General features: G+C 39.7%; 5 protein-coding genes across 9 annotated transcripts; 3 read left to right on the plus strand and 2 right to left on the minus strand.

Moving 5' to 3' along the window:
* The first annotated feature begins 13,503 nt into the window (after positions 1–13,503).
* On the plus strand, positions 13,504–95,712 carry JAM3 (junctional adhesion molecule 3). The gene is made up of 9 exons (XM_047070694.1): positions 13,504–13,617; positions 84,315–84,380; positions 84,904–85,017; positions 89,064–89,216; positions 89,792–89,994; positions 90,986–91,085; positions 93,059–93,188; positions 93,286–93,340; positions 93,629–95,712. The coding sequence occupies exons 1-9, from the start codon at positions 13,542–13,544 to the stop codon at positions 93,662–93,664; spliced, it is 933 nt and encodes a 310-aa protein (XP_046926650.1). The 5' UTR covers positions 13,504–13,541; the 3' UTR covers positions 93,665–95,712.
* Positions 95,713–97,028: 1,316 nt separating this feature from the next.
* Positions 97,029–160,056, minus strand: NCAPD3 (non-SMC condensin II complex subunit D3). The gene is made up of 35 exons (XM_047070692.1): positions 159,942–160,056; positions 157,644–157,798; positions 155,999–156,161; positions 147,636–147,820; positions 146,826–146,990; positions 146,660–146,721; positions 146,377–146,464; positions 144,266–144,399; positions 142,786–142,858; positions 141,403–141,528; positions 141,019–141,271; positions 139,413–139,469; positions 139,067–139,156; positions 133,313–133,386; positions 132,377–132,511; positions 130,879–131,099; positions 123,122–123,313; positions 122,702–122,799; positions 122,492–122,607; positions 118,300–118,407; positions 116,402–116,516; positions 116,200–116,307; positions 114,836–115,074; positions 113,822–113,901; positions 107,636–107,773; positions 107,229–107,362; positions 106,780–106,979; positions 104,448–104,558; positions 102,433–102,570; positions 101,557–101,723; positions 101,200–101,339; positions 99,720–99,797; positions 97,956–98,030; positions 97,818–97,878; positions 97,029–97,727 (listed from the first exon to the last, which is right to left on the minus strand). The coding sequence occupies exons 1-35, from the start codon at positions 160,003–160,005 to the stop codon at positions 97,619–97,621; spliced, it is 4,452 nt and encodes a 1,483-aa protein (XP_046926648.1). The 5' UTR covers positions 160,006–160,056; the 3' UTR covers positions 97,029–97,618.
* A 716-nt stretch (positions 160,057–160,772) lies between these two features.
* VPS26B (VPS26 retromer complex component B) lies at positions 160,773–183,329 on the plus strand. Its single transcript, XM_047070211.1, has 6 exons — positions 160,773–161,389; positions 170,155–170,311; positions 175,625–175,789; positions 178,604–178,779; positions 180,412–180,554; positions 180,973–183,329. The coding sequence occupies exons 1-6, from the start codon at positions 161,167–161,169 to the stop codon at positions 181,117–181,119; spliced, it is 1,011 nt and encodes a 336-aa protein (XP_046926167.1). The 5' UTR covers positions 160,773–161,166; the 3' UTR covers positions 181,120–183,329.
* Positions 183,330–183,771: 442 nt separating this feature from the next.
* On the minus strand, positions 183,772–189,337 carry THYN1 (thymocyte nuclear protein 1). Of its 3 annotated transcripts, XM_047070212.1 has the most exons (8): positions 189,297–189,337; positions 188,918–189,053; positions 187,004–187,185; positions 186,180–186,248; positions 185,780–185,914; positions 184,702–184,797; positions 184,299–184,449; positions 183,772–183,977 (listed from the first exon to the last, which is right to left on the minus strand). In XM_047070212.1, the coding sequence occupies exons 2-8, from the start codon at positions 188,967–188,969 to the stop codon at positions 183,931–183,933; spliced, it is 732 nt and encodes a 243-aa protein (XP_046926168.1). In that variant the 5' UTR covers positions 188,970–189,053; positions 189,297–189,337; the 3' UTR covers positions 183,772–183,930. The 3 variants fall into 3 exon arrangements, with proteins under 3 accessions (XP_046926168.1, XP_046926169.1, XP_046926170.1); XM_047070213.1 differs by lacking the exon at positions 189,297–189,337 and having other exon boundaries at positions 185,780–185,872; positions 188,918–189,069; XM_047070214.1 differs by lacking the exons at positions 185,780–185,914; positions 189,297–189,337 and having other exon boundaries at positions 188,918–189,080.
* ACAD8 (acyl-CoA dehydrogenase family member 8) lies at positions 189,275–207,200 on the plus strand. 3 transcript variants are annotated; one of them, XM_047070209.1, is made up of 11 exons: positions 189,275–189,626; positions 191,367–191,467; positions 192,385–192,554; positions 193,221–193,330; positions 193,694–193,770; positions 194,373–194,510; positions 198,729–198,864; positions 198,959–199,056; positions 199,436–199,588; positions 200,223–200,325; positions 206,860–207,200. In XM_047070209.1, the coding sequence occupies exons 1-11, from the start codon at positions 189,518–189,520 to the stop codon at positions 206,910–206,912; spliced, it is 1,248 nt and encodes a 415-aa protein (XP_046926165.1). In that variant the 5' UTR covers positions 189,275–189,517; the 3' UTR covers positions 206,913–207,200. The 3 variants fall into 3 exon arrangements, 1 of the variants encoding a protein (XP_046926165.1); XR_006960505.1 differs by lacking the exon at positions 206,860–207,200 and having other exon boundaries at positions 199,436–200,044; positions 200,137–200,301; XR_006960506.1 differs by lacking the exon at positions 206,860–207,200 and having other exon boundaries at positions 199,436–200,044; positions 200,206–200,290.
* The last annotated feature ends 45,403 nt before the right edge of the window (positions 207,201–252,603 follow it).

Here is a 252,603-nt window from a genome sequence, read left to right on the forward strand (position 1 = left end):
CTCAACCATAAGACAAGGCCAAAAGAACTAATGGGATCTTAAACTTAAATTTTTTAAACCTGCAGTAACTACTGGACTTCCCTGGTCCAAGGCATTGCCTTTGGTCTTATTGACTATATGCAGTACCCACTCTGGGAAACATAAACTCACTCTGTATGAGATAGCCACTGATAGGCCAATATCTGTTGGTATACAACCTTCTGCTGATCACTTGTCTCATGCTAGTATGGCAAGCTACTGGGAGGCTCTAATGTTTTATGCTCAAGCCTGTCATCAACAGGTTAAAGAAGGCTTCCTAGATCCCAGTTCGAAGGATCCTGTTGGCTATAATGTAGGACCTGATGACTGGGTTTTCTGGAAACGTTATCAAGAAGACAGCCCTCAAGTCCCATTGGAAGGAAGCTTACCAAGTGCCCCTGGACACTGTCATTGCTGCAAAACTAGAAGGTATTAAGCTTTGGATACACATCTCATAGCTAAAGAAGGCCCCACCTGACAGCTGATTCTGTACAGACACGGAAGACCTCTGAATCAAACTGACCAAGAAGAGAAATAGTTGACATTGCAGTAGACTGTTTTCACCCAAGAAGATAAAACAAGACTTCATACTTTAAGCCCAAAACCCTTTATCCTTCTTTTTCTTTCCTTTACTCTGACAATGGCCTAGAAAGATAATGCCCTCATCTGTATCATTTCAGGCTAGGAGAAAATGTAATCATATCTCAAACTTCTCACAAAGCAAATAAGACATTGCATTGACCAAGGCCTCTGAATTTACATTTTCAAGTTGGAAGAGAGCAGCAGAAGTTTGTACATGAAGGCTTTCGTGATTCAGGATTCACTCCTTTTGGCAGGACTCTTCTTCCCTGGCTAGGAATAAATATAAATGAGGCTTTGATCAGGAACTTCTCCTTAATTCTTTTTTTTTTTAATGTTTATTTGCTTAGTTTGAGAGAGAGAACATGGGTAAGTGTGAGTTCATGCAAGTGGGGGAGGGGCATAGAGAAGAGAGAGAGAATCCCAGCCTCCATGCTATCAGTGCAGAGCCCAACTTGGAGTTTGATCCTACAAATCGTGAGGTCATGACCTGAGCTGAAACCAAAAATCAGATGCTTAACCAACTGAACCATGCAGGCACACTGAGGAACTTCTCCTTAATTCTTATTGCAGAATCTGCTGCTGAAGTAATAGCAGCCCAACAAAGTTCCCTAGACTCTCTGGTCAATGTTCTTCTGGATAATAGGATAGCCCCTGATTATCTTTTATCTGAGCAAGGAGGTACCTGTGCTATAGCCATCTGCTACACCTCGATCAACACTTTTGAGGAGGTTGGAAACCCCATTACATAAGATCACTGAGCAGCCATTTGGCCTGAAGGAGTGATTCCTTTAAACAAGATCTTTTTTTGACTCATTTGATTTTGATTGCTTTGCGTTTGGGGGACAATGGCTTCAAAGTACACTCCAAACATTGGGAATTATCCTGCCTATGATCTCCCTGGTGTGCTATATCATCTCAAAAGCTTTATTTATTTTTTTAATTTTTTAATGTTTATTTATTCTTGACAGAGAAAGAGAGACAGAGCATGAGTGGGGGAGGGGCAGAAAGAGAGGGAGACACAGAATCCGAAGCAGGCTGCAGGCTCTGAGCTGTCAGGACAGAGCCCCATGCGGGGCTCGAACTCACAGACTATGAGATCTTGACCTGAGCCAAAGTCAGACACTCAACCGACTGAGCCACCCAGGCGCCCCTCATCTCAAAAGCTTTAAATGCATGTTCACAGCTGATAGCTACCAAGCGGATGATCTCCCTGAGACTAGAATGTTGGAGGAGAAGGAGCATGACTGACTTAAGGATTGCGAACCCAGAGTTGTGATCTGAGAGTATCACAGGGATTAAGCAAAAAAACGTCATGACCTGTGAATATCACACAGAGGATCAGTGAAAAACCATAAGAACCACAGAGCAGTAGCTGAGAGTGGCACTAGTGCCTTAATTTGTGATCACACCTCTTAGGCTGACCAAAAGAGGGCAATTATTACAAAAGAGACAGGCCCAAAATAGAGCCATCGGCCCTCACAACAGCAAACCAAGACTTAATTACAGTTTCAATCTCTCCCAGGAATGTGACCTTTAAAGAGTCAATCTGAAATTTCCTGATCAGCACTAGTGAGGTCATCTGCTCAATGAAAACTCTCATCCCTCTTCACAAAAGAGATGCCCTGGCCTGGAGCAAACCTTTCTTTTCTTTTGCTAATAACCTCTTGCCCTACCATCCTGTATAAAAATTGTACAACTCCTTGGAGCATCTCTCTACTTGCTGGATGGGATGCTGCCTGATTCGTGAATGACTTAATAAAACCAATTAAATATTCAAATTTACTCAGCTGAATTTTTTTTTAAACAAGACAAAAATGTAAGTCAGAGAAAATAGAGAAAATGTAAGTCAGAGAAAGGAATATAAATAAGGAATGTTAACTTAGAAGTGGAAGAGTAGGAATAATAAATTATAGGAAAGAGAATCAAATCTGAGAAGTGATTGGGGAGAAAGAGGAGAGGGAGAGAACTTGAAGGCAAAAGAAATGAAGGAGGGCCAGAATGGCTCAGCAAGCGTCTGAGAGTCCTGCTGCGCTGTGCCCACTGTGCCCAGCAGAGTCCAGCCCAGCAGGACCTCAGGATGGCAGCTGGCTCATCTGTAATTTACAAGCACAAGCTCCCCTCAATCCTGATTAACAGGAATTAAGTGGCATATGACTAATCCTCCTTGCCACAGTTAATACTTTTCAGCCCCTGCATAGGGAACTAGGCAGCCTTTCTTATTCAGGAAGGAGGCTTCACCCAGCCTGGCATCTCAGGCACTGGCAGGGCTGGCTCTACTATCCATGTCTGCTGCAGGAGAGACTCCAACACGAGATTATCCAGCCAGCCAGGAGGAGAAGGAGAAAATGAAGTGGCTGGAAAACTTTCTCTACCTCCTTGAAGAGAATAGTAATCCTCTGCTTGTGTGCCATTTGCTTTTCCTTCTTCCAAAAGCCTTTTTTGTCTGCCATTTCATTTCAATAATCACAGAAAATCTGTAAGGGACAGAAGATATGTAATTGTCATGACAAAAAATTAGGAAAATAAATCCTAGAGAATTGAAAGGAATTAACCAAGGGCTACTCAGTAGCCAAGTTTGGGTGTCCTTCCTCCCAGTCCAGCCTAATTTGTGGAAGATGGTGGCTGATTTGCTCCAAGAGTAACAACAAACAAACAAACAAACAAACAAAACCAAAAAAAAAAAAACCAAACAAAAGGAAAAGGAGAAAGAGAGGAAAAAGAGAAGAGGGGAAATGGGAAAGTGGAGAGGAAGAAAAAAAAGGAACAGGAAAAAGATGAATTTCTGACAGTGGCCAGAACACAGTAAGGTATACTGTGAGCCCCAATTGAGTGCTTTGTGATTAAGGATTTGCTCAGCTTTATAATTGAGCTGGTTATGGAATCCTGGACTGACTTCTCATTTCCCTCCACACTTTGAAGCTATTATTCCATTTTGTTCCCGGCTCTGCTATCACTATTGCGGTTTCCTTGTAAATAGCCTACCTTTTCAACATAACTAGTGTTGAGATTTTTCTTTTAGTTTGGGGTTCTTTTTTTTTTTTAATTTTTTTTTAACGTTTATTTATTTTTGAGACAGAGAGAGACACAGCATGAACGGGGGAGGGTCAGAGAGATAGGGAGACACAGAATCGGAAGCAGGCTCCAGGCTCTGAGCCATCAGCCCAGAGCCCGATGCGGGGCTCGAACTCACGGACCGCCAGATCGTGACCTGAGCTGAAGTCGGACGCTTAACCGACTGAGCCACCCAGGCACCCCTAGTTTGGGGTTCTAATATTTCACTCTATTATGTCTAGGAATGACTCATGTGGCTAGGGGTGACTAAACAAAATGAGAGCTTTCTTTATCATGGGATGTTGTGTTTAGGATAGCTTCTTCAAACTAGGGATTTATGACATCAATTCTAAAACATTCTGAGCCATTGCTTCCTAAGTGACTGCCTTTTCCTTGTTCTCACTTTATTCCTACACAACTCTTATTCTGTTTTGCACGTCTCTTAACATCTTTTTCATATTTTAATGTCTTTATTTCTCTGTGCCTCATCCTTGGTAATTTTCTAAGATCTAACTTTCATTTCACTAATTTTTTTTTCAGTCAGCTATTAATTCATCCACTGAAGTTTTTTTTTTCCCAGATGTTTCATTTTTTAGAAATTCCATATGGCTCTTTTCCTTATCTGCTTATTCTTTTCCAGCATCTTTTATTTCTCTGTTTTCTAGTCCTTTTATCTCTCTAAACTTTTTAAGCCTACTTATTTTATTATCTCTTTTGGGTTGTTTCATTGTCTCAAGATTTGGAGGTGCTGATTCTCCGGCTTGTTATGTGTGTTGACTCTGCCTGTGGCAAGTGATTTCCTCCTGGGGTTTGTACACTTACTGTTAAAGTCTTCATTAGGGATTGTTTTATTCTGTGGGGGCCCTGTATGTTCTCAGGACATGCCAGGAAGAGCTGTGCATTTGCTTCTACCGGTTGGTCCAAAGGTTTCCTCCATGACTATGGTAACAAAAAAGAAAGGAAAAGGAAAAGGTTTTACATTAATTTTGGGGTTTGAGGACTTCCATCCCATGAGATAAAGTTAAGTCACATCACACACCAGAATATGACATAGGTCTGGAAGTTTGAGTTTCTCCTAGGAAACTGATTTCTTTCTTCCCCAGAGCCTTAGGGCAGAAACCAATGGATGGAGATTTTTTTCTAGCCATCTTTCCCTGACAGAACAGGATTTCAGTTCCAAAGCCCTGCTTCTAGTGGGTCGTAGGACATGCCCCCTCATGCACATGGGTGTTAACGGCTCCCCCAGTTCTAGGGCTCCCTCCTCCTGCTGTTCACACCACCAAGGCTCTGGTTTGCAATGCTACTCTTTTGGCTTTAAATTCCTCCCTGTTACTGTCACTTGAGGATTTATTTCTTTACTTCAAGCTCAATATGCATTTTAATTTTTCTGTTATACTCTATTCAGAATTTCCCTGCAAGGTTCAGTAAAGCAGTAGATATCCATACCAGCTCATTCTGTGAGTTACTAGACCCCTAAGGCATAATTATTTTTGTTCCTGTCTCTCCCACTGGACTGTGGGCTCCATGAAGAAAGAAACTGTGCCCTTATTATCTCTGGTTCCTAACTCGTACAAGAACATACACAATATAATGTGTGCTAGATGGAAAATTAAATGACAGAAGGTGATTCCCAAGGTTATACAGTTTTTCTAGATCTCCTCAATCTGGAAGAAGGTGACGATTTCCTCAATCATTCTGAGCACAAGGATATTCTTCCTTTCTTTCCTTTTCTTTTCTTTTCTTTCTTTCTTTCTTTCTTTCTTTCTTTCTTTCTTTCTTTCTTTCGTAATCTCTACACCCAATATGGGCCTTGAATTCATGACCCTGAGATTAGGAATCACATGCTCCACCAACTGAGCCAGCCAGGTGCCCCAGCACAAGGACATTCTTTTGTTCTGAAAATCTTTGTGGGAGATTCTGTAACATATGTCCTTGTGATACCTATGTAAGTGTGTTTTACTTAACATTCTAACATGTTTATTAAGCAACCACTATGCAGTTGGCCCTTAGGAGGACAAATGTAGAGATATACCACAAGCCCTGCACTGAGCTCATGGTCCTCCAATTGCAGAATATGATGTGGAAAGCATAATTATCACATGTGTTTTGCAGCATTGATAGTTGCATTTGCCATGATTTTATTCATGGAGAAGACTATGTTTATTTGGAAGAAAGTGTTTACTAGGCCTATTTGGGAGAGTAGCTAAGGCTCCAAAGAACTTGAGAATAGAAGAAGCTGCTCTGAGGCAGACAAGGATAGCATTTTTCTGGTTGAGCTAGAGGGAGAGTGAGGGAGAGGAGAGAAGACAGGGAGAGGGTGAAAGCCTCAGTGCTTCATGGTGTCATGAGAATGGTACAACACTCCTGAGCCTATACGCCATGTAGTTAAGAACAAAAAGCATTTCTACAGAATTGTAATGAAATTATGAGAAATCCATAATCATAGTGTAATATTTAACAAATCTTTCCCAGAAATTACTAGCTACATTTTTTTTAAAAAGGCAAAAATATTGTGGTGCCTGGGTGGTTCAGTTGGTTAAGCGTCTTACTTTGGCTCAGGTCATGATCTCACAGTCTGTGAGTTGGAGCCCCACGTCAGGCTCTGTGCTGACAGCTCAGGAGTTGGGAGCTTGCTTCGGATTCTGTGTGTCTCTCTCTCTGCACCAACCCCATTTGCACTCTGTCTCTCTCTCTCTTTCCCTCAAAAATAAATAACATTAAAAAACGTTTTTTTTAAGAGGCAAAAATATTGAAGTTTCAAGTAGCACAATAAAATTTAACTGAGTGGATATATAAAAGACCTTATACCTAACCATTAGAGAATACATTTTTTTTAAGTATGCAGGAAGCATTTAAAACAACTCACCCTCACTAAGCTGTAAAGTCACTCTCAGGGAATATGAAGCACTGATTTCACACAGACCTTGTTCTCTGGCCACCGTGCAATAAAACTAAAAGTCAGTAGGGGCACCTGGGGGCTCAGTTAGGTGTCTGACTCTTGATTTTGGCTCAGGTCATGATCTCTTGGCTCATGAGATCGAGCCTGTGTGCTGAAGATGGGGCCTGCTTGGGATTCTCTCTCTCTCCCTCTCTCTCTGCCCCTCCCCTGCTTCCTCTCTCTCTCTCTCTCTCTCTCTCTCAAAATAAATAAATAAATACTAAAAAAAAAACCTAAAAGTCAGTAATGGCCACATAGTCCCCAGTCCCCAGATATTGAGAAATTAATAAAGCAGACTTCTAAATGACAAATTGTCAAGTAGAAATCATATAGGACATTAGAAAATACTTGGAGCCAAGTGACAACAAAGGCAAATATATAGCATAATTTTTTGGGATGCAGATAATGCAGCATTTAGAAAGAAATTGTAGTCTCAAAGGTGTATATTAGAAAAGAAGGAGGGTGGAAAACTATTAAATTCTAGAAGTCTGAAAACAACTACAGAGAAAATATGGCATTAGAATACAATGTGATAAAGTGTAAAATATATGCAAGCATAGTGTATTATGGAAGGACAGAGGAGGGGCACCTAAATCATCTTGGAGGGAGTGGGATTGAGCCCCATGTTGGGCTTTGTGCTGAGAGCATGGAGCCTGCTTGGGATTCTCTCTCTCTCCCTCTCACTCTGCCCTTCCCCCCCCCAAAATAAATAAATAAACTTTTAAAAAAAGAATCATAGAATCCAGGTAATAGATTCTTTAAAAAAATCATCTTGGAAGGAACAATGTGGTCAAGAAATTCTTCCATGAGGATGTGATGTTTGAAGTGGTTCCTCAAAGACGCATGAAAGCTAGAAAACTGAGTGGGCTGAAGAGGAGACAATGTAGGCAAAAGGGACCATGTAGGTTACTCCAGTGGCTTGAAAGAGCATGACAAGCAGTAAGAAGTTCAAATAACTGAGAGTAGCTAGATTCAAGGCTATAGATGAGGGTGTAATATGAGATGTTGACATGATGTTATTCATGACCAAAGGACTTCTTTATTTCAGCCGTGACTTTTTTAGTTATAGAAGAGATTTTAACTGGATTCTGAAGGTAATATGGAGCCACTTAAGAATTTTAAACAGAACAACATGAGCTGATATTGGGTTTATAGGATGCAAGAGTCTTATAGGCATTCATTCCACGGATATTCATTGAGCACTTACCAATGTTCTAGTCCCTGTGCTACTCATAATTTTGAAGAGAAAAGTCTAGAGACAGAAGATACAGGCAGGTGCCTACAGATCATTTTAACAATCTGAATGAAAACTGATGCAGTTTGCTTTAGGCTGGTGGCAGTGAGGTGGCCATTGCTGTGGGGGTTGCGCAAGGAGTATCTTAGTGCTTAGCAGAGCTCCCCACCTCTTCTGGGAGTCTGTCCTCAGCAGCTGCTAATGCTAGGCTTGAACTACACTAGGCAGTGCAATTCTAGGGAACAAGGCCTGGCCAGAAGACAAAATACTGCCTGGAAAGACTGATAGGAATAAGGGGAGACCTCAGAGTATAAAGGTTGCAGACTGTAGACACTCTTAGGAGATGGTTCTCTGACCTTTGTAAGGCTACAGTGGCCTCCCAACTGCAGTAAATCTCTGCATTGCTATTGAGTATCTTGAGTACCTGATATCATCACAGAAGACCAAACACACCCACTCCTCCCAATCCCAAATTTTGTGGGAATACAATTCCATGAGATTAAATAGAAACTTCAGAGTCTTCTCTAGAGCCCTTATCATTTGCTTAAGAGACCTGGTATTGAATAATCTCTGGGGGGAAAAAGGCTTGTGGCATAATCCTCATCACATTAGAGTTCTGGAAAATAGAATGAAATACCCACTATTTCCAGTCCTGGAACAGGATATCCAGAATCTCTGCAATGGCAACCACAAAAAGATCCTTCCATCAGTATAAATTACCAGGATAAACGCTTGGACCCAAGGCCATCAGGAAGAACTTGCCTCTTCCTCAAACTATGCAGTAGAGAATTGACCCTCGAAGGGACTCTGAAAGAGGCACAAGATTCCCTGCAGTGAAAGAGGGAGAATAGCAGAGGCCCTGGTCTCTCTTTGGTGCTGCCAGGAAGTAAACACTCGATGGTACAATTTGTAGGAAAAGAAAATTACCTCTAATTGGAGGTTGGGATAAAAATATCTCCAATCTGTAAACAAAGTTGTTGGAGCATCCTGGAGGCACACAACTTGAACTGCAGAGCTGCAGATATGCTCTCTACCCACTGTTAGTTCCACACCTTCCCCTGAATCGGCTCCTCAGTCTGGCTCCAAGATAATCTCCACTGGTGCTCATGATCATTGGTGTCCTCAGTACTGAAGCACAGATGAGGGAAAGCTTCCCATCTTCTCCCCAGACCAGTGGAAATATTCATCAGGGCAAGCAGAGGAGAGAACTGGTCTGTTTTATCTCATCACAGGTGTCCTTCCTAAAGGTGGTCTGGGAAGTGTTGTTTGCTAGCTGTCCCTAACACCTTTTCTCTCATGTCTGGATAGGGCATCCAGCCAAGCCCTGCTTCTCTACTTCCTCAAAGAAAGAACTGAGACAGACACCTCAACAGGGGAACTTGGGATTCACAGTTCTTAGGGCCCTCAGCCCTGGAGCAGCAAACCCTAGTTAGGTTTCCACTGTGGCCATGAAATTGTCCATTAAGTGTTGTTTGTTGTGCTGTGTTTTCAGGTCCACTGGTGAGTAAAGAGACCTTGGCTGATGGTGATGGGACACTCTAATTCCTCCTGTAGCAGAGGTAAGTGACTCTTTCTTTCACCCATGGCATGTATGATATGTTTACTTAAACACACACTACACAAAAACACACACTAACACACTCTAGCACACGAACACCCAGGCTCTTTTCGGTGAAATATGAAAGGGCTGCTAAACAGCTTCTTATAAAGGTGTCTCTCTAGGAAGACACTTTAAGCCAAAACTTTGGCATTAATATGACCTTTCTCAGCTGTGCCACTACAAAAGAAAGGACCTTGCAAATAAATTGAACTGCAAAAGAACTTCCCTTCCTCATATAGCATGAGCAGCACATCTCGTTAGAAGGGGTGAAGGTTTTATCCCCTACTGTTTCCTTAGATTGCGGGGGGATCCTTCTATTTAGATGAAATTAAAGAAATACTTTGAAGAGAAAGAGCAGGACCTGATAGTTGGGAGAACATGTGAGAGACCAGAGTTGGAAATATTTCAAGGAAGAGGAAACTTGAATGGAGGTAAGATGGAGCAACAGGATCTTTGATAAACCCTGAAGAGGAATGCTTTTATAGAATAACTCTAGGGTCACAGACTTCCCTTAGTCAATGGATCTTACTTCCATCATGCTGTGAGGGTTGACTTCAGGTGATTGTTCAGGTGTCTAATGGCATAGTGAAGGGGCAGAAGCCATAGCCATGTTACTTTTTAAGAATACAATCACACTGAGAGAACAAATACACATTGATGTAAAAGTTCCTCTTTGCTTCTCATTCTCTTTGACCCAACTGCAGACTGAAGGTACTTTTCTTTATCAAGACTCTCCAGGAATATTGTAGACATTTTTCCCATTCTGAGCCAAAATAGTAGGAAACGGAAGGGGCACAGGCAACAGATATTTACTGAGCACCTAGTATGTTTTGGAACTTTATTTCACATGATCTTCACAACGACCACTTGAGGTAGGTATTGTTATCCCTATTTTACAGACAAGGAATCTAAGGCTAAGGGACATTAAGTAACTTTCCCAACTTTACAAAAGCCAAGAATTTGCATCATTGCCCATCAGACTTCAGAGCTTATGTCTCCCCTCTTGTAATTGCTGATTCCAGGACCGCTCCAGTTTGTTTAGAGGTGATTCTCACAGGAAAATCCTACTATTTGCTACTTGATTTACACTTTGCATTAGTATTGAAAAGTCTTGCACATGCTTTTGTTCAAGTTTAGCACAAGTGTATTTAGTTCCCTGAACTCTTTTAAGAAATGAATCTCTCCTTAGTAAATCACACATTAGAAACAAGCATATTCAGTTGGATAATGTGGTGATAGAAGCACAGACGCCACAGCTTCACTCACTGAATGCTTCCAGACCTCTGGTTCCCTTCTGAACAGGGCCAAAGCTCTCCTGGGAATAATTAGATCGTATGAAGAAGCAGATCACTTGACAGCCAAAGGCATTCTACCCTGTCCTGGTGCATCACCAGTTAGGCTCCATTCCAGGATTGTGTCTCAACCACCAGCCATGACATGCAGACTCCATCTGTGGAGGAAAATCAATGTTTTACAATGAAGCACCTGCATCCACTCTCATAGGAACCTCTGTTCCATATAGAATATTCATGGAGCCTTTCTCTGTGGTCTTGTTCTGAATTTCAAAAGATTCCCTAACAGAGAAAACCATTTAACAGACAGAACCATGTCACAATGCAAACACAGGAAATCAAGCAGGAGAAAAGAATCACTAGTTTCTGAAAACTATTTCGTCCACAGTCAGACACCTCATACTTCCCAGGTAATCAAAATGGTTCTTTTAGTTAGGCAAATATGCCTGATTATATTTCCAAGAACTAAAGGGAATGATAAGACAAGAGAAAACAAAAGGAAAAAAGTCAGTGGGCCTAAGAAGAATTTTTCTCTTTTTAATTCCTGTATGTTGTGTTTGATGAAGGGAGAAAGGCTGCCATGATAATATAATTTTCACATATTTTTATTTGTGACTTTGGAATATGGAGAACTGGAACAGAAAGAGGGTTTAAGAAAAGAAAGACAAAATCATAATAAGTGGTTGAGTTATTTTTAAAGTTTTTATTCTGTCTTTATGAAATTTTGAAAATGTAATTAATTCACACTTGCAAAGGTTTGAGCAATTATAAAAAGTTATAAAGAAGATCATAAAGTGATGACAGTTGAAGAATGTCCTTGGCAACAGCCTCAATTTATTTCATGTTTCTTGGCGTTCATAATTTGGTATATATGTGAATTATACACACACAGTTTCCTACTTTGTGAAAGTTAAAAATACTAAATGCTAAAAAAAATGTAGGGTGACTGTGTGAAAAATGAAGTCTTTAAGTTAAACATTTTAAAAAGTTATTCATTTGTTTTACTTTTGAGACAGAGAGAGAGAGAGAGGAGAGAGAGAGAATGCAAGCGGAGGAAAAGAGAAGGGACAGGGAGAGAGGGAGAGAGGGAGAGAGAGAATCCCAAGAAGACTGTGCACTCTCAGTGCAGATCTTGACATGGGGCTTGATGTGGCGGTTGATCCCATGATCTGTGAGATCATGACCTGAGCTGAAATCAAGAGTTGGACATTCAACTGACTAGCCACCAAGGCACCCCCCACTAAGTTAAACATTAAAAAATATTAGTTGTTGGAGGGGTGCCTGGGTGGCTCAGTCGGTTGGGTTTCTGACTTTGGCTCAGGTCATGATTTCATGGTTTGTGGGTTCAGGCCCCGTGTTGGGCTCTGTGCTGACAACTCAAAGCCTGGAGCCTCCTTTGGATTCTGTGTCTCCCTCTTTCTCTGACCCTTGCTTGCTTGCACCATGCCTCTCTGTCTTTCAAAAAATGAATAAATGTCAAAAAATTAAAAAAATATATAAAAAATATTTGTTGTTGTAAACTCTGGCATATTTTACTAATAACTATACTTAGAATTCTGTTTTCACTCTGTTGTTTCCTGAAGCATTAGGGATACTTTCTATATTAGATATAATAAAAGCTACTTCAAGATTTTTCCACAGTACTTTTTATTTTTTAGAGAGAGAGGCAGAGGGAGAGTGGCAGAGGGAGAGAGAGAATCTCAAGCAGGCTCCATGCTCAGCATGAAGCCCAACGTGGGGCTTGATCCCATTACTCTGGGATCATGACCTGAGCTGAAATCAAGAGTTGGGTGCTCAACCTACAGAGTCAGCCAGGCGCCCCAAGAATTTCCATGGTAGTAAGTGACACTCAAAATCTCCTGCATCCCTAGGCCCAACTTCCAGTACATTTTATCCTTCTCTTCATCTTATCTGCTTGTCTTCATAAGATTCTGCTCCATTTTTCTACCCTAGCCTTATCATTTTCCAATAGTGAGAAATCAGAGCAAAGAATTATCATCCTGCTTTTCTGCAGAATAAACTATGGGCATGCCATCATGCTTTTGATCTACCACAGAAACTATGTATTGTGTTGAAAGACATCACTTTAAAAAAATGTTTATTTTTGAGAGAGAGAGACAGGGAGAGAGAATGTGGGTGGAGGTGGGGGCAGAGAGAGAGAGAGAGGGACAGGGGATCCAAAGAGGGCTCCGCACTGACAGCAGAGATATGGATGTGGGGCTCGAACTCAGGACCTCTGAGACCATGACATGAGCCGAAGTCGGATTCTCAACCGACTGAGCCACCCAGGCTCTCCAGAAAGACATCACTTTTATATTCTGCATAATATATGTCTTGCTTATGTTTTAAATAGATTTCAGCGCTTTTTGCTTCTATCACATCTGGAATCAGGGACTCAAAAGAGGTGCAGGCTATAATGCTTTAAAGACAATTAGAATGCATCCTTATTTGTGGAATAAGGATTTGTGGAAATAATTTGAGGAAATACTTCATTTCCAAGTTTTAATTGAGTGCTCCTTCTCTGATCTGTAGTGTTCCATTCATTTTATAGCTATGGAAATTTACCCCGCCCCATTCTTGAACACGTTTCTTTATCTCCTCCCATCAAATTCGTTGAATGAGACCTCATGCGCTTGCGTCCTGAGCATCCCTGAATCCATAGCGACCAAATTTCAGCTTCCCTTGTTACTATGGTGACGGCTGTGCTGGTCCAGGTGGTCGCTATGGTAACTAGGGGCGGGTAGTCGGGGCCCCGGCAGGCAGGGCGCATGCGCGCGGGGAAGCCTAGCTGCGCCGCGCGTCCGCGGCCCCTCAGCTCCTCTAGACATGGCGCTGAGGCGGCGGCCAACGGTCCGGCTCTGCGCCCGGCTGTCTGACTTTTTCCTCCTGCTGCTTTTCAGGGGTGAGTGTGCATGTTTCTGCCTTTGGGAGAGGAGGATTTGGGGCGGATGGGAGCAGAGCGGGCCCGGAGCGACTGAAGTGGTTCCTGGCGGGAATAGCGGTCCCGGCTCCGGAGACGCTGGGGGCTCGGCCGGAGGAGCGGCGCGCGCCCGCGTCCCGGCGGAAGAGGGTCGATCGGGGGCCTCTGGGCGGGGTCCCAGCCGGGTCGTTGCGGGGGTGCGAGGGGCCGGTGCGAGGCCCGGGTAGCTCGCTCCGGGCGGTGGGCCGGTTCCGGGCGGTGGGCACCGCTCTCTGGAAAGAAGGTGTAAGCTTAGGCGTGGGCTCGGAACTTGCTAGAACACACTGCGGAGCGAGCGCGTTGCCTAGAAGTCGACAGTGAGGGGCCTTCCGAAGTACCAGCGAAGCGCAACTCTGAGGCCTGCCTTCTTGGTCACAGCCCTCTGGGGATGTGCTGTTCATTTCTCTCTTGTTGTAAACAAAGGAACTGAATTGGGCAAACCCAACTTTCCTTTGGTGGAAATAAAATGCCATAGCTCTCAATCAAGTATCCTTTTTGTTTCCAGCCTGGCCCAGGAGACCCTGCAGACCCTTACCCTGAAATAGCATCTTGGCCGTTTTCATCAGGTCACACTGACAAACTTCGGAGTTTTGTCTTTTCCACTGTCCAGAATTCTCTTAGATTTGTGTGTCTCAGGACAGTTGGATGGAGGGTCTAACGTAGCTTGTATTTAGTGAGCATGTACTATATACTAGGCACTTTGAAATCTCATTTAGAGCTTACAATAGCTTTGTGAGGTGGATTTTATTAACCCATTTTCGAATAAGAGAACTAAGACCTAAGTCAAGCCACCTTTCCAAGACTGCATCCTGAATGAGTAGTAAAGACTGAAACCCATGTCTACCTAAAGCACACTACACAACACTTCTGTGGAGGACATCCTCAGGTAACCAGATGAGGTCTTATAGTTCTTAGGTCATTTATTGTTTGGCTCAGTTGCTGTTGTCATCCCGTGATGTTTTCCAGAATATACAAATTAAAACACAAAGTGACTGTTTGGGAGTGGGGGTGGACAGACCAGAAAAACAAAGCACTCCTGTGTTTGATGTTCATTCTTGTGGAATGTTCATAATGGTGGTAGATAAAAGTGAGGGTCTGAGGCAGAAGCTGTGGAAACAGGGCTGTATGATGAAGGATAAGTTTCAGGATATGGGTAGGTGTTGTCATATACTTTGCCCGAAAGTGATTTCCAAAAACATGTGGTTGGGAGATATAAATGATCAAAGGCTAACCAGGGGACAAGGGTGTCAGGAATGTCCAGCTCCCAGCTTTGTTGGTCACACTGACACTGTCCTATTCACAGACTGGAACAACTCCCCATTGTTGAAAAGTTCTGTTCATATGAAAGTTTGCAGTTTTTATTGCAGACACATTTGGCAGTTGAATTTCAACTTGGTTGCTTGTTAATAAAACTAGAAGATGCTAAGGACTTTGTATACCATTAACTTTTTACTTTGTTTTTCTGGAGGTACAGGTTTTGTGGCTTTCTTGATATTAAGGGCTGGGATTTACCTGCAGAGCATAGGAGGAAGAATAAAATTTTGCAAAATAGGACTAATGACAAGGAATCAAGGTGGTAGGTTGTATTAATACACCTTAAGGGGCTATAGCTATCTTTTTCAGTAAGGAGCTCTTTTTCTCTTATTTTGTGTGTACTCTAAACACACTGTAATACCTTGAAAACTTTACTCTTCCGCAGGTCATGACAGCTGTGTCTTTTTTATTTTTATGATTATTCTTTTCAAATACTATTATTTTTCAGCGTTGTCATTTAAAAAAAATTGTTCCTGATATAATACATTGTTTTTGTTGTTGTTCCTAATACAGTACATTCTTTATTAACCTTTGCCAGGCTGTTTAAGAATTTAATATGTAATTCATTTCATATTACTAACAACTTTAAGAGATTGTTAAAATTATTTTGTTCATTTTGTGCATGAAGAAACAGACTGAGAGATGCAGTAACTTGCTCAAGGTGATAGCCTATGCGTTTTAAATTTGGGAGTTTTGAACTATTTCTGTTAATTTAATTTGTGGTTACTTGTATCATTTCATTTGACAGTCGATTTGTTATGCATCAGTTTAACAATTTATCAAATGTTCAAAGCTTTGTGGTTTGCATATAAAATATTCTTTTGTTGTATTGGTGACAGGTGCAATTCAACCTTACAAATGTTATGCCACATGGCTTTTTTGAATGATTATGTAGTAATATTTTTTGGCTTCCAAATCTTTTGATGTCCTAGAGAGAAGTGCTTCATTTAGAATTAAAACAGTAATAGTTTGTATTCTTGATATAAAACAAGCTTGTGTGCTTAAGTTTAGCAAAATCTAAAAATTAAAATTTCCTGAAAAAAAATTTGAAAAGTATTCTAAACCATTTTTTAAGAATGACTTATTTTATGTTACAATTCCTTTTAAATTTTCTGGCAGATATAATTGCTATCAGGTGTGTGTGTGTGTGTGTGTGTGTGTGTGTGTGTGTGTGTGTGATATGTGTGTGTGTGTGTGTGTGTGTGTGTGTTCAGAAAAACAAAGAACACCTGCCCTGCATTATGCAGTGCCTCAAATCAGCTGTTCATTCTCAAATGACTTGTTGATAGGCATTTATTCATGAGTTCAGGCTTCAGAGACTGAATGGATAGCTATTAGAGGTACTTAATCATAAGTAATTGCAGTATTATATCCAGACAAAATTATCATACACCAGCCCCTAAGGTCTGTGTAACTTGCACTTAAGGAAGCCTAGTAGGATAGGCTTAGAACAGTTCTGAAAGTAACCAGGTTTGTAATTAAGCACACTTTCTGAAATGGACACATAATGTAACTGAAGGAGCTATGGATTTAGTATATCAAGCTAGCAGCTGTTAGAGATGTGATATTAGCAGATTCCTTCTCCATAAATTCTTTGAATTTTTTCAAAGCACAAGTGGGGTAAAAGAAAAGAAAATATGTGTATGAATGAAGTGAGGATGTATGGAGTCTGTTGAATGATACTCTATTCATGAAGCTGGATTCTTTTTTTTTTTTTTTTTTTTTAAGATATGTTTAGAATCAGGCGGTGTGAGTATGATGCTGTTAGGGTTGAATACAGATTTCAGAGCTCTCTCTACCCTCTGAATGCTAACCATATATGCAAATAGTTTCACTGGAGTATAAAGAGATCCTGAAAGAAAGTTTTGGTAAGCACATTCTTTTACACCTAGTTTAGCAAGGACACTATCCACCATAGTACTCTATATGGAGATCTAAAGCTTTAATTTACTGCCTTTTTGCCACTTTTCATGACATACAGAAAGCTTCCTGAGAATTAGCCCTTGTTTCTGATTTAAAGGAATACTGTAGTATTTTGTGGTGGTGTGTTTTCTTTGTTTTTAGGTAGTATCTATTCTGTGTTATATATTTCCCATGAGTAGTTCATATGTTCAGTGGCAGTTTCAATGCTGATTGTGTAGAAACATCAAACTTTTTATAAGTTAAAACTATACAAACATTTTTAAAAATTTTTAAATGTTTATTCATTTTTTGAGAGAGAGAGAGAGAGGAGGGAGAGAGTATGCGCGCGCGAGAGCAAGCACATGCGCACAAGTGGGGGGGGGAGAGAGAGAGAGAGAGAGAGAGAAAGAGAGAAAGAAAGAAAGAAAGAAAGAAAGAAAGAAAGAAAGAAAGAAAGAAAAAGAGGGAGACACAGAATCCGAAGCAGGTTCCAGGCTCTGAGCTGTCAGCACAGAGCCTGAGGTGGGGCTTGAACTCAGGAACCACGAGATCGTGACCTGAGCTGAAGTTGAACGTTTGACTGAGCCACCCAGGCACCCCATATTTCTTTAAAAAAAAGTTTTTAAAATTTATTTATTATTTATTTTGAGAGAGAGAGAGAGAGAGAGCATGCATGAGGGGCAGAGAGACAGGGAGAGCTAGAATCCCAAGCCTGCTCCACGCTGTCAGCATGGACCCCGATGCAGGGCTTGATCTCGCAAACTGTAAGATCGTGACCTGAGCGGAAATCCAGAGTCTGACGCTTAACTGATTAAGCCACCCAGGCGCCCCTACAAACATTTTTTTTCCTCATGTTATTTTTCATTTTCACAGAATCCCAAAGCTTCTATAGTTCAGACTTCTTTCTGTGAATTATTGCCAAAGTCAAATTATGCTATATTCATACTCCTACTCTGCCTAACCTAACCTTGTCTCTCAGTGACCTTTCTTATTTCTGTATAAGCATGACTCTTAGTTTGTAGTTCAGTTTAGTATAGCATTTATTGAATATCTGTTCAATATATTGAACAGGCACTGTTGTGCATACTACGGGTGCACAAATGAATAAAGCATCCCCAGCTCTTGAAGAGCAAGGATAGTTGTATGCTGAATTACATTGGGTTTCAATTATTGGGTATAATACATTCTATCTTTTTAATGACACTAAAAACTCATTAGAAACCGAGGCTTAATTTCATTTCTTTTGTATCTTTCTAGAGATGACTATAGTAAATATTCTCTTTGTCACTTGTAAGTCAGTTAACTATCTTAAGTACTTCCTCTGTGTCTAGGCATTTTTTTATGTATCTTAGCTCCAGTGGCCCCAGGAACTTTTGAGAATTCTTAGTTTTTACTGCAGTAGTTTCTGTGAAAGAAAGCAAATGGTAAGTATTTCTTGGTTTAATTTAAAAATCTTACCATGTATGCAAGTTATACATGGTTAAGAAGAAAAAAAAACATGGAGAAATGTTTATGAATAATTTAAGTGACGCAAGCTGCAGGTAGGATTAGCATATACATATGATTACAGTTATGCAAAAACTAATCTTATGCTTAGGGGGAAAAAAAAACCCTGGAATCTAATGAACCAAAATGTTGATAGGTGCTGTTTTTGAGTGGTAGGTCTTATGGCTGATTGTTTTCTACTTTTCTCTTTTTCTGGCTGATTCTTTTGTATTTTTCCCAAGTTTTCTTTATTTTCCCCCCAAGTTTTCTTTAATGAGGATGTTTTTTAATAACGAAAAAAATTGTATTTTGTTTTGGCCTCTGATAGATAAAATAGTGGAATTTTAGATTTGACAGTAGTAAAGATTTTCTTTTCTTTTTTTAAGTTTTCCTTTTATTTTTTAATTTTTATTTATGTTTTTATTTAAGCTATGGGTCATTTCCTGCTTTTCCTTCATGGTCTGAGAAGCCAGGTTTCTTTCTCTGTAATGAAGCATAAGTAAGATCCCAGACAATTCTTAAGTTTATTTTAATGTGTATTTATTTTTGAGAGAGAGACAGAGACAGAGAGTGAGTTGGGTAGGGGCAGAGGGAGAGAGAGAGAGATGGAGTGTGAGTGGGTGAGGGACAGAGAGAGAGAGAGAGAGAGAGAGAGAGGGAGGGAGAAGGAGAGAGAGGGAGATAGAGAATCCAAAGCAGGCTCCAGGCTCTAAGCTGTCAGCACAGAGCTGGATGTGGGGCTCGAACTCATGAACCGTGAGATCATTAGCTGAGCCAAAGTCGGATGCTTAACCTACTGAGCCACCCAGGCACCCCTAAAGATTTTCTTTTAAAATGGAAAAACTTGGTGTGCCTGGGTGACTCAGGTCATGATCTCACGGTTTGTGAGTTCAAGCCCTCCATCGGGTTCCATGCTGACAGTGTGAAGCCTGCTTGGGATTCTCTCTCTCCCTCTCTTTTTGCCCCTTGCGCATGAGTTTACTCTCTTTCTCTCTCAAAATAAATAAATAAACTTAAAAAAAAATGGAAAAACTTTGAGTCTGGGTGGCTCAGTTAAACATCCAACTCTTGATCTCAGCTCACATCTTGATCTTGGGGTCATGAGTTCAAGCCCCGCATTGGGCTCCATGTTGGGCACGAAGCCTACTTTAAAAAAAATTAAAATGGAAAAACTTTGTTTAGTTCAATGTGATAGCATGTTGATTGTGAACCTTAATTAATGTCCGCCACAGTGAATGAAGTAGGGAGGGGCTAACCTGATTCAGTTGTTTGATCATTGTGACTCATTTGAGAGGTTTGTTACTGGGTTTTGGGTGGGGGAGCCAACTGTGGCATCCTCAGCAAATGGTTAACTGGAAACTGAAAGAGCTGATGAGAAAATCTGCCTCACTACCTTGTTTTCTTGTTTTTTTGTTTTTTTTGTTTTGTTTAAACAAGCAAAATAATCTGAGTAGTTGCTTTGGTCTGCCTGTTCAGAGTCAGCCAGCATTTATTGAACACCTCCTTTGTGCTAGCTGGGCAACTCCTGGAAAACTGTTTTCTTTGTCTTGGGTGAGAGGAACACCAGGTCAAATTGACTTCCTTGGAAAATAGACTCTGAAAGATGTTTCCTGAAGAGAGCTGTCAGCTGATGTATCCTTATCACTTCTTCCTGCCCACCATGGACTTCCTTGTCTGATGTTTTTCTGTAAGGAATATGTATAATGTCTTTAGAATGAAGCACAGCTGTCTGGAAGGTTACAAAGAATGCAGTGAATCCTAAGACAGCTGCCTTCCCCCCCACCCCGCTCCTGTTTTTCCTCTAAAGTATCTCTACCAGGGTATTAGAACTTAAACAGCCAATCCATATTTATTTGGCAGTCTCTGTTTTCACGGCTGTAAAGCTTTCCATGAGTAAAACAGGAAAATCTAAGATGAACACCTCTTTAGACCAGAAGAAACATACAGTTTAGATAGTTAACAGAATAGCATTTTTGGAAAATGTTTTAATGTGTTTAGAAGTGAGAGCACTTACTTGCTCTGGCCTGGTAGACAAGAATTTCAAGAAGGAGCTGGACTTTTAGGGATAATTTTGATTTACCTAGTGCAGATTTGGGGGGAATGGAGGTGTTGGGGGCCAGTAAAGTGAAGGAAATATTGAGCAAAGGCATGGAGTTGGAAATGCCTACATTGTATTTTAGGACCAATGAGTTATAATAAGAAATAATACCACCTACCATTTATTGAAAACTATGTGGCAGGCAATGTGCTGATAGCTTCACCTGGGCTATTTTAATTGATCTCAGAAGTCAGTTTTTATAGGTTTCATTTTGCAGATGATGAATCTGAGACTCAGAAAGGTTAATTACCTAATTTAAGGTTACAGTTAGTAAATTAAGGAGCCAGATTGTCCATGTAAAGAACATTGGGGAGTAACTAGATTGTAAAGTGCTTTCGATGCCAGACTAAGAAATTTGGATCTTGTTATGTAGGTTCTAGAAATTGATGTGGCAGTTTGAAGCAGGGAAGTGATATGATCATATGATTTTAGGAGCATTAATCTGATATTCAAGAAGATTGGAGAGGGAAGGTTGGTTAGGAAGTTCAAGCTCATTTCCTTCAGGGTAGGCCTCTTGATCTTCAATTCACTTTTATGCATATATAAAAATATATTTATTTTCTTGAAATATAGGTTTATGGATGTGTAATTTTTGGTTGATAGTTATTTTGTCTTAGAAACTGGAATATGTAACTTAGATGCTTTCTGGTTTCCATTATTACTGTGGTGAAGTCTGTGCTTCAGTTCATCATATCCTCAGTCTTTTCTAGGTTGCCTGTCTTTTCTCCAGCTACTTTAAAGATCTCTTCTTTGTCTTTGGCATTCTGAAATGTTACTATTTTCCTTGTTAATTTGCTATACTTTGTGTATCTATGACTTTATGTCTTTGCTGAAAATTCTAAGGTTTGTTTAAATACTGTCTACTTTCTGTTCCTTAATTCTTTCCTTCTGGAACTCTGATCAGATATATATTCATTCTATCTTTCAAGACTGTTAACCTTTCTGTCATAATTTCATATTCCCTCTGCTATTTTGGGTTATTTATTTAGCTTTGATTTACAGCTCTTTTTTTCAGCTGTGTCTAATCTGTTATTTAACCAATACATAGAGGTTTTTTTTTTTTTTTCACCAATTATATTGCTCATTTTTGAAATTTTTACTTGGTTCTTTTTATAATCTGGTCTCTTTTGCTTGCTCATATTTTTAAGTCCTTTTTAACTTTTTAAGTTTATTTTTATTTATTTTGAGAGAGAGAGAGATAGCAAGTGGGGGAAGGGCAGAGAGAGAGGAAGACAGAATCCCAAGCAGGCTCTGCGTTGTCAGTGCAGAGCCTTATGTGGGGCTCAAGCCCATGAACTGTGAGATTATGACCTGAGCTGAAGAATCAGAAGCTTAACTGACAGAGCCACTCAGGCACCCCTAAGTCCTTTCAAAAAAAACATTTCAAGTGTAGCTGTTTTATAATCTTTATCTGATACTTTAGGTATCTGAAGTTCCTGGAGATCAAAATCTAATGTGTGTTGTTTCTTATGACTGTTAAGGTGGTTTGTTTGTTTTTCTTTATTCATAAGCTGACACTTGGTTGATCGTTATTAGTGGAAATATGGGTCTGACCTTATGATGCTTCTTATGAGAGTAGCTTCCACCAGACAGTGGCCACCTGGGATGGCTTTACTCCTTTGAGGGTCCCTGGGATTATTTGAAGATGCTTAGCTTCTCTGCCTTCCTGCTGGCCCAAGGGCACAGTCTCCCCACTAAAGTGTTAAAAATGAGCATTTGCTCTCAGAGTCACACCCCCACCTATCTTTCTGGTTTCAGCCTGTGGCTGTTTTATTTTGCAGATCCCCCCATCTCCTGGGAGCCCAGAGGTATATTAGAAACTATGGTGTGCATTGGACCTTGTTATTGGAATGAAAAGGCCTTTTGAAGTATCTAATCCATACTGCTGGAAACAGGAGTCTCAGCTTTTACTTAACCTGCCCCCACCCCCCCTTTTTTAAAGATCATTTTAATTTCTTTTTTTTTTTCTTTTTTGAAGAGACAGAGAGCGTGAGTGGGGAGAAGGGGCAAAGGGAGAGAAAAAGAGAATCTTTAGCAGGCTTCATGCTGAGCATGGAGCCCAATGTGGGGCTTGATCCCACGACCCTGGGATCATAACCTGAGCCAAAATCAAGAGTTGGATGCTCAACCAACTGAGCCACACGGGTGCCCCTGGTCCCCCTTTTGATTAACATAAGAGTCACATACATTTCTTTAAATGTTCATCTTGTGAAGGCAATTTGTTTTCAGTTTTCAGATATAAAATAAAAAATATTGACTATGTGTTTTCAGAGCACATATATACTCAGAGAGGTTGTGGTATGCATGAAGGAAAGGATTGCATGATTCTTGCTAAGCATCACTGCTTTGAGGATGGGGCTATATTATTTTAAAGATATGCCCAGTTGTACAACTATAATCTCTGTGGATTGGATTCTCTGAGAAGCAACCATCTATCATTCAAGATACAGCAACTTAAAATTTGGAGAATTACAGCTGTTTTGCACTAGACAGGCACCTGAAATAGCAGCTTTTTACTCTGCTAGGAACAGGTATAGGTGAAGACATTCAGAGGTAAAATGTAAAAGTAACCTTGAGCTTTATAGCTGATATCTGAATCTGAGATTCAGATTCCTACAGAATGAAATGCTGGTTCTCTGAAAGGCTGATCAGTCCGTGTACTGGGAAGAAGAAAACCACCCACTGCATCTTGGGAAGGCTCCATTGTTTGTAGCCTTTCAGATACTTTTCTGGTTGAAGGAAGGATCACAGCATCGTGGGTGTTAGGCATTCTGGATTCATTTCCCAGCATTGCATGTGATTCATATTTGGACCTTGGGGAGATAATATTGGTTTTAATCCAAATCATTTGAAAGTAATTTAAACACCATTCCTCTCACACTACCAGCAAAACATCTACATTTCATTCCCCTTATTAGATGGCTCACTTTAACTATATGAGTTTCACATCAAAAGAAGTGATTTTATGAGAAGTTAAGAGAATTTTTAACTGGTTAGTTGAATTAGTTTATTTGTTAATTAAAAGTGCATTAGAAGTTTACAAAAATCTCTTTCTTTACTGAAAGTTTAGAAGTGTTTTAGAAACAGGTAAACTTGGTTTGAACTCTAAGAGGTTGGGAATATTCATCTTTCAGAGCCTCAGGGTTTTTTTGTTTTTTTGTTTTTTGTTTTTTTTTGTTTTTTGTTTTTTTAAATCTGCTACAGCCTTACTATGTCTAATGTTTTAAGAGTTTCTGTGTTTCTTGGGGCACCTGGGTGGCTCAGTCGGTTAAGCGTCTGACTTCAGCTCAGGTCATGGCCTCACAATTTGTGGGTTCGAGCCCTGCATCCAGCTCTGTGCTGACAGCTCAGAGCCTGGAGCCTGCTTCACATTCTCTCTCTCTGCCCCTCCCCCTTCACACTCTGTCTCTCAAAAATGAATAAACGTTAAAAAAATTTAAAAAAAAGTTTCTGTGTTTGTTTACCGTGAAGAAAAAATTGAGAACTATTTGGTTAGATTGGTGTTCTTAATTCAGTTTGATTTCTTAGTATCAGATATGAAGCTTCACTCTAACCATAAGTCCACTGGTAATAAAGAACCAGTTTAGAACCTTAGTTGTGAGGCTTTAGAGCACTGGTTCAGTAAGAACAAATATTTAAGTGTCTTTAATTTAATAGGCACTGTTTCAGACTGTCCAGATACATTGGTGAAGTTGCTTATGGTATGAATACTTCATAGGAAATAAAGCTACAGATCCTTTCCTCAAAACGGTATTCTTATGTACATATATTAAAAAATATATATACTATTTTTGGGGATTTATAGCCCCCAGAAGATTATTTATACACCTCAGGTTGAGAAACCTGCCCTAGGGCTCAGGATCCTTATGGGGGACACACATCCTTAGAATGAATGTTTTTTGAAATAGATGCTTACTGCATATAGAGTTCAGGAGCATTACAAAAATGTTATTTTATTCTTATGTTATTTCTTCTTTCCATTAATTCTGTTATAGCCCAACATTTCTGTTAGACTCTTTATATATTATGACTCTTAGTGTCAAACATCTGGTTATATTCTCTATACATTTCCAATTTAAATTTCTCTATAGGTAAGTCAGAGAGTGAAGAGTTTGATTTAAATGGAAAACAAAGCATACTTTAGACATGCTTAATTCCATAATTTTCAGTGTTTCATCATATCAGTACAGCTCTAGGAGGTATGCAGGGGTAAGCCATATGAAAGACAGAGTGAAATGCCAAGATGAAATTATTGCTGGAATTCCTCTTCCATCTATGTCTGGTGTCTGTTTATAGCAGGTTTCGCTGTCTCTCTGTTCCTCCCTGGCTCACTCTCTTTCTTTTACTTAGGCATTAGTGATGAGAGAAGAGTCCTGAAGATGTTTCATAACATTGGATGAGGGACTTCACTGAAGCCAGAATAAATATTTTCTCCTTCTATTACTCTGTGGCTAATATGCCACATGCTGTTTGCAAATTACAACAAACTATTCCTCAGAGTGAGTTCAGGGTCAGGTAATTTTCTTGAGAAGGAGTATGTTTTTGTGTTTTGTTCTTTCTTCAACTCCCAGGTTTTACTTTCTGTGCTTTTCTTGTCAAGTACGTTTTCTACGTGTAGAGTAAATAAAATCTGTTAAAACTTTGGTTGTTTCTATTATATGCGAGCAGCACCTTTTGGCTCATATATTTTAAAAGCTACTTTTAATGAAACCTCGAGGAAGAAAATGTAATTGGAATTTAGAGTCCCAGTTTTAAGCCTCATGACTTGCCTACAGCATGATGATAATGTGATATGTTTGGTTGTAAAGCCTTAGTTTCCAGTGGAAATCACTGCTTTGCCTTCAAGGGAGAGATTACTAGACTTGGGTTTCCTCATGACAGAGGTGAGGCAATTCTTTACCTGTCCACAGCCACCCTTTTCATTGAGGCATTGGATTCTAGAGAAATGTTTCTTTCTCTTTTTCTTTTGCAAGATTCTGGCCATGTAATAAAGGGAACATAGATCATAAGACTTTATTTACTTTTTATTGGGAATCATGATTTGGAGCATGTTCTTTATCTCTGTAAAATTGTTTCATTATTATCTTCTGAGTAACCCTTGTTTATTCCATTTCTATCTTATTATCATGGCCCGTCTACCCTGAAATATGGAGTATAGTCTTCTTCTTCATTCCTACTTATTCCCTAGTGTCCAGCTTAGTGTACTTCTCTGTAAAGTCTTTTTTAGATCTCTAACCTGGAGTGATCTTGTCCTCTTCTGAATTCCTATTTATTAGGAAGAGCATAAACTAGACCAAGATTTAGGTCTCAGCTCTGCTATATGACTTGCCAAAATTAATTTACTTGAAAAATTTACTGTAAAAAATAGTGATAATGTGTAACTTTGTAGGATTGTTTTTCAAACCAGTGACTATATGTAAAGCTGCCATCAAAGTATCTAAATAAATGGTAACAAAGGTAACACTAATTAATATAGCAAAATTAAAATTAATTACATAATTCTTATAAAATGCTCTGCAGAGGGTCTGGCAAAACAATACGCTTTTAGTGTTAGGTTTGTTTTTTGTTCTTGCTGTTGTTATTAGTCGGTAAGTGGTAGAGATTTACTTTATTACTGTTGTTGCTGTTATTGTTACTGTTTTACTACAGTTCATTTGATCCTTAATTATTCAGAAGCAAGTTTAAAGTGAAGTTTATCAAGCTTATGCTTTTGGACTCCTCACTTAAAAAGGGACCCCTTTTGGGGCACCTGGGTGACTCAGTCGTTTGGGGCTCTGACTTCAGCTCAGGCCGTGATCTCATGGTTTGGCTCTGTGTCCAGCTTTGTGCTGACAGCCTGAAGCCTGCTTTGGATTCTGTGTCTCTCTACCCCTCTCCTGCTCATTTTCTGTCTCTCTCAAAAATAAATAAACATTAACAAAATTTAAAAATTTTAAGGCCCCGGATTTCATACTAGCAGTATGTCCTCAAATTTGCATAAATTAGATGCCATAGCTATAATCAATTAAGATTTTTCTCTTCTTCCACTTTGCCTTCCCCTCTGTCATACTTCTCCTTATGTTGAGTAGTATTGTAATGGTCACAGGCATTTTCCCCAGCTAAGGGGAAGTGAGTTGGGAACACATTCAGTTCTGGTTTTAGTGGAATTGTTTATGTGGTCCATGGTCACTGGTATATAGAGCTGTTATTGCTAACCATCTCAGTGTAAGAATGGCTTCTGAGAATATTCAGCCATGTTGTTTGACTTACGAGGATTGTGATATGAAATTGTAGAGCCTACTGTGAGTGCCATTTTTAATCCCTCATAATGCCATTATAGTGAGTATGTGGTTGAAAAGTAGGTAATAAGTTTTCTCATGTCAAAGAGTATTTAAGATTTGTCACTGTTCAAGAAAACTCAAAATATTCTGAAGTCTTACAGCTTAAATGTGAAAGAAACTTTAGATAGAAGTTTTTGCAAATTTAACAACAATACTTAACACTTTGCATGATTTGCCAATAGTGCATATTTTATTTTCCTGTGATATTACCAATAATGAATAATGAATTATGAAGCAGAAAGAAACTTTCCTAAAGTATCAATATTACATTTTTTTATTAATCATGCTGAAAGAAAATCTTAATTATCATTGTTATTTTCATAGGCAGTATTACAAAATGATTGGCATATGATAAGGTGATTTAAAATCCCAAGATAAAGGAAAGATTGTAGAGTACCAAGGAATTAATGAAAATATTGTTTGTTATATGTCTAGATTTTGTGATATTTGTGTGGCCAGCTTTTAAAACTTATAATTTTTTTTGTGATTTTTGTTCTCTTTCTTAATAAGTATTCACTTACTACTTAATTTTGTATTCATAATTTTGTATTCATTTTCTTATTGAGGGACTCAAAATTATAGCATCAGGCTGCACAAAACCTAGTGTACACTAATTATACTCTAATTTGAATCATATCTTTGGATGTTAGATTGATCTAATTTAAATTATTAATGGCAGTATGTTTTTCCTATTTGTGTACCTTTGACTCTTCAAGTAGTTTGCAGTTTGAGGGTAGAAATCTTGTCTTAATGCCTAGCATAATTCTTGAAGTAGGTGTACAGATATAGGTATACAGATATTCATTGATGAGAGGACAGTGTGGCAAAAGGAGGTGTCTATTCTTTAGTTGTGGGTTTGAGAAAGGGGTAGGAGTTTCACTAGCTGTTTTAGATGGGGGCTGACAAGTATTTCGTTCAAACATATTACAGTCTTGACAGATGAGAAGCCATGGTCTAATTTTTATGTTTCTTAATCTTTATTTTAAAGTAATTTGGAGCCAGCAGACCTGGTTTCTACTTTTCCACTTTGATCTCTGATACTTCCAAGTTTTGAGGTTATAATTGTCTCCTAATATATTTCAGACTTATTCTCTTAATCTAGGAAGAGATTATAATACCCACTTTATAGGATTGTTACATGGATCAATTGAGACAGTAAGTGAAAGTGGTACTTTGCCAAATGCTACACACTTTCACAAGTGCTACAAATGTAAACTATTACCATTCTTTGCTTTATTCCTTTTGGGTGCTCAAGTTTTATTAGACTTCTGGTTCTCCAAAACTTTAGGTTACAATCCTAATTAGAGGAACTTTTTTTAAGTGGGATTACACCCACTGCAGAGCCCAACATGGGGCTTGAACTCAAAACCCTGAGATCAAGACCTGTGCTGAGATCAAGAGTCAGACAGTTAACTGACTGAGCCATGCAGGCACCCCAAGGAACTTTCTTCTATTAAAGCTTCCCTGATGGTTTATTTTGATGAGATTGCCAGTTAATTTTTTTTTTCTATGTAGGGAAGACATTTCATCTAAAGTACAGATAGTGTCCTTAATTAAAAACAAAACAAAACAAAAACCAAAAACCAAAAAAAACTAGTTTTAAGTTTCAAGAGTAAAGAAGAAAAAATTCTCTTTGACATTCTGGGATTTAAAAAATGGCTCAATGATATTGTAGAAAGGATTAGACCTTTCATGCTTTGGGAAATTTTCATGTCTGAACTAGCAAACTTTCAATAATAAAAAGTATCGGTGAGAATTTCAGCATATCTTTAGTAAAAGGGATGCCAATATAAATCAGTGAGTTTACATTAAAAATAAATGTCTTATTAGATAAATAGATATTAAGAATGGATGAGTTCAGGATAAGAAAATGCCTTATGAATCAGTAGATCTCCATGTTTCATAGGCTATTTCCACCTGAGAGTTTTACGTTGCCTTTTCCCAAACCCTTAGTGAAATGAAGTGACAGAATTTCATGTTCTCAGATAAGTGTGCCATATAATGTTAGCAGTCCTTCAGATGAAGTGCTTTTTTTTTTCTTTTTTTGCATATGGGAGTATGAAGGAAAACATTCTGTAACTAAACAAATAAAATACCTCTGTGTTTTTTAAATACCTCTGTTTTAAGGCCCAAAGAATATATAGTTTTAAAAAATGCTAAAAACATATGTTGTTATTAAACCAGAGCATTATAGGCATTAAATTCTGGGCTCCCAGCTCTCTCTCACAGATTATATTTTTATTTATTTCAAAGCATTAGTTGAAGTCTGGAGAGTCTGAATGTATTAACTACTGCTCAAAGTTAGAGGCACTCATTCACTGGAGGGCCAAAATTTGGAATCTGTCTTGTTACAAACCTAGGTAGGTAAGATACTTAAAAAAAAAAAAAAGTTCTCTTCTTTTGAAGGTCATTCATGTTGGACTTCTCTGGAAGAGGGAACTGTCTCATAGGCCAAATCTAATTTCTCAGTAACTGGAGTGGTTATCAGGAGATCTATACTTTGTCACTGATGTACATGATGATCTCAGCAACTCATTTAATCATCTTGTGTTAAGTTTTCTACCCACCAAGGTAATATTTACCCCTCTCAACTCACACAGATATATAGCTTATAAGATTTTAGAGCTGAAAGATCTCATAAGACATGGTTTCTCCTTCCTTCCTTTTTCCTTTTTCTTTCTTTTCTTTTCTCTTCTTTCTTTTCTTTTCTTCTTTCTTTCTTTCTTTCTTTCTTTCTTTCTTTCTTTCTTTCTTTCTTTCTTATTTATTTTGAGGGGGGGGGCAGAGAGAAAAGGAGAGAGAATCCCAGGCAGGCTTTGTATTGTCAGCACAGAGGCTGGTGCAGAGCTCCATCTCATGAACCTAAGCCAGAATCAAGAGTTGTGTACTTAATCGACTGAGCCACCCAGGCACCCCTAAGACATCATTTCTTAACCTTAGCATTGTTGACCTTTTGAGCTGGATAATCATTTGTTATGGTGAGTTGTCCTGTACATTGTAGGATGTTTAGCAGCATCCCTGACCTCTAAATGCCAGTAGTAGGACTGCTAGTTATGATAGCCAAAAATGACTCCAGACATTTCCAAATATTCTGTGGATAGCAGTATCTCTATTAGTTCAGAACCCCTGCTGTAAGAGATTATTCAAGATAAGATAGCTGAGGCCTAGAGAAATTCAGTCACCAGCTTTAGATCACATAAATATTAAGTGGTTTAGCTGGAAGTAGAATCCAACTTTATTAGTATAATCCCAACCCAATTCCCTGGTTTCCCCCCTTCCCTCTTTTTTTAATGTTTGTTTGTTTGTTTATTTATTTATTTATTTATTTATTTATTTATTTATTTTTACTTATTTTTGAGAGAGAGACAGAGGCAGAGAGAGAGAATCTCAAGCAGGCTCCACATGTTATTGCAGAGCCTGATGCCAGGCTCAAATTCATGAACTGTGAGATCATGACCTGAGCTGAAATCAAGAGTCAGATTCTCAGTTGACTGAGCTACCCAGGCACCCCTCCTGGGTTTCCCCCTTAAATTAATTTAGAGTTTCATTCCATGTCAAAAGCAGTGGCATACATTTAAAATTTTGACACCAAAAGAAATATTGACAAATCTACATTTACCAGTTTTGTATTACCCACTCACTTCCATCCCACCACTTCCAAAGCTCTTAACCATACATCCCAAAGAACCTTGCTTTCCTTAATTCTTAAACACTTGAAAAATGCTTCAGCACCACTTTAGCTCCTGCTGTCCCAACAGGGCACCCTCTGCACAGAGCCCTGACCTATGCCCACTTCAGCTCCATCTGTCCCATCAGGCCCCTAGGCTGTGCCCAGTCCAACTCTAGCCATCCTGCTGGGGTGGCTGGTACAGAGTGCTTCAGGACCACTGGTTCGTGCCCACTTCAGTTCCAGCTAGTCAGCTAAAGCTTTCAGACACTCACAGTCTGCACTGGGCATGTTCCCTCATAAGGCCACTCCTTCAAGACTGGGAGGCATAGCTGTTTTCCTTAATTCATAGAAACAAACACAGAAAATCAAACAAAATGAGGATATGGAAATATGCTTCAAACAAAAGAGTGAGACAAAACTTAAGAACTAAATGAAATGAAAATAATGTGTCTGATAATGACTTCAAAGTATTGGTCATAAAAGCGCTCACTGGACTTGAGAGAACAGTGGATGAACTCAGTGAGAACTTCAACAAAGAGAGAAGTATAAAAAAGAACCAATAAGAGTTTTAGAATACAATAACTGAAGTGAAAAATACACTAGAGGGAATCAACATCAGATTAGAGGATACAGAAGAATGGATTAGCAATCTGGAAGACAAGGCAATGGAAAGCACTCAAGCTGAACAGAAAAGAAAAAAACAGAAAAAAAAAGATAGGTTAAGGGACCTCTGGTATAGCATCAAGCACACTAACATTTACCTTCTAGGGTTCCCAGAAAGAGAAGAAGGAGGCAGAAAATTTATTTGAAGAAATAATAGCTGAAAACTTTCCTAACCTGAGAAAAGAAACAGACATCCAGGTCCAAGAAGCAAAGAGAGCCCCAAACAAGATGAATTCAAGGAGGTCTGTGCTAAGACACATAATAATTAAAATGTCAAGAATTAAAGAATCTTAAAAGCAACAAGTGAAAAACTACTATTTATTTATGTACGAGGGAAACCCGATAAGGCTTTCAGCTGATTTTTCAGTAGAAACTTTGCAGGCTAGCGGGAGTGGAATAGTATATTCAAAGTGCTGAAAGGGGAAAAAGTGAAATAAAAAACCCTGCAACCAAGAATAGTCTGCCTGGCAAGATTATAATTCAGAATTTAAAGAGGGATAAAATTTCCCCAGAGAAACAAGAGTTAAAGGATTTCATCACCGCTAAGCCGGCCTTACAGGTAATGTTAAAGGGACATCTTTTAGTGGAAAAGAAAAGGCAGTAAGTAGAAAGTGAGAAAATTATGAAAGGAAAAATTTCACTGGTAAAAGCAAACATATAAAAGATTCAGTCCTTTATAAAGCTAGTATGAAGGTTAAAAGACAAGAGTAATAAAATTAATTTTATCTAAAATATTAAAGGATTCTTGAAATGATGAAACTTATGACTTCATATACATAAAACATGGAAGAGAAGGAGAAAACTATAGTGTTTTTATGTTTTTGAATTTAAGTGACCATCAACTTAATACAGACCACTGTATACTTAGGGTGTTGTATGTGAACTTCATGGTAACCACAAATCAAAAACATGTAATAGATATAATGTATAACAAAACATATAACAAAAAAAAAATGAAGAGAAAGGAATCCAAGTATAACGCTGAAATAAGTCATCAATCACAAGGGAAGAGAAACAACCACAAAACAAAAAACAAGAGAGGAAAAGAAGAAAAGAAAAAAGAACTACAAAACAACCAGAAATAGTTAACAAAATGACAATAAATATGTATTATCAATATTTGCTTTAAATGTGAATGTTCTAAATGCGCCAATCAAAAGACAGGGTGACTGGATTTAAAAAAAGAAACCATCTCTATGCTGCCTGCAAGAGACTCACTTCAGACCTAAATACACTTATGGACTGAAAGTGAAGGGTTGGAAAATATATTTCATGTAAATGGAAGTGTAAAAACCTGGGGTAGCAATACCTTATCAGATAAAATAGACTTTAAAACAAAGATTGTAACAAGAGACAAAAAGTATCATTGCATAATGATAAAGGGATCAATCCAACAAGAGGATATAACAATTTTGAGTACCTGTGAATCCAGCATAGGAGTAACTAAATAGATAAAGCAAATATTAACAGACATAAAGGGAGAAATTGGTGGTAATACAATAGTAATAGAGTGGATTTTAAAACCCCACTTACATCAGTGGATAGATCATCCAGACAGAAAATAAGGAAACCATGGCCTTGAATGACACATTAGACCAGATGGACTTAGCAGATATATACAGAACATTCTATCGAGAAATAGCAGAATACATTCTTTTCAAATACACATGGAACATTCTTCAGGATAGATCACATTTTAGGCCACAAAATGAGTCTCAGTAAATTTAATAACATTGAAATCATATTGAGCATCTTTTCCAACCACAATGCTATGAAACTGGCAATCAGTTGCAAAAAAATGGGAAAAAAACCCACAAACATGGGGTTCGAACTCAAGAACCGTGAGATCATGACCTGAGCCGAAGTTGGACACTTAACTGACTGAGCCACCCAGGCACACCATAAAATCTTTGGGGTTTTAGAACAAAAGAAGTTTTAAGAGTGAAGTTTTTAGTGATACAAGCCTACCTCAAGAAACAAGAAAGATCTCAATCTAACCTTAACACCTAAAGGAACTAGAAAAAAGAAAAAGCCCAAAGTTAGAAGGAAGGAAATAACAGTAAAGATCCAAGTAGAAATAAATGAAAATGGGTACTACAAAACATTTGAAAATATCAACGAAACTAAGAGCTGGCTCTTTGGACAGATAAACAAAATTAGTAAACCTTTAGTCAGACTTATCAAGAAAAAAAGGACTCAAATAAAATTAGAAATGAAAGAGGAGAATTAATTAAAACCAACACCACAGAAATACCCAGGATAATAGGAGACCACTATGAAAAGTTATATGCCAACAAATTGGACAACCTTGAGGAAATGGATAAATTCCTAGAAACATACAGTCTTCCAATATTGAATCAGGAGGAAACAGAAAATCTGGAAACATCAATAATAGTAGTGAAATTCGATTGGTAATTTAAAAACTCCCAACAAACAAAAGTCCAGGACTAGAGTGCTTCACAGTTGAATTCTTCTAAACATTTAAATAAGAGTTAATACCTATCCTTTAAAAAATATTCCAAAAAATAGAAGACAGAAGAAAGCTTTCCAAATTCATTTTACGAGGCTAGCATTACTCTGACACCAAAACCAAAGACACTACAATAAAAGAAAATTACAGGTCAGATTCCCTGATGAACATAAACACAAAAGTTTTCAACAACATATTAGCAAATCAAATTCAACAATACATTAAAAGGATTATCATACTCAGTGGCGAAAAGCTGAAAACTTTCCCTCTTAGATCATGAACGAACAAGGATGTCCACTCTCATCATTTCTATTCAACATAGTGCTGAAAGTCCTAGCAGCAGCAATCAGACAAGAAAAAGAAATAAGAGGCATTCAAATTGGTAAGGAAGAAGTAAAACTTTCCCTATTTGCAGATGACATGACACTGTATATAAAAAGCCCTAAAGAAACAAAAACAAGACAAGGATGTCCACTCTTACTACTTTTATTCAACATAGTACTGGAAGTCTTAGTCACAGCCATCAGACAACAAAAAGAAATAAAAGGCATCCAAAGTGGTAAGGAAGAAGTAAAACTCACTATTTGCAGATGACATGATACCATATGTAGAAAACCTGAGAGATTCCACCAAAAACTTAGAACTGATAAATGAATTCAGTAAAGTCACAGGATACAAAAACAATGTGCATAAATCTGTTGCATTTCTATACACTAATAATGAAGTATCAGAAAGAAAAATTAAGAAAATAATCCCATTTATAATTGCACCAAAACCATAAGATAGCTAGGAATAAACCTAACCAAGGAGGTGGAAGACTTATATTCTGAAAACTATAAAACATTGATGAAAGAAATTGAAGAAAACACAAAGAAATGGAAAGACATTCCATGCTCCTGGATTAGAAGAGTAAGTATTGTTAAAATGTCTGTACTACCTGAAACAGTCTGCAGGTTGAGTACAATCCCTATCAAAATACCAACAGCATTTTTCATAGAACTAGAATAGACAGTCCTAAAATTTGTATGGAGCCACAAAAGACCCCAAGTAGCCAAAGCAGTCTTGAAAATCTCAAGGTATCACAATTCCACACATCAAATTATAATACAAAGCTGAAGAGATCAAGACAGTATGGTACTGGCACAACAATAAGACACACAGACCAATAGAACAGAATAGAAAACCCAGAAATAAACCTACAAGTATATGGTCAGTTAATCTTCGACAAAGGAAGAAAGAATATGCAACAGGAAAAAGACAGTGTTTTGAACAAATGGTGTTGGGAAAAACTGGACAGCTACATGCAGAAGAATTAAAGTGGACCTCTTTCTTACACCATACACAAAAATAAATTCAAAATGGATTAAAGACCTAAATGTGATAGTGGTATGTGAAGCCATAAAACTAAAGGAAGCACAGGCAGTTATTTCTCTGACATTGGCTGTAGCCAACATTTTTCTAGCTGTCTCCTGAGGCAAGGGAAATCAAAGCAAAAATAAACTGTTGGTACTATATCAAAATAAAAAGCTTTTGCATAGTGAAAGAAACAACAAAACTAAAAGCAAACCAAACAGAATGGGAGAAGATATTTGCAAATGACATAAATGATCAAGGATTAGTATCCAAAATATGTAATACAGCGTTTCTAAGCACCTACCACATTCTGTACTGGATAGTGGAGATTCAGTGAACAATTCCTGCTCTCTGGAACCCTGCATTCTAACAATATGTACATAACCAATATACAGCATTCTAATTCTACATACATTATTGATTATATTTGCAACAAAGGCTATCAAGAAAAGTATAGGGGGCTATGAAAGCATATAACAGAAAGTACTAATCCGAAGAATTAGGGAAAGCTTCCCTTAAGGAAGTGACATTTGGGATTGAATCTGATGAGAAGGTAAATTCAACCCTGCAAAATGGTGGCCAGATAATATATGCACTGGGAAACATGTACAGTATCTCTGAGGAGCTATGAGAAAATAAAAACCAGGAAAGCTAACTATAGTGAGCAAAGGGACAACTGACAGGAGAGAAAAACAGACAGGTAAAAAAAAGGGCTCAAGAATTTGAGCTAATACTAAGAGTAATAGAAGTCCCTCAAGAATTTTAAACAAGGTCATGAGAAAAGTAGAGAACAATGATAAAGTATGAACTCAATTATTTCTAAAAATTTACAGAAAAATGACAAATACATAAAAATGTTAAATTGTTGCAACATTGTCCTGGTAAGATTATGATTATTTTTCTTATGTATACTTTTTAAACTTACCAAATTTTACAGACTATAAATTCTCAACAGTGGAAAAAAAAAAAAAAGTCCAGGTCACCAAATATAACACAGTAGTGGCTCCATTCTTCCCTTGCTTCATGCAACCTTTCCATTGCTACACACATTTATTTGCGGGATACATCCTCCACCCCAGACCTAGTCTTTGCCCCTCAATTCTACTACCAAAGCTTAACTCTAAGGACCACTTCTAACTGCCCTTCAGTACTAGTCCAATCCACATTGTCTAGTGTTAGTTCATTTTCTAGGGGAAAATAACACTAAGAATACTGATACCCAGTGAGAAGAATGAAATTTGTGAGAATCTTATTAGGTAGCCAATGCTTTAGCTTAAGATAGTTTATAATGTACTTAGAGGAAAAAAACAGCAAGTAAATATAAGCATGGCAGATAATTACACTTAATGTTGAATGGCTCCGGTTTGTCTTACTCTCCAAACCCCTAAGTTTGGACTTCAGGAACTCTCATATTGTGAACTTACGCATGTTCAGAATATTACATAACAACCCAGTTGTATCTGAGTTCAAAAATTTCAATAGATTAAAAAAGCATCTTCAAAGCTCAGTGTCTGAGGTTTTCAACATTGCAGGAGTCTGGAATTTTCAAAAGATATACAGCTGTGTTGCACAGCTATCAGAGAAGAGATTCTGGTAATGAGACCACATGAAATCAGAGATGTCCTTCACACAGAGCTTGAGGTATTCCAGAATCCAGATGTTCAGATGATTTATCCTGATTTTAAAGGAAAGTGTTTATTTATAAGCTCTCCTACCTGACAGTGAGTTTCTTTTCTGACAACTAATTTTACTCAATTTGCTCTTCTTATCTGGTTTTCCTTTTTTTATGTCTTTCCCTTCATGTCCCCAAGCCAAGCCTGAATTTCTACATACTGAAAACCCAAGATATGATAAACTGAAACATTAGATATGGAATTAAACAACTAAACAAAATTTACCAAGTGCTACTATGTTTCCAAACATAATGCTTATTAAAACCCATAAAACTTGGAAGTACATAAAGAATGGAAGATATAAGAAGGTTCAGCATAAACCATAGGTAACACAGAGATTTAATTTAATACATGGGCACTAGAATTCAGAAATACATCTTCTAGAGACCCTTGATCAGAACAAAATTCACTACTTTTCAATACCCCGTACATCATATCCAACTTAAATTTACCAGTATGACTTACAATGCAGATTAAAATCTTCCAAGCCATCCATTCCAATTGCTCTTAAGTGTTGCTCAAGCATTTTTTATTGAAGTATGGTTAACATACAACATTGTATTCGTTTTGGGTGTACAATATAATGATTTTAAGATTATGTATATTACCAAATGCTCACCACCATGAGTGTAGTAACCATCTGTCACCATACAAAGTTGTTATAATATTATTGACTATATTCCCCATGCTGTAACTTTCATACCTGTGACTTATTTTGTAACTGGACATTTGTACCTCTTAATCAGCTTCACCTACTTCACCCATCCCCTGACCCCCTTCACTCTTGCAACCAGCAGTTTGTTCTCTGTATTTATTCTGAGAAAGTAAGTAGGGGAGAAGCAAAGAGAGAGGGGAATCCCAAGCAGGCTTTGCACCATCAGTGTAGAGACTGATGCGGGGCTCGACCCAATGACAGAGATCATAACCTGAGCCAAAACCAAGAGTCGGACTCTCAACTGACAGAACAACTCAGAAGCCCTTGTTCTTTGTATATATGAGTCTGTTTCTGTTTTTCCTTGTTTGTTCATTTGTTTTTTGGATTCTACACGTAAGTAAAATCATAGGGTGTTTGTCTTTTTCTGTCTTTATTCACTTAGCATAATACCTCCTGCATCTATCCAGGTTGTCCTAAATGGCAAGATTTCATTCCTTTTTAGTAATACATACATACCACATCTGCTCTATCCATTCATTGATGGATAGACATTTAGGTTACTTCTGTATCTTGGCTATTGTAACTAATGCTGCAATAAACACTGGAGTTCATATATCTTTTTGAATACATTTTTCAATCCTTCAGTGAAACATCCAGAAATGGAATTATTAGGTCGTGTGGTATTTCTATTTGTAATTTCTTGAGGAACATCCATACTGTTTTCCATAGTGGATGCAGCAATTTACATTCCCACAAACCGCACACACGGGTTCGCTTTTGTCCACATCCTTGCTAACATTTGTTATTTCTTGCCTTGATAGTAGCCATTCTGACCAGTGTGAGTTGATATATCATTCTGGATGATTTGCATTTCTCTAATGATTAGTGATGTTGAGCATCTTTTCAAGTGCTTTCTGGTCATATCTATGTCTTCTCTGGAAAAATACATATTCAAGTACTAGGCCCCTTTTTTAATCAGATTATTTTTTGATGTTGAGTTTAAGAGTTCTTTATATATTTTGGATACTGATCCTTTATCACATGTATCATTTGCAAATATCTACTCACATTGACTAGGTTGCTTTTTTGTTTTGTTGATTGTTTCCTTCACTGTGCAAAAGCATTTTATTTTTTTATTTATTTTTATTTTTTATTTAATTTATTTTTTTTAAATTTACATCCAAGTTAGTTAGCATGTAGTGCAACAATGATTTCAGGAGTAGATTCCTTAATGCCCCTTATCCATTTAGCCCATCCCCTCCCACAAAAGCATTTTATGTTGATGTAATCTCAACACTTTAATTTTGCTTTTGTCTCCCTCGCCTGAATAGACAGAAGCAGAAAAAACATTGCTAAAGCCAGTGTCCAAGAGTTTACTGCCTAATTTTTTTTTGTTTTTGTTTTTGGTTTCAGGTCTTACATGTAGGTCTTTAATCCATTTGAGTTTATTTTTGTGTATGGTGTAAGAAAGTGGTTCAGTTTCATTCTTTTACATCTTGCTGTCCAGTTTTCTCATTTATTGAAGAGACTCTTCCCCATTGTATATTTTTTACTTCTTTTTTGAGATTGACCATATAAGTATGGGTTTATTTCTGGGTTCTCTATTCTGTTCTATTGGTCTGTGTGTCTATTTTTGTGTCAGTGTCATAATGTTTATTGCGGCTTTGTAGTACAGTTTGAAATCATGGATTGTGATTGTGCTCTTCTTTCTCAAGATTGCTTTGGCTCTGCCAGGTCTTTTGTGGCTCCATACAAATTGTGGGATTATTTGGTCTTGCTCTGTGAAAAACACTATTGGCATTCTGATATGGATTGCAGTGAATTCTATAGACTGGGGTAGTATGGACATTTTAACAATATTAATTCTTCCAATCCATGAGCATGGACTGTCTTCCCATTTATTTGTGTCATCATCAATTTCTTTCATCAGTGGCTTGTAGTTTTCAGAGTACAGGTCTCTCACTTCCTTTGTTAAATGTATTCCTAAGTTAAGTATTTTATTTATTTATTTATTTTTTGCTGTGATTGTAATTTATTTCCTCTTTCTGCTACTTTGCTATTAGTGTAAAGAAATGCAATGGTTTTCTCTATATTAATTTTATATTCTGCAACTTTAGTGAATGTATTAGTTTTCAGATGTGCAATACAGTGATTCAGCAATTCCAAACATCACCCAGTGCTCATCACAAGTACAGTCCTTAATCCCCATCACCTATTTCACCCATCCTCCCACCCACCTCCCCTCTGGTAACCATTAGTTTGTTCTCAATAGTTAAGAGTCTGTTTCTTGATTTGTCTTTTTTTCCCCTTTGCTCATTTGTTTCTTCAATCCACATGAGTGAAATAATATGGTATCTTTCTGACTTATTTTCCTTAACAGTATACTCTCTAGCACCATCCATGTTGTTGCACATGGCAAGGTTTCATTCTACTTTACAGCTGAATAATATTCTAGTGTGAATGTGTATACCACATTTTCTTTATCCATTCATCTGTTGATGGACACTTAGGCTGCCTTCCATAATTGGCTATTATAAATAATGCTGCTCTCTGCCCCTCCCCCGTTCATGCTCTGTCTCTCTCTGTCCCAAAAATAAATAAACATTGAAAAAAAATTAAAAAAAAATAATTAAAATAAAAATAAATAATGCTGCAATAAACACAGAGGTGCATGTATCCCTTTGAATTAGTGTTCTTGTATTTTTTTCTACTGTAAACATTTAGTAGTACTGGATTGTAGGGCATTTCTATTTTTAACTTTCTGAAGAACTTCCATACTGTTTTCCATAGTGGCTACACCAGTATGCATTCCCACCAACAGTACACAAGGGTTCTTTTTCTCCACGATCTTATCAACACTGGTTTGTTGTTTTTTTTTTTTTGTTTTGTTTTTTGTTTTTTTTAATTTTAGCCAGTCTGAAAGATACGAGGTAAAACCTCACTGTAGTTTTGACTTGTATTTCCCTGATGATGAGTGATGTTGAGCATCTTTTCTTTTTTTTTTTTTTAATTTTTTTTTTCAACGTTTATTTATTTTTGGGACAGAGAGAGACAGAGCATGAACGGGGGAGGGGCAGAGAGAGAGGGAGACACAGAACCGGAAACAGGCTCCAGGCTCTGAGCCATCAGCCCAGAGCCCGACGCGGGGCTCGAACTCACGGACCGCGAGATCGTGACCTGGCTGAAGTCGGACGCTTAACCGACTGTGCCACCCAGGCGCCCCTTGAGCATCTTTTCATGTGTCTGTTGGTCATCTGTATGTCTTCTTTGGAGAAATCTCTGTTCACTTCCTCTGCCCATTTTTTAATTGAATTATTTGTTCTTTGGGTGTTGATGTTCAGTATATATTAATAAATGAATGAATGACAAAACATTATAGGCAGCCATCCTCTTCATTCATAATACCTTTGCTAAAATATATGCTTGGTAAGTGATACTGATATGGGAGATATTTCTTCCTGAGAGAGAAAGAATAGCCCCTATTTAGTGTATGGCCATGTAGTAACTTAATAGCAGTCACAACTCAGTATTTCTATGGTGTTTTAACCTAGACTTTTTTTTCCTATTTAATTATTTAATTCCCTTTGCCTGATTTTATATGACCACAAAACCTTTAAACATAGTCTTCTTGTACCAGTAGAGAAAATAGTGTTTTCTGTATTTGTATATGCAAAGAGATATTAAGAATATATTTTAAACAGATGTATTTTCCCACTTATATTTGGACTATTTTGTTATAAAACCTAATTTTAACAAGTAGGAAAACAGGTTGGCTTTTCTCTTTTTCTATTGAATTTTTCATCTGTCACATTTGTTCAGCAGAAGTCTAAAATTTAACACATAGCAAATGAATCATCTTCTCTTTGCTGGACTCAAATACAACCATTAATGTTGTCTGGCCTTTAGAAGCCCTTTATATAATGAGCTGCTATTGCTGGAGTAAGGTCTGAGTTGAATATAAATAGGAAGGACCTGTATACTCTGATTTTGGTCTGTTCAGTTCCATCCAGAAGTTCTGGGTCTGTGGATTGGTACAGTGGCTTCGTATGTGGAGATAAACTTTAAGTGCTTTTACACTTCTTGTTTTACTTCATACTGCATGGTAAGTATATAGCAGTATTTGGGAAATTCCTCTATTTTAAGATTCTTCTCAAATACAGGTACCAGTTATTTGGGTTGAGGTTTACTGGAGACTCTAATCACCTGTTCTTCCCCCTGAGGAAAGGCAGTGTCTTTGGAGTCTCAGTTCTGTTATCCAAAAGATGGTTCTACATTTACCTGCCTCTGGTCTTTCTTACTTCCAGGGAAGGCTGAGTCTGTTTGGACATTTCCACCTACCTTGTGCTTTGAACTGACTTCTTTGGTGTGTTGAGGTGCTCAGTTTATCAGTGGTAAACACAGTTGGATTCTTTTTTCCTTTGGTAGATGCTGGCCAGAAGTACTTTTTTCTTATCTTGTATCAGTCAATAAAAGACTCCTCAGTTTTTGGTTTCACATAATTCACCAAATTTAGTGTATTTAGTTAGTTTTATCAGTATATTGTTTGTTGAATGTTCACATTGTGCTTGACACTTTCCAGAACTCTGGGGATTACCCCAAAAGTACATGTGTGTATCTTGGGTATTGTGGGAGAAGGCTAGAATATAGCATTGCCCTTGAGGGGTTCTGTTGTGATGTATAATATAGAAAAGCTTTCTGCATGGTCCCCTTCACACCTCTATGCTTACTTTAGGCAGAGCTTCTTGGCATGAGGGGGAACAATTAAGGGAGGAATAGAGATAGTGACTGTGTCTTAATTCCTCCCTACCATCTCCTTTTCCCCCAAGAGTTTGAATGTTACTTAGAAACAGTTTCTAAGTGGGAATTTCCATAAATAAGTATTACAGAAGTTGGCAAATTGTGGAAACAGTTTTAGCATCTATGGTTGATGTTCTACCTTGCAGAACATTTTTGCACATAGGTTCGAGGCTTAGCTGGTCACTGCCTTCTACATTATGTATGCAGGAAGAGGTACATTAACAACACCTTCATTTTAGACTTAGTGAAATACTCCACAAGTATCTCTGGATCTTTTGATAAACCTCTTTGGAACATTTAATGACAACTTAATGTGTTTTACAGAGACATCTCTTCTTACATCTTATAAGTACTTAATCTGTGCTGGTTTTCAGAAGCAGGCTTGACTTCTGGTTGCACAGTCAGCTAGATTTTTTTTCTACTTGTGGAGAAGGAAGGTATTATCAGAAATGGAAAATCCAAATTTGCAAAGTATTAGAAACAATTTAAAACTGTATTTTACTTTGAATAACATTTGCTGTATATCTGACCTAATAATGTTTACCTCAGGGCAATGTTTTCTTGAATTATTTTTATATTTATAAGATGGTAATTTCCCCCCTCCCCAATTTATGGAAGGTAGTGTGAAGGGGTGATCTTTAGTTTTTAAAATTAAAAAATCTGTTCTTAATTTTCTTATTCTAGGCATATACTTTCTTGGCACTGTAATATTGATATTGACCTCTCAACAGAGTAGGTTTAGTGGAAACATACCGCAACATAATAAAAACCATATATGAATAACCCACAGTTAACATCACTGTAAACTGAAAAACTGAGAGCCTTTCCTTTAATATCAGGAATAAGACAAGGATGTCCACTCTCACCACTTCTATTCAGCATTGTAGTTGAAGACTTAGTCACAGCAATTAGACAAGAAAAAGAAATAAAAAGTATTCAGGGGGAGCTAAGATGGTGACAGAATAGGAGGACCCTAAACTCGTGTCTTCTCTCTAACGCAACTAGATAACTATCAAATCATTCTAAATACCCCAGAAATCAACCTGAAGACTGACAGAACAAACTCCACAACTAAAGGGATACAAGAAACCACATTGAAGAAGATTAAAAAGTGTGGAGATGTGGTTTAGGGGAGAAACATACTGTGGGTGCTGCAGAAAGGATGGAGCCATGTTTGTGGAGAAGGAGAGGGAGAGAGGAGCACACAGGGGAATGCACAAGGAGAACATTTCCCCAAAGCCATTGGCTGGGAAATGAGAGGGGCTGATTTTCATGAGTTCTGGCAACCAGAGGGGCATAAAGACTGGAGTTTGAAAAGTCAGTGGGTTTTGCTGGGATAGAGCCTGGAGGACACTGCACTGTTCCTGGAGAGAAGACAGGCAAACAAACCAGAGGTGGACAGTGTGGAAATAGTGATCTGAAAAACGCCTGGATCATACATAGGGGAGGTTATTCACTTTTCTCGGAGTACTTCCCTGAGAGGCAGTGTTCAGGGAGATGCCTCTCCTCTCTAGGGAGAGCCAGCTAGTGCCATTTCCCTCCCCAACCCCTCAGCATAAACACAAGAGTCACCTACAGTAAGCAGCACAGTGCTGAAACTGGCTGCCTAACCTGCTTACACCAAGTCCCACACCCTTGCACTCTTGCAGGACTGCCCCTCTCCGTCAAGTTGGCCCCAGTCCCAGTGTGGTGGGCCCTGTCCCCAGAGGACCAGCAGACACCCCAGCCCACACCAACCAGATAGTTCTGCAGGGCTTCAGTTCTTTTTTTGTTTTTATTTTTAATTAATTAATTAATTAATTATTAAATTTAATCCAAGTTAGTTAGCATATAATGCAACCGTGATTTCAGGAGTAGATTCCTTAATGCCCCTTACCCATTTAGCCCATCCCCCCCTCCCACAACCCCTCCAGCAACCCTCTGTTTGTTCTCTATATTTAAGAGTCTCTTATGTTTTGCCCCCCTCCCTGTTTTTATATTTTTTTTGCTTCCCTTCCCTTATGGTCATCTGTTTTGTATCTTAAATTTCTCATATGAGTGAAGTCAAATGATATGTCTTTCTCTAATTTAGCTTAGCATAATAGCCTCCAGTTCCATCCTCATAGTTACAAATGGCAATATTTCATTCTTTTTGATTGCTGAGTAATGCTCCATTATATATATATATATATATATATCACATCTTTTTTTTTAATTTAACTTTTTTTTTTTAATTTACATCCAAATTAGTTAGTATATAGTGAAGCAATGATTTCAGGAGTAGATTCCTTAATGCCCCTTACCCATTTAGCCCATCCCCCTCCCACAACCCCTCCAGCAACCCTCAGTTTGTTCTCCATATTTATGAGTCTCTTTTGTTTTGTCCCCCTCCCTGTTTTTATATTATTTTTGTTTAACTTCCCTTATGTTCATCTGTTTTGTCTCTTAAAGTCCTCATATGAGTGAAGTCATATGAGTTTTGTCTTTCTCTGACTGACTAATTTCACTTAGCATAATACCCTCCAGTTCCATCCACGTAGTTGCAAATGGCAAGATTTCATTCTTTTTGAATGCTGAGTAATACTCCATTGTATATATATACATTTTCTTTATCCATTCATCCATCGATGGACATTTGGGCTCTTTCCATACTTTGGCTATTGTTGATAGTGCTGCTATAAACATGGGGGTGCATGTGTCCCTTCGAAATAGCACACCTGTATCCCTTGGATAAATTCCTAGTAGTGCAATTGATGGGTCGTAGGGTAGTTCTATTTTTATTTTTTTGAGAAACCTCCATCCTGTTTTCCAGAGTGGCTGCACCAGCTTGCATTCCCACCAACAATGCAAAAGAGATCCTCTTTCTCCACATCCTTGCCAACATCTGTTGTTGCCAGAGTTGTTAATGTCAGCCATTCTGACAGGTGTAAGGTGGTATCTCATTGTGGTTTTGATTTGTATTTCCCTGATGATGAGTGATGTTGAGCATTTTTTCCTGTGTCGGTTGGCCATCTGGATGTCTTCTTTGGAGAAGTGTCTATTCATGTCTTTTGCCCATGTCTTCACTGGATTATTTGTTTTTGGGGTGTTGCTTTTGATAACTCAACAATTTTGGATACTAACCCTTTATCTGATATGTCGTTTGCAAATATCTTCTCCCGTTCTGTCGATTGCCTTTTAGTTTTGCTGATTATTTCCTTCGTTGTGCAGAAGCTTTTTATTTTGATGAGGTCCCAGTAGTTCATTTTTGCTTTTGTTTCCCTTGCCTCTGGAGACGTGTTGAGTAAGAAGTTGCCGCAGGCAAGATCAAAGAGGTTTTTGCCTGCTTTCTCCTTGAGGATTTTGATGGCTTCCTGTCTTACATTGAGGGCTTTCATCCATTTTGAGTTTCTTTTTGTGTATGGTGTAAGAAAGTGGTCCAGGTTCATTCTTGTGCATGTCGCTGTCCAGTTTTCCCAGCACCACTTGCTGAAGAGACTGTCTTGATTCCATTGGATATTCTTTCCTGCTTTGTCAAAGATTAGTTGGCCATATGTTTATGGATCTATTTCTGGGTTCTCTGTTCTGTTCCATTGATCTCAGTGTCTGTTTTTGTGCCAGTACCATACTGTCTTGATGATTACAGCTTTGTAGTATAGCTTGAAGTCTGGGATTGTGATGCCTCCTGCTTTGGTTTTCTTTTTCAAGATTGCTTTGGCTATTCAGGGTCTTTTCTGGTTCCATACAGATTTTCCAATTATTTGTTCTAGCTCTGTGAAGAATGCTCTTGTTACTTTGATACAGATTGTGTTGAATGTATAGATTGCTTTGGGTAGTATCGACATTTTAACAGTATTTGTTCTTCCTATCCAGGAGCATGGAATCTTTTTCCAGTTCTTTGTGTCTTCTTCAATTTCTTTCATAAGTTTTCAGTGTATAGATTTTTCACCTCTTGGTAGATTTATTCTTAGGTATTTTATGGTTTTTGGTGCAATTGTAAATGGGATCGATTCCTTGATTTCTTTCTGTCGCTTCATTGTTGATGTATAGGAATGCAACCAATTTCTGTGCATTGATTTTATATCCTGCAACTTTGCTGATTCATGAATCAGTTCTAGCAGTTTTTGGTAGAATCTTTTGGGTTTTACATATAAAGTGTCATGTCGTCTGTGAAGAGTGAAAGTTTGACCTCCTCCTGGCCGGTTTGAATACCTTTTATTTCTTTGTGTTGTTTGATTGCGGAGGCTAAGACTTCCAATACTATGTTGAATAACAGTGGTGAGAAATATCACATCTACTTTATCTATTCATCCATCGATGGACGTTTGGGCTCTTTCCATACTTTGGCCATTGTCGATAGCGCTGCTATAAACATTGGGGTGCACGTGCCCCTTCGAGACAGCACACCTGCATCCCTTGGTTAAATACCTAGTAGTGCAATTGCTGGGTCATAGGGTAGTTCTATTTTTAATTTTTGAGGAACCTCCATACTGTTTTCCAGAGTGGCTGCACCAGTTTGCATTCCCACCAGCAGTGCAAAAGAACCTTTCTTCTCCACATCCTCACCAACATCTGTCATTGCCTGGATTGTTAATGTTAGCCATTCTGACTGGTGTGAGGTGGTATCTCACTGTGGTTTTGATTTGTATTTCCTTGATGATGAGTGATGTTGAGCAGTTTTTTCATGTGTCTTATTTGGAGAAGTGTCTATTCATGTCTTTTGCCCATTTCTTCACTGGATTATTTGTTTTTTGGGTGTTGAGTTTGATAAGTTCTCTATATATTTTGGATACTAACCCTTTATCTGATATGTCATTTGCAAATATCTTCTCCCATTCTGTCGGTTGCCTTTTAGTTTTGCTGATTGTTTCCTTCGCTGTGCAGAAGCTTTTTATTTTGATGAGGTCATTTTTGCTTTTGTTTCTCTTGCCTCCAGAGATGTGTTGAGTAAGAAGTTGCTATGGCTGAGGTCAAAGAGGTTTTTGTGCAGTTTCAGTTCTTTTTTTTTTTTTAATTTTTTTTAACGTTTATTTATTTTTGAGACAGAGAGAGACAGAGCATGAATGGGGGAGGGGCAGAGAGAGAGGGAGACACAGAACCGGAAGCAGGCTCCAGGCTCCGAGCCATCAGCCCAGAGCCCGACGCGGGGCTCGAACTCACAGACCGCGAGATCGTGACCTGAGCTGAAGTCGGACGCTTAACCGACTGAGCCACCCAGGCGCCCCTGTGCAGTTTCAGTTCTAATGGAAGTAGCATCAGGTCTCATTTAACAGACCACAACATAGCTAGTTAAAACTCTCCACATTGTGGCCAAGGACCAAACACTGCCCACTGCAGGCAAGGAGAGATTTTCAGATGACTGGCCTGAAAGATAGAGTAGCCAAAACACAACAGCAGAGTACATGCAGCACACACCAGAGGCCCTCCCTGTAGAGTCAGGCCATGGACACTATATGACTTCTTCTTCATGAAACCATTACCAGGAGCAGAAAACATACCAGGCTTTTCTTTTCTTTTTGTTTTTTTTTATCAGTTTATTTATTAAGAGAGAGAGAGAGAGAGAGAGAGAGAGAGAGAGACAGCACGTTATGGGAAGGGCAGAGAGGGAGAGAGACAATTCCTATCAGGCTCTGTACTGTCAGCAGAACCCGATGTGGGGCTCAAACTCCAACCATGAGATCATGACCTGAACCAAAGTCAAGAGTTGGATGCTTAACCAATGGAGCCAACTGGGCACCCACATAACAGGCTTTTCTAACACACAGAAGAAGACAGAAACTTAGACAAAATGTCAAGATGGAGGAGTTAATCCCAAATGAAAGAACAAGATAAAGTCATGGCCAGAGATCTAAGCAAAACAAATGTAAGTAACATGGCCAATGGAGAATTTAAAGCAGTAATCATAAGGATACTTACTGGTCTTTTTAAAAAAAAATTTAATGTTTATTCATTTTTTGAGAGAGAGAGAGAGAGCGAGAGCATGAGTGGAGGAGGGGCAGAGAGAGAGAGAGCGAGACACAGAATCTGAAGCAAGCTCCAAGCTCTGAGTTGTCAACACAGAGCCCAATGTGGGGCTTGAACTCACGAACTGCGAGATCATCGAAGTTAGATGCTTAACCAACCGAACCACCTAGGTGCCCTGGGATACACACTGATCTTGAGAAAAGAATGGGAAACTTCAGGGAGATCCTTATTGCTGAGATAAAAGAGAGAAAAAAGGAAACAAAAATGAAAAATGCCATAACTGAGATTAGAACCAGGCTTGCTGCAATGAACACAAAGCCAGAAGAAGTAGAGGAAGGAATAAGTGACACAGAAGACAAAATAGTAGAAAATAATGAAACTGAACAAAAGAGAAAAAAGAATTATGGAACTGAGAATAGACTTAGGGAACTCAGTGGCTACATCAAATGTAGTAACATTCATATTATAGGAATCCCAGAAGAAGAAGTGAGGGAAAAGGGGGCAGAAAATTTATTTGAGGAAATAGTAGCTAAAAACTTACCTAATTTGGGGAAGGAAACAGACATCAAGATCTAGGAGGCACAGAGAACTCCTGTCAAAATCAATAAAAATAGGCCAACACTAAGACATATTGTGAGTGAATTAGCAAAATATAGTGATAAAGAAACAAAATCTTAAGAGACAAGACAAAAGAAGTCCTTAACTTACAAGGGAAGACCCATAAGGCTAGCTGCAGATTTCTCAGCAGAAACTTGGCAGTCCAGAAGGGAGTGGCATGCTATATTCCAAGTACTGAATGTGAAAAATCTGTAGTCCAGAAAGAATACTCTATCCAGCAAGGCTATCATTCAGAATAGAAGGAGAGATAAAGAGTTTCCCTGACAAAAGCTAAAGGAGTTCATGACCACTAAACCAGCCCTGGAAGAAATATTAAAGGAGATTCTTTCAGTGGAAAGTTAAGACCAGGGACACCTGGGTCACTCATTCAGTTAAGTTTCTGACTTTGGCTCAGGTCATGATCTCACAGTTTATGAGTTTGAACCCTGCATTAGACTCTCTGCTGTCAGTGCAGAGCCCTCTTTGGATCCTCTGTCCCCCTTTCCCTCTCTGCCCCTCCCCTGGTCATGTGTGCATGCTTTCTCTCCCTCCCCCCCCCTCAAAAATACATAAACGTTGAAGAAAGACAAAAAAAAAGTCACAAAGACAAGAAAGGAACTGACCAAATCTCCAGGAACAACAAAACAAATAATAAAATGGTACTGAATACATATCTATCAATAATTACTGTGAGTGCAAATGGAGTAAGTGCTCCAATCAAAAGATACAGGGTGTCAATGGATTAAAAAAAACAATATCCATCTATATGCTGATTACAAGAGACCCATTTTAGACCTAAAGACACCCTCAGATTGGAAGTGAGGGAATGGAGAAACATTTATCACAAATGGATGTCAAAAGAAAGCCAGAGTAGCAATACTTATATTGGACAAACTGTACTTTAAACCAAAGACTGTACCAAGAGATGAAGAGGGCACTATATCATAATAAAGGGGACAAATACACCAAGAAGATCCAGCAATTGTAAATATTTATTTATGTACCCAACATGCAAGCCCCCAAATATGTAAGACATGAAAAATAAACATAAAGGAACTTATTGATAGTAATACAGTAATAGTAGGGGACTTTAACACCCCACCTTATATCAGTGGATGGATCACCTAAGCAGAAAGTCAACAAGGAAACAGTGGCTTTGAATGACACACTGGACCAGATGGACTTAACAGATATATTCAGAATATTCCACCCTAAAGCAGCAGAATGCACATTCTTTTCAAGTGCACACGGGACATTGTCCAGAATAGATCACATACTAGATCACAAATCAGCCTTCAACAAGTACAAAGAGATTGAGATCATATCATGCATAGTTTCTGACCACAATGCTATGAAACTTGAAGTCAACCATAAAAAAAAAATTTTTTTTTGGAAAGATCACAAATACATGGAGGTTAAACAACATGCTACTAAAGAATGAATGGGTCAACCAGGAAATCAAAGAAGAAATTAAAAAATATGTGGAAACAAGTGAAAATGAAAATGCAATGGTCCAAAACCTTTGGGATGCAGCAAAAGTGGTCCTAAGAGGGACCACCTACCTTAAGAAGCAAGAGAAATCTCAACAACCTAACCTTACACCTAATGGATCTAAAAAAGAACAACAAACAAAGCCTAAAGCCAGCAGGAGAAGGGAAATAATAAAGATTAGAGAAGAAATAAATGATATAGAAACTAAAAAAAAAATCAGTGAAACCAGGAACTGGTTCTTAGAAAAAATTAATAAAATTGATAAATTCCTAGCCAGACTTGTCAAAAAGAAAAGAGAAAGGACCCACATAAAGTCACAAATGAGAAAGGACAAATAACAACCAACACCACTGAAGTAGAAACAATTATAAGAGAATATTATGAAAAACTATGCCAACAAATTGGACAACCTGGAAGAAATGGATAAATTCCTAGAAACATATAAACTACCAAGACTGAAACAGAAAAAAATGGTAAACTTGAATAGATCACTAACCAGCAAAAATTTCCCAACAAACAAAACTCCAGGGGGTCAGATGGCTTCAAAGGTGAATTCTACCAAACAATGAAAGAAGAGTTAACACCTATTGTCAAACTATTCCAAAAAAAATAGAAAACCAAGGAAAACTTCTAAATTCATTGAATGAAGCCAGTGTTACCCTGATATCAAAACCAGAAGACTCCACTAAAATAGAAGACTATAGGTCAGTATCCCTGATGAACATGGATACAAAAATTCTCAATAAAATACTAACAAAATCCAATAGTACATTAATCATTATGTACAGTAATGTACACTAGTACATTAATCATTAATTAGAATCATCCACCAGGATCCAGCGGGATTTATTCCTGGTCTGCAAGTATGGTTCAGGCAAGAGAAACAAAAGCAAAATTAAAGTATTGGGACTACACCAAAATAAAAACTTTTGCACAACGAAGGAAACCATCAACAAAACAAGACAACTGACTGAATAAAGAGGATATTTACAAGTGATATATCCAATAGTGGGTTAATATCCAAAAAATACAAAGAATTTCTACAACTGAACATCATTACAGATGGGCATAGGATCTGAATAGACACTTTAAAACAATTGTTTCAGTGTTTATTTTTTGAGAGAGAGAGAGAGCATGAGTAGGGGAGGGGCAGAGAGAGAGGGAGATACAGAGTCTGAAGCAGGCTCCAGGCTCTGAGCTGTCAGCACAGAGCCTGACACGGGGCTTGAACGCACAGACTGCAAGATCATGATAAAGCCGAAGTTGGATGCCTAACCAACTGAGCCACCCGGGGAACCCCTGAATAGTTACTTTTCGAAAGAAGACATACAGATGGCTAACAGACACAGAAGATGTTCAACATCACTCATCATCAGGGAAATGCAAATCACAACCACAGTGGTACATCACCTCATGCCAGTCAGAATGGCTAAAGTCAAAGACCAGAAATTACATGTTGGTGAAGATGTGGAAAAACAGGAACCCTAGTGGTGGGAATGTATATTGATGCAGCTACTGTGTCAAACAATATGGAGTTTCTGCAAAAAACTAAAACAGACTTACCATATGATCAGTAATTCCACTACTGGGTATTTACCCAGAGAAGATGAAAACACTAATTTAAAAAAGCATATGTACTATGTTCATTGCAGGATTATTTGTAATAGCCAAGATATGGAAGTAGCCCAAGTGTCCATGGATAGATGAAAGGATAAAGATGATGTAGTATATATCTATAATGGAATATTACTTAGTCACAAAAAGGGAATGAGGTCTTGCCATTTGCAACAGCATGGATGGACACAGGGATTATATGCTAAATGAAATAATTCAGAGAAAGACAAATATTATATGGTTTCACTCATGTGGAATTTAAGAAACAAATCAAATGAACAATCAAAGAGTATAAAATCATTTAAAAACAGAAAACGAACTGGGGTTGCCAAAGGGAAGTGGGCAGAGAGGTAAGTGAAATAGATAGATAAAGGAGATGAGCACTGAATAATGTGTAGAATTCTTGAACCATTATATTGTACACCAGCAACTAATACTGTAAAGTGTACTTCAACTAAGAAAAGCTATAAAAATTTTAAAAATAAAATATGAGCCCTGTATTTTATGTGAGGTGACAAAGCAAAGAGAATCTTGATGCACTCAAAAACAGAGCAGTGATACCTGGTGATGATCCGCACCTGGTGGACACTCAATAAAAGCATTAATGAGTGAGGCCCAGGCTCCTGTACAAAGGCTCAGCTCCTTGCTACTGCCCTCAGATGCACTAAGTAGGGCTTTTCAAAGGCAAAGTAGGAAGTTTTTAAAAGGGCCTGAGGCAGAAGACTTGTAAACCAGACTGAGAAAGTGGTCAGTTTAATCCTATCCTGCAAACTCTTTTACAGCCAATTAGGCAGGACATGTAAGACTGGAAGCCTGCTGTCCTCCCTACCCTTTCCTTCTGTCATTGTCCCTTTTCCCCAGGCCCATGGTGGCCTTTTTGAATGTTGCTCTTCTGGACTGTACCACAGGGCTCAGTCTAGGAATTGTCTGACATCTGTACTTCACACCTGTCCCACTTGAACTTCCCACATACTGTTCCCTCAACAGGTGATGAACTAACCAAATAAACTTTCTGACTGGATGTCTTCCGGTGTTGTATTTCCCACACTTGGTAAGCTCTACCTGGGAATTATATCTGGGAGACTGGAGCTAGACATGCCATAGCTTCCTTTAGAGCATCAGTGTTACTCCAAGATTTTGGAGAAAATGTAACATCATTTGGAAACACATAGATGCATTGTGATGGAAAATATAAAATTAACTTGATTTTAAGGTAAAACATAAAATTTAGAAATATAATACTCACAGTTGGTTAAGTCACGTCTCTAGACACTCCTCCTTCACCCCCTGTCCTACCCCTGTATAGAAACCCATTCATTCTCTTCTAGAATTAAGGGTGCCTTGGCGGGTGGGGGGGGGAAGAGAAGGTAGTTCATGCCATTATTTTTTTTTTTTCAACGGTTTTATTTATTTTTGGGACAGAGAGAGACAGAGCATGAACGGGGGAGGGGCAGAGAGAGAGGGAGACACAGAATCGGAAACAGGCTCCAGGCTCCGAGCTATTAGCCCAGAGCCTGACGCGGGGCTCGAACTCACGGACCGCGAGATCGTGACCTGGCTGAAGTCGGACGCTTAACCGACTGCGCCACCCAGGCGCCCCTTTCATGCCATTATTAATGGCTCCAGCCCTTGAGTTAGAAAATTTAGTGCTTGCTTAGTTGTGATGACTGTGTTGGTTTTTTTCTAATCATTTGCAGCGTGTACGCTGTATGGGACACACAGGAAACATCTCCCTCAACATTTCCCACTTCATTCCCAAAAAATCTGGATTAGATCCATCCCCTGTGTCTAGTCAGTATTTATTGAGTGCCTGCTATACATGTAGAGCATTGTGCTAAAACATGGTGAAGGCTCTGTTCTCCAGGAGAAATACTATAGTTGTGGAGAAGACTGAGTTGGCCATTTCTCTTACTGGCACCCACACCATGCATACATAGAACATCATGCATATGCAGAAACTTCAGCTGCATATGGGCTATTTTTTAAGAACATGGACACAGAAGTTCAAAGAGGAAAGCTAAGAGCAATTCCAAGTTAACTAAAATTGTTTGTTTTAAAAGAGGTCTGTTTATAAACTGCAGTAGTTTTTACAAAAAGTGCAGTAACTCAAACCAGATAAAACCCATTAGAAGGTTTGTGTGAGATATTTGGGATTTGCAAAATTAGCTTAAATATGTTGGGAGAAAACAGTCAACTTCTCTTACTTGGGCAAGATTTTGCTTTTCTTGTGTATCTAAAGTCAGAACCAGTCGTCCCTTAGGCTGAAATGTCTCTTCACAGTTAGGCCAGGTAGACAGATGTGCATTCTCTTTCTAGTTGGGTCAGCCATCTTTCCTACATGTTAGGGTTACCTCTAACAAGATAGCTGAGGTGGCAGAGAGAAATCCTTTGTTGCCTCATACCAAGGGCATTGTCAAAATACACTAAACTGAATTAGGCAAATAGCAACATTTTATCTTTCATTTTTCTCAGCCTGATTTTTATGGCATACTGATCTTCCTAACTGAATTCTGAGCCAGCTCTCTGAGCTTGACAAGGTGGGTTCCCCCCTGCTGATGTTTGTGAGGGGTAGCTCGGTAAGTACTGTGCTTTTCCCAGAATATCTTTCCCACTGATACTTCACCATTAGAGACATACCTTTGGGTTCAGTCAGAGTCTGTGCAAAGTCTCTGGTTATGTGAACCTGTGCTGCATGGGGTAGAAATGAGATGAGGTAAATGTAAGATGTGAGGTGAACGAGGCACCTTCTTGGGAAAGGCAAACCCCGGAACAAGTTTCAGAGGTTTATCCACATTGTTATTAGAATGTGTTTCCGTTTTCAAGATTTTTCTTTTTCTTACCCACTCCCTGCTACTTAAAAAGGAATTTGAGGATGTGTACATAATGAGGAGTCTGGGGGCGCCTGGGTGGCTCAGTCGGTTAAGCGTCCGACTTCAGCTCAGGTCACAATCTCGCGGTTCGCGAGTTTGAGCCCCGCGTCGGGCTCTGGGCTGACGGCTCAGAGCCTGGAGCCTGCTTCCGATTCTGTGTCTCCCTCTCTCTCTGCCCCTCCCCCGTTCATGCTGTGTCTCTCTCTGTCTCAAAAATAAATAAACGTTAAAAAAAAATAAATTCATAATGAGGAGTCTGTTTCCATCCTTTTCTCTGTCATTCTCTCTCTCTTGTGGTTGACGGTGGCAGAAGAGACCTGTCATTTGTCGTGCATTGTAACTGATTAGATAACTGTTCTCAAACGTATATTTCTGTTTAGAAGAATACTTTGAGGTGACTCCCCCCTTCCCCCTTGTCTCTGAATCTTCAATGAGTTGATCACTTTTTTCTAATCCAGGCAAGTTTCTGTGACTCTCAATTCTGTAGGGCCCTTTTGTCCTCTGAAGAGTGATTGCTTTCTGCATAACATCCAGTGTTCTTTGCTGCTTTCCACCCACATAGCCTTTCTAGCTGAGGAGGAGGTGTTATGTGGAAAAATTATGAGTGCTTTTCAAACCCATTTGAGTTGAAGGCCCAGATGGTAAGGAAAATCCCTTGGGGAGCTAAAAATTGAATAGGTGATAGAATTTAAAAAGTCATAATTAGACTCACGTTCTTTTAAGACCACTGTAGAGTTTCCAGTCTCACTTAGGCATGTGAGTTCCATTTCTCAACTGATTAGTGACCTCCTTGAGGGCATTCTTGGTTTGTATACCACTGCAACTCCAACACCTTAGAAAGTGGCTCTTTAATAGAGTCATAATAATCTCTAACATGGATTGAATGCCTTTTATGTGTTAGGTACTGTACTAAGTGCTTTACATATGCTGTTTTATTTAATTTGTACAAACTTAAGAGGAAGATATTGTAATTTATACCCATTTTATGGATAAGAAAATACAGAAGTTGAGTAAGACCCAAATTGCAAATACCTGGTAAGCAGTTAGAAGCAGAATTCAAACCCAGGCATTCTAGAGTATGAGCTTTAAACCACCATATTATATCCTTATTAAATACTTACTTAGTTTTAAAATAAATTTTTGTTGAGCAGAAGAATGAGTGAACCAAACCTAAAATTAATTTCCTGAAGTCACACAGTGATATTTTACCTCTTCTTAGAATAAACTACTCAGCATAAGTGGTCAGCCAGAATGTGTGGTGCTGTGCTTGGTGTTACTCAGTTCACAGAGATGTCACCCATGTTATAAACACTCAACATGGGATAAGAGTGTTAACACTGAATTTTATTCTCTTCTTATAGCCTTCTTCAAATAAAACAACCAGGAGCAGTTTAACAGTGATACTTGGCTTATAAACTTAACATATATTACTTAATGGTAATGACAAGTTAATGTGGCATAGATAAAGTGGTGCTGTCATATAAGTACAAATTAAATGTAGATTTTCATTCCAGTTCTGTGTTTATTAAGTAGTGCTGTGGGAACTACAGCATATTTTCAAGGGGGAGAGACACTTAACTATAAGCACAACCATTTGATTTGTGAAGACCACAGTATTTGTTAAAAGAGGGGTTACAAGGAAGTAACTTGGCTAAGGATGCTATCTCCTAGTGGAGGGAGCATTGGACTGTGAGTCAGGATATCTAGATTTTAGTTCTCTCTCCACTTTAAATTTCTGTTGGGTTTAGCTAAAGCATTTATGCTGTAATACTTTGCTTTAATATCAGAAAGTGTCCTAACTATACTAGAAAATGTGACTTTCTTTGTGCCTTTATAACGATACAGTGTTTGTTCTTTTGGTAGAATTTTCTTTCTTTTTCTTTTTTTAATTTAATTTTGATAGAATTTTCTATCCACCACAAGTATTGCCTTTTATCTTCTTAAAAACAAATCTGATCACATTACTCTCTTCTTCACCAATTTTTATTAAGTGCTTGCTCTCTGCTAGAAATTATTATAGGTCATTTATATGCAGTAACTCATTTAATTTTCTCAATTACCTTTTAAGGTGGTCACTAATACCCATATTTCATAAATGAAAAAACTGAGGCACAGTAGTACCCAAAGTAGCATAGTGAGTGATGGAGCTGATATCAAACCCAGACAGTTCAATGCCCAAACCACCACTGTCAATTAGTACTCTTTACTGCCTGTCAGTGAAATATTTCATTCTTGAAAATCATCAACAAAAACACTTAGGAGCCCTTGATTTATGCCAGTTACTATTCTAGACACTGGGGATTCAGAGGTAACCAACATCCAAGCACTGGGGTTCAAATAATCTGTCTCTAAGAGTGTACTTGATTAGAGTGCTTTCCTAATAACCTTTCTGGTGATTTAATAGGAGCATGAGGCCACCCCAGCCCCCACTCTAGTACACAGAAAGCAGCACATCATACTTTATCCAATACTGGTCTGGTGGCTTTACACCTCAAACACCATAGGATTTTCATTTTTCACCCTTCCCTTTTCTTACTGGAAGAAATCTGTGTTAGCATCCCCTTATGCAGGCAGGCAAGGCAGTACAGCAGTGTGGGAAAGAGCATGTTTCTGGAGCCACAACCTGGTTTATCTCTCCTGTACCTTATTTTTTTTTAAATGAAAGATTTATTGGAGAAAAATAGAACCGCCATGTACACAGGGAAAAGAGCAAAAAAATTTAACTGATACAGAACAACCGAAAGTCATAATTACCCAGTGTTGTTTGCAGTTACTTTTCAATTTCTTAAACAGTACCCCCTAACTTGTTTTTTAATAGTCTTGCTAATTTTTCAGTTGAAACAGCAAGTTTTCAAAAAACAAAGAGCCTCAAGGAAGGGACCAGCTTCTAAGAGAACAAAAATGACACCAAAAGTCTTCTCCTAACAGGGACCAATTCTACCTAAAAATTCCTTAAGAGTAACTATTGAGTCTTGTGAAATAGTCTGTATATCTCAGAGGCCACCAGGGATGAATTAGGACACTGACATAGATGGTCCAGTGTAGGGAGAGGACAAACAGAATAACAGTATTTCCTTGTCAGATGAGCCTATGCAAGGAAGCCAGAGAGAAGCTGAGAAAATCCAGGCAATGGCTGCTCAGAAAGAATTAAGAAGGTGTTCTAAAGGCCACATGTTGTTAACAATGTGCAAGCTGATGCAATTAGAGAGTAACAGGAAACTTTTTATAACAGCTGGTCACAGGTCTTGAGAACTCAAGAAAACAAATAATGGTAGACACAAGAGCCAAAAGTCCCCTTAGTTGACCATTAGGATCCAGGTACTCTTCCTAATGGCTCCAAATAGTCAAGGAAATAAAATGTTGCCAAAAGCATCAAAGCAGTTCTGATTTTAAAAAATCCAAATGAAATTTTCTGCCTTTCTCTAAGATCAACTCCCTTCAAACAAAAACAAACAAGGAAGCAACAAAAACAGAAACAAGATGAAAAAACCCACAAAACCAAAAAATCCACAAACCCACTGATGCTAAAGAGCAGCCTTTTACTGACATTACCAATTCCATTAACAATACTTTTGCTGTTTTCTATGAATGGACAATCCTAAAACATCCCCCGGAAAAGTAGATGTCCAGGGGGCTATGAGAACTCTTTAAGAAATTTTGGAAGGAATAAGATCAGCATAATACAGATTTTGAAATTCCCAGCCAGGGGGTATATGGGGAAAATAAAGGAGGACCTTTATGTCTAGGGCTTTAGGAAGTTAGAAGGATGATAGGAAAGGTTTATTTACCAACAAAATTCCCCTGTATCATCTTAGTAGCTGTGTGACCTCTCTGCAAGTCATTCTCTTCATCTGTAATGGGGAGGATCATTGGCTCTGTCCCCACAGGATCGTTGGGAAAATGAAAGCCCAGTGGTTTAAGGAACTTGTCACATGGCACGTAGGAAATTCTCCTAAAAATGTTCGCAGAGGGGTGTTTGTGTGCATGCGTTTGTAATGGCACATAGGCGTATCTATATGAGCATGTGCAATTTATGTAATGTACTTACACACATACATAGCATTCTTGTTTAGATTATGATTATAGTTTGACTTGAAACCTGCACTTCGATTTCTGATCCTGAGTTTACAGCTCATTTTAATTTGCTTTCCTATAATAAAAATGTTACCATATGAGATGGTAATTTTCACATACAAGTTATTTTTTCTATTTTTAGAGATCCACTGTCCTCCTTGATTCTAAAAATATAATTCATGTGGTTATGGAGGTTTCAGTAGGAGGGAGAGGCTAGACTTCAGATCTCTGGGTTGGTTGGATGCTGTGAGCATGTTGGGCTTCTGTAATAACTCTGAAATTTGGTGTGTGGGTATCCTATTAATTTATGGATCTACAGAAGCTAAAAATAAAATCCTCCATTTAGAGGAATTATGTAAAAGGAACGTGGATATCCCTGGTTTATTGTTTATCTGGAATGAGAGCACTTTTCTTTTTTCTAAGCTTCAGTTTCTTTTTTAATGTGTGATGTTTACCATTTCCCCTTTCCCATTCTCTTTCTTATACATTGTAGTATCTCATTTTAAAGTTCAAAACCAGGGCCAAAAGCTTAATTCTGGGATATTTGGGGAGGAAAATTACATGGTATAAGAAAACTTAAGAACTTCTTTCTTTTTAATACTATGATTTTGCTAACCCCCCACCTTTCCCCCTTAAGATCATACAAAGTGGGAAATGAAATTGCCTGGATTTTCATGGGTGTCTTTTTGTAGTTGAGTTAAATGATGGATGTGTGTTGGGGTGGAGTGCAGGCATGTTGCACAGGCATAGAAAAGGTAGAGTAGGGACGAAGAAGCTCTTCAAGGAACCATGTTAGTCTATATTCTTATACATTAAGCTTCTCACAGAAGGAAATGTTTGGGATGCCTCCATATCTATGCCAAGTATTAGGAGTGAGGAATTCTGGTTTAGAACTACAGCATCCTTATTCAGCAGGTCTCTGTGTCAGAGGGCCACACTTCAGACTTGTTTTTCAATTGTGGATGTTTTATAAAACACTTGAGGTGTAACTGACACACAGTAAACTGCACATATTTAGCGTACAGTTTGATAACTTTTGCATATTTGTAAACTCTTGAAACTACCAACCCACTCAAGATTTGAACATAACCATCAGTATCAGAAGTTTTTTAGTGTCCCCTTGTAATCCTCTTCTGCACCTCCATCTCTATCCCAACCCATCTGCACTTTCCCCAGGCAGCCATTTATCTCTCTTCTATCACGGCATGCTACTTTGGATTTCCTAGGATTTTATATAAATGGAGTCAGACCATATGTAATCTTTTTTTGTCTGGCTTTTCTCAGCATAATTATTTTGAGATTTATCCATCTTAAAGTATGTATCAATAATTCATTCCTTTTTATTGGTGAATAGTACTATTCCATTGTATGGAAATACCACCTTTGATTTCTCTATTCACTGTTCATGGGCCTTTGGGGCTGCTTCACTATTTAGTTGTTACAAATAAAATTGCTATAAACATTTGTGTGCAAGTATTTGTATGATCATGTAATTTCACCTTCTTTGGTAGGTGTGAACCAAATGACAGGTGTATTTTAAATTTTTAAGAAACTCCTAAATTGTTTTCCAAAGTGGTTGTACCATTTTACATTCTTACCTGCAGTAAATGAGAAATCCAGTTTTTGACATTCTTGTCAACACTTGTTACGGTCAGTCTTCTTAATTTTAGACATTCTAATAGGTTAGGTGTGTGGTGGTATCTTATTTTTAAATTGTATTTATTTATTTTAAAGTAAGCTCTGTGCCCAATGTGGTTCTCAAACTCAGACCCCAACATCAAGAAGTCATATGCTCTACCAACTGAGCTAGCCCCGGGTATCTTATTATTTTAATTTGCATTTCATCAATGGCTGATGATGTTGGGCATCTTTTCTTGTGTTTATTTTTCTTCAATAAGATCTTTTTCACAATTATGCAACTCTGCCATTTTAGAATGAAAGCACCCATAAACAATATTAATGAATGGGTGTGGCTGTGTTACAATAATATTTTATTTACCAAGACAACAGCAACAAAAAACACAGGGATAAAAATAAAGTCCATATACAGGTTGTATATGGACTTTGGATTGTAGTTTGCTGTCTCCTAACATAGATGGTCATGTCCTCTGCAAATAAAGATAGATTTATTTCTTCTTTTCCAGTCTGGCTGTATTGGAAAATTTCTTATTTTTAAAAAATGTTTATTCATTTTTGAGAGAGAGAGTGGTGGAGGCGTAGACAGAGAGGGGGACAGAGGATCAGAAGTGGGCTCTGTGCTGACAACAGTGAGCCCAATGTGGGGCTTGAACTCACGAACTGTGAGATCATAACCTGAGCTGAAGTTGGACGCTCAACCGACTAAGCCACCCAGGCACTCTGGAAAATTTCTGTTCATTCCTGATTGTACTGTCTAAAACTTCCAGTACAATACTGTCTAGAAATGGTCAGAACAGATATCCTTGACTTGTTCTGATGTTTAGGGGAAAAGCATTCAGTCTTTCATCACTAATTATAATTTTATCTGTGAGTTTGTCATGGATACTATTGATCATAATTAGGAAATTCCCTCTATTCTTAATTTTGGTTTAATTGAAGTAGCTTTTGGTTTATTAACTTTCTTCTATTTTTTGTTTCTGTTGTCCATCTCTGGTAGTTCCTTTCTATTCTTAGAATAGAATATTTTCATCAGGAATGGATTTTGGATTTTGTCAAAATGATATTTCTGCATTTATTGAGAATATCATAGTTTTAACTTGTTCTTATGATGAATTACATTGATTGGTTTTCAGATGTTAAGCCAGTCTTGCATTCCTGGGATAAACCTTGTTGGTCTTTTAAAAATACATTTTTTGGGTTCTCTGTCTTCTCTCTGCCCCTCCCCCCAAAGTAAATAAATAAACTTAAAAAATATAAATATTTTTGGATTTGCTTTCCTAAGATTTTATTTAGAATTTTTCATCTGTGTTCATGAGATATATTGGTCTGTAGTTCTCTTGTAATGCATTTGTGTGGTTTTGGTATTATGGTAATGTTGGCCTCATAGAATAAATAAGTTATGAAATATTTCCTTCTCTCTACTTTTCTGGAAGAGTTTGTTCAGAATTGGTATTTTTTCTTTAAATGTTTGATAGAATTGACCAGTGAACCTCTCTGGGCCTGGAGGATTTGTTTGTTTGTTTGTTTGTTTGTTTGTTTGTTTGTTTGTGGGGGATTAATATACATGAGGATATTCAGGTTGATATTCATTTGTTCTTGAGTGAGCTTTGGTAATTTGTGTCTTCCAAGAAATTTATTTTAAGTTGTCAAATTTAGAAGTATAAATTTGCTTGTAATATTGCCTCTTTTTAAAATATCTGTACAACTGTAGTGTTGTCCCCTCTCTCATGCCTGATACTGTGTCTTCTCTCAGTTTTTTTCTGCAGTCTAAGTAGACGTTTGTTAATTTTATTGATCTTTTCACAAAACCATCTTTAGGTTTTACTGGTTTTTCTGTTTTCTATCTCATGATTTCTGCTTTGATCTTTATTATTTTCTTTATTTTGCTTATCTTGGATACAATTTGTTAATTTCTTCGTACTTTCATAATATAGAAGCCAAGGTCATTGATTTGAGACCTTTCTTCTTTTCTAATGTAGGTGGTTAGTGGTGTAAATTTTACTCTAATTACTGCTTTAGTGGCCTGATACAAATTCTGACCTGTCATGTTTTCAGTTTTGTTCAGTTTAAAAATACTTTGAATTTCTCTTTTGATTTCTTCTTTGATCTATGGGTTTTTGAAAAGTGTTTAGTGTTTACTTTCCAAATATTAGGGATTTTCCAGATACCTTTCTGTTTTTGATTTCTAATTTAATGTCACTGTGGTTAGAGAATAACAGACTTTGTATACTTGAGTCTTCTAAATTTTTTTGTGATTTATTTTATGGCTCAGAATATGGTCTACTTTGCTAAATGTTTCATGTGCATTTGAGAAGAATGTAAATACACATGTCTTTGAGTGAAGTGTTCTATAAATATCAACTAAGTCAAGTTGATAGTGCTTTTTAAAGTCTATATTCTTACTGATTTCCTGTTTTCTTGTTCCATTAATTATTCAGAGAAGAGCATTGCAATTTAATAACTGGATTTGTACATCATATATTTTGCAGCTTTGTTATTAGGTACATCATTATATAGGATTGTTATGTCCTCTTGATGAATTGACCCCTTTATCATTATGCATGACCTTTTTTTATCCCTCGTAATATTATTTAAAATCTATTTTGTCTTATATTAATATAACCACCCCACATTTCTTTTGACTAGAAATATACTTTTATTTCTACCCTATTTGTGTCAATATTTAAAGATGTCTTGCTTTAAAAAAAATGGAATCTCACAGCCTCTGCTTTCTAATTGGGATATTTCAACCATTTAATTTAATGTAGTTATTTATATAGTTAGGTTTAAATATGTTCTCTTGCTGTTTGTTTTCTCTTTGTCTTGTTTCTTTGTCTTTTCCTCTTTTTTTTTTTTCTTTTCTTGTCTTCTTTCCAATTAAGTAGTTCTTATTCTGTTTGGATATCTTCTTTGCTGTTAGCTGTAACTTGTGACCTTGACATATTTAAAGAGTAGTAGTTGGTTATTTTGTAGAATGTCGATCAATTTGAGTTGGTCTGATGTTTTTTCATGATTAGATTTGGGTTATAGATTTTGTGGATTAGGGGAGGAGAATACCACAGTGGTGTAATAACCTTCTCATCATACGTATCAAAGGGTACATAATATCATCATGACATGTTACTGATGTTATCTAAATCTCTAGGTCTAGGTGGTATCCTCAAAGTTTCTTTACCATAAAGTTACTAGTTTTCCCATTTTGAACTCTGTTATTTATAAGAGCAGCCTGCACTCAAGGGGAGGGGTATTAGGGTTCACCTCTTGGATGGAGGAGTATCAAATGCTCTTCCACATGTAGTTGTATGATAAAACCACCACAATAACTAATGAATATTTTGGAGGATCAGATATTATGAAATAATTCAAATACTCTGTTTCTCCTTAAAATTTTTTCCCTAATTTTGGCAATCATCAGTGGATCTTGCCTGCAGCAATTATTACTGTGGTCTAAAGGTGATTTTTTTTTATTTACCTAATTCTTTCTACATTAATTAGTTGGAATTCTTTTACAAAGAAAATTTATTTTCATTTATTTGCTTATTCATTTATTTATGTCATCCTGGACTCATGGATATTTATTTTATCCTTTATTGTCTGGTGCTCTCACAATTTAATTTTTGCTCATATCTTCCAGCTTTAACCACTGAAGTTCTCTCAGTTTAGCTCCTGGTTCTTTGATATTATATTGTTTGAGCACTACCCGACTTTTTGGCACTACAAGGTGGTCCAGCGTATCTTGGATTTTTCCTGTCCTAGCCCTAGAATCAGCCATTGCTCCAAGGAACCCTAGGTCCCTTTTCTGGAGTATGGTATTTAGAAACCAAGATCTGGGCACTGAGTATGCTTTTTGTTACTGAAGTGTCAGTACTTTTTTTTTTTTTTTTTTTTTTTTGAGAGAGAGTAGCAGAGAGGGAGAGAGAATCCTCTGAGGGACAGAGAGAGAGAGAGAGAGAGAGAGAGAGAGAGAGAGAAGCAGGACTCATGTTCACCTGATATGAGGCTCAAGCTCACCCAAAGCAGGGCTTGTGCTCACCTGATGTGGGGCGAACCATTAGATCATGACCTGAACTGAAGTCAAATGCTTAACCAACTGAGCCACCCAGGCATCCCTGAAGTGTCAGTACTTTCTAAGTTCTCTCAGTAGACAGAGCTAAGAGATACATGTATTTATACTAACCCGTGAACACACGTATCCCTGTTTGTTTCTCTATTTGTATGTATATTAAAATAAACATTAGTTAATATTGGTATGTCTAATTCAGTAATACAGGGATAATTCCAGCTTTTCCCCCTTATATATTCATAACTTCTTTCTTTGATAGTGAGAAACTTGGCTCTCATAGTCTGTGGCATATTTATAGTTCTTATTTGTTCAACCCTGTTTATACACATAAAGTATTTTCAGAGTTGCTAACCTATACCACTGTGTGAAACAAATTTTTCAACTAGAATACAGTGTTTGTGTAGAATTTTTTTGTTGGTAGCCTTATGATAACAGTTAAGAACACTATTTTTGCAAAGTTATTTATGTTAGCTCCTTTCTTCCCTACCCTCACAGATGTGGTTATAGGTAATACTGTTAGTTTCATTTGTCAGTCTGCCTTCCATCCTGGATGATATATTTTTAAAAATTTTCATAAAGTTCACTCTTTGGGCTGTACAGTTGTGAAGTGTTTGATAATGCTTAGTCACGTATTCTCCATCACTGTACCATACCCTAAAAATTCCATCATGTAGCTCTTTTGCAGTCAATCTAAAAATAAAGTTATTTATTAAAATAAATTTTTTATTTCATGGATCCTTATAGTGTATTTTGTTATTAAAGTAAACCATAGAATGCTGAAATCAATTTTTCAGAGTCACTTTTGATATGAAAAAATAAGTAGACTAGCCAAGGCTGGAGTCATTAGCTTTTGTTAGGTTGAAATTAGCAGTAGGGAAATTAAGCTAAGACCATTATTTTGTTTTCTTTTTCTTTTAGAATGATAGAAAGTATTTGATGTGGCTTTCCAGAGAATATTTTCCCCTCAAAATAGGCATCTCTAATTTTTCTACCCATTGTAGAGCAGTTGAAGATGAGCGAATGGTAACCATTTTAAAAATCAAAGGTCACTTGTTAGTGATGACTGTCTAAAGCCTGCCACTATTAATATTTCAAAATTCTATTACACTGTAATGACATAGCATAGCTGTTACTCCATTTTCTTTATCTTTTTTTTACACGTTTGCACTCTTTTCCTGTGCTCATTGTATGTTCATTGATTCATTGAGTTTTATACATTTAGTCATGACTATGCATGTGTCACTAAACTCTAGACTATACTCTTTTTAAAATTTATTTTGAGAGAGAGAAGGAGGGAGAACGAGCAGGGGAGGGGCAGAGAGAGAGAGGGAAAGAGAGAATCCCAAGCAGATCCTGACACATTGTTCACACTCATGAACTGTGAGATCATGACTTGAGCTGAAATCATGAGTCAGATGCTTAACTGACTGAGCAACCCAGGCACCCCTAGATTTGACTCCTATATTGACTTTTTTACAACTGGTTTTAACATAAAATTAAAATAATTTTTAGTGTTAGTTTTATTTATTGAATATATTCTGGTCTTAAAATGTAAATGGATTGAATATTTTCTTCTTCATTGAGGTAAGAAAAAGCAAATTAAGTTGCTTTTTATATGATTTGTTTAGTCTGTGTATGAATCAGTGGTCATCAAGAGAAAAAGATCTTCTGGGGCACCTGGGTGGCTCAGTCAGTTAAGTGTCTGACTCTTGATTTCAGCTCAGGTCATGATCTCACAATTCATGAGTTCAAGCCCCGTATGGGGGTCCATGCTGACAGTGCTCAACCTACTTGGGATTCTCTCTCTATCCTTCTCTTTCTGCCCCTCCCCCACTCACACTCTCTCTCTCAAAACAAATAAATAAACTTAAAAAAAGAAAAACATCTTCTTACCCCTGTAAGAAGAAATACTTGGTAGTTGATTATCTTTTCTACCTCAGATGGGATTGCACTAAAACTAATATGAACATAGGAGGATTTAAATTTTTGTGAAGACCACCTCCTCCACTTCGCCCACTCCTCCAGTAGGTTAGTCCCCATTGGGATATTTCATACCATTTTAAGAAACATGTTAAACCTGAAGTGCATGTGTTATAGCTTGAATATGTTTCCTCTTGTTGATATGTTAGTAGAATAAAACAAAACAAAACAAAACAAAACAAATAACCAGCCCTTATCTTTTATACAGTGGATCTTGTAGGTGAAATTACCTTACATGTTCAAGCCTAGAGCCTTTGAGGTGGTTCACCTATTCAGATTCTATAGTAGGGTGATATGCTTGCACTGCCTTTTATCTTAACAGCAAAGGCTGTTTCCAACCTCTGAAGGATACAAAGATGGAGTGGACTCTAGAGAGGATGTGTTGGATAGGCTGACTGCAGTGTCTGCAGTTGGAATGCAGATGTAACTTTGCATTATTTCTCTATAGCATGTGAGAGAACACACTTTCCAGAATGCTCTGATACCAGAGCATCTGTAATCAATATGAAACTGTTACAGGACTGGGCTCACACAGAGAATAACATTATGCCAAGGTCTTATGCTCAGGGCAAGTGTTTGGGATAATTTATTTCCAGATGAGGTATTTTACAGAACAAGAATATGCCTGGACACATGTTCTGTATTTAGTTACATGAATTTGTCATGCCTCAGTACCTCTAAGATGGGTCTCACTGCAACAGAGAATTTTATGTGTTTATCTGTGCTTTAAAGCCAAGAATATTTTACAGTTGGTTGATGGGTTTGCAGTTAGAAAAAGTGACAGTGTGCTATATTCATGTAAAGATGGTGACTTCCTCTCTACCAACCATTTGTATAACTTCATTTCCTTATTTCAGTGCAAAGCAAAGCTCCTTGTGAGTGAAGGGCAATACTATACAGTTTTGTTTCCATTGCAGAGAATCTTTTTAAACCATTGTAAACACTGAGAAATCATTGCAGTGGAAGTGACATTATTCTAGGTAATTCCTTCCTGTGTTCTTGTCTTTCTCTTCTGCCTTCCCTCTGCCTATTCCCCCCATTTCACTCTTCTCTGCTGCTCCACTTCCTGCCTTCACCCACTTTTCCTCTTGCTTTCAAAACTTTCCCCAACCACTAGTTTAGGATATTTTATCCATGTTTTTACTTGGTTGTTTGCTGAAAGGGCATGTAAGACCTAGCCCTTCTCCTTTTCCCTGTTGGTCTTCTCCCAAAGCTTTCATTAACATGACAGTAATTTCTTCCCCACAATAATCCTGGACTTTCTACTAAAGCTGTATAAACCTATCTATTAGACATAGAAGAGGGATGGAGAAAGGTTCTTCCAGGTAGTTATTTCTGCAAACACTTCTATTTAAGGTGACCACTAGATGGATTTTCACTCTAGTGTTATCTGACATGGTTAGGCAGACTCATGGTCAAACCATCTTTGATGCTTTGGTTTAGATGTAAAATTAAATAGAAACACTAATAGTATACTCAAATCAGTAGCACCTCATCTCATGTCTTCCTGCTAGCTTAACATGGCATCTGACATGATATTGCTCTGACTCTGCATTTAGGGTTGCCACTGAAAGAGTTCTTCATGAAGCATATGTGCAGGAAATTACATAGATTTTTCTTTTAAATTTGAGATTCGCAACAAGAAGAAACATAGCCCAGTGTATTAGTCAAGGTTCTCCAGAGAAACAGAATCATTGGGTTTGGGTGTGTGTGTGTGTGTGTGTGTATGTATAGAATGGAGTCAAATTTATCTATTTTATGTATATATCTTTTATATATATATGAAGAGTTTTATTATAAGGAATTGGCTCATGTGATTAAAGAATCCGGCAAGTTCAAAATCAATAGGATAGGCCAGCAGGCTGGAGACTCAGGAGAGCTGAAGGTGCAGATGAAGTTCTGAGGCATTCTTCTGGAGAAATTCCCTTTTGCCTGGGGAAACGGGTCTTTATGATTTATTTATACCTTTCAACTGATTGGATGCGACCCACCTACATTATGAAGGGCAGTGTGCTTACTCAGATTTCACAAACTTAAATGTTAATCTCATCCCCAAACACCCTCCAAGTTGATATATAAAATGAACCATCACAACCAGTGTATTTGGAATTCTATATTTGGTTTAGTCTTTTTATTTAGGTCTTTTATTTTTTAAAGGTCTCTGTGTATAAACATTTATTTAAACCCAAGTAACAATGGGTAAGCTTTACCAGGGCCTCAGCTGACTATGTTCTTTTCATAACCCTTTTTTGCTTGATTTACTATGTATTCTTAGCTCTGTGTATAGGTGAGTGGGTCTGGAAAGTATCATTGGCTGACATGTACTTTCTCCTGCTCTTGCTATTCTTTAAAAAGTTGGTTAAGGAACTAAATAGACATTGTTGAAAAGGTTATTTTATTTGATATTTTCTTCTCTAAGATGGATTCTGCTAAGCAAGCTAACAGAAGTAGTCTTGAAGAATAAACATGTAAATATTCTTCACTGGAAAGCCTGCATCACCATTTTATATTTAGACTTGACCCCAGTAGGCCAATGAGGTCTCATAGTGATGCATGCTGACATGCACCCACACAACTATAGTCTCAGTCAGGGAAACGTTTCTTTCGAGCAGGGGAAAAACTGGACAGAATGCCAGAAGTCTAATTATAACTTTTTAGAGAGCCAGACATCCATAAACTAATTCTTGGCGAACACATCTGACTTAAAGTGAAAACATTTTCTAAAAGAAAATTATAAAAGAAAAATTGGTTTATAATAATGAGTATAAACCCAAATTAATTTGATTTACTTGTGTAGAGCTAAGACAGCCACTGATTTTTCTCTTTTAGTTCTCTCAGCAGTTATATGATAATAGCCATTATTAAATACAGAAAGAAGCTCCTTCATCTCCTGGTATCCCTGTCATGAGCCAGTAAGCCTGTTTTGCTGTTCAGATTGGTTTTGTTTCCATAAGAGGAAAAGACAAGTAGTTTGTAGTTTGAGATCTTGATCTTCCTGGCTGTGGGTTGGATCGTCACTTTTGGAGTTTAGTTTTTCCTGGACTCTTACTCTTCCTCAGAATGCTTATACCAGTGTGCCAAGGCTCTTCGAAGAATCAGTCAAAATAAAGTCAGCCTCTCCTGAATCAAAGAGTTTGTGGGCTGAGACTGACATTACCTCAAGATCCATTATGGTTTAAATGTATTTTTTATTATAATATTCTATGCTGTTATTCTTTTGCCTGAGGCTTTAGAAGCATTTTATAGCCAATAATTCTTTAGTAAAGCAAAGCAGTCATCATCCTCATGCCCAACAAAGGGCTGTGCTTCTGTGAACACAACTCTAGATTTCTGTTTGGGCCCATTCATAATGAATAACTAACTTAGTCGTAAGGTTCCCTAAATGGGACTGCACATAAGAGTCACCTGGGAGGCTTGGAAAAAAATACAGATCCAGGCTTTTCCCAACCCACTGAATAAGAATTTGGGGTGCATATGCTCTAGGGACTGAGGAGATGTGTTGGGAAATAGCATTTCAAACAAGATCCTGAGGGGATCATCATGCAACTTACCTGGCATCAGATCCCCAGACTCTGGCAGAATTTCCAAAAGGTCTCTCAAAACCAGAATAAGAAACTGCAGTTGTTCTGCACAGCTGCTAAAATTGTTTCAGATTAGGAAAGGGAAGGGCAGACAAAGAACACAGTGGTTCCAGAGAATAATCTGAGGAGCCTGCATGAACTGGGAAGGCCATTGTGAACCTCAGCGTCAGTGTTTCCTCTCCTGCCTTATCATTCCCATCTGCCTGCTCCCTTCTCTGCCCCTTCATTCAGTTCCACATCTTTCCTAGAAGGAAGAGATGGTTGTGTTGAAGATGCCAGTGCCATCTGCATATCATTCCAGAGGCTTTTTTTTCTTTTTTAAAGGCCACTTCCTTTGCAAACTCATCTAAGAAAGGGTTTCAGTAGAACAATGGGATATAAGTTTAGGCTTCAGGGTCTGAGTCATGTTTCCCTTTTAGTTCCAGATCCTCTTTACATGTATTTGTTGCAGTCTCTTTTAGTTCTGTCTAGATAGATTTTAATAATATGTTTCTTCTTATATAAGAAAGATTATGAAATAGAACAGGAAGTGGAGACTAGGAGTCAGAAGTCCTGGCTTCTGGTTTTTTCTTTGTACTTCTAGACATTGATCTCTAGGACTTGGTCTTCTAACTGGGAAATGAGCGTAGTCATCCTTACCCACCTTGATGGAATACTGGAGGCTTAATTAGTGTTCCCAGTGTGCTGTTGTACCACCCAAACAGTATTCAGAAGGATGTGCAGTTCATTGAATCCCCAGCAGCACTATGTACTTACGCTGTAGTTCCCTCCTACTTTGTTAATTATCAGAATGTTGGTGGATGGAAGTCCAGCATCTGCCTTGTTCTCTTTTCTCTGTATTAGGCATTCATCCTGCAGGTGGAACAGTCCTGTTCAGAAGAACCTTAACAGGTCCAGCTCTCCTTTTTAGCAGAATAGGGAACTGAACTATGAGAAGCAGCTTACCATCACATTTACTACAGGTCAGAACAGTGTTATTTGTGAGATTAATGGTCTAACTTGTCTGTCTGCTCTTCTTTCTCTGAGCACTGCTGATTGGCTTTTTATAGGTGAAAGTTTATATTCCATATGACATCTGTTTGCCAGCCCACCCTTGTCTTCTCAGGAAAAGCGTGTATTTTCTTTGTAGATCAGTGTCCAGAGGAGTGGGATACTTGTAATTCTTGAGCCCAGTTGCTTAACCAGATTATACTGGAACTTAGAAATTGACACCACAGTCCTCCGGCTCTGTTCTGTGTGTGCTGTGTTCAGGCTCCCTAACCAAATGAGGCAAAGGCTTATGTCAAATGTGGTGACTCATATGTAGATGAATGGCCACAGTGTGCTCCATCCCTGCTATCATCTCTCTTTTGTTTTTCTGCTGAGCCCGTGCTGCAGTGCCCAGCAGGTTCATTTATATGCATGTCTCTGGCATCTGTTTCTGAGAGCAGAGAGGGAACCTCCTGACTGGGAAGGGCCTATGCTCTTTATTTTAGGGCAGTCCCATGTTTCTGTTTTCTCAAGGCAGGATTCCCAGCTGGGTTACTTCTCTCCATGTAGTGCCTCGTTCCTCTGACTCTTACTTCAGGCAGTGTGGGCAGGGACACACAGATATGGGAGAAGGGGGCACTTAGCTGGGTTGGTCTAGGAACTGTGTAGGTGGAGATGGGTCAAGAAATCTGTGACAGAGCTAGGACAGCAGTCACAATTTCTTGGTCAGAACTTCTTATGTAGAATAGAAAGCTTTTGCCAGAAACCACTATTTATGCCATGGGGTGTGTGTTTGGAAGCAGATCTGTCCCATGTTGTGACCTTTCTATATCTTGGTTTTGTCTCTTCCTCCTCAAGTCTTGCTGATTATACCTAACTGTTGTGCCTTAAGGATATCAGTAACTTGCCGTGCCTCTGATAATGTTATATGGTTAGCATCAATATATTGGTGATAACCTGGCCCTCTTGCATTGTAGAATAGCATTGCCTTTGGACCATCTTAGAGCCATTTAGCATTTGGGAAATAAGTGTTTAGAAGAATTTTCCAATTTTTTTTTTATTATCTCTTGCCACATTTCTTGTCAAGCACATACTCATATGAAACCAACCAAATGTTAATTTCTTTCATGTATTCCCTGGTGAAAAAAAGGAAGTATAGACAATACAGTGTAATGGAAGGAGTATTCGACCTGGAGTCTGAGGACACAGCTTGAGTACCAGCTTCATCAGTTAGCTGTAGACTACAGGCAAGTCATAAATTCATTCATAAATTGGAAATGATACCACTTACATCAGTATTTTAGAGGGTGATCTAAGGAATAAGTTGGTGTCATTTTCACTTCCTTCCTCACCTCAGGAACTGTGACATCTCTGATGGCCTTGGTTTCAAGAATAAGAAATAATACCATTGTGTAATAAGTCATTTCAAAGCTTGATGCCTCTGGAAATGCAGAAATGCAGAATTAGCTTCATATTTTTCAAAAAAGTAAGCCCAGTGGAGAATGGAGTGACAACTGCTACTCCTAGAATAACATTAAAAGCATAGAGGAGATAAAAAGCAAGAGACAATGTGAGGCTGGGCCTGTACACCTGACCTTCCCATCATTACATGTGTCTTCTCAGAGCTCCTTATTCTCTCCTCTGTCCTTGTGTCTGGTTTGACGTGGGTGTTGTGCTGGGAGGTACTTCCAGGCAGAAAGCATTTATTGACTCTCACAGTGAACCAAGCAGTGGTATTTTTTCTTATTAAAATAAAATCAGAGCCTTTGGGAGTTGTTTATAGAAAAAAGAAAGGAAAAATGAGGTTTGCTTCTTAGATTTTAGCTTTGGCTTGACACTGGGCTGGTATATTTTCATAATTATTATGAGCTTGAGAACACACCAGCCTGAAGTCAAGTCTTCTCCTTAATGTAGTTGGAAATGTCATATTGTGTGGTTTTATAATTCCTTTTTCTCTGCTCATCTGCGGAGAGCCCTCCAGGAGTGGATGCAAGTGTCTGCATTCTCAGAACTCCCCATTACCCAGATGGGATTAAATATCATTGGATTAGAAGACTAAGAGCTTTTGCCAGCTATGAATTCAAGCATATTTGGATGCTCAAAAATTTAGAATTTCTGGATTTGGTATAAAAGAAATTCTCATTTTTATGTTTTCATTTATTTTTCTTGTCTTGCCACTATTTAATGTTCTCTTTTTTAGTTCCTCTTGCCCTCCCTTCTTCTTTGTTTCTTTCCTTTTTCTTTTTTAGCCTACCTCTCCTTAACCTGCCTCAGACCTCATATTGAATTTTCTTGTGATTCTCATTTATATTATTCCACTCATGGTATTTGGGGTAAATATATTTCTGGTCTTAAGTGTGAAGCCATTTGATTTGAAACTTACTGTTCCTTCAGCTACTAGAAAGGCATTGATCTCTACATAGCAAATATAGCAATGATGTTAAAGATAATAATAATTAAATGTTTCTCCATCTTCAGTTATTGGTGAAAGAAGGATAAAAAGTTTCTAATATTTTACAGTTGGGAAAAGTGAAGAGTGCAGTCACATTTAAAGTCAGTAAGAGTATTAAAAGTAAGGCCCATAAAATTTTTTTTTTTAATTTTTTTTTTCAACGTTTATTTATTTTTGTGACAGAGAGAGACAGAGCATGAACGGGGGAGGGTCAGAGAGAGAGGGAGACACAGAATCGGAAACAGGCTCCAGGCTCTGAGCCATCAGCCCAGAGCCTGACGCGGGGCTCGAACTCACGGACCGCGAGATCGTGACCTGGCTGAAGTCAGACACTTAACTGACTGCGCCACCCAGGCGCCCCCTTTTTTTTTTTTTTTAATTTTTTTTTCAACGTTTAGGCCCATAAAATTTTTAAAAATAGGGCCCAGATTTCTTGATAATACTTTACAGCTTTGGCATATAGAAGAGGTTTGAAAATGGAATTACAAGCACAAGACTGGTTATACCTCTATACTGGATTGGGTCACCTGGTTCTTCTGGGTTGAGAAAACATTTGTCAGTTCTACTTGAAGCATTTTGTCAGTTCTGAGAAAAATAGAACATTTATCAGTTTTACTTGAAGTTAAGTCCTAGGAAATCATGGAATCCAAAAATGCCACTTTCCCAATTTATAGTGAAAGCTACATTGTTAGGAGAAATACTAAAAGGCAAGAAGTGAGTCAGACAGCTCTGGGTTTGAATCCTGGCTCTTCTGCCAGCTGTGCTGTATACTCTGTAGGTTTCTGACGTGTAGATTATCATATTGTATTGAAATTGTATCTCTCTCCAATTTTCAGTCAGTATATTTCCCAAAACTTCTTGCATCTCAGGTACGACTGTTGGGAATTGGAGGTGCAAAGATGAATAAGAATGGCTGAAATAACAAATAAAAAATGAAAAGAGCAGTAATGCTAGTTTGGTGTGACATCAGCAAGAGGTAGAATAGGAAACTCCAGGCTCCTATTCCCCCACAGAAACATTGAAAAAACCCACAAACAAGCAGTAGGTGAACCAACTTTGTAGGAGTTTTGGAAAAAGGTTGAAGGTTTATAGTAACCAAATAAATGCCCAGTTGAGGAAAAACAGTCTTCAAAATGATAGGAAAATTGTTTTTTTTAAGTTTTTATTTATTTATTTATTTTGAGAGAGAGAAACAATGTGTATGCACACAGGGGAGGGGCAGAGAGAGAATTCCAAGCAGGCTCTACACTCTCAGTGGAGAGCCTGATACGGGGCTTGATTTCATGAACCATGAGATCATGACCTGAGTCAAAATCAAGAGTCAGGTGCTTAACCATCTGAGCCACTCACGTGCCCCTAAAATGGCAGGAAAATTTTATGATATTTTTACTCACCCTTTCCCCAAAACAGTCTCTCTCCTTCCCTGTCCCTTCTTCCCAAACTGGAGCAGGGAAAACCATATTTGCAGGTTATTGGGTATATTCATTTTAACTTTTCTGGGGATATCTGAAGGACTGACATGAGGTGCTTATCTTTGTTTCACATAACTTGGAATGCATATGGGAAAAGCAAGTAGCCACTGCTTGTAAAAGCTACAAGGGGACTATAAACCCACAATTGCTGGAAGAGATTCTGGGTAGAGATACACAATCTCTAGGCTCAGAAGAGAAGTTGTGATGAGACTAGGAAATTAGGACATTCAGAGCAGCAGCATAACATCTCAGGGTGATCCCTACACTCAGAGTAGCCTAGCTAAGAAAGGGGTGAAGGAGTGCCCCTGCACAGTGTCTGCAAAGATGTGGGAGAGAAGAATGTTCTCCTTTTTGTGTGTGTATGTATGTGTGTTTGTTTCAGTTCTTGGCATTGAGGAAATCTTTATCAGAACAGGAAATGTCTGTCAGAACATTAGCTGAATAGGGGCGCCTGGGTGGTGCAGTCGGTTAAGCGTCCAACTTCAGCCAGGTCACGATCTCGCGGTCCGTGAGTTCGAGCCCCGTGTCAGGCTCTGGGCTGATGGCTCAGGGCCTGGAGCCTGCTTCCGATTCTGTGTCTCCCTCTCTCTCTGCCCCTCCCCCGTTCATGCTCTGTCTCTCTCTGTCCCAAAAATAAATAAAAAAACGTTGAAAAAAAAATTAAAAAAAAAAAAAAAAGAACATTAGCTGAAGAGAAGGTAAGGGAACCTCAGTGACCATGTTTAAAAAGGAATAGTGTTTAAGAAAAAAAAAACTGGAGCTCTCAAAACAGATACTATAGTTTTCAACAATAATTAAACACATGCATGCATACACACACAGACACACACACACAGACACACACACACACAGAGCAAACCCTGGGGAAGGATAATCTGATTTCCTGAGTAATAGTTTGGTAATAGTCAAATGCCTAATTTTCAGCAAAACCTGCAAAGCATATAATAAGCAGGAAAGTGTGGTTCATTCAAAGAAACACAATGAATGAAAAGAAGCTGTCCTAGAGGAAGCCCAGACATTGGATTTAGTAGAAAAAGTCATTAAATAACTTATCTATGTTCAGAAAGCTAAGGGAAAACATAGAAAGGAATTCAGGAAAACATTATATGATCAACAAAGTATTGACAGAGAGAGAAATTATAAAAGGAATAAAAAATTCTGGAGCTGAAAAGTACAGTAACTGAAATGACAAATTCACTAGAGAGGACAAATAGCATATTTGAATAGGTAAAAGAAAGAATTAGTGAACCAGAAGGTAGGACAATATAAATTATGAAATCTGGGGGGCGGAAAGTAAAATAATGAAAAAGAATGAACATAGCCTGTATTAGTTGGCTAGGTTGCCGTCACAGAATGCCACAGACTGAATGACTTAAATAACCAGGATCTATTTTTGTCACAGTTCTGGAGAGTAGAAGTCCAAGATCAAGGTATCAGCAGGTTTGGTTCCTTCTGAGGCTTCTCCTTGGTGTGCAGATGGCCACCATCTTGCTGTGTCCTCACGTGGTCTTTCCTCTGTGCACACACATCATTCTATGTATCCTGATTTTCTATTTATTTAAGACACTAGTCAGATTGGATTTGGACTCCTAGTAGCCTCAGTTTAACTTCTCATCTTTTTAAGGGCTCTGTCTCCACATCTAGTCATATTCCAAGGTACTGGGGGCTGCGGCTTCAAAATATGAATCTTGGGGTGTGTTGGGGGGTGGGGGACACACACTTCAGCCCATAACAGAGCTGAAGGGACTTGTGGGACACTGTCAAGCTAACCAACATGTGCTTTATGGGAGTTCCAGAAGAAGAGAGATAAAAAGGGGCAGAATGATTATTTGAAAAATTAGTGGCTGAAAACTTCCCCATTTTGATGAAAGGCATGAATCTACAAATCCATGAAGATCAATGAACTCCAAGTAGGATAAGCTCAAGGGGACTCATCTTGAGACACATTGTAATCAAACTGTCAAAAGCCAGAGACAAAAAGAGAATCTTAAAAGCAGCAAGAGAGAAGTGAATTATCACTAGGGAGACCATTAATAAAGTTAACAGCTGATGTCTCATTAGAAGTGTTGGAGGCCAGAAGACAGTGGGATGGTGTAATATTTAATGTGCTGATAGAAAAAAGAAAACATGCAAACTGAAATTTTTATATCTGGCAAAACTGACCTTCATAAATGAGGGAGAAATTAAGACATTTTCAGAAAAACAAAAGCTGTGGGAGGGAGTTCATTACCTGCTCTACATAAAAATGTTAAGGGAAATCCTTCAGATTGAAACAAAAGAACTCTAGACAGTAACTCAAAGCCATATGAAGATATAAATATCTCTGGTAGAGATAATTACACAAATATAAAAGCTAGTCTTTGGAGAGTGTTATACTAAGTGAAATCAGTCATACAGAGAAAGACAGATACCACATGTTTTCACTCTTATGTGGATCCTGAGAAACTTAACAGAATACCATGGGGGAGGGGAAGGAAAAAAAAAGAGAGAGGGAGCCAAACCATAAGAGACTCTTAAAAACTGAGAATAAACTGAGGGTTGATGGGGAGTGGGAGGGAGGGGAGGGTGGGTGATGGGCATTGAGGAGGGCACCTGTTGGGAGGAGCACTGGGTGTTGTATGGAAACCAATTTGACAATAAATTTCATATTAAAAAAAAGCTAGTATTACCATAATTTTGGTTTGTCAGTGCACTTTTTATTTTCTACAGAATTTAAAAGATAAATGCATAAAAGTAACTACAAATACATGTTATTTATAAGGCACACAGCATGTAAAGATGTGATTTGTGTCATTAATAATATAAAGGAAAGGACAGAATAGAGTTTTTGTGTATAATTGAAATTAGGTTGGTATCAACTCAAATTTGTTATAATTTTAGAATGTTATGATAAACCTTATGATAACTACAAAGAAGATATCTACAGAGTTTACACTAAAGAAAATGAGAAGGCAGTCAAAATGTGTCACTCCCCAGAAAACACTAAAGAAAACAGTAATGGAGAAAATGAGAGGCAAAAAATGATACATACAGAAAGCAAGTAGCAAAATAGAAATAAGTTCATTATTACTTTAAATGTAAGTGGATTCAGGGGCTCCTGGGTGGCTCAGTCGGCTGAGCCTCCGAATTCGGCTCAGGTCATGATCTCACAGTCTGTGAGTTCGAGCGCCAGATCGGGCTCTGTGCTGACAGCTCAGAGCCTGGAGCCTGCTTCGGATTCTGTGTCTCCCTCTCTCTCTGACCCTCCCTTGTTCATGCTGTCTCTCTCTGTCTCAAAAATAAATAAACATTAAAAAATTTTTTTAAATGTAAGTGGATTAAACTCTCTATCAAAGGCATAGATTGGCAGAAAGGCTAAATAAGTGATCTAGCTACATGCTGTGTATAAGATATTCACTTTAGATCTAAACACAAATGGGCTAAAAGGATGGGAAAAGATATTCTATGCAAATAGTAACCAAAAGATAAAATAGAATTTAAGTCAAAAACTGTTACAAGAGACAAATATAAAGAAATATAAAGAAAGTTTATATTGATAAAAAGAGTTGATCAAGAAGGTATAATAATTACAAATATGTGCATCAGACGTCTGAGCCTCATAATATATGAAACAAAAATTGACAGAATTGAGGGAGAAATATTTTTACAATAATAATTGGAAATTTCAGTGTCCACTTTCAGTAATGGATAGACAAGATAGAAGATCAATAAGGAAATTTAGGACTTGAACAACATTATGAACCAATGGGACCTAATGGACATATACAGAGCACTGCACTCAATAACAGCAGAATACACATTTGTCACAAGTACACGTGGAATATTCTCTAGGATTGACCATATGTTAAGCCAAAAAAGTATTAATTAAAAAAAAACATATGAAGTATCTTTTCTAATCACAATGGAATGAAACTAGAAAGAAGTAACTGAAAGAAACTAGGAAATTCACAAATACATGGAAATTAACACACCTTAACCAGTGGATCAAGGAAGTTACAAAGCAAACCTTGAGATAAATGAAAACATACCCAAATTTATGGGATTCAGAGAAAGAAGTACTAAAGGCTAGAATACTTCAGATTTCAAAAAATAAAGGTATAAAATCAATAACAATGTTATACCTTAAGGAACTGGGAAAAGGAGAATAAACTAAACCCCAAACTAGCAGAACATAGGAAATTATAAAGATTAGAGCAGAAATTAATAAAAAAGAAAATTAGAAAAACAATAGAAAATAAATGAAAATAATAGTATCTTCTTTGAAGAGCTAAACAGAATTGGCAAAGTTTAATTAGATTGACTAAGGAAAAAAGAAAGTTTGAATTACTAAAATCAGAAAGGAAAGTAGGGGGTGCAACAGTTTGTCAGTTTCTTAAAAAAACTGACCATGCAGCAACATACAGTGGAGCACTTGTACTCTTGGGTAGTTATTCCAGAGAAAAGGAAACGTGTTTATAGAAAAAGCTGTATACATATATTCACAGTAGTTTTATTTGCAATAGCCCCAAACTGGAAACCACCTAGGTATCTTAATAACAGATGAGTGGTTAAACAGTGGTATGTCCATACCATGGAATACTACTGAGCAATGGAAAGAAATGAACTATCATTGTACCCAAGTTGGATTCAAAAGGGCATTATGCTGAATGAAAAAAAGTCAATCTCAAAAGATCATCTATGATATATTTCCATTTATATATATTATATATCTCTAAATGACAGAATTATGGAGATAGAACCAGATTAGTGGTTGCTAGGGGTAACAGATGGTGTTGGGAGTAGATGTGATCGAAAAGGGTAGCATGAGGGAGATCTTTGTGATGATGGAATAGTGCTGTATCTTAATTGCAGTGGTGTTCTTCACATGTGATAAAGTGACCTAGAACCATACACATTTATTCTACACATGTCAGTTTTTGGTTTTGATATTGTGGGGAATTATGTAAGATATGACCAATGGGAAAACGTGGGTAAAAGTTATACTGAATTTTAATGACCACATACTGAAACCATAATATATTTGAGACTTACCTTACCTGCCTCTAGAGGAGAGTCTTAAATTTGGTTAAGAGGTTTTGAATAGAAACAGACAACTACACCTATCTTAGATCCTTTCTAAGTCCAAGATTCAATAATATGTTTCTAGGCAGGATGAAGAAGAGAGTGCCCACATTATAGCTCTGCGAGAAAATGGAATTCAACTAAATGATGCTTTGGAAAGCTCAAGTCAAGGAAATACAATATAGAATACAAAAAAATGCACTTTGATTTATTCAGCAAACACTTTTCAGTTACCTACTAAATATCATTCAGTCATGGAATTGAAGATGTAAAGATGAAGAAACATGATACTTGTTCTTTTAAAATTTTTTAATGTTTATTTTATTTTTAAGAGAGACAGAGTGTGAGCAGGGGAGGGGTAGAGAGAGGGAGACAAAATCTGAAGCAGGCTCCAGGCTCTGAGCTGTCAGCACAGAGCCCGACGCAGGGCTCTGACTCACAAACTATGAGATCATGACCTGAGCCGAAGTTGGATGCTTAACCGACTGAGCCAGCCAGGCGCCCCTGAAACTTGTTCTTTAAACTAGAGTGTGAGCTCCATGAGAACGTAGATTTTTATTTGCTTTATTCATGTAATCATCGGTAATGTTTAGGCCAGGATCTGGCACACAGTAGGTGCTAAGTAAAAATTGCTGAATCAATGGATTATCCTAAAAAGCTTAGAGTCTGATAGACAAGCCAAGATAGGTAAGAAAATAAATAGGGACAACATGTGATAGATGCTATCACAGACTTTCCCCCCTTTTTCTCCTTTCAGAAAACCCTTTGTTCAGTCTTAAGTAATGCAATCACTGTGTGGGTATTCTGCTAGCACTGGAGTTAGGTATGTGCAAAATTAAACTTCAGGGCTGGCTTCCAGACCCCATTTCTACTGGTTCTGTCAGAGTCTTACCCTCAGGCGGGGATAGTGTTCCAGCTGAGTCACTGTGATACCTTCAAGAGTTGGGTTTGTTCCAGCCCTCACAGCACTGTTCTTTTACACACGGTATTGCTATACAGTTAACCCCTGAAGAACAAGGGGCTAAGAGGTGCCCCGCCCCTGCAGTTGAAAATCCTAGAACTTTTGACTCCACCAAAACTTAACTATTAATAGCCTACTGTTGACAGAAGCCTTACCTATAACATACACAGTCATTTAACACAAATTTTGTTATGTTGATTGTATTATATGCTGTATTATTACAATAAAGTAAGCTGGAGAAAAGAAAATGTTAAAATCATAAGATAAAGTACACTTACAGTACTGTATGTATATTTAAAACATCTTCCATAAATGGGCTGGCAGGGGCTGGGACAGAGGGTGGCAGCAGTGAGCCTGGCCCTGGGGTGACACTTTTCCTTAGCTTGGTGGTCTCTGCTCAGCATTGGCAGTGGCTGGGCAGCCCACAGGCACTGGGAGTGTCCTGGAGGTGCCGTATAGCTGCCCCAGCTGCCTGGAGTATATGGCTGGCTATAGCTAGCAGCAGCTGTGGCCTCTGGGAGGCTGCCAGGATGCATCAGTGCTGGGCCAGGAGGGACCAGCCGCAGCTCCAATGCAGCCCAGAGCCCTCTGGGCATGTTCTTCCGCTCCAGCCCAGTTCCTCCTGCCTGCCAGCCCTGGGTGTTCCACTGGACCACCCTGTTGGCACATGGGGTGACCTGCAGCCCTATCTGGTACCAGGGGTCCGGGCTGCAGATGGCCTCTGTGGGCGTCCCTGCCTGGGTTCTCAGAGGGCAGCAGGCGCAACTTCTGTGCCAGTCGCTTCGATTCTTCTGTGGAGACTAGGGTGGGCAGTTGTCAATAAATGCTATGTGGCTTTTGCTGTCCACTCTTAAAAACCCACCTAAAAATGGATCTGTGCAGTTCAAACCCATGTTGTTCAAGGGTCATCTGTATTTTAAAGTAGGGATCTGGGTTAGTGAGGATGGGTAAATGAGGCGGTATAGAATACTTGTAAATTTAAGACTTGTTTAAGAATGGAAGGAGAATTTTGAGGGAGGACTCTCAGCGGGACCACCTCACACCCTGGGCCCAGCTGTCGTGAATCATCACTTGGGCTAGAACTTCACTTGCTTATAGCGGTCCTCTGTTGTTGAATCTTCTTGGGACATCCAGGACTGGCACAAGCAGCTGTCTGTGAAAACTTACCCAGGGTCGTTGGGCAGTAGAGGGTCAGACCAAGCCTTTATTAAGGAGTATAGAGCACTCACTTCTTTGCTGCAGAGTAGAGGGATTAAAGAGGTGATTATTTCCATTATCTGGGGCGTGTTCCTTTAGCTTCTTTTAGGTGGTAAGAAACAAATTGGCTTATTTCACTTTAGAGGCTTATTGTAAAGAATGTGTCTCAGTTGGCCTTCATGAAAATTTGACATTGTTGCAGACACTAGAGTAACTTCAGTGGTACCTCTTTGTCTTCCAGTTCATTTGTTACCAACCATTTTGATAGCTAATCTTTCACTCTACTTCCACTCAGTTTCTTGGGTGACTATGCACTCTCTAATTCATTCTTAATTTCTCTCAGCAGGAAAGGGTCAAGTTGGGTTGTCCAATTATTTATTATCCAGTTGGACAAAGCTCTCATGAGTTACCTCAAAGTCTCCTTAGATGGCCTCTCGGTTGGAAGCTGATTACTTGTCATAGTTCTTTGTAACCAGAGTCTTATTTTCTCATCATCTAAACTATGGTGATCATACTGAAAGAACTGTCTATGGTCATTTCCTTAGAAGGAACATGTATGTCCTTGGTAGATATTCAGAGCATCATTTATTACTCTTTATCAGTGGGTCACTGGGAGCTTTCAGACTAAAGGAGATGTAGAAATTGCTGCAGATACACAGGGTGTATTTCTGGTTTCCAAAAGGAATAGCCCATGGCTAACCAAAACAAAATCAAATTATCTTTACTTGTCCTGGTTCAACAACCTTTTATAGAAATCATTGTTTTAGATACTAATAGCAACTCAGGTGTACATATTATATTTCTGATTTTTATCCCTTTTAGTTTTTTTAATGGATTTTGCTATAACTAATGAAGTCTTACTAAATAAGAAAGGATCAAATGTATACTTGGAACTATGCATGAAACTGAACCATTAAATATGATTAAAAATGGGAAAAGAATAGATTGTTGTGACCTTCATCCCACCTAATGATTCAAGGTGTTAGAAAAAAAGCAGCTTAGAGTACACATCTTTGCACATTTTCTTTATCTGGGATAGTAAGTAAGCTAAGAACTAGAGACCTTAATGAGGATTTTTTTTTTTAAAGATTGTATTTTTAGGTAATCTTTACACTCAACATGGGGTTTTGAACTTACAACCCCAAGATCAAGAGTTGCATGTTCCACCGACTGAGCTGGCTAGGCACCCCATTAATGAGGGTTTTATATATGAAGGCCTTCTTTGGGGAATGCATATTTTTCTAGAGGCCAGGTAGCTGAAGAATGACATTTTGTGAGTGGTCAGTCTACTACTTGATCTTCTCCAAGAAAATTAGTAAGACATTTTGAGACCACAATAAACTAGTTTTTAAAAAAAATTTTTTTTTAACGTTTATTTATTTTTGAGACAGAGAGAGACAGAGCATGAATGGGGGAAGGACAGAGAGAGAGGAAGACACAGAATCGGAAGCAGGCTCCAGGCTCTGAGCCATCAGCCCAGAGCCTGACGTGGGGCTCGAACTCACGGACCGCGAGATCGTGACCTGAGCTGAAGTTGGACGCTTAACCGACTGAGCCACCCAGGCGCCCCACAATAAACTAGTTTTAATGTTTGTTGAAACACATGGAGAGTCAAAGCTAGTTTGAAAGGGATTACCACGCAGTTGGTATATCCTGATTTCATCAGTGGCTTCATTCAACTTAGCTTCATGAAAATTACTTTATTATTTTTCCCATTTTACTAAAAACTAGTGAAAACTTTTTAATGGATGGGAATCACTGGGTTGCATGGCTAATATTGCACGGTGGTCTCTTAGCTGGTTGTGCCATACCAGAGAGTGTCGTGCCATCCTGAAGGGGAGAGCACCTGGCCGTGAGTCTGTGCCATATCAAATCCACCAAGAGTGCTGTTGCCGGGTAGGAAGCCTTAGAGGGGAGGAGAGTTGCAGGAGGCAGGAGTGACAAGAAGACCCGGGTGGGTCTGGATGAAGGATGTTGACAGGATTTATAATGACTCTGAGCAAAAAGAAAATTCTTAAAGGAAGAGTCTTTAAAGCCCCAGGGCCATTTTGTTCTGGAACTAAGAAAGAAAATGAATTCTTAGGACTCTTCTCTCAGTTCATTCCAGTGAGGTCAGACTGAGAAAGAAAGCAACTTGCTCTATCTAAGAGATTTTGTTTTGGAATATAATATTTTTCTATCCTCTGTGGTAAGTGATTGTAGCCTGTTTAGAAGGGAAAAATCTGAGCTCAGTTGGAGAGTTCTCTGCTATTTTAGAGTTATGTCGTCTCTGATTTCACTTTATTTTTTTTCCTTCAGGTTGCTTGATTGGGGCTGTGAATCTCAAATCCAGCAACCGAACCCCAGTGGTACAAGAATTTGAAAGTAAGTACAAGGGAGAGACCACTAGGAGAATAGGCGCCATCTAACGGACACTTGGTAGTCTTACAGCCAACTGAGGACAAACACACACACTGTAGTGCCAGAGATGTTCAGGTGGGTGGCCCCTTGGCAGTGCATCAGGTGTACAGGTGGGTCAGTGCAACACTGCTTCAGCAGGCCAACAGGGAACTCTGCAGCTTTTACATGGGCTAAAATCCGATTTCTGCTCTGGCTTTATACGTATACAACAAAGAATTTTCATATATATAAGCAGAGTATTAAGGGGGAATGTGTATTCTATTTAGTAAAAGTCCTTGCTAATCATATGTATTATTTTTCTGGCTAAAATTTATCTTTTGTTAAGGTCACTTGGAGCCTGGAGATAGGTAGATTTGTAACCTGCATGAAAGACGTCTCTAAAATTTGCGATAACTTGCAGGTTCTGGGTACACAAGTGATTGTAAAATTGTTTCACATCCTCTGAGAGTTCTTTTCTTCTTCTTCTTCTTCTTCTTCTGCTCATTAGGTGTGGAACTCTCTTGTATCATTACGGATTCACAGACAAATGACCCCAGGATTGAATGGAAGAAAATTCAAGATGACCGAACTGCATATGTGTTTTTTGACAACAGAATCCAGGGTATGACCCTCTAATCCCTTCCTTTGTCCACAAGGTCCAGGCATGTACTTGTGGCCAGAGACTTTCCTCTGACTGGTCCTGCATCTGTAGCAAGGATTGGTTTCTTGTTTTGTTTGTTTCACTTATAGAAAACTCAAACGTAGAAAAGTAATGAGAACAGTGTATTGAACCTCCCCATCCCTGTCATCCAGCTTTAACAAGTATCACCTCTTTAGTGAGGATTTAAATCTGTCTGCCCATCCTGTTGGAGTATCAGAGTGAACATTTTGTTAGGCCATCCTCTTATCACAGTCCATGACATTTGTGATACAAGCTGCATGAGTTAATCAGAAAGATCACGTGGAGCAGCAGGGAGACAAGTATTTACTGAGCACCTACTATGTGCCATACTTCCCATGTTGAGAAAGTGTTTGCTAGAACAGAGGTCAGCATAGGGTGTTCTCGGGTTGCATGAAGTAGGGGCAGGGTGGGTGGTGGGGAAGGCTTCCCAGAAGTGACATCTAGACAAGGTGATGAAGCTGGGTAACCAGTGAGGGGCTGGTGAAGAAGGGTGGATAAAGATGTTGGGCAAGAAAGAGTGTTGTATATAAAGATGTGGAAGCAAAAAGCAGATTGGCTCAGGGAAACTGCAAGTTCTCCACCATAGCTGGGACTTAGGGAGGGGAGAGCGGAGGGATTCTCCACAGCTGGGAAGGCATGCCAGGGCCAGGCAAGAATGAGGGTCCATAAAGATTTTTAGGAGGAAAGTGTCATGATTTCATTTACACTTCAGGAAGACTGACTTGCCTGCCTTGTAGGAAGAGATTGGAGAGGGAAACTCAGAGCAGAAGTGCTAATTCTGAATTTTTTGCAGATTGCAGAAGGGAGTTGCTAATGGCCTGAGCTAAGGTCAAGGCAGTGTAGAGAGAGATGAGGAGGGGTTGCTAAGGGCTGGCTGTGGCAAGGGAGGGAGAAGGAGGAATTACAGATGAATACCATGGGACCTTCCCTTCACTCTGACAGGAGGGACATGGTAGACATGAGGGACAAATGCAGCAACTTCTAAAGGCTGGCTTCGGAGTTGTCAGAGAACCTGCTAGTTGAGGCTTCAGAGGAGAATGGAGATTTTGTGGAAACGGCCTAATCTCAGTCTTCCTGCTTTGGGTCTCCAATATCATCAGGAGTGATAGGCTTTTAAATACCATTTTTTCCCTCACCAGTGTCTCCCCCACCTCTTAATTTTGAAGAGATGGAAATATTTTTCCCAGAAAACAAGTCCATTTTCTCTGGCAACTTAGGCTGCTGCTGATAAACCCTGTACACACACTTGTGATCATCAGAAAAACCAAGTAGGAATTTTCTTAAAGCACTTCTGTGTCTGGGAATTAAACACTCTTAGCCAGAGGGAGGGGGAAGGTATTTACACACAAAATATGAAGGCTGGAGGAAAACTTGAATCTGCTTGGTCTCTCCTCTTGCCTCAGTTCAGGTCTGTGCTAAAAACATCCTGATAGATCTTTAAAAATTTTATTATTGAAGTATGGGTGAAATACAGTGTTATATTAGGTTCAAGTATACAGCCTAGTGATTAGACAAATCTGTACCTGACTCAGGCTCACTGCAAAAAGTGTAGTCACTGTACATGATTACAATATCACTGATGGTGTTCCCTATGTTGTACTTTTTATCTCTGTGACTTACTTATTTTATAACTGGAATTTTGTGCCTCCTAATTCCCTTCACCTCACTCTCCTCCCCTCCAGCAACCACCAATTTGTTCTCTGTATTTATTAATCTGTTTGTTTTTTTTCTATTGTTTTGTTTTTTAGATTCCACATGTAAGTGAAATCGTATGGTACTTGTCTTTCTCTGTCTGACCTCACTTCACTTAGCATAATACCCTGTAGGCCCATCCATGTTGTCACAAATGGCAAAATCTCATTCTTTTTTATGGTTGAATAATATTCTCAATAATACACACACACACACCCATATCTTTGACAGATTTTTATTTACTAATTTCTTAAATTGTTGAAATTCTACTGAGGGCTGCTGAATAACAAACCTTCCTATTAGAAAATACCTTTGGAATGTTCATCCTTTGCAATAAGCATTTTGCTGTTTTTATTATATTATGGTAAATCCTTCCTGTTCTTGCCACCATTCAGCAGGTTTAGTAATAATTAGTTTCTATGTTTGTGTCATTTTCCTCCTAACTCCTTCCCTTATTTGTCATTCTTTAGGTTCTTCATGCTTCTTTGAAAGAGTTACCATCTTTTTGTGCTTTAAATGTTTTAAAAATTAAGGTACAATTTGTATGGTATAAAACTCATACTTTTGAAGTGTATACTTCAGTAGTTGTTAGTATATTCAACAAAGGTATATATCTCTCACCACCATCAAATTCCAGAACATCTTCACCAGCCTCCAGAGAAACTACATGTTTATTAGCAGTTACTCCCCTCCCCTTAATCCCCTCCTCCTGGCAGCCAGTAATCTCCTTTGTCTCTGGATTTGCCTGTTGTGGACACTTCATAGAAATGGAGGCATACAGTGTGTGGTCCTTTGTGACTTCTTTGACTTAGCATATTGTTTTCAAGTTTCATCCACATTGTAGCATGTGTCACTACTGCATTCCTTTTTATATGGAAGAATATTCCATTGTAAGTAGGCTAATTTTTAAAATCCATTTATCAATTGATGTACATTTGGGTTGTTTCCAATTTTTGGCTATTATCAATAATGCTGCTGTGGGTATTCATGTAGACATAATGGTTTTTGTGTAAATATAAGTTTTCATTTGGGGAAGATAAATGACCAAAAGTATAATTGCTAGGTAATATGGTAGTTGCATGTATAGTTGTTGTTGTCGTTGTCGTTTTTAAGAACTTGCCAAACTCTATTCCAAAGTGGCTACACCATTTTACATCCCTTTAGCAGTCTATTTCCCCACGTCCTCACTAACACTTGTAATTGTTCATCTTTTCAGTTCTGCCCTATGTGGGCGTGAAGTGGTATCTCATTGTGGTTTTGATTTGCATTTCCCTGGTGACTAATGATTTCGAGCATCTTTTCATGTTCTTAGTGGACATTTGTATATTTTCTTTGGAGAAATGTCTACTCAAATCCTTCGTCCATTTTTAACTAGGTTGTCTAATTATTTTTGAGTTGCAAATTCTTTATATATTGTGGATACTAGGCCTTTGTCAGATTCATGATTTGTAAATACTTCCTCCAATTCAGTGGATTGTCTTTTCAAAATTTGCATGTGTCCTTTGAAGCACAGAAGTCCAATGAAGGCCAATGTAACTTTTTTTATCCTTATGGTTTTGGTACCATTTCTAAGAAATCATTGCTTAATCCCAGGTCATGATGATTTATGTCGATGTTTTTTTCCTAAGAGTCATACTGTTAACTCTTACAGAAAGGTCTTTGTAGTGTATGGTATGAGGTAGGGGTCCAATCTCATTCTCTGGCATGTGGATATCCAGTTATCCCACCACCATTTATGAATACTGGTTGTTTTTTAATGTTGTTTGTTTGATTTTTTTTCTCTTTAAATGGGGAATCCTGGCTGGGAATGATGAAGAGGAAATGAGGTCCCTGCTTTAACAACAAAGACACATGTAATGAGTCCTCTTACACACCAGGTACTATTTTGCTGCTCAGTGTCCTCAGTTCATCTCTGTTGTAGAGGAGCAGAAACAAAATCCAGTCTGAAATCTCCTAATTGAGGCATTAAATGCTGGCTCCAGAAGCCACCTTCTTTAAGTGGCAAAGATGTTCTTACTTTTTATTTTTATTTTTTAAAGTTTTTATCTTTTTATTTATATTGAGAGAGAGATCGAGAGCAAGTGGGGGAGGGGTGGAGAGAGAGGGAGAGAGAGAATCCAAGCAGGCTCCACACTGTCAGCACAGAGCCGGACATGGGGCTCGAACTCCCAACCATGAGATCCTGACCTGAGCCAAAATCAAGAGTCAGATGCTTAACTGACTGAGCCACCCAGGCTACCCCCAAAATGTTTTTAAACAGTTTTTTTTGGTGTTCTGTTTCCTCTTTTCTATAGGAGATTTGGCAGGTCGTGCAGAATTATTGGGTAAAACGTCTTTAAGGATCTGGAATGTGACCCGGACAGACTCAGCCCTTTATCGCTGTGAAGTGGTTGCTCGAAATGACCGCAAAGAAATTGATGAGATTGTCATTGAGTTAACTGTGCAAGGTAGTAACTCACATGAAGTTAAAACATGTTCTCCCTTTCAGGCCTCATGAGTCTGTCTATTAAAAAAAAAAGAAGGATTGGGGAAGGGGAAAAAAGAATAAAGATCAGCTTTCTTTCTTTCTTTCTTTCTTTCTTTTTCTTTCTCTTTCTTCTTCTTCTTTCTTTCTTTCTTTCTTTCTTTCTTTCTTTCTTTCTTTCTTTCTTTCTCTCTCTCTCTCTCTCTCTCTCTCTCCATCCATCCATCCATCCATCCCAGGGGGTATTGCAGGACTTGCAGAGCTTGGACTGAGTTGGGGTGGAAGGTGAGAAGGGAAGTGGAACTCCTGCCACTCCCCTCCACCAGCTGTAGGAGGTGCTCCTCAGGGAGATGGAGGCATTAGAAATGCATTGTGGGACTGTATGTGGGGGGTGAGCTGTGAGGCAGATGCAGTGGCAGATCAGAGCCTGCAGGCAGGATGTGGGGATGGCAGTGGTGCAGGAATCCCCTGGCTGGTTTTCCTGGTTTTGGAGATTTATTGTGGGCTTTGATAAGCCATGTTGCTGATTTTAAACCCCAACCTGTGTTTCTCCCACAGTGAAGCCGGTACCTCCTGTGTGCAGAGTACCAAAGGCTGTACCCGTGGGCAAGACAGCCACGCTGCAGTGCCAGGAGAGTGAGGGCTTCCCCCGGCCTCACTACAGCTGGTATCGAAATGACGTGCCGCTGCCCACAGATTCCAGAGCCAATCCCAGATTTCGAAACTCCTCTTTTCTCTTAAACTCTGAAACAGGCACTCTGGTAAGATCTCTTCTCAGAGGTGAGGATAGAAACGTCTTTATTGGGGAAGGGATTCCTATTGTGGAAAGAGCACTTATTGAGAGAGACAATGAACTTTATAACACAGGAGCTAAAAACCCATAATGTTGAGATTCTGTGGGAAAAATGAACCTCCCCTTCTTTCTATAAACAAGTTCTAAGGGGATAAAATAAAGGGAAACCTGGAGAATAAAGTGTGATTATGTGATTATGAAGGGATAGTAAACAAATGTAATGGGTGGATGATGTTAGGGTCCTGATATGAATAACCAATTATAAAAATCATGAGACAATCGGGGAAATTGGATTACTGGCTGGATATTTGATTAAGGAATTGTTAGTTGCTTTAGGTACCATAATGGTATTGTTACAATGTTAAGAAGCTCTTGTCTTTTAGAGATGCATACTGAAGTATTTATGGATAAAATGTGTCTAGAATTTTCTTCAAAATGACCTAGTGGTGGTGGTGGGAAGTGGGTGGGGGGAGAGACGAAGTAAGATTGGTCATGTGCAGAAGACAGAATTGCCCTCAGCAGCATCTCACCGAGCTTTTACCACAGCTGCATCTCCTGGTGGTGTATCTAACATAGCCACAAGCAGGTTATACTAGGATCCTCTGTATTTGTATTGCCCAAGTGTTTCCTGAGAAACAATCATTATCAGAGAGTCCCTTTCCCTGAATAAAAGTAAAGCTCACATTGCATTCTGAATGTTATTAGGCTTTGATGTCTCCAGAAACCTAATGGGATCTCATTGTTCAGGAGCTCTTGGGCAAGACTTGGGAAAAAATTATCGGGGAAGAACCTGGACACTGACCAGGAAACCAAAAGGAAACTAAGAGCAAATAGACATTTTACTATGTTCTGAACTTAGCAGCTTGGTGGGGGAGAAGCATGGCAGTATCTTCTCTTCTGTCCCCAGAGGTGCACCCTGTTGATTAGTCTCGTGGTTTACTTGTGATTTCCGGAAACAGGTTTTCAGTGCTGTTCACAAGGAAGACTCTGGGCAGTATTACTGCATTGCTTCTAATGATGCAGGCTCAGCCAGATGTGAGGAGCAGATGATGGAAGTCTGTGAGTTATTTTTTGAAAATACTTCATCTGGGGGCGCCTGGGTGGCGCAGTCGGTTAAGCGTCCGACTTCAGCCAGGTCACGATCTCGCGGTCCGGGAGTTCGAGCCCCGCATCAGGCTCTGGGCTGATGGCTCAGAGCCTGGAGCCTGTTTCCGATTCTGTGTCTCCCTCTCTCTCTGCCCCTCCCCCGTTCATGCTCTATCTCTCTCTGTCCCAAAAATAAATAAACATTGAAAAAAAAAATTAAAAAAAAATATTTCATCTGAAGACTGGCAAGTGGATAGAACATTTTTAATTTAATATTAGACCATCAGTTTAGACAACTATTGTGCCATAGGTCAGCTTTCTTCTGGAGATGACTGAATTCACCAAAACCCATTAGGGGACATTGAAAGGAAAGATGAGAGAGTTCTGAGTAACAGCTAAATGACTAAGAAGTGGGTACTTGCAATATGTTTATCTCCTCAAAATAGACCTTCAGGAGTCTTCTGGTGTTGGGAACGTAGCTAATCATGTCACTTTTCAAATAAACTCCATTTCTTTGGTTATTGATAGGATTATCAAAACATAACATTGTGTAAGGTCTCCAGCAATTTATCCAGTTATAACCATTTTGTTATAAGCTGAAACCCAGAGTTTTAGCCCCAGTAACTTTACCCTATTCTGTGATGATGCTGTCTCTAGGGTACTGGTTCTGAAAGGGTGGTGTTGGGGGCAGGATGGGGCACACCTCCTTCCTTCCTGGGTATAACTGACCCCAGAGCAGTGTTTTCCAGACTTGCCTGATCATGAGAATCATTTGAGTGCACTTGCACATACAGATTCCAAGGCCTCACCCCAGGCGTATGGACTCAGTCCCCAGGGGAGTGTCTGTGGAAATGTCTGTGTGTAAAACATTCCAGGTGATTCTTGTCATCTGTCAAATTTGGGAAACTGCTCCAGGGCAGGAGGAAGATTCCTGGGCTTTGCCCCAAACCTATTGAATCTCTAGTGATAGAGGTTGGGAATTGGATGTTTTAAAGTCAGAATTTCAATTTTTAAATGCACACTCACATTTGAAATCACTGCACTGAGATAAAGGAGAATTTTAACAACTTCCAAGTTGTTTTCCATTATGTTTTCCATTGCATTTTTATTTGCATGAAGGAAACACCCCCAGTGCCCCAGCTGACAGGGACTGAGTATCTTTGCCCCATATATAGAAATGGGAAGAGGAGGGGATCAAGGGGTTTCCTCTAAGAGGGCTTATAGATATGAGGCCAGGCAGCTGCTGGTGAAAGGTCACGTTCCTGCCTCATATTTTTACCTTTAAGTGCTGTGTGAAACTAGTTCTCTTCCCCCAAATAATCCACAGCAAAGGGAATCCCTGGAAATTAGGAACTTTTTCTTCTTTGAGATTCCTGGCACCTTATTCTGTCTTTATAGTGAAACCATTTCCTCCATTAATAATATTTTCAGGGATTTAACCAGAGGATTTTTTTTAATTTTTAAAAAATTTTTTACATTTATTTTTTAGAGACACAAGCAGGAGGGGCAGAGAGAGGGGGAGACACACAAAGCAGGCTCCAGGCTCTGAGCTGTCAGCACAGACCCCGATGCGGGGCTTGAACCCACAAACCATGAGATCATGACCTGAGCCAAAGTCGGACGCTTAACCGACTGAGCCACCCAGGCACCCCAAGGATTTTAAAGCCTTTTATACAACGCTAAGCCCCTTTTAATACAGGATTAAGTATAATAGCATTTCAACTGTGGAGGTCTCAGTAGTTTTACAAGTGAGATCAGGAGTATGGGGTCCTATTTGTTGATGGGCTAGAAAGAGTTTTAAGTGCTCTCACTCTGCTGGCTGGGGTAGGCATGAGGGGGCAGGGTGGCGATGTGGAAGGATAAAGGAGGGAGGCACAGTGGGGTCAGGGGCTTTTATAAGACCAGATAGTGTGTATTCTCTCTTCCCTCCATCCATCTTTCTCCAGATGACCTGAACATTGGTGGCATTATTGGGGGGATCCTGGTGGTGCTTGCTGTACTGGCCCTGATAACAGTAGGCATCTGCTGTGCATACAGACGGGGTTACTTCATCAATAATAAGCAGAATGGTGAAAGGTGAGCCTGTCTTCTGTCTTAAGTGACAAAACCAAAGTTTAAGTTGGCATCCTATGAAAAATCAGTAGTCACTGAAGTCCTCTCTCTCGTATTTCAGTTACAAGAGTCCGGGGAAGTCAGATGGAGTTAACTATGTCAGGACAGAGGAAGAGGTAAGGAAAGGAGTTTCAGAACCTAGAAAGGGGGGTCTTCAAGCAGGAAAATGACATTCCTTCTTGGAAACTCTCCCGATATAATATTTTATACACTCTGGCATCATAGTTCTCAGGCTCTAGTAGATGTTACTTTTGAAGAATGGTTTCATTTGATTTGTTTTGCCTTAAGTTTCTTCTTCAGGAAAACCGTGATTAGACCTGACTTCCTCTGTTCCTCTTCCTGTCCTCCTCGGGCCCCTTGGTTGGTAGAGGATAGCCGTGTCTAACCCTGTGCTGGCCTTGCAGGGCGACTTCAGACACAAGTCATCATTTGTGATCTGAGATCTGACGGTGTGGCTGAGGGAGCACACACAAATACCTCCACCAGAAACTCCTATCAAGAACAGCCCGGGGCCAAGTGCACTTGGACAGAGCTACACACTTGCGCAAAAGCTTTTTGTTTGGCCAAAGTTGACTGCTACTCCTTTCTTACTTTTTAACAAGCCACATAAATAAAAGAAGTTCCCTCCAGCTGGGCCCAGTCATCATAAGGAAAAAAATTCTATTTCACTGAGGCTGATTCCCAGTCTATTTCTGGCCTTGTTCCCACCTGAGTGTTAGGGTCACTGTGAGGCTCTTGCTCACAGAAGCTGGGCTGGGCACCATGGGCCTCTGAAGGCAGTGTATTTGCCACTCACTGACATCAGCTAGGGTGAGCCCCGTGAGAGGGGCCACGGGGCAGCCACATAGCACCAGTACTGCAGGACTTGAGAGCATGACCCACCGTGAAACCTTGCAGCTGGAGTTTGAACCAGTCAGTCCAGAAAAGTGGCATTTTATGCAATGACCTTGTTTCATAGTGGCCCACAGTCAGCACTGTACTCATTGTTCTTAAAGGTTCTATTGATCAGTATTTTAGTGTCCTTCATGGAAAATCTCTTTGGAATTTTATTAAAACAGCTCAGATCAGGAAGATATATTGTTTGTTGGAAGAAAGGATCTTCTCACCTGTAGGAACCCTGCTTGTCCTTTGGGGGGTGGGGTGGATGTGTGGGATGTTCAGTATTTAAAGAAAACCTTCATTTTAGGTAAAATCTGAAATGGTACTAAAATCATGTTCTGCTTTTCTATGGGTATTTTATAAAATTTTACATTCTAAATTTTTGCTAAAGATGTATTTTGGTTATTGAAAAGAAAATTTCTATTTAAACTGTAAATATGTTGTCAGTACAGTGTTAAATAACCTATTTTTTTAAAAATTTCAACTTAAGGTAGGAGTTCCAAACTACTAGTGTTAAATTGGAAGATATCAATGATTAAAGAGTATTTTGACCCAAGAAATCCTCTTAAGGAGGCTTATTGGAACATTCCTTTTTTCCACATAAGTATCAGCATTTTTCACAAGAGAACTTACGTTGGCTATACATCAGATCATTGTTACTTAGGAAACCTTAAAAAAAAATTCCAGTTGAATAATGTTAGTATCTGTTTGCATCTCTCCTAAAGACATAAGGAGCTCTAAGGTTAGCTTTGAATGGCCTCTTCACTCAAACTACCTGTGCCGAAAGACCACCCAGAACTGCTTAGACATACATGTGAAATGTCAGCCAATCCCTGGACTTGAGTCTTGTGCCCCACTCTAAATACTGGCTACTAACATGAAGGCTGGCCAGCATGCGCACTGCCATCTTTAATGCTCAGACAGTGGCTCTATGTTAGCTTTACTGTGTTGGACAGTTCTAAGGTGTACACTTCAGGAAGAGTAGGTGTCCTCCATGTGGCATCCCAACCTTTGGGTCCCCTGTGACAGAGCACTTTTTGGTTGTGGATGGCTCATGAAACAAAGCAGCGGCTGCTGTTTGGTTTTAAAATTCATTTTACTTATTTGTGTAGTTCCTAAGACTGTCCAGGGCCAAAGGCAGTTCTGAAATCAACTACAATAATGTTTTTTAAGAAAATGAATTCCACTATTCCCTTTGCCATGAAGAAAGCACAGACACCACAGGTTGCGTCTTGCTTCACAATAAACCATTATGTGGCGGCAGAGAGGCCAGCCTTTTGAAGCCGGTTGGGTAGTGCAGCCAGGGCAGAAAGCCTGATGGTGAGAAAAGTGAAATGCCTGAATCAAGGCCATTTTCTGATTTTGATTTTAAAGTCTTTTTCTACCCAAGACACTGCAGCTCACTGTGTGTGGGACATTAGAAACATCGTTATAAAGCCTTTGTTCTTCAAGAGCAGATGTTCTTTGCCTCAGATATGTTGCTGTGTTAAACTCACAATGTGAAGAGGTTTGAAGAAGGAGCTGCTCAGAGGAGCACCCCCCAGTTCCACTGTGTGCTTAAAGGAGGGTTGTAGTCATCTTGGTATTAAACTTCAGTGTCTTAATTTTTTCTACTTTGGGTTTTTTTGTTTTTTTTTTTAATTGAATACTTGAGACTTATGTCGACTTTTCTTTTGTAAGTTATGTGAATACTTTACCATGGGGTATTTGGCAGAAGCGGTGGGCAACTCTTCATAATTGCTTAATGGTACCCATCTTCTTTTGCATTTGGGTCTTGGATGCTTAGACTTAAGACTGTCCTTTCATCTTCACCCCTATTTGGTGGAAAGGGATAGTGTCCCCGTTCTCTGGGAAGCAACACTTTGCCATCTTGGTTGTCATAGTGATAGGGCAGCCTTATCACCTCCCTTCTTATGACCCTAAAACCTCCTATCCTAGTGCCATGTGAACTGGGTCTGACAGAAGCGAGTATGGAGTCTGGGAAGTAGTTGCCTAACGTAAAAATGTAGGCCAAAAAGGAACATTCATGTGTTTTTAAAATGTGAATGCGACTGAAAACTCGAAGCCTCTACAAGGCTGTTGTGGCCTTTGGTGTGGCTGTTGCTGTACATAGAGACTTGTACTAACACACCTAGAAGTTGGTATTTGTTAAACCTCATTTATAAAAGCTTTAAAAAAAAAACAAAAAAAACCCTGCCTCATTATTTCTCTTTCTTATATGCTCTTACCTTGGGTTTACCTCTTTTTCCTAGCATTTTGTTAGGCAAATACATTTAAGATGGTATAGTCCCAGGTTTAAAGAGAGACTGCCATCAAGTACCATCTACCTGATCTGGAGATAAGTCTTTACTCAAGAAGACTGCTCTGTGACTTCCTCTGCCAATGACAACGTCCATGTGTGTCACTGTTCATATATGGGAGAGCTGAGGGGTAGAGCACAATGACATTCTACCTTTCAGATCCAATTACCACATTTATTTAAAAAAATAGCAACACAGTAACCCTGCACTTTTGCTTCTGTAGTCCTGGGATTAAAAAGTGAACTGACTGAATTTCTTCCCAGTCACTCTTGGACAAAACATGAATGGACATGTTTTAAGGTTACCCAATGGCATCAGAAGAAGACACCAAAGCCATTCCCCCTCGTGGGAGCAGTCTTTGTGGAGCTTAAGACAAGCCAGCATTAGTGCACGCAGGTCAGGACCCAAGGGGGGACTTTCACGAGCAGGCCTACATTCACACACTAAGAAGGATGTGTGCTGTTAGGAGGCAGACAAAGGGACAGGAACTGAACATTACTGACAAAGGCTTTTTTTTTCCCCCTACAAGGAAAGTTGGGTTTTATTCTTTTTTTTTTTTTTTTTTTTTTAAACAGACATTTATTTCTCACAGTTCTCCAGGCTGGGAGGGTTTTATTATTATTAAACATTTCATGTAAATTAAAATGACTACCAGTAAAAACCCTGTGCTAAAAATAGAAATATTCTTTTGAACATAGAAGGCTGTATTTATGTTTAACCTTTATTATTCCATTTTAGAAAGCTGTACACTTTAAAAACTTCTAATTTATAAATAAGAATAAAAAAATAATTACAGTCAAACTTTCATCATTAGATACAGGAAACTATGTAGGGAATTCCAAACAGATAACAGAGGCCTGATTTATATAATAGAAAACTCATCTGTTAAGTTGTGTTCCTTAAGGACCAGAATACAGTTTACCAGAATGAACTTGATACTTTCAAATGGAGTAAAGTTAGAATATTTTAAATAGCTAAGACATTTCTCTAATATTTTACAACTTTTTTCATATTTCATATAATCATAAAGAGAAATGTAAAAGGTTGGTCAGCCCACACAGGTGAACAGTTACGGGCTGGAATCACAGGAACGTCTCTGGTATCGCACACTAAAAGCTGCCCTCTCCCTGGGGGTGAGGGAAGCGGACTCTGCACAGACAGGACACACCATGTCCTTAGAGCTCTTGCCTCCCAGACACTCCCAAACACACGGTTTCAGTTGGCTGTTTTCAGTGGGGTCTTTCGGAGTGACCTCCTGCTGGGGGCCGGGTTATCTTTATTTCTGGCTGGGGACTTCACGTTCCATTGCTGAGGCTGCGGGGCCCTAGGGAAAGGAAAGAGACAATTACTCTGGAACTAAAGATAAAACACTGACAAAAACATTTACCTCAAAAGGAACTCTTGGTAAACTTACGGTTTATCAGGAAGTGATAAACATAAAATGTCATTTCCTTGACACTGGGTTTCAATTTTCTCTGAAAGGGAGTCAGACACAAATTCAGATTTCCTACTCTCAAAAACAGCTAATATATCTGACAAGAAGGGAACTTGCCTTTGATTGAAGAAGGCGTCCGTGGTGTGACTATGTAGCTGACTCCTGCTCCAAATGTGACATCATTGATGGTCCCTGGATAAAGGGGAAAGCAGCACCATTAATGAAAAGCCAGTAGGAAATAGACATACATAAAGTCACTGGAGCAGAGCCCTGGAGCTTCTGCTACAGTCTTACTCTGTCATCTGCATCAGGCCCCAAGTGCTGTCAAATCTAAATCCAGGGGCCATATAAGGCCTCAATTAGACTTTTTGCAGGATGAGACTTCGTCTTCCTGATATTCATCCCATCTGTGGTCCCCTGGCTCTCTCCTTGGACCACTCCCTCCTCAGACAGCTTTGCTGACCCCTGTGTACCCACTGTTCACGGCCTCTGGCTCCTCACCCACCCCATGTCTCCTGTTACTGCCAACACACCAGTGCCCCCCCCCCCCAAAACTTCACCCAGCTCTGACCTCCCTCCAGAGTACTGCGTTTCCTACTCCCACACTACACTCCCTGAAGACGCTTAGCCAACTCGTTACCCCTGCTCCTCAGCACGGTCCTTCTGAATCTCTTTCCTATTGACGGTCTGTCCAAGCTGGGAATGCCAGGTGGGAAAGCTAGTAACGGGTCACGTCCACCTTCCTCCTATCTCCTCTTCCACTCCAACTTAGCACAGTGGTCTCCACCATGGCCTCCCCTTCCTCCAGTTCCCCCCTGGGAGGCAGGGAGCAGAGTGTGGGAACAGACTTGAATCAGACTTGATCGGAATTCTGGCTCTGGGTCTTACTAGCTGTGTGAAATTACTCTAAAAACCTCAAGTTTCTTTATCTCCAAAATGGGATACAGATGTACCTGCCTCAGGGTTGTCGGGATGAAATGAGATTATTTATGTTAAGTTCTTAACACAGTACTTGGCACAAGGTCAGTGCTGAAGAAAGGCTAACAATTATGTAATTTATTAGCAGTTATCCCCTATGTCACTAAAGTTTAAAGATCTGGTGAGGTGGCTGCTCTGCTTACGCATCCTGATGGCTCAGTGCTCTAGAGGAGGCCTCAAATCTAGCCTCTGTGTAAGCTGGACATAACAACCTCTGTGTGAGTCAGCCCCAAGCCACCCTTACCAGCCCACTTGCTATATTCCCACACTGTGGGCCACCGTGTCCAATTATCACTGTTCTCTTCCTGGCTCCGGTCTGCACATGCAGTCCCTGCTGCCTGGAACTCCTCCTGCTGACAATGCCAGTCACTTGAGACCTGGGTGGTGACACCTCTCCCAGGGACTTGCTCCCTCTTCTGTCCTGTACCATCACACTTGTCGGGGATACACAGCACAGGCTCAACAGCTGGCTGGCTGTTGGCTATCCTGTCAGAGGCTGCGTACCTCCCACAAAACCAATTGTGACGTGACTGCCACCCAGCAGGGCTGCCTGAGGCCGGCAGGAATATGCAAGAGGGGCACTGTCCAGGGAAGCTGTGCCTCAGCTTCCCTGTCTGTCAAATGAGGAACCTCACCAGGTGGTTGGGAGTTGCACTGAGTTCATATGTATAAAAGCATTTAGAAGAGCGCTTGACATTCAGCTAGTGCTCAGTCTATGGAGTTACTGCAATTATCACGAGACGCTGTCTGACAATGCACTACAATGTGGTTGACCATCAGGAGCACCCTTATCTAGTAAAAGATGTGTCTCACAACAGAAGGAGTCCTACTGCAGCTCCAGCAGACACACTGTGACCACAGGAGATACTCAGCAGGAGCTGGCTTATTCACGTGAGAACTTACTCTCAGGGGTGCTGATCGCTCGTTTCGTTACATGGTCGACAGCTCCGCTGGACTCCTGCTCCAGGCTGTAGGAAGTTGCTAGGATAAAACAGTATAGTTTTATCTGTCCCAAAACACCCGAACACAATATCAAAGGGCAAAACAACCAAATCAGGAAAAATATTAGCAAAATATCTGATGAAGTTATTATCCCAAATAAGGTGTTCTTCTAATGAGGTAATTCAGAAAGATACCAAAAATGATAAACCTGAGAAACAATGTCCATCTCCACTAGGAAATTAAAACCATAACCAGTTTTGGTCTACAAAGCTCGGCAAAGAAGAGGGAAAATTGGAAAACCAGTGTTTCTAAGAAGGAAAAGGGACACTGGTGTACCTTTGCTCCCACCAATGTACAATGTGGAGTCAATGACAGAGGGCAGTCTGGGGCTTTAAAAATGTTCATGGCCTCTGAGTGCTGGGAATTAAATCCTAAAGATTACATATATACAAGGATGTTCACTGTGACATTACTTACTTCAAAAAATTGAAAAACACCTATATTTCCAAGAATAGGGTAATAGTAAATAGGTTCCAGTACTTCCGCAAGATAGAAAACTACAAAGCCACTGGGAGAAAAGATAGAAAGAAAAGTTCATGGAAAAATGTTCACTGTTGTCAGTATGTGCAGAGAAGTGGATTACAAACCAGAAATGCACACTAAGATCACAACTTAATTTTTTTTTCTTAAGTTTATTGAGAGAGATGGAGACAGTGCAAGTGGGGGAAGGGCAGAGAGAGAGGGAGACACAGAATCTGAAGCAGGCTCCAGGCTCTGAGCTGTCAGCACAGAGCCCAACATGGGGCTCGAACTCATGAAACCATGAGATCATGACCTGAGCCAAAACCGAGAGTCAGATGCTTAACCGACTGAGCCACCCAGGTGCCCCTAAGATCACAACTTTATAAATAAGGCCAAAGGCATGTGTGTGTGAGGAATAAAAAGACTGAAGAATTAACACCTTACTGCTACAGGTGAGTTTTCACTTCACTCTCTTTTCCAAATCTCTTATAAATATGCACTGTTTTATTACCTAGAATCCCAAATCCCCAAAGTTGTTTGTTTTAAAGACAAGAAAACAGAGGGGTGCCTGGTTGGCTCAGTAGGTTAGGCATCCAACTTCGGCTCAGCTCATGATCTCGCGGTTCATGGGTTCAAGCCCCGTGTTAGTCTCTGTGCTGACAACTCAGAGCCTGGAACCTGCTTTAGTTCTCTGTGTCTCCCTCTCTCTCTGCCCCTCCCCTGCTCGCACTCTGTCTCTGTCTCAAAAATAAATAAACATTAAAAAAAATTTTTTTTGAAGACAAGAAAACAGAAATCATTTTGAAAGCAAAGAAAGGGAGACCTGTTCTGTCTTTTCATCTGTGTGTTCACTGTGTCTGCGATACAAAACCCCACACATCTACCAGCCCCTGGAGCCACCCTGGGACTCGGGACTTACCACGATGGCACATTTTGTCCAGGCTTTGAGAACTCAAAGGGAATGACAACCCTCCTGTACTCCGACTCCGGTGACTGCTGTTGGACTCCACAGCCTTCTTGACAGAATTCAGGATTGCGATGGTGCTCAGGGACATGCGCCTGCAGAGGAAAACAGGCCACAGGCATGCAGAGGAGGCTGAAAACACTGGAGTGACTGCCCTCTGCCTCTTGATTGTGCCCTCATCCACACCCATTTCAGATTTGAGTGCGAGGAGCCTGGAGGGTGTGGGTGAAAACGCCCCGTGGGGAAGATACAGATGCCACGGAGAAGGTGGTGAGAGGCAGGGGTCCCCGTTACTGACACCCGGCTCCATACCTGCCTTTGGGCATAAGTGTCTTCAACAGCCCTGTCTCTAGGGAAGAAGGCAGAGGCGGTGCCTGGCCAGCAATCGCCCTGGGTGTTGAGGGCTGGCTTGCAGCAGCGGGCACAGCAGCACCTTCTTGGCCAGCCAGAGCTGGCATTCCTTCGAAACTCGGAGCAACCTGTCAGGGAAGATAAAGAAAGACTATTTATCTACTGACACTTCTATTTATTTATTTTTAAATAGAACCTTTACATGCCCTGAGTAAGTCCGTAAGTAATTTATTTTAAAACCATGTCAGCCATGGGCACACAGAACGTTCTCTCCAGAAACAGTTGAGGCAGATGTGGTGTTAAAGAGAAAAAAGATTAAGTTAGTTTGTCCTAATCATTTTTTAATGCAGCAGATATGTCTGGATTTCTCAGAGAAGTGAGCACACTATGTCTGAAAATGAACAGCAGCTCACCTAGAAATAGCCCAAGTGACATTCTGTCCGAAACAGGGGCACACAGGAAGCAGGACCATAAGTAAATGGAGACACCTAGGGGGATCTGGTTAGCTGTGATCACTATAATCAGATTAAATAACTCGACTACCAGCTTGCTTTCTGGGTATTCACATACTTCCCCCAAGTATTACTATGACTTTCCAGACAAGTTCATGTGATCCGGCCATGAGGGAAGGGAAGCCTCCCTGATCGAGAGATCTGCATGGCACACGTGGCAAAGGAACACGCAGCAGTCCTGAAGGTCTCACTCACACCAGCCTCAGCTTGTGTGTGGGTTTCGAGAAGCACTGGGAAAGCTGATGGCAGAGGGAAGACTGTGAAGGTGGGCCACCCCGCACCTGCTCTCTGTGCACCTGCCGGCCCTGTAAGCCGCCCCACTCACATCTGCCAGTCTCGCCAGCTCCTGCTCCTGGGCTAGCTGTTCGTTGTACTTCTTCATGTCGTACTCGAGTTCCGATGCCAGCTGCTTGTCTAATGCAAAGAAGTCCTTGATTTCATCGCGGTAATCCTGCATCACCTCCTAAAACAGATCCCAGAGGCACACTTTAGTAAGTTTTCTTAAATAAATAAGCTCTCCAACCTGACCTGACAAATATTAACATGAACAGGAAGACATGTGTTGCTGAACTATTTCTAGTACATCAACCAACAAGTTAAGTAACATAATGGTGTTTTCCCAGGAAATGCCAACCATGCATGTATTTACCACACAAGCCAGTGAGCTCAACATGAGACATTAACTATTAGTTCTGATCTCTTACGGAGCTTCCTATCTGCCAATTAATAGGAAATTTCCCAGGTTCCTGATGAAGGACAAAGGACAAGGAATCACACAATCTTTGCCTAAAGCAGAACTTACAACAGAGGCACAGAACTGCCACCAATAAGCTACCGCCTTCCCATTCTTGAAGGCTGGGATGGGGATGGTGACATATCTAGGTGGTGGGCTTGGCTCTAAGTCAAGGATCTAGTTTAAAGGGTCTTGTAGTGTCAGGGCCCTTAGAAATTGAAGCCAGAGGTTATATGGGCAGGTAATACATGGCACGTCCTGGTGCAGACAGGGCCTCTGGAACACGTTACAGAAAGCAGTGCAGTGTAAAAGTTGCTTATCTATCTGTCCACACTAGCTTTCTGAGAGGACTGCAACTATCTTTGTGTCTTTTGAAAATAGGACAGAAAACCTTTTATCATATGAACGTAAGAACATTCTCAGGTCTGAAAAGGGGCTGCCAGGGACCAGACCTCCTTGCTAAGAGAAAGAAACCACTTCACCTAACAGTGCTAGAGGGAGAAGCTTTATCATAGCCCCAACTGCAAGGGAAGTCCCAACAAAGGGAAGGAACTCTATGAATGCTTCCAGCTGCCACCAAGAGAGGGTTGCCCAAATGAGACGAAAGAGTGGCCAGAGCTGCTTGCACAGAAGGCTGCCAATGCACATGTGCCACGCTGCTGGAGCTGGAGGAAGGCAGCTATGTGGCCGTTCTCTGGGCATGTGCTCAGACAGGAGAAAGACTCGTTGTTCGGAAGCCTTTCAGCAGTTTATTGAGGGTCTAAACTCCTTTCTTTCTGAGCTTTAAAACAGGGCAATAAAAGTATAAGAATAACTGGAAGTTGTCATTTTTTCCCATACAATTATCCTATCTCTCCTACCTTAACTTTCTTTAAAGAGATACTTGAAGAATTTACATTCAATGTAATTTGGTGGTAGCCCTTATTGGCAAAAAAAATTTTTAGCATTTTTTTGGGGGGAAGAAAATGGCATAGTGTAAACAGAGAAAGGAAAAAATGTTGCATTTATTTCTGATCGAAAAATTTTGCCAGAAAGGTGAGGGGCCTCATTTATATCTGCACGGCAAGTCCACTTATCTTGGGTGCTTAGACTGCAACCTTTGATGGCTTTGGATTCCACCAGTGATGGCAGCCCAGCCCCATCAGTGCTCCCCAAGACCCACTGCTATTTCCTGATGCAGAGGAAGTGTTAAAGGTAAACACCCCCAAATTAAACATGATGCCCAGTCACTTTATCCCTCACCAGAATGAACTAAGATGATACCTTTGTACCTTGACCCTAGCTGAGAAAGCTTTCAGAACTAAATCTCAAAACTGGCATCAAGGACACACATGCTCAGTACAGTGGGTCAGCCCTTCATAAACTCAATTGCATGAAAAAGGCAAGAACTGGCTTCTGTGGAACCTATGGTCAAACTCTCTCTCTTCTCCCCCACAGTCAAAGGCCTGTCTGGCTGGTCTAGTTCTAGAAAAATGTGAAGCTGGTTTTGTAGCAGTTTGAGCTCCTAAATTCACTGACCAACTGCACCATCATAACTGCTACAGATTCTGACTACTGAGCTGGAGAAGGGAGACACCCCAACCACAAAGCACAAGGTCATCTTTTACCCTGAGATAGGTCATGAGTTCCCGCAAAGCTGGGATCTTATTTCTCTCTAGCACAGTCTTCAGGGAGATGATAATTGGAATAATATTTTCTATGAAATTCTTCTTCTGAACCTGTAGTAACACAAACAACGGCATGTTTTAGGTGGATAAAGTTCTGAGACAAAGGCTTCTCCTTGACCTAGTTCTTTCTGTACAGCCAATCTAGGGTGCTACAGAAGCTTCTTATTTTTTTATTATGATACTGGAGATTGTAGAGGACCCAGCACCCTTGTCCTGGAGACTTTATAAGCATTACCTCAAAACACTCTGAAGCATTTGTGAAGGAGGATGAGGATGAATGCTATTCTTACTTTCTAAACAAGAAGCGGGAATTAGAAAAATGTTGAATAACTTGACAACAAGCTCCAAATGTCCATACAAATCCATCTCAGATGCATTCCATTCCTCCACTCAGGAGGAATGAAAATGAGCTCAAATCTGGCCACCCAAAAGAGACATTTTTTTTTCCTGATGTGAAATGACAAATAGTTGAGAACGGCAAACATGAGTCAATTTGGTATCTCTCTCTTTTTGTGTGTCTAAACTTTGCACACATTTAGAAAAGGGTTATGTATTTATATAGTACCCGATTTGACCAAGGCTTCAAATTCTTTACCATGAATGGTCACTAGCCACAAATATTTTGTAATAAATCTTTTAGAATTAAAAATAATCATTATAACAGCCCTCATATGTGGTAAGATTTATCATTTTGAATCTGACAAGTATTCTTTTTCCTCTCATTTATACTCACTAGTATAGGTTCCTTCCTTGTAAATCACTATTTCTAAAAACGTCTTATCAGAGTTCCTGAAATAGAAGGGCAATCGGTAGAGAAATAAACAAATAAATATGAGTCTGAGCAGATGGTTAAGTATAGGGATAGTCTTAAAAAGTGGTCTAAGTGAGTTCAACTCAATAAATGTTATCAAATGCCTTCTCTGTACCAGACACAAAGCTAACCCTTGGGGATGTAGAAACGAAGCCAAGAATTCTTGCCTTCAAGCTGCTTCTAGACAAGACTGTGTGCTCTGATGTGTGGCATGGTGTGACAGCTGGCAGGATGGTGAGGGATTTATAGACAAGGGATGCCTAGAGAGGCAGGGGCTTCTTTTGAAAAGATGTAGGAGTTTGGTGGCAGGAAAGGAGGACAGGGAGGGAGAGGCCCTGCAGGCAGACAGACGGGCAACACACAAAGACACAACGGCAGAAGCGACGCTTTCTACCCAAGGAACCAACAGTGACCTGAATGGGATGGTCAAGGAGGGGGGCGTAGAGACGGGAGGCGCAAGGGCGGAGGGACACCCAACAGCTCTGTGTGTCTTGAAAAAGAATCAGGATTTTACTCAGAAGATGATTGGAAGCCACCAAACGACTGACTAAAGGTAGCATTAGTGGGCTATAACTTAGATGTGATAAAATTTACCCATGTTAAGTGAACACTTTGATGAGTCTGACAACGGTACAGAGGTGACTAACCAACACTATCATCCACATAACCACCTGTAATCTATCACCCTGAAGGTTCCCTGCTGCCTTTGCAGCCAATCTCCCTCCAGTCTCTTTTAACCAGGAAGATAAAATGATCCAATTTGTCCTTAAGAAAGACTGCTGTGGCAGCAAAGTGGTATACAGCCTGGAACAGAAAGAAACTAGAGACATAAAGGGTGCCAGAAATGGCACCAGGTTAAGTGTGTGCAGAACTGGTTGGAATGGGGTAGAGAGATGGGTTTGTGAGATAAAATATATAGGATCTGCTGACACACTGAATGACATCAAAATCTATTTCTTTGAGGTCCAAAGTTTTCAGGGCGCAGGTGGGAAATAGAGCCTAGTAATTGAGGCCAGGTGTAAGAACTGGGGCCTTGTGACTATGGCAATTTAGCACTCCCTTAAATCAGTCTGATCCCAGTTTTCACACTCTGGCCAAAGGAAGCATACACCTGGCATGCCAGACTTCAGGTTCCCTAATGGACAACTTGGTAGATAACAGTCTCCTTCTCTACAGTAGAGACTGTGGGAAGAGAGACAAAGAGGAGGAAGAGAGGAGTAACTCTGTTTTGCCACAGTAAGCCTGAAATGTCTGTGGCACATTCAGGTAGGCAAGTGGGATGTGTTCAGGCCATGAGAGAAGTTGGAGCTAGAAACACACAGGCAGAAACATCATCACTGGGGTGCATCTTAAGGTCATGGGTGAGAATGAAATCTGGATCTGAGGTAGACCACCAGTAGTTAGGGGGCGGACAGAGAAGCATGGGCGTAAACAGGCCCATTTATGGAACAACAAACTCACTTGTGAGATGAGCCTCTTCTGAGCTTCCTGCATGACTGCATTGGCCAAGGCTGTGTCATCTTCTTCCATAAGCAGGTCCTTATCTGCTTTAGATCTCATGGCCAAAAGCTTGATCTCCTTTGAGCTGAGGACCTCAAATGTATCTGAGAGCAACTCACTGGCTTCCATGTCCAGTGGCAGGATGCCGTCAGCAAAGCATGCTGGAAAAGAGCACAAAAGATCAGCCCCTGAGAAAGAGTCCAGCCCCAGGGTGGGGGAAATGTATCCCACAGAGCTAGGAGGGCTCCTCTTGGCTTCAAGGTGGGTGTCTGCATTGGCACAGCTGATGTCAAAGAAAGCAAAAATGGGGTCCTCCCACAGTACGAGGGTCTCATTTGCTGCTGGTCTGCACTAGCCACACAGTATTTCATTTGGAAACATATACTTTATCCCAAACACACCAGGCCTACCCAAAATACTAAGGCAGATTTTAGAAGTGATATTGAATCGCTGTTCATCTGTGAAGTGCTCCAGAAGAAACTTGTAGATTTTCATTCGTTTCTGCTTGTTTGTCTTCCCCTTCAGTGAAAACAGCCGCTTCTCTCTATAGCAAAACGGGACAATTTTATCACACATCACGTGGGCAAGGGTACAAGGACATTACTTTCTACAGCATTCTGTAGCATCCTAAAAGCCGTCTACGCAAGGCTTACATAAGTGCACAGAGGAGATGACAGTGCTTCCCAGAGGCACCTCCTTTAGGATGCTACTTGCATGGGTGAACTGCCTGGAGTCACTGGCCAAGAGAAGGAAGGCCACCACAAGGAATGCCGGGGCCGTGTCCGTTCACCCAGCCCTTCCCAAGAGCTTCACTAACCTCTCTGACTGGGGGAATTTGTTATACTTCTCATGCTTCTCATAGTTATTGAAGTGGAAGATACACTCAATGAAATGCTGGAAGAACATGACAGGATTCCTCTTCAGTAACAGGTGAGCCAGGCAAAACTCCCCAAAACTGCAAAGAAGGAGGAAACAGAAGAAAGAGACCTGTTTGCGGTTTGCAGAGAGTCTCTAAAATTACATAAGAATGCTGAGATGTGAATAAGAGAAAGGGATATGTAATCTATCCCAATACCCAGCTTCATTCAGATCAAAAGCAAGATACAAATTTAGTTTCTTTTGTCTGTCCTTGCTCAACAGCCTCCTTTTTGAATCCAAGGTCAGCATAAAGGCTTTTTCTACAAGGATTCCTTTGAAAATTCTAACAAAGTGTTATTATTCAGCTACACTTCAAATGTGGGAGAACAACCAACTGTCCCCAAATTGCTCTTTTAAGCAAAACCCTGTGGTCCTCATGGCTGATGCAACAACAAACCACTACCAAAAAATGAATATTTGGCTTCCCCAAACCCACTTTGAGGTTTGTTGCCCACAATAATGAGCAAAAACCTGTTTTAGTAACTGGGACTTTTTCAAGAATTGGGATTAATTACAAGAGCCTCAGAGTTTGGGTCAGCACAGATAGCGAAGGGCTCTCACTGAGCTTTGGACTCATCAGCAAGCCCTGGGCACTCTCCTTTCTCCTGTGCCCCCAAATCTTGGAGAGGCATCCAACATGAGATACTGATGTCAGAAGCACTGCACCCACCTGAAGAGCAAAACACTAACAGTTTCCAAAGTCAAATGGACATGGACAAAGGCAGGCTATCTAACTACAGGCCTCGGACAGTTTGTTTAGTAGGGGAGAGAGTTTGCCCAGGGAACAGTATGGGTTGGTGCAAGGCTGGCTCTGATCCATTCAGATTGTGCAGACGATTGTCTTAATTTCATTTCAGAGATAAATGCAATTTCAACCTGCACAGGGGCACCACTCAGCTCTCAAGGGTGGGTGGTAGTGACAAGGATGACCCAAAACAATTATTGGCTTTGGAATGCATAGGACTTGCAGGAGATTCACCTTCCCCTAATGATCCTTCTGAGGCTAATATTAAAATCACTCTGTATTCAAAGCACACCATCAATTAAAACTTAAAGAAGGTAGTTCCAAAAATGATGTTGAAGTAAGCCTAGGTAAAAATTTCACTGTAAATAGCAGCACTTTATCTATTCATTCACCCAGGAAATAAGGGAGCAGCCTGACATTCTGAACCCAAAACAAGTACAACTCTGTATCATAAAGGGAATCTCCCAAGCAGAATTTCACTTAAGGCCAGCTAGAAGCACCTACTGATCTAGGAGCCATTTGTGACCACCATTAAGTAAACAAAAACTATTCCCCCCAAAACAACAAGATGTCACTTTCTGCAGTGTTTTACTACGGTTAACCTTCCACAGCACAGCAGTTCTTACAACTACCTGCATTTTCTCCTCATATTTGAAGTCATTCACATGACGATAAGATCAGACAGAATCCAGGAACTCTTCTGCAAGAAGAAGGGCTGCTCTGAGCTTCAACTTACGGGCTTCAACTTGATGTCAAACATTCCTCTACTCGGAGTTCAGGTCAAGAATACATACTGGGAGAGGGAACTAACTGGTGGGCAAGATACTGCAGTCTACTCCCTAGTGAATAACTGGCTTAACCAACTACACAGATAAATCTAATAGTAACATAAATTATGCAAAGGATTCACATGCTCAGGGCTGGAAGCAGAGTGAGAGGGCTCTGCATCATGAGAAGCCAGAAACCACAGTCAATGGGGTAACATCCAGCACTAATCCTGCTGCTGCATTTACTGGGGCTTAAAAGGGTACATTTCATCCCTGACTGGATCAAACTCACAGATCTTACTAGCTTGACAAACTGGGGAAGAGAGACAATTCTGCATTTTTTTGTTTGTTTGTTTGTCAGCTGTAAAGTTAAAAAAAATGAGCAGTCCAAGCAGTGCTTCCTGGAGCATTCCTTTAGAGTGGCAGAAGCACTCTTCAGGTACCTGGAACGGAAAGCTTCAACAGCCCCAAAGACACCGCACTAAGTTAAGATCTCAGCATCCTTTCCCACCACTTCTCATCCTTCAGGACAATTAAAAGAAACAGCATGTAATCACACCACCAATTCAGGGATACCCTGTAGACATTTTACACAGCATTAATTGTATTATATACAAGACCAGCTAAATCTGGGTCATAATAATCTTGCAGAAAACAATTATTACTCTCTTAGTAAGAATCCAAATCCAGATTTCAAACAGCCTTACTTCCACTTTCAGTATTAGTAGGAACATAAAAATCTGACTATTTTCAGATATTTTCCCATGCCAAATGCTATTCTGAAGCAGCTATCTGTTCAATAAAGGCCACTGTTCATGGACTCCTATTCCTGATCTGGGTTACAACATGGTCTATCTCAGACCGACTTATGCCAGAATTCTCTTTGAAACCTGAGGTAAGTAATTTCCCACATCTCTGTGCTCCTTGGCTACACCCCAAATCCAGGCCCCCTTGTTACCCAGTCCTCCTCATCTCTCTCACATCCCTATACTGTTCTGTTTCTTTTCTCCTCATCTCACTTCCCATGTCTCCTTTCCCTGGCCTTGAGTGCTTCCACAGTGTATACTGTACTTCCCAGGAGTCAGCTCTCTCCCCTCTCCACACTTCCCTTCTTCGCAAGTCAGGGCTGGCTTTCCTCTGGGGACACCATTTCCCACAGTCCTCTTAAGGGAAGGCCACTTGCTGCTTCTCCCAAACGCCAGAGTCGAGCAAGGAGGACCATATTCCCACACCCACTACCCCCGCCCCCCTGTCATAATCTTTTCATTCATTCATTTATGAAATGTTCATTGAGGGTCCACTTAGTCTCAGGCTCTCTTTTAGGTGCTAGGGATACCGCAGTCAACAAAACAAAATCTTGGCCCTCCCGGATGCTTATATTCTAGCAGGTAGAGAGATGTTATACATACAAATATGCTACCACAAGTGCTCTGAAGAAAAGGCTGTTTGAGGAAGGTGCAGGAAAGAGGGAATGTGGGTCCATGTAATAATACCTTTTCTACAGAGCCTTCTCTACAGAGGCTCTGGCTATCTATTTGCCCCTCAACTGCTTGGTAACCACTTCCTAGTTTTAGTTTTTTCCATTCCAGATCCCAGCATCACTGCTATGGTCTGAATATTGTGTCCTCCACCCCTGCCCCATTCCTATGTTGGAAACCTAGACCCTAAGGAAATGGTCTTAGGATGCTGGGCCTTTGGGGTTAGTGAATGAGATTAATGTCCTTATAAAAGAAGCCCCAGAAAGATCTCTCATCCCTTCTACCATGTGAAGATGCAAACAGAAACTAGCTATCTGGAGGAGGACCTTCACCAGACCCCAACCGTGCCGGCGCCCTGGTCTCAGACTTCCAGCCTCCAAAAGGTGAGAAAGAAATTTTTGTTGTTAAAAGCTACTAGGTCTGTGGTATTTTGTTGTAACTATCTGAATTGACCAAGACAATCTCTCAGAGCATCTTCAATGTCTACAGATGGGCTCATTTAACCCCTAACTTTCTGTTTTTCTGATTACATCGGCTCTAGTGACCCTTAGGTCTATGCTCTGGAAAGCTACTCTGCAGCCCCATCCAGAACCTGTCACTACACCTGGAACACCCACTTCTGAAGTCAGCTAATCTACCTCATGATCACATACACATATCCTTCCAGCTTTCTGACCTCATCCCCATTCCTCTTGTTCCACAGCTTCACTAAGCCCTCTAGGTACTCACTTCATCTCCTCCAAACCAAACAATCTCTGTCTTTACTTCCTTTTCTATCTCAATGGCCGTTATCTTAGTCATTCTCTTACCTTGAATCTCTCTGGCCGTCTTTTGCACTTCTGCAGCATTTGCCCAGTTAACCCCAAAACAACCAGCCTGTAACCTTTCAATCTGTGAATGCTGTACCACAAGGATACCACCTTGTAGGCAGAGGGAAAAGTACATCAATACAATTTTGCAGCCTCCAAATTGTGGGTGTGTATGACCAATTAAAAATGTCATGTGAATTTGCTCATGCCAGAATCTTCAGGAAATCCTCCTGGGCCAGAAATAAATACAACAGGCTCTGTCACTAGTCTCTTTGGAAGATCTGTATTACTAGATACATATGGAAAAACTAATGTGTTCGATGTAAGCAGACTGGCCTGACCTAAAACTAGGGAAAGAGACTAATTTAAATTACAGTTAACAAAGGTAGTCATCAGCTTATCAAAGCTGAAAATCAGGACCCACATTTGAACAACTGTTTAAACACACCCACAATACAGGGATAAAATAGACTTAAAAAAGAAGTATCAAAATACTGTAAGAGGCACTGATAATTTTACTATGGTGTAATTACCTATCCGGTTTTCTAATTTCTTTCTGATTCATACTCTGATCGCCTATACAACAGGTTCTGTGTATGTTACATACTGATCAATGCTCTTGTTAACATACATGCATAGGAGCTGAGAAAAGTAAGTAAACCCAAAAGTGCAAGTTAAACAACCAATCTTACCTCCCAGGCTCATCATGTGAAAACCTTCTCAACACTTCTAATTATGCCAGCTTCTGGGCTACACATTGTATAGAGAACGCCATGACAGCCAATCTTATGGTAGCAGAGTAAAGGTGAGAGGGCAATGCATCGCTATTTTGGTCCTTTCTCTCTCAATTATATACACAAAGAAAAAGTAATAGTCTTAGCTTTTTATTTCTGATTCTAGATAGCATTAATTGGAATGTTAACCTTCTACTAGTTTAGTATGTAAAATATTCCTTCTTGGAAAATTATACCCAAAGAAAACTGAACGGAAATTCTTCCATGGAACTCAGAGTAAATCATTGGTGACCATATTTAGAAGCAGAGGGACCCATTATTATAAGTTATTTATAGTTAATGAACTCTATAAAGACCTTTTCCCACTGTGGCAGCTTTTGCCATGGCATTCAACATTCTATTTTCCAATTGCAGACTTGCTTTAAAAAGAATTATTCATGCAACATAATCAAGGTTAACTAATTCTGTGGGATCATTTCTCATCCCCTTGAAAATAAATCCTTAAAAAAAATTATAGAATGATAGGAATTAACAAGTGACAAAGCAATTCCCTTCCCTTCCAATTCCTTGGGAATTGATAGGGAAGCCTTGTAATTTGTATAATCTCATTTTACATTGTGTGATTGTCTTAATTCCTAGAATTTCTTCTTTATAATTTCTACACTTAAAAGAAAGCCTTAACTCCATCAAAACTGACATTTTATTGGCCTAGAAATCAACACAGTTAAGTCAACAGTTAATGGCTAAAATTCCAAATAATTTACTATGACAAAGTCATATACTGCTGTTCATTACTCCTTTAGGGAAGAATCAACAATGTTAGCAAATGTAGTAATTTCTGAGATTATTTAATAGTCAATCTGGATGAGCGATTTATTTATTTTTTTATTTATGTGCAAAATAAAGCTTTGTTGGGGCACTAGGTGGCTCAGCTGCTTAAGTGTCCGACTTTTGATTTTGGCTCAGGTCATGATCTCGGGATCACAGATCATCCTCTGCGCTGACAACATGGAGCCTGCTTGGGATTGTCTCTCTCCCTTTCTCTCTGCTCCTCCTCCACTTGCATGTGCATGCCGTCTCTCTCTCTCTCTCTCTCAAAATAAATAAACATAAAAAAATAAAGCTTTGTTATATAGCTTAAAAATCTGCTAGTTTTTTTTTTTTTTTTTTTTTTTATTTTTTTATTTTTAAAAATTTTTTTTTTTCAACGTTTATTTATTTTTGGGACAGAGAGAGACAGAGCATGAACGGGGGAGGGGCAGAGAGAGAGGGAGACACAGAACCGGAAACAGGCTCCAGGCTCTGAGCCATCAGCCCAGAGCCCGACGCGGGGCTCGAACTCACGGACCGTGAGATCGTGACCTGGCTGAAGTCGGACGCTTAACCGACTGCGCCACCCAGGCGCCCCAAAATCTGCTAGTTTTCTGGCAACTGCCAAAAGCTCACTAAATCCTAAATAACTCAACTCTAAACCAATTTTAGAGAAAAGAGATCTAATATATACCAGAAATTTGGTAAATCGTTTAATTATCTGACATGTGAGGAAAGTTACCTGGCGATGTCCGGGTGTGAATCTATCAGAGTGCTAACAAATCGAAAGAACAGAGAGCCCTTCCATTTCACAAATTCTTCCTGTATGAAGAGAAACCGGAATGTTTAAGGATGAATTGTAACATACAAACTTTAAATGCATTCAGTTATAAAACCAACTGTTAACTTTCTTTTGTTTAACATCACACCTGTCAGCTACTCAGTCTGTCTGTGGCACATTAGCGCAATTTGTTAGCACTCACTTCCCAACAAATCTTGAAAGTACATACATTTGTTAATCACGAAGAGAAGTGGAGGGATATGTGGGTAGAAGAGCATCATATCTACTCTATTAGGAAAATGACTCAAAGCACATGGCTTTAAAAGGGAGAGTGCCAATGGTGCCTTTGTCAGGTACCTAACCAACCATGTAAAAAAATAAGCCTACAGAACATACTAGAATAGATATACAACTTGGTTAAATGCCTTCTTTTTAAAGATCAAATATTTCCTTCCTCACTATAGGCTAAACATAGGTTCTCAGTGGGAAGAAAAACATTGAATACTCTGTTCACTGAGAGTTCTGAGTTCACGAAGCTCTTTTGCCCACTAAAATGTCTCATTGGACTCTCAGAGCAACTCTGAAACAGCAGGGCAGATATGATCCTCACTTCACAAAAGAAGAAGTTACGTCTGAGAAGCACTGATGTGTTCAAAGTCAAGAATGACAGAACCGGAACTAGAACTACTGTCCACTGAGCGGGCTAATCCTTGCATGGAGTTTATTTGCAAACATGAAACTTCACTTTGGCTGATGGGATATCTGAACATACACCCAAAACAAGTATTAGGAAGTAACAATCTGTTTAAGAAGGCTGTACAGAACAGTAGAATGATATTTTAAACCAGAGAACAGGCTGATTATTTTTCGATTCTATTAGAGAGCAGCACATTTCCTATACTACTCAAATATTCCTTGAAACCAGAAGAAATAGTGGAAGGAAAAAAAAATGACGGGCCCAATTCTCATACATACCTGCAAGAGATTGGTAAGCAAGATGAGTGTCTGCTTTCGGATGAATGGATTTGAATCCTTCAGACACATGGAGATATTGGGAATGTACTTGTCCACCATGACGGTGTACCGGATACAAAGGTCGCACATCACGATGACAACATTGTTGCGAACGGCCACATCATCACACACCTCCAGCTCTCGCACAAGAGCTGGGATGCTCTTCTTTGCAAGATCCTCATGCTGTAAGCACAACTTACCTGTCACAGAAGATGAAGATGTCTTGACTTTAATAACTCTATGCCTAAATTTTCTCCAGATATATCTTGCTATGGATTTTACTTGATCAAAGTTAAAATATCATGTCAATAATCACAAACAAAACAAAATCAAAAACAAACCCATACTACTAAATATAAGGAGGTTCAAAATACCTAAAAATAATGTCCCCCCCCTCCACCCCCCGGCCCCTCCAGGGTTCCACGAGACATACACTAAGAGATGTTCCTTCACTGGAGTAAAACTATCCTCTTTTTAAAGTCAACATTTGAATTTGAGAGTTATCTACTTCCCTTCAAAATGACTAACAAAATCTAATAGCTAAAAAGTTTAGCAATGAATTTGAAATCTGAGCTAGGCAAACAGGAAAGAATAACCACCTCATTACTTCTCGTTCACAGTTAGGAGAAGGAAGGCTGTTGTTGAGTTTTGTTGGTTTGTATTTTTTTTGTGACCTGGGGAATGTTTTGCTCTCATTCACAATTCTTAGATTTTTGAAAAATAACTGCTATTTCAAAAAATTTCATAAATCCTATCCAGCATAAAATACATAGTTATACTTAAAAAAAAAATTAAAGTATAGCACAGAGGTCCATCTTTTCAAGATTAACAACAATTTGAGTCCATGGGGAAATGTTTAATAGCTCATCTACCAGTTCTGGTAAGTATCAGATAAACTATCTCCTTTTATGAACTGAACTGCAAATTTATTTTTTCATTCCCAGAAATCAATGTAGCGCCTGATTCTGATTAGTGTAGTGTCTTGATGAAGACTTTGTGGTGCTGCATTATGAGTATTAAAAAACAACCCACAGGACAGGTATAATTGTGATAAATTAACATAAAAAACAAAAGCTCCCTCCAGGGAGTGCCTTGAGTCTGATCATCTAGGGTAGCTGCCAACTGAGGGCTCTCATTATCAGCACTCTGGTATGCCTCTGAGCTGGGGGTTGCTATCAGAATTCCCTTCCAAATTCACAAGAGCTAGAATAAACACTAGCTCCGTGTATGTAACATATTTACTAAGGCTGGCTTATTTGAGACAAAAAGCTACCTATGGAACTAAACTGCACAAACAATACTTTCCCCACATTATTCTCACTTACCCAAGGTAATGATGGCATGTGCTCTGATCACGGAAGGCATGACAGAGCCTCTGACCTGGGAGAGTGGCTGAAATGCTGGGGCTTCATTGCAACCTGGAGGTGATGCTGCTACAAGGAAGGAAAAGAGGACTTATTTACAGTATCTCAGGGGCCAAGTCAGCCTTGAGATAGCACATGCAGAGGATAATTTCAAGTGCCTTACAATGATCCACATCAACAGAAGAAGCGAGGATGGACTGAATCAGAAGGAAGGCTCGCTTCTCCACTCTGGCTGGACAAAGCTGGGCTATATCTCCCAAGGTAAAAATGTACTTCACCTGAAAAAAGAATTGGTTTTGCAATATAATAAGGCAAAAGAAAAAATAACTCTAGCTAGATTAAAGACATGTCAATATTTTTTTGTTCCCCAAATTAAAACAACTTATTTTTTTCATAAAAATAGTCACTGTGAAAACTTAGTCATTACTTGGTAAAATTCACTCTATCTTTTATGTCAATATATATAGTTAATATGTTTAATGACTACATAAGTACATTAAAAACTATGATGTTATCATAGTTTACTCCATTACTAAAGAACATTTACATTGTTTCTAATCCTTTGCTACTGTTTGCATTCCCTCTGAGGAACACTTTTGCACCTTTAAGTACTGTTCCACTTCCTTAGAAGTAATCTAGGGTTTAAAGGGCATAAAGTTGTTTTACATTTTAAAACATATTTCCAAAGGGTGTTCCTGATTGGTTTACTATTTAGACTCCTATCAAAAACTTGTAAGTGCTAGCTTCCTCACAGCTGCTTCTACTGTGTGTTTATTAAGAACATACAACTTGATAGTTAATAACACTGGTTTTAATTTATCCCAGAGAAGCATGGGTGAGGCTAAACAGTAAAATGTGAAAGGCTTAGAGTGAGGAAGCCAGTAAGTGTATGTATATTTAAAAAATCCTGAACATGTATCTCTTAGTGGATGAAAGGAATACTTGCATTATATTTAAAGAAGAGTGAAGTAAACAATATTATATAGGGCAAAACTTCTCCATATATATTTTGACTGAAAGGTAGATTTTGGTGACATATTTAACAGTTGAAAAGAAAAATCTTAGAAGGAAAAACTCTCTGGTCATGACAAGCATTTTTCTTAGTTTGGGCAGTAGCTGCTCAAATTAGAGGTGCAAGACCCTCTAGAAAGCTTGGGATGGGGCCATCCTACACGTCACAGCCCCCTGCACTGAAATGTGTGGATTCCTACTGATAATAGTTTTATTACTGAAGTGTTCACAATAATGCCTCAGCACAACCAGTCTCTTGTCACAAATCTCAATATAGTCTTTGGTCTCAAGGTACAAATGTGAGGTGGCAAAGCAGGCAAGCACAGAGGAGAGGAACAGATGAGGAAAATAGCCAGTTCTGGTGAAATGATGGCTTATACTGAAGAGCATGAAGAAGCAGCTCGTTATTTGCTTTACTGAGTGTCAGATGTTGGAGTCAGAATGACTGCAACATGTTTTGTGGACGGTCAGTCACGTGAATCGGGAAATTGCACATTTACTGGCACACAGGACTCTCTGGCACCAACAAAATTTCTAAAGCAGGGTGCCATGTCACCCAATCTTGCTGCTCCAACGTTATTTGTGTTTTTATTTGTCAAATATTTCACTGTATTATAGGCATGGTTCAGAACGGCTCCACATGATTCCCTAGTTCTACAATCTGATATTCAAACAGCTTAGCAGACACATTAGAATTTAAAAACATATTGAACAAACAAACCAAAAGAACAAGGAGCACCCACACTTTATTCTTTTCTTGCCCTATTATTTCATAATATGCCCTGTGTTTTCCCTAATGGATCAGGCACCTCACAGGCTCTAACTGGATGAAGTATATCCCATCAAGTTTTCCCCCAGATAATAAGAACACGAGAGAAAAATGAATAGGTCGGTCACCAACACAGAAATTCTTCTTTTTAGAAGAGTTAAGCTCTAGGCTAGAAAATCCTTTTCTTGCTAATAGTATTAAAAATACACATTAGAAAGTCATCTTTAGAAAATTCCAGCTGATATAAAGGAAAACAATAGTTAAGAAAAGTAATTACTTACGAACAGGTCTTCATCCACATTCCCAGGGCCACTTTCCTTCAGAACTATGTTGGACAGAGACTGCACACAGGTGGAGAGGACATCCCCACACACCCGCTTCAGTAATTCCTGCAGCAAGTCAAAGGTAATCTCTGAACGATCCCACACATCTATTAGACTGTCCATGAAACAATTGTCTCAGAAGAAACTCTATGGTCTTCAAAGGCATAAACCATAAGAAGCCTTATGAGAAGCCTCAGCCATCATGCTTTTGGATCTTTGCTCTTTTAGCAATCTGCCTATAAGGACTAAGCAGAATTTACAAAGAACAGTACATATATACAGCATACACACACACATATAGATGCCATAAATATGTGTGTGTGTGTGTGTGTGTGTGTGTGTGTGTGTGTGTAGATATCATATCTTTCTACATGTGACCTTTAAGAGCAAAAGGCAAATATCTGGGAAGATCTAGCGCCCTAACTGATAAGAGTTCTGTAATAGCAGTGCTGCTCCTTTAATAGAGAAAAACATCACAATTCGTCCAGTATGTGTAGATGGTGAAGTAACTACTATAGTAAATAGTATATTTTCTAAAGACATGGAATAAAAAAAAAAACATTTGTTATCGTTTTGAAATGTATTCCTTAAAGACAAGTTTTCAGTGCTTTTTATTAGTTAAAATAACCTCAAGGGGTCACCACTGCTGGTACACAACACTTCTATGCTAAGCAAGGGAGCTCAATCACATTCTACAACTCTGACTACATTTCCAGTAGGAGGCCAGTCCAAAATACCCAGCTTGAACTAAGTGGCTCCAACCCAAGACTTCCATATTACCCTATGTTCACTTCTCTTTTAGGAATGATTATATTATTCCTAATAATTATATTACATATTATGTTGAAATCACCTGTTTCCATGTGTGTCTGCCCTATTATGCTGTGGGTGACTTAGGAAGACACTGTTTTATTTATTTTATTTTAGAGAAAGAACACGAGCAGGGGAGAGGGGTAGAGTGTAGAGAGAGAATCTCAAGCAGGTTCCACACTGTCAGTGAGGAGCTGGGGCCCAGCAGCACTACTGCAAAACAGTGTTCAATGTTTACCATTGCAGGAAACTTTCACTATGATCCAAATGTTTTTTAGTCTGACTTGGCCTAAAATGTTTCAAAATGATTGTCTTTATTACTTTTTAAAGAATTATTGCACTTAAGATTTTAATAGGTTGCACAGCCAGGGCAAGAGAGCTTCTGAAATCCATATGCTCTACCCTGGCAAGAAGACAAAGGTTAACTTATGTGAGGCCTCAAGCCTAGAACTGGGCTGGGTGGTTGGACTAGAAACTTTTGGAATAACAGAATCTGGAAGAGAACTGTAATGGTCATCTAATTCTGGGATTCTCTCCACACGGGATTCATATCAAGTTGTTCAGTTTTTCTGTGAACACCTCCAATGACCCAGGACATGTTTTGAGGCAAATCCCTCCTTTGTAGGCAGACCTCTGTATGGTTTTTCTTTGGTTGGCCAAAATTTGTCTCCTTGCAATTTCCAGTCATTGGTCCAAATCAGTTCTCTGTGATGCCAAATAAATTTAATTCTTCTTTCATTTTATGGTCCTTCCTGTATTTCAACTTAGCTAGGCAGCCTATCTCACATAGTTGTTCCCTTCTTGCTAAACACCCAGGACCTTTAGCTGTTCCTTATACAACCTGCTTTGTAATCACCTCATCAAATTGCTCTCCCATCAATATATTCAATTTTATCAACATTTCTCTATAGAGTTGCCACTGGAGTTAAATTAGAACATGCTGACTTAGGGGCACCTGGGTGGCTTAGTCAGTTAAGTATCTCACCCTTTTTTGGCTCAGGTTAAGATCTCACAGTTTATGAGACTGAGCCCCATGTCAGGCTCCTCACTCACAGTGTGGGGCTTGCTTGGGATTCTCTGTCTCCCTCTCTCTGCCCCTCCACCACTTGAGCGTGCATGCTCTCTCTTTGTCTCAAAATAAATACACTTTTTTTTTTTTAAAGAGCATATGACTTAGATTTTACCAGTATAAAGAGGACCATCACCCCTCTTACTGTAGACACTATTTCCATTAATACAGTCCAAGATCTCATAGATTTTGTTCAATAGCCACAAAACACTATTTTTTTAAGTTTATTTATTTACTTTGAGAGAGAGAGAGAAAGCATGGGAGGGGCAGAGAGAAGGAGAGATAGAATCTCATATAGGCTCCTTGCTGTCAGCGAGGAGAGTGACGTGGGGCTCGATCCCATGAACTGTGAGATCATGACCTGAGCTGAAATCAAGAGCCAGATGCTTAACTGATGGAGTCATCTAGGTGCCCCAGTCACAAAACACTATTAACTGGTACCAAGCTTATAGCAACAATGCCTCCAAACCTATGTCTTTTCATATACAGTGCTGTTGAGCTAGATCCTGATCATCTGTTCTTTGGGCAATTGTTTTTTGCAGTAAAATATAGAATGTTCATTTATAGAGAAAAGAAAAAGAGAAGTATGTTTAGGGGAAACAACCAGGTCACACAGATTTAAAATATCCTAAGGTTCTGTGGGCGCCTGGGTGGCTCAGTCAGTTGAGCATCCGATTTGGGCTCAGGTCATGATCTCGTGGTTCGTGGATTCAAGTCACGCATCAGGCTTTGGGTTGACATCTTAGAGCCTGGAGGCTGCTTTGGATTCTGGGTCTCCCTCTTTCTCTACCCCTCTTTCACTCGTGCTCTGTCTCTGTCTCTCAAAAATAAGTAAATGTTAAAAAGGTGTTTAAAAAAATAAAATATCTTAAGATTCTGGAAAATCTCAGGGCCTTAGTCCAGTGTCTACTACCAAGGGAAGTGGTATTGCCAAAGCTACAATTGTGGCCTTTTTTTCTAACATAGTAATAATCTCTCTCCAGTTCTCAATTTTAAATTTTTTAAATGTTTATTTATTTTTGAGAGAGAGAGAAAGACAGAGCACAAGTCAGGGAGGGGAAGAGAGAGGGGAAGACACAGAATCCAAAGCAGGCTCCAGGCTCTGAGCGGTCAGCAGAGCCCAAAGCGGGCCTTGAACTCACAAACCTTGAGGTCATGACCTGAGCCAAAGTCGGACACCTAACCAACTGAGCCACCCAGGCACCCCTCTAGTTCTCAATTTTTAAATGTTAAGATAACTCTGTCTTCCTCACAGACTCTAACAATGATGTAACTAACGACTATGGGCCATTAGTGAGTAAGCCAGTGGCTTCTGGCCCTGACTCCCCCCAAGTACTATAGATCACTCTTCCTCTAGCCAGTGCTGGTGAAGAAAAGACTGGGAAGACAATCAGAGGCCTTAGTTCTAGGCATGGCTCTGCCATTAATCAGATGTGTGCCACTGAGAAATGCGGGATGACTGTTTCATAATCTGCCATATAAATTTCTCCCCAGTTTTCCTATATCATTCTTTCTTTGTGACCACCTTTTTGCTTTGTTTTGACCTGTTTTCTGCTATTCAAATATGCTCCCTACTTAGGTAATGCTCCTTATTTAAAAATTTTTCTTGGATCAAGAGATAAACGGCTAGAAAAATCAAACAAAACAAGCATCCCTTTCATCAGATGAGCCAAAAGGTACATGCCAGGAAAACACCAGACACCATTTACATGGAAAGAGCTGGGCATTTTTAGGTAAGTACATTTTAACCTGTTTTAAGTCCTAAGCAAAAAAAAGTTATAATATACTTTCTTATTATATCTGTTCCTACAAATAGAAGATGTAACTTATCAAGGAAGGACTCTCTTTAAGGAACTTATATAAGAAAAGGAAGCAAAGGAATGTAGCTGGGTAGCTCAGATGAAGCAAAGGTATTTTTATTCTGGGAAACTTAAATATATTCCAGCGATTATTTAAATTAACCTTTGACTTCTAAAATCATCATTTATCACCCGAGCCCTAAAATTTTTCATTATGATTAGCTTTGTCTAGGAGTCTATTTCATGATAAAAATAGAATACTTCCTGAGGGAACCGTGTGTCATGAGTAGCCAAGATCTTCTCAGAGAATGTCAACTGCTTGTCACATAAATGTTTCCTTGTAGTATCAGCTGCTGGGGACTACCCATTTCTTATAGGTTCTCCACCGAGAACACTCCTTAAACTTCACAACAGAGTAACATGTCCAAGTACAGATAAACAACAAACATATCCAGGAGAATTCCTAGTGTACCTGTTCCTCCATTGGTGTCTCTGCAGATGCTCTACAGAGTCTTTGCAAAGTATCAACAGCTGAGCTGATCAACTCTAGAGACCACTGGAATCCATTCAGCTTACACTTGACCACATCTAAAAAGAAATTAAAACCCTCAAAATTTAACTGCTTAAAATATATTTAAAGTGAGAGGCAAAGCTTTTTCAAGATTCCCCAATACACACTCACCAGTCACCTTGTCCCGCATGCTCTTAGGAAGATGCTTTGCGATATGCCCAATAACACATAAAATATGTCCTAAGGTGTTTGGATTGGGATTCTGTTGACTAGGAAAAGGGCATAAGGAATATCAACATACAAAAAAACACTGCCACCAACAAAATACTCTCTGGATTGTTAACACTGGAGGAATGTAAGGAAGCATGGTTTAGGAGTCAAGTTGTAGGAGCATTAAGGCACTTAATTTACTTGGACAAAGGGTAAAACTGAAAGCTTAAAACTGATTCTTATTTTTCATGTTTGTTTTTATGCCAGAATTTAAAGACCTGCATATACAAACAGTTAGGAAACGCCCACTTCCTTAAGGCATGAGCTTTGTTTCCAAGAATCTTTAGTGTCTATCAACAACTATATTACAAGCATGCAAACCTGCTGATTTTCTCCCAGGACTCTATTATTTTGGTATAGTCCAGCTTGGGTGATGAGCAAGCAATCTTGGAAAGCAGCATCCAGGCTGGTGCAGAATGTTCTGTGCCAGTGTAGGATATCACATTGTTTATAAAACTGGATGAGAATTTCTCTTTCTTGGACCAGATATGAAAAGCCTTATTTAAATAGCGGCTGGAAAAAAGATGGGAAAGCAGAATTGTAACTGTAAATATACAAAACTGTTCAGAACAGCCCTCAGTGAAAGGTTATCAACTTCTGCTGCTCCAGGACTCCCCTGGCACATGGAAGTCAATGCAGAAGTTCCTGGCTAGTGACATATTTGATAACAAATCAGGTATCTTTAAAACTTTTATTACACAGAATAAGATACATTTATTTCTCCCCTTCTAAAGTATTTCTTTTTAAAGCAAAGAATAAAATTTCGTAATTCACTTGAGACCCTTCTTATCCTCATTCCCTCCCAAATTTCTATACAAACATTAAGGGATAGGTTACCAATAACAAATACATCCACAGTTTATAGGGTTTTAGTGACAAAAAAAAAATGTAGACACTGTTGTTTTTTGAATGGAAGGAATGGATAGAAATGGCACCCTAGCATTTAAATATGGTGATATTAAACAAGCTAAACTTTGCCATGACCCACCAATACCATTCAGAAATATATATTTCAAACACTTTAAAAGTAAAACAAAACAAAAAAAATACTTCTGGTATATTAAAGTGCTTGTGTTATGTCACTTGTTGTTTTAAGTAATTTATTTGACTTCCTCCACAGCACTGGATGAGAAAACATTACCCATGGCACAAATGCAGTGTTATATATCTAAGTAAAGTGAAAAATACACTTCTTCCCACAATTAATTTTCCTTAGACTGCTAGGGACACACATGTGATCACACATGCGCGCGCACACACGCTCACACACACCCCAAGACTTTCTCATTAAATGAAAAAAAGAAAAAAAGGAATTCTAAAAGCATCAGAAGGCAACTGTAACAAAATAAACACATCTATATACAATAAGCATGCCCATATAAATTGTTTTAATAAATTATCTATTGTTAAAAAATCTGTCTATAAACATCTAGAGTTTTACTGCAGGTAACTCATAACTCATATACGATTATGGTCCAAAAACAACACATGGAATCAGTAAATATTTTAAAATTTATTTAAAAGAATCACACAAAGGGGCGCCTGGGTGGCACAGTCGGTTGAGCGTCCGACTTCAGCCAGGTCACGATCTCGCGGTCCGGGAGTTCGAGCCCCGCGTCAGGCTCTGGGCTGATGGCTCAGAGCCTGGAGCCTGTTTCCCATTCTGTGTCTCCCTCTCTCTCTGCCCCTCCCCCGTTCATGCTCTGTCTCTCTCTGTCTTAAAAATAAATAAACGTTGGAAAAAAAAATTAAAAAAAAAAAAAGAATCACACAAAATATTAAGTAATGTTTACTATAAGACATGAATAGAATGGGGAAAAATTCTCTGAACTTCCAGTTGAAACCTCAAATTTGGCTCTTAGGACAACTCACACCCTTCCACATGAGTTCAACAGTTTCCAAAGCCTCCCTCATTTAGCTTACCCCTCAATTAGCCCCATTGTTGATCATAAGCCACTCCCTACCAAGTCAGAATGTTTTCAATAGAGAGCAACCTGTGTCTTTTGTACAGCACCACTGACCTCTATCCTAGTATCAAAATCAATCCACTATCTTTAGTCTCCATTTTCCATCACCTCTACTAGACATTATTGACCATTCTCTCTGCCCTTGTACTCTGGTCTACTTATTGGATCTCTGTTCTTTTCCCTTCACTAATTCCTTTTTTCAAATCACTCTTATGGCTGATTTTGAAAAGTTCTATTCTTAGTCCTCTTCTCTTATCTACAACTGAACGCTGGGTGATCTCATCCATTACCAAAAGCTCTCCACTCAGACATGTCAAAGCATTGCAAGCACACATTTAAATTGGGCTCCATCTCCTGCCTCTGCTTTCCATACCTCAGTCAACAGTAATCCCATTGACCAGTTATTTTGGATAGCCTCATGGAGCCTTCAGGCCTCTAAACCTTTGCATTGTTATTTTCTGTCTGGAAACTCTATTATGGCTGCCTGGTTAATTTCTATTTATTCCACTTCTGGGAATAATTCACCTCTTGCCACCATTAATAGCTAAAACAAGGAAAAAGATTAACAAACAAAAACAAAGACAAAAAACTACCAAACTGCTCTATGCCCTCCCTCTTTCCTCCTAAAAGTCTACCCAAACTGTGAATTTATTTTGTCTCTTTCCACTAGACTGTGAGCAACCTGAGTAGAGGAAGTACACTGATCTCTTTCAACCCTCAAATCATACCTTTACCACCTCTGTACTTCCCCTTGTTAAACATTTTTAAATACACCCCATTCTCTTCATGCCCACTGCCTTATCCTTGATGTAGGCCCTCATCACCTTTAACTTAAATCACTTCAGTGGTACCCTGTTTTCTTAGATTCTAGTCAGCTCCTGGTCACCCAACATAAGCACCTTTGCTACCCTTCCTGTGAAACTGAATAGAGGAAACCTCATTGGCAGTGGAGCTGGGAGGCCAGCATGGCAAGCTCTCATGCCTACCACTGGTCATCAACTACAAACCCAACAGGAAGGGATAGGACTCCCATACCCAAGAGGAACAAACAAGCTGCCCTTTACTACTCCAGCAAGAGGAAGGATTTCTTCTTGCCCAGCAACAGCCCAGCCAATGAGAGTCTGTCACAACTCTGCCATTGAGAAACCATCGCCACCTTGAACTCTCACTTTCTTTCAATGGACTTTTCTTCAAAGCAGCCCCTCCCAACTTTCTCTTTTTTTTTTTTTTTTAACGTTTTTTTTTTTTATTTATTTTTGGGACAGAGAGAGACAGAGCATGAACGGGGGAGGGGCAGAGAGAGAGGGAGACACAGAATCGGAAACAGGCTCCAGGCTCTGAGCCATCCGCCCAGAACCTGACGCGGGGCTCGAACTCACGGACCGCGAGATCGTGACCTGGCTGAAGTCGGACGCTTAACCGACTGCGCCACCCAGGCGCCCCAACTTTCTCTTTTTTAAGAAGAACAGTTCTTTCCTTTGATTTCCAGATTTTCTTGTGGTTTGTCACAGTGTGCTTGTTTCCAATTGCAATTCTGTGCTACTTCCATATAAACCCATTTTGCTGGTAAAATAACTGGGTGTTTTATTTTCAAGATTAACACTTATAAAACCCTGTATTACCCATCCACTTCATATTCACCAGCAGCCTCCCCCTGCCCACTCTGTTTTCTCTAAAGTCAAACTTCTCAGAATGCTATGTTACAACTCTGCAGTATCTGGGCTCTGCTTAACTTCTCCAGTTTCATTTTATATCCAGCCAGCCCCATTTCCCCAGCAGTGAAATCCTCTGGCTCCTGAACAGTGCACACTGTTTATGCTTCTATGGCTTTGCACCAGCTGTTTCTTTTACATGGACATACCCTTTTGCCCCCTTATGAAACTTCAAGATTCAAATTCAAAATTCATCTGTTCTGTGAAGTCTCTTTTCCTGAACATTCGCTGATGTTTCTAGTTACTTTCTGTTTATCAAAGAACAAGTCACAAATTTTGTTTATAGAACAAACAAAGTTTATAGAACTCTATTCTGCTAGCCCTCACATTTCTTAATACTCCTTTTTGAAAAATTCATTCCCAAGTTCAGTGGCTCTCATACTTTTTCATTTATGGGTGCTTTTTTTTTCTTTTTCTGGGCACTTTTGAACTCAAAACCTACAGACCACCTTGAAGAGCTTTGGTTTTGTGGTCCATCATATCTATCAATATTTGTTGTGCCAAAATTAAAACTGAGAAATTTAAAAATATTTATCTATTAATCTAAAAATAATAATAAGCCAATTACATGTTAACATAGAGGCACTGCTTTACAAAAAAAAGTTAACAATCTTTCTCAAAACAAAATAAACTTGGTGAAAAGAGTGTCATTGCTCTATACTTTCGTAAATCTATTTAAAGTCTGGCTTAAATAGAAGACAGGTGGATTACTGTAACTGCTTCTGCATTCAATTTGCTTCAATATCATCATACGGTTCTGGAAAACTGTACTGTACTTCTGTGAAAGAATAAAAGTGAAAAATGGCATATATCACCTTAATATTATGATTAAAACAGTCTGAGCTCATGAATCCATCCATTACACTTTGAGAATTTGTACCATAGCTCATTTTCTATAATGGCTATTCCAAAACTTCTTTACACTTAAGACCCTAATTGTATACTCTCCTTCCTAACTTTGGGCAAATATTTTTTTTTCTTTGTGTTAAAATAGATAATAGAGTTTTTACCATTTTAACCATTTTCAGGTGTACAGTTCAGTGGTGTTAAGCACATTCACACTGTTGTGCAATTATCCATCTCCAGAACTCTGTTATCACCTCATACTGAAACTCTGTACCCATTTAACAGTAACTCCCCATTGCCTTCTCCACAGCCCCTGATAAGCACCTTTCTACTTTTTGTCTTTAAGCATTTGACTATTCTATATATCTCAAATAAGTGGAATCATCATTAATTGTCCTTTTGTATCAGGCCCATTTCACTCAGCATGTTTTAAAGGTTCATCCATAGTGTAGCATGCATCAGCATTGTTACTTTTTTAGGCTGAAAAATATCCTGTTGTATGCATATACCACATTTTGTTTGTCCTTTCACTCATCCATGGACAGCTGGGGTATTTCCACCTTTCTGGCTACTGTGTACAATGCTCTGACACTACTGTACTGAGTAAATATTCTATTACTGTACTGAGAAGAGAAGGCGAGGAAGCTCTAGCGTTCATATGATTTCCTCCTTTGTACTTTTCTTCTTGTATTTTTTTTTTTCAATGTTTATTTTTGAGAGAGGGACAGAGTGCAAGCGGGGGAGGGACAGAGAGAGGGACACAGAATCTGAAGCAGGCTCCAGGCTCCTAGCTGTCAGCTCAGAGCCCGATGTGGGGCTCTGACTCACAAACTGTGGGATCATGACCTGAGCTGAGTTGGACACTCAACTGACTGAGCTACCCAGGTGCTCCCCTTCCTGTATTTTTTTGTTTCCTTTTATTTCTGAAGTTCTCTCCTTCTACCTTATAAAGTGAGTCCTTTCATATAATATTGTTCTTTTTCAGAAACTCCACTAAGTATTCCTTTCATTCATCCTCAGTATTTTCTATCTCCCCCTTTCCTTCTGACTTCAAATATATATAAGCACATTCCCTTATGTGAAAATAAAAAACAAGGCCTGTGAAGGAAACTATGGCACATCTTAATTGCAGTAAGCTAAAGACCTAAACATAAAAGGAAGAAAGAAAAAAAAAACAAACAAACTTCTAGATTATATGGGAGAATATATGACCCTGAGGTAGGAAAAGAACTTCTCTAAAAAATATATTAACCATAAGGAAAACCACTGACAAAATGAACTCATCAAAAGATACCATCAGGAGAGTAAAAAGGCAAATCATGAGGTAGAAAAGGACATTTGCAATACATATAACAATGGCTTGTCTACAGAATATATAGTAAACACTTTCAGATGAACAAGCAAAAGAGTGACAGTCTAAAAGGAAGGCCAGTGGGGCACCTGGGTGGCTCAGTCAGTTAAGCGTCTGACTTCAGCTCAGGTCATGATCTCACAGTCCGTGAGTTCGAGCCCCATGTCAGGCTCTGTGCTGCCAGCTCAGAGCCTGGAGCCTGCTTCGGATTCTGTGTCTCCCTCTCTCTCTGCCCCTCCCCTGCTCATGCTCTGTCTCAAAAATAAATAAAAACATTAAAAAAATAAAAATAAAAAAATAAAAGGAAGGCTAGAGACCTGAGTAGGTAATTCATAAATGTGAACATTATAAATCCCACACCTACTGGAATGCAATGTAAATTGGTATGACCCCTCTGGAAAACTTTCTCGCAGTATCCATTAGAGGTGCCTAAAAATGTACTTAACAACACTGTTCCTGGGTATATACCCAACAGAAATGCAGGTACCCGTGTATCAACAGATGTGTACAGGAATATCCATAGCAGCATTATATATAATATTTTAAAAATTGAAACAACTCAATTATCTATCAACAGAATGGATAATTATGTTTTATTCATAAAATCATACACACACACACACAAAACTGCAATGAAAGTGAATATGCTATAGCTACACACGATAACGTGAATGAGCCTTCTATTGCTTTGAGTATTAGGAGTCAGATACACAAAGAATATATACCACATAATTCCATTTATATAAAGTCATAGAACAGAGGAAACTAATCACAGCAGTGGTTACCTTTGACAAGGGAAGGACAGTGATGGGAAGGAGTGTGAGGGTATTACTTGGGCTTAGCAATGTTCTGTTTCTTGACCTGGGAGGTAGTTACATGGGTATATTTTCTTTTTTATACTTACTGACCTATGTACTGACCTACTATACTTTTCTATGCATGTTATATTCCAGTATAAAAGTTTTATAAAAATAAAAATAAATGAAATAAACCTCCCAACAGCATCTCATGAGCTATATATATAGTAGGCCTCTCCTGCTTTTTTGTGAAGAATGGCTACTACTTTTTATGCTGAATTTTAATATGTTGTGGTTGCTTACTGAGATGTCCCTAAGAAAATCAAAAAAGTAAGTGATTCTATTGCTAAATTCTCCTCTCTTCTAAGAATTTCAGCCAAGCATATAGCTGGTACTGAGAAAATATTTAATGAATGAATATGCTTTCAGTCATAGTGTTTTAATACAAAAAGGGACCTGAAGAGATCATGTAATCCAACTGGCTGCTCTTACAAATGGGAAAACCAACGTTCAGAGAGATTAGGTGATTTTTGCCAGGACCACAGAACAGTATTGTATGATCAAAAAAATCTATTATGTTTCTATTGTATGATAATTCCTCCATAACTACATGTAAATAAATAGGAAAGTGTTTCCTACATGATAAAAAAAAAGGAAAAAAATAGTCAAACTGATTGTAAGATTACTGCAATATAGATTAAAATACACCGTTATAGGTGCTAACTCCTCATTACAGTGTTCACTGTATAGTGTACACTCGGCAAATGTTATCTAATGGGAAAGAATACTGCAGTGGTATTAAGTCAACTAATCCAATAAAATGTCAGAAGTTTAATTTCTAAGAACTAAGAAGTCATCTTTCATAAAAACTAGTATTATGGAAAGTTAATATTAATACATCATATCCATCAGTGCTTTCTGCTATATATTAAGACATCAATTAAAACTAAAATCACTCAGAGAAAAGCAAAGGAGGAGATCAAAGGCTTCACAGAAAATTGTCATCATGAAAATGCTAGATTTGAATTGGGTCAAAAAAAAAAAAAAAAGACCAAAATTGAGTCTTCACATATATTAAGTAATTTGGAAAGCTGATTTTCCAAGATCAATACAGAAATATTTTTTAAAAAATGTTTACTTTTTTATTTTGAGAGAGGGTCAGAGAGCGTGCACATGTGCAAGAGGAGGAAGGGCAGACAGAGGGAGAGAATCCTAAGCAGGCTCTGCACTGTCAGCACAGAATCCTATGCAGGGCTCAATCCCATGACCATGAGATCATGACCTGAGCCAAAATTAAGAGTCATATACTAAACTCACTGAGCCACCCAGGTACCCCTAATACAGAAATTTTAATAACAACTTTTATGGCTTTCTATAAGGAAAACAAATCACACAATTAACATACCTCAGTTCCTGGTTTTCTGTACTAAGGAGAGTAAGAAGTGCCCAAGCCAGTACCTGGCTGTTGTCTCCAGTATGGAATTTATTATAATGCTTAATGTTCTGCAACAGGAGCTGGTCAAGGCATTCCAGAGCCTTTTCCTGCACAGTGCTCTCACAGTCCATCACAGCTGGAATGATCCCTGTTAGCCAGGCTTTCTGTATCTGGACACATCCAGGCTGGGCCTTAGGAATTAAACATCATGAAATCATAAAGAAGTCTGATGCTAGCAGAAATCTAAACATGTATCAGTGAGGCTGTGGTCAATGTTTTGAGACTTGTGTGTGGTCACACACACAAGTACAAATAAACAAGTGAAAAAAAAAATCAACACTTGAAATATATATTAAAACAAAGTTCAATCTCCAGTTACTGTATATCAGTGAATACTGAAATTTTAAACTTAGACAGTCATTACTGTATTATTACAGTAAATCAGCACTTTTTGGTAATTAAATTATTTTTTTTAATATTTATTTATTTTTGAGAGAGACAGAGTGAGTGAGCAAGAGCCAGGGAGGGGCAGAGAGGAAAGGAGACACAGAATCCGAAGCAGGCTCCAGGCTCCGAGCTGTTAGCACAGAGCCGGACGCAGGGCTCAAACTCATTAATGGTGAGACCATGACCCGAGCCAAAGTCAGACGCTGAACCAACTGAGCCACCCAGGTGCCCTGATAATTTAAGATCAAGAGCAAATAAAAAATATTTATCCCAAAGAGAAATTAAAATAGAAGCTGACAGAGGAAGTCAAAGTATGCATTGTTTAATGCTTTCTATCACAAAATAAAGAAATAAACAGGCTTTAAAAATTCTTCAAAAGCTCATTATTTGGCAGTCGTAAATTATATATTGGATTAGTGGATCTGTTATTTTGACAGTATCATCTAATAGGTCTTAATGTTCAAAAATTAATCTAGGCCTCTGGCCTAACCAAATCTATTTTACCACTCATATTTCTATGTGAGATTTAAGCTGAAGTCAAGAAAAGGCTAATCACTAGCATTCTCTAGCATGAGTCCATAATTATATTAACATGAGACATAATCATATGTAATTGAAACATACCTCTTCTCTTCCACTGTATAGTCCTTCAGTAGACCTGGTAGAATTTCCAATAGTCAATTTAATATTTTGCAAGAGGCAATTATTAGGCTGAAGTATTTATTTATTTATTTATTTATTTATTTAGTGTGTGTGTGAGAGAGAGAGAGAAAGAGAGAAAGAGAGAAAGTTACACATGTGTGAGAAGGAGGAGGGGTGAACAGGGGGCAGTGTAGAGGGAGAGGGAGAGAGAAACTTAAGCAAGCTCCACTGGGCATGGAGCCTAGACACAGGGCTCGAACTCATGATCCTGAGATCATGACCTGAGCCAAAATCAAGAATCGGGCCCTTAACCAACTGAGCCCCCCAGGTACCCTGTATGCTGAATTATTTTTAATGTTAAAAACACACTGTCTCTCACCATGAGAAGTTCAGTAAGAGACTGTAAGGCCTGCTTTCGGACAGACACTGCAGGGTCCCGACACTGGTCCTGCAGAAGCAATAGCTCTTCTTTCATACCCAAGATGTCACAGTGTTTCAAAATACTCACTAATACCTAGAAGAAGCATATGTAACATGAATTATGTATAGAAAAAAGACTTATGTATAGAAAAAAGACACACTGTAGACAAAAATAAGACTTAAGTCTGTGGTTCTTAACATTTCTGAGGTACAGATCCATCCCTCCACCCAGTAACATCCCACCTTTTCAGAATCTGATGAAAACTCAGGCCTCTCTCTCTCTCTGACATACAGTTATATAAACAAGTATTTACAAACCATTTTGGGGGTTACATGCACCCTATTAAAATTCATTCATGGTCCTCAGATTAAGAATCCCTATTCTAAAATGAGAAATTAAGAATATAAATATGTAATTCTTTAAAAAATTTTTGTATTAAAAAAATTTTTTTAATGTTTATTTTTGAGAGAGAGAGAGAGAAAGAGAGAGAGAGAGAGACAGAGCACAAGTGCGGGAGGGCCATAGAGAGAGAGGGAAACACAGAATCCGAAACAGGCTCCAGGCTCTGACCTGTCAGCACAGAGCCTGTCCCAGGGCCTGAACTCACAAACCGCAAGATCACGACCTGAACCAAAGTCGGATGCTTAACCAACTGAGCCATCCAGGTGCCCCAAAATATGCAATTCTTAAAGTCAACAACCCAGCAGGAATTTTAAAAACAGATAAACCTTTTAGTTCATCTCTGTAATTTATACATACAATGGGATCAAAATGAACAAATGTTAGGTGAAAAACAAGTTAAATAATGAGCATGGCAAAATTTTTATGAAATATTTCCAGATTTTTAGTGCTTGAAAAAAGAGCACATTCAAGAATACCTAGAAAAACTCACACCTGGAGTGCAGACTTCCGGACATTGGTCTTCTCATCCCTGATTCTCTTTTTCAGCATTCCCATGACACATCTCACTGTTGAGGAAATGCCAAAGAATCATTATACAGTCTGAGAAAAACTATATTTATAGCATCTAACATCTCACCACACAGTTCTGAGAAAATACTCTAAAAAACTGACTAATTAGCTTGTTTTAAATCCTGAGAAATCTGAGTATGAAATAATGTAGAAAAAAAAAGAAAAGTCAAATAATTAGGTATTCACAATAATGCAAAGGGCACAGTATTATAATTTTAAAAGGGCACAAATTCTGAAATATTAAAAATTCAGTTTTAAATCCTGGCTCTTACATCTAAAATTCTGAATGAATTATTTGGCTCTTCTATTTTATTTAGCTACAAAAAAGGAATATCCAAATCATAATTTTTTTTTAAGACTAAAGATAAATAGCAGCTTTAAAACTTTTTTTTTTTAATCTTTATTTATTTTTGAGAGAGAAACAGTGTGAGCAGAGAGGAACAGAGAGAAAGGGAGACACAGAATCCGAAGCAGTCTCCAGGCTCTGAGCTGTCAGCACAGAGACCAACACGGGGCTCAAACTCACGAACCGTGAGATCATGACATACATGAGCCCAAGTCGGATGCTCAACCAACAGAGCCACCCAGGTGCCCCTAAAACTTTTTGATCACAGGCCCCTTTACACTACTAAAAAATCACTGAAGACTTCTAAGGGCTTTTTTGGTAAAAATCTCCAGTAAAGAGATTTAACAGTTCATTTTAAAAAAGGAAGATATGCCACTATGCACAGTATATTTTTAAATAAAAAATAACTATATTTCCCCTCCAAAAAAAATTTAGTGAAAATATTAGCACTGTTTTACATCTTTGCAAACTCTTTAATGTCTGGCTAAATAAAAAACATCTAGATTCTCATCTCTACTTCAAAATCATAATGCTGAAGAGTACAAGTCTTGATATTATTATGAAAAAAAATATTAACTTCAAGGACCTGCTAAAGGATATTATGATATTATTATGAAAACAATATTAATTTGAAGGATTGGCTGAGAGAAGCTAAGGGATCCCAAACTACTTGGAGAGCCACTGATGTATAAGGAAGTATGTTACAAAACGAAATAATGGGAAATAGAAAACGTCAATGAAATCAAAAGTAGGTTCCTTGAAAAAGATAAACAAAATCAACAAACTTTTAGCTAGACTAATTAAGAAAAAAAATAGAAGATTCAAATTGCTAAAATCAGGAAAGAATGAGGAAACATTACTGCTGCCATTACAGAAATAAAAAGGATTTGCAAAGAAATACTATGAAAAATTTTATGTTATATTAAGTAATCTGGATGAAATGAACAAATTTCTACAAAGATAAAAACTATGGACATTGACTCAAGAAGAAATAGTCTGAATATACCCATAACAAGTAAAGAGATTGAATTGGAAATCGAAAACCTTCTCACACATGTACAGAAGTCCAGGACCAGATGGCTTTACTGGAGAATTCTACCAAATGTTAAAACAAATATGAGCACCAATTCTTCATAAACACTTAAAAAAAACGGTATAAAACACTTCCTACCTCATTCTATTAAGCCGGTATTACCCTGAGAGCAAAACCAGATAAATACATGTCAAGAAAAGTAAATGATAGACCAAAATCTCCTGCAAATACACACATGATATCTTCAACAAAATATCAACAAATCAAATCTAGCAAGATGCAAAAAGGATTATATACCATGCTTGGGGATTTATACCAGGAATGAAATCTTGGCTCAACATATGAAAATCAATGTAATAAAAAACCACAGCAATATAATAAAGGACAAAGACCGCATGATTTTCTCCACAGATGAGGAAAATGCATTTGTAAAACCCAACACCATTCCATAATAAAAACACTCAACAAACTCAGAAGAGAAGGAAACTCTGTCACACTGATAAAAGTCATTCTGAAAAAAACTCACAGCTAACATCACACTCAATGGTGGAAGACTGAAAGCTAAGTACAGAAGAAAGACGAGGATGTCTGCTCTCCCCAATTCTTTTCAACATTGTACAGAGGTCCTTGCCAGGGAAAGTAGGCAAGGAAAAGACAGAAAAGACATCCAGATGGAAAAGAAAGAAAAAAAACTCTGTTCACAGATGGCATGAGCTTATATACAGAAAATCCTAAGGAATCCACACACACACAATTAGAGCTAGTAACAGATTTAGCAAGGTTGCAAGACACAAGATCAAATCATCAAACATCAGTTGTAAAAACTAGCAATGAACAATAAGAAAATGAAACTAAGAAACCAAGGTAACTTATTATAACATCAAAAAGAATAAAATTTTAGGAACATGCTTAAAGAGCAAGAATTGTACAATGAAAACTGAAAAACATCAGTGAAACAAATTAAAGAAAATCTAAATGTAGAGAAAGGCATCCCATGTTCATGGACAAAAGGGCTTAATATTGTTAAGATGGCAATACTCCCCAAAGTGATCTACAGATCAATCCTTACCAAAATCCAAGCTGTTTTTTTTTTTCCCTTTCAGAAACTGACAGGTGATCCTAAAATTCATATGGAAATATAAGAAAAACAGAATAGCCAAGTCAATCTAGAAAAACAAGAACAAGAATGCAGAGCCTACACTTCCTGATTTCAAAATTAGTATAAAGTACCAGTAATCAACACAGTGCGGTACTGCCATAAAGAAAGACAATGGAATGTCAGTGGAAGAGAACTGAAAGTACATAAGCTCATGTGTCTATGGTCAACTGATTTTTTTTTTTTTTAAACGTTTTTTATTTATTTTTGGGACAGAGCGAGACAGAGCATGAACGGGGGAGGGGCAGAGAGAGAGGGAGACACACAGAATCGGAAACAGGCTCCAGGCTCTGGGCCATCAGCCCAGAGCCCGACGCGGGGCTCGAACCCACGGACCGTGAGATCGTGACCTGGCTGAAGTCGGACGCTTAACCGACTGCGCCACCCAGGCGCCCCTATGGTCAACTGATTTTTGACAAGGGTGCCAAGAACATTCAAAGGAGAAAAAAGTCTTTTAAACAAATGGTGCTACATCAAACTGGATATTCACATGCAAAAGATGGACCCCCACATCCCATTATATGCAAAATTTAACTAAAAATTGATCAAAGAGCAAAACATAACAGCTAAAATTACAAAACTCTGAAAAGAAAACATAAATGTAAATCTTTGTGATAAATTAGGCAGTGATTTCTTAGCTATGACACCAAAAGCACAAACCAGAAAAAAAAAAAAAAATTGGATAGCTAGATTTCATGAAGGCTAAAATGTTTCATGCCTCAAAGAACACTATCAAGAAAGTGAAAATTTAACCCTCAGAATGAGAAAAAAAAGATATTTGCAAATCATATATCTAATAAGGAATTTGGATCCAAAATATATAAAGAACCCTCTCAACTCAAAAATATAGACAAATAATCCATTTTAAAAAATGGGCAAAGAACTTCTCCAAACAAGACATATAAATGGTCAACAAACACATGAAAATTTGCTTAACATCACGAGTCATTAGGAAAATGTAAATCAAAACCACAGTGAGAGACATACTTCACATCCACTAGGATGGCTACAATAAATAGACATGACAAGTGCTGGTAAGGATGTGGAGAAATAAGATTTATTACACATGCTAGTGGGATTGAAACATGGTGTGACCACTCCGGAAAACAGTTTGGCAGTTCCTCAAAATGATAAAGGTAGAGTTAGCACATGACCCAGCAGCAGTTCCACTCCTAGGTACACACCCAAAAGGAATGAATATTTACATACAAAATTTGCACAGGAATGTTGATAGCACCATCATTCATAATTGCCAAAAGATGGAAACAACCCAAGTCCATCAACTGATAAACAAACCTTGAAAATGTTATGCTAAGAAGACATCCACAAAAAAAAAAAAACATATTGTATGCTTCCATTTATGGAATGTCAAAAACAGGCAAATTGATAGAGACAGAAAGCTAATTCGTGATTGGCAAAGGCTGGAGGAGGGGAGAATGGGGAGTAAATGCTAATGAGTACAGGGTTTCTTTTTGGCAAAGGAAATATTCTGAAAATTGATCAATTTTGTGAATACACTAAAAACCATTAAATCACAAACTTTATTTAAATGGTGTTTTATGGTATGTGAATTACATCTCAAAAACAAAACAAAAGACCCACCACAAAGAAAGCACTTAGCACTTAAGACTGGAGTCAACACATTCAACATTTTTCCAGAATAATTTTTTTTATATTTTAGAAACTTGGATAATATATAAATTGAATTACTGCTCATAATTTGAATAACACATGCTAATATCTAGCCATATAAATCCAATTCCATGCTAATCTTTCAGGCCAAAATAAATAATTATCCTCATGACACTTTACAGATTGACGTCAGTACTTATCTCACACCTTACTATTGTATATATATATAAAAATATGTAAAATCTGTATACATGTATATTTATTACTCCCATTGCTCCCCAACAGATAGAACTATGTTTTATTAAAGTCAGTATCTACAATGCCAGGCACAGATTAGAAGGGACCAAATAAATGTTAACAGAATAAATTAATCTAATTATATAATTAAACCTCTATACACATATTTTCTCACTTATCTATCTTGAAAAACCACTTCTCTTAACATTATTTTCATAGACTGACAACGCCCCTCTGTGAAAGGTGGAGAAAGTGTCAGATTCAGAAAGTGACAATTAGGGTGCTTTGCTGACTTCCATGTCTTAGTCAAGCAGCTATTTAGCAACAGAATTGATACAAGAACTCAGACTGCCTCTCCTTTCTAGTGTGTTCCCCACTATTTCATGCTATTTCATTTCACAGATGAATAAGGAGCCCAGAGAAGTAAAGTGACTTTCTCAAGACCACACAGCTAGACAGAAACAGAATCTAGGAGTAGGCTCCAGGTCTACCTACTATCTAGTCCATATTTTTTTTCCCCCCTGAATCACATTAACACTTAAACTATCCAGATTACTCGGGGTTCAGTAAGTCAATGAAGGAGATCAGGCATCCCTCGTATTCAGAATCCTGTGCTGGAGTCCATGGGAGAGAGGACCCCCACAACCATTCCATGTAGTAAATACGGTTCATACTATTAATGAAGAGAAATTATAATCTAAATTCTAAATTGTCATTTTCAGTGGGAGCTTGGATTTACAGTTCCCTATCATATATTAAAGGTGAACTCTGGGTTGCCTTAATCAGAGTCAAGATGACATAGTGAAAAAAGTACAAGAAATTAAAAACAGGAACAAGACTGGGTAGAATAATATTCTTCATCTTTTCCCTTTTTTTTTGTGATGACTTTTCTACAAACACAAATTTAATCTGTGCTGCGCTTTCTCTAGTAGCTGGTCCCTTTTTGGTCAGCAATCCCAAGAGTTCACAATTGTCTTTAATAAATAAAATATTTGCTAATATTCTCTTAAGTATTACAGAAATACTGAGGTTCAGTACGTCCTAAGTGGAACATAGCTTGTTCTTTACCTTAATATGAAACAGAATGCAAGGATATCAATTAAAGATATAATAAAATAAAAATTATTCCATTCTTAAGAAGAAAGAAAGATGTCCCAATTCTTCAGGATAAATTAGTCAGAAAAAAATTCTAAGTTTTTTAGACTCTACTTACAGTTGTTGAAATCCAACAGTTATTATTCATTCATCTGACAGTGATAAAATCTGACATACCCCCAGATCCATCAGTTTCACCACTGTTGTCTATACTGATCACTCCTGAGCCTCCAGAAGGGTTAAGTGTTTGCCTCTGATAGGGAAAAGCTTAAAAATAATAAATTTTAAAAAAGGCTCAGTCATTGAGGTAAGAAATTGTTATACCTCTTAATAATATAAGCCTGACATATTACACATTTAAATTACATATTACTGAAATGAATTTCGATTTCCTTGAAAAAGAAAAAAAGTTCAATATTAAAATAGGTAAATATGGAGACAGAAAAAAGCATGTCAAATACCCAGCAAGTCCTTTAAATAAAAAGACAATTATTCAATATTGGAAAATATATTGACCCATTACCTGCTGAATTTCTCAGTAAGGTACCAGGGTGGCTGTCTGCTCTTGAAACTGCAGGACCTAAAAATAAGCAGACACATAAGAGGGAAAAATGTCATAATATCATAATCCCCAAGTAAATATTCAAAGTAATCAAAATCAAGATAATTAGGCCTAAACACAAGACAGATTCCAAACTGCTGACAATTAATAATGTTCTCCTCTGTATGCATTTGAAATGGATACTAGGCACAATACAGCCATTACCCAACAATGCAAAGTAGTGTATAGGCAGCCAACAATCTCACCTCTAAAACATGAATATCTAAAATACTTTAAAAGACCTCTCAAATGTATCAGGCTTGTCTACAGGCATACATTGTTTTATCACACTTCCCTTTATTGTGCTTCACAGAAACTACACTTAAATTGACAGTCTGTGGTAACCATACATCATACAAGTCTATGGGTGCCATTTTTCCAACAGTATTTGCTTACTTTGTGTCTGTGCCATGTTTTGGTAATTCTCACAATATTTAAAACTTTTTCATATTTATGGTGATCTGTGATTAGTGATCTTCGACTTTACTATTATAATTGTTTTCAGGTACCATGAACCATACCCATACAACACAGCAAACTTAATACATGGTGTATGTGTTCTGACTGCAGATGTGAAAATATCAAGAGAAACAGAATCAGAAGTGGAGCTCGAAGATGTGACTGTGTTGCTGCCATCTCATGATAAAACTTGGAACAAATGAACAGCTCCTTCCTACAGACAAGCAAAGAAAGAGGTTTCTTGAGATGGGATCTACTCCTGGTGAAAGAGCTTTGACAACAAAGGATTTAGAATATCACATAAACTTAGTTGGTAAAGCAGCAGCAGGGTTTGAGAGGATGGACTCCAATTTTGGAAGAAGTTCTACTGTGGCTAAAATGCTATCAAACAGCACTACATGCTACAGACAAATCATTTGCGAAGAGTCAATTGATGAAGCAAACTTCACTGTCTTACTTTAAAAAATTGCCAAAGCCAACCACCCTTCAGCAACCACCAACACAGAGGCAAGACCCTCCACCAGCAAAGAGATTACAACTTGTTAAAAGCTCACATGATGGTTAGCATTTTTAGCAATAAAGGTTTTTTGCATTTTTTTAGATTTTATTTTTAAGTAATCTCTCTACCCAATGTGGGGCTCGAACTTACAATCCCAAGATCAAGAGTCACGTGCTCTAGCAACTGAGCCAGCCAGGTGCCCTAACAATAAAGTACTTTTAAATTATGATATGTACTTTTTTAAGGCATAATGCTAGTACCACTTAATAGACAACAGTGTAGTGTAAACATAGCTTTTGTATGCACTGGGAAACCAAAAAATTCATTTGACTTGCTTTATTGCAACGTACACTTCATTGTGGGTGGCCTGAAACCAAACTCAGAGTATCTCCAAGGTATGACTATGTTTAAAAAGTTATTCACATAAAATATACTGATACAGGTTTATGAGGTTAATAGTATATCATATTGTATCTATTACTTTTGCAACAACAAAGAATGATCCCCTTACAGTCCAGTTTCTCCACAAGCACAAGTCAGGCTCCCTGTCACAACTGTCACCACACTTACTGTTAATCAGAAATTCCAGGATGCTCTCTGATGCAGTGGTAACAGACACCTCCAGGCAGTGTGCAAAACTGGACAGTGCCTTGCTGCGGACGGTTGGTGCTTTGTCTACACAACGGTCAAATATAATTTCCTGCACCAAGAACTTATGCTTTATGATCTTCTGATGCTCCAAGGAGAGAGTGTTATCTACCGCTCTTTCAGGCAGTTCCAACAGAGCTAAGACAACATCCAGAGTAAAAACCCTGTGTGGGATCTGATAAAACAAAGTCATAAAAATCTCCATCAGACAGGAATAAATACCAAAGGATTCCTTGCATATTCAGATCTGGCTGTCAGGAGGTTGCTGAGTCAGGAACCAAGATTTTATGCAGACGTATCTCCTACCTTGGAACTTCGTGAATATCTGTAAAGCCAAGCAATGAATGTAGCATATTCCCTACTGGGAAGTTTGCTGAGCAGCTGGACCAGGGACTGGGCTGCATAGGTCCGGTACTCTGATTTGTCAATCACCTGAAACATAAACAGTGAGAGGCCATTCAGCCAATATCTACCTGTAGGACAACTGAGACACATGTTGTGACATAAGTGGAAAATTAGTGAATGTAACTATTTGGTGAATCTTTAAATGTTATAGGAATTACTAACAAATTTTAGGTTTTGGACACCTTTGAAAACTAACCTATAGGAAATTGATGAGCCCTCTCCTCAGGAATGCAAATTTAGCACATAATTTCAGAGAGTTTATGGACCTCCTACAATGTACTGGGTTCAAGGTAAGGATCCTCTGTCTAAACTGCTATAGAAATTTAAGGGATAATCATAAAAATTTGAACATTGGATATTTGATGATATTAAGAAATTATTATATATTTTCTTTGGTGTGTGGTGTATTTTATGGTTATGTTTTTAAAGAGTTCTTACCCTTTAGAGACACATAAGAAATATTTAAGTTATCAATGGTTATGATAGAATTTGCTTCAAAAAAAACCCCCTAGTGTTCATACATTTTGGGGAAGTTATACCTTATAGGTGTATTAATGCCATAAAATTGTTGAATATGGGTACACATCACTCTATTCTATTTATATGTGTGAAATTTCCCAAAATAAAAAGGGTTTTTCACCCAAAATAGAATACTCTGTCATGGGAACATGTAGTGAAAATATTAAATAAAACTACTCTCAGTAACGATAACAGACTCTTCCCCAAAACAAATACATACACAAACACATGGGGCACCTGGGTGGCTCAGTTGGTTAAGTGTCTGACTCTTGGTTTCAGCTCAGGTCATGATCTCACAGTTTGTGGGTTCAAGCCCCGCATTAGGCTCTGCACTGACACCACGGAGCCCGCTTGGGATTCTCTCTCTCTCTCTCTCTCTCTCTGCCCCTCCTTTGCTTGCTTCTGTGCTCTCTCAAAATAAATAAACTTAAAAAAACTTATTAAAAAAACAAACAAAAAAACCAAACACAGATATTTACCTTCACACATATATTTTTATCATTATTATTATTTTTGGAGAAATCTTTTTTTAAAATATTTATTTATTTATATTTGAGAGAGAGTGCATGCAGGGGAGTGACAGAGAAGGAGAGAGAATCTCAAGCAGGCTCCGTGCCATCAGCACAGGGCCTGACGCAAGACTCAAACTCACAAACTGTGAGATCATGACCTGAGCAAAAATCAATTGTTGGATACTTAACCAACTGAGCCACCCAGATGCCCTTTCATTATTATTATTACTAATACTATTAAAGCAAATGGTACCTTGGCACAGATGTGCTGGAGTAAGATACGAAGGACTGGGAATATATTCTCCTTTAGTTCATCCACAAGTGAGCTATTAAAAAATAAATAAATAAAAACCACATTGTTTACAATACACCTATGACTACATAAAATAGCAATTTTTCTTGACTCTGTTCTCAAATATCATGACCCTTATGTCTTAGAAAGCCTGAATACTGAAAATATTTACCCTGTATTGCAAACATTGCCTCAGTGAATAAAGAATACAGAGTGTCACAGCAGAAAACCATTCACCACGTCCCATGTATGGTTTTAGAGAGCTGGTGCCAAGCAGACAACTACAGTCAGAGAGGAGCAAATTTGTAATTTTTGAATGACTCTTTTGACTATTTATTGAATTTCACATTAATACTGAAATACAGTATATCCTTTCAGGGTAAATAATAGATTAAGACACAGCACCACCGTGTGGTAGTTCGGTGAAATGCTACTATTTCATTGGATTTGTAACAGTACCTGCCAAACTTTAACCCAAGATTACATAATGCCCAGATGTGACCCATCTTTATGCTAAGTTTATCTGTACCACTGGATGTATACTACTGAACTTGGAGACATTATAAACTGTTAATGGAAGAACTAAAAGTATCTTATGTACTTAATGTTTAAAAAATCTGTAGTCAAAATAAAATAAAAATACACCTAGCAAGAGATAGTTGCACAATGATCACGTGACAGTCTATACCTGGATTCCACCAACCACACCCCGTATCTCCAACAACACTGCATTCCTTGAATACCGGCAGGCATATACACACTCTCATATACTTACCACTTCATTCCACTCCCTCCACATTGCATGCCAAATATTCAATGAAGGAGGGAAAGAAAAGCCAATGACATAGCAAATATGTTTTCCCCAATAAAGCTGAGACACAGAAGTTTTTAGGTGAAGCTAAGTGATTCATGAGAGAAAACTGCTCTATCAATTATTACTAGAGAAGTAAAAATCAACTTAATTCTTCCCTTTAGGAAGTACTGCCTGTAGGGGGAAGGGGGATGGAAAAGTGAGAAGAAACAAGAAAAAGTGCAAAGGAACAAAAAGAAAGAGACACAGAGAAGACAGAAATAGAAAAGGGAAAAACAAGACAGACCTGTAAGAGAGGCAAACACCGAGGCAATGATAAAACATAAAAGAAATAACTGTCATTGCTCAGTGCCTGGCCTTACAGGCTGGTGGGAATCAAGCTGGAGGCTGGTGCTAGCCCATGAATTAGATTCTGTATCCCTCAACAAAGCCCCAGTGCAAAGGCTACCAACAGTGACCTAGACCACATGAACCACAGGAGCTCTGAGGGACTTTACTTTGATCCCAAAACCACAACAGGACAGAAATCTGTTAGTTTCCATAGGTGTCAGTAACCTCGGTAATACAGGGCCCAGAAGACTTAAGGGAGAGTGATAAAGAGAGTAAAATGCCAAGCTGTGTATGCTTCACCTGATGAACTGCACTGCCTGGTTTCTACTGTTGATCACTGGTGATGTAACAGTAAGGGGAGCACGATGGGCTCCTTCGCCTGCTTCTACCATTAATATCACATTTAGCATTTGATGGAAAACACAACCTATAACCTGGAAGAGAAGAAAATTCTATTTAAGGCATGATTGAGAATTCAAGGGCCTCAAAGATAGACATGCAGACCACAGTAAACCATTCCAAGAAGATAAGTCAGATTAACACAGCTTTTGGGTGACCACTGGAAATGTTTCTTGGACAATTACCAAGTATTCAATCAACACATGATGAAAACAGTATGAAAACACTGCTTATAGATAATGACAGGAATATCATTTAGTTTCTCTCCTCACCCTCTCAAACTGCAGCCCTGAAATTAGGGCAAATAGAGAATTAATTGTCACTTCTAAACGGCAAAAAAATGCTACTGATAATCTCTCACAGAATCTCTTACAGAAACAAGAATACTTTACACTTGAATTTTCCTGAAGTTTACACTGCACCTTCCAACATTTCTCATATAATTTACTCACCTAACCAATTCATTCATTCTGTAAATAAAACATGTACTGAAAACCAAATATGTGGCAGGCATTGTGTTAAGTTCATATGTATTACTAGATTTTACTATATTTGATCTTAAACCTCACAAAAACTGCAGGAGGTAAGCAAGGCATTCCTACTTCATATGTATTATTATTTCCACTTTACACCTAATAAAAGAGATTCCAAAGGTGAACTGCCCAAAGTCAAGTGATTAAAAGTCTGGCTGAACCCGACATTGTCTAACATCAAGTCAATACTTTCACAATTAAAAAAATCCTACATCTTTAAAGGCACTGTGGACCTAAAGGCATAAATTTCCCAATCCAACTAATCTTTCCAATGTTATCAAGAGCATGGAAATTGAAAGCATTCATGTGAGTTCTAACACAGCCATACTTTAAACACAGAAATGATAACGGTATAATAAAGTATAAAATATAGCACATTTTCTAAACAACAAACATTATGCTCTGCATCTGAAGGGCATTCTTTCATTTACTCCTCCTGACACACCTAAGAAGATTGAGGCTTTGGAAAGGCTGAGTACCTCATACAAGAATACACAGCTAGACAGGGTGGAGCCAGAATTGAAACACAGGTGTACAAAACCTGGCCCGAGGGGCGCCTGGGTGGCGCAGTCGGTTAAGCGTCCGACTTCAGCCAGGTCACGATCTCGCGGTCCGTGAGTTCGAGCCCCGCGTCAGGCTCTGGGCTGATGGCTCAGAGCCTGGAGCCTGTTTCCGATTCTGTGTCTCCCTCTCTCTCTGCCCCTCCCCCGTTCATGCTCTGTCTCTCTCTGTCCCAAAAATAAATAAACGTTGAAAAAAAAAAAAAATTTAAAAAAATAAAAAAACCTGGCCCGAGAGCCTCAAACCTTCTTATTAACCACCATGTAACTCGCCCTAGAAATTATGTGTAGCACAGCCACCAAAAGTCATATGACTTCAGTCTATCACATTTTTGGCATGATCTTGTTTTATTAATGATATACAAGTGTATTAACAGCATAATGCTAAAACATCCTTGACTCCAATGTTTAGATAGTGATACTGATAAGGCAGCTCAAGGGGCAAAATCCACATATGAATACTAACCAGGAATGATAACTAGTAATATTTCTGTAGAATTCTCAACTAAAATGATATAAACATTTTAGAAATACTGAAGTGCACATGAAACTTGCCAAGCATTGCCAAGGAAAACTTGAAAATTCCATGACTGTCTAGTCTTTTCAGAACCTGGTAACTATTTCTCTAAATATAACACCCTGTTCAGTGTTCTTCCTACCTAATCTACACTGGAACCATTTTTTATGTATGAAACCTAACAATAATTTGCCATGGCCTCCAAGTATTTGAATATCAGTTTGGTTATGAAGAATAGGCAGCAAATAGAAGTGGTGATGCTTTTTATGCTACACATGATACAGAGTCGTGAAAATGACCTAGTTAAAATGGCATCATATCAAATGCTGCCAATGGTTTTCCATTATGATTCAGATTCTTTCAATTCAACTAGGAACTAAATTAAGTCCTTGTCTCCTTTACCTTATCTCCCTCTCCATGAATTGGGGAGCATAGCAAATACAATCCATGATAGGCCAGTTCTGGTATGTACTTTGCTTGGTTAAGGCTTCTAAAGAAAAAGACAGAAGATTAGTTAACGGATATGATTTTATTTGGAATATTCACTAACCCTATAATCAACCACATCCAAATGAATAAACTCTATCCATGTGCCAATTAGGATAAAATAGCATTTATACTTCTGTGAGATCAAAATTTATTACATTACATTTAAATTTCAGCATTGGAAGAATGAGAGCCTCACCTGGCCTGTGTAACATGAAATTCATGAAGAACTGGTTCAAAATTAGTTAATGCAACAAAGACCTAGAAAATAGAAGAAGAGGCCTGATTATTCCTATTCATTAAGTATTAGCCATCATCTCTGCCCTTCTGAGGTTGCCCCAAGGATTTTTGGAATTCTCACTTACTTCTATACAATTCTGTATACACTGTGGCTTTTCTTTCAGGGAAAACTTGGACAGAAGCCGTAAAAAATTCTTCAATAGGTGAAAGATGGCATTTCGAATTTGACAAAGGTCTCGGGCAGAAAAGCAAATACTTTCCTCATCTTCCTGTTCTTCTAGTTCATCCACCTAGATTATAAAGCAATATATAGGTGACTGCATAGTAATGCCTAACACTTTGTCCAATGGTTTTCAATGTATTCAGATCAAGTCCGTTAAACTCCAGGTGGTTGCTGAGCTTCTGAGGTCATGGGACCCTGATCGGGTCCCTTAACTGCTCTGTCTCCACAGCCAGAACAGTAAATCATTGGACTAGATGACTGTACAGTAGTTTTGAGCTCTGCATTTTTGTGTCAATGGGAATTCTTATGTTTCTTGGAAGTTTTCTCTACCTAGTCAGCACACAAGAATTTGGAATTAATGTTATTCCATTATGCTCTTATGGACATGAGTCCTCAGGATACTTCAACCATCCTCTCTGATGACAACAGATGATGTGCAAATATACATGTTCGGATGTTGTCAAGCATACCTGGGAACAAGGCTGGGGAGAGATTATGGGGAGGCTGGAAAGATGAAAAGGTAGAAATATATATTCTCAGCAGTAAATGAAGCCTGAGAAGCAACTTAAAGTCACACTGGAAACCTGATGATGCTTTAGGATCATTTGGTTATAATCACAATGCCTGAAACCATATTTTAATATAAAGTTAACTCTTATATCACAATCATGTGTTGGTACAGATACATTTTATTATTCTACTTACTTCTTACCTCAATATCTTCTTTCCTGGGTGGCTTTCCTCTTTTCCTATTTCCTCTTGGATTAGCCTCAGTGTTCTTAGGCTGTTCTTTCTTTCTTTTCCGATTCAAGTTAGATTCCTGAGGCCAACTCTTCTTTAGAATCTGAATACATTTGTCAAACATCACCTGGTGGAATACTTGATTGGCTACACTGCCTATTCATAAAGAATAAAAGTGGGTTAGATTTGTCTTTTTTTTTTTTTTTTTTAAGTTTACGTATTTGAGAAAGACAGAGACAGTGCAAGTTGGGGAAGGGCAGAGAGAGAGAGGGAGAGAGAGACAATCCCAAGCAAGTTCCACGCTGCCAGTGCAGAGCCTGATGCGGGCCCCAAACTCTTGAAACCACGCGATCACGCATGAACTGAGCCAAAACCAAGAGCTGGATGCTTAACCGATTAAGTCACCCAGGTGTCCCAAAAATAAAAAGAATTTTTAAAAAAGGATGTCATTAATGCATTGAATATATGTAGACACTAGTCTGTTTTATAATTTACTACCATGAAATACATATAAATCTATCATAAAAGTTAAAGTTTATCAAAACTTACACACACAACACTTACAGGCTGTATGTGGTGGAATGCATGGTTGAGAGAAATATAAACATAAAAATGCAGTGTTAAGTTATAATGGCATACAGCTACTGTACTACTGTCATAATTTTATAGCCACCTCCCATTCATACTGCAATGAGCTTGAATACTGTGGGTACCCACTTAACACCATTTGATGCTAATCATCTCAGTATAAGCAGATTGTCTCTACAGTAAACTGTGTATTGCAGGAAAAAGTGATCTCTCGCAGTTTTTGAGTATTTTTCACTGTGTTTAGTCCAGTGCTGCAAACTGTGAACAACACCATGGAGCCCATACGAAGTGCCACTAGTGAAGTGCTCACAAGAAACAAAGAGAATTCATGACATTACAAGGAGCAGCCTGACTTCGGATTCTGTCTCTCTCCTGCACTGACAGCACAGAGCCTGCTTCGGATTCTCTGTCTCTCTCCCTCTCCGCACCCCCCCTGCTTGTGCTCTCTCTCTTTCTCAAAATAAACATTAAAAAAAAAAGAAAAGAAAAGAAAGTGCAGCTTTATGTGGGTGCAGGATTGTTATTAGAAAGCTATACCTATATGATTCAAGAAAAAGCAAAGTCATTATATGACAACTTAAAGCAAAAGGAAGGTGAAGGATCTAAAGTAAGAGAATTTAATGTCAGCAAAGGATGGTTTGATAACTTTAGAAAGAGATTTGGCTTAAAAAAGTGTCATGATAACAGGAGAAACAGCTTCCACCAACCAAAAGGCAAGCAGACAAGTTCCCAGACACCTTTAAGAAAATCACTGAGGAGAAAGGACATCTGCCTGAACAAGTTTTTAATGCAGACAAAGGTGCCTGATTCTGGAGAAAATCATCACAAAGGACATTTATTAGTTGAGGGAGAGAAGCAAACACCAGGATTTAAGGTAGGAAGGGATAGGTTAGCTCTACTGTTTTGTGCAAATGCAGTCAGGTTTATGATCAAGACTGCACTTTTCTATATAGCTGCTAACCCTAGAGCCTTGAAGGGAAAAGATAAACACTAGTTGACAGTCCTTTGGTTTTAAAACAAGAAGGCCTAGATAATGAGAACCCATTTTTTGGATTGGTTCCATTGATGCTTTGTCCCTGAAGTCAGGAAGTACCCTGCCAATAAATGACTGCCTTTTAAAGTTCTTTTGATATTGGACAAAGCCCTTGGCCACCCAGAACCCCATGAGTTCAAGACAAAAGGCAGAGATCTACTTGCCCCCAGACACATCTCTAATACAATCTCTAGATAGGGAGTCATAAAGACTTTTAAGGTTCATTACACACAGTACTCCATGGAAAGGACTGTCAACCCTATGGAAGACAATCCTGACAGAGGGCACACCATTGAAGTCTAGAAGGATTACACCACTGAAGATGCCACTGTTGTTATGGAAGAAGCCATGAAAGCCATTCAGCTCCAAACAATAAATTCCTGCTGGAGAAAACTGTGTCCACATTTTGTGTATGACTTCACAGGACTTATGACAGAGCCAATCAAGGAAATCATGAAAGAGATTGTGGATATGGCAAAAAAATGTGTGTGTGTGGGGGGGGAGGGGGGTTCAAGATATAGATCTTGGAGAAATTCAAGAGCTAACAGGCCCAACACCACAGGAATGAACAGAAGATGATGTGCCTCTGAACCAGTGCCAGAAAATGAGAAAGAAGACACTAACAGGGGTGCCTGGGTAGCTCCAGTCAGTTAGGTGTCTGACTCTTGATTTCATCTCAGGTCATGATCTCATGGTTCGTGGGATGAAGCCCTGCTTCGGGCTCTGCACCAATAGTGCAGAGCTTACTTGCGATTCTGTCTCTTACTCTCTCTCTCTCTGCCTCTACTCTGCTCATGTTGTCTCTATCAAAATAAATAAACATTAAAAAAAAAAAAAAAGAAGTGCCAGAAAACAAATCGATGTTAGACAATCTAGCAGAAGGTTCTGATCATTTAAGACTGCTTTTCACTCCTTTCTTTTATTACATGGACTCTTCTATGATATGGGCACTGAAACTACAACAAATGATGGATAAAGGATTGGTACCATACAGAAACATTTTTAGAGAAATGAAAAAGCAAAAATTCAGACCAATTACAATGTATTTCTGTGAAATGACCCTATGTGTACCTCTCTTTCCACCTCTGAGACAGCAAGACCAACCCCAGCTCGTTCTCCTCCTCCTCCTCCTCAGCCTACTCAACATGAAGACGACGATGAAGACCTTTCTGATGGTCCACTTCCACTTAATGAACAACAAATAATCATCATGATGTACAGTCAGTGATCTTATCTGCTGTGCATGTGTTATCTTCGTGTGAATATCTAATAAGTGTACAGCAAGAAATATACAAGGTGTTTCTGTGTTCTCATCATCATTACCTAAGTATTCACGGTGTAGGACACCATGTGCAAGATTTGAGTAGAAGTGGACAGCCTATTCTTACATAGGTATAAGGTGAGTGATATTTAACATAAAATTAACAATATGTTAATTTTCTTACTGTTTTAGAACTTTAGGGGCACCTGGGTGGCTCAGTTGGTTCAGCATCCAACTCTTATTTTGGCTCAGGTCATGATCTCATGGTTTGGGAGTTTCAGCCCCATGTCAAGCTCGACACTGACAGTGCAGGGCCTGCTTGGGATTCTCTCTCTCCCTCTCTCCCTGCCCCTCTCCTGCTCTCTCGCTCTCTCTTAAAATAAATAAACTTTAAAAAGAACTTTAGTTTCAGGGGAGCCTGGGTGACTCAGTTGGTTAAGCATCCAACTTTTGATCTCAGCTCGCGTCATGATCTCATGGTTCGTGAGTTTGAGTCCTACATTGGGCTAACACACTGTCGGTGCAGAGCCTGCTTGGGATTAGTTCTCTCTCTCTCCGTCCCTCCCCTTGGTCCCCCATGTGCTCTCTCACTCTCTCTCTCAAAATAAATAAACTTAAAAACAAAAAAAAAAGAACTTCAGTTTCAAAGAGTTACATTACTATATAGTATCTCTTTTTCTCTGGTAACTGAAGAAACTGTGTATCAGCCTATCATCACAGGTTTTTTTTTTTTTAATGTAACAATGTTTCCAATGCAGCATTATGAATACAGCTGTAATACTGTATGCCATAAAAACTTCATAATGATTCATTCATTAGTGTATAGCCCAGGACCCCATGAACTAATCTTATACTACACTACCATAAAGCAATCATTTTGCTGCTTCTTATCAATGCATGAATCGTTATACCTATAAATAAATATGAATTCCTTTTTCATGTTATCTTTTTATTTTTTTGTCTAATGTTAATAATATATATAACACCTAAAGTGTTTTGTATCCCATAAGACAACACTGATATAGGTACTCACAGCAAGACAATTCATCTTGTAAAGAAATAATGTAAACTTATGGTACCGATAAATACAGTATAGTACTGTAATGTGTTTTCTTTATGATTTTCTTAATAACATTTTCTTTTCTTTAGCTTACTGTATTGTAAGAAAACAGTATAAAATAAATACACAATAATATGTGTTAATTGACTGTTTATGTTATTGGTAAGGCTTCTGGTCAACAGTAAGCTATTAGTTAAGTTATGGGGAGTCAAGAGTTACACAGGGATTTTTGACTGCGGGAGAGGTCAGTACCCCTAAGCTCTGTAATAACATTTCAGGATAGTCCTCAAATATTTGGAAATGGGATACACTATTAAATAACTCAGAGGTGTAAGGAGAAATCACAAGAAAAATCAGAAAACTGCTTTGGCTTCAATGATAATGAAAACAAATCATCAGAATTTGCAGGGTGCAGATAAAGCAGTACATAGGGAAATTTGCCAGATAAGAGAAGTAAGCAAGAACAAAGATCTAAGCAACCACCTTAAGAAATCAGAATAAAAGCAAATTAAACCAAAGTAAGATGGAAGGCAATAAAAGACCAAAATCACTGAAATAAGAAATGGACAAAGAATAGAGTATAATCAATAACATCAAAAGTGGTTCTTTGAAATGATCAATACAATTAATAAACCTCTATCTACAGGGATGAAAACAACAACAAAAGGAATACAAATTATCAATCAGATATGAAAGAAGACATATCACTACAGATTCTGCAAACAAAAATATTTCCAAGCAAACTGCATGCCTACATGACTTCATTATTGAATTCTACCAAAAATTTAAGGCAGAAGAACAACCAGTTCTTCACATACTTCCAAAATATAAAAAAGGCAAGAACACTACCCAACTCATTCTATGAGACTGGTATCCTGAAACCCAGGGCCAGACAAAGGCATATCAAAAAAAGAATGTCCTTTATGAATACAGATGCAAAATCTTCAATAAAATATTAGCTAACAAAATCCGACAACACATAAAAAGGTTATACACTATCATCAAGGAAATGCAAAACTAGTTTAACATGAAAATCTATCAACATAATACATTCTATTATTGGAATAAAGAACCACAAGACCATCCCACAGATACAAAAAAGCAAATAACAAAATCTAATATCCTTTCATAATAAAACATTCAACAAACTAGGAACAACAATCTCATAAAGGTGATTCTTACAACAATCACAGCAAATATCATGTACTTAAGGACAAAATACTGAAAGTTTTCCTTCTGAGATCAGGAACAAGACAAGATGCCCACCTCCTGACTTCTGCTCAGTACTATACTGGAGGACCTAACCAGGGCAATTAGGGAAGAAAAAGAAATAAAAGGCACCCAAACTGGAAAAGAAGTAAAATTATGTCTACTTACAAGCAACATAATCTTATATATAGAAAATCTTATTAGTAACAATAAATGAGTTCAGCAAAGTTGCAGGGTATGAGATCAGTAATAAAAAATCAACTGTACTTTTCTGATTTAAAAAAGGCAGAAGACCTGAATAGACAGTTTTCCAAAAAAGACATACAAATGGCCAACAGGCACATGAAAAGAAGTTCAAAAATACTAATCATCAGGGAAATGCAAATTAAAACCACAATGAGATATAACCTCACACCTGCCAGAATGACTAAAATCAAAAAGACAAGAAATGACAAATGTTGGCGAGGATGTGGAGAGAAAGGAATCCTCATGCACTATTGGTGGTAATATTGGTACAGCCACCATGGAAAGGAAATAGCACAGAAGTTCCTCACAAAATTAAAAATTGACATACCCTACAATCCAGTAATTCCACTACTGGGTATCTATCCAAAGAAAAACACTAAATCAAAAATATAAATGCACCCCTATGTTCACTGCAGCATTATTTACAATAGTCAAGACATGGAAGCAATCTAAGATTCCATCAATAGATGAATGGATAAAGAAGATGTGAGATGGAAGTAATGGAATATTACTCAGCTATAAAAAAGAATGAAATCTTGCCTTTTGCAACAACACAGATGGACCTAGAGGGTATGTGCTAAATGAAATAAGTCAGACAACGGGGAGCCTGGGTGGCTCAGTGGGTTAAGCGTCTGACTTCGGCTTAGGTCATGAACTTGTGGTCTGTGAGTTCAAGACCCGGGTTGGGCTCTGTGCTGACAGCTTGGAGCCTGGAGCCTGCTTCAGATTCTGTGTCTCCCTCTCTCTCTGCCCTTCCCCTGCTCACACTGTCTCTGTCTCTCAAAAATCAATAAATGTTAAAAACAAAAAAATAAAAAGGAAATGTCAGACAAATATCATATGATTTCACATATAAGTGAAAACTAAACACAAAACAAACAAAAAAAGCTGAAACAACCCATAAACACAGAGAACAAACTGGTAGTTGGTAAAGGGGAGAGGGGTTGGGAGATGGGCAAAATGGGTGAGGGGAAGTGGAAGGTACAGGCTTCCAGTTACAGAATGAGTAAGTTATGGGGATAAAATGCACAGCACAGGGAATATACTCAATGGTACTGTGACAGCATTGAGTGGTGACAGATGATAGCCTCACTTGTGGTGAGCATAGCATAAGGTACAGACTTTTCATACAGACTTATCCAAACACTATATTGTACACCTAAAATTAACATAACATTGTATATTGACTATAATTAAATAATAAATAAGTAGATAAATTGTACTTCTACACACTACCAGTAAACAATCTGAAAATGAAATTGAGAAAACAATTTCATCTACAATAGCACGGAAAAGAATAAAATACTTAGGTATAAGTTTAATCAAGTAAGTGTACGTTGGAAAGTATAAAATGTCATTGAAACAAATTAGAGAAGACCTAAATGGAAAGACATCCTGTGTTCATGGATCAGAAGACATAATGTTGTTAAGATGGCAATACTCCCCAAATTGATCTATAAATTCAGTGCAGTAACTGTCAAAATTGTAGAAGCCTTTTTTTGGGCAGAAATTGACATGTAACTCCTACAATTCACATGGAAATAAAAGGGACCCAGAATAACCAAAACATCTTGAAAAAGAACACACTATGATTAAAAATTAAGTATCAACAGCATCCCAACCATAATCTGGAAACATTTAAAAACAGAAGGTAATTAGCAAAAACACTCTCTGGAAAGATGCAAGTAGCCAGTAATGAACAACACTCTTTGCTTTGGCATAAATCTCAACCTTAATCAGAAGGATCTGCATCTAGCAAGCGAAGAGAAGAGTAAAACTGGGTTCCTAAAATCACCACTCTTCTGTGAGACAACTCAGTTCCAACTGAGATATTGCTTAGCAACTAAAGTCTTTAGGAACTTATTTCAAAAGTCATGATTGGGAGCTTTAACAATAATATAAATTAATGTCCAAGGCTTTATATGTCTTTTTACCAATTCCCAATCACATGGAATAAATCCTTAACATTCATTACAAATGAACTTGTATAAACTATGACAAGCAGCATAAATGCTGACTAATCTTGTGATTTTCTTGTCTATATGAACTTTAGGTTCTCCAGCCACATCTCCCTCTGTTCCAGCCTCTCTTACCTTAGGTTTGGGGTGCGTAGAAGGGACTCCTTTATTGCGCACAGGAGGAACAGCCACCTGAGCGCTCTGACAATAAGGGAAGTAGAACAGTGCTCATAAATAGACTCCTTTCCTGTGCTTTCCTTCATCAAGCATTACTAGCTATTCTCATGTTTTCTTTATTAGAATGGTTTTAACCTATTTTTCCATATCTGCATAGGAGAGAGATATATATATAACACAATGACTCTCCAGCAGTCTTTCTCAGTCTGGACGGGGAGTCAGGAGATGAGTGGGTGGTATCAGGTTTTTATACTAGATGGTGGTGGGTGGGAATGGAGCTCTTATAGCTTGGAAACAAACCCCTTCAGCCTTATCCCTCTGATATTAATCGTATTAGGTTATAGACACAGCATATTACAATACAAACACACTTAAAGAAACGAGGCTTGGGCGCCTGGGTGGCTCAGTCGGTTGAGTGTCTGACTTCGGCTCAGGTCATGATCTCACAGCTCGTGAGCTCAAGCCCTACGTCAGACTCTTTGCTGACAGCTCAGAGCCTGGAGCCTGCTTCTGTTTCTGTGTCTCCCTCTCTCTCTGCCCCTAACCCACTTGCATTCTGTCTTTGTCTCTCTCAAAAATAAGTAAACACCAAAAAAAAAAAAATTTAAAGAAACACATTTCTTGAACACCTATAACAAGCCATGTATTTCACAGACTCATTGTATTTAATTTTTAGAACAACTCTATAAGATGGGTTGCCCCTGCCTCATTTTATAAGTGAGAAAAAGAAATACAAGAGTTCAAAACAATGTAGAAATTTAAAACAAAAATATATTTATCTTATGATCAAATATATACATACCTGGTACTTCCAGCAGCAGAAAATAAAGCCCAGCAGCATGAAGGCCATACTGTCGATATTGCACACTGACACTTTTCTTATGGACAGTTTGAACAAAGTGATAGAACAATGCCACCAGTGCCCTGTGAGAAATACTGTTTTCAATGAAGAAGGTCCATATGCTCTGTGGGGAGGGAGAAACATAAAAGCCAATAATTAGAGAAATTGGAAAATCTCCTATTATTTAATTTTTGCAAGTATTTAGTACCTTATTTAAAAAAAAAAAAAAAAAAAAAAACGACCAACCTGGCTCCTAATTCTAAATGTTTGCTATCTTCTAAGGGATTGAAAAAAAATTAAAATGTAGTATTCAAAATTATAAAAATAAATAAGTACATAAGAAATTTAAATAATTAGATATCAAAATAATTTGGGGATAGGTTTGAAGCATATATATTTCTGAAATTATCATAGCCAAAAACTATAGTAAGACCTTTAGGACACCCTATATTTGTGTTTACTCAAAGAAGTTACCTATCCAGCTATATTAAATGTACTCAAAATCATTTATCGCTCTAATTACTAAATGAAGAAATTAGAGCCGTTTACTTAAATGTAAATCTCTACGGGCAATGGGAACAGGAAAAGAAATACCTGAAAGTTTCTCCCTCAGCAGATTTCATAAGTAGCCAAAGTGAGAAAGGAAATATACCCTAGACTATAAACCACTATTTTATTAATTGTATCATGGTTCCATGTTTTGCCAATTAAACACATGATAAGGAAACGGGTTATTTCTATAAACCAAACAGCAGGGAACTAAATATGATTTATCCTGGAGTACCTTGAAAAAAACACAGGCCCACAGATGTTCAAGCAATCAGACCCTATACTTGCTGCTCCCCTGAAGACAGTGAAAATGGCAAGTAATGCCTTGGCTTAGCTACACTAGTTAGCATGTGCCACTTTTACGGAAGAGCCCATTTAAAATCCTGTCAGTACTCTGCATTCTTTCACCATGAAACTTCTGGAAGAAATCACCTCCTACCTTTATAGTAGTTACCTCCTCATTCCTAATGCCACTTCAGCTCCACCCCACTTCCCTGTAACTGTGACCTTACAGGTCACCAAGGATGATCCAATCACCTCTGAGGGGTGACTGTGCCTGCCCATGACCTCTGCAGCACGTGATACCTGGCCACTTCCTGGTCTTCATATCAACACTCTCCACACTACGACTGTGCACCTATAGGTCACCCTCAACCAGCTTTTTTAAACTTGTCCTGTCCTCTTCTCTTCCTCCCTGACCTCATGCATTGTTGCACTTCATCCATCACCTTGTCTCAGAATTGAGAGGACTCTATCTATTTTATTAAATCTTCACTTCTTTCCTAGTCTTCCAATTCACATTTCCAGTGACCCGTTACATCTCTCTAAGAATTTCCTAACAGAATCTCACATTCCAAAGCCTAAATCTGAATTTCCCCACTTGACTTAGCTATTAGCTACTAGGATTTTCTAACAGACGAACCACATTCTTTATGCTATCCTTACCATACTCCTTATGAACTGTATACTAAAAAGGCTAAGCTTCAGATTATAATGACTTTCATCTTCCACTTCTAACACCTAAAGATGGCTGGTTCGATTTTTTTTTTTTTTTTACCTCTGTAGATCCATGTTCTTCAGTAGCAAAGGGAAAAACACTTTCATATAGTTTTATAAATGCATTCAATCCAGACTCTATGATTTCTGCTTCTATGCTGGGATCCAAAGGTTCGGTCTCTGTAAAATCCAGTTCCCACACTGTGTCCACCCATTCTAGTGGGAAAATGCAATGAAATCAATAACTTTTCTATCACAAGTAAAACACCAATCATTTTAAACACCAGGCACGTTCAAAAAGAAAAAAGGAACTAGTCATAATTCACCTAGAATTATACAATAGAAGTGTAGCATAATTAAACGAAAGCAGAAAAGGTTAAAAAATATTTTTTAAATCAGAACTGACAGCTGCTAAAAGATTGATCATCTTCTGAAATTATCAAGAAGGAACACACATTTTAGATATGACAGCCTTATGGAATGACACATCAAAACACTAATGATATGGCTACCCCATAAGTTCATTCTGGAGAAAGAGAGGTTAATAAAAGAATGCCTCAGATGTCCCTGTGTGAAACTCTTACAATCAAGTTAATAAACCCAAATAAAGCACATAAGCACAAAGGGACATGTGAAACAACTGACAGTTTACCACAATTTAATTATTCATTCACTCTTTCCTAATCATTCTCCTAACAAATACGATCTTCTTCCTAAAAACGTTCTATCTTTTCCTGTCTCTTTCTTTCATATATTCTCCCATTTTTTATATGCATATTTTTAAACATATACCAGTATTTTTACTTTATTTCTGGATTACACCTACCCAAGTCTCAATGAAAAAAGAAAAGATCTGGTGTCAGGAAATGAAAAAATTCAGGGGAGCCTTGGTGGCTCAGTCAGTTGAGTGTCCAACTCAGGTCATGATCTCACAGTTCGTGAGTTTGAGTACATCAGGCTGCTCGCTGCTGTCAGCACAAAACCTGCTTTGGATCCTCTGTGCCCCTCTCTCTCCACCCCTCCCCTGCACTCTCTCTCAAAAAAAAATTTTTTTTCAATAAATGATAGCTACTATTATTATTTTTACGATGGATCAGTGTTAAAACAGTAACAGGTATGTAAAACACTACACAGCATAACAGAAAATATGGGAGAGGTGGGAAGGATGACAGAGGTGGGAAGAATGATTCTGCTTCAATTGGACCTAAATGTGGGAGTTTACCAGGGAAAGAAATGCAAAAAAAAAAAAAAAAAAAAAAAAAAAAAATGCATCCCAGACAGAGGGAACTAAGAGAAAGAAAGTATAACCTGTTTAAAAATGAACAAAATAGTTATAGCACTCAGTCTTCGCGTGAAGGGGGAGAGTCATTATTAGTATTCAGCAGTTACTATGTGCCAGGTATTAAATTAATCTTCACAAAACTGTGAGGTGGATATTATTTTAATCCCCATTTGACATGTAAGGAAACTAAGGCTTAGCAAGGTTAAGCGTCTTGCCCAGTGATACAGAGATGGTAAGCTATGGAACCAATCCCACCCACTATTTTGACTCAAAAGGTTAAGCTCTTAGAAAAGAACACTGCAGTGAATGGTGAAAGCTCTTACAGGGTATGCCAAAGATTTGGTATTTATTTAACAAATAGAAGGGTAACATTAAAGGTTTAAAGACCTGACAGGGTGACGTTGGTGTTTTCAAAAGAGACCCCAGTAGAGATGCGGGGAATGGGCTGGAAGAGTTAGCATGAGAAAGCTGCTTGGATAATTCAATTGCATAGGTTGCCCATAATAAGGGCTTGCTGCTGGACAGCAGCATCAGGAAAAGGAGCAAGGAAGACCCGAGAGACATCTCTGAGGGGAGGACAACCGGTGGTTGTAAGCATGAAAGATGAAGGAAGAATGTTATGACTCCCAGGTTTGTGGATTGGCTGCTACCATTAGCTGGCTTCAGGAATCCAGTTTCACGCATGTAACGTTTGAAGTGCCTGTGAGACATCCATTTAAACCAACGAACATGAACTTCAGGAAATAAGTCTGAACGAAGAAATAGATTTGCTATGTAAAACCACAAAAATGGATGAGGCTGTCGGTGAAGATTTGCAGAATAAGCAAGGCCGAGAAAACATGCAAAAGAACTAAAAGACCAGACAATATAAGCCCCCCCCCTTTTTTTCGTTCCTTTACTAGGTTGAGCCCCTATTCAAGAGCTGGCTCGCCAATGCCCTAGAGTGCACAGACCTGGAGATCCCAGAGTCTGCCAAGAGGAGGGCCCCACCCCCACCCCAAGCCCGGGCAGAGGAGCACCGCAGTGGCAAAGCACCACAGTTCGGCCTCTCCGAGACTCACGGCCTCGTTTTCTCACCAGGGCTGAGATCCAACGGGCACCAGGGCTGCAGGCCACTCCCAAGGCCCGGCAGAGCCACCATTATCTCCCAAGAACCGGCTAGCCACCGCGGTGGTCAACTTTCAAAGCTCGCTCCCGCGCGCGCTCCAAGACGTTCCTGCGGACCAATCACAACGTGGTGGAATTTCCCACCGACTAATCATAGCGCTCAGCCGTTTCCACTCTATTAACCAATGAACAAGGTCTTCTTACCGCATGCGCAAAGAATGGGGCGGATAAGGGACTGTAGATCGAACCAAGGTTCCACGGGGTGATTTTTTAGGTTTCCCTTTAAGTTGTGGGGGCGGGGGTCAATAATTAAATTGAAGCTTAATAGAGTTTTTCTCGCCTTATATTTTTTAATGGGACGACTCTTTAAAGAGAATTTAAGACAGGAACCTTCGTGTATTAAATGTCACCTTTGCCCCCCATCAAGCGACATTTCCCGTGAGTGTCAAAGGGCTACCTTTACCCTGTCAGACAGCGATCGAACGTTGTATATATTCGAATGTGGATGGTAGCCTAACGTTTATAGAACTAAAACAATAAAGGAAAACAAACAAAAAAGCACTCAGAAAGTGTATCTGCAGTTCTTTTAATTCTACGGGACGCCTGGCCCCAAATTCTGGCAAAACGCCGTAACTGCCATGTCAACTAAGGGAAAGGCCGGCCGCCCTTTCTACCACTGCACATGCGCTGTGAGCACACCTTCCGGCAGCCGGGTGGTGAAAGCTACAGAGGCGGAGGCGAGCGCATGCGCGCTGTGTCTTCAGCGCGTCCGGGCTGGAGACTGCGCCCCCCTCTGCACCTCCGCCCGAAGCTGCCGAAGCACCTCGGTGCGTTGCACCTCCAGAGGCCAGGGCTGGCTATCTGTGCTGCTCAGCGCCGCTCCCCACCCGGTGGGCGGCTGTGGCCACGCACGCCAGGGATCTGCACTGCCCCCCTCCAATTGCATTGACCGCCCTCGCCCCTCACTGCCGCCGGCGGCTCGGGCTCACTGGACACTGGCGAGCAGCGGTGCACTGGTACCCGGGCGCTGCAGCCGGCCCTCCCCCCTCCCCGTGGAGTCGGGAGTAGTGCAGTCGCCCGCCGTCTGGCAGCGGAGCTGGGTCCCGCGTCCAGCCCTCCGGCCTTTGCTTAGGGCCCCTGATCCGCAAAGAGGAGCGGTCTTACCGAGGCCGGCCCGGCCCAGCCCGGCGGTGAGATGAGCTTCTTCGGCTTCGGGCAGAGCGTGGAGGTGGAAATCTTGCTGAATGATGCGGAGAGTAGGAAGCGGGCCGAGCACAAGACAGAGGATGGGAAGAAGGAGAAATATTTCCTCTTCTACGACGGAGAGACGGTCTCCGGGAAGGTGAGCCTCGCACTCAAGAACCCCAACAAGCGGCTGGAGCACCAGGGCATCAAGATCGAGTTCATCGGGCAGATCGGTGAGTGGGCACCCGGGCCTTCCTCCCGGCCGCGTACGCCGGCCCAGAGCGCCGACTTGGAGGCGGGGGGAGCGGGGTGGTTCGGGGCCCAGCTCCGATGAGGCCTGTGGGAGTCTCTTGTCCACTGCAGTCTGAGGCCCGCCCGCCGGCGACAGCCCCTGCGTTGCCGGCTTCCCTGCCAAAAGTGACAGCGCACCGCGAGGGCGGTGGGGGTGGCTGAGGAAGACAGGGAGCCTCCCCGCCGAGAGCCTCATTGTTGTGGGTACCTTGCCCTGAGATACTCTAGTTCCTTCAAACTGCCGCTCAGCTTTGCTTCCTGCCTCCAGGATTTCCGAGTGAGACGCTCTCCTGCCATAGCCTGCAGGTGGGTTTGTTAGGGGGAGACCTTGATCCAGTACTGCTTTTACCATTGTCTGGACATCCACAGCTGTCAGATCCAAGTTAAGTTGGTCCTCTGTGCCTCACTAAGTTCACTGCCATCCACCCACTTTTCCTTTTAGATGTGGTGATGGAGAGGGCTCCCCACCCTTCTCCTGTCTCACCTTAGCTCTGATCCCCTCTGTTAGAGATAGAAAAAAGTTATCTCAAAGCTAAGGAAGGGTGTTTTGAGAAAACAGCTCTGCAGTCTTCAATCTTTCTGTCTACTTAGCTAGTGTTTCTAAGATTTATTAGAATGCTAGTTTTCAGTTGACGAATTTTCTTCTTACAAAGAAATGATCCTTCTAAGTCCAAAATTAAATGATCGGGGCGCCTGGGTGGCTCAGTCGGTTAAGTGACCAACATTGGCTCTGGTCATGATCTCACGGTTCACGAGTTTAAGCCCAGCATCAGACTCTGGTTGCTAACAGCTCAGAGCCTGGAGCCCGCTTCAATTCTGTCTCCCTCTCTCTCTGCCCCTTCCCCACTCGTTCTCTGTTTCTCTCTCTCCTTCAAAAAAAAAAAAAAAAAAAAGATCATAATTTCTCGATGCTCTAACAATCTTCAAACATGATTATTAATAATTAAAACTAGACTTTAAAAGGTGGTAACAATATAGAAGATTTTGAAGCTGCCAGTGAAGGTGGGGTTGTCTCTAATGCTAAGACTATTTGAAGTCTTGTGTTTTTAAAAACTCTCAGGTACTTCTGAAATGCATGGTCTGTGTCATTAGGTCAGGAGTAGATTCACAGTAAATACTCCTGTGGGCTGAAAAAAGCTTCTGTCAAAGGATTCATACCCTATAACACACTCTGCATGTATAACCCTGTTCTTAAGGACTTCCTGAGAAAGCTCGTCAAATACTTTCTCTCACATCCTGAGAGTTCAACAAAGAATCTGTTCTCTCTGTTTTACAGAGGCAGGAAACACTGGCACAAGTAGGAGGAATCCTGGGAAAAAGAGTCTATGTGGATAGTGCTCTGGCTGAAGTATTTGCCTCTGGTACTTAAGAAAATGAAATCAGGTCAAATACTGGCTCTTTACATAGGAAACTTTTTTGTTATTTTAAATCCAGAATATGAGTGGCCTTTTATGTAGCTGAAGGGGGCTTGAGAGTGAATTTTATACCCTCTGTTTTCCTGCCTCTAGCTTGGATAGTGTTTCAACAGTAGTACTGTTGACATTTTGGGCCTGATAATTCTTTGTTGTCACCTGACATTTAGCAGGATATTTACCCTGGCCTCAACCCACCAGATACCAGAAACACCCCTAAAAGGCACCCACAAAGATGTCTTGAGATATTGCCTTATATCCTGTGGAGAGTAAAAGCACATCTAGTAAAGGACCACTAGGTATATGGGGTGAATCCAAAACATTTTATGCTAAGCATATGGTATGAGATAGTTGAGAAGTCCTTGCCTACTGAGCATCTGTATTTTCAAGTAGTTTTAAAGCTACTGCATGGATTCTTTGGCTCTGTAATACAAGTGTAAACAGGCACACTCTGTGTCTTATACCATCACTACAGGTGATGATACCTCATCAATACGTGAAAGGTGATCAGAATGTCCCCCACCCAGCAGTGTGACATGAGCTGTTCTTGGGGAACGGGGACAAGGCCTCCCTCTAGTTCAAGTGAAAGGAAGTTGCAGAAGCTGCTTGCTGGGCCTGCCCTGCCTGGTGTCTTGTCTAACTCCTTGAATCCCAGGACAGCAGCCCTGCCAGGTTTTCTACCAACCTTTTATCTTTCCTTGATAACTCTTCCCAAGCCTCTGAGCACTGTGGGCAGTGTTAACCCTGTGACTTTGAGGAAGCTGTGTCCCTCTCTGGGCCTCAGCTTTTTCACCTGTAAGGTAGCAATAACAGTCAGCTTGTGAGAATAATGTTGAGCTGTCAAGGGATTCTTCTTCATGAAGAGTATGATCTATTTTTGTTGACAGTCTACTGACCTCAGGGCACCAGAGCGAGGCTAGTGAGTAACTTTGCTGAGGTTGTGGTCCCGTGGTTTTCTCCTTCATTGCATCTTTGACTATGAATGAACTGGGTGGAGCTTTGGTGGAGTTCCTTGGTCTGGCTCTATGAGTGACATACAGTATAGATTTTACTGTACTGGAGTAAGAAAGTTGATATCATTGTGCTCTGTTCACCTTCCTTGTTGATTTCCATTTTAGTTCAAAAGCATTCTTGTAAACCATAGTCTCTTGGGTTTGTTTCTTTCTTTTTTCCTTCTCTCCTTCCTTTCTTACAGGGAACAGTTCCACAGCTTGAAAATCAAGTGCTTTACATAATCTTTTTATCTTTATGATTAATTTCTTTTTCCTCCTGATGAATATATATTTGTCCCACCTGTGTATTCATTTGAAGGACAGACTGGTACATGATTAAGGGTCAAGCAGACAAGGTGACTTAAATTAGATAGGGCTCAGTTTATAATAGCACAGTCTTTGCTAGGGTCTTGTGAAGACCAGAGATAATATACGTGATGTGCAGGTCTTGGCACACATCATAGGTACGCAGTAAAAGGGAGTTAAGATGATCATTGTCATTTTCTCTTGACTCATCAAGAAGTTTCCAGGCACTAGACCTTTAACACATGTTACCTTGCAGTCACCCTGATTTCTGTGCAGACCATCCATAAGAAATGTTTGGACCAGGTTTGCCTCCCCTTTGGTCTGCTTGTTTGTCTCCCCACCATTGCCTTCCACTGTTTTCTGAAAGGTGTGTTAGTGCAAGTAAAAACCTATGAGAGGGACTCTACACAGAGTCTTTGCTGAGACAGCTATTTGGCCTTCTGTTGCATTGGACCTCTTTGGACCCCATTCCTCATAGTTGCCCAGACCCTACTTAGAAAAGCTGCTCAGTCTTGATTTTGGAGGTCCTACCTCCAAAAGGAAGAGGGTAACTTTTGTTTCTTGTCCCTTCTCTATAACTTGCTCTCGCAGTCTCATCCGCACTCTTATATTCTGATGATTCCCAACCTCTTTCTTTGTCCTGACCTGAACTCTACTGAGTTCCATGCCTGTGTTTCCAACTGCCTGCTAGGCACCTCCACCTGGATACCCCATAGGTCCCTCTGAAACACATCCAAAACAAAACCCCTTTCTCTCTGTGCTCCAGCCTCAGCCCTGCTTCTTGTCCTGTTTGCTCCACTGTGGCCTATGTCACCTGTGTCCATTCAGCCTCAAAAATCTGGAAGCCATCTTAGACTAACTCCTCCCACATGCCCAGCTGGCTCTCCAACAACTCTCTGATATGTCCCTATTCTGTGGTTCCTCTCCATGCCAATGCTACTGCCTTTTGTAACTCTTTTGACAGCCCCCTCCTAACTGGCCTTCCTGCCTTTCCCTCCCTCATCTTTCAGTTCATTCTTGTCTTTCAGTTCAGTAAGAATGAACTTTCTAAAAGGCAGTTCTGACATTGTCAGTCCCCTCCTTAAAATTCTGCTCATCAACTTTCTATTGGTTGAAGGGCAAAAGTGTACCCAGCTCCTTCCTGAGTGGCCCTGCCTTTCTGTCCAGCCTCATCTCTCCCTTACCTTTCATCCTCACCCTTGTAACTTCCTTAAAATATGTTTCTTTTAGAATCTTGGCATCTTCCCTTTGTGAAAATCTTTCTGCAAGGTATGACCTTCTTCCCAGGCTCATACTCATTCTGAAAGCCCCCAGCAAACATGATATCCAGATGACTTAAGCCTTTCTTCCACTGTTCTTCTACAGGCCTTCCTCACTGAAAACCAGTGCGGTAGCTAATCTCTAGTCTCAGTGGCTAGCACAAAGTAGGTGCTCAATAAATAATTGCTAATGGTACATGGTCAGATCTAGGAATCAAAGGCTGTGTTCCAGATTTTTTCTTCCAACTCCTCCTAGATAAACCAGAGTTACTTGAATGAAGGAAAGGGAGAGTGCAGATTTGCTTTGCTGCTTACTGTTAGGAGACAGGGTTTCCTGCTGGTGCTGGTGGCTGAGGCATTGGTGAGCTAGGTGTGGCCCTTACTCCAGGCCACTGAGAACTAAGATGACTTACCCACTGACAGTCACCCATGCACAGCATCTTCACTGAGGGAACTAGGTACAGAAACATTAAAGCGGGTGTCAGTTTGCTTGCTTTTGCATGTTTCTTTGATCAAATTTTCTTATTCCAAGTTGAGGCAGGTTTCTCCCTGAGTATAAGAAAATATGAGTTGTGATCCACTCAGTCCTACACCAACTGCTTGGATGTTGCACTTTGAATGGTGCCCCCTGAGAGTATAAGAAGGTCTTATTTATTCACCTGTGTTGTATATGTTTTCTGTTACTTTCAGTAAGTTTTTGAGACATATTGGGTTTCTTCCTGCACCTAGTATACTTTTTCCAATGGCTTGGTCTGTTGTAACAAAACCAACAAATGTGTGGTGAGGGCATCTCCCGTGTCACTGTGACAGCTAATGGCCTACATTTTTTTTTTTAATATTATGAAATATTTATTTATTTATTTATTTATTTATTTATTTTAATGTGAAATTTATTGTCAAATTGGTTTCCACACAACACCCAGTGCTCCTCCCAACAGGTGCCCTACATTTTTAGAAGAATGCAGTGTGGTATATAAGGAGCATAGAGGGAAGTTTTTTAATTGTTAAGAGAGACCGTTTTTCCACTGCACTCATTTGGGGGGACTCTAACGCAGGACATAAGGCAGAGCTGGACCACCTTGGAGACTAATGGGGTTAAATAAACCAAAGGTAATTAGAAGGTCAAAATTACAAGGGAGAACAGACATGATTACTCCTGTCTTCCAAAGCCAAATAAACAATATTTGGATTTTTAAAAAAGTTTTTAAAATTAATGCCACTAGATGGATCTGAACCCATCAGTACTAGTCAAGTGTATACTTCTAAAAACTCCAGAGGCTTTCTGTATTTTAATTCATTAACCCATGAAAAGCTAACTAAAAGGCAATTGAGATTAAATGGATTGATTCTAGCCTAGTAGTGAGTTGTTGCAGGGCTTAAAGAGCCCTGGAGAGCTGTATCTTGCTGGGGATGGGGAGCCCAGGGCTGTTACCGCTCCAGTGTCTGGGAGATCTGGGTGGATGTGGCCAGCGTGAATCTTGACTGGATTGCCAGTCCGCAAACAGTGGCTGGGAAAATCAGGATGAAGACAAGGCTCTTTGGAAGTCTTTTTGCCCTTGCTGACTTAACTTTCTTCTAAGACCTGCGTGAAGCTTGGACCAGATGTGGTTCCAGCCCTGTAGCAGGTCTCAGGTCGTCTCTAATGGTGACCCTGTGATGCAAAGCTGGCTCAATTTCCTTCCAAAGTGGCAAATTCACTCCTTATCCGTTGGTGGCAAGTTTCATCATGAAAACATCCCAACTACAAAAGTTACTTCCTCCTATTGGACTGAGAAAGACAATCAAGACAGGGAAGTTACCACAACAAAAAACATGGCCAGTTCCTACTTCTAGCTTGAAATGGCTTGTTGCTGAGGGCTTTGGAGTTTGGAGAGAACTAGAGATGAATTGTCACTGCATCTTTGAAATAGATACAGGCCATTTATAGTCTCTTGACAGCTTAAACCTCTTGCTAAAACAGCATTGGGATTTCTGTTCTAATTTATGTGAGAGAAAACCAGACTTTCTGGCAAATAGTGAAGTATGGCTGCTATTTCTGCCCCTTTGCACCACAATGTTTGCAAAAGCATTGCAAATGGCTTATAAATTATAAATTAAAAAGCCCAGTCCAGCCCCACTCAGACTACACACTGGCCACTGTTCCATGACAATTAATGTAGGAGCTAGTATTAACATGTGTCCAGGGAGAAAAGCACTAAGGAGAATGTTACACTATGCAGGGAAGGACCTCTCTTACCAAAGGTGGCCACAGCCAGGTGCCCTTGCTGGGTCAGGCAGAATGTTGCTAGGATCCCCAGATGCTGGCAGTCTGCATGTTCTCTGAACGCTCTCAGGTCCTTCTCTGTTCTGTTTCTCATGTTGCCTTTGGGCTCTGTGATCACAGTTGTATATTTTTCCATCCTTCTCTTTCCATCCTTTTCTTGACTCTGGGATTTCTCATTTAAAGATCATGGATACTAGGGCTCTGCCTTGCCCTAACCCTGAAACTATGGGCAGAGTCCAGTGCTTGGGAGCTAAGACACCAGGTCCCCCAGTTAAGGGGTCAGTTCCCACATAGGCTCCAGGACCATCAACAAGGACTTGTATAGCAGCAGATCCAGGAGAGTAAGTGAAGGTGCCCTTGTCACCGAGGCTCTTCCCACCTACTCACTGCACTTCCTTGCATTTATTGGCGGGGGGGGGGGGGGGGGGGAGCGCGGCACAGTTCTTGGATTTTAAAACTAGCAATGGATTGCTCACCTTTCCCTGTCCTTTCCCTTATTGTTTGTAAGTGTCATCTCCCATTTAGTGACTTTGTGGAGTATTACTCACCACCCAGAATGCTACTTGCTACTGATTCCATTTAGTGTTTGGAAGAGAGAATGGATTGTTTGTAACATAAAGTGGATCAAAGTGTAACTACATAGGAAATCAGCAGCAAGCTGTAATCACAGAATACAATGTAAATTAATGCAGAAGTGGCACTAGTTTGGGATTAACCATGCTGCTGCCACCTTCCTGAGTTGCATAAATCTTAACGACAGAGCCCACTTTGCTTTAGAATGCTTCCTTGTCTGGCGGGGGGGGGGGGGGGGAGAGGGGGAAAGGCTTCTCATGGAATAGGTTTGTCAGAACCAGCTCCTCAGGCAGCAAGGGGTTGATTTTGCACTCAGACTGAAAGCACTGCTTGAAACCATTTTCTCTTTCTGGGCATGGTTCTCCCCTGGGGCAGGGCTGGACACTGCATTTCTTGGGCCCAAAGTTTCAGTCCTGATCAGGGCTTACATCTTGTGCTGTCTGAGGCTGACCTGAGCAAATGCATCTCTGCCCCACTGCCCTGATGCTCTGGTTATCCCTGAGAGAGCTTACCTGCTGTGCTCTGGAGATATGGGAGCTGGTTTGGTAGGCGGTTGTCCCAGACACTCCTCTCCATGGACCTGTTTCTTTATCCCCAAGCAGCCAGTAGCAGAAGGAGTGAGTGTACTCCACCTGCTCCATGTTCCCAGTTGGTTTACCCTATCACAGTTTGCAGCCTCACATAGGACCGGAGCCCAGAAATGCTTGAGATGTGGTACCTTGACTGTAATGTGGCCATATATACTCATAGTCAGTATTAAGTGTCCCCTCTGCACAGCCAGGTACTGAGGAGGTGCCAGGAACCTGGGGATATAGGCCTTATCTCTAAAGACCATGCATATAGAGTATCCTCAAATAGCAAAGTACAAATAGGTACAAAATAATATAGAATAAATTGATAACATGAACTTATAATTAAGACTCGAATGCCAGAACTATTTCTAGAGGAGGAAGAATTTAGAGCAGTGCTGCTTCTCAAAGTGTGGTCCCTGGACCAGCAGTACTAGCATCCCCTGAGGGCTTGTTAGAAATGCATATTCTTGGGCCTCACCCCAGACACTACAAGTGAGGCTGAGCAATCTGGTTTTAACAAACTCTCCAAGTGATTTTGGCACTCCCTGAAGTAGAGGAACCCCTGATTTAGATGGAGGGAATAACATTAAAACTTCTGCGTCAAATTGGCCACATGGATTCCCTTGAGGGATAGTAGCAGCCAGCAGCTAATATGTTTTGAGTATTTACTATCTATTGGGTACTATTCTGAGTCCTTTACCTGCATTACTTCCTCTAATTCTTATAGAACCTTACGAAGTGGGTTATGTTATTACTCCCATTGTACCAGGTCATAAAAACAGATTCATTCTAGCAGGAGATCTCTAATCTCAGCTTTGCAGCCAACTCAGATTCTAAGCCAATCATTTAACCATGCTATGTCTCAGTTTCCTTCTCTGTTAAATGGGTGACAAGGCCTGTCCTAGATACTTCAGAAGATTATTATAAGGAAGATAGGATTAAATAACTATGAATATGCTTTCAAAAGTTAGAAACAGTTTTAGAAATGTTTTTAAAACAGTGTGGTGTTTTTGTTACCGGTTCCCCCGATATATCTCTTAAAGTACCAGCCTGATGTGCTAGAGCAGAGTTATATTGGGTTTTTACTGTGCCACAGAATTTCTCTATATAAAACCGAGTGTTTGGAAAGTGGGGAGGGAAGGAGACCAGTATATGGAGAATGCAGTGCAAGAGCGGGATTAGGGAAAGAAAAGGAGTCAAAAACAAGGCTGGGGGAAGTTTGTTTTGGAGAGAGGTCTCTCAGAAGCGGGGGTCCTGCAGCCTGGGATCCCCCTTGTTAAGCCCTGTGTAGCTTGGGGTCCGGTTGTAGAGGCTGACGCTCTCTCTCCAGAGCTCTACTATGACCGTGGGAACCACCATGAGTTTGTGTCCCTGGTGAAGGATTTGGCCCGGCCCGGAGAAATTAGCCAATCACAGGCCTTCGACTTTGAATTCACCCACGTGGAGAAGCCCTATGAGTCATACACAGGCCAGAATGTGAAGCTCCGGTAAGTTGTTAAGTTGTGTCTGCTGTTTCCCCACCTTGTCCCTGCTGTTTCCCCACCTCACCCCTGAAGCTGTCTACATTTGAGTCTTTTTATATAGGTATTGAGAAGGAAGAGAACTGAGAGCAGTGGCATGCTGGTAAATGTTTAACAATGGACTCTCTGGGAGGAGAAGCCCTAGTTTATAGCATTTGTCAGTTTCTGTCATGTAAATATTCCTACCGTGGCCAATTTCAAGCTCCCAACCTGAGGTGCCTGATTACAGAGTTGGGGAGAGATGTACGGTAATCACCTTTACATAGCATTACTGTCAGACACTAGATTTTAATTCTCCTAAGAGCAGACAAAATCGGTAAACTGTAGCAAGATTATTAAGAAGCAATGAGTTTTGAGTATGTATTAACTTTGTTTTTAATAGAATCCATTTAAGTTTAGGTAATTTAGGTTTTTTTAATTTATGTTTATTTTAGAGAGAGAGAGAGAGAGGGAGTGGGAGAGAGAGGGAGGGAGGGAGGGAGGGAGGGAGGGAAGGGCAAAGAGAGAGGGAGTCACAGAATCCGAAGCAGGCTCCAGGCTCTGAGCTGTCAGCACAGAGCCCAATATGGGGCTCAAACTCACAGACCACAAGATCATGACCTGAGCCGAGTCAGACGCCCAATCGACTGAGCCACCCAGGCACCCCAAGTTTAGATAATGTTTAAAAATTGCTATATTTAACAACCAGTTTATAAAATTCCTGAAAACTGAATAGTCAGCTTTCATACACTGGGATGAGCTGTATCCCAGCACACCATGGGCTGCACATCAGGACCTGCGAATCCTCGGTCCATCTCTGCCACACAGCAGCAGTGGGATCCTGAGCTCTTGCTTGAAAAGTAGGTAATAGATTTGGATTCTAGTTCTGGGTCTGTCCTCCACCTTTTGGGGTGACAGGAGAATAAAACATAACACAGATTTTCAAAAAATTTAATAAACACAATTTAAGTACATGGGACTGTTTTTATTCTTCTGGTTTCTGAGGATAGGGACTGATTCCAGGGGCCTCTTGGGTTAAAAAAAAAAAAAAATCCAGGGGGCGCCTGGGTGGCTCAGTTGGTTAAGTGTCTAACTTCACCTCAGGTCACGATCTCATGGTCCGTGGGTTTGAGCCCCACATTGGGGCTCTGTGCTGACAGCTCAGAGCTTGGAGCCTGTTTCACATTCTGTGTCTCCCTTTCTCTCTGCCCCTCTCCTGCTCACCCTCTGTCTCTCTCTCTCTCTCTCTCTCTCTCTCTCTCTCTCAAAAATAAACATTAAAAAAATTTTTTAAAAAATTAAAAAATCCAGAGCAGCTCTAGACTCTTGGATGTAACTTGAGATTATGTGAAGTTACTGGGATAAAGCCAACTTCCTCCATCACTCTGGACACCTGGCTCCAGGTTTGATGCCACCGCCACCTTAAGATCAGCTCATCTTTATCACCTCAAGGCCTGGTTTTCGGATGGTGCTACAGCAAGACCTTTCCTCTCCTTCTGTCTCCCTGGTCTCCCCTCTTCCGTCAGAAGAGTGATTGTAGGCTCTTCTTTTTCAATCTTTGCAGAGAGGTCTAAACACTGACGTTACCCAAACTAAAGACAGTGTTTCCTAATTGCATTCAGAAAAGGCTACAACAGTAGCCTGTCTAGTTGTCACCTAAACTTGCCTGTGGGACTTACTGTTATTTAATTTAGTATTTTCAGTGGATTGCTCTTAAATGTTTTTAAGTCAGAAATAAAGATGTTGAAAAGAGTGGTGATACTTCAGAATATGAAAAATAGGATTACCATATGATCCAGGAATTCCATTCATGGGTACACACCCAAAGTGAAAGCAAGGGCTCAAACATCAGTGTACACCCACACTCATAGCAGATTGTTCACAATAGCCAGGTGGACCAACGTAAGTTCCATTAGCAGATAAATGGATACACATACAGTGGAATATTATTCAGCTCTAAAAAAGGAAGAAAATCCTGTCATATGCTACAACATGGATGAACCTTGAAAACCTTATGCTAAGTGAAATCAGCCAGCATAAAAAGACAAATACTGTATGATTTCACAACAATGTGAATGTGCTTAATGCCACTGAAGTATGATTAAAATGTTAAATTTTGTTGTATATATTGTAGGGGAGGAAAAGGGTTTTTTTCCCTTTTTCGATCTTAGGTCGACTGGCTGAGGTTCTGCAAATCAGACTGACAGAAGACAGGCTAGCAAGAGAGAAGCAGACCAGTTGATTCACATGTGCATTGTGCATACACACAGCGATTGGTCATGCAACGGGGTGGTTAGAACTCGGAGCTTACATGAGCATCTTAACAGAATAATAATTTCACAGAGAAATGACGAAACAAAGGAAAGGGACTTTGAGCTTTTAGGGGCAACAAATTCTGGGAAGGTAAATATATGGGGGAAACAAATGGAAAGTAAGAGTTTGTTTAGTAAGATTTGTTATGTAGATTTCTCTAGTGCAGTCTCTGGGCTGATAACAGTTGTCTCTGATGATTAAGAATGTTCTGCTCTTCCTGCTAGAGAGTGGGGAGGGCAGAGAGTTTTTCTTGTGTCTGCTTCTTATTGCTGTATATAATCCTGTACCAGAGTGGCATATTTTGGAGTGGCATACTCTAAATCCCTTCTGTATTTTACCACACACATGCACACACAAAATGAATAAAAGAGAAAAAAGTGTTGCTGTCCAATTAGATGAAGACTTCAGGATTCATGTTGAGAAAGAGAGGAAGTCAAGAAGAGAAAATTAGTTAAGGGAAGTTTATAAATTTCAGTTCCAGATTAAGGGCTTTTATCTTATCAGGCAGAGGGAAAACATGAAAAGATCATTCTGGACTCCTCTTTCTTTATATTTGGTTGAGGGAGTGGTTCTTTTGGACAATTAGTTTAAAGTCAACCCACACTATTTGATGAATGGTGCAGAGACAAAATTGTTAGAAGGCTAGTATGAGGTTCTTCCTAAGCATCTTACCTTAGTAGACACAATGGGACCAGGCAGAAAATGAGGAATTTAATAGATATCAATAGAATTGACCAGTGAGTGGAGATGCAAACATATGGCTATCAGGAAGAAGAGATGACTTATATTTTAAATGATTCATCCAATTTTAAAGCCTGCAGCACTGGCAGAATGTGTGAAAGTTCACTAGACAGTTGGAAATTCAAGCCTGGCACTCAGGACAGAGAAATGCACTGTTGGGAGTCCTCTGCTCAGGGGTAAAAGCTGGTACATTTTTCAAGAAGGAGAGCTGAGGGAGAAGAGCCCAGGCAGGATCTATTGGGGCATTTGGTGGGGGGATAAGAGGTTGGGGTGGGGAGAGAAGCAGGGTAAAGCCCTCTTGTGGAACTATGGGAAGAGCATTTCAAGGAAGAGGAGGAAGTATTATACACTCCAGTGTAGAAACAAGCTAAAAGAAAAGACCGCTGGATTTAGAAACTAGGGGACCATGTGTCACCTTCAGGAGGACAGTTTCTGGTGGTGGAGACAGAAGCCAGGGGTGAGTAGTAGTGACTGGAAAGAAGCTGCAGTAGTTAGAACAGGACCCCTCAGTGACAGCTGTTCCAGAAGAACGGTCAAGAGTGTAAGACCTGGAATGTTGGGGAATTGATGAGTTTGGGACTTTGTATAAACTCAAAGAAGGAGGACTTTATTAGAGAGAGATTCAATTTGTTGAGAAAATTGGAAAACTTGAAGAGTCAAAATACCAGACAGTGGTTCTCCACCAAGGCTCCTGTATTAGAATCACCTGGGTGGTTTTAAAAAATGTTGATGCCTATGTCCCTCTGTGGAGCAGTTACATGTCAGCTCTGCCTGGCATCAGGATTTTGGAAGCTGCTCCACCCCCCCCCAGGGTGATTATAATGTGCACCCAGAGTGAAAGTCATTCTGCCTGATGGAGGAGGAGAAAGGTCTTGAGAGACCGAGGTGCCGTTGGAAGGAGGAAAGGATGGGCAAAGATACAGATGCACATTTAAGCCCTAAGTTAGACACAGCACAAAGCAGAGAAGGGAGAGAATTAGAAATCTTGACTTGGAAGGCCTTCCTCTTCTCAGTAGAGTAAAAGCTGTGAATCCCACAGAGAAGGGGAGAGGAGGCTTGAAAGCCTGAACAATTAGAAAAGGGTTAGGGACAAATAAGTCTTGGGGAATGTGGCAGAAGTTACTGAGATGAATAAAAGGGTTGCCAAGCATCAGTCAGGGCCACACAGAGGAGAGTAGCCTAAATGTGCAGTCGATCTGGTTAGCAGTTTTCTCCAGGAACAGTTGACAGGTGATGCAGATTATCTAAGTTTATTTTAGAAGAAGATATTAAAAGGGTGTTCATTCACTGGGTATTAGCACAAAGTAAGTCCAGGGGACATGGATGCTGGGGATCGGCTGCACTAGGGTGGCTGACTGGAGAGGTCAGGCTTGGCTTACTAAGCCCTTCAGGGGCCATGTCTCTGTTCTTCCCTACTTGTCTCTTACTGCAGCAACACCTCCCCAAGGATCCACAGTTCAGCCAGAGACTATCTTTGTTCAGGACCTCTCCCACCTCTGCTGCTTTACTTGTAAGGTCTGCTCTGCCTGAGTGCCCTTTTCTCTCTCTCTAGCACTTGATTCCTCTATCTGATTTAGCACTTGCTCTGTGTTCTAATTTTTCTGTTTGTTGACCCACCCTCCCCAGTGGACCGTGAGCTTCCCATGAGACTATATCTTATTCATCCTGTGCCAAACAATAAACGTTTGCTGAATGAAGAGCTGACTTACTTTCTCCATTCCCTATTTCTCCCGTTTAACTCGAGGGACTTGAAAAATGCTTATTGATTGAATATTGTTAAGTAGACAGGCATGCAAATAGAAGAGTGTAAGACAAATCCCTGTGCCTGAAGAGCCAGGAGTTAGTTGAAGAAGTAAAACCCGTACACAAATATACATGGTAGGCAGTGGTAAGGAGCATGAAAGGCATAGGATAACTTGCTATAGGCATATAAAACAGAAACCATTTTTATTTAGGGCAGTGTTCTCAGCTCAGAGGATGGGCTTGAAAAGGGATTTGAGGGAAGGTCTTTGAACTCCCTGGAGCTATAATTACAAAATTTCATGTTATAAGTGCATATGTTCATTTTTGTTTGTTTTGTTTGTTTGTTTTTCCGGGAGAACGGTCCACTGAGGTAAATTCTCAAAGGAATACAAAGCCCCAAAGGTGAACCACCGTAAGGGCTTTTCTCCAGTGGCCCTGTTTGGTGAGTAAATCAAGGCAGCATCTAGAAACCAGAAGTGTTCACAATACGTCTATCTCCTATAGGTATTTCCTTCGAGCCACCATCAGCCGCCGTCTCAATGATGTTGTCAAAGAGATGGACATTGTAGTTCATACACTCAGCACATATCCAGAGCTGAACTCTTCCATCAAGATGGAGGTTGGGATTGAGGACTGCCTGCACATTGAGTTTGAGTATAATAAGTCCAAGTAAGTATCTGGGGCCTCATGGTTGTGAACTATTGAGGGAGGTTAATAAGATAGTACTTAATGAGAACGCAAGCTGGTGGAGTCCTGGCCTTGGCTGGCTTGAAGTGACGTGTTCACTGACATGGTACCATGAATATATGTGCCAGGCTGGTGAAAGGTAGATAGAGTAGGAAATCAAACTTCATTCTACTTAAACTAAACTGTTTGCAGTTAAAAAGGTACATTTAAGTCAAATACCCCGCATTGTCTTTCAGAGTCAAGCTAGACAAACTTTGAAGTTGTTTTGGTACAGCTCTTGCCTTCTACTGATGACCACGAAGCATCTCAGAATACCATTCCTGTTATCATTTGTGTCTGATCTACAATATGTCTTTACAGATCAATGTGAAGAAACCAAACACTGGCCACAGTTTGTTGCTTCCTCCTGAGCTTAAATGAATTGTAGCAAAGAACACCTCTTTATAAATGTCTTTAAATTTTAGCTGGCAAGTTGGGAAGCCATGTCTATTTTAAACTGTGTTTGCTGTCTGAACGTGAAACTATTTAAGTGCTTGTAAATCACAAAACTTACTGACACTTCAAAAATGTACCACAGACATCTTTCTTTTCAGTATATACATTCCTGAAAACGTTTGAAAATCAAACATGCAAAGTAAAAGTGTATTCTATTCACAGAGAGCTAAAAAAAGAAATTAGAGTCTCTAACTAGGGTTCTCACTAGGGAGACCCTCACATCAGACCCACTGTTTTCAAGAGCAACAGGGTTGTCGGGGGGAGGCAGGGGGGTGTTGTTGAGCCAATTGGCTCTCCTGTGAAGGGAGAGGAACAGGGCTTTTTAAAAAACTAGCAACATACATAGTTCCTAGAACAGGGGTGAGGGAAAGGCATATTTTTTTCCCCTGCCCTGGAACCACTTGTGACCCAGAACGGGCCCTGCTTGGCTGGTCCCACCTATGGAATGGGGTGAGGCGAGCTGGGAGGGGGTGTTGATCTGCCCCAGGCAAGGACACATAAGGAAACAGCCTTCTTCCACTTTCTCCTCACAGTCTCAGGGCTCTTTGGGCCTTCTGGAAAGGAGCCACCAAAAGTGCATGCCCACCAGTGCTCTAGCCACCTGGTAAAAGGGGTAGTTGTCAGGCAGTGCTACCTTGTGGAGCTCAAAATAGCTGTCAGTCAGCAATATGTTCAGGACCAAGCATGGTATGTGAAAGGCACTTCAGGGAGTCTATTTCATAACATCAAGAACTGGGTGTTCAGACCTGTCCTGCCCTCTCAGCAGGCTGTGCTGTGCAAAAGCAGTCTAATGGAGAGCCTAATCCCATTCTGCCATTAAGGATTGCCCTTGGGGTAAGATTAGCAGGTAACACTTTTATGCTTCAGGTTTCTCACCTGAAAACTGGAGTCCTGGATCAGGATAATGGGTTTCAAACACATACAGAAAGGATGAAGTGAAAGAAGAGCCAGGAACCAGGGTTCTATGCCTTCCAAAGGAGTGATACTTTTATGTTTTTCACATTTTAGTGCTTCCATGTAGGATTTCATTGAGAATAAAGGAATTTCCAGGGGCACCTGGGTAGCTCAGTTGAGAGTCCAGCTTCAGTTCAGGTCAGGATCTCAAGATTCATGGGTTCGAGCCCCATGTTGGGCTCTGTGCTGACAGCTCAGAGCCTGGAGCTTGCTTCGGATTCTGTGTCTCCCTCTTTCTTTTCCCCTCCCCCTCTCGTGTTCTATCTCTCTCTCTCTCAAAAATAAACATTAAGAAAGATTTAGAAGAAAAATGTTTAGTTTTTCAAAATTTGAAAACCCCTAGAATCTATGATCTCTCAGCATTCCTTCTAAAATGCTGGGAATGGCCTACATGCTGCTTTTGTAAGTGTTCTTAGGTTATCTACTGAGAGTGTCTGCAGTCTTCCCAGTTAGACTGTAAGCAGAAAGGCAGAATGAAATAGAGGGGAGAAGACAAGCCTAGAAATTAGGCACCTGGGCTTACACCCTGTGTCTGTCCCCTACTCAAATCTGGTGCAGGTTTGAACCAGGGGTTCAAGATAGGGGTTCTATCTTCTTTGAACTTTCTTTTCTTCACCTGTAATATAAGGAGGTTGAATTCTAAAGTCCCTGCCAATACTTACGTCCATGATTCTGAGCTTCAGGTTTGAAGATTTTCCCCTCTGCCTGCATGTGCACACACAGACCACTGGTACTACAGAATGACTCAAAAGCTTGAAAGGTCAGAAAGCATCGTGCAGCATGGCCGAATTCACAACAGCTCACAGAGCACACACCATGTCAACAGGGCCCAGAGAGAAGGTGCCCATGGAGCAGTATGCATGCCCTGGCCTGTCACATCCACAGCAGACGAAGCTGCTTGCTGCAGGCCACCAAGGCCCACTTCCCAAAAGACGTCTTGTGGAGTTCAGAGACAGAGAGCAAGACCTGGTTCCTGTATTTGTGGGGCTGGACTCCCATACATCAGGACATCTGAGACAACACATACACAAATACACAAGGCATAAACAGAATTAAAGCACTGGAGAGATAGATCAGATGAGCATATAACATGCAGGAAAGATGTCCTGTGCTTACATACGGAAGAATGGAAGGGATAGGGACTACTGTGATTCAAGTAAAGAGCATAGTGGGAAATCATTCTGCAGTGGCAGTTGTGGTGAAAATATGAGTGAGTGTGCACCATGACTCCCCATCTTTAGCCAGCCTGCATGGCGGCGCCCCTGTCCTGAAACCCAGAAGGCCTGGAAATGTGCACAGGTCAGTTGCTGTACACACATCTTGTTTTCTGTGCTTTCTTTTCCCCAGATACCACTTGAAAGATGTCATTGTAGGGAAGATCTACTTCCTGTTGGTGAGAATCAAAATCAAGCACATGGAGATAGATATCATCAAGCGGGAAACGACGGGCACAGGCCCCAATGTGTACCATGAAAACGACACGATAGCCAAGTATGAGATCATGGATGGGGCGCCTGTGAGAGGTGAGCATCCTGGCCCCCAAGCCCACAGCCACCTCCCCTGTTCTCCCAGGCCCAGCATGGAATTATGGAGGGGCCTGGGGTGGTTATACTGCTAAAGTAAGATTGCCTATTCACCTATAATTTCTCATCTCTAATTGTTTATTGTGGATCCCAATAAAGAGGAAAAGAAGGGCTGGGTATATGGAACTCCAAGCTCCTTCTCTACCTTCACCCAGAAGAGCTCCACCTTGGCCTCGTTTACACATTGAGCTTGTACTGGAGATTTCATCTTAAGAGTTACACGTCTTAAAAACAACAACAACAACAACAACAAAAGCTTGAAAAGTACTGGTTTAGCAGATAGTTTGCACATTTTACCTACTGACATTCTTTGCTACTAGGGAGCAAGATATTAATGCAGAATAATCATTTTTGTTCCTTAGTTCTAGCTCTTATGAAATGACTCATTCTCTGAATTCATTCACCAAGTGCACATACTCCATCCAGCACTACCAGGTGCCACAGACCACACCAGGAACGGGACAGAAACAGTGCGCCTCCGCCCCACCCACCCCAGAGCTGACATTACATCTGGAGTGAATGGAGTTGCAAGCTTTGTTATTTGGGGAGTCTGTGATTATTTGGGAGTAGCAATCATTTATGTTCTTCTGGCCCTGCAGCCATTGATGATGAAGAATATATTTTTTTCATTTAGAAGTGCTTGGTGATGCCAAGGTTTTATTCAGTTTATTCCTACATGTCTTCCATGTGGAAGGAGGGGACAATGACAGCCGATTCTTGGGCATCATCATTCTAGGTCCTTGTGGGGGGATAGGACTGAACTCTCCTGACTCTCTGCCTGTTCCATTTTTTTCACCAGCTGTACAAGTAAACCCACTTGTCATTTCCCCTGAGAAATAAAACAAAACAGTAGATAATTAAAAGTGCATTTATATTTAGCTTAGGCTACATTATAAGTTTGGCCTTTCTCAGTAGAATTACTGTCCTAATTTCATTTCTCTTAAATTAGGAAAGGCACAGTGTTAGAGCTGGAAGGGACCTAAAATATCATGTAGTCTGATTCCACAATTTTCCACATGAGAAAATTAGGGTCCAGAGAAAGCAATGGACTTACACAGAAGTCATACAACTGGTTAATGGAGAACTGGGACCAGAATGAGGATTTTCTCTTTTTCAGATCACTATACCACCCTGTTTTTCCATCTTAGAGTGGGATGTGTTTTGCGGGGCATACACCATTTAGGTTGGAGGAAGGTGGCATTGAAATTGCTGACTGACATGATGAGTTAGCTGGGGCTTGGCAATTGGCCTGTTAAAACACAACAACTAGACACATTACATATAATCGAAAGATGCCTAGCAGTAGTATCCTGTGCTGTTCATACTCACTGGTCTCTATGTTGGAACAGTGAGAGAAGATGCAACAGGACCTGGAATCGAATTGCAGTCACGTTTTTGCTTCAGAAGATCACTGAGCCACAGAGTGCAACTTCCCAAAGGCTAGAAGTATTCCCTTGAGTGTGCCATGACACGCTCAGGTGGCGCCTCCCTTGCTGTGGGCAGAGAGTGACTTGGTGTAAGGTAGGGTGGGTCACTTTGCCCTTTGCTCTGACTTCTGCCTGGCCCTTCCAGGAGAGTCCATCCCGATCCGGCTCTTCCTGGCGGGCTACGAGCTCACCCCCACCATGCGGGACATCAACAAGAAGTTTTCCGTGCGCTATTACCTCAACCTGGTGCTGATAGACGAGGAGGAACGACGCTACTTCAAACAGCAGGTGAGGCCCAGGTACCTCCCTGAGACCCCTGGCTGCCCTAGAGCGAGCACAGGAAGGGCATCATCCCTGTGAAGATCAGGTTCCATTTCTGACGGATTAAGTGGAGTGGTATAGGGGAGAGAGTTTATTAGTCTCTGTGCCACTTGTTGGTTCACTGAGAGGGAATCCCATGACAAGAATGAGGGTCCCTACTTGACACCTCAAATTCGCTTTTGCAGGCCCAAGGCCAGTGACCACTCTGCCCTTCCTGCCCACACCAGAAGGAGCCCTGGGTGGTGTGGACAGTGGCTATCTTTGGTGAGAGAGGAACAGAGGAGGTTTTGCTAAGATTCCTGGGAGAAAGTTAGAGCCTCTGGGAACCCCACCCTCATGCCTCCCTCTCAAGATATCATGTCACCTCCTTCTCCCAATTCTGCAGGAAGTGGTGTTGTGGCGGAAGGGTGACATTGTACGGAAGAGCATGTCCCATCAGGCAGCCATTGCCTCACAGCGCTTCGAAGGCACAACCTCCCTGGGTGAGGTGCGGACCCCCAGCCAGCTGTCTGACAACAACAGCAGGCAGTAGGCCCCCAGGGCCAAGAAGCTGCTGGGCTTCCACCCAGCACCCCTGTCTACCAAACACCAGCGGCTGGGGGAGGGGAGGACGGTGTGATGTTCAACTGACCCGTTACTTGCAACCTGAAAACAAATCATGTTTTGACTTAAATTCTTTTTTTCTGAAGAACCTAAGGGGCTTGGGTTGGGAGGCAGTCTCCTTGAGATTCTGCGGCTGATGTGAGAACAGGGAGAGGTAGCATTCTGGTAGCTGGTCTCTCTGGGGAAAAGAGCCTTTTGTTGAGGCCTTCCATGGGGGGCTGCCTCACACCTTGCAGGGGAGCAAAGAGCAGGCATCCTTGGATCCTGGGTCTCTGAGCTTCCTGATACAGGATCTGAGCATGTCCCTGGGATTCTGAACTGCCAGCGGGGCCAGGGGGTAGTCCTATCTTATTCTCCCCTCTGCTGTGTCTGAGGTAGTGGCCAAAGAAGCTGGTCCTTCCCCATCCTAAATGGCAGCAGGGAGACTCAAGATCAGGAAGCTACCTCTTTGGGAGTCTTGGATGTGGTGCTTTGACGTTTCCACAAGCCACCTCCTTTCTGGCCTTTCTCTCACTGCTGGGACCCAAGCACCTCCCTTCTCCATCTTCTACGGACTCTTGTCAGTAACGTCCTGGAACAGAAGCTTGTGGAAGGGCCTTTGGCTGTTGTCCCCTCACCTGTGAGAAATTCTGGGCACAGAGACACCTGGGGTTAGTGTCATGCATGGATGGCAGCAGTGTTGGATATAAGAGGCCAAGCCAGAAGTGTGGTGACTATGTGTGGTTGCAGTCTGCCTGCACCCCATGACTGCACTCTCCAGCCCTGAGGGCTGGGTGGCTCTAGGATACTGCTGTGTGCCACAGCAAGCCCAAATAAGGGCATGTGTTTCCTTTAAGAGATCCCGGGAAGGCCTTGATCTCTTTGCTTCCCTAAGAATGGATCCTCATCACTCCTTGCTCTCCCTTCATTTAATTTGTGGGAAGTAGGGCTTCTAAGTTTTGTTCTTACTGTCACCCATGCCCCTTCATTCTCTGAGTTTCAGGAGGGAGAGGAGAGCCTCAGCAGAAGACTCTGCTACACAACTTCAGAATAATTCTGCTTGCCAAATTATGTCTTCACCTTCACCAGTTGGCTGACCAGACTTTAGGACCATTGATGTTTTTGTTTAAAAACATACAGAAACTCTTGCGGGTATTCTTGTTACATGAAAGGAAAGGGGACCTTCCCTCTGTTGCACTGTGCTCGGGCCTATTGGAGTAAAGGTGTTGACATCCTTTTCTGCCTCATCTGGAAATGACCTATTGGCCTTCCTTCCCTTCAGGCAGACCCCATTGGCCAATAAGTCCAATATCTGTGGGTCTGAGTTCTCTATAGTTTGGAAAGCAGGGGGTTTTGTTCCTTTGTCATCTTTTATTGTGGAAAATGGGGACTCCTCTTTTCCTCAGAAATCAGTGTAGTCGTGGGCCTCTGACTGGGCAGGGCTCATGGGTCAGGACTGAGACTGGGGGGAGAAGACACTGGGATGACACTAGAGGTTGACTGGGGACAGCAGAACCACAGAAGGTAAGGTGGCTCCCCCACATGCTGGACCCCAAGTTCAGGTGCGACGGACAATCTCATGGGAAGAGAATCACCCATCCAGCTGCCCCTGGATTATCAAGTTTGGAGTTTAAGGATATGGGGGAGGCAGATTGTGTGCTCCTTGTCTTTTCCAGATCATGAGATTAGGCTCTGGTGTGCCTCCCATAACAGCTGGTATTCTAACTAGAAAGTTCCTCTGCCTCCCAACTGATAACCCAAATTCATTTTCCAACTTTCCTAACATCTTAAACTTTTTTTTCTGGGAGAACTAGAAGATAGAATTTGCTTTTATTCTCTCAGGAGCTGTGCACAAGCCAGGTCTTCTGTTTTCTCTCACTCTGCCCCCATTCTCTACTTCTCTATGCGACTGTGGAAGTGAGAGGAGGGACCGCCCCCTCCTTTAAAGGTCCCCATACCTGGGAGTGCATAGGTACTAAACCAAGCAGTGCAACTTGTAATTAAGCAGCTGCAGTGTTTACATGTTTCTTAATGTGTCGTCTTTTCAATGGCTGTATTTTAAAAAAAAAAAAGAAGAAGAAAAAAGAACACTTGTTTCAATTGTCTCTCTGATTAAAGGAAGCCCCTGTGGCTTGGAGGCATTGTGCCCATGGTCCACCAGGTTCTGTGGTTTCTTCTGTCTTATACTGTCTTATACTCACACAAAAGGGGAGACAGACACCCACCCTGATCCAACATGACACCTGCCCTCTCTGTGGCTGTGGCCCCTGGCGAACACTGATGTTTTATTCACACCCATTTTAGATAAGCATATGCTGAGAAAGGAATCCCAGCTGTATTCTCACCTGGCAACCTGTGCTGATGTTGCTGGTGGTTTAAAGCCCTATGGGACCCAGATGACTTCAGGGGCACCTGAGGAAGGCTGGTGTAGAAAGACAAAAGTTCATTTCAGTAGGGGTAATAGACAGAACCCTGCACCCTGGAATTTGCTACAGTAAAGGAAGATGGTAGAGGGTAACCCTGCACCTTACTGATGGGCAGAAGATCTGCAGTGGAGTAGTCTACCACACCTAGTGCTACTTTAAAAGAAAAGCTTCCCAACTTTGATATTAATGTTTTATTGAAAAAGGTACATGAAAATCACCTACGTACACAACCCCAGGTCAACATAACAAGAAAGCCTTCTCACACCTCCTTCTGTCTTACAAAAGCTTGAATTCTTTGGAACAATGTCTTGCCTATTCCAGCAACAGGATCCCAGTTAACTTGGTTCCTTTTCCTCCAGGCTCAAAATAAAATCGAACTCCTCTACCAAAAAAAGGGGGAAAAGAAAGCAAAGAATTAGGAGGTGTGTCTCTTAAACAGGGAGGTTGTGTCAGACATTTCATATTGTTACTGAGGTAGGTTGTCATTCATTCAAAAACTATGGAATGTTTTACTATGTGCCAAGCACTGCTGGGCACATAGTAATGAGTAACTCCAGACCTATTTCCTCCTTCGTGGATATTATAGGTGAGTAGACAGGCTCAAAGAGGTTAAATACTGTGCCCAAGCTTAATCAGTAATAAATGTGAGTTCACGTAGTCATTCTAGTATGTGAGTAATATAAAAGAAAGGGCCCACTCTTACCTTGGGTCAGGGGCTGAATTGAGAGTCTCTGGCGACTGAAGAGAGCCATATTTTTTAAGGGGCCTCCAGTGGCTTTGTGAGCTTGGTGATGGGTTTTGAGCTCAGCCAGGGTGATGAAACGCTTCATCATCCGAACAAATTGTACATCCACCTATGTGACAGAAAGCGTATGGGACAGAAAGACACGTGCAGGTAGATTCTGTCCACTGTGTGCTTTAGCTTCTTATGGGAGGTTCTTATAGGTAGGGCTACCAGTGTTCTGTTCCTATTCCCAAACCAGGGTAACCTCATCTGAGTAAGAACTGGACTCTATACCTTGACCTAAAGACACCCCACACCTTCTTCCTCCCTCTCTTTGTCCATTCTTTTCCTTTCATGAAATAGGAAAAATAGTAATCTTTACCATGGACCATTTGGGGTTGTCTTCCTTGCTGGATGGGTCATAATGGGGATTGTTTTTCTCAAACTGTGTGTGGTCTGGGTAAGCCTCCTTCACAATCTGAAAACAAAACCAAGTCTCCAATCATTTGCCTGTACAGTCAGCTCCATGGCCATTTTTAAAAAAAATTTTTTTTTTTTCAACGTTTATTTATTTTTGGGACAGAGAGAGACAGAGCATGAACGGGGGAGGGCCACAGAGAGAGGGAGACACAGAATCGGAAACAGGCTCCAGGCTCCGAGCCATCAGCCCAGAGCCCGACGCGGGGCTCGAACTCATGGACCGCGAGATCGTGACCTGGCTGAAGTCGGACGCTTAACCGACTGCGCCACCCAGGCACCCCTAAAAAAAATTTTTTTAACGCTTATTTATTTTTGACAGAGAGCATGAATAGGGAGGGGCAGAGTGAGAGGGAGGCACAGAATCCGAAGCAGGCTCTAGGCTCTGACCTGTCAGCACAGAGCCCGATGTGGGGCTCAAACTCATGAACCAACCGTGAGATCATGACCTGAGCCAAAGTCGGATGTTTAACTGACTAAGCCACCCAAGCGCCCCTCCAGGGCCAATTTTTAATTCTAGTCTGACTTTCACTTCTGACCCTGCACATTCTAACCTCTTTGGCTGTGCTGTAGAGCCAATGAAGGCTCATATATCTGGAAATAATATACAGGCAAGCATAGGAATCAATCTTATTTTGATAAAATCTTAAAAGTAATGTTCTAAAGGTTATTATTGATGCCACTGTCTTTCCACCTGCAGTTCATAATTTTATCCTAGTAACTTCTGATCTGGAAGAGCTATCATCAGGCCTGTTTTTGAGTGAAAGACCAAGGCACAGAAATGAGAAGTCTGTACCAGCGGGACCTGAAATGAAGGCCTTGTTATAGTCCTTCTCATACTGAAGAGGCCTGAGTGGTGACATCAGGGATGGGGAGGAGGGTACTTCTTTTTTGTTAACTGATTTAAGCTTTGTTCCTTTATATCTACATGAGTAAGTTTCCCTGAAGGGAGAGGGATTAAGACCAATGCCTATACAACTGACCTTCACAAGTCCTGCGATGCCTGGCTCTTTGCAGTTGCTATGGTAGAAGAAAGCTTCTTGCTCCAGCTTCATGGCTCGAAGGAAGTTCCGGGCCTGTCCCAGGGGAGAATAAACAACTACCTTCCTCCTCACCCACTGGAAAACACTAGCTGTTAGTGGAAATCAAGTCTGCTTTCCTTAGATGAGGTTTTCTTTTCTGCAGCTTGCCTTTACCGAAACACCCAGACTTGTATCCAGACCATTTGCAAACTGCATGCAGAGTAATTAAGGTATTTTTGAATACATTTTCTATTTTATTATCAGGGCCGTTGGCCAAGAGATTTTGCTACTGAATAAGTTATGGAAGGAGGCAGGTGTTTACCCAACGCCTGGGTCTCAGGCCCTGCTTTTACCCTCTTACCTGGTAGTTGCGAACACCATCCCAGCATGCTGTCTGTTTGGGCTGTGCTTTAAGATCCTCGATGCTGAACTAGGCAACAGGAAATGAACCCATTCATTACACAATCTTGACGCCAACTGGAAATAATATGGAAGTAGATAGTTTCTTCTACTACCCTACACTGTGAGGGTGCTACTTGCTATAGTGGGAGTATGTAGTTTACTGGGAAGTAGTTCCGCAAAGCCACTTCTGTTGGGCACATGTAAGTAAGCCTTGTATTAACTTGTTATCCTTGTTAATTAAGAAGATCAGTTGAATGGATAATCCAGATGATAATGTGTTGGTTATTTGTATTTTACTCATTAAGGTACTATATATTTCTTCTATAATATTTTTCTCCAAGCTATCATTAAAATTGGTTTATATTAATTCACTGAATAAATACTAGCTGTTGGCAGAGAAATATGTAGGATTATGGCAGGTGGCAAGAGTAAGGCAACATAAGATTGAAATGTTGCCCAGGTCAGGGTGTGGCAAACTATAGGTTTTAGGCCTGATTTTGTAAATGGTTTTATTAAAACACACCCACACCATTTATTTACATGTCGTCCATAGCCACTTTCTTGCAACAGCAGCAGAACTGCAACAGCAATGAGAAGACCTGAAAACCTAAAATATTTATTATGTTGCTGGTAATAAACCTTGCTGGTTTTATTCCTTATTTCCTTATTATCTTTCCCTTAACTCTACCCTTCAGAGAAGCTGGTGGACTCTGTGGTGTCCCATATTTATTTCTTACCTAAAAAAACAGCTTGAAGGGATTAAAGACAGGTACCTGGTCTCACCTTCACATCTACACCTTTCTCTAATCGGCTTTCTGCCTCTGACTTCATCAGCCAGTAACAACTTAGATTCTTCCCACAGGTTTTAGAGGCTGAAGTCTTCTGAGGGCTGGAGTTAACCACTTGAGCTGATGCCCCCACTGGGTTCTTAGTCTTGGTACGTTTTCCTGCTGGTCCCTTATTGTCTGCAATAGAAACAAACAGCAGAAACTGGTCATGCTGGCTGAGAAGTAATGTTGCATTGTGGGGAAACCACATGCTTTGGAGTCAGACCTGGATTCAAATCCTGGATCTGTCGATTACTAGCAGTAGCAACTGAACTGCTGAACTTCAGTTTATCTATAAAAATGGGACAGGAATGCCCATCTTCACAGGGTATCTTCTGGATTATCCATTCAGTGGGATAAGAATACCTTAGATGGTTGTGGGTTAGGATTGACAGTCCTAGCAGAGTTCTGACTTGTGTTAAGTAATTTTCTTTCTTTACCTCACTCTCTTCTGTGCCCTTGCTGAGGCTATTTCTCTCCAATGAGGAAACCAAACACCTACTCCACAAACTTGTTTTAGAGATTAAGTACAATAGTGCTAACAATGGGTTTAGACAATGCCTGGCATTATAATAAATGCTCAATAAATATAAGCTATTATTATAATTATCATCTCATAGTTCTTTTTTGCTTGCTCACTGTGCTTTGTGGCCTGCTTCCTTTCAGCTCCTTGAAGGTGCCAGAAGAAGCTGGATAAAACAGCTCATTCTGTACTTTGTAGACTTGGCAAAGATGACTTTATCCTAAGAGAATTAGAGAAAATGTTCCTGGAACATATTAGGCACTCAATAGCTTAATATGAGTTGTTAAATCCATACTCTATGACGGACCCTAAGCTCTATTTGTTACCCTAACAGTAACTCAGTTAATCTGTATAATGAGATATTCTGTTCATCTGCTAAATGTGTCCCAGATTACACACTTAGTAAACAATATAATCAGGAACTGTCCCCTGGTCTATCTGGATCCACCCTTAATGACTGTACCACACTGCCTCTGAATTTAGTCCCACCTCTCCTACATCAGCCCTCATTAAGTATCATTTATGGGTGTCTAATACTCAGAACCTCCCTAGCCTAGTTGATCAGGTGGTCCCTTTGGAGGTAAGCACACTGCAAATACCATTATGTGTTGTTAAATAACACAATGTATTGTAGTCAATCTGGAACTTCTGCCATTCCCAAAAGTACTTTGCTTTGTTTCTGCACTTCATCTACTTAGAATGCCATTCATTCTTGTGAATATAAAAATGTCATTGCATTTTCTCTGCCTGAGGAAAGACTTCCCGTTCTTTAAGGCTAGATTCAAGTTCCACTTCCGTTTCTGGCAGTCCTTACTGCCCTCACACCCTTAGCCATCTAGTTTCCTAGACCTTTTCACTCATGTCTGTTTGCATTTTCCATGACAGCAGAACTAGGCTTTTTTTTTTTTTTTAATTTTAATGTTTTATTTATTTTTGAGAGAGAGCGGGACCGGGAGCTGGGGAGGGACAGAGAGAGAGGGGAACAGAAGATCTGAAGCAGGCTCTGCGCTGACAGCAGCAAGCCCTATGTGGGGCTCAAGCTCACAAACTGTGAGATCATGACCTGAGCCACTGTCTGACATTCAACGAACTGAGGCACCCAGCAGAACTGTATGTTATTGACCTTAGTACAAGCCACCCCTTATCTACTATTGCTTTAATGAACAAACAAGAAGCTCTGGGTATAAGCTTGGTGGGAAGAATAAAGAAGATGGAAGTCAATTAGGAATAACGTAACAGAAAATCCACAAAAGGATTCTCCCGACAGACAGGGAGTTGAAAGTGAGCAGTACGAAACAGGTCCTAGAGAAACTAGGGCCGCCTTTTTGCAGCCTAGGTGCAGCTCACCTGGCCCAGCAGGCTCGGCAGACCCAGCCAGCCTCTTCCGGGGTCTCGGCATGGTTCCCCTGCGAGGGCTGAAGTGCAGAGGATTCTGGAATCAACCAAGAGTACAAGAGGCAACTCTGAATCTGCCCCCAGAAACCTGTGCAAAGCAAGATGCAGACAATGAGAGGAAGCGGAGTTTCAGTCCCGAGGGTCTTTTGCGGACCTGGACTTGGGCCCGTCAATCCTTCCCCCAGTTATCTATTCCATCTTGCATAACCTGCCGCTAACGTCTCCTCGGTTCGTAATCTGATTCTTCTCCCATTTATTCACCATTCTCCCGCTACACTGACCCAAAGGCACAGCCTACACAACCCCAACCAACCACCCCAGGCTCCAGCACCTGGTCAACAGCGTCCCAGTGCGGAGCATCAAGACCCGGCTCTGTTGCGCCGAGACCCTGGCGTCTCTGGGAATTGTAGTCCTGCCTCTGGAGCAGGCCTCCCTGAATCTGGCCTGTGAGGGTCGCTGGATGCACTACAGCTCCCAGGGTGCACTGCGGGCCTGGCTCCTGCAGTAGCGAACGTAACCCGCTTGCAGATCCTGTGTGGACCAGGGGCTACTATGTTTCGCAGAGGCTGCTGGAGGCTGGGAAGGCCGCTCATCTGCCTGCGTGGTGGTCTGCAGGTCCCCGCCCAGAGCGGCCGCCGGAGCTTGATCTCCTGCATCGATCGTAAGTCTCTCCCCCGGTGTGCGGGGAGGGAATGCAGTGGTCTGAGCGCCCGTAGAGCGCATTGTCACCCCTGGCTTGTCGTGGGCCGTCACCGGGGTCATCACCCCAAGGCCCACCTGCCCTCTCCCAAGTCGGCTTTCCTCGCTGGCGGGTCACCCCATCCCGTCCACCTGGCTGGCTTCCCTTGGCCGCCCTCACTCTCTGCTGTTTCCATCTGTTGCGCCCCTGGCCCTCGTCTATTACTCTTCCACCCCATCCCCTCCGTGGTCGGGAAGCCAGGCGTCCGAATTTATGCTCCAGGCCTTCTGCTTAAGCCCTGTCTTTCCTCCTGCCTACTTCACAGGGGCCCTCTAAAGATATATTAAGATAGGAAAATACTTTGTAGTTACAGCTTAATCTTTGCTGCTGATGCTGTTTGTTAATTGTTCAAATCTCCTTAAACGTAGTTGATATTATCGACTTCTTGATACATTTAATACGTTTACTTGTGAAAACAGTAACTAAGGGTTTTACCATTATCCTCACAACTCTGAGGTAGATTCTGTTACGATCCCTGCTTCCTGATAAGGAGTGGATATAGAGAGAGGTGCAGAAACTCTTGACTTTGTTTCATTTTATTTTGTTTTAATCATAGGTCATTTAAGGGTCATAAAGGTAGTAAGAATGTAAAAAGCCTGGTGCTGGTTGTGTTAGATGAAGGAATGCTCCTTCCTTATGTGACACAAGATTTGCTCACATAAATTTTATGATGTAACACCTAAAACCTTTTACTATTGAAATTCCTGCAGGGAAAATAATTATTATTGCAAATGGGAAACTATGAGAATTGACAGACCTGAATGTTTTTAAGTACCAAATAATTTGGATGTGAAGAACAGAGAGTGATAGGGGCCTAGGCTGACTAGGGATAGATACCCAGCCACTTTGTGATTCTGTCAAGTACCTAACCACATTTTTTTCTTCTGAAAAAAACAAAAACAAAAACAAAACAAAACAAAAACCTTTCGAATAAATGACACTTCTTCATTGTAGAATAGGTGATGAATCCCTTAGATTACACCCAGATCTATAATATACACTAGTATAGAATACTGTTTTCTTCTCCATGTCCTAAAACTCCTTCATAAGTTGCTGCCCTGTTCTAGCATTTAGAATTTGGTAAACAAAATTACCCTTGCTGATACCAAGGCAGGTAAGGAATTGTTCTGGCAACAAATAGATTAAATATTAAATAGATTAATATTAAATAACAAATAAATATGTTGGAGTACTTCCATCAGCTAGTTGTGTAACTTCAACCAATGAGGTACTTTTTCACCTTTAAAAGAAAGTATCTCTTAATCAGTAAAATTAAAGGAAATTGTCCTTTAATGTATCATTCCACATATTAGAATATCAAATTAATGGGAGTGATTAACAAATATTTCTTTGTTTCATTGCATAAGTGAAAAGTGATTAAGACAATTATGATTTGTATTGTATTTTATGTATCATATATTACATATATACTCATTATGTATACTTTCCTCATTCTACAGATGAGGAAATTTACTCAGTATATAGTGCAGCCCCCTCATTTTACAATGGGATAACTGAAGTTGATTGGGGTTCCTGACTTACCTTATTATGTAAGAGAAATGCTGTATTAGGTCAACTGTCCCAGCTTTGTGGTTCTTGCTCTTGGCAATATCCTTCCCTGACCCCTGTCCTGGAACTGAGTGTATACAATCTTGCCCACAGCTTCCATGGGACTAAATGAAGAGCAGAAGGAATTTCAGAAAGTGGCCTTTGACTTTGCTGCCCAGGAGATGGCTCCACATATGGCAGAGTGGGACCAGAAGGTGGGAGTTCTCCTTATGGCTAGATGTTCCAAAAATGCCTCATGTGGTGACCAAGATCTCCTTGTAGTCCTAACTTTTCAGTGTTTATTCTCCATGCACAATTCTTACTGCAGATTAGAGTACTGGTAATGGCGTGATTCCTTTCCTAGAAACATCCTCATCATCTTGTAGAGACCTGTTGGTTGTTTTTTTTTTTAACTAATTAATTATTTAAAATGTTTATTTATTTTGAGAGAGTGTGTGCAAGTCGGGGAGGGGCACAGAGAGAGGGAGAGAGAGAATCCCAAGCAGGCTCTTTCCTGTCAGCTAATATGGAGCTCCATCTCCCCATCATGAGTTCATGACCTGAGCCTAACTCAAGAGTTGGTTGCTTGGGGCGCCTGGGTGGCGCAGTCGGTTAAGCGTCCGACTTCAGCCAGGTCACGATCTCGCGGTCCGGGAGTTCGAGCCCCGCGTCAGGCTCTGGGCTGATGGCTCAGAGCCTGGAGCCTGTTTCTGATTCTGTGTCTCCCTCTCTGTCTGCCCCTCCCCCGTTCATGCTCTGTCTCTCTGTCCCAAAAATAAATAAACGTTGAAAAAAAAAAAAAATTAAAAAAAAAAAAAAAGAGTTGGTTGCTTAACCAGCTGAGCCACCCAGGTGCCTAAGACCAGTTTGTTTTTTTGTTTTTTTGTTTTTTTAAATTATACAAAGATTTGGACACTCTTAAAACCAAGGCAATTCTGATAATAAAAAGAAACTTTAACACTAGAAAACCAGTACTTCCAGAATGCGTTTTAACTGTTATAGGTAACAAATAGCCTGTTATCTTAAGGGAATACTACAGTCTCCCAAATGCAAACATCTTAATCCCCCATTGTGCCATTTAAAGAAAAGTCCATCTGTGAATCACTTATTGATGACCCTGGTTTTTTTGTAGGAGCTGTTCCCAGTGGATGCTATGCGGAAGGCTGCTCAGCTAGGCTTTGGGGGGGTCTACGTACGAACAGATGTAGGTGGGTCTGGACTGTCACGGCTCGATACCTCTGTCATCTTTGAAGCCTTGGCTACAGGCTGTACAAGCACCACAGCCTATATAAGCATCCACAAGTGAGTGCCAAAGCTTGGTGAGCACAACAAAGTGCTCATACCAATTGACTGCGAAATTTCAGATAAAGAGAGAAAAGTTCATCTTTGAAGGTTGACTGCCGTTGAGGAACCTAACTGTAAAAGTTCACACTAGGCCTGCTATTGCCTCTTGGACTGGAATCTGTCATGTTGTATGTTGCTTGGAGAATGAGGTCTGTCAGCTTTCTCTCAAATCCTAGATTGAGCTGGAACCAAATAGACTTCTCTAGGACAGTGCTTAGGGCCCTGATCCCCTCTTCCTCAACCCAAAGACAAAGCCTCCAGGAATTTGCAAAAGTACCTATATAACTCTTTGATTTTTAGGGACCTTATTGAACCTAAATAGAAGTAGCATGAACATCCAAGTGAGAAATACCTTGACCCTGATTATCTGTGGGAACTGCGTGTTCCGGGAATATGTTTTAACCTAGGCCTTTCCTTTAAAGTTGAATTTCCTCAGTGGCAGCTTTTCTCTTCCCACTCTCTCTTCTGCTTCACTCTGCTTTGCTACCTGTGTTCTCCTTCCCCAGACCTTCCCCCTTCAGATGTCTTTTTCTCCATATTAACTCTGTCATTGTTGTTTCTTCTTCTTCTTCTTCTTTTTTTTTTTTTTTCCTTTTGGTCTTTTCTTCTTGGTGTACCTGTCAGCATGTGTGTCTGGATGATCGATACTTTTGGAAATGAGGAACAGAGGTACAAATATTGCCCACCGCTCTGTACCATGGAGAAATTTGCTTCCTACTGCCTCACTGAACCAGGTGGGTTTGCCACACTGCCAGCAAGATGAATCAGGAGATGCTGCCCAGGCAAAGCATATAACCCTTATTTACCATGAAGTTCATCCATTCCTGTGGCCTGATGTCACAAGACTCAGAGGCCTCTAGGCCAGAGTCTCTCCAGGCTGTCGACTAGAACTTCCTTGTAGGAAAATAATCTGATTGCTGTCCACCATTTTCACCAAATACAGAGAGTTCCTTTGGCTGTTTGAGTTTCAAAGTAGGAAACACTGAGCTGTTTGTTATAAGGAAAGATTTCCTTGGAAATGGAGCTGTGCTGGGTCTCCCTTAACTTCACTGACTTTGTCTCCTACCCTCTCTGCTTCCTTTTGATCCCTGCCTTAGGAAGTGGCAGTGATGCTGCATCCCTTTTAACCTCAGCGAAACAACAAGGAGATCATTACATCCTCAATGGCTCCAAGGTACCAGCATACCCATCTTACAGAATTGTTCCCATCTTCCTGCTGATATTACCTAGATCCTTGCTCTCTGCGAGTTAATATTTCCTGGGATTTTTACATGTTGGGTAGAGAACCTCTGACCTATTTCCCTTTATTTACCTTCACTTTCTATCTCTTTTTCAAGTTTATTTATTTATTTTGAGAGAGGGGGAGAGAGCGTAAGTGGGGGAGGGGCAGAAGGAGAGAGACTCCCAAGCACACTCCACACTCAGTGCAGAGCCCAACACAAGGCTCCATGTCAATGACCTTGAGATCATGGCCTGAACCGAAATCAAGAGTCAAACGCTTAACCAACTGAGCCACCCAGATGCCCCGCTTTCCCTTTCTTCTGATCTGAGTCCAGATAATTTTGCTCATTTTTGTTTATCCTTTTTATAGTCTCATCAGCTAGATCCCTGATTCCCCAGTCAGCACAGGTTCTTTTTACCCCTTCTTCATTTCTCTGTGCCATCATATACCTCTTAGCAACCTACTGTTGGGAGAATCCCTATGTTTTCCCAGTTGTTAGGCTGCAGGAATGCATGTGTTTTCTGATCCTTGTGCACCCCCTCTCCAACCACCAGGCCTTTATCAGTGGTGGAGGTGAATCAGATATCTATGTAGTCATGTGCCGAACAGGAGGACCAGGCCCCAAAGGCATCTCATGTATAGTTGTTGAGAAGGGAACACCTGGCCTCAGCTTTGGCAAGAAGGAAAAAAAGGTGAGTGGCTAATGGACATGAATCAATTCAAGTTCAAGCAATTCAAGAATCTGTTACCTGCCAGACCTACCTCTGTTCTATTTATTCTGTTTGAATAGGTTCACATACTTGCTAACTTGCATTGGAGGCAGTTGCTCCTATTACAGTTTCAACAGGAGCAGGTGAAATAAAATAGGGCATGTCTACAGAAATACTATGCCACTGGCAAAAATGGTGGAGTTTGTCAGTAAGTTCCATAAGCCACCTGTCATTTTAGTGTGAGGGATTTCTCTATTGTCTGCCTCACCTCCACTTTTGACTTGTGTTTTTTTTATTTCATTTTTTTTAATTTTACTTATTTTTGAGAGAGAGAGAGAGAGGAAGAGTGCGAGCCAGGGGAGGGGCAGAGAGAGAGGTAGAGAGAGAATCTCAAGCAGGCTCCATACTGTTAGCACAGAACCCAGTGCAGGGCTCGAACTCGTGAACCATGAAATCATGATCTGAGCCAAAATCAAGAGTTGGACGCTTAACTGAGCCACTCAGCTATAGCCCCTGACCTGTGTTTTTTATCCAACTTATTTTAGTGCACACTTTTATCCCAGGAAAAAATACTTACAGAAGATCTGTTGGTGACTAGAAGTCTCAGGAATGAAAAGCATATCAGCCACTTCTTTAAATAAAAATAAAATAAAACTCATTGGAGATGATTATGGGTATTTCAATAATTTAAGAAGAAGGGTGTTTCCACAGGTGGTTTGGAAAGACATTTCTAGGATTAAGAAATCCCCTAGTCAGGCCATGAACAGTAAAACTATGGTTACATAACTGTAGCTGGTGGTAAGATGAGACCATTCAGATTTGTTAAGGCAGGTGACCAGAATTGTCATCTGCCTCCAATATGTACTGTTACAGTTATGACTTTGGGGGAGAATTTAGGTAATGAAATGACCCCTAAATGTATTTCTTCGTTCATAGCTCCTAGGGTTTCCATATTTCCCTTCATGAGCCTTCCTGATATTTTATAAACTGCCAAAGAGTTAGAAGTTTTAGTGCCCCTTATCTTTATAGGATAATAGGTTTTTACTAGATTCCTGCCATGTACAAAGCCTGATGCTGGCTCCTGGGATGGGGAGGATACAAAAGTCACTCCTAGCCTTGTCTGAAATCATAAGACATATGCTGTCTTATGTGTATAATGTATGTGAAGATATACAGCTATAGGATATCTTAATTCTAGGAATGTCTGCTTTGGGCCATATGACATAGATCAACTTACATAGTCTGGCACATAATTTTACAGGATTGAGTTATGATGATTCAGGTTGTCTGTGCTTATAAAGGTAGTGATAATTGTTTCAACACACAAGGGTAGTATCTACCTCGGTATTCTGTTGACAGAATACCAAAGCTATCAAGGTTAGTGCCTAGAGAAAAGTTATAAATAAGTTCCAGAAACAAAAAGTATATCTTTTCCTCCTTTCATTTTCTATTTTCTCTCACTTTTTAAGTGTATACATTTTCTTTTTTTGTTGTCTTTTTTTAATTATTAGTTTTGCTTTGTATATGTTTCAACGTAAGGGAAATCTGGAAGGACATCTCTTTATGCATTTGACAGCTGGTGAGTGCCCACTGTGTGCCAAGCATTCTTCTAAACAGTAGGGATGGAGCAGTGAACAAAGACAAGCTCTGCCCCCATGGAATTAACTTTCCAGCAAGCAGAGACAAGTCACAGACAGGTGAATAAGCAAGGTGCCTTCTGGAAGTGTTCTCTGCTACAGAGGAGATAAAACAGGTTGATAGGATACTGATTGAGGAGAGTTTGGGAGCTTCTACAATAGACCTGAACTCTGAGAGGTCATGACTTTTGAGATGAGATCCCAAGTATATTAGAAGGAACAACCATAGGAAGAATTCTGGGCAGAGACAACAAATAGACAGATGGCCTATTTGGGAAATGGAAAAAATGTTCAGTATGGTCCTAGAGAAGTGAGCAAAGAAGAGAATGGTGTAGGTGTAGGATGAAATTGGACAGCAAGCAGGGCCTTGTAGACCGAGATGAAGAGTCACCCATTGATCCCCATGGTTGACCTGACTGTTCTGGTGACCCAAGCAGCCGGCCTTTCTCCCTGTTCCATGCCATCTTTCCTGCAAGTATGGCTGTGACTTGGTATATTTAGCACATTGTATAGCTGAGAGCTTTAAACTACTAGTTTTGCATTGACTTTATGGGAAGGTAATGAGGACTTTATCTTGGATTTAATTGTTAAAAGGTTTTGCATAGGAGAATGAGTTTTGTCATAGGAGGGCTGGAAGTGAGGACTCTCAGAAGAGGGAATGAAGATAATATGTAGAACAGAAGTCAAGAGTGACAGAAGGAATGGGCTCTAGTGGTAGTGGTCTAGCAGTTCAGGGCCTTCAGAAAGGGAAAGGGGGTATCTGTTCTCACTGGCTAAAGCTACCCAGGGGCCCAGATAGGATTAGGAAAGGAATTCTCTGCATAGGGGAGGAAGGTAGATGTTTTTATAGTAAGGGGTTAGAAGTGAAGAGGTAGCAGGTATTTGTTTTGGGCTCTTTAGAAATATTTTTAAAATAATAATTTTTGTTTCAGTCTTGCTTTCAGGTGTTTATTTGGGGAGATAGGTTCTCAGGTAACCCCTGTACAGGCCAATATTGGGAGGTTTGAGACTTGTAGAGATTATGGGAGCCTAAAAGAGAAGTTCAGTGTTGGCTCAAGTGACCTAGAAGGCCTCAGGAGGTTTCATTTAAGCCAGACTTTGATAGAGAGAGCAGAATAAGAAAAATATGGATTGAAAAAAACCTAGTGGCACAGTACACAGACCAGTTTGAGTTGAGACTACCAATAGGTGACCAATAGAAGAAAAGGCTGGTAAAGAAGGACGGGCCCAAATTGTACAAGACCCTAAATGAAAGGTTGAGGAATAAAGTTTATTTGCCAACAGAGGGAGCTATTGAGTGTTTTTATGTAAAGAAATGGTCATGTAAAGGCAGTAGTGTTTACAGAGCTATACGAGAAGTGGGAAATTTTACATAGTCTTGTGCTTTTCAAAATCTGCCTCATTGAGCCTTAGGGTTCTTTGAAACCTTGAAGTACCTCGAAGAAGAGATGAGGAGGATCAAGTAGTGAGGGCCTTTATCTATTTATATATGAGACTTCTGAATAAGATTTTATTTGAAGAAAGTGGCCCTGTGGGCTTTCCAGTCCAGTTCTCTTACATAAAGGAAAACCGAGGCCCCAAAGAAATCAAGTGATTTGTTCAGAGATAAATACAGCTAGTTTCATAACATGGACTACATCTTAGGTATTTAGAATTCTCTCTGGGCTCATGGCTGACATATTCAGGGATGTCCTGGTAAATCGGCTCTCCAAGAAAAACAAAAACCAAAACACTCATATGTAAGGCCACCAACCTGTTATCACTGAATGCCACGTTAGGAAAAGATGTGTGTAATTGGCTCATGTGAGCTGCTGACAGCACGTCATTAGATCTCTCTGCAGCCAAACACTCAACCAGGTATTGCCAGCACAGTGAGTGTTATTCCTCTCATCTAATGATAACAATCTTAGAAGTAACACTAAGCTTTTAAAAGGAGAAGTGTGACTGTATTCTTGATAATCCTTGTTATCCTTATAGAAGGACAAATCAAATAATCTTTATATTGTCTGTTTTTTTTTAATGTGTATTTATTTTTGCGAGAGAGAGAGAGAACACACAAGCAGGAGAGGGGCAGAGAGAGAGGGAACAGAGGATCCAAAGGGGCTCTGTGCTGACAGCAGAGAATCCAACATAGGGCTCAAACTCACGAAATGTGAGATCATGACCTGAGCCAAAGTTGGACACTTAACCAAGTGTGCCACCCAGGCGCTCCCCCCCCCAACTTTTTTTTTTAAATAAAAGAATATACTTGTAGAGGGACTAAAAATTAGGACAGTTCTGCCCCAATCCTCAAAGAAATTGTGAGAAATGTTTGTGGATAGGTTAGTCTGGTAAAGTAGACATTAGAAACCAGATAATATGTTAAAAAATGTTTCACTGAAAAAACAATCTATGACAATTGACAAGTGTTTAAGTCTGAACTTTTGTATTTTCTCTGATTTTAAGTTCTCAAGGTCTAAGTCCCAGGATAATGGAACCTGTACTTCACAGGGTTTCATCAACAGAGAACGGTGCCCTAAATGCTGCCCTATTGGGCAGCCATACAGTCCCTGATTTTTGCCAGGTGGGGTGGAACTCACAGCCAACCCGTGCCGTGATCTTTGAAGACTGTGCAGTCCCCATGGCCAACAGAATTGGGGATGAAGGGCAGGGCTTCATCATTGCCATGAAAGGACTGAATGGAGGGAGGATCAATGTTGGTGAGAACACAACAGGATGGGGCAGGGAGGTAGCGGGCTCCAGCAGGCAACACTGTGCTGACTCACTTGAAATGTTGGCACTCTTCCTTTCCAGCTTCCTGCTCTCTAGGAGCTGCTCATGCTTCGGTCATCCTCACCCGAGACTACCTCAACGTTCGGAAGCAGTTTGGAGAGCCTCTGGCCAGTAACCAGGTCATTTCCCAGATGCCCCTGCATTTGCTTTCAGCTCTGTGTGAGATCTGCTTTGTGGTCCACATCCTCTAGGAGGGTGAGGCTGTGATTTCTCGTTGGAATTTTGCCCCCATCTTAGAACTTATGTTCTAATTTTATCAGTAATCTTTTTCAGGAGGTAATATTGAAGTGCAGGGCAAGTGAAGTGGTCTTAGAACTCACAAGGTGATACATTTTCTCTGTAGAAAATACATTTCTCTGCAAAGTCTGAAGAAGACTTTGAAGCTTGGGGTCACTTAGAAAAGGTACCTCATCAGAGAAGGCTTATGGAGGTCCCCAGATCAGGTGCTGGTCTAAGCCTGTCTATCTTGTCTGGTTCTCTTCTCCCCTGTTGCTGCAGTACCTGCAATTCAAACTGGCTGATATGGCAACAAGGCTGGTGGCCTCGCGGCTGATAATCCGCAGTGCAGCAGTAGCTCTGCAGGAGGAGCGGGAAGATGCAGTGGCCCTGTGCTCCATGGCCAAGCTCTTCGCTACAGATGAATGCTTTGCTGTGCGTGATGGTGCCCTCTGGCTGTCTTGGGTGGACAGGGACCAGTTTTTGGGTCCAGGGATGTTGAGAGCCATTAGTTAACTCCTCAGATGCTGCAGAGATCGCCTTGGGGCTTACGGATATAAATGAACAAATGAGAGGTCTGCTTGGGAGCTGACTTTTTATCTGCCCTGTGCCATTGCACACTCCACTGTGGCACTGTCATTTGATTGTGTTCTAGATGAGACACTTCTTTTGGAAGAAGGTTCAGAGCCTTCCAGTGCCTCTTGTTCAAATTTAGCACTATGCTGTGTTTAAATGTCAAGGGCTAAGCCATTTCCACATGAGGCTGCATTGCCACTAGATGACACCATGACTTCACATAATCCCAGCCAAAGTGCTTGTGGGCAGCCTCTCCCCTGCAGATAACAAGCAAGAAAAGCAGAGCTTTCTGAGTTGCCTGCCTGGTGGGAACTGGTAAGTTCAGTAGTTGTTGTCCAATCACACAGAATACAGAGCCCCTTTTTGAGCTTGGCTGGTTATCTGTAGGTTGTTCTTCCTCATATTAGTTTACAGGAGGCTGGGGTGGAAGGAGAAGCCACTTATTCCATAGTCTTCCCAAAATCAGAGATGTGTAGTCCCTATCTCCCTGCAGATCTGCAACCAGGCTTTACAGATGCATGGAGGCTATGGCTACCTGAAGGACTATGCTGTTCAGCAGTTTGTGCGGGACTCCAGGGTCCATCAAATCCTAGAAGGTAAAAATTGCCAGAGGTTATTCTCCAGAATGGTTATAGGGTCACCACTTTCCCTGGCCTGTCTGTCCCTGTGCTGGCTGGTTCTCAGGGTACCATCAGATCCTGTCTGTCTTTTGCCTTCCTCCTTCCTCTTTTTCCTGACCCTACTCTGGAAGTGCTTTTTGATGCCATACAAGAGCACTATCCTGGGAGTCAGGAGGCTCTGCTTTGTCACCAGAAATAAGCTGTCAAATCACTCCATTTCTACTCTTTTTCTTTGCAAACTTTAGAGAACATTCAAACTCAGATAATACATGAGAAAGCATTTTGAAAACTGCAGTAGTAACTGTTCTTTGCTCTCATAAAGTACTTGGTCCTCAAGGATCCCCAAACTTCGGTACAGTAATTAACACAGCAAATGTGAGCTAATTTGATCACCAGGAACCTCTATAAATTCATATCTCTATAATATGACTAATGGATTTTTCAGTAAACTAAATCATATGGGTATCTTCTTGGCAATCACAGAGTGGATTGGGCTGGGAAATGTGTAAGCTGTTGGGAGTATGGCTCAGGGCATGGCCTTCTCCACACTCCACACCAGTGACTCCTGTCCCAGTTAGTGTAAACAGCCAGGGGTACTTACACTGTAGGAGAGCCAGATGGGGCAGAGGCTTGTCTAAGTGACTTTCAGTGGTGCGATGTGGGGCTGCTTCCATGGTGGCAGAGGAGAGGCTTGTGGGCATTGGTCTCTCTGCCATTTTCAAAGCATTCTTCTCAAACCTGAAGAAGTGTCAGAATCACCTAGAGGGCTTGTGAAAACAGATTGCTAGGCTCTGTGCCCAGAAGTTCTCACTCAGTAGGTCTTGGGTAGGCCTAAAAATTTGCATCTCTAACAAGTTTTCAAACGAGACTGTCACTGTGTGTCTGGGAACACCACTCTGAAACTGAACCCACTGCTCTGGTGTGATGACCAAATCACAGCTTGTAAAAGTTAGAGTTCGCTTTCTTCTGCAAACCCCATTCCTGAAGCACATCGATGAGGTCAGTCACTCTTGCTCAAATTCTTCTGATTACTCCTGTGGTTGTTTCCTTACCCAGCTTTTATGAGTGTGTGAGACTTCACCTTTATTCCAACTCTGCCTTTTAACCTTGTAAGAAGAAATGGGAAAGGCCAGATACATAGATTTCAGGCCATGCCATCATCCACTTCTAGAAAATTTGGGGCACTGGTCTTGATCACTTTGTTTCATTGTGGACTTCGTTACTGGATAAATCTGAAATTTTGGCTTGGTTTTATTCAAGATGTGTGATTACTCATTCTTCATGGGGGTTCATATTTCTCTTTGCATTAAAACCCACTGTAAAAATGAAGCAAAAAGTTGACCCCTCCTTTCAGGGAAAATGTTTTTGTTTGTTTGTTTTTTTAAATTCAGTGTTGGGGCGCCTGGGTGGCTCAGTCAGTTAAGCAACTGACTTTGGCTCAGGTCATGATCTCACGGTTCGTGGGTTCAAGCCCTGCGTCAGGCTCTGTGCTGACAGCTCAGGGCCTAGAGTCTGCTTCAGATTCTGTGTCGCCCTCTCTCTCTGTTCCTCCCCTGCTCATTCTCTGTCTCTCTGTGTCTCTCACAAATAAATAAACGTTAAAAAATTAAAAAATAAAATAAAAAATTCAGTGTTTTTGTTTGTTTGTTTGTTTGTTTTAAGATTTTATTTTTAAGTAATCTCTACACCCAACATGGGGCTCAAACTCACAACCCAGAGATCAAGAGTTGCATGTTCCACTGACTGAGCCAGCCAGGCATCCCTAAAATTTATTTTTCTGATTACCAATGAAATTGGTATATTTATTGAAAACTCATAAAATATAGGAAAAGTAAAAAAAAAAAAATGACTCATGTGTCAACATTCAGAATTCGTATTTTAGATTCTTTATATATGTAAGTCCAAAATATCTCCTTTGGTGCTTTTTCTGTGCTTTTGTAGGTGCATTTTCTTTATGTGAGGCATAGTGGCCATACAATATTATAATAGTTTCAGGTGGACAGCATAGTAATTTGACAACTGAAATAGTTTGAGAAGGAAAGGTATTAACTCTTCTTTAATGTTTGTAGCTGCCCAGTCCTCGACTTTTTGTTGGGAGGTTTTTGATTGCCAATTCAATTTTGTTACTAGTAATCAGTCTGTTCAGATTTTTTTTAGGCTCCATGCTCAGCACAGAGTCCAGAGCCAGGCTTGAACTGACATCCCTGAGACAAAGACCTGAGCTGAGATCAAGAGTCAGACACTTAACTGACTGAGCCACCCAGGTGCCCCCAGCCTGTTCACATTTTCTATTTCTTCCTGATTCAGTCTTGGAAAATTGTATGTTTCTAGGAATTTATCTGTTTCTTTCTTCAGGTTGTCCCGTTTGTTCACATATCATTTTTTGTGGTAGCGTCTTAAATCCTTTATGTTTCTGGGTGTTGGTTGTAACTTCTTATCTTTTATTTCTGATTGTACTTATTTGAGTCTTCTCTCTCTTTTTTCTTTTTTTTTTTTTTTCCTTAATAAAGTTAGCTAGGCGTTCATCAATTTTGTATATCTTTCCAAAGAACCAACTCTTGGTTTCACTGATCTTTTCTGTTGTTTTTTTAGTCTCTATTTCATTTATTTCTACTCTGATCTTTGTTATTCCTTTCCTTTTACTAACTTTGAGTTTGTTCATTCTTTTTTACAAATTCCCTTAGGTATACAGTTAGATTGTGTGTTTGAGATTTGTTTATTTTTAATGTTTATTTTTGAGACAGAGGGAGAGACAGAGAGAGAGCATGAGGAAGGGAAGGGCAGACACACACACACACACATGGAATTTGAAGCAGGCTCCAGGCTCCAAGCTGTCAGCACAGAAACCGACACAGGGCTCAAACTCACAAACCACGATATCATGACCTGAGTCCAAGCCAGACGCTTAATCAACTGAGCCACTCAGGCAACCCTGAGATTTGTTTCTTGAAGAGGGCCCATATCAGTATAAACTTGCCTGTTAGAACTGCTTTTGTTCTGCCCCAAAGATTTTGCAATGTTGGCTTTCCATTTTCATTTGTCTCATGCTATTTTATTTATTTCCTTTTTGATTTCTTCATTGACCCATTGGTCGTTTAATAGCATGTTGTTTAGCCTCCACATGTTTTATACCATCGTGGTTGAAAAAGATGCTTAATATGATTTCAGTCTTCTTAAATTTATTAAGACTTGTTTTGTGGCTTCACATGTGATCTGTCTCAGAGAATGTGCCCTTCCATGTACACGTGAACAGAATATTGTGTTCTCACATTTTTGGATGGCATGTTCTGTATATATCTGTGATATCCTCAAGTCCTATCTGTTCTAAGGCGTCATTCAAAGCCATTATTTGTTTATTGATTTTCTGTCTGGATGACCTATCCATTGATGTAAGTGGGGTGTTAAATTTTCTTACTATTGTATTACTGTTAATTTCTCTCTTTATGTCCATTAGTATTTGCCTTATATATTTAGGTGCTCTTGTGTAGGGTGTGTCAATATTTATAATTGTTATATCCTCTTGTTCGATTGATCCTGTTATCATTATGTAATTACCTTTTTCGTGTTTTGTTGTAGTCTTTATTTTAAAGCCTATTTTGTCTGATATAAGTATTGCTTCCCTAGCTTTTTAAAAAATTTTCATAAGGTGCCTCGTTAGCGCAGTAGGTAGCGCATCAGTCTCATAAAAAATTTTCATTAGTATAGAAGATCTTTTTCCATCCCTTCACTTTCAGTCTGTATGAGTCTTTAGGTCTGAAGTAAGTCTCCTATAGACAGTTTATAGATGGATCTTGTTTTTGAATCCATTCAGTCACCTTTTGTCTTTTGATTGGAGCATTTAGTCCATTTATATTTAAAGTAACAGTAATATTGATAGCTATGTACTTATTGCCATTTTGTTAATTGTTGTCTGGTTGTTTTTGTTCAGTTTCTTTTTTCTTTTCTTTCTGTCTTCCCTTGTGATTGATGACTTACCTTAATGTTATGCTTGGATTCCTTTCTCTTTATTTTTTGTGCATCTCTTACAGGTTTTTGGTATGTGGTTACCATGAGGTTCATGTATAACACCGTATGTATATAGCAGTCTATTTTAAGTGATGTTTGCTTATATTCAAACACATTATAAAAGCACTACATTTTTAGTACCCCCCCATTTTATGTATTTGATATCATATTTTACATCTTATTTTATGAGTCCCTTAACTAATTTTTAGATATAAGTGATTTTACTATTTTTTTCTTTTAACCTTCACACTGGCTTTATAAGTGATTGATTTACTACCTATATTACGTTTGCTTTCACCGGTGAAATTTTTCCTTTCATAATTTGCTTACTTCTAGTTGTTGCCTTTTTTTTTTTCAACTTAAAGAAGTTCCTTTAACACTTCTTATGAGGGCAGTTTAGTGATGATGAACTCCATTAACTTTTGTTTGTCTGGGAAATCCTTCATTTCTCCTTCAGTTCTAAATGAAAGCCTTGCCAGTAGACTATTCAAGGTTTTAGGTTTTTTCCCTTTCAGCACTTTGAATATATCATGCCATTCCCTTCTGGCAGCAAAGTTTCTACTGAAAAACCGCTCTTACCTTTCTGAGTACTTTCCCTTTTATATAACTATTTGCTTTTCTCTGGCTGCTTTTAAGATTTCTCTTTATATGTAATTTTTACTATTTTAATTATATTATATTATATTATATTATATTATATTATATTATATTATATTATATTATATATATTATATGTCATGGTTTATCTTGTTTGGGGCTTCCTTTTCTTCCTGAAACTAGATGTCTGTTTTCTTCCCCAGAGTACGGAAGTTTTCAGCTATTACTTCTTAAAATAAGTTTTCTGCATCTTTCTCTTTCTCCTTCTGGGACCCCAATAATGCAAATGTTAGTATGCTTGATGTTGTCACAGAGGTCCCTTAACCTATTTTTTTAACTCTTTTTCTTTTTGCTGCTCATCTTGGGCACTTTACACACTACCCTGTCTTCCAAATTGCTGATCCATTCTGAATCTTCTGATGTTAATTCCCTTTAGTGTATTTTTCATTTCAATTACTGTACTCTTCAACTACTTTTTGTTTTATATTTTATGTCTCTTTGCTGAAGTTCTCACTAAGTTCAAACAGTCTTCTCTCAAGGCCGTGAGCATCTTTATGATCATTATTTTGAAAGTTTATCAAGTAGATTGCTTATCTGTTTTATTTATCTGTTCTATTTATCAGTTCTTTGACTGAGGTTTTGCCTTGTTCTTTCATTTGGAGCATATTCTTGTCTTCTCATTTTTGTTTTTGTATATTAGATAGCCCAGCTGTGTCTCCTGGTCCTGAAAGTAATGTCCTGGATAGAAGGCATCTCCCTGGTCACTAGAACCAAGCATTCCAGGGCTGTCCCCTATATAGGATGTATGTGTCCTACTGTTGTATCTGTGCTGCTGGGTGGGGTTAGCCCCCACTGTGGCTGGCTACCAGGCCCAGCTCTGGGTCATCTGGGGGTGCTAGTGGGCAGCAGTCACTTTGGGCAGGAGCGGGTACTGATCTAAGGTGACCTGCTGGATATGGTGGGTGGTATCTGCTTGGAGGGACATCTATCTGCTGGGTTGAGTGTGTTAAGCAGGGAAGGTCTGCGGAGGAATGCCAGGGTGGGACAAAGAGTGCTGGCAAGGTAGGTGGAGAGTGTCAGATCTTGGTCCTACAAGCATCTAGCTAACTAACCTATAGGAGTACAAGAAAAATGCACTTGCCAACACTTTCATTCCCAAAGTTCCTACAGATCCCTGTCCCTCTGGCACACACTCAAACGTTAGTCATTAAGCCTCCCTCATGTATGGCCCAGGAGCTTTTCAAACAACTACCTCTGTCCTGAGCTCCGAGTGACTGATATTGTGTGTGGGCCCTTTCAGTTTCCTGTAGCTCCCTGGCTCTCCTGGAGTTAAGCCCCACTAATTTGCAAAGCCAGACAATATGGGGCCTCATCTTCCCAGTGAAGATCCCCAGGGCAGAAGGTGCCTGATGTGAGACTTGAACTTTTCACTCCTCAGGAAGGACCTCCACACCTGTGATATCTTCCTGCTTATGGGTCACTACACTGGGGTGTTTTGGCTCCTGACCATCTCTGCCCTTCCTACCCTCCTCAATGTGATGTTTTCTTTATATCTTTAGGTGTGGAATAGCTGTTCTGCTAGAGTTCAGGGTCTCAGAGTCAGTTGCACTATATGTAGTTTCAGCCTTAGTGTGTCCATGGGAGGAGGTAAGCTCAGCATCTTCCTACTCAGTCATCTTCCCTCTCCCAAGAGAGGTGTTTTTAAGGGTACGTTTATTTCTTACTTCCTGACATTTTTCTGTGCTTTGGAAAGCAGTCTGTGATAATCCCATCCCTCTCAGTGTTAAAGCAACAATTGTAGTTTACACCTACTCCTATCCTGAGTGAGGCTTGGAGCACACTAGTTAGAGGTTTACGGAGCTCTCAGACTTTGCTGCAACTAAATCCTTATTCTTTCTGTCCTTGCAGGTAGCAATGAAGTGATGAGGATGCTGATCTCTCGAAGCCTGCTTCAAGAGTAATACCCAGACTTGATGTTCAGGCATGACAGTTAATGTACAACTTGAATGAGCATTGAGTGGTTCATGTGGACTGTTGTGTTCCAGTTGTGTCATGGATTAGATTGGAGGCCTGAGCTCTTTCACCTGGGCCCTTCATCTGTGTGTTGAGAGCAGCATCAGCTAAAGGACTGGGACAGAGTCTTGAGCAGAACTGGAGGAGCTGCCCTAACTGGGAGTATCACAAGTAGACATACTACCTTGTTTTCCTAATGCAGAAAGGTGACCAGTAAAGATTCATCACCAAATCAACGTTCTCTCTTGGATCTACATTGTCTTGACTTGTGTGCATTTTGCTGGTTCCCCGAATCCTGCTCCCAGGGGTCTGGATATTTCCATTGAGGGTTTTTCCTGATTATAAAGCAAAGGTGTGGGAGAGGAGAAATGGAGAAAAATGTAGTTTTATCTTTTGCTGTCCTCTGTACCTCAGCTAAACATGCAGAAGGTTTCTGTGGGTTGCATTTTCTTTGTAGTACTGCTGTGAATGTGAATCATGATAAAATGAATATTCAGGCAACCTAACTCCTGAACTGTGATTTAGGGGATAACCATACTTGTAGACTTGTGAACATCAAAGGCTGAGATTATGTGGAACTCTGAATATTTTTTATATTCTTTTTTAGAAGTATATGATCTAGGAATGTTATTCAAGTTTCTATAACCCTTCCTGATAAATACTTTGAGCATATTTTTTTTTCTGCATTTTTCTTTCCTTTCTTGAAGTTGCTCCTCTTTATAAATATTTTAGTCATTATAAATATTTTAGTCACTACATTGATAAATAAAATCTATCCCCCTCAGTATCATCTCTAGTTCTGTTGAAGTTAATTTTTATTTTTTTTTAAATTTTTTAATGTTTTATTTATTTTTAAGAGAGAGAGAGACAGAGTATGAGGGGGGGGGAGGGTCAGAGAGAGAGGGAGACACAGAATCTAAAGCAGGTTCCAGGCTCTTACCTGTCAGCACAGAGCCCGACACAGGGCTTGAACTCAGGAACCACGAGATCATGACCTGAGCCAAAGTCAGATGCTTAACCAACTAAGCCACAGGTGCCCCAAAGTTAGTTTTTATTTTATCCTCTAAGCCTTTACAACAATTTTCAAAAATTTTTTGATACTTAATTAAACATTTAACTAGATTTTGGAATAATAAAAAATCTCTCCTTAACCAAAGTAGCTTATAAATAATAGGCTCCTTATATTACTAGTGGATTTGTAAATTAAGAATTGTTTATGGGTTACCTGAGTGGCTCAGTCGGTTGAGTGTCCAACTCTTGATTTTGCTCTGGTCATGATCTCACAGTTTGTGAGATCGAGCCCCATGTCGGGCTCTGAGCTGACAGTGTGGATCCTGCTTGGGATCCTCTCTCTCCCCTCTCATTCTGCCCCTTTCCCACTCATGCTCGCATTCTCTCTCTCTCAGAATAAATAAACATTTAAAAAAGAACTGTTTATAATTTATGAAAGTAGATTTAAAGTAATATTTAAATGGAGACTTTTTGGAGAACCCTGTTATAAATTATGATCATTACAAGTGCTCATCATAACAAGTGCCCTCCTTAATCCCTATCACCTATTTAACCCATCCCCCTACCCATATCCCTTCTGGTAACCATCAGTTTGTTCTCTATAGTTAAGAGTATGTTTCTTGGTTTGCTTCTCTCTTTTTTTCCCCTATGATCATTTGTTTTGTTTCTTAAATTCCACATATGCATGAAATCATATGGTATTTGTCTTTCTTGGACTGACTGACTTCACTTAGCATAATACTCTTTAGCTCCATTCATGTTGTTGCAAATGGCAAGAACTCATTCATTTTATGCCTGAGTAGTGCAATTGCTGGGTCATAGGGTAGTTCTATTTTTAACTTTTTGAGGAACCTTCATACTGTTTTTCACTGGCTGCACTGGTTTTGCATTCCCACCAACAATGTAATAGGGTTCCCCTTTCTCCACATCCACAGCAACACCTATTGTTTCTTGTGTTGGTGATTTTAGCCATTCTGACAGGTGTGAGGTAATATCTCATTGTAGTTTGAATTTGTATTTTCTTCATGATGAGTGATGTTAAGCATCTTTTCATGTGTCTGTGGCCCTCTGTAGGTCTTCTTTGGAAAATTGTCTTTTCGTGTCTTCTGCCCATTTTTTGATTGGATTATTTGTTTCTTGGGTGTTGAGTTTTGTAAGTTCTTTTTATAATTTGGATACTAACCCTTTATCTGATATGTCATTTGCAAATATCTTCTCTCATTCCATAAGTTACCTTTTAGTTTTGTTGATTGTTTCCTTTGCTATGCAGTAGCTTTTTTATCTTGATGAAATCCCAATAGTTTATCCCAAATAGTTTTGCTTTTGTTTCCCTTGCCATAGGAGGCATCTCTAGTAAGAAGTTGCTACGGCCAGTGTCAGAGAGGTTACTGCCTGTGTTCTCTTCTAGGATTTTGATAGTTTCCTGTCTCATATTTTGGTCTTTCATCCACTTTATTTTTATATACGGTGTAAGAAAGTGGTCCAGTTTCGTTCTTTTGCATGTTGTCCAGTTTTCCCAACACGCTTTGTTGAAGAGACCATCTTTTTTCCATTGGATATTCTTTCCTGCTTTGTCAAAGCTTAATTGACCATATCTTTGTGGATTAATTTCTGGGTTTTCTATTCTGTTTCATTGATCTAAATGTCTATTTGTGGCAGTACCATACTGTCTTGATCACTACAGCTTTGCAATATAACTTGAAGTGTGGAATTGTGATGCCTTCAGCTTTCCTTTTCTTTTTCAAGATTGCTTTGGCTGTTCGGGATCTTTTGTAGTTTCATACACATTTTAGGATTGCTTGTTCCAACTCTGTGAAAAATGCTGTTGGTATTTTGGTAGGGAATGCATTAAATGTGTAGATTACTTTGGGTAGTATAGACATTTTAACAATATTTGTTCTTCCAATCCATGAGCATGGAATTGTTTTCCATTTCTTTGTGTCATCTTCAATCTCATTCATCAGTGTTTTCATAGTTTTCAGTGTACAGATCTTTTACCTCTTTGGTTAGGTTTATACCTTAAGTATCTTTATAGTTTTTGGTGCAATTGTAAATGGGATTCCTTCATTTCTCTTTCTTCTGCTTCATTATATATTGGTGTATAGAAATACAACATATTTCTGTATTTTTGTTTTGTTTCCTATAATTTTACTGAATTTGTGTATCAGTTCTAGCAATTTTTTGTGAGTCTTTTGCGTTTTCAATATAGAGTATCATGTCATCTGCAAATAGTGAAAGTTTGATTTTTTTGCTTGCCAGTTTGGATGCCTTTTATTACTTTTTGTTGTCTGATTGCTGAGGCTAGGACTTCTAATACTATGTTAAATAACAGTGATGAGAGTGGATATCCCTGTTTTGTTCCTGGCTGTAGAGGAAAAGCTCTCAGTTTTTATCATCATTGAAGATGATTTTAGCTATGGGTCTTTCATATATGGCCATCATTATATTGAGGTGTGTTCCCTCCAACTGCACTTTGTTGAGGGTTTTTGTCATCATGAATGGATGTTGTACTTAGTCAAATGCTTTTTCTGCATCTGTTGAGAGGATCATATGGTTCTTATCCTTTCTTTTATTAATGTGGGGTTTCATGTTGATTTATTTGTGAATATTGAACCACCCTTGCAGCCCAGGAATAAATCCCACTTGATTCTGGTGAATGATTCTTTTAATGTACTATTGAATTTGGTTTGCTAGTATTTTATTGAGAAGTCCTAATTTCTAATACTAATTTCTCACCTAATTGGATGACTTTAGGTAAGTCTCTTAATATCCTTGGGACTTTTTTCCCCTAGTAATTAAATGTATTTCTGTTGGTCTAATATTTTTTTTAATTTAATTTTTTTTTTTTTAATTTACATCCAAATTAGTTAGCATATAGTGCAACAATGATTTCAGGAGTAGATTCCTTAATGCCCCTTACCCATTTAGCCCATCCCCCCTCCCACTACCCTTCCAATAACCCTCTGTTTGTTCTCCATATTTAAGAATCCCTTATGTTTTGTCCCCCTCCCTGTGTTTATATTATTTTTGTTTCCCTTCCCTTATGTTCATCTGTTTTGGCTCTTAAAGTCCTCATATGAGTGAAGTCATATGGTATTTGTCTTTCTCTGACTGACTAATTTTGCTTAGCATAATACCATCCAGTTCCATCCAAGGTCTAATGTATTTTTAATTGCCTCCTACATGCATGAACTTTTCAGGACAATGGAAGGATGCATGGATAAAACAGCTGCATCTCCTGAGTCTGACAGGTTGAAACACTACATTACATTGTAATGTATACAAGGATTGAGATGTATCCAAAGCAAAAAGTCTGTTTTGTCATTCACTCTCGACTGAATGTTGGCTTCACCCTAAACCTCATATGTTAAAGCCCTAATCCCCAATGTGATGGTAAGTCTACTAAACATCACCCACATCCAGTTTGTGATCAAGCCTTTTGTAGGTGGAGCCTTTGGGAGGTTATTAGGTCATGAGCACCCTTATAGGAAGAGACATGAGAGAAATTATCTCAGACTCCACCATTTGAAGGCATGACAAGAAGGTAGGCATCTGCAAAACAGGAAATGGGTCCTCACCAGACACTGAATCAGCAGCAAGTTGATCTTGGGGACTTCCCAGCCTCCAGGACTATGAGAAATAAATGTTTGTCTTTTATTTTATTTTATTTTATTTTATTTTATTTTATTTTATTTTATTATTTTATTTTATTTTTAATGTTTATTTATTTTTGAGAGAGAGACAGAGTGGGGAAGGGGCAGAGAGAGAGAGGGAGACACAAAATCTGAAACAGGCTCCAGGCTCTGAGCTGTCAACACAGAGTCTGACATGGGGTTCAAACTTGGGAACGGTGAGACCAATATCTGACATGAAGTTGGACGCCTGACTGAGCCACCCAGGCGCCCTGGTAAATGTTTGTTTTTAAACCATTCTATCTATGGTATTTGTTACAGCTGACCAAGATGACTAGGGCAGTCATTCATACAATTTGCAAATATTGAACCACCCTTGTGGCCCAGGAATAAATGCCACCTGATCCTGTTGAATGATTCTTGTTTTTTATCCATTTCCACACCTTATGTCTTTTTATTGGAGCATTTAGTACATTTACATTCGGATAGATATGTCTTTAGTGCCATTTTATTGCTTGTTTGGTCATTGTTTCTTGTCTTTGTCACTTGTGGTCTTTCCTTTCCATTCAAAGAGTCCCCTTTAATATTTGTTGCATGGCTGGTTTAGTGGTCATGAACTCCTTTAGTTTTTGTTTTTTTTTTTTTTTTTTTTTTGTCTGGGAAACTCTTTATCTCTCTTTCTATTCTGAATAATAGCCTTGCTGGATAGAGTATTCTTGGCTGCAGATTTTTCCCATTCAGCACTTTGAATATATCATGCCCCTCCCTTCTTGCCTGCCAAGTTTCTGCTGAGAAATTTGTAGCTAGCCTTATAGGTTTTCCCTTGTAAGCTAGGGATTACTTTTCTTTTGCTGCTTTTAAGACTTTTTTCTTCATTACTATCTTTTGTATATTTAATTACAATATGTCTTGGTGTTGGCCTGCTTTTGTTGATTTTGATGGGCGTTCTCTGTTACTGGATCTGGATGTCTTTTTTTTCCCCCAGATTTGGGAAGTTTTCAGCTATTGTTTCTTCAAATAAATTTTCTTCCCCCTTTTCTCTCTCTCTTCTTCTTTTGGGACTCCTATAGTACAAATGTTATTACATTTGACTGAGTTCCCTAAGTCTATTCTCATGTTCCATACATCTTCTTTCTCTCTTTTGTTCAGCTTCATTATTTTCCATTATTCTGTCTTCCATATCACTAACTCATTCCTCTGCTTCTTCCAGTCTTGTGTTCATTGCATCAAGCCTGTTTCTGGTCTCAGTTATAGCATTTTTTTTTTTTTTGACTGATTCTTTTTTTAATCTCTTTTATCTCTGTTGCAGGGGTCTCCCTGAAGTCCTCCATTTTTTTTATCTCAAGTCCAGTGAGTATCCTTATGATTGTTGCTTTAAATTCCCCACCAGGTATGTTACTTATATCTATGTTGCTTAGGTCTCTGGCCATGACCTTGTTTTGTTCTTTCATTTGTGATGAATTCCTCCACCTTGGCATTTTGTCTAAGTCTCTGTCTTCTTTTTTGTGTTAGAAAAGCCTGTTATGTTTGTCACTGCTGAGAGTAATGGCTTTATGAAGAAGAGCTCCTATAGTATCCAGGGCCTGGCTCTTCAAGAAGGTGTCTGGTGTGTGCTGTGTGTGCTCTGCTGTTGTGTTTTGGTTGCTCTCTCCTTCGGGCCAGTCATCTGCAGAGACTCTTCTTGCCTGCAGTGGGCAGTGTTTGATCCTTGGCCAGAGTGGCAAATCTTAACTAGATATGTTCTAGTCTGCTTGATAAATGAGACCTGGTGCTACTTCAACTAGAACTGGTGCCCTGCAGAACTCTCTGGTCAGGAGACATGGTGTGGACATGTGGCAAGTTTAACAGAGTGGGGCAGTCCTGCCAGACCACATGGTGTGGGACTTGGTGTAAGCAGGTTAGGCAACCACTATGAGCACTGCCTTGCTCCCTGCAAGTGGCTCTGTTTTGATGCTGAAAGGTGGGGGAGGGAAATGACACCAGCCAGCTCCTTTGTCCCCAGAAAGGCATCTCTGTGAAAGCTTCCTTTCAGGGAAGCACTCCACGAAGAAAGAATAATCTCCCCTCTGTATAACCCATGCATTTTTCAGAATTCTTTTTCCATACTGTCCACCTGTGGTTGTTTGACTGCCAGGAACAGCAAGTGCTCTCAGGGCTCTATCCCAGCCAAGCCTACTGACTTTTAAAACTCCAGGCTTAAAACACAAAACAAAACAAAACAAAAACAAAACAAAACTCCAGGCTTCAGGGATGTGGTGTGGGCAGGCCCTGCACTGGTCTTTTGGGGAAGGGTCTTGTAGTGCTGGGATTCAAGCAGGTTTTACTGAGAAGAGCAGTGGCACCAGAGCACAGTGGTGTGTGACTTGGAGTAAGCAGGCTAGGTGGCCAGTGTCAGGGCTGAATTGCCCCCCACAGGGGGGTAGGCATTCAGGCTGAAGGACATTGGAGGGGCATTTTTCCCCAGAGAGGCATCTCTGTGAACACTACCCCTCTGGGATGCACTCCAAGAAAAGTGAATAATCTCCCCCATGTGTGACCCAGGTGTTCTTTAGATCTCTGTTTCCACACTGTCTCTGGGTTGTTTGCCTACCTTCTCTCCAGGAGGAGGGCAGTACCCACAGTTCTCTATCCTAGCCAAGCCCACTGACCTTTAAAACTCCAGTCTTTAAGCCCCACTGGTTGCAAGAACTTAAAAATCAGCTTCTCTCATTTTCCCAGCCAGTGCCTTTTGGAAATGTTCTTGTGCATTCCCCTTTTGCTCCTCTCTCTTGCCTTTCTCTTCCCCCACGGTTCCCTCCCCTTTGCAGCACCCATGATCCACTTCTCCCCCAAACCATCTCTCTGCAGTTCCTACCTTCTTTGATGTGGCCTCTTCTCTCCCTGTAGTTGTGGTGTTTATTCTGTCAGTCTTTAGGTTGATTTCTGGGGTATTTAGAATAATTTGGTAGTTACCTAGCTGTGTTCATGAGATGAGGTGAGCCTAGGGTCCTCCTATTCCACTGCCATTTTCTCAAATTCCTAAAGGCCTTTTTAACAGCTGTAGTGCAAGGTAACGATAGGTCTATAGTAGAGAGAGAGAGTGATCTAGCAAAAGTGATAAGTAGGAAGGGATTCATAAAGAAGGTAGGAATTCAAATTAAACTTTATGAAAATGCATAATATTTAAAGAGAACCAAGAAAGTCAGTTTCAGACAGGAAAGAACCCGGAGCAGAAAAAGTGAAGAATTTGTGTGGGAGCTGTTTATACCTTTCTTTTGTTGTGCTTTGGCCTTGGTATGGGACAGAAAGAAAATGTAAGTTGAATCTGGATGGAGAGTTATAAAAACAAAAGGGTGTGTTTTATTTTATAAGTAGTGGAGAGTCACAGAATGTTTTTAGTGAAGATATGATGAGATAATTCGTTGATGAGAACATTCTGGAATGCATATGAAAGATGAGTAGGAGTGGGGAAAGACAAAGAAGATAAGGCATATCCAATCCATAGGTTCTGAAAGTAGTCAGGTATGAGGCAATTTGAGCCTGAACTTGGAAGGTAAAGAAAAGAGGACATGTGAGAAGATATGGACTCATGCTTAGAATGTTGCTGTGGAGCATGGAACATGAATATCTCTCTAGTAATTGGGCTGCTTTCTGGCATTCAGTTCTGAGAGACTTCTGTTCAGACTTGAAGCAAAAATAGGGGTTATATTGATATCTGTTTGTGCCCTTCATAAGAGGTTGATGAAATGCTACTTATTACAAATGCAATGCACACTGTCACCCTCAGTTATTATTCAGAGTTCAGTTTACCAGCAGCCTAGCAAGGGATTTGACCCCTGCAGCAAGGACATAGGGAAAGTCAAGCTAATCTCTGTCACTGTTCATTTGGCTGTTCCATAAATAAAACCAAAAGGAGCAGAATAGACATGCCTTAAGGAAACCTCTGTGCCAAGTGCTATATTAGGTGCAGCATATGTACAGATAAACAGAACTTAACTTGGATGGAGTTTATGGGCCCAGAAAGCTAACAACTAGAAAATATAATTTCAGTGTGTGATAGCTACAACAGAGACATTCACAAAGTGCTTTGGGACACAAGTAGTCTTGTGATCATAACATGATGACCTCAGTCAAAATTGGATTTCCAAGTTGTCTGAACTTTTCAATATCTTTTTAAACTATCTCCCATTATAGCACTCTTACAGTTGAAGGGAAAATCTGATTGCTCTGATTATATATATATTTAAACAGAAGAATGTTTAGATCACCTATTAAAATTTTCATCCTTTGTAGATTCAGTAAATTAGAAATGCCTTATTTACTTATTTGCTTTAGTGCTTATGTGGTTATACTTTTATTTTAAAAACACGAGGACCCAGAAATTATACTACTAGGTATTTACCCAAAGGATACAAACATACTGATTCAAAGGGGCACATGCACCCCGATGCTTATAGCAGCATTATTAACAATAGCCAAACTATGGAAAGAGCCCAAATGTGTATTGACTGATGAATGGATAAAGATGTGAGATGGGGCGCCTGGGTGGCGCAGTCGGTTAAGCGTCCGACTTCAGCCAGGTCACGATCTCACGGTCCGTGAGTTCGAGCCCCGCGTCAGGCTCTGGGCTGATGGCTCAGAGCCTGGAGCCTGTTTCCGATTCTGTGTCTCCCTCTCTCTCTGCCCCTCCCCCGTTCATGCTGTGTCTCTCTCTGTCCCAAAAATAAATAAACGTTGAAAAAAAAAAAATTAAAAAAAAAAAAAAAGATGTGAGATAGATAGATAGATAGATAGATATAGATAGATCTCCACAATGGAATATTACTCGGTATCAAAGAGAATGAAATCTCTATAGTGTATTATGTTAAGTCAATCAGAGAAAGACAAATACCATATGATTTCATTCATGTGTGGAATTTAAGAAACAAAACAGATGAACATATGGAAAGGGGGAAAAAAGAGAGGGAAGCAAACCATAAGAGACTCTTAACTATAGAGAACAAACTGGGGGGTTGATGTAGGGGGAGAGGGGTTAAATGGGTGATGGGCATCAAGAAGGGCACTTGCTGTAATGAGAACTGGGTTTTATGTGTAAATGATGAATCACTAAATTCTACACCTTAAATCAACTTTACCACATATGTTAACTAACTAGAATTTAAATAAAAACTTGAAAAAAAGAAAACTAAATGCCAAACAAAACTAAACAAAAACAAAAAACTACTAGGTCTCCTCCATAGATCTCCTCCAAAGCACTTTCCTATCAATTGTCTCACATCTCTCTTGATTTTCACAAGGGGCTCCCTGCATGAATAGGTACTTGAGATAGCTTTTGTGTTAAATTGATCTGAATTGACTTGAGTAACAACCCTGCTGAAAACAGCAACTACCAGTGTTGCTATTCAGTTAAGAGACTGGGCTCTGAATTCAGGCCCCCTGGTTTGATTGCCAGCTTTGCTCACTAACCACGTGACTTTAAGACAAAACACTGAACACTCTGTCCCTGTTTCCTTATGTGTAAATTAGAGATAATAAAGGCTCCTGCCTTGTAGAACAGTTGGTGAATCAAGTGAAAAAATCCATATAAAGAGTACATTAAGCAATCTCAAATATTAGTAGATACTATCAACCTCATTTTATAGATGAGCATAGTGAACTGTAAGGAGATTAAGTGTCTTGCTTAAACTTACACAGGTGGCAGGCTGAAGTTTTAAGACACATCTTTTCCAAGAACCTTTAAAAAGTTAGAATCATGACTAGTATTCAGTTAGTACTGAATACCAGATATTTCTGGTCTCTCTTCCAGGTAGGTAAGTGGCAGTTTTGCATTTCTCTTTTGCCAGCTTTACAGAAACATGTAAGCACATAAACAGATTTCTAAGGTTTCTCCCAGGATCTTACAAGGGACACAGAGCTTAAGGTTCCTTAGCATCACAGTAAATTCCTATCACCTATCGTCTTTGCTTTATGTGAATGTTTCCATATATGTTCTTCTACCCAAAATTTATTTTTTCTTTGGCACTCAAGCTGTTATCCCTGGGAATTATGATCAGCCAAACACCATGTGAATGAATGCTCTCCATGTGAGTGTGGAAGGGTGAGGAGTGCCTGCCATGGTGGCGTGATAAATACACTGGAACAGCACAGGTCCCTGCATCCCCACTCCAATTCCCGATTAGTGACTCACACTATTCTGGCCTTTATACAGAAAATCTGTAAATATCATCTGTCTCCCCTTTTTCTTTAAACTAGTCTGTGGGCTTAATGGGCCATAAGATTTTTCCACCAGACTTTCAAGTTGTCAGAAATATATCTGATTCATCTCTTTATTCTTGTGTTTTCCTTGCATATAGTAGGAGCTATATAGTAGGAGCCTGATGTTTACTGAGCAGATAAAGAATGGAAAAAAAGCCATCTCCACTAATGTAATACTCATTGTAGCAGCTGGCAACTATTATGAAGTATTTGCTAGCAATCAAAAGTCAGCTAACTAGATACACAAGAACTTGGATGTAGCTCCAGAGAAGTTTTGTGATTGGAAAGGCAAACTCAGAAGGCTGTGTACTGTGTGATCCCATTCATACAGCATTCTTGAAATAATGCCATTATAGAAGTGAAAAGAAAGATAGTAGTTGCCAAGGGTTCCATTACGGGAAGAGAAAGAGGGTCTACAAAGTGTAGTGTGCTGGGGGCGGGGTGGGCTTGTAGTGAAGGAACGGCTCTCTATGGTGATTGTGGTGGTGGCCATAAATTGATTTGCAACCCTCTTGGAAGCTTCCAAGGTGTAATCTGAAACCAGCCTTTTGCAGAGGGCAGAGATCTATCAGAGAAAGAGGCAGGTCACTCCAGGTTGGTAGGTTGCAGTTTTAATAAACAGAAGGAACTTCTATATGAGGTTTGTCTTGGGCAGCAGCAAGACAGGTGGATCTCTGCACTGACCTGTTAAATCTTAAGAGCCTCTGAGTGCCCAGGTCTAGCTGTAGAGTCAATCGGCAGTCAGGTCTTTTTGACCAGGTTCCCCAACACTGCACAAAGCCACAGATGTGATACAATTGCATACAACTGTACACACAGACACATACAAGTGAGTATGAACATAACTGGTGAAATCTGAATAAGCCTTGTGGATTGCACCGATGTCAATCTCCTGGTATTTATATTGTACGCTATGCAAGAGGCTACTGTTGGGAGGGCGGGGTAAGGGTGACTGGGACCTCCTTACACATTTTTTACAACTTCTTGTGAATCTATAGCTACTTCAAAATAAAAAAAAATAGGTCAACTAGCTGATGAGAGACCCTGCTTGCCAGACCTGGCCTGTTCTTTGCAGATTTAGCCCTCCTCATCCCCTGCTATTGGTGGCAGCCTCTACACCCTACAGTACAGTTCACTGAACTTGCTTAGGTGAGGGTGCAGGCGACAGAGGGTTTGGCCCAAAGGAAAGTGGGAAGACTGGGTGAATAGGGCAGTGGTGGGCCAGGTGGTTTGGACTGGGTTTTAATTTTCAAGCCAGGGGGTCTGTGCCTGCAATTCAGGCTCCTGAGAGCAAGGTTCAGGAACCCCCTGCACTTCCATAGCATTCCTTGGTGGAGATCAAGACCCTTAAAGACCCACAGCTCTGAGAAGATTAGTGTTATCCTTCCCCATTCCCCTGCTAAGCAATATTAAATTATATAGGGTCCTGTATGCCAAGGAGTTGGATTTTATTCTGTGGTAATAGCACAGATGGATTTTAACAGGGAGAGGAACTTAAAAGATTTACTTTTCAGAAAGCATATATGGTAGAGGTAGAAGACATGTATTAAAGTTGGACAACAAGTTTGATGGTTGTGACTAGCAGGAGAGCAATGAGGGAGGCCTGCACTGTGGCCACAGAAGCAGAGAAGATGTACAAGCAACCATTAAGGTGAACTGAAAAGACTTGGTCACAAACTGGATGTGGGGTGTTGTTGAAGAAGGAGTAGGGATGATTCACAGGCTCGAAGAAATGGGAAAATTGAGGAAATGAGAAAACAGTAGAAAAAAAAGAAGGTTTGGGGATAAGAATAATAAACTAAATATTTTGCAGTCTGATATGGTGCTCACTATGAGACCTCCATGTGAGCTGTAGAATAGACTGGTGGGCAAATGGTTGTAGCCTTCATGAGAGAGATTTGGGCTGGACATGCTGAAGCTTGCTTGCCCACACACTGAGTCAGACTGTCCAGTTCTTTTCAATAGTGGTACACACTATGACTTCCACTAAAACTTCCAATCAGCTGTCATTTCTCCTGAGTGTATTTGCAGTCTTCTAGGGTTTAAAAAACTGTTGTCTTTACCCTCTTTCTACAGATGTTCCACTATTTTGAGTTCGTTGGTGCTTTGCCAACTTGCTTTACTCATGAAATAAAGAATTTTCTGCATATATAAGCCCTTAGATATTTTCTTGAACAGTGTATTTAATATAATGCTACAACCAGAATTTACAATCAGGAAAGTGCTAAAGACTTGCTATATTCAACACCAGCATTTGTTGCACGATTGGTGGGAGAACAGACTAAAGCAATGCCATGGACTGAACAGGTTTACTAAAAGGTTATTGTATGAATGACTGCCCTAGTCACCTTGGTCAGCTCTAACAAATACCATAGGTTGAGTGGTTTAAAAACAAACATTTATTTCTCATAGTTCTGGAGGCTGGGAAATCCAAGATCAACTTGCTGCTGATTCAGTATCTGGTGAGGACCCAATTCCTGTTTTGCAGATGGCTACCTTCTTGCTTTGTCTTCAAATGGTGGAGACAGAGATCATCTCTCTCATGTCTCTTTTTATAAGGGTGCTGCTCTCATTCATCATGTCTCCAGCCTCATGACCTAATAACCTCCCAAAGGCTCCACTTACAAAAGACTTGATCACAAACTGTATAGTAGACATACCATTACACTGGGGATTAGGGCTTTAACATATGAGTTTTAGGGTGAAGCAAACATTCAGTCCAGAGCAAATGACAAAACAGAGTTTTTACTTTGGATATATTTCTATCGTTCTATACATCACAACGTAATGTAGTGTTTCAACCTGCCAGACTCAGGAGATCCGTCTATGTTTTATCCATGTGTCCTTCCCATTGTCCTGAAAAGTTCATGCATATAGGAGGCAACCAAAAATATATTAGAACAACAGAAATACATTTAATTACTAGGGAAAAAAATCCCAAGGATGTTAATAGACTTACCTAAAGTCATCCAATTAGGTGAGAAATTAGTATTAGAAATTAGGAATTCTCAATAAAATACTAGCAAATCAAATCCAAGAGTACAAAAGAATAATTCACCAGAATCAAGTGGGATTTATTCCTGGGATGCAAGGTGGTTTAATATTGACAAATCAATCAACATGATACACCACACATTAATAAAAGAAAGAATAAGAACCCTATGATCCTCTCAATAGATGCAGAAAAAGCATTTGACAAAGTACAACATCCATTCTGATAAAAACCTTCAACAAAGTAGGGATAGAGGAAACATACCTCAACATAATAATGGCTATATATGAAAGACTCACAGCTAATATCCTCAATGATGATAAAAACTGAGAGCTTTTCCCCTACAGTCAAGAACAAGACAGGGATGTCCACTCTCACCACTGTTATTTAACACAGTACTAGAAGTCCTAGCCTCAGAAATTAGACAACAAAAAGGCATCCAGATGAATCCAACATGAGAAGTAGAGGGACCCAAAGTTCCCTCGTCCCTCAAACACAGCAGTATTGAGGCCAGAGGTCTTGGAATTCTAAAAGTCTGAGCTGCAGAGTGACAGAGATGTCTTCAGGGGACCACGAGGAAAATCTGGTAGGTCATAGGTGCATGATTGTGAACTGGGAGATATAAAATGGGTGACATAGGCATGGAGGGGAAGGATCCCCTTCTGCGGAGAGACAAAAGAGAAAGAAAAGCTGTGAAAGTGTAGGATTGTATTTGGACAAGAGAATAATCACAGGCCCGAGATCGGAAAACAACAGAGGAAAATCCAATTTCTAACTGCAGGGTTTTCTCCAGACTGGAGACAGCTGCCCTGTTCGTGTACCTGGTGAGGTGGGGAGCCAGCCCTGGGCTCAGTAACTAGTTCAGAGGCTAGTCTGCAGTGGGAGAAAGCAATCCCCTTCCTTGAGTACTGTGGGAAAAAGGTATATAGCCGTTCAAGGGACAAAGGACCCTGCCTGTGCCAACCAGGCAGAGACCCTTTATGGGCAGGGTGGAGCGGCACTTCCCCAGAACCAGGGTGCACAGAGTGGGATCCTCTAAGACTTTGAGGCTTGAGTCCAAGTGAGCACCAGGGAGGCTCCAGAGTTGGCGGAGCAGGACAAACTGCCTTGTTCATGCCTCTGGGGCACTGTGAAGAAGCCCTTCATCGGTGGGGCAGAGTAGCACTTCCCCAGAACTGGGGCATACAGAGCGGGATCCTTTAAGACATTGGGGTTTAAATTCCAGACAGGCCCCAGGGAGATGTGGGAGACTTTGGAGAAAAAAAAATGGCCCGCTCACACCCTCACAGCAATGTGAGAATGTACTGAACAGAGTGGTTTGGGACACCTGTTCCAAGGAGGAGAGACTGGGGTGTTGCCATTTTTCTCCCCATCACCAACAAGGTGGGAATGGACAGCAGGCCCACAATGGAGTTTGGGGTTGGCCTACACCAAACCAGGCCCCTTGGCACCTGGTAACTGTGAATCTACCAGAGAGAGATTGATGCTGACCAACCAGACAGCCCCTCCTCCAGACCAGCTCTTCCACCAGTTCCAAGGCACCCAGTGGTTTTTCACTTTCTGATTTAATTCTTGGACAAATATAACATTTCTTCCTTCCTTTTCTCATTCTTTTTCTTCCCTTCTCTAGTCTGGTTATTCTGGTTGTTGGTTTGTTTAAGCAGACATATTTAATCTATTCTCTTTACACCTGTTCTATGTCTCCTCCTTTATTTTCCTCTCTCTCTGGATTAAGTCATACATTTTCCCTGCCTGATAAATTTTCTTTTCTTTTTCCCCACCCATGTCATTTCTCTCTTTGATGTGATAAGGCTCTTCCACCACCACCACCCCTTAAATTTTTTTTCCAGGGTTACTTCAATGAGCAAATCAAAGCACACCTGTTGGAGGGTCCAAAACATCACTACAGGTAGGGAGATAAAGCAACCAGAGTCACAACAACAGAGAGCATATAACACACTCCAAAAAAACACCTGAAGAGCCAGGCCCTGGTCAGTGTATGACCTCTCTTTAATATACTAGTGCTCACAGGTGAAGGACACATAATAAGCTTTTAAAACACATAAGGGACAAAAAAAAAAAAAAAAAAAAAAACAAAACCAAAAAAAAAAAAAAAAACCAGCCAAAATGATGGAACAGAAGAATTCTCCTCAAAAGAAATTCTAGGAAGAAGTGACAGCTAAAGAATTGCTCAAAACAGATACAAACAATATATCTAATCAAGAATTTAGAATAATAAGCATAAGATTAATCACTGGGCTTGAAAAAAGCATAGAAGACAGCAGACAATCTATTGTTGCAGAGATCAAGGAACTAAAAAATAGTAATGACAAATTAAGAAATGCTTTAAATGGGGTGCAAAATAAACTAGATGCAGTGGCAATGAGGATTCAAGAGGCAGAGGGGAGAATAAGTAAAATAGAAGATAAAATTATGGAAAGAGATGAAGCTGAGAAACAGAGATAAAAAAAGTCTAGACCACTGAGGGCAGAATTAGAGAACTAAGTGATTCAATGAAACATAGTAATATCCATCTCATAGGAGTTCCAGAAGAAGAGAGAGAAAGGGGCAGAAGTTTACTTGACAAATCATAGATCTGGGAAAGGAAATAGACATTGAAATCCAGGAGGCACAGAGAACTCCCTTCAGATGTAACAGGAATCGACCTTCTCCATGATATATCATAGTAAAACTGGAAAAATGCAAAGATACAGAGAGAATTCTGAAAGGAGCTAGGGACAAACAGGCCTTAACCTACAAGGGTAGACACATGAGGGTAGTAGCAGACCTATCCACTGAAACTTGGCAGGCCAGAAGGGAGTGACAGGAAATACTCAATGTACTGAACAGGAAAAATATGCAGCCAATAATCTTTTATCCAGAAGGCCTGTCATTCAGAATACTAGGAGAGAGAAAGCTTTTCCCAAACAAAAACTGGAGGAATTCATCACCACTAAACCAGCCTTACAAGAAATCCTAAGGGGGGGACTCTGTGAGTGGAATGTTGCAAAGACTACTAATGTTGCAGAGACATCACCATAAGCATGAATCCTACAGATAACGCAATGACACTAAATCCATATCTTTCAGTAATAATGCTGAATGTAAATAGACTAAATGGTCCAATCAAAGGCACAGTGTAATAGGATTCTTGCACACAGAGTTATGACACCAAAGCTTTTCTTTCTAGGGAGCCACTTCATTTTTGCTGGCACTGTTCAGTTGGGTTTGTACCCAAAGAAATGAGCCCCAAACAGCACGTAGCATAGTTTTTTAAAATATATATTTTGTACTTCCTGTCTTCCATATATGGTAACAGACAAACATGTAGTCTGATAAAGTGGTCTTATGTTACAAGGTCATGAGAGACGTTGTCATGTATGCATATAGTCAGGTTGCTTTGAGGGTTTTTTTTTTTTCTTTCCTTAGGGAGGGGACCCTACCACAAGAGGGTATCAGAATGGATAAAAAATAAAGAACAAGATCCATCTCTATGCTGTCTACAAGAGACCCATTTTAGACCTGAGGACACCTTCAGATTGAAAGTGAAGGGATAGGGAACCATCTATCATGCAAATGGAAGTCAAAAGAAAGCTGGAATAGCCATACTTATATCAGACAAGCTGTATTTTAAACTATAATTATGGGGTCTGTCCATCAAGAAGAGCTAACAATTATAAATGTTTATGCCCCCAATTTAAACACCCAAATATATAAAACAATCACAAACATAAGCAATCTTATTGGTAAGAATGTGGTAATTACAGGGCACTTTAATACTCCACTTACAATGGACAGATCATCTAGACAGAAAATCAGTAAAGAAATACTGGTCCTGAATGATACACTGGACCAGATGGACTTGAAAGATATATTTAGAATTCTACATCCCAAAGCAGCAGAATATAATTTCTTCTCACATGCACATGGAACATTCTCCAAGATAGATCACATACTGGGTCACAAAACAGCTGTCGATAACTATAAAAGAATTGAGATAATACCATCCACACTTTCAGATCAAAATGCTATGAAACTTGAAATCAACCACAGGAAAAAGTCTGGAAAACCTCCAAATGCATGGAGGTTAAAGAACATCTGACTAAAGAACGAATGGATCAACCAGGATATTAGAGAAGAAATTAAAAAATATATGGAAACAAATGAAAATGAAAACACAACAATCCAAAACCTTTGGGATGCATCAAAGGTAGTCCTAGGAGGAAAATACATTGCAATCCAGGCCTATATCAAGAAATAAGAAAAACTCCAAATACAAAATCTAACAGCATACCTAAAAGAACTGGAAGCATAACAGCAAAGATACCCCAAACCCAGCAGAAAAAGAGAAGTAATAAAGATCAGAACAGAAATAAACAATACAGAACCCCCCCCCCAAAAAACCCAAAAGCCCTACAGTACAACAGATCAATGAAACTAGGAGTTGGTTTTTTTGAAAAAATAAACAAAATTGATAAACTTCTAGCTAGGCTTCTCAAAAAGAAAAGAGAGAGAACCCAAATAAGTAAAATCATGAATGAAAATGGATTTATTACAACCAACCCCTCAGTAATACAAGAAATTATCAGGGAATAATATGAAAAATTATATGCCAACAAACTGGACAACCTGGAAGAAATGGACAAATTCCTAAACACCCACATACTACTGAAACTCAAACAAGAAGAAATAGAAAATTTTAACAGAACACATAACTAGTGAAGAAATTGAATCAGTTATCAAAAATCTCCCAACAAATGAGAGTCCAGGACCAGACGGTTTCACTGGAGAATACTACCAGACATTTAAAACAGAGATAATACCTATCCTTCTCAAGCTGTTCCAAAAAAATAGAAATGGAAGGAAAACTTCCAGATTCATTCTATGAAGCCAGCATTACCTTGATTCCCAAATCAGACAGAGACCCATCAAAAAAAGAGAACTACAGGCCAATATCCCTGATGAATATGGATGCAAAAATTCTCAACTAGATACTAGTAAATCAAATTCAAAAGCGTATAAAAAGAATTATTCACTATGATCAAATGGGATTCATTCCTTGACTGCAGGACTGGTTCAATATTTGCAAATCAGTCAATGTGATATTACACATTAATAAAATAAAAAGTAAGAACCATATGATCCTGTCAATCAATGCAGAAAAAGTGTTTGACAAAATAGAACACACTGTCTTAATAAAAACCCTCAAGAAAGTCGGGATGGAGGGAATATACCTAAACATTATAAAAGCCATATATGAAAAGCCCACAGCAAATATCATCCTCAATGTGGAAAAACTGAGAGCATTCCCCCTGAGATGAGGAACACGACAGACATGCCCACTCTCACCTCTGTTGTTTAACTTAGTGTTGGAAGTTCTAGCATCAGCAATCAGACAACAAAATGAAATAAAAGGCATCAAAATTGGCAAAGAAGAAGTCAAACTTTCACTTTTCACAGATAACATGATACTCTACGTGGAAAACCTGAAAGACTCTACCAAAAGTCTGCTGGATCTGATACATGAATTCAGCAAAGTCACAGGATAGAAAATCAATGCACAGAAATCAGTTGAATTTCTATATACCAATAATGAATTAACAGAAAGAGGAATCAAGAGATTGATCCCATTTACAATTGCATCAAGAAACATAAAATACTTAGGAATAAACCTAACCAAAGATGTAAAAGATCTGTATGTTGAAAACTATAGAAAGCTTATGAAGGAAATTGAAGAAGACATAAAGAAATGGAAAAACATTCCATGCTCATGGATTGGAAGAATAAATATTGTCAAAATGTCAATACTACCAAAAGCTATCTACACATTCAATGCAATCCCAATCAAAATTGCACCAGCATTCTTCTCAAATCTAGAACAAGCAATCCTAAAATTCGTATGGAACCACAAAAGGCCCCGAATAGCCAAAGTAATTTGAAGAAGACCAAAGCAGAAGGCATCACAATCCCAGATTTTAGCCTCTACTACAAAGCTGTCATCATCAAGAGAGCATGGTATTGGCACAAAAACAGACACATACACCAATGGAATAGAATAGAAACCCCAGAACTAAACCCGCAAACATATGGCCAACTAATCTTTGACAAAGCAGGAAAGAATATGCACTGGAAAAAAGACAGTCTCTTTAACAAATGGTGCTGGGAGAACTGGACAGCAACATGCAGAAGAATGAAACTAGACCACTTTCTTACACTATTCACAAAAGCAAACTCAAATGGATAAAGGACCTGAATGTGAGACAGGAAACCATCAAAACCCTAGAGGAGAAAGCAGGAAAAATCCTCTCTGACCTCAGCCGCAGCAATTTCTTACTTGACACATCTCCAAAGGCAAGGGAATTAAAAGCAAAAATGAATTATTGGGACCTCATGAAGACAAAAAGCTTCTGCACTGCAAAAGAAACAACAAAACTAAAAGGCAACCAATGGAATGGGAAGAGATATTTGCAAATGACATATCAGACAAAGGGCTAGTATCCAAAATCTATAAAGAACTCACCAACCTCCACACCTGAAAAACAAATAATCCAGTGAAGAAATGGGCAGAAAACATGAATAGACACTTCTCTAAAGAAGACATCCAGATGGCCAACAGGCACATGAAAAGATGCTCAATGCCACTCCTCATCAGGGAAACACAAATCAAAACCACACTCAGATACCACCTCACACTAGTCAGCATGGGTAAAATGAACAAATCAGGAGACTATAGATGCTGGCGAGGATGTGGAGAAACGGGAACCCTCTTGCACTGTTGGTGGGAATGCAAACTGGTGCAGCCGCTCTGGAAAACAGTGTGGAGGTTCCTCAAAAAATTAAAACTAGATCTACCCTATGACCCAGCAATAGCACTGCTAGGAATTTACGCAAGGGATACAGGAGTGCTGATGCATAGGGGCACTTGTACCCCAATGTTTATAGCAACACTTTCAACAATAGCCAAATTATGGAAAGAGCCTAAATGTCCACCAACTGATGAATGGATAAAGAAGATGTGGTTTATATATACAATGGAATACTACTTGGCAATGAGGAAGAATAAAATCCTGCCATTTGCAGCGACGTGGATGGAATTGGAGGGTAGTATGCTAAGTGAAATAAATGCATCAGAGAAAGACAGATATCATATATTTTCACTCATATGTTGATCTTGATAAACTTAACAGAAGACCATGTGGGAGAGGAGGGGGAAAAAGTTACAGGGAGAGGGAGAGAGGCAAACCATAAGAGACTCTTAAATACAGAAAACAAACTGAGACTTTATAGTAGGTGGGAGAGAGGGGAAAGTGGGTGATGTGCATGGAGGAGGGGACTTGTTGGGATGAGCACTGGGTGTTGTATGGAAGCCAATTTGACAATAAATTATATTAAATAAAAACATTGGCCTTAAATGACACATTAGACCTGATGGACTTAAGACATTTACAGAACATTCCATTGAAAAGTAATATAATACACATTCTTCTCAAGTGCACATGAAATTCCTCCAGAATAGATCACTGTTAGGCCATAAAACAAGTCTTAATAAATTTCAGAAGATTGAAATAATATCTAGCACATTTCTCACCACAATACTATGATACTAGAAATAAATTATAAAAGAGAAATGGAAAAATCACAAATATGTGGAGATTAGACAACATGGTAGTGAACAACCAATGGGTCAAGTAAGTAATCAAACAAGAAATTTAAAAAAATCCTTCAGAGAGATGAAAATGGAAATACAACATCATAACTTATGGAGCACAGCAAAAGCATTCCCCAGAGGGAAAATTCATAGTATTAAATGCCTACATCAAGACACAAGAAAGATTTCTAATAAGCAACCTAACTTATACCTCAAGGAACTATAAAAAAGAAGAACAAATAAAGCCCAAAATTAGTAGAAGGAGAGAAATATCAACTATCAGAACAAATTAATGATAATGATAATAATAGTAGAGAATAAAAATAGAAAAGATGAATGAAACTAAAAACTGTTTCTTTGAAAAGATCAACAAGATTGAGAAATATTTAGTCAAGAAAAATAAGATTGATCAAGAAAAATAAGAGACAGGGCAAAAATAAAATCAGAAATAAAGGAGAAATTATAATTGATAACATAGAAATGCAAAGGATCATAAGAGACTACTATGAACAATTATATGCCCCAAAATTGGACAATCTAGAAAAAAATAGATAAATCCCTAGAAACACACAATATTCCAAGTCTGAATAATGAAGAAATAGAAAATATGAATAGATCGATTACTAGTAATAATATTAAAACAATAATCAAAAAACTTCCAACAAACAAAAGTCCAGGAAAGATAACTTTACTGGTGAATTCTACCAAATATTCAAAGACTTCATAGCTATTCTTCTCAAACTATTTCAAAAACAATTTAAGAGGGAATACATCCAGCCTCATTTTATGAGGCCAGGATTGCTCTGATGAAAACCAGACAAAATCATCAACAGACAAAAAAAAAAAAAAAAAAAAAAAAAATTACAGACCAATATCTCTGATGAAATACATGCAAAAATCTTGAAGATATTAACAAATTTAATTCAATGATACATTAAAAGGGTCCTATTACCATGATCAAGTAGGGTTCAATCTAGAGATGCAAGGATGATTCAATATCTTCAAATCAATCAACATGATACACTACATCAATAAAATGAAGGATAAAAATCACATGATAATCTCAATAGATGCAGAAAAAGCATCTGGAAAATTGAACATTTGTTTATGATAAAAATTCTGAACAAAGTAGGTGTAGAGGGAACATACCTCAACACAATAAAGGCCATATACAGCAAACACACAGCTAACATCATACTCAACATTGAAAAACTAAAAGCTTTTCTTCAAAGATCAGGAATAAGAGAAAAATGCCCACTCTTCCCACCATTATTAAACATATTATTGGACATTCTAGCCACAGGAACAAGGCAAGAAAAATAAGTAAAAGTCATCTATATTGGAAAGGAAGACATATTTTCAGACATGATACTATATGTGTTGGAAACCCTAAAGACTCCACAAAAAAACTGTTAGAACTAATACATGAAATAAGTAAAGTTGGAGGGCACAAAATTAACATACAGAAATCTGTTGCATTTCTATATACTAATAACAAATTATCAAAAAGAGAGACTAAGAAAACAATTTCATCTAAGAGAATAAAGTACCCAGGAATATATCTAACTGAAGCAGTGAAAAACCTGTACACTGAAAACTATAAGACATTATAAAAGGAAGCTGAGGAAGACACAAATAAATAGAAAAATATGCCATCCTATGGTATGGATTGGAAGAATTAGTATTGGTAAAATGCCTATACTACACAAAGCAATCTACAAATTCAATGCAATCTGTAGCATTTGTAGATCTGTGGCATTTTTCACAGAAATAATAACAATCTTAAAATTTGTGTGGAACCACAAAAGGCCCTGAGTAGCCAATGCAATCTTGGGAAAAAGCGGGAGGTATCATGCACCATGATTTTAATCCATACATGGTAATCAAAACAATGTGGTATTGGCACAAAAACAAACACACTTATCAGTGGAACAGAAAGAGAACTCAGAAATAAACCCATCCAGGGTCACTTGGCTGGCTCAGCTAGAAGAGTATGCAACTTTTGATGTTGGGGTTGTGAGTTCGAGCCCTATGTTGGGTATAGAGATTACTTAAATAAATAAGTAAACTTAAAAAAAAGAAATAAACCCATGCATATATGATAAATTAATCTAACCAAAGGCAGCAAGAATATACAATGGGAAAAACATAGTCTCTTCAATAAATGGTGTTGGTTAAATTGGACAGGTACATGCAAAAGAATGAAGCTGAACCACTCTCTTATACCATATTAAAAAAACTGACTCAAAATGGGTTAAAGACTAGAATGTATGATCTGAAATCATAAATTCCTAGATTAAAATATAAGTGGTAATCTCCATCAAGGAGATTAGTAACTTTTTTGGAACTGACTACATTGGTAAGAGCAACAAAGCAAAAACAAACAAATGGGAGTAAAAAGGTTTTGCACAGTGAAGGAAACTATCAACAAAATGAAAAGGCAGCCTACTGATTGAAAGAAAATAGTTACAAATCATACATCTGATAAGGGGTTAATATCCAAAATATATAAAGAACTCATACAACCTAATAGCAAAACCAACCAACCAAACAAACAAACAAAAAAACCCAAAAAACAAAAAAACACCCCAAAGGATTCAATTTAAAAATGGGTAAAATTTCCACATAGATATTTTTCAAAAGAAGACATACAGATGGCCAAGAGGTACATGAAGAGTACATGAAAAGTTGCTCAACATCACTTATTGTCAGGGAAATGCAAATCAAAACCACAATAATATCACCTCCCTCCTGTCACAATGGCTAGTAAAGAAAGAAAGAAAGAAAAGAAAGAAAGAAAGAAAAAGGGAAGGAGGGAGGGAGAAAAAAGGAACAAGTGTTGGCAAGGATGTGGAGAAAAGGGAGCCCTTGTGCACTCTTTCTAGGAATGTAAATTGGTGCAGCCACTATGGAAAAGAGTATGGAGATTCCTCAAACAAAAATAGAACTACCATATAGTCCAGCAGTTCCATTCCTGGGTATCTTTCCAAAAAACAAAAACAAAATCACTAAATCAAAAAGCAAAAATAAACATTGCAGCAATAGTTGCAATAGCTATGGAATGGAAGAAACCCATGTGTCCGTTGATAGATGAATGCATAAAGAAGATGTGATATATACATATAATGGAATATTACTCAGCCATAAAGGAAATAATGAAATCTTGCCATATGCAACAACATGGATGGACCTTGAGGACATTATGCTAAGCGAAATAAGTCAGAATGAGAAAGATAAATGCCATATGATTTCACTTATATGTGGAATCTAAAAAACAAAACAACAAAACAAAACCAGACTAATAGGTACAGAGGATAGACTAATGGTTGCTAGAGGAAAGGAGGTTGGGGTAGGTGGAATGGGTTGAAAAAGATTATGAGGTATAAACTTCCAGTTATAAAATGATTAAGATATATATATATATATATATATGTACAGCAAGGTCACATAGACAACAACATTGTATTAAATTTGTATAGTGACAGATGATAACTAGACTTATTACAATGATAATTTGTAATATATTTACAAATTTGTAATTATTTGAAAGAAAGAAAGAAAGAAAGAAAGAAAGAAAGAAAGAAAGAAAATACGAAATATGTTTTCAGCTCCAGCCTCACCTCTTTATTTTTTTTTAATTGAGTCATGATTGACATACATTATATTAGTTTTAGATACACAACATAATGATTCAGTATTTGGATACATGTCCAATTAGCATCTATAACCATACATAATAACAAAATTTTTTCTTGTGATGAGAACTTTTAAGATCTACTCTCTCAGCAACTTTCAAACATGCAATATGGTATTATTAACTGTAGGTGCCATGCTATCCATTATGTCCTCTTGACTTATTTATTTAAAAAATATTTTAACGTTTATTTATTTTTGAGAGAGACAGAGTGCAATCTGGGGAAGGGTAGAGAGAGACACACACAGAATCTAAAGCAGGCTCCAGGCTCTAAGCTGTCAGCATAGAGCCCAATGCAGGGCTTGAACCCATGAAATGCGAGATTATGACCTGAGCTGAAGTGGATGCTTAACTTACTGAGCCACTCAGGTGCCCTTGACTTCTTTATTATATAACTGGAAGTGTGTACCTTTTGACCCCATTCACCCATTTCTTCCAACCTCATTACTCTGCTTCTGTCAACCGCCAGTCTATTCTCTGTATCTATGATTTTTTAATTTATTTCACATGTAAGTGAGATCATACAGTATTTGTTATTCTTTCATTCATCACAATGTTCTCAGGGGTCATCCACGTTGTCACAAATAACAACATTTCTTTCTTTTTAATAGCTGAGTAATATTCCTGTGTATACACACCACATCTTCTTTATCCATTTATCCATGGATGGACACTTGTGTTGCTTCCATATCTTGGCTATTATAAATAATACTGCGATAAACATGGGGAAGCAGATATCTTGTTGACTTAGTGCTTGTATTTCCTTTGGATAAATACCCACAAGTGGCATTGATGGATCACACAGTAATTTTATTTTTAATTTTTTTTAGGAAACTTCATACTGTTTTCAATAGTGACTACATCAACTTACATTCACAACAGTATACAAGCGTTACCTTTTCTCCACACCCTTGCCAACACTTATTTCTTGTCTTTTTTATAATAGCCATTCTAACAGAAGTGAGGTGATATCTTACTGTGGTTTTGATTTTTATTTTGCTGATGACTGGTCCTGCTGACCATGATTTCATGTACCTGTTGACTATATGTTTTCTTTGGGGGAATGTCTATTGAGATCTTCTGCCCATTTTTAAATGTGGTTTGTTTTGTTTTGTTTTTTGTTTTTTAGCTATTGAGTTATATGAGTTCTTTATTTTTGATATTACCCCTTTATCCAATATATGATTTGCAGATATTTTCTAGGTTGCCTTTTAATTTTGTTAAGGGTGTTATTTGCTATATACAAACTTTTTTTTCGATTAATGTAGTCCCATTTGTTTATTTTTGCTTTTGTTGCTTTTGCTTTTGGTGTCAAACCCAAAAAATCATCACCAAGATAGATGTCAAGGAGTTTATTTCTTATGTTTTCATCTAGGGGGGTTACGGTTTCAGATTTTACATTCAAGTCTTTATTCCATTTGAATTAGTTATTATAAATGATGTATGAAAGTGGTCCAATTTCAATCTTTTGCATGTACCTGTCCGGTTTTTCCATCACCATTTACTGAAGAAAAAAATCCTTTCACATTGTATATTCTTGGCTCCTTTGTTTTAAATTAATTGACCATATATGCATGCATTTTTTTCTGGCCTCTTTATTTTGTGTTTCTCTAATCCCTGTGTCTGTTTTCATGCCACCGCCATACTGTTTTGATTACTATGTAGCTTTGACATCATGGAGGCTTATGCCTCAGCTTTGTTCTTTTTCAAGATTGCTTTGGCTATTTGGGGTCTTTCATGGTTCCATACAAATTTTAGAACTGTTTGTTTTATTCTGTGAAAAATGCCATTGAAATTTTTATGGTAATTATTTTTATTAAAGTATAATTAACATATAATGTTATATTAGTGTAAAGTGTATATCATATTGATTCAATAATTATATACATTACTCAATGCTCACCATGATTAATGTAGTCACCATTTGTCACCATACATTATTGAATCTGTACATTGCTTTGGTTAGTATGGATATTTTAACAATATTAATTCTTCCAATCCACAAACATGTGATATATTTTCATTTATTTCTGTCTTCAATTTCTTTCATCACTGCTATAGGTTTCAGTCTACAAATCTTTAACATCTTTGGTTAAATTTATTCTTAGGTATTTTATTATTTTGGTGCAATTGTAAAAGATTTACATTTCTCACTGCTTTTTATTATTTTTTTTTATATGAAGTTTATTGACAAATTGGTTTCCATACAACACCCAGTGCTCATCCCAAAAGGTGCCCTCCTCAATACCCATCACCCACCCGCCCCTCCCTCCCACCCCCCATTAACCCTCAGTTTGTTCTCAGTTTTTAACAGTCTCTTATGCTTTGGCTCTCTCCCACTCTAACGTCCCTTTTTTTTTTTTTTTTCCTTCCCCTCCCCCATGGGTTCCTGTTAAGTTTCTCAGGATCCACATAAGAGTGAAACCATATGGTATCTGTCTTTCTCTGTATGGCTTATTTCACTTAGCATCACACTCTCCAGTTCCATCCACGTTGCTACAAAAGGCCATATTTCATTTTTTCTCATTGCCACATAGTATTCCATTGTGTATATAAACCACAATTTCTTTATCCATTCATCAGTTGATGGACATTTAGGCTCTTTCCATAATTTGGCTATTGTTGAGAGTGCTGCTATGAACATTGGGGTACAAGTGCCCCTATGCATCAGTACTCCTGTATCCCTTGGGTAGATTCCTAGCAGTGCTATTGCTGGGTCATAGGGTAGGTCTATTTTTAATTTTCTGAGGAACCTCCACACTGCTTTCCAGAGCGGCTGCACCAATTTGCATTCCCACCAACAGTGCAAGAGGGTTCCCGTTTCTCCACATCCTCTCCAGCATCTATAGTCTCCTGATTTGTTCATTTTGGCCACTCTGACTGGCGTGAGGTGATACCTGAGTGTGGTTTTGATTTGTATTTCCCTGATGAGGAGCGACGCTGAACATCTTTTCATGTGCCTGTTGGCCATCTGGATGTCTTCTTTAGAGAAGTGTCTATTCATGTTTTCTGCCCATTTCTTCACTGGGTTATTTGTTTTTCGGGTGTGGAGTTTGGTGAGCTCTTTATAGATTTTAGATACTAGCCCTTTGTCCGATATGTCATTTGCAAATATCTTTTCCCATTCCGTTGGTTGCCTTTTAGTTTTGTTGGTTGTTTCCTTTGCTGTGCAGAAGCTTTTTATCTTCATAAGGTCCCAGTAATTCACTTTTGCTTTTAATTCCCTTGCCTTTGGGGATGTGTCGAGTAAGAGATTGCTACGGCTGAGGTCAGAGAGGTCCTTTCCTGCTTTCTCCTCTAAGGTTCTGATGGTTTCCTGTCTCACATTTAGGTCCTTTATCCATTTTGAGTTTATTTTTGTAAATGGTGTGAGAAAGTGGTCTAGTTTCAACCTTCTGCATGTTGCTGTCCAGTTCTCCCAGCACCATTTGTTAAAGAGGCTGTCTTTTTTCCATTGGATGTTCTTTCCTGCTTTGTCAAAGATGAGTTGGCCATATGTTTGTGGGTCTAGTTCTGGGGTTTCTATTCTATTCCATTGGTCTGTGTGTCTGTTTTTGTGCCAATACCATGCTGTCTTGATGATGACAGCTTTGTAGTAGAGGCTGAAGTCTGGGATTGTGATGCCTCCTGCTTTGGTCTTCTTCTTCAAAATTCCTTTGGCTATTCGGGGCCTTTTGTGGTTCCATATGAATTTTAGGATTGCTTGTTCTAGTTTCGAGAAGAATGCTGGTGCAATTTTGATTGGGATTGCATTGAATGTGTAGATAGCTTTGGGTAGTATTGACATTTTGACAATATTTATTTTTCCAATCCATGAGCAGGGAATGTCTTTCCATTTCTTTAAATCTTCTTCAATTACCTTCATAAGCTTTCTATAGTTTTCAGCATACAGATCCTTTACATCTTTGGTTAGATTTATTCCTAGGTATTTTATGCTTCTTGGTGCAATTGTGAATGGGATCAGTTTCTTTATTTGTCTTTCTGTTGCTTCATTGTTAGTGTATAAGAATGCAACTGATTTCTGTACATTGATTTTGTATCCTGCAACTTTGCTGAATTCATGTATCAGTTCTAGCAGACTTTTGGTGGAGTCTATCGGATTTTCCATGTATAATATCATGTCATCTGCAAAAAGCGAAAGCTTGACTTCATCTTTGCCAATTTTGATGCCTTTGATTTCCTTTTGTTGTCTGATTGCTGATGCTAGAACTTCCAGCACTATGTTAAACAACAACGGTGAGAGTGGGCATCCCTGTCGTGTTCCTGATCTCAGGGAAAAAGCTCTCAGTTTTTCCCCGTTGAGGATGATGTTAGCTGTGGGCTTTTCATAAATGGCTTTTATGATCTTTAAGTATGTTCCTTCTATCCCGACTTTCTCAAGGGTTTTTATTAAGAAAGGGTGCTGGATTTTGTCAAAGGCCTTTTCTGCATCGATTGACAGGATCATATGGTTCTTCTCTTTTTTTTTGTTAATGTGATGTATCACGTTGATTGATTTGCGAATGTTGAACCAGCCCTGCATCCCAGGAATGAATCCCACTTGATCATGGTGAATAATTCTTTTTATATGCTGTTGAATTCGATTTGCTAGTATCTTATTGAGAATTTTGGCATCCATATTCATCAGGGATATTGGCCTGTAGTTCTCTTTTTTTACTGGGTCTCTGTCTGGTTTAGGAATCAAAGTAATACTGGCTTCATAGAATGAGTCTGGAAGTTTTCCTTCCCTTTCTATTTCTTGGAATAGCTTGAGAAGGATAGGTATTATCTCTGCTTTAAACGTCTGGTAGAACTCCCCTGGGAAACCATCTGGTCCTGGACTCTTATTTGTTGGGAGATTTTTGATAACCGATTCAATTTCTTCGCTGGTTATGGGTCTGTTCAAGCTTTCTATTTCCTCCTGATTGAGTTTTGGAAGAGTGTGGGTGTTCAGGAATTTGTCCATTTCTTCCAGGTTGTCCAATTTGTTGGCATATAATTTTTCATAGTATTCCCTGATAATTGTTTGTATCTCTGAGGGATTGGTTGTAATAATTCCATTTTCATTCATGATTTTATCTATTTGGGTCATCTCCCTTTTCTTTTTGAGAAGCCTGGCTAGAGGTTTGTCAATTTTGTTTATTTTTTCAAAAAACCAACTCTTGGTTTCGTTGATCTGCTCTACAGTTTTTTTAGATTCTATATTGTTTATTTCTGCTCTGATCTTTATTATTTCTCTTCTTCTGCTGGGTTTAGGCTGCGTTTGCTGTTCTGCTTCTATTTCCTTTAGGTGTGCTGTTAGATTTTGTATTTGGGATTTTTCTTGTTTCTTGAGATAGGCCTGGATTGCAATGTATTTTCCTCTCAGGACTACCTTCGCTGCGTCCCAAAGCGTTTGGATTGTTGTATTTTCATTTTCGTTTGTTTCCATATATTTTTTGATTTCTTCTCTAATTGCCTGGTTGACCCACTCATTCGTTAGTAGGGTGTTCTTTAACCTCCATGCTTTTGGAGGCTTTCCAGACTTTTTCCTGTGGTTGATTTCAAGCTTCATAGCATTGTGGTCTGAAAGTATGCATGGTATAATTTCAATTCTTGTAAACTTATGAAGGGCTGTTTTGTGACCCAGTATATGATCTATCTTGGAGAATGTTCCATGTGCACTCGAGAAGAAAGTATATTCTGTTGCTTTGGGATGCAGAGTTCTAAATAGATCTGTCAAGTCCATCTGATCCAGTGTCTCATTCAGGGCCCTTGTTTCTTTATTGACCGTGTGTCTAGATGATCTATCCATTTCTGTAACTGGGGTGTTAAAGTCCCCAGCAATTACCACATTCTTATCAATAAGGTTGCTTCTGTTTATGAGTAATTGTTTTATATATTTGGGGGCTCCAGTATTCGGCGCATAGACATTTATAATTGTTAGCTCTTCCTGATGGATAGACCCTGTAACTATTATATAATGTCCTTCTTCATCTCTTGTTACAGCCTTTAATTTAAAGTCTAGTTTGTCTGATATAAGTATGGCTACTCCAGCTTTCTTCTGGCTTCCAGTAGCATGATAAATAGTTCTCCATCCCCTCACTCTGAATCTAAAGGTGTCCTCAGGTCTAAAATGAGTCTCTTGTAGACAGCAAATAGATGGGTCTTGTTTTTTTATCCATTCTGATACCCTATGTCTTTTGGTTGGCACATTTAATCCATTTACATTCAGTGTTATTATAGAAAGATACGGGTTTAGAGTCATTGTGATGTCTGTATGTTTTATGCTTGTAGTGATGTCACTGGTACTTTGTCTCACAGGGTCCCCCTTAGGATCTCTTGTAGGGCTGGTTTAGTGGTGACAAATTCCTTCAGTTTTTGTTTGTTTGGGAAGACCTTTATCTCTCCTTCTATTCTAAATGACAGACTTGCTGGATAAAGGATTCTTGGCTGCATATTTTTGCTGTCTAGCACCCTGAAAATCTCGTGCCAATTCTTTCTGGCCTGCCAAGTTTCAAAAGAGAGATCAGTCACGAGTCTTATAGGTCTCCCTTTATATGTGAGGGCACGTTTACCCCTTGCTGCTTTCAGAATTTTCTCTTTATCCTTGTATTTTGCCAGTTTCACTATGATATGTCGTGCAGAAGATCGATTCAAGTTACGTCTGAAGGGAGTTCTCTGTGCCTCTTGGATTTCAATGCCTTTTTCCTTCCCCAGTTCAGGGAAGTTCTCAGCTATTATTTCTTCAAGTACCCCTTCAGCACCTTTCCCTCTCTCTTCCTCCTCTGGGATACCAATTATGCGTATATTATTTCTTTTTAGTGTATCACTTAGTTCTCTAATTTTCCCCTCATACTCCTGGATTTTTTTATCTCTCTTTTTCTCAGCTTCCTCTTTTTCCATAACTTTATCTTCTAGTTCACCTATTCTCTCCTCTGCCTCTTCCATCCGAGCCGTGATGGTTTGCATTTTGTTTTCCATTTCCTTTAAAGCGTTTTTCAGCTCCTCGTGACTGTTCCTTAGTCCCCTGATGTCTGTAGCAAGAGATTCTCTGCTGTCCTGTATGCTGTTTTCCAGCCCAGCGATTAATTTTATGACTATTATTCTAAATTCACTTTCTGTTATATTATTTAAATCCTTTTTGATCAGCTCATTAGCTGTTGTTATTTCCTGGAGATTCTTCTGAGGGGAATTCTTCCGCTTGGTCATTTTGGATAGTCCCTGGTGTGGTGAGGGCCTGCAGGGCACTTCCCCTGTGCTGTGGTGTATAACTGGAGTTGGTAGGCGGGGCTGCAGTCCGACCTGATGTCTGCCCCCAGCCCACCGCTGGGGCCACAGTCAGACTGGTGTGTGCCTTCTCTTCCCCTCTCCTAGGGGCGGGATTCACTGTGGGGTGGCGTGGCCCGTCTGGGCTACTTGCACACTGCCAGGCTTGTGATGCTGGGGATCTGGCGTATTAGCTGGGGTGGGAAGGCAAGGTGCACGGCGGCAGGGGGGGCAGGCTTAGCTCGCTTCTCCTTAGGTGATCCACTTCAGGAGGGGCCCTGTGGCAGCTGGAGGGAGTCAGATCGCTGCCGGAGGTTTGGCTCCGCAGAAGCACAGAGTTGGGTGTTCGCGCGGAGCGAACAATTTCCCTGGCCGGAGCCGGTTCCCTTTGGGATTTTGGCTGGGGGATGGGCGGGGGAGATGGCGCTGGCGAGCGCCTTTGTTCCCCGCCAAACTGAGCTCTGTCGTCCGGGGGCTCCGCAGCTCACCCTCCCTTTGTCCTCCAGCCTTCCCGCTTTCCGAGCAGAGCTGTTAACTTATGACCTCCCAGACGCTAAGTCGCGCTTGCTGTCGGAACACAGTCCGTCAGGCCCCTCCGCTTTTGCAAGCCGGACTTGGGGGCTCTGCTTGGCCGGCGAGCCACCCCTCCGCCCCGGCTCCCTCCCGCCAGTCCGTGGAGCGCGCACCGCCTCGCCGCCCTTCCTACCCTCTTCCGTGGGCCTCTCGTCTGCACTTGGGTCCGGTGACTCTGTTCTGCTAATCCTCTGGCGGTTTTCTGGGTTATTTAGGCAGGTGTAGGTGGAATCTAAGTGATCAGCAGGACGCGCGGTGAGCCCAGCGTCCTCCTACGCCGCCATCTTCCTTAACCTCTCACTGCTTTTTAAACTCATCATACAAATGTCATGTGATTTTGTCATTCAGCTCTAAACATTTTTCAAAATCTATTATGATTTTCTTGATGCATTATTTTTATGAGTATGTGTATGTGTCTCTGTGTGTGTTTTCTCCAAAATTCTAATACTATTGCACTATGATCAGAGAGTCAATGAATGCAACTTATATGATGCTGACTTTCGAAATTTGTTAAATCTTCTCTCAAAGCAGTTGATAAGCATGTTTAGACAACTGTTAATACATTGCCATGATGCTTTCTAAAAAGTGTCGTACCTAGCAGCAGAGAATGATAATTCTGAACTAGAGAAAACTGCCCGTTTGCCATATTGGAATCTAGAATATTTTGGAATTACAGTATTTTTTATTTTATTTTATTATTTTGTTTTAAAGTTTATTTATTTATTTTGACAGAGAAGGAGCGAGGGAGAGAGAGAGAGAGAGAGAGAGAAATCAAGCAGGGGCAGAGAGAGAGGGAGACAGAGAAAATCCCAAGCAGACTCTGAACTATCAGTGTGGAGCCCAACACAGGGCTCAAACTCATGAACTGTGAGATCATGACCTGAGCCAAAATAAAGAGTTAAACACTTAATTGACTGAGCCACTCAGGCCTCCCTGAACTGAATTTATTTTAAATTTTAGTGAGATTGAACAAAATTTTATAAATGTATTGAGTATTTGTGTCTCATATTTTGTTTATTCCCTCATTGTGACTATAACTAATTTTCCATTGGATTTTATATTTTATTGACTGGTAAGGATTCTCTATAAGATTTTTAAAAAATAAAATTTGCCAGGGGCACCTAAGTGGCTCAGTCAGTTAAGTGTCAGACCCTTGATATTGGCTCAGGTCATGATCTTGGGGTTGTGAGATCAAGCCCCACATTGGGCTCTGCACTCAGCATGGAGCCTGCTTGGGATTCTCTCTCCCTCTCCTCTCTCTGGCCCTCCTTCCCTTGTGCACATACACGTGCTCTCTCTCTCTCTCAAAATAACAATAAATAAATAAATAAATAAATAAACTTTTGCCAAACATGATACATTTTTATAAATATTTCAGAAATATTTTCAGTCTCTCTATCTTTTTTTGAGAGAGAGAGAGAGAGAGCGCATACACGAGTGAGGGAGACGGGTAGAAGGAGAGAGAGAGAGAATCCTGAGCAAACTCCATGCTCATCTTGGAGCCTGACTCAGGGCTCAGTCCCATGACCCTGGGATCATGACCTGAGCTGAAATCAAGAGTCAGATGCCCAACAGACTGAGCTACCCAGGCACCCCTTTCAGTATCTATTTGATAGGTTATGGGCTCTATATATGTCTACCAGGTCAAGCTTGTGTAATTGTGTTGTTTAAATCTATATTCTTACTTAATTTTACTGTACTGAATCTATAAGCTTAAGGTGGAAATGTATTAAAAAGCCTTACTATTATTGTGGATATATCAATTTCTACTTAAAATTTTATTTTTGCTTTACTTATATTAGAATTTATATTACTTTCTTAATGGGTTATTTCTTTTATCATTTCATACTAACTCTTTCTATCCCTTTTAATATTTTTAATTAAACTTATATTATGAAATAATTATAGATTCACATGCAATTTTAAGAAATAATAGAATCATCCTTATACACTTTGCCTAATTTTTCTAATGGTAACATCTTGCAAAACTATAGCACAACATCACAACCAGTATGTTGACATTGAGACAGTCAAGATACAAAGCATTTCCATCACCAAAAAGATCCCTCCTATTGTACTTTTATAGCCACACACACCCCTCCTACCTCTTCTCCATTTATGCAATCTTTTCGGGTTGGCCTTTTTTTACTCAGCATAGTATTCTGGAGATTCATCTAGGTTATTAGGTATATCAATAGTTTGTTCCTTTTTCTACTGAGCAGTATTCCATGGTGTGGGTATATCACAGTCTCCTTAATCATTCACCCATTAAAGACATCTAGGTATTTTCCAACTGTGGGCTGAATATTATGGAAAATTTCATGTACAGGCATTTGTGTGAACATAAGTCTTTATTTCATAAGTCTGGGGTAAATACCTGGGTCCTGTGGTAAGCCCATTTTTAGTTTTAAAGAAACTGCCAAATTATTTTCCATGACAATCCCACAAGCAATGTACGGGTAATCCAACTTCTCCATATCCTCACAAGCATTTGCTGTTGCTTCTATTTTTTTAATTTCAGTTATTTTTATAACTGCATAATATTTCATTGTAGTTTTAATTTTCACTTCCTAATAACTATGATGTTGAACATTTTTTATGTGCATTTTTGCCATATATATCTTTGTTAAATGTCTCTTATCTAATTGCATTGCTTCTTATTTTGAGTTTGAGAGTTCACTATATATTCCAGACACTAGAAGCTCATTGGAAATGTGGTTTACAAATTCTTTCTCCTAGTCTGTAGTTTATCCTTCCTTCAGCTTAACAGGATCTTTCAAAACAGACTCTTAATTATAGAGAAAAAAACTAATGGTTATCAGGGGTAAGGGGATGGATGAAATAGGTAATATGGATTAAGGAGTGCACTTGTGATGAACACTGAGTGATGTATCGAATTGTTGAATCACTGTATTGTACACCTGAAACAAATATAACAGTGTAGGTTAACTATGTTGGAATTAAATATATTTCACAGAGCAAAGGCTTGTCATTTTGATGAAGACCAATTTATCTATTTTTCCTTTTATGGATTATGCTTTTGGTGTTAAGTCTAAGAACTTTTTGCCTAGCCCCACATCGTGAAAATTTTCTTGTATGCTTTTTACTAAAAGTTTTATAGTTTTATGTTTAACATTTAAGTCAGTGATCCATTTTGAGTCTAGGTATCTTCCTCAAAGGCTATACCAAACATTTATACTGTCCCTACTGTCCCAGAACTGAAAGCCAATTCAAACTAGATATTCTAGTGTTTTCAGTTTGCAACATCTCTCTCTTAGAATTTATTTTTATATTACTATTAATAATTAATACTGATAACACTAATTATTATATTAGCATTTGCATTAGTATTACTAATTATATTTTATATAACAGTATTTTATATCAGCATTATGACTACATTTGTGGGATGAAAATATATTATTATAGGGGTGCCTGAGTGGCTCAGTTGGTTAGGCGGCCGACTTCGGCTCAGGTCATGATCTCGCGGTCTGTGAGTTCGAGCCCCTGTCGGGCTCTGTGCTGACAGCTCAGAGCCTGGAGCCTGTTTCGGATTCTGTGTCTCCCTCTCTCTGACCCTCCCCTGTTCATGCTCTGTCTCTCCCTGTCTCAAAAATAAATAAAACGGTAAAAAATATTTTTAAAAAGAAAATATATTATTATAAAATCTGGCATATAGATAAATATTTATCAATTTTGACTTATTTGGTGTCTCGATTGTCAACTGGGAGAAGAGTCAATATTTAAAAAAAATATGCACACTAAATTAATAAAATACGATTATTAAATATTTAACCAAATAATAATATTGATTTAACCAAAATCATGGTATAACTGTACTGGGAGGATAGGTAGAGAGAAAGATTAGAGTAGAGGAAAAGAGTAGCAGGAGTGCAGGAGCCATAAATACTAATTTTTTATAACAAGAAATAATAAAATGATTCAAAATTAAAAATCAATACATAGGAATTTAAGCATGTTATTTAGAAATTGGGATAATAACTAGAAGACATAGATGAAATTTTTGAAAATACTCTGTTGAACTGTGGAGAGAAATGGGAAAGAGGGTTACAGTTTTCATTAAAAGCCTTGTGGAGGGGCAATTGAATGGCTCATCTGGTTAAGAAATAGACTTGATTTCAGCTCGGGTCATGATCTCACAGTTTGTGAGTTTAAGCCCCATGTCAGGCTCCACCCTGAGCATGGAGCCTGCTTAGGTTCTGCCTTTCCCTCTCTTTCTTCCCCTCCCCAACTTGGGCATGTGCTCACGCACACTCTCTCTCCTACTTTCTCTCAATAAAAAAAAAAAAAAAAAAAAAGCAAACAAGTTGCCAAAGGCAGTTCTACATCACGTCGGGCTATCTTCTGATAATTCACCATCAATGTTAAGAACAGTGGCTACTCTAAGGGAAATGGACTGGAAAATAAAAGTAGTCACCAGACCAAAGAACACTGCATGCTCCCATGCTTCAGTGGACACACCTTCAGGTGTGCATGTGTGGAAGAAAAGAGCAGCTATCTTCTGGTCAGTTTGGAAATAACTTATTAGTTAGATCCCGCATGCCCAGGAATGTGTGGAAACTGATACCTGGAGCTCTCCACACAAATGGAGATGACATCAGGTGTATATGCAGTACTAAGTGACCCACTAAAGAATTGGTGGCCTCGGGGCGCCTGGGTGGCGCAGTCGGTTAAGCGTCCGACTTCAGCCAGGTTACGGTCTCGCGGTCTGTGAGTTCGAGCCCCGCGTCGGGCTCTGGGCTGATAGCTCAGAGCCTGGAGCCTGCTTCCGATTCTGTGTCTCCCTCTCTCTCTGCGCCTCCCCCGTTCATGCTCTGTCTCTCTCTGTCCCCAAAATAAATAAACGTTGAAAAAAAAAAATTAAAAAAAAAAAAAAAAAAGAATTGGTGGCCTGGAAAAGACCTGGCCATGGGTAGATCTGATTTGTCCCATAGATAAGCTACAGGACCTTAAAATAACTTGCATCCATTTTTATGGGGGAAAGGACTCAATTCTCTCTGAGGTTGACCTGTTAACATTTGAGGAAACAGAATGCTTGTTTCAAGGCAAAGAAAGAGGTTCTGAGAGCCTGCAGGGGCTTGAGGTAGCTCTGGTTGGGTTGTTAGCTCCCATTCAGAAAAGTCAGGCACCAGGGATAGGTGGCAGAGGGCTGGTGAGGGCACAGGATGTCTCAAATTTAGGAAACTTTTCCACTGGGCCCTGTGGACTTCTCTCCTGCAACTTCCAGAATATGTCTACTACAAAAGTGGCTCTGTGCGAATCTTGGCCAGCCATGCTCACTGGGGGCAGCATGTGGCACCAAGGACCCAAGGGTTATGGTCCCAACTCAAGGAATTAATCCTTAGGGATGGCAAGTGGAATGTTCTTTCATGCCAAAAGCCACCTTTTAAGCATTAAAATTTTTTTTAATGTTTGTTTATTATTGACAGACAGAAAGACACAGAGTGTGAGCAGGGGAGGGGTAGAGAGAGGGGAGACACGGGATATGAAGTAGGCTCAAGGCTCTGTCAGCACAGAGCTTGACGTGGGGCTCGAACTCATGATCTGTAAGATCATGACCTGAGATGAAGTCAGTCGCCTAACCAACTGAGCCACCAGGCACCCCTCCTTTTAAGCATTTTTATGTCCCTAACTTCTCTCCCCACGCCATGGCAAGTGCATGAATTTCCTTCATACAGCACTTATTCAACAGATAGACAAGTGTTACTTTCAGTTGAAAATGCAAGTGTTAGTCTCTTAGACACCAGTTTGTATGTCACAGAAAATACTCTATTGTATTTTGTATCAACGAGATTTTCTCATCTTGGGAAAGTAAGTTCGTGTAATGAAGTAGTTATTACTTCAGTTGGGAACATCCCGTACAAAAATCCTTGTCTTTTAATCAAAACCTCAAATAGAATATTATTATTTTCCCAAGTTACTAAATTTGTCAAATTTCTAACAATAAGAAAGAGGCAGATTATAAGAATTCATATTTGTTATGGGGGACATTTTTTAAGTTGTTGTTTCTGAGAATTGGTCAAATCAATGGAAAATTGACACAAATATCAAAGATTAAGTTTTTAAAAAGTTAAAATAAAAATCAACTTGTGGAGACCAAATCATTGGCCTAGATTAGTGTGCTGGGCCACTATGTAAAAACACTTAACAATGAGAGAGAGAGAGAAAGAGAGAGAGAGAAAGAGAGAGAGAGAGATCAGATAAGTAATTCCAAAAGTATTCATCAAGAAGAGATTTAGAAACCCAGAGCCTCTCAGTACCATACTTCCTCACTTCATATTATTTTTTTCAAAGATATTACTTTAAAAAAAAAAAACAATTTCAGGTTCACGGCAAAATTGAGAGGAAAGTACAGAGATTTCCTATACACCCCCTGCCCTCTTCCACTATCAACATCCGCCAGCAATGTGGTACATGTGTTGCAAATGATGAGCCTACACTGACACATCATCATCATCACCCAAAGTCTATAGCTTACATTAGGGTTCACACTTGGTGTTGTAGATTCTGTGGGTTTGGACAAATGTATAATTACATGTGTCCATCATTATACTATCTTGCAGAGTATTTTCTTTTTTTCAATTTACTTAGTTTTTAATTTGCATCCAAGTTAGTTAGCATATGGTGCTATAATGATTTCAGGAGTAGATTCCAGTGATTTATTCCCTATGTACAACACCCAGTATTTCTGTATTTAAGAGTCTCTTATGTTTTGTTCCACTCCTTGTTTGTATATTATTTTTGCTTCCCTTCCCTTATGTTCATCTGTTTTACACCTTAAATTCCTCATATGAGTGAAGTTATATATTTGTCATTCTCTGACTGGCTAATTTTGCTTAGCATAATCCCTCTAGTTCCATCCATGTAGTTTCAAATGGAAACATTTCATTCTTTCTGATTGCCAAGTAATATTCCATTGTATATATATGCCACTTCTTTATCCATTCATCCATCAGTGGAATTTAGGCTTTTTCCATACTTTGACTATTGGTGATAGCACTGCTATAAACATTGGGGTGCATGTGCCCCTTTGAAACAGCACAACTATAGTAATGCAACTGCTGGGTCTTAGGGTAGTTCTATTTTTAATTTTTTGAGGAACTTCCATACTGTTTTCCAGACTAGCTGCACTAGTTTGCATTCCCACCATCAATGCAAAATAAATCTTCTTTCTCTGCATCTTTGGCAATATCTGTTGTTGCCTGAGTTGTTTATTTTAGTGATTCTGACTAGTGTGAGGTGGTATCTCATTGTGGTTTTAATTTGTATTTCCCTGATGATCAGTGATGTTGAGCATTTTTTCATGTGTATGTTAACCATATAGATGATGTCTTCTTTGGAGAAGTGTCTATTCAAGTCTTTTACCCATTTCTTCCCTGGATTATTTGTTTTTGGGGGGTTGAGTTTGACAAGTTCTTTATAGATTTTGGATACTAAACCTTTATCTGAAATGTCATTTGCAAATATCTTCTCCCATTCCTTCGGTTGCCTTTTAGTTTTGCTGATTGTTCCCTTCACTGTGCAGATGCTTTATAATTTCATGAGGTCCCAATAGTTCATTTTTGCTTTTGTTTCCCTTGCCTCTGGAGATGTGTTGAGTAAGAAGTTGCTGCGGCCAAGGTCAAGAGGTTTTTGCCTGCTTTTTTCTCTAGGATTTTGATGGCTTCTTGTGTTACATTTAGGTCTTTCATCTATTTTGAGTTTGTTTTTGTGTATCGTGTAAGAATGGTTCCAGGTTCATTTTTCTGCATGTTGCTGTCCAGTTCTCCCATCACATTTGTTAAAGAGACTGTCTTTATTCCATTGGATCTTCTTTCCAACTTTGTCAAAGATTAGTTGACCATATGTTTGTGGGCCCATTTGTGGGTTCTCTATTCTCTTCCATTGATCTGAGTGTCTGTTTTTGTGCCAGTACCATACTGTCTTGATGATTATAGCTTTGTAATACATCTTGAAGTACAGAATGGTGATGCCTCCAGCTTTGATTTTATTTTCAGGATTCCTTTGGCTATTTGTAGTCTTTCCTGATTCCATACAAATATTAGGATTGCTTTTTCTGGCTCTGTGAAGAATGATGGTGTAATTTTGATAGAAATTGCATTGATTATGTAGATTGCTTTGGATAGTATTGACATTTTAACAATATTTGTTCTTCCAATCCAGGAACATGGAATAAGTTTCCATTTTTTTGTGTGTCTTCTTTAATTTATTTCATAAGCTTTCTATAATTTTCAATGTATAGATTTTTCACCTCTGGTTAAGTTTATTCCTAGGTAGTTTATGTTTTTTGTGCAATTGTAAATGAGGTTGATTCTTTGATTTCTCTTTCTGTTGCTTCATTATTGGTGTATAGGACTGCAACCGATTTCTGTGCATTGATTTTATATCCTGTGATTTTGTTGAATTCATGGATCAGTTCTAGGAGTTTTTTGGTGGAATCTTTAGGGTTTTCCATATAGAGTATTATGTCATCTGCAAAGAGTGGAAGTTTGACTTCATCCTTGCCTATTTGGATGCCTTTTATTTCTTTGTTTTGTCTGATTGCTAAGGGTAGGACTTCCAGTACCATGTTGAACAACAATGGTGAGAGTAGACATCCCTGTCATGTTCCTGACCTTAAGAGGAAAGCTCTCAGTTTTTTCCCTATTGAGTATGATATTAGTTGTGGGCTTCTCATATATAGTTTTTATGATCTTGAGGTGTGATTCCTCTATCCCTACACTCTTGAGGGTTTTTATCAAGAAAGGATGTTATATTTTGTCAAATGCTTTCTCTGCATCCATTGAGAGGATCATGTGGTTCTTGTCCGTTCTTTTATTGATGTGATGAATCACATTAATTGTTTTGTGGATATTGAACCAGCCCTGCATCCCAGGTATAAATCCCACTTGGTCGTAGTGAATAATTCTTTTAATGTATTATTGGATCTGGTTGGGTAGTATTTTGTTGAGGATTTTTGCATCCATGTTCTTCAGGGAAATGGGTCTGTAGTTCTCTTTAGTGGGGTCTTTGTCTGGTTTTGGAATCAAGGTAATGCTGGCTTCATAGAATGAGTTTGGAAGTTTTCCTTCCATTTCTATTTGTCGTAGACTCTGGTTCTGGAGTTCTCTCTTGTCCAGCAAGAGAGTGGACACAGGATTAAAATTTGAGAGAGGCTAATATCCGGGAGGAGACAAGAGACCCCAAAAGGGTCCTTGCTCCGTTTTTATTGGGATCAGAAGGCTTGCAAGCACGATGGACATGCACAAAGAGACAATGAAACCATGAACACTAACTCATGTATGTGAGGGAAAGGGGATTTCAAAGATATGCAGTGAGAGTTTGGATCAATACAAAACAAAGTCCTGGCATGCAGCAGATGGTTGTTTATGGCAGGTATGAGGCGCCATGTCTGTTTACTTTAGCTAGCCTAGGGAATAAGACAGATACAGCATGCTACTTCAGGGTCAACAAGGCACCTTTCTTTTGCTAATTAGCTCCGCTCCTGGCAACTTTACTCTGCTGAGGTCTATAGCCCTGTTTACCAGTTTACATACTGGTCCTTCCCTCCTCTGAAAGCAGCTTTCTGCTACTGTACTAAATTGGGGATCGCTTCCACCCTGAATATCTAATCTTGATTACCTAATCTTGGATGCGTTCATCCTGAGGCTTCTTATTCCTATATGCCTTGTTAACCCATGGGTGCAAGCTCAGGGAATTCTGAAGCTTATTACCCACATCTATTTTTTTGGAACATCTTCAAAAGAACAGGTGTTAACTCTTCTTTAAATGTTTGGTAGAATTCCCCTGGAAAGCCATCCCCCCCCCCACCCCGACTCTTGTGTTTTTGGGAAATTTTTGATTACCAGATTGATTTATTTACTGGTTATGGGTCTGTTCAAATTTTCTATTTCTTCTTGTTTCAGTTTTGGTAGTGTATATGTTTCTAGGAATTTGCCCTATTCTTCCAGATTGCCCATCTTGTTGGCGTATAATTTCTCATAATATTCTCTTATTGTGCTTGCATTTCTGCTGTGTTGATTGTGACCTGATCTCTTTCATTATTGATTTTATTTATTTGAGTCCTTTCCTTTTCTTTTTGATCCAACTGGTTAGGGTTTTATCAATTTTGTTAATTTTTTCAAAGAACTAGCTCCTGGTTTCATTGATCTGTTTTTGGTTTTGGTTTTGGTTTTGGTTTTGATAGCATTGATTTCTGCTCTAATCTTTATTATTTCCTGTCTTCTGCTGGTTTGCGGTTTATTTGCTGTTCTTTTTCTAGCTTTTTAAGGTGTAAGATTAGGTTGTGTATCTGAGACCTTTCTTTGTTCTTTAGGAAGGCCTGGATTGCTATGTACTTCTCTCTTATGACCGCCTTTGCTGTATCCCAGAGCTTTTGGGCTGTGGTGTTATCATTTTCATTGGCTTGTATATAATTTTTAATTTCCTCTTTAACTTTAGTAGGATGTTCTTTAGTCTCCGAGTATTTGTTATCTTTCCAAAATTTTTTTTGTGGTTGATTTCAAGTTGCATAGCATTGTGGTCTGAAAATATGCACGGTATACTCTCAATCTTTTTGTACTTGTTGAAGGCTGATTTGTGTCCCAGTATGTGATATATTCTGAAGAATGTTCTATGTGCACTCGAGAAGAATGTGTATTCTGCTGCTTTAGGATGAAATGTTGTGAATATATCTGTTAAGTCCATCTGGTCCAGTGTGTCATTCAAAGCCATTGTTTCCTTGTTGATTTTCTGTTTAGATGACCTGTCTATTGCTGTGAGTGGGGTATTGAAGTCTCCTAATATTATGGTATTATTATCAATGGGTTTCTTTATGTTTGTGATTAATTGATTGATATATTTGGGTTCCTCCACATTTGGGGCATAAATGTTTACAATTGTTAGATCTTCTTGGTGGATAGACCCTTTATTTATGATATAATGCCCTTCTTCATATCTTGTTACAGTCTTTATTTTAAAATCTAGATTGCCTGATATAAGTATGGTTACTCTGGCTTTCTTTTGGTGACTATTAGCATGATAGATGGCTCTCCATCCCCTTACTTACAATTTGAAGGTGTCTTTAGGTCTAAAACGGGTCTCTTATAAACAGCATATAGATGGATCTTGTTCTCTTATCCATTCTGTTACCCTATGTCTTTTGATTGGAGCATTTAGTCAATTGACATTTAGAGTGGATACTGAAAGAAACGAATTTATTACCATTATGTTCCCTGTAGAGTTGGAGTTTTTGGTGGTCTTCTCTGGTCCTTCTAGTCTTTGTCGCTTTTGGTTGTTTTTGGCTTTGTTTTCATCTTTTCTCCCCTCAGAAAGTCCCCCTTAAAATTTCTTGCAGGGCTGGTTTAGTGGTCACAAACTCCTTTAGTTTTTGTTTATCTGAGAATGTTTTTCTCTCTCCTATTTTGAATGACAACTTGCTGGATAAAGAAATCTTGGCTGCATATTTTTCTGATTCAGCACATTGAATATATCCTTCCACTCCTTTCAGCCTGCCAAGTTTCTGTGGATAGGTCTTCTGCAAACCTGATCTGACTTCCCCTGTAGGTTAAGGGCTTTTTTCCCCCTTGCTGCTTTCATGATTCTTTCCTTGCCTGAGTATTTTGTGAATTTAACTATGCTATGCCCTGTTGATCATTGGTTTTTGTTGAATCTAAGATCTCTGTGCTTCCTAGATTTTGATTTCTGTGTCTTTCCCCAAGTTAGGAAAGTTTTCCGCTATGATTTGCTCACATAAGCCCTCTACCTCTTTTTCTCTCTCTTCATCTTCTGGGACCCCTATGATTCTGATGTTATTCCTTTTTAGTGAGTTACTGAGTTCTCTAATTCTTCTACCGTGCTGTTTTGCCTTAGTTTCCCTCTTTTCTTCTGCTTCATTATTCTCCATAAGTTTGTCCTTTATATCATTGATTTGCTGCCCTGCTTCATCCATCCTTGACACTGTGGCATCCATTCAAGATTGCAGCTCAGTTATAGCATTTTTAATTTTGTACTGACTGGATTTTACTTCTTTTATCTCCACAGAAAGGAATTCTATGCCCTTTCTCAACCCCAGCTAGTATTCTTATTATCGTGATTCTAAATTCTGTTCAGACATCTTGCTTGTATCTGTGTTGGTTAAGTCCCTGGCTATCATTTCTTCCTGTTCTTTCTTGTGGGGTGAATTCATTTGCTTCATCATTTTTAAGGAAGGAAAAGAATTAACAAAAAAAAAATTAAAAAAATAAAAATTAAAAAATTAAAAACAACACAAAAAATCAAATAAAGGATGCTAGCTCCTAGGTGTGTTTTGGTCTGTTGTTGAAGGAAGCTTGATAGAATAGAGAAGAAGGGGAAAGAAAGGAAAAGGAAAACATTTGAAATTTTTAAAAAATGAATACAATAAAATAGAATAAAATTAAATGATGAAAGTAAAATAGGATTTAAAGAACTTACAAAAAGATTTAAAAAATAGTAGATAAAATTAAAGAAAAATCTTTTTTATAAAAATGAAAAATAAAAGAAATTTTTTCTCTTTCTGTATTCAAGAATAAGAAAAGAAAAAGAAAAGAAAAAAAATTGAATAGATGGACCAGCAAACAGAATGAAATACGATTGAAATTACATCCAG

This window comes from Lynx rufus, unplaced genomic scaffold, assembly GCF_022079265.1.
Source record: "Lynx rufus isolate CCGP_SWC_20201006 ecotype Redwood Valley unplaced genomic scaffold, mLynRuf1.p SCAF_9, whole genome shotgun sequence".
In the NCBI taxonomy this organism is placed as follows: domain Eukaryota; kingdom Metazoa; phylum Chordata; class Mammalia; order Carnivora; family Felidae; genus Lynx; species Lynx rufus.

Coding starts and splice junctions, on each gene's coding strand:
- VPS26B (XM_047070211.1), top strand. CDS start 161,167: ATGAGCTTCTTCGGCTTCGGGCAGAGCGTGGAGGTGGAAATCTTGCTG. Junction 178,780..180,411: donor GGATGGGGCGCCTGTGAGAG/GTGAGCATCCTG, acceptor TGGCCCTTCCAG/GAGAGTCCATCCCGATCCGG. Junction 180,555..180,972: donor GACGCTACTTCAAACAGCAG/GTGAGGCCCAGG, acceptor CCAATTCTGCAG/GAAGTGGTGTTGTGGCGGAA.
- ACAD8 (XM_047070209.1), top strand. CDS start 189,518: ATGTTTCGCAGAGGCTGCTGGAGGCTGGGAAGGCCGCTCATCTGCCTG. Junction 193,331..193,693: donor CTACTGCCTCACTGAACCAG/GTGGGTTTGCCA, acceptor TCCCTGCCTTAG/GAAGTGGCAGTGATGCTGCA. Junction 194,511..198,728: donor TTGGCAAGAAGGAAAAAAAG/GTGAGTGGCTAA, acceptor GATTTTTGCCAG/GTGGGGTGGAACTCACAGCC.
- JAM3 (XM_047070694.1), top strand. CDS start 13,542: ATGGCGCTGAGGCGGCGGCCAACGGTCCGGCTCTGCGCCCGGCTGTCT. Junction 85,018..89,063: donor TTTTGACAACAGAATCCAGG/GTATGACCCTCT, acceptor TCTTTTCTATAG/GAGATTTGGCAGGTCGTGCA. Junction 89,217..89,791: donor CATTGAGTTAACTGTGCAAG/GTAGTAACTCAC, acceptor TTTCTCCCACAG/TGAAGCCGGTACCTCCTGTG.
- THYN1 (XM_047070212.1), bottom strand. CDS start 188,969: ATGCCGAGACCCCGGAAGAGGCTGGCTGGGTCTGCCGAGCCTGCTGGG. Junction 184,798..185,779: donor GCATCGCAGGACTTGTGAAG/GTCAGTTGTATA, acceptor TTTTGTTTTCAG/ATTGTGAAGGAGGCTTACCC. Junction 184,450..184,701: donor ACAACCCCAAATGGTCCATG/GTAAAGATTACT, acceptor TCTGTCACATAG/GTGGATGTACAATTTGTTCG.
- NCAPD3 (XM_047070692.1), bottom strand. CDS start 160,005: ATGGTGGCTCTGCCGGGCCTTGGGAGTGGCCTGCAGCCCTGGTGCCCG. Junction 118,408..122,491: donor AGACACCAATGGAGGAACAG/GTACACTAGGAA, acceptor GACTTGCTGCAG/GAATTACTGAAGCGGGTGTG. Junction 107,774..113,821: donor TCACACCCGGACATCGCCAG/GTAACTTTCCTC, acceptor CCTTCTTTGCAG/TTTTGGGGAGTTTTGCCTGG.